At 37.4% G+C, this 288358-nt stretch overlaps 2 protein-coding genes, 7 long non-coding RNA genes, 3 other non-coding genes and 1 pseudogene across 29 annotated transcripts; 11 read left to right on the forward strand and 2 right to left on the reverse strand.

Annotated features, from left to right (window-relative positions):
* Positions 1–5700: 5700 nt before the first annotated feature.
* On the forward strand, positions 5701–22668 carry LOC149018344 (uncharacterized). Of its 11 annotated transcripts, none has more exons than XR_016172920.1 (8): positions 5702–6031; positions 6346–8830; positions 9608–9769; positions 10989–12866; positions 19407–19620; positions 20093–20244; positions 21133–21252; positions 21744–22668. It is a non-coding gene; the product is annotated as an uncharacterized LOC149018344 (long non-coding RNA). The 11 variants fall into 11 exon arrangements; XR_016172924.1 differs by having other exon boundaries at positions 6346–6431; positions 6513–9769; XR_016172918.1 differs by having other exon boundaries at positions 5703–6031; positions 6346–9769; positions 10989–11074; positions 11156–12866.
* A 465-nt stretch (positions 22669–23133) lies between these two features.
* On the forward strand, positions 23134–48828 carry LOC149018345 (uncharacterized). Of its 2 annotated transcripts, XR_016172927.1 has the most exons (9): positions 23134–25655; positions 27312–31381; positions 31731–31850; positions 34300–34372; positions 36356–37359; positions 37636–37768; positions 38135–41116; positions 41275–42006; positions 45683–48828. It is a non-coding gene; the product is annotated as an uncharacterized LOC149018345 (long non-coding RNA). The 2 variants fall into 2 exon arrangements; XR_016172926.1 differs by lacking the exon at positions 34300–34372 and having other exon boundaries at positions 27312–31850.
* A 4431-nt stretch (positions 48829–53259) lies between these two features.
* Positions 53260–70084, forward strand: LOC149018346 (uncharacterized). Its single transcript, XR_016172928.1, has 6 exons — positions 53260–54429; positions 55743–55817; positions 55928–56013; positions 57698–57817; positions 62454–63438; positions 66988–70084. It is a non-coding gene; the product is annotated as an uncharacterized LOC149018346 (long non-coding RNA).
* Positions 70085–100174: 30090 nt separating this feature from the next.
* On the forward strand, positions 100175–115949 carry LOC149018347 (uncharacterized). Of its 5 annotated transcripts, none has more exons than XR_016172930.1 (4): positions 100175–100519; positions 100829–101089; positions 111577–115719; positions 115851–115949. It is a non-coding gene; the product is annotated as an uncharacterized LOC149018347 (long non-coding RNA). The 5 variants fall into 5 exon arrangements; XR_016172933.1 differs by having other exon boundaries at positions 111577–111683; positions 112462–115949; XR_016172932.1 differs by having other exon boundaries at positions 100181–100519; positions 111577–113732; positions 113841–115949.
* Positions 106761–106867, forward strand: LOC149018348 (small nucleolar RNA R71). The gene has a single exon (XR_016173257.1). It is a non-coding gene; the product is annotated as a small nucleolar RNA R71 (small nucleolar RNA).
* Positions 115950–120079: 4130 nt separating the features above from the next.
* Positions 120080–158457, forward strand: LOC149018349 (uncharacterized). Its single transcript, XR_016172934.1, has 15 exons — positions 120080–122289; positions 122590–122740; positions 123253–123286; positions 123413–123754; positions 125873–126804; positions 128074–128156; positions 129817–129902; positions 140116–141724; positions 141883–142002; positions 146730–146852; positions 146949–147013; positions 147363–147482; positions 147614–147734; positions 155461–157343; positions 157835–158457. It is a non-coding gene; the product is annotated as an uncharacterized LOC149018349 (long non-coding RNA).
* A 1506-nt stretch (positions 158458–159963) lies between these two features.
* LOC149018350 (uncharacterized) lies at positions 159964–175472 on the forward strand. 2 transcript variants are annotated; one of them, XR_016172935.1, is made up of 3 exons: positions 159964–166206; positions 170654–174234; positions 174362–175472. It is a non-coding gene; the product is annotated as an uncharacterized LOC149018350 (long non-coding RNA). The 2 variants fall into 2 exon arrangements; XR_016172936.1 differs by having other exon boundaries at positions 159964–164166; positions 164258–166206; positions 170654–175472.
* A 5792-nt stretch (positions 175473–181264) lies between these two features.
* On the forward strand, positions 181265–220472 carry LOC149018351 (uncharacterized). The gene is made up of 3 exons (XR_016172937.1): positions 181265–185699; positions 208352–208474; positions 220402–220472. It is a non-coding gene; the product is annotated as an uncharacterized LOC149018351 (long non-coding RNA).
* Positions 220473–234281: 13809 nt separating this feature from the next.
* Positions 234282–234388, reverse strand: LOC149018352 (small nucleolar RNA R71). Its single transcript, XR_016173232.1, has one exon. It is a non-coding gene; the product is annotated as a small nucleolar RNA R71 (small nucleolar RNA).
* Positions 234389–237238: 2850 nt separating this feature from the next.
* Positions 237239–238988, forward strand: LOC149018353 (uncharacterized). Its single transcript, XM_089153880.1, has 3 exons — positions 237239–237672; positions 237817–237913; positions 238257–238988. The coding sequence occupies exons 1-3, from the start codon at positions 237239–237241 to the stop codon at positions 238944–238946; spliced, it is 1221 nt and encodes a 406-aa protein (XP_089010006.1). The 3' UTR covers positions 238947–238988.
* Positions 238989–241211: 2223 nt separating this feature from the next.
* Positions 241212–248999, forward strand: LOC149018354 (protein FAR1-RELATED SEQUENCE 5-like). Of its 2 annotated transcripts, XM_089154335.1 has the most exons (6): positions 241212–241621; positions 245496–247662; positions 247751–247813; positions 247901–247963; positions 248051–248204; positions 248478–248999. In XM_089154335.1, exons 2-5 carry the CDS (start codon positions 245518–245520, stop codon positions 248159–248161), a joined length of 2382 nt encoding a protein of 793 aa, XP_089010461.1. In that variant the 5' UTR covers positions 241212–241621; positions 245496–245517; the 3' UTR covers positions 248162–248204; positions 248478–248999. The 2 variants fall into 2 exon arrangements, with proteins under 2 accessions (XP_089010461.1, XP_089010462.1); XM_089154336.1 differs by lacking the exon at positions 248051–248204.
* Positions 249000–262386: 13387 nt separating this feature from the next.
* Positions 262387–262493, reverse strand: LOC149018355 (small nucleolar RNA R71). Its single transcript, XR_016173216.1, has one exon. It is a non-coding gene; the product is annotated as a small nucleolar RNA R71 (small nucleolar RNA).
* Positions 262494–263869: 1376 nt separating this feature from the next.
* Positions 263870–266407, forward strand: LOC149018356 (uncharacterized; annotated as a pseudogene).
* Positions 266408–288358: the final 21951 nt, after the last annotated feature.

The following is a 288358-nucleotide window of genomic DNA, read 5'->3' on the forward strand; positions in this document are numbered from 1 at the left end:
ATTTTCTTCCCCATTTTGAATAGCATGATTACTTCAACATTTATAAACTATATGATTATGTGTGTTTGAATAACTATCACGGACTGAAATTCGTGTTGAATCACTTGAGTAGCTATAATTACGTTTGATTCATAATTTAACGTTTGGAGTAGCGGTTGTTTATACAAATTCAGATTTTGAATATCATAGGACAAAATTACCCCTTAATCATGTAATGATCAAAATAATCCTCAAGACCAAAATATTTCAAATGTATTTAATAAATACAATTTGACTAAAATATTTTACTTATTAAATGACCAAAATATCCTCATGTAAAATTAAAAGAGATAAAATTACTAACACCCAAACCTTAAGTCCCTTCACCCTGTCGAAAATCACCCCCAACCAATTGTTGGAAACCACACGTTAAAAAAAAGAAAAAGAAAAAAGGAAGATCGATGAAGATGGGTGATAGGATTATATTTTTTTGATGTGCAAAAAAGAAAAAGATTTAATGCTTTAGGCGTTGAGAGGTGAAGGAGAGCTCAACTTCAGTGCTGCGCATTTAATCCACAGCACTGCATTGCGATTGGTCAATATCGAGATCTTGACCAAGATTTCGATTTCGACTGTCCACTTTTAAAAAATGTAAATGTAATTTTTTTATAAATGGGCGGTCAAGATCTTGATCTCAATGTTCGTTTTAAGTGTGCACATTAATTGTGCAATACCCAAGCAATTTCAAGTGAAGGAATGGCTCCTCTTTGAAATAGTTTTTCAAAGTGATTTTGGAGGAGATATTCAAGTACTTAGATGGGAAACTATAGGCTTTTTTGTTAATTCTGATTCATGATTCATAAGGGAACAAAATTCATGAGACCTGCACCTTTCCCTCTCATGAGAACATGATCATCAAATCTCGTTTGGTCGATTTCCATCTGAAGAAAGTGAATTTTCTCTTCTGGAACGTAAATCCGATGATCAAACCCATGGAACTTATGTCTACTCCACTTTTTTAGCTACAACTTAAGCAACTTCAATCTACTCAACAAGACATGCATTCGTATACCTAACACTTGGTGTACTCCAAATATACTAAACCAGAGGAAAAAATCAGGGTGATCAGCCTATTCTGGGAAGGACACCTAAGGTATTTCAGTGCAGGAGGACTGAAGAAGGGAAAGATCGTGGAGGCTCTTCTAAGTAGAATGATGAATGGAATAGAAAAGGCACTAGCTTACAACATACAAGTAGAAGAAATATGGAGCAATGAAAAGGAAGTGCTTGATCTACTCTCACCACAAAACCACATGAAATGACCAATAGATTATGTCCCAATTTTGATAAATATATTTTGTAATATTAAGAAACCTAGTCTGAAACAATTCACCCAGACCACAATCCAGGAATGGCTTATATATATATAGCATATATATCCTCCATAGAACATCAAGGAAAAATAGAAGTCATATATGGTACTAGTCTGTGTACTTGTTCTCTTATTTAATACTAAGTTTTCTTTCAGTATCAAAAAAAAAAAAAAAAAAAAAGCCTAGTGGTCAAGGAAGAAAAATTGACCCTCCTTATTGGCCACATGTTCTTCAATAGAAACAACCATTGAACTATGATTTTCTGGCACGGAATGGTTGGGGAGAAATTTTCCAGTAAGGGATGGTTTTAGGTGAAGGTGGGCTATTTTCGGTGAGGTGTAGATAGAAGATGGGTGAAGGGATCTCCCTTCACTCACCTTGGGTATGGAAGGGTTTAAATGGGGGTAGATTGATCCTTGTATCATAAGAGGGTAATGTGGACATTTCACTCCTAACTTAACAGAATCTTAGATGGAAGTGATGAGCGTGCAACTTGTAATTTTGAGAGTGTGCAATATATAATTTAGGGCACTAAAACGTGTAACCCAGATTTTAAGGCTCACTAAAGTATGCAATATGTAATTTACTCTAGTTTTTATTTTTATTTATTATTATTATTTTCTTTTGGAATTGAGGTTTGTTTGGGTCAACTATGCGATTGTCTTTATCCATTTGCACCTTCTAGCCAAATAATTGTCCTATCATCCCAACATCCTTTCCATTGTTGCATGCGATGAATTATACATAGGAAAGGATCCATGAATCATTTAGAATGATGCTTGAGTGAATAAAGTTACTGTTAAATCTGCATATTATCACTGCTTGGCTTTGGCAGATATTAAAGGTAATATTGCTTCATTAGCATCCTTGTCTATGTTTTGGAAACAAATTTGGGATATCTCTACTATTCCTAAAATTAAACATTTTCTTTGGAGATCATCTCATAAGACAATTGTTACTTCCAATTCTCTCTTTAGTAGACACATTGCTTTAGCACCTCTATGTTTAATTTGTGGTTGTGGTAAGGAAGCTGTTAGCCATGCTTTATTCTTTTTCCTTCATGCAAAAAATTGTTGGGAACTTTCTCCCTTACGTATTAATATGTTTGAATTTGGAGGGATTGACATTCATGATTGGATGGAGTTTATTTAGACAAAATTCAAGGGCTGTGGAGATATGAATAGGGTGTATCAAATTTGGAGTTCTATGGCTTGGTGCATTAGGAATACTAGGAACTCCTCCATGTTTTGTGGTTTTGATGTCTCAGTTAGATCTACTATGTCATGCTTCTCTTACATTTGTGTTGACATTCAAAATTTATTGATTGTGTCATTTTTTACAAGGGATTCGTACATATTCTATGGCCAGACCACGTAAGGAGGCTGATTGCTTTCAAGTGTTTGTGGACGGCACTTGGGAGAACCTCTCCAACAAGGGAGGTGGGAGTTGTATTTTGTGGGATTCTCAAGGCTTCTTTTTGGTTGCTCAATGCAAGGACCATTTAGGTTAGTCGGTTTCAGCAACGGAATTGCTTGTGATTTGGGATGACTTACTTCTTGCAAAGTCATTGGGGGTGGAGATGATGCAAGTCAATTCGCATTGTACGCCTACAATTCTTTCCTTACCGGGACTTCCTTCATCATTAGATTGGATTTGCCTTAGTTTAGTATTAGATATTTGGAGGATTTCTTCAAACTTAGTTTAGTATTAGATATTTGGAGTATTTCTTCAAACTTTAGTTGGGTGTTTTTTAATTATATACCTAGGTCTTCAAACGTTTTTGCAGATTTTCTTGTCATTGCTCTTTGTCTAGGTCTTGGTGGAATGTTCCACCATTGTTCATGATTGATATTTCCTTGTTGTTCAAATATCCTAGCTTTAACTCTTTTATATAATCAAGCTTTTAGATTCTGGCAAAAAAAAAAAAAAAAAAAAAAAAAAAAAAACATAGAATTTAAATCAATCTATTTATTTAAAGAATCGGACTAACCAAGGGAGCGAGAGAGCATAACTCGCGCAACCAAGGTGAGGAAATAAGCCAAGCAGTCACGTCTAAAAGAGACTGGACTTTCCGAGCTAAGAAATCTGAAACTACTTTAGATTTCCTAGAGATATAGGCCACATTACAAGACATAAAGTACCACATAGTACTCTAATATCATCTGCAATGGCCATTACGGTTGGGGGTGGTCTTGTTGAACTTGGATGATTAATGCACTTGACCAATTCCAGACAGTCTGACTCCACCATGATTTGATCCCTACCATCTCCCAAGGTATGGAGGAGGCCCATTCTCATAGCTAAAGCCTCACCCAAAAAAGGGTCTTTAAAATGGGCTGGTTCATATAAAGCAAATAATGGATCCCCATGTGAATCTCTCAAGACTATGCCCAGCCCGCCCATGTCAAAGTTGGACTTGAGTGCTGTATCAGTATTAAGCTTCACTATTCCACTTGATAGTGGAGTCCAAGGACCTGTAGGTGTAGTTGTGGAATGGTTGCCTCTATCTGATATTGGCAACGTTGTACCTGCAATTTTAAATTCTTCCAAGGCCCGACAAGTAGCATGAGATACTTCTTCAGGGGTCCACATCTTTTTCTTAAAGATAAAATCATTCCTTGCTAGCCATATAAACCAACACATATATAAACATAGACCTTGGAGCTCCTTGGTAGTGCTTTTAGACCCTGTTTTGATCTGTGAAACAGTAGTGATCCATTGCTCTAGTTGAAATGGGCCTTCTTGAGGGAGTATATAAAACCAACGTGCTTGTGCAAATGGATATTCAAATAATAGATGGGCCACAGATTCATACGTTGTGGCACATCTATTACATGCAAGGTCAATTGGGATATTCCATCTAAATAATGCTTCACCTGAAGCAAGACCTCTAGCCCAAGCCTGCCAAACAAAATGTTTCACTTTAGGAAGTGCAAAAGCTTTCCATATGAATGTCCATTGGTCAGTGTTCATGAGCTACCATGTGGGAATATAAGAAGTGGAAGGATGTGTTACCTGAAGGCTTTGGCTCTTATCATTGAGAGTGCGATATATGGACTTCACAGACATCTTACCATCTTTAGAGCTAGCCCAATAAAGTTCATCAGCATTGGGAAATAAACTTAGTTGGGTACTTTGTATGGCACGCACATCATCCAGGTGAAAGAATTGGTGAAGTAAATCTAGACGCCAAGTGCGGGATTCCTGATCAATGATATCACTAACCCATTCTAAGGGACAAGTATGAGGTTTTGGGTTTTGAATGCAATATCTAGGAAGGGTGGGTAACCATTTGTCTTCCCAAATCTTAACCTTGTCACCCTGACCAATCTTCCAAATGAGATGTTCCTTAAGAGCATTTCTCCCTTCCAAAGTACTTTACCATGCCCATGAAGGTTGATTATCTTTGGTAGCCTAAAAAACAGAGCATTTTGGGTAGTATATAGCCTTCATAATCGATGCCCAAATAGAGTGAGGCTGGGTCCATAACCGATATGTTACCTTGGTCAAGAATGCTGTATTTTGGAGACCCGAATCTTTGAAACCTAGCCCACCCTGAGGTTTGGCTTTACACAAACGGTCCTAAGAGATCCAATGCATTTTATTCCTCCCCTCAGATGATCCCCAATAAAAGTTAGTTGACGATTTCTTGATCACTTTATGAGTAGACTTAGACAGCTTGAAATGGAAACATACAAATTGAGGAAGAGAGAAGGCAACTGACTTGAGTAGGATGTCTTTTCCAGCATGTGCGAGCAGTTTCATCTTCACCCTTCTATTTTCTATGAGACATAGAATTTTTTTGTTTGTGGTCACACGGGAGATGATCTTGGCAAGTGGCATTATTGAGATCTAATGGTTGCAATTTTTTTGCCCTTAGATTTGCACTCAATTGAATTTAAATGATGCCAAATGTCAAGATCTCAGAGCCAGATATTTGCACGGCAATAAACAAAAGGTTTAGATAAACCAATAATTTCAATTAGAAGATCAGAGTTTGAATCTCTTGGGATAATCTCACTTGTTATGTAATACCTTTATCCTCAATGTATAAAATTGACTGTTAAAAAAAAAAATTCACCATGGAAACTGACAATTTTTTTCCAGAGAAACTGACATTATATATATACTGAAATTAGTTTTTTTTTTTTCTAAGGTTCAATATACTGAAATTTGTCATAGCAAAGGAGTCATTTTAATTCGATGTCCGCATCATATAGAATAAATTTGGTAAAGTATCGGTTTATAAAACACAAAAATAACAACACCATTTTATTACAAGCAAAAATTCTTAATTTTAATTTTATCGTTTATTCTTACAAATTTTTTTCTTTTAATGTTTTAGTCATTTTTCAAAATTTGAAAAGCTAACGGTAAAAAAGAATATGAATCGTCATTCAGAAAATTTGAATTAACGGTAAAGAAAGGGAATTAGTGGTGTTTTTGAAATTCATTGGGTTCTCCTAAACAGTAGCCGATTGAATTTCTCTTGAACTTCATTGTGTTCTCCTAAGCAAGAGCGGATTGTATGAGTCTACCTCTATAGATCAGGTTCTTCATCGTTCGTGTCCCTAATCGAGTTCTGCTGTTGGTTTCTTGTCACGGAAAATGGTGATCAACATTGTTGTAGCTACCAATCTGATTAATTTGTAAGCAACCGCAAGAATTTGGATAATCAGGTACTTCTTATTCTTCTCAATTAAGAAGTTCGTTCAATTGTTTTTCCCACGGCTTGTTGAATTTGTTTGTTGGGATAAGAACCGGGGTTTTTCTTGTTCTCTTTTACCGGAAATTCAGAGACATTATCTCAGACCTTTGTCTTGATTGTTGTCTGAATTATTTTTTATCGGTACGTTTCGATGCAGTCTCTACCGTGAGAAGTGAAGAAGTACCTGATTATCTTAAGCATGATTCAGATTTCTGACAGTTTTCCACTGGTAGTCCTTTGCTTCCTTAATTATCTTAAGTATGAACTTTTTTTCTTACATTTCAGAAGCAACATATGGCCATTAGAAAAGAGAAAGGACTAGAGATCCAATCACATGGAGAGATCATAAGTCGATGGATTTAATTTATGTGGTAATCGATATTACTCTACTGCACCTGTTCTTAGTAAGTAGAATGAAGATATTAAAACTTATTAACCTGTTCTTGATGCAGTTGATTTTTGAAACTACATGATTAGCTACTATACTTAATGTTATGCTCAGGAAAACTTCTCAAGAAATGGAACTGAATGGTGTGAAAATTGAATGTAAGATTACTTCGTTTTTATTTTTGAATAATATCATATCATGTTATTGGCATTTGGCGGTTTATCTCTTTAGTGAAATATTTTTCTGTTCTTAGACTGTCACCATGAAGCTAGTTATTTAGTCATTCAGTTATAGTTACTTTTTGTTATTGACGCATCAACATATGCTGGAGGCTTTTGGTTGGGGACTTTATAGGCTGGTGAGGTTATTTGCCAATTGCTCCTTGTAGTGAGTCAAATGCCTTCTCTGAAGACTTTATGATATGTGGGAATTATAGTGAGCTTATATCATCTATCTTGAAGAAAGATAGTTTGGCATTATGATTCTGGGTTTGGTCAGTCTTATAGTGACTTCCTGTAGTGGTGTATTCTTTGATGAAAAGGAAAAGGATGCAATGATGAATACACCGGAGGGTCAGATGAAGGAATTGAAAATGAAAAACAGAATCTGATTTTATATTTTCTGGCTTCTGACTGAAGAATGAGTTACGTTTACTCTTTCACTTCTACTTTTTGTGTTTCACGACTTTTTGTTTTGTAAATGGTTCTGATGTGGAATGTACCTTCAGTTTGATGTTTGTATACATTTATTCAATATCATTTAATTTTTTAGTTTTGGTTTCAAAGTTTATTGGTTTTTATAGCCGTTTTAAGTTATTGCATGTGCCTCATGTGATACTTTTCCTGTTTCCTCTTCTTTGTTCTTTTCCTTCACACTACAATTCTTTTCTTCTCTCCCTTTTGGTTGGAATTTTCTCATCATTTGGATCACATGTAGCTTTTCACTTCTTGAAGAACTGTTTGAATATCATGTCATTTCTATTTGAACAGTTAGGTGAATCAGGTTTCAATTTCTATCTGCTGCTATGATTTCTCTGTGGACTTCACTTCTGACTGATCAATCCTATTGATGTTATAGTTGGCAATTATAGGCTGGGTGATGCCCTTATTAGTCATTGAAGGTCTGATGTGTGTGAGACAACATACTTTGTGAGATTTTAAGACCTAATTGTTGAGTATATGATGCTCACATTGATAATTTTGATGAGTGTAGTGATCCTATGTTTGGAAATTGATTGATGACTACAAACAATATTAATTTTAGGTGGAAAGATTTTTGTTTTATATCGTGATATTAATGGTGGTGTAGAACTATCTTTTTGCTTAAACTTAGGGTTATATCTTGGATCCTAGAATACCATTATTGGTTTTGTTGCAAGGATAGGTTTTACTTCACTGGACACGACATTCCCATGCATCAATCTTCTTTTTATGTTTTAAAAAAAAGGGTCTCCTTGATGTTTTGATGGGACTATTGCTACATTATCCGTTGGAAGCATTGATGCTGGTGTTCTGTCAGTTGGGTTGAAATGGTTTTGCAGAATGAGATGTGGCACAAGACACTGGTTTGATTTCTCTTCCTCCATATTTATCTAGTACTTAATTTTTAGTAATTCTTTTGATCTCTTAGTATTGTTTCTTCAAATTTTATTTCCATTGTTGTTTCTACAGGAATTCATTGGTCTCCCTTACAAGAGAAGCCAGTATATAACAGTAAAAATGAGAAGACCCTATCTTATCTCTTTAGTTGTATTCCCATCCTTCCCCACTTTGTGAGAGTCCTGTATTTGCTAACAAAATATTTATAATCAATTCTTATTTTGGGCTTTAAAGTGTTAGGAATTAAAACATACTTTTTGCTCATGGTTGGTTGTGAGTTCTTACATGAGTTCAGTTCTTTTTCACATTGCATTATATCATCTCTTTGTTGGATAGGAGGACTAATTGTGTGATCTATGATACATAATGTTTATACAATTATGTGCAATGAAACAAACGCATGTTAGACGATTGAGTGCATGGTGCAAAGACTAATTGTGGTCTTGAAGACATTAAACTTGTATTTTTTTCCCCAAATTTTTAATGGATATTGTAGTTGAACACTTGGGACTACAATTTGTTAGTGACATAGAGTGCGTATATTGAGCTTGCTTCTTATTCCTCTTCATGATGGCTGCTTGTCCTAGGATATGATTTTGAGTGGATATATGTTGCACTGAATGAGTTAATGATTTATATGATGGTTCTTCTTACTAACTTATGGTTATGCTTTGCAGGAGCCCTTATTCATTACATTCCTTTTTCTGATGTTAGATCTAATGGTTTGATATGTGGTTTTCAGTCTGTATTCCAATAAGCATCAGAATACGATGATATTGGCAAGGTAAGACAAGTTATTGTTGTGAAATATCTGAGTAGGTTTACCTCAGTTTGTAAAGTCTTTTTCAGCTTTGAGACAGATTTGGGATCATGAAACACATATACAATGATGTCATGCTTTAAAGTTGTCATAGAAATTGAAGAATTGTGGTTTGCTTGAAATTTTGTTGGTGTACTTGTTTGGATCATTGTTACACTCATCTGTTGTATCATTTGCCTTTTTGTTCCATTAGGAATTTCGATGGGTTTTGATGTAATTGTTTTTTGAATGCTACACTGGATGCCTTCTCTTCTGCTACTGCTTCACCCCTATTAACCAAGAAAATCCCTTTAGCAATTGGCCCACCCTAGACTTTTTTCTCAGATTTGACATGTTCTTGCTGCCTAACGATTGGATTGTTGTATGAGCTACTGGTCTGTTTTTCTCTTCCTCATTTATTCATTTAAATCAAAATAATTATACCATAATTTTCACATGTAGTGGTTTCGAATATTTCTTATGTTATTGTATTATGGCGTCTGCCTTAGTGATATCTTGCAACCCCCTACCCCCTTCCTATTCCTGTTCAAAAATAGAAATAAAAAGCTGGGCTTATATATGAGAAAGAATGAGTTTGATTTTCTTTGTTTCCTTAACTTTTTTTTCCTTCCTATCGTCATTTATAGACACCTTTCTCAGGCTAAAACAATGAAGCATGTTTCTGATTTCATACTTTGTTAACTCTAATTCGTCTCTAATAAATGTACTAATCAATCAGGAATTTATTCACATGAATCACAGGAATTTAAAGTTTTATAAATTTTTTACAAGCTCGAGTAAGAGAATTGAACAGGTTTGGTCAGCCTAGGCATAAGATAACCATGATGCTGGTTAGAATTCCCAATGTTGCTAAGTCAGCTCTTGCCAACTCTCTGCATCCTGTTGGGCCGAATAGTGCTGCAGGTAAACTACTACATTTAATATTCTTTATATAACCATGCAAAGTTCTGAATTTGGGAATGTCTCCTTTCGTGGATTATTGTTCTTTAGCTGCATTATTTCCTTGGTTTTCCCCCCAGATTATACATATTTTATTGCTTAGATTCAAAATATAGATGAATTTTGAGATGGATTTAAAATTTAACTTTGCTCTAGACTCAATAATGTTAGTGCCTACATACACGTAATGTTCCCATAGAATACAGATTTTGAGTTTGGTCTATGTTTCTGTGTGCCTCCTAGAGCCAAGGGTTTGTTCCTATATACCCACAATCAATGTTGGCTATCTTAGGAAAATGCAACATTTCAATTGTGAGTTGTGACTGGCTCTACTTACTAGAAAATCAAAGGAGCATCATTAAGCCTCATCAGACCCATCATGATCAAAGACATCTTCTGCTAAAAAGTGATGAGCTTATGAGATGCCACCTAAGCAACTGGGATGGAAAAATTATTGATATCCAAGACAAAACTAAGGAGGTACTTTCTATTTGAAGATATAATACACTTCCTTCCTTTATTCTAGTTCTACTAATTTTGTACTAACTTCTTGATTCACTTACTAACTGTTTACTTTTGGATTTAATAAATGATTTAAGTTGTTGGACTTAATTTGGAAAAGCATCTACTTTATGTTTTACCAATCTTTTTACTGCCTCCTTGCTAGAATGGTATGGAGGATATAGACCCATCTATTCTTCACCTACCCCTTCTCCCTTTGGAGAGAATCCCTTGCCTATGTTTGGCCCCACTCCTGATGTTCTTATGGATTTGCTTAGGGCTGGTTTTTGATCTTGAGATCCTTTCCTAGACTCTATTATGGTGATCTTGTTAGTAAGTTGGCTCTTGGATGCATTATTGTGGGAAGAAAGGATCTTAAGAGATGGACCTCAAAATCTAGGTTCTTGGACTCAATTTGGAAAGCCATCTACTTGTCTCATGGAGGTCTAGTTGCCCCTATCCACCTGTTTAGACATCCCATGGAAAGGCTTATTGTTGTTACCTGGAACATAGCCTCCTGTTTTCAGCCTAGAAGCTAAGGGCTGACCATCCAAGAGCACTTCAAGAACTCAGGGTAACTTCATTACTCCACTCATGATCCAGATTTCTGACAGTTTGCCCACTGTTATTCCTTTGCTTCCTTAATTATCTTAAATATGAACTTTTTTTTCTTACATTTCAGGAGCAACATTTGGCCATTATAAAAGAGAAAGGACTAGAGATCCAATCACATGGAGAGATCATAAGTCGATGGATTTAATTTATGTGGTAATCGATATTACTCTACTGCACCTGTTCTTAGTAAGTAGAATGAAGATATTAAAACTTATTAACATGTTCTTGATGCAGTTGATTTTTGAAACTACAAGATTAGCTACTATACTTAATGTTATGCTTAGGAGAACTTCTCAAGAAATGGAACTCAAAGGTGTGAAAATTGAATGTAAGATTACTTCGTTTGGATTTTTGAATAATATTAGGTTTCTGTTATTGGCATTTGGCGGTTTATCTCTTTAGTATATATTTTTCTGTTCTTAGACTTTAACCATGAAGCTAGTTATTTAGTCATTCACATATAGTTACTTTTTGTTATTGACGCATCAACATATGCTGGAGGCTTTTGGTTAGGGACTTTATAGGCTGGTGAGGTTATTTGCCAATAGCTCTTTGTAGTGAATCAAATGCCTTCTCTGAAAAGAGTTTATGATATGTAGGAATTATAGTGAGCTTATATCATCTATCTTGAAGAAAGATAGTTTGGCATTATGATTTTGGGTTTGGTCAGTCTTATAGTGACTTCCTGTAGTGGTGTATTCTTTGCTGAGATGGTTAATCCTGAAATAACTTCAGGGCTTCATAGCGATAGAAAATGATAAACAAGGAAGCTATCATTACAGAGTTTGGAAAAAAAAAATTCTTAGGTTTGTATCAATTGATGCCGGAGGAAAGAAATCATTGTGGACAAACCTGGCAAAATATGGCAGCCTTTCAGCCTTGAGAGTCTGAGACTGAGGTGGGATGAGGGAGAATTTATGTGCCCTGTTGCTGATACAACCAGGAAATCTGTGTAAGTTGGCAAATGCAACTCAATTGAATCGGGCTGCAGATTATTGTGTTAGGCTTCAGCATAAATAACGTAGATGGTTATAATTACATTTTTGAGATTTTGGTTCATCTTCTCTCAGTTTTTCTCCATCCTTCTTTACTTTCTTTCTATTGTATTTCAATATGAATATGGGTTAGACATTAAAAATGTGCAGAAAAGAAGGCCTAGCACTCTCATAATGTTTTGTTTATAGCATTGAATTCCTTAAAGGAAAGGCAAAAAGGTATTCAGTGCTTTCAAACTGCATGAACCAGAGTTCTGAAGTTCTACAAATTTTTCTCCCCATAAGTTAGGCATATAGTGTGCTTGAGTTTCCTAAAGGTACACCTTTCTTTGTTTAGTATGGACAATAATCCAAATTACTTTAAAATTTGTTTAACCAAGGATTATTTTACAAGTTATTTCTTCCTCTCTTTCTTGACAGTTAACTTTATATCTTGATATTGTCTTTCCAGTTTATTGAACTCCTATAAGTCGGTGACTGATGAGGTAGATGTTTCTCATTACTAGGATTATTTTCTATTATTTGCAATGCTTTGTTACTTCAGCTGCTCTCTTTATGTTTATTCCCAAACGAAAAATTTGGACTTATCTGCTGGTTATTGGGTACCTTAGCACAAACATGCAGGAACTGCAGAAAGATACGGAGAAAAAGCCCAGTAGATTTTTCAAGATTAGTATTACTGAAAAGGGGAATATATTTTTTGACTTTTCTTTTATGCATTTTTCCACGTGTTGGTGGAGATGTATTCGCATTTTAATTTTGTCTTTTTGTCCAGTGTGGGCATTGAGGTAAAAATGATGAATTGAATCCAACCTGTATGTTATCTCCCTCAGGTGGATACAAGGAGTTTCTGGACTTTGACATATAGTTTGGATTTCTACTGAAGAAGTTGTATATGCATTTGATGGAATCAATTTGGGCAGCTATGTAACGGTTCTGATCAAGCTGAGGTAAATTCTTAGACATGCAGAAGTGGTACTTGTTTTCCTTTAAATGAGGGGTTAAATATTAACATCCACTCATTTTCTACTTTGTTCTTTATTGATATTTGAACTCTCTTCAAATTGGTATATACATGTAGGTGACATTCTACTAGGTTGCCCTTGCAGTGGACCATCTAATGGATCATATTTGCCATATTCCCATGTGGTTTCCATGTCAAGGCGACAAGACACACCTAATAAAGAACACCTTGTCTGCTAGGTATCACCTAATCAATGCCAAATAACTAGCTACTGATGGATGGTTGGTCTCATTTCTTATTCATCACCTAGGGTACTCCTTGTAGCCAGAGTACTGATTTTCTTGCTTTGTGCATCCTATGGATATTATATAGGAACTTTTTAGCTGCAATGACAAGTAATTTAATCATCGGACTTTCTATTAATTGCATCCATCTAAGAAATCTACAAATCCTAAGACTATTAGTTTAGTAGTTTCTACCTGTGCTCTTAAAGACTAGGTACATTTTTTTGTTAGGAATTTGTGTGATTGGGCAAGCGATGTGAACCCGATTTTAGGGTTAAGGTTCCTAGTAGGGTTTCCCTAAAATTGAGGGTTCACCTAAATTCTTCCAGCAAATAAGCCTAAAATATTATGGGATGTTTGTGGACCTCTAAAGAAGTTGTGGGTGGTCTGATATAGATGTGAATTGTAGGGAAGGGAAATTGGTATCTCCTGGGTTGATAGGGAAAAGTTAGGGTTTTACCAAATTCCTCTAGGATCATCCAAAGGGATAAAATTGATCCTAGGATTCGTAGGAGAAGAGAATGGGATAATTTGATTTGTTTTTTTGGTAAGGTTTAGGGAAGAGTCTAGGAATATTGGAAATGGTTTGGATTAAAAATTGGTGGTTTCTTGGATGAATCTTGGGCAATCTTTTTAAAACTTCTCTTCTTCCTTTCTTTTCTTTCTTTTTTATTTTTATTTTCTGTTTTCAGATCTGCCACAAGCCAGTAAAGGGGGTGGGAGAGTGTGATAGAGAGAAAGGGATAGGTGAGCTGCTGGGTAGGGGAGAAGTGGGGGAGGGGCTGGGAAGTGCTGCAGGGGGTAGGGGAGGTGTTCTAGGGTGCTGTTTGGGGTTGAGGAGAGGGGAATAAGGGGCTGAGATGGAGGGGGTGGGGTTTCCAAGGTTCACCAGAGAGGAAACTGCGATGGGGCTGGGGGGGGGGGGTGTTGGTACTTACTTGTTTTACTACAAGAGAAGGAGAAGGCTTGCATATTTGTTCTAGGGTGATGTTGGGGGTTCAGGAGAGGGGAATAGGGGCTGTAATGAAGGGTGGTGGAGTTTCCTAGGTGAGTATGAGAGAGAGGGGGAGGGGTTCTAGGGTGCTGTTTGGGGTTCAGGAGACGCGAATAAGGGGCTGAGATGGAGGGGGTGGGGATTCCACGGTGCACAAGAGAGGAAACTGCGATGGGGCTGGGGGTGTTGGTACTTACTTGTTTTACTACAAGAGAAGGAGAAGGCTTGCAGATTTGTTCTAGGGTGATGTTGGGGGTTCAGGAGAGGGGAATAGGGGCTGTAATGAAGGGTGGTGGAGTTTCCTAGGTGAGTACGAGAGAGAAGGGGAGGGGTTCTAGGGTGCTGTTTGGGGTTCAGGAGAGGCGAATAAGGGGCTGAGACGGAGGGGGTGGGGTTTCCACGGTGCACAAGAGAGGAAACTGTGATGGGGCTGGAGGTGGGGGAAGGGGCTGGGGGTGTTGGTACTTACTTGTTTTGCTACAAGAGAAGGATAAGGCTTGCAGATTTGTTCTAGCGTGATGGTGGGGGTTAAGGAGAGGGGAATAGGGGCTGTAATGAAGGGTGGTGGTGTTTCCTAGGTGAGCACGAGTGAAAAGGGGAGGGGAGGGACTGCAATGGGGCTGGAGGTGGGGGAAGGTGCTGTGGGTATTGGTACTTGTTTTATTACTGGAGAAGCAGAAGACGTGCAGATTTGTTGAAGAAGGCCACTGTAACTTGAATCAAAACTCTCAAATCAGCCGTGGCGCTCCCAAAGAGAACCAAGACCTATTTTCCACAAACAATATTCATTCTTATTCAATGCAACTAAGTTTTACAAAGATAGAATGGCTTACTTATATAGCCTTACATCAAAAGAAAGAACTTAAAAAACCAATTGGGATACTCCATTTGGATTCAACCAATACTTTAAAACCAACTGAACTAGGGTTTCCTTTTTAAGTTAGGACACCCTTCTACAACTAAATATCAATCTCTAAATTACTGTTCTAGATGTAAAGGACTTAATTAACTATAAGAGTCGTATTGAAACACTCCTTAGGACTCGAAAACCAACCACTAGTTCAAACGAAGACTTTAAAATGAAACAGGACTCTGAAAATTAAAACTAAATTTCGGAAGTTAATATTCAGTAGCTAATTAGCTCTAAAAATTCACCAAAATTCCACTTTTTGGGATTTGGCCAGCCTTAGCTGTGCCACCTTGGAGGGCATTGGAGTCCACAACAGGTTTCAGCCTGGGGCTGACTGTTCTACTACTCCTACTGAGGTTACAAGAGATCTTTTTTCTTGGGTTCCTTTTCTTCTAGCATAGGCTCTTTAAATTACCTCTAGGACCATTCTTTCTTCTTCTTTTTTTCCTTCTCATTTTTTTTTAATTTTTAAAAATTTTTTTTTTTAAAATTTTTAATTTTCAAGACTTTTGAATGCCCCAAGTTCAGAAATTTCTTATGGAGCTCACTATAGTGCTGTAATTGCTATTGCAGGTGTGTCATCTAACTATTTGGCATGGGCATTATTCCTAGTACAGATTTTGATATTTGCTGTACACAACCGTAAAGCATTGGAAGTACTTTGGATTTACTGTTAAACCTATGTGAATCTAGTTTCTCCCACTCAATATGGAGACTTCCACTAACATAATAGCACTTCTTACATAAATTGTTTACTTCTACTCAGTTTTTGCCTCTGTCCCTAACAAAATCAGTGGGATGGAACCAAAATTTATTATGGACTAATCTGATTTCTTATTAGTTTTACTCTTTTCCTTTTGGTTTCCTTAGTTCCCAAGTGTGTTTATTTTGCTAAAACAGTTCGTTGGATGAGTTTACTTCTCAAAGTGGTTTCATCAAGTGGGTGGATATACTCTCATCTCGGACATGGTTATGAACATTTTTGCGGTATTTTAGCTAAGGTTAAATGAGGGTTCTTTCTAGTATTGTTAAACTTGAATCATATGTGATTCTTCAATCTTGTTTATTTCAATCCTGATTGACTATGCGATATTTTGCATTGCGACATGTTATTTGTTTGTCTATATGGGGCCCAATTTTTTAATTTATGAAGTTTAGTGATTTCATATTTATGTGCAAAGCTTTGGTTGAGCGGATTGACTGGTGCATGATTAGTGAGTCTAACTAAGGCAGTCTTCTTGAGGAGATAAAAAGTCATCCTTGTTTCTACATTTTTAATTAGACTTAGGTGGGGAATACGATTTGGAATTGGAAAAATGATCTTAAAGCTTGTGTTGATCCAGTGACTCTATTTCCTCTTGGCGTTTGTGTTTGGAATCCTGACTATCCTGCAAGGAAAGGGTAGGAAAGGTAGAAGTGTAATGCCTTAGAGTTCAACAAAGGGTTTTCTTCTAAATTTTGACAGGATGTTCCTTTTTCTTTCTTTTTTTTTTTTTTTTTTTTTTTTTTACCTACAAATTAATTATGGTTGTCTTTCTAAAGCTATGTTATTTGGACTTTTATTGTATGTAGTATTAATTCCACTACTTCTTTAAGAACATATGGAATTGCGAACATTCATTCTTCTACCATGGTCAGTGAAGGTATTCCCACTAAAGTGGATATGCCTATCGAAATTGATGAGCGCACATCCCAAAGTCAAAAGGGATGGGCAGATTGAAAAGGAAAAGGATGCAATGATGAATACAACGGAGGGGCAGATGAAGGAATTGAAAATGAAAAACAGAATCTGATTTTATATATTCTGGCTTATGACTGAAGAATGAGTTACTTTTACTCTTTCACTTCTACTTTTTGTGTTTCACGACTTTTTGTTTTGAAAATGGTTCTGATGTGGAATGTACCTTCAGTTTGATGTTTGTTTACATTTATTCAATATCATTTAAGTTTTTAGTTTTGGTTTCAAAGTTTATTGGTTTTTTTAGCCGTTTTAAGTTATTGAAATTTTGTTGGTGTACTTTGTTTGGATCATTGCTACACTCGTCTGTTGTATCATATGCCTTTTTGTTCCATTTGGAATTTGGATGGGTTTTGATTTAATTATTGTTTGAATGCTACAAAGGATGCCTTCTCTTCTGCTACTGCTTCACCCCAATTAACCAAGAAAATCCCTTTAGCAATTGGCCCACCTTAGACTTTTTTCTCAGATTTGACATGTTCTTGCTGCCTAACGATTGGATTGTTGCATGAGCTACTGGTCTGTTTTTCTCTTCCTCATTTATTCATTTAAATCAAAATAAGTATACCTTAATTTTCACATGTAGTGGTTTTGAATATTTCTTATGTTGTTGTATTATGGCGTCCGCCTTAGTGATATCTTGCAAACTTCCACCCCCTTCCTATTCCTGTTCAAAATTAGAAAGAAAAAGCTGGGCTTATATATGAGAAAGAATGAGTTTGATTTTCTTTGTTTCCTTACTTTTCCTTCCTTCCTATCGTCATTTATAGACACCTTTCTCAGGCTAAAACAATGAAGCATGTTTCTGATTTCATACTTTGTTAACTCAAATTCGTCTCTAATAAACATACTAATCACTCAGGAATTTTTTCACATGAATCACAGAAATTTAAAGTTTTCTAAATTTTTTACAAGCTTGAGTAAGAGAATTGAACAGGTTTTGTCAACCTAGGCATAAGATAACCATGATGCTGGTTAGAATTCCCAATGTTTCTAAGTCGGCTCTTGCCAACTCTCTCCATCCTGTTGGGCCAAATAGTGCTGCAGGTAAACTACTACTTTTAATATTCTTTATTTAACCATGCAAAGTTCTAAATTTGGGAATGTCTCCTTTCGTGGATTATTGTTCTTTGGCTGCATTATCTCCTTGGTTTTTCCCCCAGATTATACATATTTTATTGCTTAGATTCAAAATATAGATGAATTTTGAGATGGATTTAAAATTTGACTTTGCTCCAGACTCAATGTTAGCGCCTACATACACGTAATGTAAGCAATGTTCCCATAGTATACAGATTTTGAGTTTGGTGTTTCTATGTGCCTTCTAGAGCCAAGAGTTTGTTCCTAGATACCCACTATCAATGTTAGCTATCTTAGGAAAATGCAACATTTCAATTGTGAGTTTTGACTGGCTCTACTTACAAGAAAATTAAAGGAGCATCCTTTAGCATCATCAGACCCATCATGATCAAAGACATCTTCTGCTAAAAAGTGATGAGCTTATGAGATGCCACCTAAGCAACTGGGACGAAAAAATTATTGATATCCAAGAAAAAACTAAAGAGGTACTTTCTATTTGAAGATATAATACTCTTCCTTCCTTTATTCTAGTTCTACTTATTTTGTACCAACTTCTTGATTCACTTTCTAACTGTTTACTTTTGGATTTAATATATGATTTAAGTCGTTGGACTTAATTTGGAAAACTATCTACTTTATGTTTTACCATTCTTTTTACTGCCTCCTTGCTAGAATGGTATGGAGGATATAGACCCATCTATTCTTCACCTATCCCTTCTTCTCCCTTTGGAGAAATCCCTTGCCTATGTTTGGCCCCACTCCTGATGCTCTTATTGATTTGCTCAGGACTGGTTTTGGATCTTGAGATCCTTTCTTAGACTCTGTAATGGTGATCTTGTTAGTAAGTTGGCTCTTGGATGCATTATTGTGTGAAGAAAATCTTAAGAGATGGACCTCAAATTCTAGGTCCTTGGACTAAATTTGGAAAGCCATCTACTTGTCTCATGGAGCTCTAGTTGACCCTATCCACCTGTTTGACATCCCATTGAAAGGCTTATTGTTGTTACCTGGAACATAGCCTCCTGTTTTCAGCCTAGAAGATAAGGGCTGCCCCCTCTTTCTTCCTCCACTTTTTCCCCCTCCTCTCTTACCCTTTGGGGTTATTGGTAATGATATTTCATTCATCCAAAAAATAGAGCTTTATATCATTTGGTCCCCATTACAAAGAGAATAATAATTTAAATAGAATGTATCTGGTTTGGGTTTCATTTGAATTAAGTATGCTATGAAAACATGCTTGGTTTCCAAATGAAAACTGGAGACCATAACCCCAAGTACAAACCATATGATGAGGAGATAGTTGATCAAATAATTGCAATCCTTAATTCTTATTAGGAGACTTTCTCCACTCCATCAATGATGGCTATCAAGTATCTCCATGACCATCCAAGAGCACTTGAAGAACTCAGGGTAACTTCATTACTCCACTAATGATCCAGATTTCTGACAGTTTTCCCACTGCTATTCCTTTGCTTCCTTAAATATCTTAAATATGAACTTTTTTTTTTCTTACATTTCAGGAGCAACATATGGCCATTAGAAAAGGGAAAGGACTGGAGATCCAATCACATGGAGAGATCATATGTCGATGGATCTAATTTATGTGGTGATCGATATTACTCTACGGCACCTGTCAGTTGATTTTTGATACTACAAGATTAGCTACTATACTTAATGTTATGCTTAAGAGAACTTCTTCTCAAGAAATGGAACTGAAAGGTGTGAAAATTGAATGTAAGATTACTTCGTTTTGATTTTTGAATTTTCATATCATGTTATTGGCATTTGGCGGTTTATCTCTTGAGTGAAATATTTTTCTGTTCTTAGACTTTAACCGTGAAGCTAGTTATTTAGTCATTCAGTTATAGTTACTTATTGTTATTGACGCATACATATGCTCGAGGCTTTTGGTTGGGGACTTTATAGGCTGGTGAGGTTAATTGCCAATTGCTCCTTGTAGTGAGTCAAATGCCTTCTCTGAGGAGTTTATGATATGTAGGAATTATAGTGAGCTTATATAATCTATCTTCAAGAAAGATAGTTTGGCATTATGATTCTGGGTTTGGTCAGTCTTATAGTGACTTCCTGTAGTGGTGTATTCATTGCTGAGATGGTTAAGCCTGAATTAACTTCAGGGCTTCATAGTGAGGGCAAATGATAAACAAGGAAGTTGTCATTACAGAGTTTGGAAATTTTTTTTTCTTAGGATTGTATCAATTGATGCCGGAGGAAAGAAATCATTGTGGACAAACCTGGAAAAATATGGCAGCCTTTCAGTAGAGCCTTGAGAATCTGAGACTGAGGTGGGCTGAGGGAGGATTCATGTGCCCCTGTTGCTGATACAACCAGGAAATCTGTGTAAGTTGGCAAATGCAACTCAATTGAATCGGGCTGCATATTATTGTGTTAGGCTTCAGCATAAATAATGTAAATGGTTAAAATTACATTTTTGAGATTTTGGTTCATCTTCTTTCAGTTTTTCTTCATCCTTCTTTACTTTCTTTCTATTGTTTTTCAATATGAATATGTGTTAGACATTAAAAATGTGCAGAAAAGAAGGCCTCAGAAGAAAGCACTCTCATAATGTTTTGTTTTATAGCATTGAATTCCATAAAGGAAAAGCAAAAAGGTACTCAGTGCTTTCAAACTGCATGAACCATAGTTCTGAAGTTCTATAAAATTTTCTCCCCATAAGTTAGGCATATGGTGTGCTTGAGTTTCCTAAAGGTACACCTTTCTTTGTTTAGTATGGACAATAATCCAAATTACTTTAAAATTTTTTTAACCTAGGATTATTTTACAAGTTCTTTCTTTCTTTCTTTCTTTCTTGACAGTTAGCTTTATATCTTGATATTGTCGATCCAGTTTATTGAACTCCTATAAGTCGGTGACTGATGAGGTAGAAGTTTCTCATTACTAGGATTATTTTTCTATTATTTGCAATGCTTTTCTACTTCAGCTTCTCTTTATGTTTATTCCCAACCAAAAAAATTGGACTTATCTGCTGGTTATTGGCTACCTTAGCACAAACATCCAGAAACTTTAGAAAGATATGGAGAAAAAGCCCAGTAGGTTTTTCAAGATTAGTTTTACTGAAAAAGGGAATTTATTCTTTGACTTTGCTGTTATGCATTTTTCCACATGTTGGTGAAGATGTATTCGCTTTTTAATTTTGTGTTTTTGTCCAGTGTGGGCATTGAGGTAAAAATGATGAATTGAATCCAACCTGTATGTTATCTCCCTCAGGTGGATACAAGGAGTTTCTGCAGGACTTTGACATATAGTTTGGATTTCTACTGAAGAAGTTGTATATGCATTTGGCGGATTCAATTTGGGCAGCTGTGTAACGGTGCTGATCAAGCTGAGGTAAATTCTTAGACATGCAGAAGTGTCAAATTTTTTCCATTCATATCAACTAAACAGAAAATAAAAGAACTCTTTGTTGCTAGCTAAAAGAATATGCTATCTCAGGCATGGCAGAACTGTGTTGCACAAGTAAGGCCTTGGTGATTGGTTGTGTTTTGCACATGGGAGTAAAGCATCTATGGGCATAACCAAATAATTTTTCCTGTTGTATGTAAAAGTTGATATGAGAATCATATTTTCGCAATTTACTGATACCAAACTTCAAAAGAATATATGGACTTACGGTTACAAAGGCATATCTATTACCTGATTTATTAACTAAGTAAGAAATCGTGAATTTATTTTTTAAGAAAAAGGAACTTTATATTTCGTTCTCCAAGAGTTACAATTTATTCGGGTTTAATGAGGGGTCAAATATTAACATCCACTCATTTTACTACTTCGTGCTTTATTGATATTTGAACTCTCTTCAAATTGGTATATACATGTAGGTGACATTCTACCAGGTTGCCCATGGAGTGGACCATCTAATGGATCATATTTGCCATATTCCCATGTGGTTTCCAAGTCAAGAAGACAAGACACACCTAATCAAGAACACCTTGTCTGCTAGGTATCACCTAATCATTGCAAAATACCTAGCTACTGATGGATGGTTTGTCTCATTTCTTATTCATCACCTATGGTACTCCTTGTAGCCATAGTACTGATTTACTTGCTTAGTGCATCCTATGGATACTATATAGGAACTTTTAGCTGCCATGACAACTAATTTAATTCAAATCCTAGTATATTGGTTCGGACTTTCTATTTATTGCATCCATCTAAGAAATCTACAAATCTACAAATCCTAAGACTATTAGTTTAGTAGTTTCTACCTGTGCTCTTACAGACTGGGTACATTTTTTTCTTAGGAATTAGTGTGATTGCACAAGCGATGGGAACACGATTTTAAGGTTAGGGTTCCTAGGAGGGTTTCCCTAAAATTCTTCCAGCAAATTAGCCTAAATATTATGGGATGTTTGTGGATCTCTAAAGAAGTTGTGGGAGGATCCTAGAGACAAGTTAGGAATGATATGGGTTGGTCTGATATAGATGTGAATTGTAGGGAAGGCCAAGGAGATAAAATTGGTATCTCTTGGGTTGATAGGGAAAAGTTAGGGTTTTACTAATTCCTATGGGACAATCTAGAGGGATAAAATTGATCCTAGGATTCGTAGGAGAAGAGAAGGGATAATTTGATTTATTTTTTGTAAGGTTTAGGGAAGAGTCTAGGAATATTGGAAAACGTTTGGATAAAAAATTGGTGTGTTCTTGGATGGATCTTGGGCAATCTTTTTAAAACTTCTCTTCTTCCTTTCTTTTCTTTGCTCTTTTCTTTCTTTTTTATTTTTCTTTTTTGTTTTCAGATCTTCCACAAGCCAGTACAGGGGGTGGGAGAGTGTGATAGAGAGAAAGGGATAGGTGAGCTGCTGGGTAGGGGAGAAGTGGGGGAGGGGCTGGGAAGTGCTGCAGGGGGTAGGGGGAGGGGTTCTAGGGGTGCTGTTTGGGGTTGAGGAGAGGGGAATAAGGGGCTGAGATGGAGGGGGGTGGGGTTTCCAAGGTGCACAAGTGAGGAAACTGCGATGGGGCTGGAGGTGGGGGAAGGGGTTGGGGGTGTTGGTACTTACTTGTTATACTACAATTGAAGGAGAGGCTTGCAGATTTGTTCTAGGGTGATGTTGGGGGTTCAGGAGAGGGGAATAGGGGCTGTAATGAAGTGTGGTGGAGTTCCCCAGGCGAGCATGAGAGAAAAGGGGAGGGGAGGGATTGCAATGGGGCTGGAGGTGGGGGAAGGGTTGTGGGTTTTGGTACTTGTTTTACTACTGGAGAAGGAGAAGGCGTGCAGATTAAGTTTGGAAGTTGATTGATGACTACAAACAGTTAATTTTAGGTGGCAAGATTTTTGTTTTATATCATGATATTAATGCTGGTGTAGAACTATCTTTTTGCTTAAACTTAGGGTTATATCTTGGATCCTAGAATACCAATATTGGTTTTGTTGCAAGGATAGGTTTTACTTCATTGGACACAACATTCCCTTGTGTCAATCTTCTTCTTATGTTTTAAAAGAAGGGTCTCCTTGATGTTTTGATGGGACTATTGCTACATCGTCCGCTGGAAGCATTCATGCTGGTGTTGTGTCAGTTGGGTGGAAATGGTTTTGCAGACTGAGATCGTGGCACAAGACACTGGTTTGATTTCTCTTCCTCCATATTTATCTAGTACTTAATTTTTAGTAATTCGTTTGATCTCTTAGTGTTTTTTCTTCCTATTTTATTTCCATTGCTGTTTCTACAAGAATTCATTGGTCTCCCTTATGAGAGAAGCCAGTATATAACAGTAAAATGAGAAGACTCTATCTTATCTCTTTAGTTCTACTCCCTTTCTTCCCTACTTTGTAGGAGTCTTGTATTTGCTAACAAAATATTACAATTGATTCTTATTGTGGGCTTTAAAGTGTTAGAATTTAAAACATACTTTTTGCTCATGGTTGGTTGTGAGTTCATGCATAATTTCAGTTCTTTTTCACATTGCATTATATCATCTCTTTGTTGGATAGGAGGACTAATTTTGTGATCTATGATACATAGTGTTTATACAATTATGTGCAAAGAAACAAATGCATGTTAGACGATTGAGTGCTGGTACAGGGACTAGTTGAGGTCTTGAAGACATTAAACTTATATTTTTTTTCGCCCAATTTTTATTGGATTTTGTAGTTGAACACCTGAACTACAATTTGTTAGTGATATTGAGTGTGTATATTAAACTTGGTTCTTATTCCTCTTCATGATGGCTGCATGTCCTAGGACATGATTTTGAGTGGATATATGTTGCACTGAATGAGTTGATGATTTTTACGATGGTTCTTCTTACTAACTTATGGTTGTGTTTCTCTGGAGCCCTTATTCATTACATTCCTTCTTCTGATGTTAGATCTAATGGTTTGATATGTGGTTTTCAGTCTATACTCTGATGAGCATCAGAATACGATGATATTGGCCAGGTAAGAAAGGTTATTGTTGTGAAATATCTGAGTAGGTTTACCTCAGTTTGTAAAGTCTTTTTCAGCTTTGAGTCAGGTTTGGGATCATGAAACACGTATACAATGATGTCATGCTTTAAAGTTGTCATATAAATTGAAGAATTGTGGTTTGCTTGAAATTTTGTTGGTGTACTTTGTTTGGATCATTGTTACACTCATCTGTTGTATCATTTGCCTTTTTGTTCCATTAGGAACTTGGATGGATTTTGATGTAATAGTTGTTTGAATGCTTCAAAGGATGACTTCTCTTCTGCTACTGCTTCAACCCAATTAACCAAGAAAATCCCTGTAGTAATTGGCCCACCCTAGACTTTGTTCTCAGATTTGACATGTTCTTGCTGCCTAACGATTGGAGTGTTGCATGAGCTACTGGTCTGTTTTTCTCTTCCTCATTTATATTTAAATCAAAATAATTATACCTTAATTTTCACATGTAGTGGTTTTGAATATTTCTTAGGTTATTGTATTATGGCGTCTGCCTTAGTGATATCTTGCAACACCCCACCCCCTTCCTATTCCTGTTCAAAAATAGAAAGAAAAAGCTGGGCTTATATATGAGAAAGAATGAGTTTGATTTTCTTTGTTTTCTTACTTTTCCTTCCTTCCTATCGTCATTTATAGACACCTTTCTCAGGCTAAAACAATGAAGCATGTTTCTGATTTCATACTTTGTTAACTCTAATTTGTCTCTAGTAAACATACTAATCATTCAGGAATTTATTCACATGAATCACATGAGAGCAATAGTTGCAGTTTTTGGCATGCTGCTAAGGCTGAGTGATTTTCTGCTACTAATAATAGTACTAACCATGTGGCTGTTTTGAATAACACAAACATATGCACGCATGATAGGTGACCTTACTCCATGTTTACAACTCCAAATGATTTCTTCAAATAAAGTTTATAAGATAATTGTGGTATGCATGCCATAACCATCCTGCTGGTTGGAATTTCCAATGTTGGTAGGTCGGCTCTTGCCAACTCTCTTTCAAATTGGGCAGAACAAGGCTGTAGGTAAAAAGCCCTTTTATTTTAAGCTAGTTTAAGGTAGGGCAACGTTGAAAGCCAAACCCTGTATTCTATATGGGGCAAGGTGAAAAGCTACCCAGCTTACTATTAATTTAACTTTTCTTTTAGCCATGCCAAATCTTGAATTCGGGAATGTCTTCTTTTGTGGTTTGTTTTTCTTTGGCTATGTTATTTCAGTGGTTTATCACCATTATGGGGAAAAGAGAATTTCAAGAGAACATAAGGCTAACGCATGCATAGTGATGAGTCTGGAGTTGGGGAGACTAAAGACGTCAGTAGTTCAAAGGTGAAAAATTTTCTTCTTTAGCTTCCACTGTAAATTATTTTCTTGAACACATAGCAAAAGATGTTTAATGTCTACAACATACAAAAGAAGTTCCTAATACTTATTTCTAAGTAAACCTATTCACACAAGGATGAAGGGGAAACAGAAAGATGCCATGTAAACAAATTGTGATCTAAGGACAACTGGTAAATCTGTAACCAATTTCCATGGATGACCTAGTCTGGAATTCCAAACAAAGTAGTGCTAACTCGTAACCTGGCTTTGGTTCAGCAAGGATTGCCAGGAAATTTACCATTCTATACAGTATTTCCCCTTCTACATATATATTTTTTGTTTTATTGGTTCTTTAATTATTTAAGGCTTGCATTCTGAGCTAGATTCAAAATTTAACTTTGCTTCAGAGTAAATGTTAGTGGTTACATACTTGTAACCAATGTTCCCACCGAATACAGATTTTATTGAATGAAATTTGAGTTTGGTATGCTGCTGTATGTGCATCTTAGAGCCAAGGGTTTGTTCCAAGATATACCCACAACATCTTGGATATCTTAGGAAAATGCAGCAGTAGAACTGTGGATGACACTCCTCACTAGAAAATTATAGGAGCATCACTAAACTTCATCAGACAAGTCCATATGCTAAAAATTGATGAGCTTATGAGATCCCACCTAAGCAAGTAGGATGGAAAAATTGTTGATATACAAGACATAATTAAATAATTATTTTCTAGTCGAATTCTTGTTATTTTCCACCAACTCCCCAATTCACTATTTAACTATTTACTCTATCTTTTATCATTCTTTTTACCGCCTCCTTGCTGGAATAATATGGAGGATATAGACCATCTCTTCTTCACCTACGCCTTCTCCATATCCCTTTGGAGAAAAGCTCTTGTCTTTGTCTGGCCCCCCTCCAAACACTCATATAGGTTTGCTCGAGGCTGGTTTTGGATCCTGTGATCCTTCCCTGGACCCCCTATTTGTGATTTTGTTGGTAAGTTGGTTTTTGGAGCTTCTGTTCATCATTATACTAGAAGTGAAATCATATGAGATGGCAGTTCACTTCTAGGTCTTTGGATTTGATTTAGAAAGCTTTAGTTGTCCCTATCCCCTCGTTGTTGACATCCCAAGTAAAGGCTTATTTTTGTTACCTGGGGCCTCACTTCCTTTTTCAGTCAGCCTAGTGGCTAAAAGCTGCCCCCCACCTTTTTTCTCCTATCTTGCCCTTAATGGATTTGGTATTGATAGTTCATTCATCCAAGGAATAAATGATTTGAATGAGAGTGCGTTTCTACCTCTTCTAGAACTTAATATTGCTGGATCTCTATTGCAAATAGAATAATTATCTAAATGTAATATGCTTTGGTTGTCGAAAACATGCTTGGTTTCCTAATGTAAACCTGAGACCATATCCCCATGTACAAACTCAATGATGAGGAGATAGTTGAACAAATAATTGCAATCCTATTCTTGTTTTGAGACTGTCTCCACTACATCAATGATGGCTACCAAGTGTCTCCATGACCATCCAAGAGCAGTTAAATAACTCAGGGTAACTTTATTTCTCCTTCACTCATGATCCAGATTTGCGACAGTTTTCCCACTACTAATGCTTGCTCCCTCAATCATCTTAAATATGATTTTTTTAACATTGAAGGACTAAAATGTGGCTATGAGAAAAGAGAAAGGACCAGAGATCAAATCACATGGAGTGATCATAAATTGATGGTTTCCATTTGTGAGGTAATCAATTCGACTCTACTACTCCAGTTCTTAGTAAATAGAATCAATTGTTTAAAACTCATCAACCTGTTTTTGAAACTGCAAGATTAGCTACTGTACTTAATGTTGTGCTGAGAAAAACAAGTCAAAAAAAGGAAACTGGAGTTTAAATTGAACTTAAGATTACTTTATTTTGATTTTTGAAATAATATCATATCACGTTATTGGCATATGGTGCTTTATCTCTTTAGTGAAATATTTCTCTGTTCTGGACTGTAATCATGAAGCTTGTAATTTAGGTAATCACTTGTACTTACTTTTTGTTATTCATGCATCAACAGATGCTGCAGACTTTTGGTTGGGTAGGCTGGAGAGGTTATTTGCAATTTGTTCCTCACAGCGAGTCAAATGCCTTCTCTGAATAGTTTATGATATGTGGGTAATATCACCCATCTTAAAGAAAGCTAGTTTGTCATATGATTCTGGGTTTGGTTAGTCTTGTAGTGACTTCCTGTATTGATGTATTCTCTGCTGAGATGGTTTGTCCTAGTATAACTTCAGGGCTTCATAGCGATAGCAAATGATAAACAAGGAAGCTATCATTATGGAGTTTAAAATTTACTCTATTCAGAACTAAGCCTGCATGCCATTATCTCTCTTGAAATCTACTCTCTTCAGAAGTTTGTTGCTATACCAGATATCAGATTGCTCTGGTTCATTCTTCATTAGGTCTTACAATGTAATAGTTGCCATAATTGAGAGAACTGGTAGGATAGTTTGACTCTATCAAGAGAGCTCTCTCAAATTGGAATAAGTTCTGCATCCTTTTTTCAAAGGAGAAAAAAAAGAAAAAAAAAGATTGAAGAAGGAAAAAGCTCATGAATTGCAATTAAATCATTCATGTACTTGACTTGTTACCTTATACATAAGGTGTTAAACTGTTCCTGAAATTATGGAACAGTGTCTGATCATGTTCTTTGAGCTTGTTGAGCCATAAGTTATCCAAACCTGAGTTTGAACACAATATTGCATTAATTGTAAGGCTAATAGGGTTTGAATAATGTGTAGCCCAAAATTTCTCATTAAGTTAACACAATCTGGGTTGTATTGAAGAGTGGGTTATACATTTGTAAGAGCACCCAACTAGAGCCTTGATTTCTGGATAATCAATAAAGCAGCTGTAGTCTATGGAATTGACTTCTACAACATGTCATCAGAGTCTATGAACTGCATACACCAAGAATTCTGTCATTAAGATAACTAAGCCTTCAAGTAATGATTTATCCAAGTGTAGGATAAAGCCCATCTGGCTGGTTTTCAGCTCCAATTACTTGAGTCACATAACTGTTAAAATGAGTTAATAGATAAATACATTTTCAGTGATTTCGTAGTTGTATAGGGGATCGATTTTTACTATTTAAGCTTTACATCTGAATGGTAAATAACACTGCAATGATTTTTGGATATGCCAATCTCCTCAAAGTTGCATCATTAAGTACCATAGAAGTTTATCTTGTATGTGAAATGGTGGATAAGGGTTTTTGGATTGAACCCCCTGTGTTATGAAATTGCCATTAATTCCTAATAGAAGGCCAGGCACAAGGATAAAAGAACAGACTAGGAAGGAAAAATCTTAAAAAGTCTGCATTTGTCTACAACAACAAGAAGCCTTGTCGCAACTAAATGGGGACGGCTAAATGGATCCTTGCCTTCCAATCAGGTCTATTTGATGCCATACTAGATACAGCGCCTAAGCTACACATATTATTTCTCACTACTCCTCTTAAGGTTATCTAAGCTCTTAGGTTGCCCCTAATTCTTCTACTTCTTTCAATCTAGATTGAATCACTTCTCTGTATAGGGGCACTTAGGGGCCTCTGTTGAATATGGCTGCATTTGTTTGTGGTCCTAAAATTCTTGGAAAAGTTGTTCTTCGATTGGTCTACAGATGTGAATCAAATGCTCATCTTCAAGAAAGGGAGCATGTTGGAGAGAAGAAGCAAAGATAACATCCACCCCGACTTCCTGCCTTAACTATAAAGAAAGGGCATGAATTGTCTTTGAGAAAATTATGCCATTTCTTTTTCATTAAGGCTTTTTAAATTTTCCAACGGTGATCAACATTTCTGTAACTATAATTCTGCTTCTTCATCGTCTTTTAAATGGTGTTCGGAATCCAGTTCTGATGTCGTCTCAGAAAATTGTGATCAACATTGCCGTAGCTGCCAATCTGATTAAAATTTGTAAGCAACAGCAAGAATTTGGATAATCAGGTACTTTGTATTCTTCTCAATTAAGAAGTTTTTTCAATTGTTTTTTTTTTCTCCCCGGTTTGTTGAATTTGTTTGTTGCTATAGAACTGGGGTTTTTCTTCTTCTCTTTTGGCGGAAATTCAGATCCATTATCGCAGACCTTTGTCTTGATCGTTGTGTGAATTATTTTTTGCGGTATGTTTCGATGCAGTCTGCCTTGAGAAGTGAAGAAGTACCTGATTATCTTAAGCATGATTCAGATTTCTGACAGTTTTCCACTGCTAGTCCTTTGCTTCCTTAATTGTCTTAAGTATGAACTTTTTTTCTTACATTTCAGGAGCAACATTTGGCCATTAGAAAAGAGAAAGGACTAGAGATCCAATCACATGGATCATAAGTCGATGGATTTAATTTATGTGGTAATCGATATTACTCTACTGCACCTGTTCTTAGTAAGTAGAATGAAGATATTAAAACTTATTAACCTGTTCTTGATGCAGTTGATTTTTGAAACTACATGATTAGCTACTATACTTAATGTTATGCTTAGGAAAACTTCTCAAGAAATGGAACTGAATGGTGTGAAAATTGAATGTAAGATTACTTCGTTTTTATTTTTAAATAATATGATATCATGTTATTGGCTTTTGGCGGTTTATCTCTTTAGTGAAATATTTTTCTGTTCTTAGACTGTCACCATGAAGCTAGTTATTTAGTCATTCAGTTATAGTTACTTATTGTTATTGACGCATCAACATATGCTGGAGGCTTTTGGTTGGGGACTTTATAGGCTGGTGAGGTTATTTGCCAATTGCTCCTTGTAGTTAGTCAAATTCCTTCTCTGAAGTCTTTATGATATGTGGGAATTATAGTGAGCTTATATCATCTGTCTTGAAGAAAGATAGTTTGGCATTATGATTCTAGGTTTGGTCAGTCTTATAGTGACTTCCTGTAGTGGTGTATTCTTAGATGAGATGGTTAGCCTGAAATAACTTCAGGGCTTCATAGTGATAGCAAATGATAAACAAGGAAGTATCATTACAGATTTTGGAAAAAAGGAAAATTCTTAGGTTTGTATCTAATGATGCCGGAGGAAAGAATTCATTGTAGACAAACCTGGCAAAATATGGCAGCCTTTTTCAGTAGAGCCTTGAGAATCTGAGACTGAGGTGGGCTGAGGGAGGATTTATGTGCCCTGTTGCTGATACAACCAGGAAATCTGTGTAAGTTGGCAAATGCAACTCAATTGAATCGGGCTGCATATTATTGTGTTAGGCTTCAGCATAAATAACGTAAATGGTTAAAATTACATTTTTGAAATTTTGGTTCATCTTCTTTCAGTTTTTCTCCATCCTTCTTTACTTTCTTTCTATTGTATTTCAATATGAATATGTGTTAGACATTAAAAATGTGCAGAAAAGAAGGCCTCAGAAGAAAGCACTCTCATAATGTTTTGTTTTATAGAATTGAATTCCATAAAGGAACGGCAAAAAGGAACTCAATGCTTTCAAACTGCATGAACCAGAGTTCTGAAGTTCCACAAGATTTTCTCCCCATAAGTTAGGCATATGGTGTGCTTGAGTTTCCTTAAGGTACATCTTTCTTTGTTTAGTATGGACACTAAATCCAAATTACTTTAAAATTTGTTTAACCTAAGATTATTTTACAAGTTCTTTCTTTCTTGACAGTTAACTTTATATCTTGATATTGTCTTTCCAGTTTATTGAACTCCTATAAGTCGGTGACTGATGAGGTAGAAGTTTCTCTTTACTAGGATTATTTTCTATTATTTGCAATGCTTTGCTACTTCAGCTGCTCTCTTTATGTTTATTCCCAACCAAAAAATTTTGACTTATCTGCTAGTTATTGGCTACCTTAGCACAAACATGCAGGAACTGTAGAAAGATTTGGAGAAATAGCCCTGTAGATTTTTTCAAGATTAGGTTTACTGAAAATGGGAATTTATTTTTTGACTTTCTGTTATGGCATTTTTCCACCTGTTGGTGAATATGTATTTGCTTTTTAATTTTGTCTTTTTGTCCAGTGTGGGCATTGAAGTACAAATGATGAATTGAATCCAACCTGTATGTTATCTCCCTCAGGTGGATACAAGGAGTTACTGCAGGACTTTGACATATAGTTTCAATTTCTACTGAAGAAGTTGTGTATGCATTTGGCGGAATCAATTTGGGCAACTGTGTAACGGTGCTGATCAAGCTGAGGTAAATTCTTAGACATGCAGAAGTGGTACTTGTTTTCCTTTAATGAGGGGTCAAATATTAACATCCACTCATTTTGCTACTTTGTGCTTTATTGATATTTGAACTCTCTTCAAATGGATATATACATGTAGGTGATATTCTACTAGGTTGCCCTTGCAGTGGTCCATCTAATGGATCATATTTGCCATATTCCCATGTGGCTTCCATGTCAAGGCGACAAGACACACCTAATCAAGAACACCTTGTCTGCTAGGTATCACCTAATCAATGCAAAATAACTAGCTACTGATGGATGGTTGGTCTCATTTCTTATTCATCACCTTGGGTACTCCTTGTAGCCATAGTACCGATTTTCTTGCTTGGTGCATCCTATGGATATTATATAGGAACTTTTAGCTGCAATGACAAGTAATTTAATTCAAATCCTAGTATATTGGTTTGGACTTTTTATTTATTGCATCCATCTAAGAAATCTACAAATCCTAAGACTATTAGTTTAGTAGTTTCTACCTGTGCTATTAAAGACTATGTACATTTTTTTGTTAGGAATTTGTGTGATTAGGCAAGCGATGCGAACCTGATTTTAGGGTTAGGGTTCCTAGGATGGTTTCCCTAAAATTGAGGGTTCACCCAAATTCTTCCAGCAAATAAGCCTAAAATGTTATGGGATGTTTGTGGACCTCTAAAGAAGTTATGGGTGGTCTGATATAGATGTGAATTGTAGGGAAGGGAAATTGGTATCTCCAGGGTTGATAGGGAAAAGTTAGGGTTTTACCAAATTCCTCTAGGATGATCTAGAGGGATAAAATTGATCTAGTATTCGTAGGAGAATAGAAGGGATAATTTGATTTGTTTTTTGTAAGGTTTAGGGAAGAGTCTAGGAATATTGGTAATGGTTTGGATTAAAAATTGGTGGTTTCTTGGATGGATCTTGGGCAATCTTTTTAAAACTTCTCTTCTTCCTTTCTTTTCTTTGTTCTTTTCTGTTTTCAGATCTGCCACAAGCCAGTAAAGGGGGTTGGAAACTGTGATAGAGAGAAAGGGATAGGTTGGCTGCTGGGTAGGGGAGAAGTGGGGGAGGGGCTGGGAATTGCTGCAGGGGGTATGGGAGGGGTTCTAGGGTGCTGTTTGGGGTTGAGGAAAGGGGAATAAGGGGCTGAAATGGAGGGGGCGGGGTTTCCAAGGTTCACAAGAGAGGAAACTGCGATGGGGCTGGAGGTGGGCGAAGGGGCTGGGGGTGTTGGTACTTACTTGTTTTACTACAAGAGATGGAGAAGGCTTACAGATTTGTTCTAGGGTGATGTTGGGGGTTAAGGAGAGGGGAGTAGGGGCTGTAATGAAGGGTGGTGGAGTTTACTAGATGAACACGAGAGAAAAGGGGAGGGGTTCTAGGGTGCTGTTTGGTGTTGAGGAGAGGGGAATAACGGGCTGAGATGGAGGGGGTGGGGTTTCCATGGTGCACACGTGAGGAAACTGCGATGGGGCTGGAGGTGGGGGAAGGGGCTGGGGGTGTTGGTACTTACTTGTTTTGCTACAAGAGAAGGATAAGGCTTGCAGATTTGTTCTAGGGTGATGGTGGGGGTTAAGGAGAGGGGAATAGGGGCTGTAATGAAGGGTGGTGGTGTTTCCTAGGTGAGCACGAGAGAAAAGGGGAGGCGAGGGACTGCAATGGGGCTGGAGGAAGGTGCTGTGGGTATTGGTACTTGTTTTATTACTGGAGAAGCAGAAGGCATGCAGATTTGTTGAAGAAGGCTACTGTAACTTGAATCAAAACTCTCAAATCAGCCGTGGCACTCCCAAAGAGAACCAAGACCTATTTTTCTGCAAACAATATTCAATCTTATTCCATGCAGCTAAGTTTTACAAAGATAGAATGGCTTACTTATATAGCCTTACATCAAAAGAAAGAACTTAAGAAACCAATTGGGGTACTCATGTGGATTCAACCAAAACTTTAAAACCAACTGAACTAGGGTTTCCTTTGTAAGTTAGGACACCCTTCTACAACTAAATATCAATCTCTAAATTACTCTTCTTGATATAAAGGACTTAATTAACTATAAGAGTCGTATTGAAAGACTCCTTAGGACTTGAAAACCAACCACTAGTTCAAACTAAGACTTTAAAACAAAACAGGACTCTGAAAATTAAAACTAAATTTCTGAAGTTAAAATTCATAGCTAATTAGGGCTAAAAATTGACCAAAATGCCCCTTTTTGGGATTTGGCCAGCCTTAGCTGTGCCACCTTGGTGGGCATTGGGGTCCACAAAGGGTTTCAGCCAGGGGCGGACTGTTCTACTCTTCCTACTAAGGTTACAAGAGATCTTTTTCTTGGGTTGCTTTTCTTCTAGCATAGGCTCTTGAATAGGTCTAGGACCGTTCTTTCTTCTTCCTTTTCTTTTCTTTTTTGTTTATTTATTTATTTTTTATTTTTTTGGGTGTGCATAGACTTTATCAAGACTTTTGGATGCCCCAAGTTCAGAAATTTCTTCTGGAGCTCGCCATAGTGCTGTAATTGCAGGTGTGTCATCTAACTATTTGGAATGGGCATTATTCCTAGTACAGATTTTGATATTTTCTGTACACAACCGTTAAGCATTGGAATTACTTTGGATTTACTGTTCCATCCCACCTATGTGAATCTTGTTTCTCCCACTCAATATGGAGACAAATCTTCCACTAACATAATAGCACTTCTTACATAAATTGTTTACTTCTACTTAATTTTTGCCTCTGTCCCTACCAAAATCAGTGGGATGGAACCAAAATTTATCATGGACTAATCTGATTTCTTATTAGTTTTACGCTTTTCCTTTTGGTTTCCTTAGTTCCCAAGTGTGTATATTTGGCTAAAACAGTTCCTTGGATGAGTTTACTTCTCAAAGTGGTTTCATCAAGTGGGTGGATATACTCTCATCTCGGACATGGTTATGAACATTTTGCGGTATTTTAGCTAAGGTTAAATGAGGGTTCTTTCTATAGTATTGTTAAACTTGAATCATATGTGATTCTTCAATCTTGTTTATTTCAATCCTGATTGGCTATGCGATATTTTGCATTGCGACATGTTATTTGTTTGTCTATATGGGGCCCAATTTTTTAATTTATGAAGTTTACTGATTTCATATTTATGTCCAAAGCATTGGTTGACCAGATTGACTGGTGCATGGTTAGTGAGTCTTACGAAGGTAGTCTTCTTGAGGACATAAAAAGTCATCCTTGTTTCTACATTTTAAATTAGACTTAGGTGGGGAATATGATTTGTAATTGGAAAAATGATCTTAAAGCTTGTGTTGATCCAGTGACTCTATTTCCTGTTTGTGTTTGTGTTTGGAATCCTGACTATCTTGCAAGTAAAGGGTAGGAAAGGTAGACGTGTAACACCTTAGAGTTCAACAAAGGGTTTTCTTCTAAATTTTGACAGGATGTTCTTTTTTTTTTTTGTTTACCTACAAATTAATTTTGGTTGTCATTCTAAAGCCATATTATTTGGACTTTTACTGTTTGTACTATTAATTCCACTACTTCTTTAAGAAGATATGGAATTGGGAACATTCATTCTTCTACCATGGTCAGTGAAGGTATTCCCACCAAAGTGGATATGCCTATCGAAATTGATGAGCACACTGCACATCCCGAAGTCAAAAGGGGTGGACAGATTGAAAAGGAAAAGAATGCAATGATGAATACACCGGAGGGTCTGGTGAAGGAATTGAAAATGAAAAACAGAATCTGATTTTATATTTTCTGGCTTATGACTGAAGAATGAGTTACGTTTACTCTTTCACTTCTACTTTTTGTGTTTCACGACTTTTTGTTTTGTAAATGGTTCTGATGTGGAATGTACCTTCAGTTTGATGTTTGTTTACATTTATTCAATATCATTTAAGTTTTTAGTTTTGGTTTCAAAGTTTATTGGTTTTTATAGCCGTTTTAAGTTATTGCATGTGCCTCATGTGATACTTTTCCTGTTTCCTCTTCATTGTTCTCGTCCTTCACACTACAATTCTTTTCTTCTCTCCCTTTTGGTTGGAATTTTCTCATCATTTGGATCACATGTAGCTTCTCACTTCTTGAAGAACTGTTTGAATATCATGTCATTTCTATTTGAACAGTTAGGTGAATCAGGTATCAATTTCTATCTGCTTCTATGATTTCTCTGTGGACTTAACTTCTGACTGTTCAATCCTATTGATGTTATAGTTGGCAATTATAGGCTGGGTGATGCCCTTATTAGTCATTGAAGGTCTGATGTGTGTGAGACAACATACTTCATGAGATTTTAGGACCTAATTGTTCGGTATACGATGCTCACATTGATAATTTTGATGTGTGTAGGGATCCTATGATTGGAAATTGATTAATGACTACAAACAGTATTAATTTTAGCTGGAAAGATTTTTGTTTTATATTGTAATATTAATGCTGGTGTACAGGTATCTTTTTGCTTAAACTTAGGGTTATATCTTGGATCCTAAAATACCATTATTGGTTTTGTTGCAAGGATTGGTTTTGCTTCATTGGACGTGACATTCCCATGCGTCAATCTTCTTCTTAAGTTTAAAAAAAAGGGTCTCCTTGATGTTTTGATGGGACTATTGCTACATCGTCCGTTGGAAGCATTGATGCTGGTGTTCTGTCGGTTGGGTTGAAATGGTTTTGCAGAATGAGATTGTGGCACAAGACACTGGTTTGATTTCTCTTCCTCCATATTTATCTAGTACTTAATTTTTAGTAATTCTTTTGATCTCTTAATATTGTTTTCTTCCTATTTTATTTCCATTGCTGTTTCTACAGGAATTCATTGGTCTTCCTTACAAGAGAAGCCACTTTATAACATAAAAAATTAGAAGACCCTATCTTATCTCTTTAGTTCTACTCCCTTTCTTCCCTACTTTGTAAGAGTCTTGTATTTGCTAACAAAATATTTATAATCGATTCTTATTTTGGGCTTTAAAGTGTTAGGAATTAAAACATACTTTTTGCTCATGGTTGGTGGTGAGTTCTTACATAAGTTCAGTTCTTTTTCACATTGCATTATATCATCTCTTTGTTGGATAGGAGGACTAATTGTGTGTTCTATGATACATAGTGTTTATACAATTATGTGCAAAGAAACAAACGCATGTTAGACGATTGAGTGCATGGTGACACGACTAATTGAGGTCTTGAAGACATCAAACTTATATTTTTTTCCCCAATTTTTTAATGGATTTTGTAGTTGAACACTTGGACTACAATTTGTTAGTGATATAAAGTGCGTATATTGAGCTTGCTTCTTATTCCTCTTCATGATGGCTACTTGTCCTAGGACATGATTTTGAGTGGATATATGTTGCACTGAATGAGTTAATGATTTATACGATGGTTCTTCTTACTAACTTATGGTTATGTTTTGTAGGAGCCCTTATTCATTACATTCCTTCTTCTGATGTTAGATCTAATGGTTTGATATGTGGTTTTCAGTCTATACTCTGATGAGCATCAGAATACGATGATATTGGCCAGGTAAGAAAGGTTATTGTTGTGAAATATCTGAGTAGGTTTACCTCAGTTTGTAAAGTCTTTTTCAGCTTTGAGTCAGGTTTGGGATCATGAAACACGTATACAATGATGTCATGCTTTAAAGTTGTCATATAAATTGAAGAATTGTGGTTTGCTTGAAATTTTGTTGGTGTACTTTGTTTGGATCATTGTTACACTCATCTGTTGTATCATTTGCCTTTTTGTTCCATTAGGAATTTCGATGGGTTTTGATGTAATTGTTTTTTGAATGCTACACAGGATGGCTTCTCTTCTGCTACTGCTTCCCCAATTAACCAAGAAAATCCCTTTAGCAATTGGCCCACCCTAGACTTTTTTCTCAGATTTGACATGTTCTTGCTGCCTAACGATTGGAGTGTTGCATGAGCTACTGGTCTGTTTTTCTCTTCCTCATTTATTCATTTAAATCAAAATAATTATACCTTAATTTTCACATGTACTGGTTTTGAATATTTCTTATGTTATTGTATTATGGCGTCTGCCTTAGTGATATCTTGCAACCCCCCACCCCCTTCCTATTCCTGTTCAAAAATAGAAAGAAAAAGCTGGGCTTATATATGAGAAAGAATGAGTTTGATTTTCTTTGTTTCCTTACTTTTCCTTCCTTCCTATCGTCATTTATAGACACCTTTCTCAGGCTAAAACAATGAAGCATGTTTCTGATTTCATACTTTGTTAACTCTAATTCGTCTCTAATAAACGTACTAATCAATCAGGAATTTATTCACATGAATCACAGGAATTTAAAGTTTTATAAATTTTTTACAAGCTCGAGTAAGAGAATTGAACCGGTTTGGTCAGCCTAGGCATAAGATAACCATGATGCTGGTTAGAATTCCCAATGTTGCAAAGTCGGCTCTTGCCAACTCTCTCCATCCTTTTGGGCCGAATAGTGCTGCAGGTAAACTACTACATTTAATATTCTTCATTTAACCATGCAAAGTTCTGAATTTGGGAATGTCTCCTTTTGTGGATTATTGTTCTTTAGCTGCATTATTTCCTTTGTTTCCCCCCCCAGATTATACATATTTTATTTCTTAGATTCAAAATATAGATGAATTTTGAGAATGATTTAAACTTTGACTTTTGCTCTAGACTCAATGTTAGCACCTACATACATGTAATCTAACCAATGTTCCCATAGAATACAGATTTTGAGTTTGGTCTGTGTTTCTATGTGCCTCCTAGAGCCAAGGGTTTGTTCCTAGATACCCACAATCAATGTTGGCTATCTTAGGAAAATGCAACATTTCAATTGTGAGTTGTAACTGGCTCTACTTACAAGAAAATCAAAGGAGCATCATTTTGCATCATTAGACCCATCATGATCAAAGACATCTTCTGCTAAAAAGTGATGAGCTTATGAGATGCCACCTAGGCAACTGGGATGGAAAAATTATTGATATCCAAGACAAAACTAAGGAGGTACTTTCTATTTGAAGATACAATATTCTTCCTTCCTTTATTCTAGTTCTACTTATTTTGTACCGACTTCTTGATTCACTTTCTAACTGTTAACTTTTGGATTTAATAAATGATTTAAGTCGTTGGACTTAATTTGGAAAACTATCTATTTTATGTTTTACAAATCTTTTTACTGCCTCCTTGCTAGATTGGTATGGAGGATATAGACCCATCTATTCTTCACCTACCCCTTCTTCTCCCTTTGGAGAGAATCCCTTGCCTATGTTTGGCCCCACTCCTGATGCTCTTATGGATTTGCTTAGGACTGGTTTTGGATCTTGAGATCCTTTCTTAGACTCTATAATGGTGATCTTGTTAGTAAGTTGGCTCTTGGATGCATTGTTGTGGGTACAAAGTCTTAAGAGATGGACCTCCAATTTTAGGTCCTTGGACTCAATTTGGAAAGCCATCTACTTGTCTCATGGAGCTCTAGTTGCCCCTATCCACCTGTTTAGACATCCCATGGAAAGGCTTATTGTTGTTACCTGGAACATAGCCTCCTGTTTTCAGCCTAGAAGCTAAGGGCTGCCCCCTCTTTCTTCCTCCACTTTTTTCCCTCCTCTTTTACCCTTTGGGGTTATTGTTAATGATATTTCATTCATCCAAAAAATAGAGCTTTATATCATTTGGTCCCTATTACAAAGAGAATAATAGTTTAAATAGAATGTATTCTGGTTGTGGTTTCATTTGAATTAACTATGCTATGAAAACATGCTTGGTTTCCAAATGAAAACTGGAGACCATAACCCCAAGTACAAACTCTAGAGGAGATAGTTGATCAAATAATTGCAATCCTTAATTCTTGTTAGGAGACTTTCTCCCCTCCATCAATTATGGCAATCCTTAATTCTTACTGTTATGCTTAGGAGAACTTCTCAAGAAATGGAACTGAAAGGTGTGAAAATTGAATGTAAGATTACTTCGTTTTGATTTTTTAATAATATCATATTGTTATTGGCATTTGGCGGTTTATCTCTGTAGTGAAATATGTTTCTGTTCTTAGACTTTAACCACGAAGCTAGTTATTTAGTCATTCATTATAGTTACTTTTTGTTATTGACGCATCAACATTTGCTGGAGGCTTTTGGTTAGGGACTTTATAGGCTGGTGAGGTTATTTGCCAATTGCTCCTTGTAGTGAGTCAAATGCCTTCTCTGAAAAGAGTTTATGATATGTAGGAATTATAGTGAGTTTATATCATCTATCTTGAAGAAAGATAGTTTGGCATTATGATTTTTGGTTTGGTCAGTCTTATAGTGACTTCCTGTAGTGGTGTATTCTTTGCTGAGATGGTTAATCGTGAAATAACTTCAGGGCTTCATAGGGATAGCAAATGATAAACAAGGAAGCTATCATTACAGAGTTTGGAAAAAAAAAATTCTTAGGTTTGTATCAATTGATGCCGGAGGAAAGAAATCATTGTGGACAAACCTGGCAAAATATGGCAGCCTTTTTCAGTAGAGCCTTGAGAGTCTGAGACTGAGGTGGGCTGAGGGAGGATTAATGTGCCCTGTTGCTGATACAACCAGGAAATCTGTGTAAGTTGGCAAATGCAACTCAATTGAATTGGGCTACATATTATTGTGTTAGGCTTCAGCATAAATAACGTAGATGGTTAAAATTACATTTTTGAGATTTTTGTTCATCTTTTCTCACTTTTTCTCCATCCTTCTTTACTTTCTTTCTATTGTATTTCAATATGAATATGGGTTAGACATTAAAAATGTGCAGAAAAGAAGGCCTAGCACTCTCATAATGTTTTGTTTTATAGCATTGAATTCCATAAAGGAAAGGCAAAAAGGTACTCAGTGCTTTCAAACTGCATGAACCAGAGTTCTGAAGTTCTACAAAATTTTCTCCCCATAAGTTAGGCATATGGTGTGCTTGACTTTCCTAAAGGTACACCTTTCTTTGTTTAGTATGGACACTAAATCCAAATTACTTTAAAATTTGTTTAACCTAGGATTATTTTACAAGTTTTTTCTTTCTCTCTTTCTTGACAGTTAACTTTATATCTTGATATTGTCTTTCCAGTTTATTGAACTCCTATAAGTCGGTGACTGATGAGGTAGACGTTTCTCATTACTAGGATTTTTTTCTATTATTTGCAATGCTTTGTTACTCAACTGCTCTCTTTATGTTTATTCCCAACCGAAAAATTTGGACTTATCTGCTGGTTATTGGCTACCTTAGCACAAACATGCAGGAACTGTAGAAAGATATGGAGAAAAAGCCCAGTAGATTTTTCAAGATTAAGGTTACTGAAAAAGGGAACTTATTTTTTGACTTTTTTTTTATGCATTTTTCCACATGTTGGTGAAGATGTATTTACATTTTAATTTTGTATTTTTGTCCAGTGGGGGCAATGAGGTAAAAATGATGAATTGAATCCAACCTGTATGTTATCTCCTTCAGGTGGATACAAGGAGTTTCTGCAGGACTTTGACATATAGTTTGGATTACTCCTGAAGAAGTTGTATATGCATTTGGTGGAATCAATTTGGGCAGCTGTGTAACGGTGCTGATCAAGCTGAGCTAAATTCTTAGACATGAAGAAGTGTGAATTTTTTTCCATTCGTATCAACTCAACAGAAAATAAAAGAACTCTTTGTTGCTAGCTAAAAGAATATGCTTTCTCAGGCATGGCAGAACTGTGTTGCACAAGTAAGGCCTTGGTGATTGGTTGTGTTTTGCTCATTGGAGTAAAGCATCTATGGGCATAACCAAATAATTTTCCTGTTGTGTGTAAAAGTTGATATAAGAATCATGTTTTCGCAATGTACTGATACCAAACTTCAAAATAATATATGGACTGACGGTTACAAAGGCATATCTATTACTTGATTTATTAACTAAGTGACAAATCGTGAATTTAATTTTTGGGAAAAAGGAACTTTATATTTCGTTCTCCAAGAGTTACAATTTGTTCGGGTTTAATGAGGGGTCAAATATTTACATCCACTCATTTTACTACTTCGTGCTTTATTGATATTTGAACTCTCTTCAAATTGGTATATACATGTAGGTGACATTCTACCAGGTTGCCCATGGAGTGGACCATCTAATGGATCATATTTGCCATATTCCCATGTGGTTTCCATGTCAAGGCGACAAGACACACCTAATCAAGAACACCTTGTCTGCCAGGTATCACCTAATCATTGCAAAATGCCTAGCTACTGATGGATGGTTGATCTCATTTCTTATTCATCACCTTTGTTACTCCTTGTAGCCATAGTACTGGTTTTCTTGCTTAGTGCATCCTATGGATACTATATATTAACTTTTAGCTGCCATGACAAGTAATTTAATTCAAATCATAGTATATTGGTTCGGACTTTCTATTTATTGCATCCATCTATGAAATCTTCAAATCCTAAGACTGTTTGTTTAGTAGTTTCTACCTGTGCTCTTAAAGATTAGGTATAGTGTGATTGCGAAAGCGATGCGAACCCGATTTTAGGGCTAGGGTTCCTAGGATGGTTTCCCTAAAATTGAGGGTTCGCCCAAATTCTTCCAGCAAATAAGCCTAAAATATTATGGGATGTTGGTGGACCTCTAAAGAAGTTGTGGGAGGATCCTGGAGACAAGTTAGGAATGATATGGGTTGGTCCGATATAGATGTGAATTGTAGGGAGGGCCAAGGAGATAAAATTGGTATCTCCTGGGTTGATAGGGAAAAGTTAGGGTTTTACCAAATTCCTCTAGGATGATCTAGTGGGACAAAATTGATCCTAGGAGTCGTAGGAGAAGAGAAGGGATAATTTGATTTTTTTTTTTTTTTTTGGGTAAGGTTTAGGAAAGAGTCTAGGAATATTGGAAAAGGTTTGGATAAAAAATTAATTTTCTTTTCTGTTTTCAGTTCTGCCACAAGCCAGTAAAGTGGGTGGTTGACTGTGATAGAGAGAAAGGAATAGGTGGGCTGCTGGGTAGGAGGGAAGTGGGGGAGGGGCTGGGAAGTGCTGCAGGGGGTAGGGGAGGGGTTCTAGGCTGCTGTTTGGTGTTGAGGAGAGGGGAATAAGGGGCTGAGATGGAGGGGGGGGGTGGGGTTTCCAAGTTGCACAAGAGAGGAAACTGCGATGGGGCTGGAGGTGGGGGAAGGGGCGGGGGGTGTTGGTACTTACTTTTTTTACTACAAGAGAAGAAGAAGGCTTGCAGATTTGTTCTAGGGTGTTGTTGGGGGTTCAGGTGAGGGGAATAGGGGCTGTAATGAAGGGTAGTGGAGTTTCTTAGGCGAGCACGAGAGAAAAGGGGAGGAGAGGGACTGCAATGGGGCTGGAGGTGGGGGGAGGGGCTGTGGGTGTTGGTACTTGTTTTACTACTGGAGAAGGAGAAGACATGCAGATTTGTAGAAGAAGGCTACTGTAACTTGAATCAAAACTGTCAAATCAGCCATGGCCCTCCCAAAGAGAACCAATATCTATTTTTCCGCAAACAATATTCAATCTTATTCAATGCAACTAAGTTTTACAAAGACAGACTGGCTTTTACTTTTATAGCCTTACATCAAAAGGTAGAACTTAAAGAATCCAATTTGGATACTTCATTTGGATTCAACCAAGACTTAAAAACCAACTTACCTAGGGTTTCCTTTATAAGTTAGGACGCCCTTCTAAAACTAAATATCAATCTCTAAATTACTCTTCTGGATATAAATGATTAATTAACTATAAGAGTCGTATAGAAAGACTCCTTAGGACTCAAAAACCAACCACTAGTTCAAACTATGACTTTAAAACAAAACAGGACTCTGAAAAATAAAACTGAATTTCTGAAGTTAAAATTCAGTAGCTAATTAGGGTTAAAAATTGACCAAAATGCCCCTTTTTGGGATTTGGCCAGCCTTAGCTGTGCCACCTTGGTGGGCATTGGGGTCCACAAAGGGTTTCAGCCAGGGACGGACTGTTTTACTCTTCCTACTGAGGTTACAAGAGGTCTTTTCTTGGGTTCCTTTTCTTCTAGCATAGGCTCTTGAAATTACCTCTAGGACCATTCTTTCTTCTTTTTTATTTATTTTTTTTTTTTTTTGGGGGGGGGGGGTGCATAAACTTTATTAAGACTTTTGGATGCCCCAAGTTCAGAAATTCCGTATGGAGCTTTCCATAGTGCTGTAATTGCAGGTGTGTCATCTAACTATTTGGCATGGGCAAATTATTCCTAGTATTTTGATATTCTCTGTACACTACTGTAAAGCACTGGAAGTACTTTGGATTTACAGTTAAACCTATGTGAATCTAGTTTCTCCCACTCACAAATCTTCTACTAACATAAAAAATAGCACAGGTGTTTCTTGCTCCAGCTGATTGGGTTGTTTATAGCCTTTACAACTTCTTACACAAATTGTTTACTTCTACTTAGTTTTTGCCTCTGTCCCTAACAAAATCAGTGGGATGGAACCAAAATTTATTAGGGACTAATCTGATTTCTTATTAGTTTTACTCTTTTCCTTTTGGTTTCCATAGTTCCCAAGTGTGTTTATTTGGCTAAAACAGTTCCTTGGATGAGTTTACTTCTTAAAGTGGTTTCGTCAAGTGGTTGGATATACTCTCATCTAGGACATGGTTATGAACATTTTGCGGCATTTTAGCTAAGGTTAAATGAGGGTTCTTTCTATAGTATTGTTAAACTTGAATCATATGTGATTCGTCAATCTTGTTTATTTCAATCCTGATTGGCTATGTGATATTTTGCATTGTGACATGTTATTTTTTCGTCTGTAAGGGGCCCAATTTTTTATTTTATGAAGTTTAGTGATTTCATATTTATGTGCAAAGTTTTGGTTGACCGGATTGACTGGTGCATGGTTAGTGAGTCTAACTAAGGCAGTCATCTTGAGGACATAAAAAGTCATCCTTGTTTCTTCATTTTTAATTAGACATAGGTGGGGAACAAGATTTGTAATTGGAAAAATGATCTTAAAGCTTGTGTTGATCCAGTGACTTTATTTCCTCTTGGTGTTTGTGTTTGGAATCCTGACTATCCTGCAAGGAAAGGGTAGGATAGGGAGAGGTGTAATGCCTTAGAGTTCAACAAAGGGTTTTCTTCTAAATTTTAACAGGATGTTCCTTTTTTTTTTTTTACCTACAAATTAATTATGGTTGTCTTTCTAAAGCTATGTTATTTGGACTTTTACTGTTTGTAGTATTAATTCCACTACTTCTTAAAGAACATATGGAATTGGGAACATTCATTCTTCTACCATGGTCAGCAAAGGTATTCCCACCCAAGTGGATATGCCTATCCAGATTGATGAGTCACATCCCGAAGTCAAATGGGATGGGCAGATTGAAAAGGAAAAGGATGCAATGATGAATACACCGGAGGGTCAGAAAAGGAATTGAAAATGAAAAACAGAATCTGATTTTATGTATTCTGGCTTATAACTGAAGAATGAGTTACTTTTACTCTTCCACTTCCACTTTTTGTGTTTCACGACTTTTTGTTTTGTAAATGGTTGTGGAATGTACCTTCAGTTTGATGTTTGTTTACATTTATTCAATATCATTTTAGTTTTTAGTTTTGGTTTCAAAGTTTATAGGTTTTTATAGCCGTTTTAAGTTATTGCATGTGCCTCATGTGATACTTTTCCTGTTTCCTCTACTTTGTTCTCGTCCTTCACACTACAATTCTTTTCTTCTCTCCCTTTTGGTTGGAATTGTCTGATCATTTGGATCATATGTAGCTTCTCACTTCTTGAAGAACTGTTTGAATTACATGTCATTTCTATTTGAACAGTTTGGTGAATCAGGTTTCAATTTCTATCTGCTGCTATGATTTCTCTGTGGACTTCACTTCTGATGGTTCAATCCTATTGATGTTATAGTTGACAATTATAGGCTGGGTGATGAGACTATTGCTACATTTTCCGTTGGAAGCATTGATGCTGGAGTTCTGTCGGTTGGGTTGAAATAGTTTTGCAGAATGAGATTGTGGCACAAGACACTGGTTTGATTTCTCTTCCTCCATATTTATCTAGTACTTAATTTTTAGTAATTCTTTTGATCTCTTAGTATTGTTTTCTTCCTATTTTATTTCCATTGCTGTTTCTACAGGAATTCATTGGTCTTCCTTACAAGAGAAGCCAGTTTATAACATAAAAATTAGAAGACCCTATCTTATCTCTTTAGTTCTACTCCCTTTCTTCCCTACTTTGTAAGAGTCTTGTATTTGCTAACAAAATATTTATAATTGATTCTTATTATGGGCTTTAAAGTGTTAGTATTTAAAACATACTTTTTGCTCATGGTTGGTGGTGAGTTCTTACATAAGTTCAGTTCTTTTTCACATTGCATTATATCATCTCTTTGTTGGATAGGAGGACTAATTGTGTGATCTATGATACATAGTGTTTATACAATTATGTGCAAAGAAACAAATGCATGTTAGACGATTGAGTGCATGGTACAGAGACTAGTTGAGGTATTGAAGACATTAAGCTTATATTTTTTTCACCCAATTTTTAATGGATTTTGTAGTAGAACACTTGGACTACAATTTGTTAGTGATATAGAGTGTGTATATTGAGCTTGCTTCTTATTCCTCTTCTTGATGGCTGCTTGTGGTAGGACATGATTTTGAGTGGATATATGTTGCACTGAATGAGTTAATGATTTATATGATGGTTCTTCTTACTAACTTATGGTTATGTTTTGCTGAAGCCCTTATTCATTACATTTTTTTTTTCTGATGTTAGATCTAATGGTTTGATATGTGGTTTTGAGTCTATATTCCAATGAGAATCAGAATATGATGATATTGGCAATGTAAGACAAGTTATTGTTGTGAAATATCTGTTTAGGTTTACCTCAGTTTGTACAGATATTTATCAGCTTTGAGTCAGGTTTGGGATCATGAAACACATATACAATGATGTGATGCATTAAAGTTGTCATAGAAATTGAAGAATTGTGGTTTGCTTGAAATGTTGTTGGTGTACTTTGTTTGGGTCATTGTTACACTCATCTGTTGTGTCATTTGCCTTTTTGTTCCATTAGAAATTTGAATGGGTTTTGATGTAATTGTTTTTCGAATGCTACAAAGGATGACTTCTCTTTTGCTACTGCTTCACCCCCCAATTTTCCAAGAAAATGCCTTTAGTAATTGGCCCACCCTAGACTTTTTTCTCAGATTTGACATGTTCTTGCTGCCTAACGATTGGATTGTTGCATAAGCTACTGGTCTGTTTTTCTCTTCCACATTTATTCATTTAAATCAAAATAATTATACCTTAATTTTCACATGTAGTGGTTTTGAATATTTCTTATGTTATTCTATTCTGGTGTCTGCCTTAGTGATATCTTGCAACCCCCCACCCCTTCCTATTCCTGTTCAAAAATAGAAAGAAAAAGCTCGGTTTATATATGAGAAAGAATGAGTCTGATTTTCTTTGTTTCCTTATTTTTCCTTCCTTCCTATCGTCATTTATAGACACCTTTCTTTGTTTAGTATGGACATTACATCCAAATTACTTTAAAATTTGTTTAATCTAGGATTATTTTACAAGTTCTTTCTATCTTTCTTGACAGAACTTTATATCTTGATCTTTCAGATGATTGAACTTCCATAAATCAGTGGCTGATGTGGCAAAAGTTTCTTGTTACTAGCATTAGTCTCTATTATTTGCAACAAACGATGCTACTACAACCGCTCTGTATATGTTTGTTCCTTGACTAACTTTAGCAAAAAACATGTAGGACCTGTAGAAACATATAGAGAAAAAGCCCAGTAAAATGTATTTCCCCCCTGTTGGTGAAGATGTATTTTACTTTTTAATTGTGTCTTTTTCTCCAGTTTGAGTTGAGTCCAGCCTGTGAGTCAGCTCTCTCGGGCATCGATACAAGGAGTTGCTGCAGGACTTTGGCATACAGTTTAGATTTCTGCTTAAGGAGATGTGTATGCATTTGGCAGGATCAATTTGGGCAGTTGGGTACTGGTGTTGATCAAGCTGAGGTAAATTCTTAGACATGCAGAAATTTCAATTTTTTTTCCAATCGTATCGACCCAAGAGAAAGTAAAAGGACTCTTTTTTGCAAGCTGAAAGAATATGTTACTTAGGCATGGAAAAAGTAAAAAGTAAGGCCATGGTGATTGGTTGTGTTTTGTTCATGAGAGCTATGCATCAATAGGCAGAACTAAATATTTCTTCCTATAATGTGTGGAATTTGATATAGAAATCATATTTTTGCAAAGTATTGACACCATGCTTCAAAAGAGTATATGGACTTCCCTATCAGATTGAAACAAGACAGGAAAGAGATGATCAGGCTATCATCCCCCCTCAACTTTGTTGCTAAGCACAGCAATCAATATGATCAAGTCATCCATCAGGTAAGTACATAACCTGCATGTCAATTCTAGAATCTAATGAGATTTAGTGGAGACGTATTTAGTGTTATTTTTCCTTTTCAATGATTTCTAGTAAATCCTCCAACCTCTTTCGTTTCCATCTTAACCATGAAGCTATTATTTTGTCATTCAGTTATAGTTACTTTTTGTTATTGATGCATCAACATATGCTGGAGGCTTTGGTTGGGGACTTTATAGGCTGGTGAGGTTATTTGCCAATTGCTCCTTGTAGTGAGTCGAATGCCTTCTCTGAAGAGTTTATGATATGTAGGAATTATAGTGAGCTTATATCATCTATCTTGAAGAAAGATAGTTTGGCATTTATGATTCTGGGTTTGGTCAGTCTTATAGTGACTTCCTGTAGTGGTGTATTCTTTGGTGAGATGGTTAAGCCTGAAATAACTTCAGGGCTTCATAGTGATAGCAAAGGATAAACAACGAAGCTATCATTACAGATTTTGGAAAAAAAAAATTTCTTAGGTTTGTATTGATTGATGCCGGACAGCCGGAGAAAAGAAACCATTGTGGACAAACCTGGCAAAATATGGCAGCCTTTCAGTAGAGCCTTGAGAGTCTGAGACTGAGGTGGGCTGAGGGAGGATTCGTGTGCCCTGTTGCTGACACAACCAGGAAATCTGTGTAAGTTGGAAATGCAACTCAAATGAATCGGGCTGCATATATTGTGTTAGGCTTCAGCAAAAATAACTTAAATGGTTAAAATTACATTTTTGAGATTTTGGTTCATCTTCTTTCAGTTCTTCTCCTTCCTTCTCCTTCCTTCTTTACTTTCAGAAAAGGCAATATTAAAAATGTGCAGAAAAGAAGGCCTCAGAAGAAAGCACTCTCATAATGTTTTGTTTTATAGCATTGAATTCAATAAAGGAAAGGCAAAAAGGTATTCAGTGCTTTCAAACTGCATGAACCAGAGTTCTGAAGTTCTACAAAATTTTCTCCCCATAAGTTAGGCATATGGTGTGCTTGAGTTTCCTAAAGGTACACCTTTCCTTGTTTAGTATGGACACTAAATCCAAATTACTTTAAAAATTGTTTAACCTAGGATTATTTTACAAGTTCTTTCTTTCTTTCTTTCTTTCTTTCTTTCTTGACAGTTAACTTTATATCTTGATATTGTCTTTCCAGTTTATTGAACTCCTATAATTGGTGACTGATGAGGTAGAAGTTTCTCATTACTAGGATTATTTTCTATTATTTGCAATGCTTTGCTACTTCAGCTGCTCTCTATATGTTTATTCCCAACTGAAAATTTTGGACTTATCTGCTGGTTATTGGCTACCTTAGCACAAACATGCAGGAACTGTAGAAAGATACGAATAAAAAGCCCAGTAGATTTTTGAAGATTAGATTTACTGAAAAGGGGAATTTATTTTTTGACTTTTCTGTTATGGCATTTTTCCACCTGTTGGTGAAGATGTATTCGCTTTTTAATTCTATCTTTTTGTCCAGTGTGGGCATTGAAGTACAAATGATGAATTGAATCCAACCTGTATGTTATCTCCCTCAGGTGGATACAAGGAGTTTCTGCAGGACTTTGACATATAGTTTGGATTTGTAATGAAGAAGTTGTGTATGCATTTTGCGGAATCAATTTGGGCGGCTGTGTAACGGTGCTGATCAAGCTGAGGTAAATTCTTAGATGTGCAGAAGTGTCATTTTTTTCCATTCATATCAACTCAATATAGAAAATAAAAGAACTCTTTGTTGCTAGCTAAAAGAATATGCTATCTCAGGCATGGCAGAACTGTGTTGCACAAGTAAGGCCTTGGTGATTGGTTGTGTTTTTCTCATGGGAGTAAAGCATCTATGGGCATAACCAAATAATTTTTCCTGTTGTATGTAAAAGTTGATATAAGAATCATATTTTCGCAATGTACTAATACCAAACTTTAAAAGAATATATGGACTTACGGTTACAAAGGCATATCTATTACCTGATTTATTAACTAAGTAAGAAATCGTGAATTCATTTTTTGGGAAAAAGGAACTTTATATTTCGTTCTCCAAGAGTTACAATTTGTTCGGGTTTAATGAGGGGTCAAATATTTACATCCACTCATTTTGCTACTTCGTGCTTTATTGATATTTGAACTCTCTTCAAATTGGTATATACATGTAGGTGAGATTCTACCAGGTTGCCCATGGAGTGGACCATCTAATGGATCATATTTGCCATATTCCCATGTGGTTTCCATGTCAAGGCGACAAGACACACCTAATCATTGCAAAATACCTAGCTACTGATGGATGGTTGGTCTCATTTCTTATTCATAACCTATGGTACTCCTTGTAACCATAGTACTGATTTTCTTGGATGGATCTTGGGCATTCTTTTTAACTTCACTTCTTCCTTTCTTTTCTTTGTTCTTTTCTTTCTTTTTTATTTTTCTTTTCTGTTTTTGGATCTGCCACAAGCCAGTAAAGAGGGTGGGAAGTGTAATAGAGTGAAAGGGATAGGTGAGCTGCTGGGTAGGGTAGAAGTGGGGGAGGGGCTGGGAACTGCTGCAGGGGGTAGGGGAGGGGTTCTAGGGTGCTGTTGGGGGTTGGGGAGAGGGGAATAAGGGGCTGAGATGGAGGGGGGTGGGGTTTCCAAGGTGCACAAGAGAGGAAACTGCGATGGGGCTTGAGGTGGGGGAAGGGGCTGGGGGTGTTGGTACTTACTCGTTTTACTACAAGAGAAGGAGAAGGCTTGCAGATTTATTCTTGGGTGATGTTGGGGGTTCAGGAGAGAGGGGAATAGGGGCTTTAATGAAGGGTGGTGGAGTTTCCTAGGCGAGCATGAGAGAAAAGGGGAGAGGAGGGACTGCAATGGGGCTGGAGGTGGGGGAAGGGGCTGTGGGTGTTGGGACTTGTTTTACTACTGGAGAAGGAGAAGGCGTGCAGATTTGTAGAAGAGAAGGCTGCTGTAACTTGAACGTAAACTCTCATATCAGCCATGGCCCTCCCAAAGAGAACCACAACCTATTTTTCCGCAAACAATATTCAATCTTATTCAACACAAACAAAGTTTTACAAAGATAGACTGGCTTACTTAAATAGCCTTACATCAAAAGAAAAAACTTAAAAAACCAATTGGGATACCCCATTTGGATTCAACTAAAACTTAAAAACCCACTTAGCTAGGGTTTCCTTTATAAGTTAGGACACCTTCTACAACTAAATATCAATCTCTAAATTACTCTTCTTGATATGAAGGACTTAATTTACTATAGAGTCGTACCAAAAGACTCCTTAGGACTCAAAAACCAACCACTAGTTCAAACTAAGACTTTAAAACAAAACAAGACTCTGAAAATTAAAACTAAATTTCTGAAGTTAGAATTCAGTAGCTAATTAGGGCTAAAAATTGACCAAATTGCCCTTTTTTGGGATTTGGCCCGCCTTAGCTGTGCCACCTTGGTGGGCCTTGGGGTCCACAACAGGTTTCAGCCAGGGGCGGACTTTTCTACTATTCCTACTGAAATTACAAGAGATCTTTTTCTTGGGTTCCTTTTCTTCTAGCGTAGGCTCTTGAAATTACCTCTAGGACCGTTCTTTCTTCTTCTTTTTTTCCTTCTCTCTTTTTTTTTTAATTTTTTTTTTATCGGGGGGGGGGGGTGCAAAGACTTTATCAAGACTTTTGGATGCCCCAAGTTCAGAAATTTCTTATGGAGCTCGCCATAGTGTTGTAATTGCAGGTGTGTCATCTAACTATTTGGCATGGGCAAATTATTCCTAGTACAGATTTTGATATTCGCTGTAGACAACCATAAAGCATTGGAAGTACTTTGGATTTACTGTTCAAACTATGTGAATCTAGTTTCTCCCACTCAATACGGAGACAAATCTTCCACTAACATAATAGCACAGGTGTTTCTTCCTCCAGCTGATTGGGTTGATTAAATCCTTTTCAACTTCTTACATAAATTGTTAACTTCTACTTAGTTTTTGCCTCTGTCCCTAACAAAATCAGTGGGATGGAACCAAGATTTATTGTGGAGAAATCTGATTTCTTATTAGTTCTACTCTTTTCCTTATGGTTTCCTTAGTTCCCAAGTGTGTTTATTTGGCTAAACAGTTCCTTGGATGACTTTACTTCTCAAAGTGGTTTCGTCAAGTGGATGGATATACTCTCATCTCGGACATGGTTATCAACCATTTGCGGTATTTTACCTAAGGTTAAATGAGGGTTCTTTCTATAGTATTGTTAAACTTGAATCATATGTGATTCTTAAATCTTGTTTATTTCAATCCTGATTGGGTATGCTATATTTTGCATTGCGACATGTTATTTGTTTGTCTATATAGGGCCCAATTTTTTAATTTATGAAGTTTAGTAATTTCATATTTATGTCCAAAGCTTTGGTTGACCGGATTGACTGGTGCATGGTTAGTGAGTCTAACTAAGGCAGTCATCTTGAGGACATAAAAAGTCATCCTTGTTTCTTCATTTTTAATTAGACTTAGGTGGGGAATAAGATTTGTAATTGGAAAAATGATCTTAAAGCTTGTGTTGATCCAGTGACTTTATTTCCTCTCGGTGTTTGTGTTTGGAATCCTGACTATCCTGCAAGGAAAGGGTAGGATAGGTAGAGGTGTAATGCCTTAGAGTTCAACAAAGGGTTTTCTTCTAAATTTTGACAAGATGTTCCTTTTTTTTTTTTTGTTTACCTACAAATTAATTATGGTTGTCTTTCTAAGGCTATGTTATTTGGACTTCTACCATTTGTAGTATTAATTCCACTACTTCTTTAAGAACATATGGAATTGGGAACATTCATTCTTCTACCATGGTCAGTGAAGGTATTCCCACCCAAGTGGATATGCCTATCCAGATTGATGAATCACATCCCGAAGTCAAATGGGATGGGCAGATTGAAAAGGAAAAGGATGCAATGATGAATACACCGGAGGGTCAGATGAAGGAATTGAAAATGAAAACCAGAATCTGATTTTATATATTCTGGCTTATTACTTAAGAATGAGTTACTTTTACTTCTAAATTTTTTGTTTCATGGCTTTTTGTTTTGTAAATGGTTCTGATGTGGAATGTACCTTCAGTTTGATGTTTCTTTGCATTTATTCAATATCATTTAAGTTTTTAGTTTTGGTTTCAAAGTTTATAGGTTTTTATAGCCTTTTTAAGTTGTTGCATGTGCCTCATGTGATACTTTTCCTGTTTCCTCTTCTTTGTTCTCATCCTTCAAACTACAATTCTTTTCTTCTCTCCCTTTTGGTTGGAATTGTCTCATCATTTGGATCACATGTAGCATCAGAATACGATGATATTGGCAAGGCAAGACAAGTTATTGTTCTGAAATATCTGAGTAGGTTTACCTCAGTTTGTAAAGTCTTTTTCAGCTTTGAGTCAGGTTTGGGAGCATGAAACACATATACAATGATGTCATGCTTTAAAGTTGTCATATAAATTGAAGAATTGTGGTTTGCTTGAAATTTTGTTGGTGTACTTGTTTGGATCATTGTTACACTCATCTGTTGTATCATTTGCCTTTTTGTTCCATTTGGAATTTGGATGGGTTTTCATGTAACTGTTTTTCAAATGCTACAAAGGATGACTTCTCTTCTGCTACTGCTTCACCCCAATTTTCCAAGAAATGCCTTTAGTAATTGGCCCACCCTAGACTTTTTTCTCAGATTTGACATGTGCTTGCTGCCTAACGATTGGATTGTTGCATAAGCTACTGGTCTGTTTTTCTCTTCCTCATTTATTCATTTAAATCAAAATAATTATACCTTAATTTTCACATGTACTGGTTTTGAATATTTCTTATGTTATTGTATTATGGCGTCTGCCTTAGTGATATCTTGCAAACTCCCACCCCTTCCTATTCCTGTTCATAAATCGAAAGAAAAAGCTTGGCTTATATATGAGAAAGAATGAGTTTGATTTTCTTTGTTTCCTTACTTTTCTTCCTTCCTATCATCATTTATAGACACCTTTCTCAGGCTAAAACAATGAAGCATGTTTCTGATTTCATACTTTGTTAACTCTAATTCGTCTCTAGTAAACGTACTAATCAATCAGGAATTTATTCACATGAATCACAGGATATTAAAGTTTTCTAAATTTTATACAAGCTCGAGTAAGAGAATTGAACAGGTTTGGTCAGCCTAGGCATATGATAACCATGATGCTGGTTAGAATTCCCAATGTTGCTAAGTCGGCTCTTGCCAACTCTCTCCATCCTGTTGGGCCGAATAGTGCTGCAGGTAAACTACTACTTTGGTGGATTATTGTTCTTTGGCTGCATTATTTCCTTGTTGTTTCCCCCAGATTATACATATTTTATTGCTTAGATTCAAAATATAGATGAATTTTGAGATGGATTTAAAATTTAACTTTGCTCTAGACTCAATGTTAGCGCCAACATACACGTAATGTTCCCATAGAATACAGATTTTGAGTTTGGTCCACGGTTCTTTATGCCTCCTAGAGCCAAGGGTTTGTTCCCTGATACCCACAGTCAATGTTGGTTATCTTAGGAAAATGCAACATTTCAATTGTGAGTTGTGACTCGCTCTACTTACAAGAAAATCAAAGGGCCAACATTTAGCTTCATCAGACCCATCATGATCAAAGACATCTTCTGCTAAAATGTGATGAGCTTATGAGATGCCACCTAAGCAACTGGGGTGAAAAAATTATTGATATCCAAGACAAAACTAAAGAGGTACTTTCTATTTGAAGATACAATACTCTTCCTTCCTTTATTATAGTTCTACTTATTTTGTACCGACTTCTTGATTCACTTTCTAACTGTTTACTTCTGGATTTAATAAATGATTTAAGTCGTTGGTCTTAATTTGGAAAAGCATCTACTTTATGTTTTACCATTCTTTTTACTGCCTCCTTGCTAGAATGGTATGGAGGATATAGACCCATCTATTCTTCGCCTACCCCTTCTTCTCCCTTTGGAGAGAATCCCTTGCCTATGTTTGGCCCCACTCCTGATGCTCTTATGGATTTGCTTAGGACTGGTTTTGGATCTTGAGATCCTTTCTTAGACTCTCGTAATGGTGATCTTGTTAGTAAGTTGGCTCTTGGATGCATTATTGTGAGAACAAAATCTTAAGAGATGGACCTCAAATTCTAGGTCCTTGGACTCAATTTGGAAAGCCATCTACTTGTCTCATGGAGCTCTAGTTGTCCCTATCCACCTTTTTAGACATCCCATGGAAAGGCTTATTGTTGTTACCTGGAACATAGCCTCCTGTTTTCAGCCTAGAAGCTAAGGGCTGCCCCCTCTTTCTTCCTCCACTTTTTTTCCTCCTCTTTTACCCTATGGGGTTATTGGTAATGATAGTTCATTCATCCAAAAAATAGAGCTTTATATCATTTGGTCCCTATTACAAAGAGAATAATAATTTAAATAGAATCTGTTCTGGTTGTGGTTTCATTTGAATTAACTATGCTATGAAAACATGCTTGTTTCCAAATTAAAACTGGAGACCATAACCCCGAGTACAAACTCTATGATGAGGAGATAGTTGATTAAATAATTGCAATCCTTAATTCTTGTTAGGAGACTTTCTCCAATCCATCAATTGAGGCTATCAAGTATCTCCATGACCATCCAAGAGCACTTAAAGAACTCAGGGTAACTTCATTTCTCTCCACTCATGATCCAGATTTCTGACAGTTTTCCCACTATTATTCCTTTGCTTCCTTAATTATCTTAAATATGAACATTTTTTTCTTACATTTCAGGAGCAACATATGGCCACTAGAAAAGAGAAAGGACTAGATATCCAATCACATGGAGAGATCATAAGTCGATGGATCTAATTTATGTGGTAATCGATATTACTCTACTGCACCTGTTCTTAGTAAGTAGAATGAAGATATTAAAACTTATTAACCTGTTCTTATGCAGTTGATTTTTGAAACTACAAGATTAGCTACTATACTTAATGTTATGCTTAGGAAAACTTCTCAAGAAATGTAACTGAATGGTGTGAAAATTGAATGTAAGATTACTTCGTTTTGATTTTTGAATAATATCATATCATGTTATTGGCATTTGGCGGTTTATCTTTAGTGAAATATTTTTCTGTTCTTAGACTGTCACCGTGAAGCTAGTTATTTAGTCATTCAGTTATAGTTACTTTTTGTTATTGACGCATCAACATATGCTGGAGGCTTTGGTTGGGGACTTTATAGGCTGGTGAGGTTATTTGCCAATTGCTCTTTGTAGTGAGTCAAATGCCTTCTCTGAAGAGTTTGTGATATGTGGGAATTATAGTGAACTTATATCATCTATCTTGAAGAAAGATAGTTTGGCATTATGATTCTGGGTTTGGTCAGCCTTATAGTGACTTCCTGTAGTGGTGTATTCTTTGCTGAGATGGGTAAGCCTGAAATAACTTCAGGGCTTCATAGTAATAGCAAATGATAAACAAGGAAGCTATCATTACAGATTTTGGAAAAAAAATTTTCTTAGGTTTGTATTGATTGATGCTGGAGGAAAGAAATAATTGTAGACAAACCTGACAAAATATGGCAGCCTTTCAGTAGAGCCTTGAGAGTCTGAGATTGAGTTGGGCTTAGGGAGGATTCATGCGCCCTATTGCTGATACAACCAAGAAATTTGTGTAAGTTGGCAAATGCAACTGAATTGAATCAGGCTGGCATATTATTGTGGGCTTCAGCATAAATAACTTAAATGGTTAAAATTACATTTTTGAGATTTTGGTTCATCTTCTTTCAGTTTTTCTCAATCCTTATTTACTTTCTTTCTATTGTATTTCAATATGAATATGTGTTAGACATTCAAAATGTGCAGAAAAGAAGGCCTCAGAAAAAGGCACTCTCATAATGTTTTGTTTTATAGCATTTGAATTCCATAAAGGAACGGCAAAAAGGTACTCTGTGCTTTCAAACTGTGTGAACCAGAGTTCTGAAATTCTACAAAATTTTCTCCCCATAAGTTAGACATATCTTGTGCTTGAGTTTCCTAAAGGTACACCTTTCTTTGTTTAGTATGGACATTAAATCCAAATTACTTTAAAATTTATTTAACCTAAGATTATTTTACAAGTTCTTTCTCTCTTTCATTCTTGACAGTTAACTTTTTATCTTGATATTGTCAATCCAGTTTATTGAACTCCTATAAGTCGGTGACTGATGTGGTAGAAGTTTCTCATTACTAGGATTATTTTCTATTATTTGCAATGCTTTGCTACTTCAGCTGCTCTCTTTATGTTTATTTCCAACCGTAAAATTTGGACTTATCTGCTGGTTATTGGCTACCTTAGCACAAGCATGCAGGAACTGTAGAAAGATATGGAGAAAATGCCCAGTAGATTTTTCAATATTAGGTTTACTGAAAAAGGGAATTTATTTTTGGACTTCTCTGTTATGGCATTTTTCCACCTGTTGGAGTAGATGTATTTGCTTTTTAATTTTGTCTTTTTGTCTGGTGTGGGCATGGAAGTACAAATGATGAATTTAGTCCAACCTGTATGTTATCTCCCTCAGGTGGATACAAGGAGTTACTGCAGGACTTTGACATATAGTTTGGATTTCTACTGAAGAAGTTGTGTATGCATTTGGCGGAATCAATTTGGACAGTTGTGTAATGGTGCTGATCAAGATGAGGTAAATTCTTAGACATGCTGAAGTGTCAATTTTTTTCCATTCATATCTACTCAACAGAAAATAAAAGAACTCTTTGTTGCTAGCAAAGAATATGCTATCTCAGGCATGGTAGAACTGTGTTGCACAAGTATGGCCTTGGTGATTGGTTGTGTTTCACTCATGGGAGTAAAGCATCTATGGGCATAACCAAATAATTTTTCCTGTTGTATGTAAAGTTGATATAACAATCATATTTTCACAATGTACCAGTACCAAAGTTCAAAAGAATATATGGACTTATGGTTACGTAGGCATATCTATTACCTGATTTATTAACTAAGTAAGAAATCATGAATTCAATTTTTGGGAAAAAGGAACTTTATATTTCGTTCTCCAAGAGTTACAATTTGTTCGGGTTTAATGAGGGGTCAACTATTAACATCCACTCATTTTGCTACTTCGTGCTTTATTGATATTTGAACTCTCTTCAAATTGGTATATACATGTAGGTGACATTCTACCAGGTTGCCCTTGGAGTGGACCATCTAATGGATCATATTTTCCATATTCCCATGTGGTTTCCATGTCAAGGCGACAAGACACACCTAATCAAGAACACCTTGTCTGCTAGGTATCACGTAATCAATGCAAAATAACTAGCTACTGATGGATGGTTGATCTCATTTCTTATTCATCACCTATGGTACTCCTTGTAGCCATAGTACTGATTTTCTTGCTTAGTGTATCCTGTGGATATTAGATAGGAACTTTTAGCTGCCATGACAAGTAATTTAATTGAAATCCTAGTATATTGCTTCGGACTTTCTATTTATTGCATCTATCTAAGAAATCTACAAATCCTAAGACTATTAGTTTTGTAGTTTCTACCTGTGCTCTTGAAGATTGGGTACATTTTTTTGTTAGGAATTAGTGTGATTGTGCAAGTGATGCAAGCCCGCTTTTAGGGTTAGGGTTCCTAGGATGGTTTCCCTAAAATTGAGGGTTCGCCCAAATTTATCCAGCAAATAAGCCTAAAATATTATGGGATGTTTTTGGACCTCTAAAGAAGTTGTGGGAGGATCCTGGAGACAAGTTAGGAATTATATGGGTTGGTCTAATATAGATGTGAATTGTAGGGAAGACCAAGGAGATAAAATTGGTATCTCTTGGGTTGATAGGGAAAAGTTAGGGTTTTACCAAAGTCCTATGGGATGATCTATTGGGAAAAAATTGATCCTCGGATTCGTAGGAGAAGAGAAGGGATAATTTGATTTGTTTTTGGTAAAGTTTAGGTAAGTCTCTAGGAATATTAGAAAAGGTTTGGATAAAAATTGGTGGGTTCTTGGATGGATCTTGGGCAATCTTTTTAAATCTTCTCTTCTTCCTTTCTTTTGTTTGTTCTTTTCTTTCTTTCTTTCTTTCTTCTAGAGGTGGGCCGCTGGGTAGGGGAGAACTAAGGGAGGGGCTGGGAAATGCTGCAGGGGGTAGTGGAGGGGTTCTAGGGTGCTGTTTGGGGTTGAGGAGAGGGGAATAAGGGGCTGGGATGGAGGAGGGTGGGGTGGGGTTTCCAAGGTGCACAAGAGAGGAAACGGTTTTGTGGCTGGAGGTGGGGGAAGGGGCTGGGGGTGTTGGTACTTGTTTTACTACAAGAGATGGAGAAGCCTTGCAGATTTGTTCTAGGGTGATGTTGGGGGCTCAGGAGAGGGGAATAGGGGCTGTAATGAAGCGTGGTGGAGTTTCCTAGGTGAGCATGAGAGAAAAGGGGAGGGGAGGGACTGCAATGGGGCTGGAGGTGGCGGAAGGGGCTGTGGGTGTTGGTACTTGTTTTACTACTGGAGAAGGAGAAGGCGTGCAGCTTTGTTGAAAAGGCTACTGTAAATTGAATCAAAACTCTCATATCAGCCGTGGCTTTTCCAAAGAAAACCACGACCTATTTTTCCGCAAACAATATTCAATCTTATTCAATGCAGACTAAGTTTTACAAAGATGGACTGGCTTACTTATATAGCCTCATCAAAAGAAAGAACTTAAAAAACCAATTGGGATACTCCATTTGGATTCGACTAAAACTTAAAAACCAACTTAACTAGTGTTTCCTTTATAAGTTAGGACACCATCTACAACTAAATATCAATCTCTAAATTACACTTCTTGATATAAAGACTTAATTAATTGTAAGAGCCGTACCAAAAGACTACTTAGGACTCGAAAACCAACCACTAGTTCAAACTAAGACTTTAAAACAAAACAGGACCCTGAAAATTAAAACTAAATTTCTGAAATTAAAATTCAGTAGCTAATTAGGGTTAAAAATTGACCAAAATGCCCCTTTTTGGGATTTGGCCCGCCTTAGCTGTGCCACCTTGGTGGGCCTTGGGGTCCACAACAGGTTTCAGCCAGGGGCGGACTGTTCTACTATTCCTACTGAAGTTACAAGAGATCTTTTTCTTGGGTTCCTTTCTTTCTAGCATAGGCTCTTGAAATTACCTCTAGGACCGTTCTTCCTTCTTTTTTCCTCCTCTCTCTCTCTTTTTTTTTTTTTTTTTTGGGTGCATAGACTTTATCAAGACTTTTGGATGCCCCAAGTTCAGAAATTTCTTATGGAGCTCGCCATAGTGCTGTAATTGCAGGTGTTTCATCTAACTATTTGGCATGGGCAAATTATTCCTAGTACAGATTTTGATATTTTCTGTACACAACCGTAAAGCATTGGAAGTATTTTGGATTTACTGTTAAACCTATGTGAATCTAGTTGCTCCCACTCAATACGGAGACAAATCTTCCACTGACATAATAGCACTGGTGTTTCTTCCTCCAGCTGATTGGGTTGATTAAAGCCTTTTCAACTTCTTACATAAATTGTTAACTTCTACTTAGTTTTTGCCTCTGTCCCTTACAAAATCAGTGCGATGAAACCAAGATTTATTACGGACTAATCTGATTTCCTATTAGTTTTTCTCTTTTCCTTTTGGTTTCCTTAGTTCCCAAGTGTGTTTATATGGCTACAGTTCCTTGGATGAGTTTACTTCTTAAAATGGTTTCATCAAGTGGTTGGATATACTCTCATCTTGGACATGGTTATGAACATTTTGCGGTATTTTAGCTAAAGGTTAAATGAGGGTTCTTTCTTTAGTATATTTAAACTTGAACACCATATGTGATTCTTCAATCTTGTTTATTTCAATCCTGATTGGCTATGCTATATTTTGCATTGTGATATGTTATTTGTTTGTGTGTATGGGGCCCAATTTTTGAATTTTATGAAGTTTAGTGATTTCATATTTATGTGCAAAGTTTTGGTTGACCGGATTGACTGGTGCATGGTTAGTGAGTCTAACTAAGGCAGTCTTCTTGAGGACATAAAAAGTCATCCTTGTTTCTACATTTTTAATTAGACTTAGGTGGGGAATATGATTTGTAATTGGAAAAATGATCTTAAAGCTTGTGTTGATCCAGTGACTCTATTTCCTGTTGGTGTTTGTGTTTGGAATCCTGACTATCCTGCAAGTAAAGGGTAGTAAAGGTAGAGGTGTAATGCCTTAGAGTTCAACAAAGGGTTTTCTTCTAAATTTTGAATCGTTTTTTTTTTTTTTACCTACAAATTAATTATGGTTGTCTTTCTAAAGCTGTTATTTGGACTTTTACTGTTTGTAGTATTAATTCCACTACTTCTTTAAGAACATATGGAATTGGGAACATTCATTCTTCTACCATGGTCAGTGAAGGTATTCCCACCAAAGTGGATATGCCTATCCAGATTGATGAGCAAACTGCACATTCCGAAGTCAAAAGGGATGGGCAGATTGGAAAGAAAAAGGATGCAATGCTGAATACACCGGAGGGTCAGATGAAGGAGTTCAAAATGAAAAACCGAATCTGATTTTATGTAGTCTGGCTTATGACTGAAGAATGAGTTACTGAAGAATGAGTTACTTTCACTTCTACTTCTTGTGTTTCACGAATTTTTGTTTTGTAAATGGTTATGATGTGGAATGTACCTTCAGTTTGATGTGTCTTTTACATTCAATATCATTTAAGTTTTTAGTTTTGGTTTCAAAGTTTATAGGTTTTTATAGCCGTTTTAAGTTATTGCATGTGCCTCATGTGATACTTTTCCTGTTTCCTCTTCTTTGTTCTCGTCCTTCACACTACAATTCTTTTCTTCTCTCCCTTTTGGTTGGAATTGTCTCATCATTTGGATCATATGTAGCTTTTCACTTCTTGAAGAACTGTTTGAATTACATGTCATTTCTATTTGAACAGTTTGGTGAATCAGGTTTCAATTTCTATCTGCTGCTATGATTTCTCTGTGGACTTCACTTCTGATGGTTCAATCCTATTGATGTTATAGTTGACAATTATAGGCTGGGTGATGCCCTTATTAGTCATTGAAGGTCCAATGTGTGTGAGACAACATACTTCGTGAGATTTTAAGGCCTAATTGTTGAGTATACGATGCTCACATTGATAATTTTGATGTGTGTAGGGATCCTATGTTTGGAAATTGATTAATGACTACAAACAGTATTAATTTTAGCTGGAAAGATTTTTGTTTTATATTGTGATATTAATGCTGGTGTAGAACTATCTTTTTTCTTAAACTTAGGGTTATATCTTGGATCCTTGAATACCATTTTTGGTTTTGTTGCAAGGATAGGTTTTACTTCACTGGACGCGACATTCCCATGCGTCAATCTTCTTCTTAAGTTTAAAAAAAAAAGGGTCTCCTTGATGTTTTGATGGGAGTATGGGACTATTGCTACATTGTCCGATGAAAGCATTGATGCTAGTGTTGTGTAAGTTGGGTTGAAATGGTTTTGCAGAATGAGATTGTGGCATAAGACACTGGTTTGATTTCTCTTCCTCCATATTTATCTAGTACTTAATTTTTAGTAATTCTTTTGATCTCTTATTATTGTTTTCTTCCTATTTTATTTCCATTGCTGTTTCTACAGGAATTTATTGGTCTCCCTTACAAGAGAAGCCAGTATAACAGTAAAAATGAGAAGACCCTATCTTATCTCTTTAGTTCTACTCCCTTCCTTCCCTACTTTGTAAGAGTCTTGTATTTGCTAACATAATATTCATAATTGATTCTTATTATGGGCTTTAAAGTTTTAGGATTTAAAACATACTTTTTGCTCATGGTTGGTTTGTGAGTTCTGACATAATTTCAGTTCTTTTTTCACATGGCATTATATCATCTCTTTGTTGGATAGGAGGACTAATTGTTTGATCTATGATACAGAGTGTTTATACAATTATGAGCAAAGAAACAAATGCATGTTAGACGATTGGGTGCATGGTACAGAGACTTGTTGAGGTCTTGAAGACATTAAACTTATGTTTTTTTCCCCCAATATTTAATGGATTTTGTAGTTGAACACTTGAACTACAATTTGAACTTGTTTCTTATTCCTCTTCATGATGGCTGCTTATCCTTGGACATGATTTTGAGTGGATATATGTTGTACTAAATGAGTTAATGATTTATACGATGGTTCTTCTTACCTAACTTATGGTTATGTTTTGCAGGAGCCCTTATTCATTACATTCCTTTTTCTGATGTTAGATCTAACGGTTTGATATGTGGTTTTCAGTCTATATTCCGATGAGCATCAGAATACGATGATATTGACCAGGTAAGACAGGTTATTGTTGTGAAATATCTGAGTAGGTTTACCTCAGTTTGTAAAGTCTTTTTCAGCTTTGAGTCAGGTTTGGGATCATGAAACACATATACAATGATGTCATGCTTTAAAGTTGTCATAGAAATTGAAGAATTGTGGTTTGCTTGAAATTTTGTTGGTGTACTTTGTTGGATCATTGTTGCACTCATCTGTTGTATCATTTGCCTTTTTGTTCCATTAGGAATTTGGATGGGTTTTGATGTAATAGTTGTTTGAATGTTACAAAGGATGACTTCTCTTCTGCTACTGCTTCACCCCAATTAACCAAGAAAATCCCTTTAGTAATTGGCCCACCCTAGACTTTTTTTCTCATATTTGACATGTTCTTGCTGCCTAACGATTGGATTGTTGCATGAGCTACTCGTTTGTTTTTTTCCCTTCCTCATCTATTCATTTAAATCAAAATAATTATACCCTCATTTTCGCATATATTGGTTTTGAATATTTCTTATGTTATTGTATTATGATGTCTGCCTTAGTGATATCTTGCAACCCCCCACCCCTTCCTATTCCTGTTCAAAAATAGAAAGAAAAAGCTGGGCTTATATATCAGAAAGAATGAGTTTGATTTCCTTTGTTTCCTTATTTTTCCTTCCTTCCTATCGTCATTTATAGACACCTTTCTCAGGCTAAAACAATGAAGCATGTTAGTGATTTCATACTTTGTTAACTCTAATTCGTCTCTAGTAAATGTACTAGTCATTTAGGAATTTATTCACATGAATCACATGACTACATGAGAGGTTGCAGTTTTTGGCATGCTGCTAAGACTGAGTGATTTTCTGCTACTAATAATAGTACTAACCATGTGGCTGTTTTGAATAATGCAAGCATATGCACGCATGATAGGAGACCTTACTCCATGTTTTCAACCTCAAATGATTTCTTCAGATTAAGTTTATCAGATAAATGGGGTTAGCATGCCATAACCATCCTGCTGGTTGGAATTCCCAATGTTGGTAAGTCGGCTCTTGGCAACTCTCCTTCAAATTGGGCAGAACAAGGCTGTAGGTAAAAGCCCCCTTCTATTTTAAGCCTGTTTAAGGTAGGGCAACATTGAAAGCCAAACCCTCTATTCTATATGCGGCAAGGTAGAAAGCTACCCAGCTTACTATTAGTTTAACTTTTCTTTTAGCCATGCAAAATTTTGAATTTGGGAATGTCTTCTTTTGTGGATTGTTTTTCTTTGGCTGTGTTATTTCATTGGTTTATCACCATTATGGGGAAAAAATGAATTTCAAGAGAACGAAGGCTAAGGCATGCATAGTGATGAGTCCAGAGTTGGGGAGACTAAAGACGTCAAGAGTTCAGGATGTAGTCAAGGAGGTAGGCTTAGGGCCAGCAATAAAGCTAGCCAAGACAGCTCTACTGCAAGAAAGTAGCCTTTGCCAAAGAAGGGCGTTGAGCTTACATGTTTGTTGCCTTGCAAAAGTCAGGGTTTTGCAAACTAATGCTTATGGGTATGGATTATGGAATACTCTCTGTCACTTATCATCCATTTCTTTATTTTCGTGTAATCTGACAACCCTGCTCCCTGACTTTTGGAATAACCATATTGCTCATTTTATTCATTAAAAAAAAAACAGATAAAAAAAAAAAAAAAAAAAAACCTTGTCGCCGACTGCTGTAAGCCCAGCCCCATCTCAATGCCATCATTCATCGGCCACAGCAACTAACTCCCGTGAAACCTGAACCTTGCATACACAACCTAATCTATAGCTGTAACACATCACAGCTTCAAAACATAACCCCATCTCATTACTCACTGCATCTCCCTTCCTATGATTCCCTAGTTATCTTACTTCCTCAAGCAGAGATTATTTCAAATTCTAACACATAGAAGGAAAAGATTTAGCACACTTTATACTCGTACACTAGATGCTTGATGTATCCGGGGTCTGGGCCAGTCTTCTGAATCCTCTTCTGATGAACCAGCAGTAAATTAGGGTTGAACTTTGCTGCTTTAGGTCTGATTTCAGTTGAATTCTCAATGAACAGCAGCTATTTAGGGCTTATAACTCTGCTGTTCGGGTCTGGATCTCGAGGGCTGCAGCCGGATTGTATTTAAAACACTCAAGGATCCCTGTGGCTATGTCTGATTAGGTTCCCAACTCTTAGATCCAGATGTAGGTAGGTCTAGAGTTGATTTGGTTAGGGGTTTAGGGTTTGGCTAGGCTATAATTATGTCTGAAACTGAAGGAAATATTCTGTTTTACACAAACTTGTAATTTCAGGAAATTTACATGTCACAGTCTGTAGATTTAGGTCTTCTAAGTTCGTAACGTGTATAAGACTCTACATAGGGTAGCTGGGATTTAGAGGGGGTATTAGGGTTCTGCAGAATTTTGGGTGAGAGGAAATCTACTCTGGTGCTGCAAGGTGGAAAGGGAGCCTGGGAGAGCAGGAGAAGGAATTGGGAATGGGGGGTGGTGGGGGGTTTTGCTTACTTAATGCTTGAGAAGAGGCTTGAAGAAATGTTGGAGAAGATCACTAATTAGAGTTTCTTCAATGGCTGCCAGAGGTGAATGAAGAAGAAAGAAAATCTGGAAATAGCCAAAAAAATTGTAGAATATACACTATGGCCGTGGGCTCCTAGGAGGAGCCCACGACTTCCAAAGTCTTCCTTCAATTCTGTTTTCATTCAATTAATTGTTACACAAGGGTGTGGCTTTATTTATAGCCTTATGTTGAAGGAAAATTAAATTAGGCCTCTGAAAAAGAAAACCAACTTGCACTCAACTTAGGGGATCCAATTTGAATTAGAATTCCTTATTACACAACTAGAATAACTTTCTAAACTGGAAAGGACATTAAGGAGTTCTCAAACCAATACAACTTGCAAAATAAACAGCCATCTTCTGAAAGGAATCCCACTTGAAAATACTCAGACAAAGACTCTTCAATAACTTGTTAGCCAAGGGAGATCTATGCTCTAACTGGGACTCCTAACCAGAGTGGGATTCTAACCACTAGTCCAGTCAAAAAAGAAAAAGTAGATGTCAGACAAAGACTCTTTAATAACTTGTTAGCCAAGGGAGATTAGCAACAGGAAAAGCATTGATTGATGTGCAACAAGGAAAGTTGATGCTAAGAGTGGGGGAGGAAAATGCGACATTCAACGTCTTTAAAGCCATGAAGTGTCCTAATGATCTATCTGAATGCTTTAAGATTGATGTTTTTTTCTGGTGAAAGGGAATCAGTGTAGAAACACATGTCTGATCCAGATCCATTAAAGCTTACATTAATTCATGCTTTTGATGAAGAACTAAGTTTGGAGGAGTTAAAAGAAGTCAAAAGAAATCGTGAACCACTTAGAGGCAGCTAAACCATGGCCTAGGCATTTAACTCCTCGCTTTGCAGATCTTATGATGGAAGGGCCTAAGCCTAAACCTTCAATTGAAGAGCCTCCAACTCTTAAACTTAAACCTTTACCTTCTCACTTGAAATATGTTTTTCTTAATGATAATTCACTTCCAGTAATTATCTCTTCTACTTTGACAGGTGAGAACGAAGATAAATTGCTTAGAGTACTGAGGGAGCACAAAAAGGCTATTGGCTGGACAATTGCAAACATTAAGGGGGTAATTCCATCAATGTGTATGCATAAGATCTTGATCGAGGAGCAATACAAACCAAAAATTCAAGAACAACAGCAGTTGAATACAAAAATGCAAGAGGTCGTAAAAGCAGAGGTGATTAAACTTCACGATGCTGGTATTATCTATCCTATCTCAAATAGTTCGTGGGTAAGCCCTGTACAAGTAGTACCAAAAAAGGGAGGCATGACTGTACAATTGAATGATAATAATGAACTAATCCCTACTAGGACTGTTACGGGTTGGAGAGTATGCATAGAGTATAGAAAATTGAATGAAGCAGCCCATAAAGATCACTTCGCACTACCTTTTATTGACCAGATGCTTGAGAGGCTTGCCTGCCATGAGTATTACTGTTTTCTTGATGGCTATTCTGGCTATAATTGGATTCCAATTGCACTCGAAGACCAAGAGAAAACAACTTTCACTTGCCCATATGGCACTTTTGCATATCACAGAATGCCTTTTGGTCTTTGCAATGCACCAGCAACATTTCAAAGGTACATGACTGCTATATTCTCTAAGATGAAGGAAAATATTATTGAAATTTTTATGGATGATTTTTCTGTCTTTGGGTATAATTTTGATGCATGCCTGAATAACTTACATAAGGTGTTGCAAAGATGTGAGGACACTAATTTAGTACTAAATTGGGAGTAGTGTCACTTTATGGTGCAAGAGGAAATCGTGTTAGGTCATAAAATTTATGTTGCTGGTACAGAGGTGGATAAGGCAAAAATTGATGTGAACTCTAAATTGCCACCTCCTACCAATGTCAAGCTAGTTAGAGGATTCCTTGGACATGAAGGGTTTTACAGGAGATTTATCAAGGATTTCTTCAAGATGGCTAGATCACTTTCAAAGTTATTGGAAAAGGATGCTAAATTGGACTTTAATGATGATTGTTTACAGGCATTTTCAACTTTGAAAGATCAACTAATTTCAGCACCAATAGTTATGCCTCTTGATTGGGAGTTACCATTTAAATTAATGTGTGATGCTTGGTCAGAAAAGAGACAGCTTCTTTAGAACAATCTATTATGCAAGCAGGACATTAAGTGGAGCCCAAATTAATTATGCAACAACTGAAAAAAAGCTTTTAGCTGTTGTCTTTGTTTTTGACAAATTTCGTCCTTATTTGTTAGGTTCTAAAGTAATTGTGTTCACTAATCATGCAGCATTAAAGCATTTGTTATTAAAAAAAGAAGCAAAGCCCTGCTTTATCCGGTGGATTTTATTCCTCCAGGAATTTGACTTAGAAATCAAAGACTATATAAGGGGAGTGAAAATTTGGTGGCAGATCACTTAAGCAGGTTACCAAATGCACCTTGTCCCACCACACCAATTGGGGAAACATTCCCAGATGAGTTTCTACTTGTTGTGTATGCTAAAACACCTTGGTATGCTAACTTTGTTAATTATTTGGTGAGCAAAGTACTTCTACATTTAATTCTCACCAAAAGAATAAGTTTCTGTCAAAGATATGATTATTCTTTGGAGGAACCTTATTTGTTTAAGGTTTGCTCTGACAAAATCATTAGGCGTTGTGTACCATATGAAGAGACTAAGGACATCCTTTACCATTGCCACGATGGCCCTGCTGGTGGTCACTTTGGTGCCACCAAGACGGCAGCCAAAGTATTGCAATGTGGTTTCTATTGGCCTACTCTTTTTAAAGGATGCGCACTCTTATGTGACCAACTGTCATAGATGTCAGAGAACGGGAAATATCTCAAGGAGACATGAAATGCCTTTAAACAATATTTAGTATGTGATATTTTTTATGTATGGGGCATTGATTTCATGGGACCTTTCCCGTTCTCCTATTCTAATATTTATATCTTAGTTGCTATGGAATATGTTTCTAAATGGATAGAGGCAATTGCCACTCCCACTTGTGATGCAAAAGTGGTCATTAAATTTTTAAAGCAACATATTTTCACAAGATTTGGGACACCTAGGGCCATATAACTCTAGGGTACGCAATTTAGAAAGCAATTTGACTCTTTGCTACAAAAGTATGGTGTCACCCACAAATTAGCCGCTGCTTATCATCCCCAATTTAATGGCCAAGCTGAAGTCTCTAAAAGGGAGATAAAGCGTATACTTGAAAAGACAGAGTAGCAATAAAAAAGATTGGTCCTGTAAGCTATATGATGCTCTTTGGGCATATAGGACTGCATACAAGACACCCATAGGGATGTCACCTTTTCGGCTAGTTTATGGAAAAGCATGCCAATTTCTTGTTGAACTCGAACATAAAACTTATTGGGCATTGCAATTTCTTAACTTTGATATGAATGCAATTGGAGCTAACCGTCTTTTGCAGCTTAATGAGCTTGATGTGCTTAGAAGGGATGCATATGAGAACTCACAGATCTATAAGGAGAAGACTAGAGTGTGGCATGACAAACACATTCTAAGGAGACACTTTGAAGTTGGCCAACAAGTTTCTAAACTTCGTTTGTTTCCAGGAAAGTTGAAGTCAAGGTGGTCTGGGCCTTCCACAATTACCAAATTGTTTCCTTATGGAACCTATGAAATTCAACACAACCAGCAGGAGCCCTTTTAAGGTGAATGGACAGTGGCTCAAGCCATACCATGGAGAAGACTTCTTCCCACCAAAGTCCTCTATTCAACACAACCAGCAGGAATTATTTCAAATTTTAACACATCATAAGGAAAAGATTTAGCACACTTACTAGTTGTACTAGATGGTGCCTCAATTTTTTTTTATGGCCAAGTAATCTCTAATTTGAGCAGGCAATGTCTTGTTAGGTAATCCGGTAAGGCCAAGCCTCACTCCAAGGATAAAAAGGTAAGGCAGAGTAAGGGTCGGTAGGAGTTCATGGAGTTACAACACACTACAAGAGGGATGGGGCATTGACCAATAGAGGATTGAAGTTGGGGTGAGTAAAAGGATTGCAAGAGATTGGGAATAGTTAATGACATGGGTGGGTTCCAGATCTCACGGGAAGGGGTCACATTAGCATGTGCAGTAGTATTAGTGGCGGCATCAGCATGGGCAAGGATAGTTATGGTTCTTGTAGCTGTAGGTATATTTAGAACTATAAAACTAGGTTCCCAAAATAAAAATTTCACAAATAGTAGGTAGTCAAAAGACAAATTAATCTTCTATTAAAAAAAAGAAAGACAAATTAATCAAAGCATTGGGTATCTCTCGCATTGTTTACTCTTTTATTCTCTCGTTTGAAGTTGTTGATTTACGTTAGACTTAAGGCTGTCGTAACTCGTAAAATATATCAGTTTTCATCGTATGTACTATGTACTTTTTTATGGATGACTCTACCATTCATTGTTCTCTACTCTGGTATTCTTTAATTCTTAGTAGTTTAGTGGGGGTATCAAATAAATTCTACATATTTCACACAGTTATCTCTTGCTGTGGACAACGTAAGATTCTATCATGCATGAAGATTTGTATTTTTGTTTGTTTGTTTGTTTTGGAAGGCTTATTTTTCTATTAACTTGGGTTATCTGTTACTTTAACAGACCAATTATTTATTCCTAATTGTTTAGTGGGTATCAAATTGATGTTACAAAGTTCACACTATTATCTCTTGCTATTGATGAGATAAAATTAATAGTTTATTTATTTATTATCAGTTGTTTAGTGGATAACTCTCTCTCTCTCTCTGATTTTTAACTTTATGAGTAGACTATTTTTAGATTTTGTTGAATTGTGTGAATGTTGTATTTCTAACTAATATTATTGTGCCTTTTTTTGTTTGTTGTTGCTTATATTTGGATGTCTTCAAGATGGCTTTTTTTTTTAGTTAAAGGTCTTGGTTAAAAGGTTATCACTCATTCTCTGGCTAAATGCTATCTTAGCATATTATAATTTAAAATTCTTTCTAACCTTATTTGGAGTATTTCACTTTCAAGTTTCAATTTTTGTATTCTCATATTAGGCTAGATCTTAGATTCCTTCAAATTTTATAAGTGTTTTATTTTCTGAATATAATTTGATGGTACCCTTATTTGTTTGCTACAAGCAGGTTTTCAGTTTGTTCACGATGGCTTTCTAGTTAAAGTTATTGGCCAGAGGATCACTCTTTCTCTGATTTTATGCTTTACTAGGACACTAATGACCACAGACCCAATAAGGAAACCAATAGCACCAAAGACTCAAACCAATAAGGAAACCACAACAAGGGGACTCTCCCTATTTTGTTACATCATATTATCTCTAACATCTTCAATATTTTATGTTTCAGTTCAATTATATTATTTAATTTTTTTTTTTTTTTTACTGAATTTTGATATGACCTTATCAGTCGTCATCTAGGTTATGTTTTGTGCAAGAAAATATGGATTCTTTGTGAGATATGAGACTTATTTTCATAAAAGATTCATGGTGTGCACATCACAATGAGTGTAGATATCTTCTTTAACACCTGATTGACGGTTATATATGGTTGATGAGGGGCATGGATGCGAAATTCTTTTGAAATATTTAACTTTGTTGAAGGATTCAATGAGATCTTATGACATTAAAGCAGCAGTAAAACTATTGAATGTGTTTCCTCTCTAGCTGATTATTGGATCCCTAAATGGTTATTGTTGGGTTTGTTGCAACGGTGAGTTCCTAAGTAATTGATTTATATTTTTGTTAGACTTGAGGTTGTAATAAAATATTTCAATTTGAATCGTATGTACTTTTTATGGATGACTCTGCTATTGATTGTTCTCTATGCTGCTTTTCTTTCATTCTTGGTAGTTCAATGGGTATCAAATTAATAGCACAAAGTTCACAGAATTATCTCTTTTTGTGGTCGACAATCCCTCAACAAAGTATTGGGGTAAGCTTCTCTCATGCATGAAGTCTTGTATGCATTCACCATTTTTTCCTTTTGTTAGAAGGCTTGTTTTCCTATTTACTTTGTTCACCTTTCTATCTTGATAGCTCATTTATTTATTGTCAGTTGTTTATTGGGTATGAAATTGATGTTAAAAAGTTCAGAAAATTATCTCTTTCTGTAGACAAGATAAATGGGCAGTTCATTTATTTATTCTTAGTTGCTTAGTTGATAACTCTCACTCTCTCTGGGTATCCTTCTTTTTAGCTAGACTATTTTCATACTCTATTGATATCGATGAGCGCTATATTTCTGAATACAATTTGATGGTGCCTTTTTGTCAATTGTTGCTTAGGCTTGGATGTGTTCAAGATTGTTTTTTATTTTTAAATGACTTGGTCAAAGGATTGTCAACTGTCACTTGCTTATTTGTTTTTATGCTCTCTTAGTTTATTTCAACATTAGATTCTTGTGAATCTTATTAGGTATTTAGGTTTATACTTTTGAATCGATGGTGCCTTGATTTTTCTCTTGTCAACTAGGTCTCAATTTGTTCAGAAGGGTTTTCCAGTTAATGGTGTTTGACTTAGGATTTTTGCTCTCTATGTTCAGATGATGTATTTTCGAAAACAATCTAGTAATGCCCTTATATTTTTGTTGTCACTAGGGTTTTGATTCACTCAAGATGGGTTTCTGGTTAAATGACTTGGCTGAAGTATATTGGTCTCTTTTTGGTTTTCTACTCTCAATGGGCTATATTGTAGATTCCTTTGAATTTTTTAAGTGTTATATATTCTGAATATAATTTAAGGTTACCCTTATTTTTTTTGTTGTCACCTAGGTTTCAATTTGGTCAAGTTGGGTTTTCCAGTTAAAGGTGCTCGTCAAAGCATCACTCACTCCTCTCTCTCTCTCTCTCTCTCTCTCTCTCTCTCTCTCTCTCTCTGATTTTATGCTCTCTAAGAAGACCATATTTTATGATTCAGTAAGAAACCCCTCCCCCACACCCCCAACGACCGGAATATATGTACAAAGCACCTTTAACGGAAAAAAAAAGCTGTTGGGCCAAATATATTGGATAAGTTTCCTCTTCTATTTACTATTGGATCTTTAAAGGCAAGTCTCATTGGCAACTCCACTACTAATTCCCCTTTCCACCTGCCCCCATCATTCATAATTAGTAGTTATTTGAGGTACTTCACTATTGCTTATATTTTGTTGAAGCCTCTGAGGTATCTTATTTTTGTATAATCGCGTATTATGCCCTTCCTTATCCACTTTCCCCTACTCTCAACCAGCACAAGACAAACAATGGCTTCAAGCCCCATCTTTACACCATCATGCACCTGCTACTGTGACAGGCCACATCTACAAAACATAACCCCATTTTATTGCTCACCGCATCTCTCTTCCTATGATTCCCAAGTTGACTTACTTCCTCGAGCAGAGATTATTTCAAATTCTAATACATCAAATGATTTGGCACATTAATACTTATAGTAGAAGGTCTCTTTATTGCCAAGTTATCTTTTATATGAGAAAGCAATTTATTGTCACATAAGCTGGTAAGGCCAAGGATAAAGAGGTCGGGGCATGTCAAGGGTGGTGGGGTGGTTATGGGTTTGCAAACTACAAGAGATATATGGGGGCATGATCAAAAGAGGGTTGGACTTGAGGATAGTAAAAAGAACACAAGAGATGGGAGCAGTTGATGACATGGGTGGTTTCTAGATCACGCGAGAAGGGGACAACTTTGGCTGGGTAGTGGTGGTAGTAGCTGCATTGGCAATGGCAGAGGTAGCTATGGTATTGGTTGGTATAGTTGGAACTATGAAACTAGGTTTCCCAAATACAATTCACTAATGATAGGCACTCAATATACAAGTTGGTTGTTAAAACATTGGATATCTCAAGTGGTATTTATGCACTTATTTTCTCTTTTTATATAGCTGATTTCAGATTATGTTAGAAGTGAGGCTATAATAAAATATTTCAGTTGGCATTGTAGGTACGTTTTATGGATGATTTCCACTATAGATTATTCATTGCGCTGCCCTTCTTTCATCCTTAGTAGTTTAGTGGGTATCAAATTGATGGTACAAAGTTCACACAATTATGTCTTGCTGTTGACAAGGATCCCTCTAGCGGGGTAAGATTCTCCCATTCATGAAGTTTTGTGGGCATTCACTTGCTTTTGCCTTAATTTATTATAATTTTTTTGGAAGGTGGGGAGGGTCAATTTTTTTTTTTTTTTTTTTTCTCTTTGTTTTTTGGTTTGATTAGTCTGAACTGTTTAATCTCAATGCAACCATAGTTTTCTTCTTCTTTTCAGTGTGGATGTGAGTCTTATGACTCAATGATGGCAAAGTTTAGGACTTATAGGCCCAAACCATGCTTAGATGTGCATGTTATATGCAATCCATCACTATAACGGTAGTTGGAAGGGGGAAGTAGCTCATTGATTAAAACCCATGGAAGTGGGTACTTATATATGATTTTGCACAGAAGGGTGGTAGCAGCATGGAGCGGTTGGATGTTATTTACTACTGTAATGGAAGTGAGACGGGTTGGGTGTTCTTTGCTACAGCAAGGGAGAGGAAAAGAAAAGTTCTTGGGTACAGCAAGGTTAGTTAGGTCATTTTACGTGATATTAAGATGGACTGACGGGTAAGTAATAGTATTCTGGTCTTTTCAATTTGAAACTTAATGGTGTTAACTTCGAGGGCGCATTTGTAGTTTTTTTTTTTGGAACTGGTGAGTTGAAATTATTGGGGGGGGGGGGGAATATTATTAATATATGGTGCCGCCGGATGGGTGCGAACCCAAGACCTCCCCATGGGAAGTTGGGTTGTTAACCGCTTGACTATCCTACCATTCGCCGCATTTGTAGTTGATGTAAGTGATTCAAACCTTGAAGGTCTATATGTAAGTTTCTCGTTAATTATAATTCTTTTAAATCTTATAAGAGTTATATTTCTGAATGTAAAATGATGGTGCCTTAATTTGTCTGGTGAAAAGGTCTCAATTTGTTCAAAAGGGTTTTCTGATTAAAGGGGTTGGTATAAGGATTTCTCTCTCTCTCCCACCTCTCCCTTTAGATAGTCAAGAGGAAGACTATATTTTCATACCTCGTGGAAATATAATGATTATATTTCTGAATACAACCTAATAGTGCCCTTATATGTCTGTTGTCACTATGGTTCGATTTGTTCAAGATGGGTTTCTGGTTAAATGAATTGGTCGAAAGATATCAGTCTCTTTCTGGTTTTTTGCTCTCTTTATGGGCTGCATCTTAGATCCTTTGAATATTATAAGTATTACATTTTCCAAATATAATTTTATGTTAGCCTTACTCATCTGTTGTCAGCATGGTTTCAATTTGTTCAAGATGGGTTTTTGGTGAAAGGTGTTGGTCAAAGGATCACTTTTTCTCTAATTGTATGCTCTCTATTCTAAAAAAAAAAATTAAAAAGAGAATGTTCCCTTTAAATTTTTTGGTGGGTGTATTCCCCAAAAATTTAGGCATTTATGTGATCTTTCATTAGCTCTATTCCTTGCTTTCCAGGTTCTTAGGTGTCTCGTTCCAAAAAAAGCAGTTTTGGTGAGTGCCAATTTATTATGCATTAATCTGATCTCACATTAGTTCACTCCTTGCTTTCCCAGTTCTTTGATGTCTTGTTCCTTAGCTGATCTTTTAATTCCCAAATGCCATCTTTACCTTCACTCCAAACTCAACAAAGTGCCATGCAACCTTCAACAAATTAAATGTGAAAAACCGATTTGCAAACACTAAGGTAGCACAACTTATTCTTTTAAAATAAACGGGGCAGTCTCAAAATTGGCATGTTTCACTGTTAACCACCACATCAACCACTAAAATCCTCAGGAATGCTTCCTTGTATGACTCGTAGTTCATATTCCCACAACCATGCAGCCCTGACTGTTCAAATAACCCATTGCTGACTGCTGCGTGTCCAGCCCATCTCAAGCATTCTTTTGAATTTTATAAGGGTTGTAGTTTTGAATATACTCCACAGGGTCTCAATTTGCTTAAAAAGATTTTCCGTTTAAAGGTGGGAAAGGACCTCTCTGTCTCTCTCTCCCTCCCTAACTTTATACTTAGTAGTTCAATTTTATCACTGTTATGATTCTGACTGAATTTTGATATGACTTATTAGTTGTCATGAAGGTATTTTTTGGTGCGATAACATCTGAATTCTTTGTGGGGTATGAGACCTAACTTTTCATATATGAATCATGGTTTGCACATTGTGATGAGTTTACATCTTCTAATGACACCTCGTTGACGCTATATGTTGATGAGGTCAGCTTTGGGGGCCGGGGGAGAGGAAATTTTTTTGAAATGTTTAAATATGTTGAATTGTGTTGGCTCAACTTGCAAAGATCAACACCTCTTAGTAAGAGGTCAAGAGTTTGACTCCCCTTGGAGTATTATATAAGTAGCCCCCGCACACACCCTTTACTGGGGAAAAACCAGGGTAAAACTCTTGAATTAGTTTCCTCTTCACTTGGTTATTGGATCCTTATATGCTTATACTTGAGTTTTGCTGTAATGGTGAGATCTTGATTGATATATGTATATCATGCTATATAATCTGTTCTAGATGTTGGAAAAAGAGAAAGTTCCCTTATTGTCCAATGTATTTTGTTCTGATTATCGTTATAAGTCTGAATCTTGAATATTCAATTTGCACTTAGAACGAGATATTTTATTGCATTTTTTTTTTTTTTTGCTGGAGTCACAGAGAAAGGGAGGTGACCTTTCTCCGGCTATCTTTTTTGGTTTTCCCTTCCTTTGGCTCATTTACTTTAATGTTGAAACTTTTTTGTAGAATAATGTTTTTTTTGTCTGCGGAATATTCTTATTTTCTGTTACTTATCATCCATGTTTCATTTTAGCAATTAAGTTTATTTGTTTATTGCTTTTTCAACCTCATGACTTACTTTGTCCTCACGAACTAGTTGGTTTTTGCATGTGACCCTAAAGCAGCTTTGAGAGTGAGTGCCTCTTTATTATGCATTAATCTGATCTCTCATTAGTTCTACTCCTTGCTTTCATAGTTCTTAGGGGTCTTGATCCTTAGCTGATCTGTTTAACTCTCAAATGCCCATCTTTCATCACTTCCCTCCAAACTCAAAACAAATAATAATTCACCAAGAGGTCAGATGTGGTCAAAGGAGGCAAGTGGCATGCAGTCTTCAACAAATAAAATGAGAAAAGATGCATTTGCAGATAACAGGTAATGCAGATTGTTTTGTTCAAATAAAGGGGGTAATCTCAAATTGGCTTGTTTCAGAATATATAACACTTAAAAAATTCAAAGGAATCTACAATATTCCTGAACCTAACCTATTCCCTCCCAAAAAAAAAAAAAAAAAGAAAGAAAACCCTATTCCTGACTGTTCTAAGCCCAACCCCATCTCAATGACCCACCGGCCACGACAACTAACTCCCATGAACCTAACCATTGTAGAGAATACCTAACCTATGGCTGCAACATGTCACAGCCACGAAATATAACTCCATCTCATTACTCACCACATGTCCTTCCTACAATTCCCTAGTTGTCTTACTTCCTCAAGCAGTGAATATTTAAATTCTAACACATAAAAGGAAAAGATTTAGCACATTTAATACCGGTACGAGAGGGTTGATGTAACCGGGGAGTCTGGGCCAGTCTTCAAAATCCTTTTCTAATTAACCAGCAGTAAATTAGGGTTTATGTTTGTTTTTCTAGATCTGATTTCAGTTGAATTCTCAATGAACTACATCTATTTAGGGCTTGTAACTCTTCTGTTCAGGTTTGGATTTCAAAGATTGCGGCTGGATTGTATGTAAAACCAAGGAACAAATTTGGATTAAAACTTAAGTTTCGACCGAGGGAAAGTGCGAGACCAATGACTTTTTTTTTCTTCTAAAGTTTAGACCTTTAGGCTGCGTTTGTTTGCTGCAATAAAGGTGGGGGTGGGAAGATTCTTGAAAAAATCAAATTTTGTCCTCCATAAGGACCATAACCATAGTAAGGTTCCAATGGCTGACTCGATAGGTGACAGTGAGAGGGACACTATAAGCTTCATAAGCTCCATGACCATAAGGTTCCACTGGTGGTTGACTCTGAGTCTGATAGTCAAGGAGGACACCATAAGGTCCATAAGTCGACCTAGTAGAACCAACACTCTTCGCATGAATATCATATGAGGACTTTGTGAGCCTATGCCATTCAGATCCTCTAGAGGTGGAATCTCTAAAATCATCTATGTTCATTGATCTCATAGAGTACACCAAGCTCTCCGCATCAGTCGGATGGTATGACCCATATGATGGCATGTCTACCATATCCATGGTCTCCCCTTCCCCTTCCTCGAATATGTCGCTGAAACATTTTTGCCTCGAGATACAACCCCACTATGGTCTGCATCTTGTGCTGCATGGGTAAAGTGATTCTCTCCTGTGAATCTTGGTGGTCGTCCTCCTCCTCCCTGACTCTTACATGCTATTGGTTCTAGTGGTGATCGGTCCCTAGGATGAGCTGAATTTTAATCATGAGGTCCGACACCCTCCTCATTCCCTCCTCATCCCCTCCATCATCATCATCGTCGTCGTCGTCATTGTCGAGGGATGCCTAAGTCGCATCATCTTCGATATCGGACTAGGCAATCAAATCCTCATAGTGGGTAGATGCACTAGAGTCTGGCACGAAGAGATGAGCGGCCACTGCATGTGCAGTCCCCTCTTAGGCCATGAAGTTTGCCACATCAGCCCCCATCTCCTCTACAATCTATCTACTAGGATGATCTCCCTCCTCATCCAACAAGAGCTTTCCACTGTCCCTGATCTAGTCAACTACTGGGATGTCATCATCATCCATCTCAAAGGGCCAACTCAATCCCATTACTCTCTCTGTCCATCCCCTATCTAATATGATCTTCCCTTAGTCTCATACTATAGTGAAAGTAGACAAGACCCTTTAGATGCTTCAAACTCAATCGGTTGCGCCTCTTTAAGTGGATGATGTTGAGGTGCTCCACTTTCGCTTACAACCAGTGGTAGAACATGTCTAGGAGAGCACTTTGCTTGCAATCGTACCTAGGTGGGGTGAGTCACTGCCAAATTGCAATCATCATTCAGCTGCAACAAACATAGACTCCATGGTCTTTAACACATAGGTGTGGTTATAGATGAAGGTGCTAACTTGTCGAGCTTACTCCATGGTCTTCTTCCTAAGCTTGACCTTCCTCATATCCTTTAGCATTAGGTCACTGCAGTGGGCAACACATGGAGTCCAAAAGAGCCTATATCTGTCTATCAAAGTATCAATATAAGGTGTATCTGTAGTGTAATATGTATTTAAAAATTAAAATTAGTATTAGAAGTAAAAGCATGTTTTGATACATGGAGTTCTCCATCATCTACGACCCAGGTTTCTTGCAGTTAGAGCCATTATCAATCATGATTTCGATCACATTCTCCACTCCAACCTCTTTCACCACTTGCTTCAATAATTTGTAAATTTATTTTGCATCATTCTTCTCACGGGATGCATTCTTGACTTGAGAACACTATTCTCCCATCACAATTCAACATGAAATTGATGCTTGTCTATCTAGTGGAACTAGCGCAACCATCAACCCGCATAGTTACTCCATTATGAGCCCACATGGGCTTTAATCCATTAATGTACTAATTCAAATCCTCTTTATGCTTAAGCAAATAAACGTTATATATCTTGTGTGGGGTGGGTCCCGTACACCACTCCCAACCCTGCCTATCTCCTTAATCATATCCTATAGTAGGGCATTTGGGTTGTAGTCTTTGGAATACTATAGTACATAGCCCATTTGGAGAAAGCCATCCCCACTTTCTCCTTCACACTCCCTCGCAAGTGCTTCAACTTCTCTGCTTTTGCTCAAGCCTCCTAAATAGGCCCAAATCTTTACGAAGAATCTCAAGATATAGTGTGTGATTGTTCAAACGGAAAGTAATGATAGCTTGTCCATATTTCTATTTTAAATTTCATGAATTGTTGTATGAGAATGGTGTGAATGTGTGAGCTTGATTTTAGGACTATGTCCTCTTATACTTATATATCGACTACGGTTGTGGGATTCTCACATTACCTTAGTGACCTTATTTATATGTGCACTTAGACTTAATACTCATGAATGCTAGGTGTCTAGAAATGTTTGGCTAGATAACTCCATGAATACTGCTATTCTTGGGGTATTGAAGGTGTTAACCCATGATGTCAATGGCTGGGTCCTATGAATACCAAACAGGCCCATTGCCATCATGAGATGGTAGAATTGCATATAATAGATAAGGGCTCATAGGCGCTTAAGACCAATAACCAACCCGTGAGAAGACATGGAGAACATCTTGCCCATTATGTGTGGATGACCATAGGGTTGAGAAATGGAATCTGAATATAGGTTGATAAGGATATCGGACCAAAAGATGCCTCCCGTTGAGGAATGATATCCGACCATATGTAGTACGAGACCGTATGACTATGCATTGGGCCTAGAGTTGTCATCGACAGGCATCAGATCTCATGCCAAACGGTGATGTGAGAGAGTGGTGGCTTATATCCCTAGCCACATGTTGGAGTGACTTTACCCAACAGCCACGGAGAACCCAATAGACATCTCTTGTTGAAGGAGAGTGAGTGAGACCGCCAGAGGAGTTTGGTGTTCAACTTAATGTGTGTCTACCATAGAGACTTCATGATAGAGTTAGGAGCATAACATCATATTCATTCATTAATTATATTATCATCATTATACATATTCTCATATTAATCATAGATGTATGATGTGGGAATTTGTGGATGAATGCATGATATGTTGTTGACTTGACCTCACTGAATTCTTTTGAACTCATTCCTTTTATATGCATGTTTCTTTTATATTACACTGCAGATTATGAGGACTCCATTCAAATGGAGGATCCGTCGCCAACATACTATTATGAAGGAGCGACTGGAGAGGAAGTGGACTTGTATGGAGCTTCGTGCCCATGCCAGGATTGTTCCTATGGAGATGGATTCTAGTAGAGAGCTAGCGATACTTTGGGATTTGATAGTGTCCTTTATGACACTATTTTATATTTATACCCTCATATCTTTCGAGAAGGAAGGGGGCATCTTCTACTAAGACATTTAATTTATTGAAAAAAAAAAAACAAAAAAAAAAAAACACCACACAGCAAAACACAAAACCCCAATTAAATAATTATTAAAACCAAAATACCATAGTTAAACCCTAAAACAAAACCCCAAAACTACAAAACACCTTTAACGGAAAAAAAACTTGCCAAATATATTTTTAAACCCCCCCTCCACCTCCCCCATCTTCTAATTAGTAGTTATTTAGTATTCACTATTCTTTATTTTTTAACCTTAGATCTTATTTTGTTAAGCTTATCCCCACCACCCCCTACCCAACCACCCAAGCAAACAATGGCAACCCCACTACACCACACACTCTACGTACAGGCCACATCTACAAAACAAACCCATACTCACCGCACCTCCCTATGATCCCAAGTTGATTACTTCCTCGAGCAGAGATATTTCAAACTAATACATCAAATGATTTGGCAATTAATACTTATAGTAGAAGGTCTCTTTATTCCAAGTTATCTTTTATATGAAAGCAATTTATTGTCACATAAGCTGGTAAGGCCAAGGATAAAGAGGTCGGGGCATGTCAAGGGTGGTGGGGTGGTTATGGGTTTGCAAACTACAAGAGATATATGGGGGCATGATCAAAAGAGGGTTGGACTTGAGGATAGTAAAGAACACAAGAGATGGGAGCAGTTGATGACATGGGTGGTTTCTAGATCAGCGAGAAGGGGACAACTTTGGCTGGGTAGTGGTGGTAGTAGCTGCATTGGCAATGGCAGAGGTAGCTATGGTATTGGTTGGTATAGTTGGAACTATGAAACTAGGTTTCCCAAATACAATCCACTAAAAGGGTAGGTACTCAATATACAAGTTGGTTGTCAAAACATTGGATATCTCAAGTGGTATTTCTGCACTTATTTTCTCTTTTTATGTAGCTGATTTCAGATTATGTTAGAAGTGAGGCTATAATAAAATATTTCAGTTGGCATTGTAGGTACGTTTTATGGATGATTTCCACTATAGATTATTCATTGCGCTGCCCTTCTTTCATTCTTAGTAGTTTAGTGGGTATCAAATTGATGGTACAAAGTTCACACAATTATGTCTTGCTGTTGACAAGGATCCCTCTAGCGGGGTAAGATTCTCCCATTCATGAAGTTTTGTGGGCATTCACTTGCTTTTGCCTTAATTTATTATAATTTTTTTGGAAGGTGGGGAGGGTCAATTCTTTTTTTTTCTTTTCTTTCTCTTTGTTTTTTGGTTTGATTAGTCTGAACTGTTTAATCTCAATGCAACCATAGTTTTCTTCTTCTTTTCAGTGTGGATGTGAGTCTTATGACTCAATGATGGCAAAGTTTAGGACTTATAGGCCCAAACCATGCTTAGATGTGCATGTTATATGCAATCCATCACTATAACGGTAGTTGGAAGGGGGAAGTAGCTCATTGATTAAAACCCATGGAAGTGGGTACTTATATATGATTTTGCACAGAAGGGTGGTAGCAGCATGGAGCGGTTGGATGTTATTTACTACTGTAATGGAAGTGAGACGGGTTGGGTGTTCTTTGCTACAGCAAGGGAGAGGAAAAGAAAAGTTCTTGGGTACAGCAAGGTTAGTTAGGTCATTTTACGTGATATTAAGATGGACTGACGGGTAAGTAATGGTATTCTGGTCTTTTCAATTTGAAACTTAATGGTGTTAACTTCGAGGGCGCATTTGTAGTTTTTCTTTTTTGGAACTGGTGAGTTGAAATTATGGGGGGGGGGGGAATATTATTAATATATGGTGCCGCCGGATGGGTGCGAACCCAAGACCTCCCCATGGGAAGTTGGGTTGTTAACCGCTTGACTATCCTACCATTCACCGCATTTGTAGTTGATGTAAGTGATTCAAACCTTGAAGGTCTATATGTAAGTTTCTCGTTAATTATAATTCTTTTAAATCTTATAAGAGTTATATTTCTGAATGTAAAATGATGGTGCTCTCAATTTGTTCAAAAGGGTTTTCTGATTAAAGGGATTGGTATAAGGATTTCTCTCTCTCTCTCCCACCTCTCCCTTTAGATAGTCAAGAGGAAGACTATATTTTCATACCTCGTGGAAATATAATGATTATATTTCTGAATACAACCTAATAGTGCCCTTATATGTCTGTTGTCACTATGGTTCGATTTATTCAAGATGGGTTTCTGGTTAAATGAATTGGTCGAAGGATATCAGTCTCTTTCTGGTTTTTTGCTCTCTTTATGGGCTGCATCTTAGATCCTTTGAATATTATAAGTGTTACATTTTCCAAATATAATTTTATGTTAGCCTTACTCATCTGTTGTCAGCATGGTTTCAATTTGTTCAAGATGGGTTTTTGGTGAAAGGTGTTGGTCAAAGGATCACTTTTTCTCTAATTGTATGCTCTCTATTCTAAAAAAAAATATTAAAAAGAGAATGTTCCCTTTAAATCTTTTGGTGGGTGTATTCCCCAAAAATTTAGGCATTTATGTGATCTTTCATTAGCTCTATTCCTTGCTTTCCAGGTTCTTAGGTGTCTCGTTCCAAAAAAAGCAGTTTTGGTGAGTGCCAATTTATTATGCATTAATCTGATCTCACATTAGTTCACTCCTTGCTTTCCCAGTTCTTTGGTGTCTTGTTCCTTAGCTGATCTTTTCAATTCCCAAATGCCATCTTTACCTTCACTCCAAACTCAAAACCAGATCACTACTCACCAAGAGGTGAGATGTGGTTTAGGAGAGGCATCCTCACCTCAACAAAGTGCCATGCAACCTTCAACAAATTAAATGTGAAAAACCGATTTGCAAACACTAAGGTAGCACAACTTATTCTTTTAAAATAAACGGGGCAGTCTCAAAATTGGCATGTTTCACTGTTAACCACCACATCAACCACTAAAATCCTCAGGAATGCTTCCTTGTATGACTCGTAGATCATATTCCCACAACCCTGACTGTTCAAATAACCCATTGCTGACTGCTGCGTGTCCAGCCCATCTCAAGCATTCTTTTGAATTTTATAAGGGTTGTAGTTTCGAATATACTCCACAGGGTCTCAATTTGCTTAAAAAGATTTTCCGTTTAAAGGTGGGAAAGGACCTCTCTGTCTCTCTCTCCCTCCCTAACTTTATACTTAGTAGTTCAATTTTATCACTGTTATGATTCTGACTGAATTTTGATATGACTTATTAGTTGTCATGAAGGTATTTTTTGGTGCGATAACATCTGAATTCTTTGTGGGGTATGAGACCTAACTTTTCATATATGAATCGTGGTTTGCACATTGTGATGAGTTTACATCTTCTAATGACACCTCGTTGACGCTATATGTTGATGAGGTCAGCTTTGGTGGCCGGGGGAGAGGAAATTTTTTTGAAATGTTTAAATATGTTGAATTGTGTTGGCTCAACTTGCAAAGACCAACACCTCTTAGTAAGAGGTCAAGAGTTTGACTCCCCTTGAAGTATTATATAAGTAGCCCCCGCACACACCCTTTACTGGGGAAAAACCAGGGTAAAACTCTTGAATTAGTTTCCTCTTCACTTGGTTATTGGATCCTTATATGCTTATACTTGAGTTTTGCTGTAATGGTGAGATCTTGATTGATATATGTATATCATGCTATATAATCTGTTCTAGATGTTGGAAAAAGAGAAAGTTCCCTTATTGTTCAATGTATTTTGTTCTGATTATCGTTATAAGTCTGAATCTTGAATATTCAATTTGCACTTAGAACGAGATATTTTATTGCATTTTTTTTTTTTTTGCTGGAGTCACAGAGAAAGGGAGGTGACCTTTCTCCGGCTATCTTTTTTGGTTTTCCCTTCCTTTGGCTCATTTACTTTAATGTTGAAACTTTTTTGTAGAATAATGTTTTTTTTGTCTGCGGAATATTCTTATTTTCTGTTACTTATCATCCATGTTTCATTTTAGCAATTAAGTTTATTTGTTTATTGCTTTTTCAACCTCATGACTTACTTTGTCCTCACGAACTAGTTGGTTTTTGCATGTGACCCTAAAGCAGCTTTGAGAGTGAGTGCCTCTTTATTATGCATTAATCTGATCTCTCATTAGTTCTACTCCTTGCTTTCATAGTTTCTTAGGGGTCTTGATCCTTAGCTGATCTGTTTAACTCTCAAATGCCCATCTTTCATCACTTCCCTCCAAACTCAAAACAAATAATAATTCACCAAGAGGTCAGATGTGGTCAAAGGAGGCAAGTGGCATGCAGTCTTCAACAAATAAAATGAGAAAAGATGCATTTGCAGATAACAGGTAATGCAGATTGTTTTGTTCAAATAAAGGGGGTAATCTCAAATTGGCTTGTTTCAGAATATATAACACTTAAAAAATTCAAAGGAATCTACAATATTCCTGAACCTAACCTATTCCCTCCCAAAAAAGAAAAGAAAAGAAAGAAAACCCTATTCCTGACTGTTCTAAGCCCAACCCCATCTCAATGACCCACCGGCCACAACAACTAACTCCCATGAACCTAACCATTGAAGAGAATACCTAACCTATGGCTGCAACATGTCACAGCCACGAAATATAACTCCATCTCATTACTCACCACATGTCCTTCCTACAATTCCCTAGTTGTCTTACTTCCTCAAGCAGTGAATATTTAAATTCTAACACATAAAAGGAAAAGATTTAGCACATTTAATACCGGTACGAGAGGGTTGATGTAACCGGGGAGTCTGGGCCAGTCTTCAAAATCCTTTTCTAATTAACCAGCAGTAAATTAGGGTTTATGTTTGTTTTTCTAGATCTGATTTCAGTTGAATTCTCAATGAACTACATCTATTTAGGGCTTGTAACTCTGCTGTTCAGGTTTGGATTTCAAAGATTGCGGCTGGATTGTATGTAAAACCAAGGAACAAATTTGGATTAAAACTTAAGTTTCGACCGAGGGAAAGTGCGAGACCAATGACTTTTTTTTTTCTTCTAAAGTTTAGACCTTTAGGCTGCGTTTGTTTGCTGCAATAAAGGTGGGGTGGGAAAATTCTTGAAAAAAGCAAATTTTGTCCTCCATAAGGACCATAACCATAGTAAGGTTCCAGTGGCTGACTCGATAGGTGACAGTGAGAGGGACACTATAAGCTTCATAAGCTCCATGACCATAAGGTTCCACCTGGTGGTTGACTCGAGTCCGATAGTCAAGGAGGACACCATAAGGTCCATAAGTCGACCTAGTAGAACCAACACTCTTCGCATGAATATCATATGAGGACTTTGTGAGCCTATGCCATTCAGATCCTCTAGAGGTGGAATCTCTAAAATCATCTATGTTCATTGATCTCATAGAGTACACCAAGCTCTCCGCATCAGTCGGATGGTATGACCCATATGATGGCATGTCTACCATATCCATGGTCTCCCCTTCCCCTTCCTCGAATATGTCGCTGAAACATTTTTGCCTCGAGATACAACCCCACTATGGTCTCGCATCTTGTGCTGCATGGGTAAAGTGATTCTCTCCCGTGAATCTTGGTGGTCGTCCTCCTCCTCCCTGACTCTTACATGCTATTGGTTCTAGTGGTGATCGGTCCCTAGGATGAGCTGAATTTTAATCATGAGGTCCGACACCCTCCTCATTCCCTCCTCATCCCCTCCATCATCATCATCGTCGTTGCCGTCATTGTCGAGGGATGCCTAAGTCGCATCATCTTCGATATCGGACTAGGCAATCAAATCCTCATAGTGGGTAGATGCACTAGAGTCTGGCACGAAGAGATGAGCGGCCACTGCATGTGCAGTCCCCTCTTAGGCCATGAAGTTTGCCACATCAGCCCCCATCTCCTCTACAATCTATCTACTGGGATGATCTCCCTCCTCATCCAACAAGAGCTTTCCACTGTCCCTGATCTAGTCAACTACTGGGATGTCATCATCATCCATCTCAAAGGGCCAACTCAATCCCATTACTCTCTCTCGTCCATCCCCTATCTAATATGATCTTCCCTTAGTCTCATACTATAGTGAAAGTAGACAAGACCCTTTAGATGCTTCAAACTCAATCGGTTGCGCCTCTTTAAGTGGATGATGTTGAGGTGCTCCACTTTCGCTTACAACCAGTGGTAGAACATGTCTAGGAGAGCACTTTGCTTGCAATCGTACCTAGGTGGGGTGAGTCACTGCCAAATTGCAATCATCATTCAGCTGCAACAAACATAGACTCCATGGTCTTTAACACATAGTTGTGGTTATAGATGAAGGTGCTAACTTGTCGAGCTTACTCCATGGTCTTCTTCCTAAGCTTGACCTTCCTCATATCCTTTAGCATTAGGTCACTGCAGTGGGCAACACATGGAGTCCAAAAGAGCCTATATCTGTCTATCAAAATATCAATATAAGGTGTATCTGTAGTGTAATATGTATTTAAAAATTAAAATTAGTATTAGAAGTAAAAGCATGTTTTGATACATGGAGTTCTCCATCATCTACGACCCAGGTTTCTTGCAGTTAGAGCCATTATCAATCATGATTTCGATCACATTCTCCACTCCAACCTCTTTCACCACTTGCTTCAATAATTTGTAAATTTATTTTGCATCATTCTTCTCACAGGATGCATTTACTGACTTGAGAACACTATTCTCCCATCACAATTCAACATGAAATTGATGCTTGTCTATCTAGTGGAACTAGCGCAACCATCAACCCGCATAGTTACTCCATTATGAGCCCACATGGGCTTTAATCCATTAATGTACTAATTCAAATCCTCTTTATGCTTAAGCAAATAAACGTTATATATCTTGTGTGGGGTGGGTCCCGTACACCACTCCCAACCCTGCCTATCTCCTTAATCATATCCTATAGTAGGGCATTTGGGTTGTAGTGCTGGAATACTATAGTACATAGCCCATTTGGAGAAAGCCATCCCCACTTTCTCCTTCACACTCCCTCGCAAGTGCTTCAACTTCTCTGCTTTTGCTCAAGCCTCCTAAATAGGCCCAAATCTTTACGAAGAATCTCAAGATATAGTGTGTGATTGTTCAAACGGAAAGTAATGATAGCTTGTCCATATTTCTATTTTAAATTTCATGAATTGTTGTATGAGAATGGTGTGAATGTGTGAGCTTGATTTTAGGACTATGTCCTCTTATACTTATATATCGACTACGGTTGTGGGATTCTCACATTACCTTAGTGACCTTATTTATATGTGCACTTAGACTTAATACTCATGAATGCTAGGTGTCTAGAAATGTTTGGCTAGATAACTCCATGAATACTGCTATTCTTGGGGTATTGAAGGTGTTAACCCATGATGTCAATGGCTGGGTCCTATGAATACCAAACAGGCCCATTGCCATCATGAGATGGTAGAGTTGCATATAATAGATAAGGGCTCATAGGCGCTTAAGACCAATAACCAACCCATGAGAAGACATGGAGAACATCTTGCCCATTATGTGTGGATGACCATAGGGTTGAGAAATGGAATCTGAATATAGGTTGATAAGGATATCGGACCAAAAGATGCCTCCCGTTGAGGAATGATATCCGACCATATGTAGTACGAGACCGTATGACTATGCATTGGGCCTAGAGTTGTCATCGACAGGCATCAGATCTCATGCCAAACGGTGATGTGAGAGAGTGGTGGCTTATATCCCTAGCCACATGTTGGAGTGACTTTACCCAACAGCCACGGAGAACCCAATAGACATCTCTTGTTGAAGGAGAGTGAGTGAGACCGCCAGAGGAGTTTGGTGTTCAACTTAATGTGTGTCTACCATAGAGACTTCATGATAGAGTTAGGAGCATAACATCATATTCATTCATTAATTATATTATCATCATTATACATATTCTCATATTAATCATAGATGTATGATGTGGGAATTTGTGGATGAATGCATGATATGTTGTTGACTTGACCTCACTGAATTCTTTTGAACTCATTCCTTTTATATGCATGTTTCTTTTATATTACATGCCAGATTATGAGGACTCCATTCAAATGGAGGATCCGTCGCCAACATACTATTATGAAGGAGCGACTGGAGAGGAAGTGGACTTGTATGGAGCTTCGTGCCCATGCCAGGATTGTTCCTATGGAGATGGATTCTAGTAGAGAGCTAGCGATACTTTGGGATTTGATAGTGTCCTTTATGACACTATTTTATATTTATACCCTCATATCTTTCGAGAAGGAAGGGGGCATCTTCTACTAAGACATTTAATTTATTCCGCTGCAAAACATTCTTCCCTTTTACTTTGATATTCTTTTTTATCAACATTATTAGTTAATGGATGTTTGTAACCTCTTGATAATTCACATTTTATAATTTTCATAATTGAATTTATTTTATTGTAATATCCTTCTCCCCCGGAACCCCCCCGGTGAACCCCCCCCCCCCCCCCCAAAAAACCCCCCCCCCCCCCCCCCAATCAAAAACCCCCCCCCCCCCCCCCATAAAAAAAATTTTTTTTACCCACCCCACCACCCAACACCCACCAAAAAAAAAAAACCCCAATGATTAAAACCACTATAGCATATTACCATTGTATGGGTTTGTAAAACCCCAAACTCCCTTGATAAAATATTTTATTTTAAACCCTAAAACCGTGATCTTGTAGTATATCACCCCCACAAGTATTCGGGGGTGGGGTGCAATGTGCTTTGATGTTGCAAACGAACGTCCATCAGAGGGGAGAGGGAGGGCATATGTGCCCAAGAGGGGAATGAACGAAAAAGCATATAATTGTATGGGTTTTCGTCTAGACTAGACGGTGTATGACGGCTGGCCTAGACAAAAATTTTGTATGACTATAGGGACATCTGTTTGGTTAAAATATGCCTAACGACTATATTTTAATGGCTACTTTCTCAGGCGGATTAGACGGCGATCCGTTTGGAAATTTCACAGAAATTGCTATCCGTTGAGAGGTTGGGCCAAACAATTAAATACCATCTTTATAAACCCATCCAACCCCATTTGAGAGCCTCTACCTTGCCTATTGAGCTATTACTCCCCTACAATTCTCAAGCGAGATTGTGTTATCATTGCTTTCCATCATCACTCAACTTTGAACAACATATGAAGGTGTCTAAGCAAGTTCATTGGAGCGAAGCTTGAGGTGATTGAAGGCTTCTAATGTTTCATTGGTGGTGCATTCATTCTCATCTAAGCATATACTTTCATTACATCACACTCATAGAAGGGGTAAAGTGTCACACCCCTTGTTAGGTAATATATTTCATCTCTTGTTTTGTGTTTGTTCAATTCTAAGTCTAGGTTTATTAAAATTGGTTAGGGGTGATCTAGCCTTAGGTTAAACAAAGACTGTAAATGGTGCTCTTACCTATTTAAAACAGAGATTGTAAAGGGTGTTTTTGCCCTATTGAACATAGATTGTAAAGATTTGATCTGTACCCACCATAATGAAAAAGAATCACTAGTGCTTTTGCTTTGTTGAACAAAGATTATAAGGGTTTGATTTGTACCCACCGTAATGAAAGAGAATCACTATTGGAATACTCTCTTGAGGCCAAGAGAGGAGTGGACGTCGACTTTTAAAGTCGAACCATTATAAAATCCTTGTATTGTAGTTAATTGCAATATCTTAATGTCATTTGAATTTATATTTAATCTTGTATTTGCAATTAAACTGAAAAATTAGGTAAATCCACTAGTTGCAACCTATCACCCCCTAGGTTGCTTTAACATAATCCATCACTTCACAACCATATGAATCCCATATCCCTTGAATTCCTGGAACTTAGAAAACCTAACTCTCGAACCCAAAAATTTCAAAATTGTAAGTGACAAGATTGACCATAACCGACCCATTCCCTAAAACTATTGGGTATTCTAAACCCAAACCCTAATTGATTGTTGATTCTATTAAAGAGGATCCTAGAGTGAGCCTAAATCTTGGGCAACATCCCTACAAATTAAACTCTAGAATTTGGTTCACATCAAGGTTGAAACCATTTTGCACCTTACCATGTTCAATCGTCATCCTTGTTACCTTTTCTTGAATAATGCAAAGAGGTAACTTTGCAATTTTTATCCCTAGTAAGGCTAGTTGTATAAAAAACGGAGCTATATGTAAGACAAAAGATAGGGATAGGGTGGAAGAGTATCACAAATTTAAACACACATAGAGCCAAGGGAAATTGCTGCAACAACACTCTTTGGTCTTTTTGCAACTCAGGACTACGAGAAGAGATCTGGTTCGAACCCTAGTTTTATGCAGTTCTTGCGTGCCGTTCAAGCTTCTATTTTCTAAAGATAAACTAATGTTGACAATTTCGAAAACCCTGGCAATCCAGTATTCAAAGAGCTCGGCCTCCTTCACGTGTCACTGTTATTCTTTTCGATTTTCTATTGCATCATTAGGATGTTGGGATTGGAAGCCTAGTTCGTCCCGGTTTGAAGTTTAGTTTTTTTCGTTGGCGTCAGTTATGGGGAGTGGGGCGGTGTTTTTTTTTTTTGGTGGGGTGGCTTTAGATAGTGGTTCCGGCAAGTGAAGAAATAAGATAGGTGAAGGGATTCCCTCTTCACCCACCTATAGATTGATAACAATAGGGTACATGGAGTTATTTTAGTCTTATCATAATTAAACAAGTTGGGAGTACTTCAATCCTCCTAAAATTTGAAATTTGAATGAAGTTTTTATTTCGATCTATTTTTTTTTGCTAAAAGGGTCATTTGTATTAAAAAAGAAAAAGCATAATATTAATCATACAAGGAACCAAACTTCATACCCGCATGCCCCCAATATACCCAACATCACAGGTTCCTACTCACAGATAAACAAGAGAAAAGAAATCAGAATCTAAACTAAGAGCGTCCAACTACCTCGAGATCCAGTTCACACTTTATAGATGATATCCAGGGCGAATTAACCTCTGGAATGTCCTAATCGGCAGCCTTATTTGCTAAGAAATCAGTAGCCTTATTATCCCTATCGCAATGGGAAATCTTTTTTCTTTTTTTTTTTGGATGAGGTTCATCCTGGCCAGCTTATGCGCACCACGATTACATCCTTAAGGGAGATTTTATATATATATATATATATAATGCCGCCGAACGGGTGCGAACCCAAGACCTCCCCTAAGGAAGTTGGGCCTTTAACCGCTTTAGTAACCCATCCTTGGCAACAATGGGAAATCTTTCAAACAATGTTGGCTAAGAATGATTCTAGGCCTCTCCATCATTGTAGGATGATCCAGGGGATTTTCCTTTGCTGTATCAATATCACCATAGCCATTGAATCACATTCAACCCATAGCCTTTGCACCTCCATTCTTTTTGCCCATTCCAAACCTTGCATGAAGGCCTTCATTTCAGCTTCAAAATTGGTTTTAACCCCCAAAAAAGTACTGAAGCTAAAGACAACAACCCATGCCTCATCGCTAAACACCCCTCCTGCACCAGCTTTTCCAGGATTACCCAAAGAGCATCCATCTATGTTAAGCTTTACCCACCCTGCAAATGGTGGCATCCAAAAAATTTCTTGAGGACAATTAGAGCTCTTATTAGTGAGAGTCAATCCTATCGCCCTTGATTGGGCAAAAACGTCTGGTGAGATGATCCTTCCTTCAATCACATAATCATGATGGGCAAGATCGAAGAGAATCTGATGCATCACCCAATATTTAGAGAGCATTACTTCCTCGAATCTACATTTATTTCGGACATACCACAAGTAGTATAGGAGGAGAAGATGCCCATTCAAAACAAGACATGCACCAGCTGAGAATCCTTTGCTAACACTTATATTTATTCTTGTTGTATCCTTTCTAGCCACTAGTCAATTGAATTGGTTGAATTTTGATTAATGGTTTGAGAATGGATGCAGTCAACCTATGAAAACGATTGCGCCACAAAATAAGTACTGGTGTTTAAACCAAAACTCAAATTCAACAGATAAGAATTCATGGGCATGAGAATCTTTTGTCACATTTGCCCTGAACAGTTTTGTGCATGAAGGAGAGAATCGTGGCTTCAGAATCTCTATGCATTTTGAACTACTAAATCTTGTAGTTTATTTTGTTCCAAATATATTTGTCTTCAAATAACTCTTGGGTGAGGCCTACTTCATTTCCCATTTCCACAATCACACGTTTAACTTTTGATTTCCTCCCATGTCTCAATGTGTTCTTCAATCCACATCCACTGACATATATGATGTATGTAATTAGAATAATATGGTGTTACTTTATGGTTGACAACTTCATAATAAGTCTTCTTTTGCTTTTAACTTGAACTAGGCAAAATTGCTTTTGCTTTCTTCACTCATTGATGCATGACAAATTATAAGGTGATCAAAATTACTTATATCCAATTAAGTAATGCTGGACCTCATTCTAGTCATGCTTAAACCCAGAATGTGTGCATAACGCATCCATGAGTACATCTCAGAAATGATACATGATCAAGTTGCCTCATCCATTATCTTGTTTTGCTGTTCTTTTTCTTTTTTTACTGGGTAAAATTTATATTGTATGGATTGGGATAAGTTCCTATAATACAAGTCAGTAAAAAATAGGGACCAGAAATATAAGAGCCTTAGACATAATTTTTGCACTATGGAGATAAAAAATAATTTAAGTCTCAGTAAAGGACCCACGCGTAAATTTTCTATTAATTATCTTTGAACATATAAGAGGTTTATAAAACTAATGAATTATTATTATTTTTTTTTTTTTGTGAAAAAACTAATGAATTAAAGGGTACAAAAAATAATTTCCCGTAATTTTAGGGGGTTTGAAAAAAGAATTCTTTTATAATATAAAATAAAATAAGAACAAATGTCATGACATGAGCTGGTGTGAATGTGTGACAATGTAATACTGAGGTTTCGTGACATCCAAGATAAATAGTTTGTAGAAACAAATTATTAAAAGTCTGTCTATTTTTTTTTTGTCGAAACAAAAAGTCTGTGACAGAGAAAGAAAAATTAAAAATAAACAAAAAAATGCAAAAACATAATATGACTTGTAAGTTGTGACTATCTTTAATCTATAGAGTTACATATAAATCACGAGCTTTCCGTGAGCAGTTTAATTACAGAGAGAAATTGCTTATAGGTCAGCTATTTGACTAAACTCCCACTATTACTTTCTTCTAATTGTCAATGGTCGATTAGCATAGTAATTAAAAGCCCAACCTCCCAGGGGGGAGGTTCGGGTTCGCACCCATCCGGCCGCACCTATATTAGTAACTTTACCCCCACCCTATATATAAACTCTTCGGATTCCAAAAAATAAAAAAATAAAAAATAAAAAAAATTCTTCTAATTAATTTTTGCGTTTTCATAAAAATAAAAAAAGTTAGGTAACAATTTCACTTTCTTCTATTTTTTTCTTTTTTTTTATAAGAGACAAGATAAACTCCTGTTATTACTTTCTTCTAATTAAGTTTTGCGTTTTCATAAAAATCTAAAAAGTTCAAGTAACAATTTTCATTTCTTCTACTTTTTTCTATTTTTTTATAAGAGACAAGATAAACTCCTGCTATTACTTTCTTCTATTTTTTTGGTAACGAATTTCCCACTTTCTTCCCCATTTTGAATAGCATGATTACTTCAACATTTATAAACTATATGATTATGTGTGTTTGAATATAACTATCACGGACTGAAATTCTTGTTGAATCACTTGAGTAGCTATAATTACGTTTGATTCATAATTTAACGTTTGGAGTAGCGGTTGTTTATACAAATTCAGATTTTGAATATCATAGGACAAAATTACCCCTTAATCATGTAATGATCAAAATAATCCTCAAGACCAAAATATTTCAAATATATTTAATAAATACAATTTGACTAAAATATTTTACTTATTAAATGACCAAAATATCCTCATGTAAAATTAAAAGAGATAAAATTACTAACACCCAAACCTTAAGTCCCTTCACCTTGTCGAAAATCACCCCCAACCAATTGTTGGAAACCACACGTTTTATAAAAAGAAAAAGAAAAAGAAAAAAGGAAGATCGGTGAAGATGGGTGACAGGATTATATTTTTTTGATGTGCAAAAAAGAAAAAGATTTCATGCTTTAGGCGTTCAGGAGAGGTGAAGGAGAGCTCGACTTCAATGCTGTGCATCTAATCCGCAGCACTGCATTGCGATTGGTCAATATCGAGATCTTGACCAAGATTTCGATTTCGATTGTCCACTTTTCAAAAATGTAAATGTAATTTTTTTAGAAATGGGTGGTCAAGATCTTGATCTCAATGTTCGTTTTAAGTGCTGCACATTAATTGTGCAATACCCAAGCAATTTCAAGTGAAGGAATGGCTCCTCTTTGAAATAGTTTTTCAAAGTGATTTTGGAGGAGGTATTCAAGTACTTAGATGGGGAAACTATAGGTTTTTTTGTGTAATTCTGATTCATGATTCATAAGGGAACATAATTCATGAGACCCGCACCTTTCCCTAATGAGAACATGATCATCAAATCTCGTTTGGTCGATTTCCATATGAAGAAAGTGAATTTTCTCTTCTAGAACGTAAATCCGATGATCAAACCCATGGAACTTATGTCTACTCCACTTTTTTAGCTACAACTTAAGCAACTTCAATCTACTCAACAAGACATGCATTCATATACCTAACACTTGGCGTACTCCAAATATAATAAACCAGAGGAAAAAATCAGGGTGATCAGCCTAGTGGCGGGAAGGACACCAAGGAGGGCGAGAAGGGAAAGACGGGAGGCCCAGAGAAGATGAAAGAAAGAAAAGGCACAGCACAACAACAAGAGAAGAAAAGGAGCAATGAAAAGGAAGGCTGACACCCACCACAAAACCACAGAAAGACCAAAGATTATGTCCCAATTTTGATAAATATATTTTGTAATATTAAGAAACCAGCAACATCACCCGACCACAACCGGAAGGCATATATATAGCAATATCCCCATAGAACACAAGGAAAATAGAAGTCAATATGGTACTAGTCGGACTGTTCTCTTATTTAATACTAAGTTTTCTCGTCAAAAAAAAAAAAAAAAAAAGCCTAGTGGTCAAGGAAGAAAAATTGACCCTCCTTATTGGCCACATGTTCTTCAATAGAAACAACCATTGAACTATGATTTTCTGGCACGGAATGGTCGGGGAGAAATTTTCCAATAAGGGATGGTTTTAGGTGAAGGTGGGCTATTTTCGGTGAGGTGTAGCTCACCTTGGGTATGGAAGGGTTTAAATGGGGGTAGATTGATCCTTGTATCATAAGAGGGTAATGTGGACATTTCACTCATAACTTAACAGAATCTTAGATGGAAGTGATGAGCGTCCAACTTGTAATTTTTAGAGTGTGCAATTGGGGCAAAGACCCGCGGTAGGCCCCCCAAAACCACACTCATTCCCCTTTTTTTTTTTTTTTTTTTTTATTCTTTTTTTTTTTTCCTATATAATTATTAGGTTATTAAAACGTGTATTACCTTATTATTAAGGCTCACTAATTAGTATGCAATTATTAATATTACTACTAGTTATTATTATTATTATTATTATTATTATTTTCTTTTGGAATTGAGGTTTGTTTGGGCCAACTATGCGATTGTCTTTATCCAAATTTGCACCTTCTAGCCAAATAACTATCCTATCATCCCAACATCCTTTCCATTGTTGCATGCGATGAATTATACATAGGAAAGGATCCATGAATCATTTAGAATGATGCTTGAGTGAACAAATTTACTGTTAAATCTGCATATTATCACTGCTTGGCTTTGGCAGATATTAAAGGTAATATTGCTTCATTAGCATCCTTGTCTATGTTTTGGAAACAAATTTGGGATATCTCTACTATTCCTAAAATTAAACATTTTCTTTGGAGATCATCTCATAAGACAATTGTTACTTCCAATTCTCTCTTTAGTAGACACATTGCTTTAGCACCTCTATGTTTAATTTGTGGTTGTGGTAAGGAAGCTGTTAGCCATGCTTTATTCTTTTTCCTTCATGCAAAAAATTGTTGGGAACTTTCTCCCTTACGTATTAATATGTTTGAATTTGGAGGGATTGACATTCATGATTGGATGGAGTTTATTTAGACAAAATTCAAGGGCTGTGGAGATATGAATAGGGTGTATCAAATTTGGAGTTCTATGGCTTGGTGCATTAGGAATACTAGGAACTCCTCCATATTTTGTGGTTTTGATGTCTCAGTTAGATCTACTATGTCATGCTTCTCTTACATTTGTGTTGACATTCAAAATTTATTGATTGTGTCATTTTTTACAAGGGATTCGTACATATTCTATGGCCAGACCACGTAAGGAGGCTGATTGCTTTCAAGTGTTTGTGGACGGCACTTGGGAGAACCTCTCCAACAAGGGAGGTGGGAGTTGTATTTTGTGGGATTCTCAAGGCTTCTTTTTGGTTGCTCAATGCAAGGACCATTTAGGTTAGTCGGCTTCAGCAACGGAATTGCTTGTGATTTGGGATGACTTACTTCTTGCAAAGTCATTGGGGGTGGAGATGATGCAAGTCAATTCGCATTGTACGCCTACAATTCTTTCCTTACCGGGACTTCCTTCATCATTAGATTGGATTTGCCTTAGTTTAGTATTAGATATTTGGAGGATTTCTTCAAACTTTAGTTGGGTGTTTTTTAATTATATACCTAGGTCTTCAAACGTTTTTGCAGATTTTCTTGTCATTGCTCTTTGTCTAGGTCTTGTGGAATGTTCCACCATTGTTCATGATTGATATTTCCTTGTTGTTCAAGTATCCTAGCTTTAACTCTTTTATATAATCAAGCTTTTAGATTCTGATAAAAAAATAAAAATAAATAAACAATAAACAACAACTACTAAATAAACATAGAATTTTTGTTTTTTTGGTAATCAATCTATTTATTTAAAGAACCGGACTAGCCAAGGGAGCGAGAGAGCATAACTCGCGCAACCAAGGTGAGGAAATAAGCCAAGCAGTCACGTCTAAAAGAGACTGGACTTTCCGAGCTAAGAAATCTGAAACTACTTTAGATTTCCTAGAGATATAGGCCACATTACAAGACATAAAGTACCACATAGTACTCTAATATCATCTGCAATGGCCATTGCGGTTGGGGGTGGTCTTGTTGAACTTGGATGATTAATGCACTTGACCAATTCCAGACAGTCCGACTCCACCATGATTTGATCCCTACCATCTCCCAAGGTATGGAGGAGGCCCATTCTCATAGCTAAAGCCTCACCCAAAAAAGGGTCTTTAAAATGGGCTGGTTCATATAAAGCAAATAATGGATCCCCATGTGAATCTCTCAAGACTATGCCCAGCCCGCCCATGTCAAAGTTGGACTTGAGTGCTGTATCAGTATTAAGCTTCACTATTCCACTTGATAGTGGAGTCCAAGGACCTGTAGGTGTAGTTGTGGAATGGTTGCCTCTATCTGATATTGGCAACGTTGTACCTGCAATTTTAAATTCTTCCAAGGCCCGACAAGTAGCATGAGATACTTCTTCAGGGGTCCACATCTTTTTCTTAAAGATAAAATCATTCCTTGCTAGCCATATAAACCAACACATATATAAACATAGACCTTGGAGCTCCTTGGTAGTGCTTTTAGACCCTGTTTTGATCTGTGAAACAGTAGTGATCCATTGCTCTAGTTGAAATGGGCCTTCTTGAGGGAGTATATAACCCAGTGGGCTGAGAAACCAACGTGCTTGTGCAAATGGACATTCCTTCTAAATAATGCTTCACTTGAAGCAAGACCTCCAGCCCAAGCCCGCCAAACAAAATGTTTCACTTTAGGAAGTGCAAAAGCTTTCCATATGAATATCCATTGGTCAGTGTTCATGAGCTGCCATGTGGGAATATAAGAAGTGGAAGGATGTGTTACCTGAAGGCTTTGGCTCTTATCACTGAGAGTGCGCGATATATGGACTTCATAGACATCTTACCATCTTTAGAGCCCGCCCAATAAAGTTCATCAGCATTGGGAAATAAACTTAGTTGGGTACTTTGTATGGCATGCACATCATCCGGGTGAAATAATTGGTGAAGTAAATCTAGACGCCAAGTGCGGGATACCTAATCAATGATATCACTAACCCATTCTAAGGGACAAGTATGAGGGTTTGGGTTTTGACTGCAATATCCAGGAAGGGTGGGTAACCATTTGTCTTCCCAAATCTTAACCTTGTCACCCTGACCAATCTTCCAAATGAGATGTTCCTTAAGAACATTTCTCCCTTCCAAAGTACTTTACCATGCCCATGAAGGTTGATTATCTTTGGTAGCCTTAAAAAAATAGCATTTTGGGTAGTATATAGCCTTCATAATCGATGCCCAAATAGAGTGAGGCTGGGTCCATAACCGATACGCTACCTTGGTCAAGAATGCTGTATTTTGGAGACCTGAATCTTTGAAACCTAGCCCACCCTGAGGTTTGGCTTTACACAAACGGTCCTAAGAGATCCAATGCATTTTATTCCTCCCCTCAGATGATCCCCAATAAAAGTTAGTTGACGATTTCTTGATCACTTTATGAGTAGACTTAGACAGCTTGAAATGGAAACATACAAATTGAGGAAGAGAGAAGGCAACTGGCTTGAATAGGATGTCTTTTCCAGCATGTGTGAGCAGTTTCGTCTTCCACCCTTCTATTTTCTATGAGACACAGAATTTTTGTTTGTGGTCACACGGGAGATGATCTTGGCAAGTGGCATTATTGAGATCTAATGGTTGCAATTTTTTTGACCTTAGATTTGCACTCAATTGAATTTAAATGATGCCAAATGTCAAGATCTCAGAGCCAGATATTTGCACGGCAATAAACAAAAGGTTTAGATAAACCAATAATTTCAATTAGAAGATCAGAGTTTGAATCTCTTGGGATAATCTCACTTGTTATGTAATACCTTTATCCTCAATGTATAAAATTGACTGTTAAAAAAAAAAAAATTCACCATGGAAACTGACCATATTTTTTCCAGAGAAACTGACATTATATATACTGAAATTAGTTTTTTTTTTTTTAAGGTTCAATATACTGAAATTTGTCATAGCAAAGGAGTCATTTTCATTCGATGTCCGCATCATATAGAATAAATTTGGTGAAGTAACACGATTTTATTACAAGCAAAAATTCTTAATTTTAATTTTATCTTTTATTCTTACAAATTTTTTTCTTTTAATGTTTTAGTCATTTTTCAAAATTTGAAAAGCTAACGGTAAAAAAGAATATGAATCGTCATTCAGAAAATTTGAATTAACGGTAAAGAAAGGGAATTAGTGGTGTTTTTGAAATTCATTGGGTTCTCCTAAACAGTAGCCGATTGAATTTCTCTTGAACTTCATTGTGTTCTCCTAAGCAAGAGCGGATTGTATGAGTCTACCTCTATAGATCAGGTTCTTCATCGTTCGTGTCCCTAATCGAGTTCTGCTGTTGGTTTCTTGTCACGGAAAATGATGATCAACATTGTTGTAGCTACCAATCTGATTAATTTGTAAGCAACCGCAAGAATTTGGATAATCAGGTACTTCTTATTCTTCTCAATTAAGAAGTTCGTTCAATTGTTTTTCCCACGGCTTGTTGAATTTGTTTGTTGGGATAAGAACCGGGGTTTTTCTTGTTCTCTTTTACCGGAAATTCAGAGACATTATCTCAGACCTTTGTCTTGATTGTTGTCTGAATTATTTTTTATCGGTACGATGCAGTCTCTACCGTGAGAAGTGAAGAAGTACCTGATTATCTTAAGCATGATTCAGATTTCTGACAGTTTTCCACTGGTAGTCCTTTGCTTCCTTAATTATCTTAAGTATGAACTTTTTTTCTTACATTTCAGAAGCAACATATGGCCATTAGAAAAGAGAAAGGACTAGAGATCCAATCACATGGAGAGATCATAAGTCGATGGATTTAATTTATGTGGTAATCGATATTACTCTACTGCACCTGTTCTTAGTAAGTAGAATGAAGATATTAAAACTTATTAACCTGTTCTTGATGCAGTTGATTTTTGAAACTACATGATTAGCTACTATACTTAATGTTATGCTCAGGAAAACTTCTCAAGAAATGGAACTGAATGGTGTGAAAATTGAATGTAAGATTACTTCGTTTTTATTTTTGAATAATATCATATCATGTTATTGGCATTTGGCGGTTTATCTCTTTAGTGAAATATTTTTCTGTTCTTAGACTGTCACCATGAAGCTAGTTATTTAGTCATTCAGTTATAGTTACTTTTTGTTATTGACGCATTGTTTGTGAATTTTAAAAGTAACCGCAAGCGCACAGTATCGTGTAGCTAACGGGTCGATCTCAGGGAGATATGCCACTTAGAATTTGAACTTCTTAATAGTAATGCGAGAGTGGAATGATTCAATTTTTTTGTTAACTAATTAACTAAACTAAACGATCCTAATCTATATATCTAATGCAATCGAATTGAAACGAACAATAAATTAAACACAATCAATGCATAAATAAAAGACAGGAAAATGCGATGCAACACCACCCGTCACGAAGCGGAGGCACCGAGGCTTGCTGCGGTTATGTGGTCCGAGACGAAAGTAAATAACGAAAGTAAATAACAAAGCAATAAACAAAGCAATAAAAGGAAAAGGAAATAACTAAAATGCGATGCAACACCACCCGTCACGAGACATGAAGGCTTGCTCCGGTTATGTGGTCCGAGATTATGAATGAATAGGCAAAAAAAAAAAAAAAAAAAAAAAAAAAAAAAAAAAAAAAAAAAAAAAAAAAAAAAAGGAAATAACTAAAATGCGATGCAACACCACCCGTCACCAGAAGCAGAGGCACGACTGTAGGCTTGCTCCGGTTATGTGGTCCGAGATTATGAATGAATAGGCAGAAAGTAAATAACAGAAAGTAAATAACAAAGCAATAAACAAAGCAATAAAAGGAAAAGGAAATAACTAAAATGCAGATGCAACACCACCCGTCACGGGCGAAGCGGGGACTGTAGGCTTGCTCCGGTTATGTGGTCCGAGATTATGAATGAATAGGCGAGAACAATAAATAATGCTGAAAGTAAATCCTAAATTAAGAATATAGAGGGGTAGATAGAAGCGGGAATGGAGGGAGGAGAGAAGATTAATAAAGAAGGTTACTTACTTGCGAATTGAACAAATGATTCGAATCTCAACCAACCCTAACAACCAGATCTAGATCTAGAATGATCTAAATCTGCAATTGCTAGACCCAGAGAAAAACGAATCTAAAAAAATTGAATCTTGAACTTGAAGCTTGAACTTGAATTGCATTACATAAAAAGATTAAACCTAAACATTGAATCTAGAAATTTAAATCTCACTAATGCAAGCAAAGAAAACTAGAGAAAACATAAATAAACTGAAGAGAGAAGAAAGAATGCTTCTACTAAGCTCTAAGACACGTTCTCCTTTGATGGAGTAGGCTCTCCTTTTATAGAGTTTACATGAGATATGAAGCACGGCTGAATTTGAATAAAACTCAGGGTTTCTATTTGACTCATCCAATTAGGGTTTTGACGTACTAATCGCGCCGACTTAGAGAGATCAGATGCATAATCCCACCGTTGGATTTGAGGTTTAAGTAGTCGTGAAGCTCTCCTCCAAAAATCAGCACGATCGGACATCGGATGACCGTTCGATGAAGGGTTTGATCGAAACTGGACAGAGGCATTCAAAAACGGGATTTTTGCTTCATCCTTATCTGAATATAATTCTTTTTCCTCTTTTTCTTTCTTTAATCAAATCCCAAATAGAAAATAAGATATTGAGGTATGCAAGGACTCTTTTCCATCTGGACTCTCTCAATAATATCTCTGTAGATTTGATTTAAAATCTCAGCCGTAGATCAAATTTGCCTTCTTTATCTCTTCAATATTTCGGAGTTGGCCCGTAATCACACATCTCTAGCCCATCATGCTCCAGATCAGGCCCATTTTCGCATTTGAGAATTTGAATGGACTTCTTGACGTGTGAAATAGCATGATTCAAGCCCAAAACTCCAAATATTTGCTTAAGTCTTGAAAAGTCCTAAAATCTGCAAAAACAACATAAAACCCAAGGTAACTCCATTCTAAGTGTATAAAATGCATGCTTTATGCCCTAAGATTTCACACATAAATGTGTTCATCAGATTCCCCCACACTTAGATTAAGCTTGTCCTCAAGCAAAAATTAAAGAAAAATACAAATGCAGGTAAGAAACTAGTGCAACAAAATAAATTCTAACTCACTTTCGTAGGAATCACGGTTACACTTAGCATGTGCAACAGGCCTTTAAACCAATAGGTTACCCCTAGAGGACGAGTTTTGTCTCGTGGATGTTTGCAGTGAATGTACATCCAAAATTCCAATTTTAGCTCAAAATAAAACATTGCAAATTCCAACTCTAACAATTGGTAAGTACTCATACAGGATCAATAGCTATGACAATTTTTCTCACAATTGATTTAAGATCCCCCACACTTGAACTTTATTACCCCATATTGATTCTTGAGACTTAGCATATATCTCAATCAAGGACTCACCTTATATCTTTCAAGTACACCTCTCCTTTAAGCAAAACCACTCATAAAGTAAGGGGACCAAGGACTAAGGTTTTGAAGTATTTTTGACCAAACAATTTTACCAAGGCATTGATGACACTTGTATTTATTTCTTTTTTTTTTTTTTCTTTTGAGTAGTGAACTCTACATTACTCCACTACGGTTGGCTTGAATGACATGGTGGAGCAGACACCAGAAACCCAAGTTACTTTGTAGCTTTGCTTTGCATATGCCCACATAGACAGTGATGCGAGAGTTCTTTTCAATAATCTCCTTCCTAAGAGTTTCGATCAAGTCACCTCGATTCCTGAGTCGGAGTGCCCTGTCTAGTTCCAAGGAATTCAACTTTTACTTTCTACTTTTTTTTTTCTTTTTTTTTCTCCCTCTCTTTTTCTTCTTTTGTCATGCCCTACACAAAATTGATCTCAACTTCTAGCCAAAGAAACAAGGACCCACAAAACTCATAGATGGTTCGACGCCTTAAGTTAAGGGCCTTTTATTTTTCTAAGGAAAGTCTCATCTCAACATATATACAAGTTACCTTCCTCTCAACAGGGTTTTTATGTGTTCATGATGGGTACCAAAATCACTCTCATTTCACACATCATAGCAATTGAAAGAATATGTATAATAACCAAAAGTCAAAGTTAAAATCTACAACGCAGCTATACCCCCCCACACTTAAGTAATGCAATGTCCTCAATGCATGTATGCTAAACAAAGAAGACAAATGAGGGGTATACCTTTCAGTCAAGATGTGCTTATCATGGGAAGCTTTAGTCTTATCTTCAATATCAATGTATGATGGGGAAGGCACTCCAAATAAGAAAAACCGTGAATCGAAAAATCATCTCTAAAGATCTCAAGAAAAACATTCACAATGTTAAAAAAAATTCTCATCATACGTTGAGGTTCTCTAGAAGGTTTTGCATCTTTCATAAGATGAATATGATATTGTTCAATGGAAGAGCTTAGACCTTTGATATGAGTGACAAACCAACCCAATGCTTCTCTATTATCATTCAACAGTGTGATCAACTCTTCTGCTTTGTCAGAAGTTAAATCAGAGACAACAATAACAGGAAGATGATTATCTTGTCTCAGGAAAGCATACTTTAAATTAGAAGGCAACTCTTTCAATTCTAGCTTGGGGGGTTCAATTATTGAGGGCTTGGGAATGGAGATGGAGATGGATAGAGGATTAATAGGCTCCAAAGGTGTGTGAAAATTTAAAACTTCGGAAAAGAAAGTTTCACTATCATCATCCAACATATCCATACATTCTTGAAATTTAGAATCAAAATCAATCTCAAAGTTGGTAATCACATCATTAGGAAAATCAAAAGATTCCTCAAGCATATTGATCTCTTCTTCTATTTGTGGTTGTTTCCCTATCCTGAACATATTAAACTCTACAGTTTGATTTCCAAAAGATAATCGTAAGAGGCCATTTCGACAATTGATTAATGCATTACTAGTAGCCAAAAATGGTCTTCCTAAAATTATTGGGATTTCATCCTTGATTGAAAAAGGTTTAGTATCTAGCACAATGAAATCAACTGGAAAAATAAATTCTCCCACTTTCAGTAAAACATCTTCAACCATCCCTTTAGGAATCTTAATTGACCTATCGCCAACCTGAAGAGTAGTTCTAGTTGCTTTCAATTCTCCCAATCCTAGTTGCTTATAAACATGGTAAGGCAAAAGATTCACACTTGCACCAAGATCAAGTAAAGCATGTTCAATGTGTGTATTGCCTATGACACAAGCTATGGTGGGGCTCCCTGGATCCTTATATTTGGCTACTAAAGGTTGAGTAATGATGGAACTAATGTTACCTGCCAAGAACGCCTTTTTGGGAATGCTAGTGATTCTTTTATGAGTGCATAAATCTTTCAACACTTTTGCATAGGCGGGGATCTGAGATATGACATCCAAAAGAGGGATATTCACTTCTACCTTTTTGAAGACATCAAAAATTTTCTCCATAGTTGCAGTCTTCTTCTTATTAACTAGACGACTAGGATAAGGGGCCTTAGGAACATAAAGACTCTCATTTGAAATTTGCTCTTTTCTCATAGTTTCTGATAGTGGTTCTCCAAACTTAGGTACTGCTAAAGCAACTGGCTCATCCTCAACTTCTATGGGTTTCTTAGACAAACCCTCATTAGGAGATACTTGAACATTCTCCTCATCACAGTGGTCACTAATCTCGCTCTTTTCATTAATATGTGACTCACCTGTTAAATACCCTTTCCCACTTCTCAATGCAGACACAGAATTAATTGAAGCTAAAGAAGAATGGGAGGATTCAACTTGGTTGACTTGATTTTGTGGTCTTTGTTGAATCTGAATCCTAGGATTTAACTCAGGTTGGCTAGGCATTTTACCTTTTTCTCGCTCAGATAAAGCACTTGCAAGAGTGGAAATTTGTTTTTCCATATTATGCATAGAAGTCATGAAGGTGCTTTGGAAAGTACTTCCATATTCTTCTCTAAGGAAGAGAGACGAGAAAACTCTGGATTGTTACCTCTGTTGAAACCAGGTGATGATTGATTTTGTGCAATGTGAGGCATATGAGGCACAATAGGTGGATTGATAGGTCTAGCTAAATTGGCATTCTGGAAATTTGGGGCTTGAGGGAGCTGGACATTTGGATAATGAGAAAATTGGGCATTTTGCTTTTGAGGGGCACCAAATTGATTTTGTGTGGAATAATTGTTTAATCCATTTTGGTTTTGCCCTTGAGACCATGAAAAGTTAGGATGATTCTTCCACCCAGGATTGTACGTGTTACTGTACGGGTTTGGAAACATTGCACGTTGACATTCTCATGTTGGTCTCCGGAATAGCTAGGACATTCCTCAATTACATGTGTAGGAGACCGACACCATGCACACATAGCAATAGATTTGTCAATAAAATGTGCTTGACTTGGTGGTGCAGCTTTAACTACCAAAGTCTCTAACTTTTTCAAAATGTTATCTATTTGTACTTCCTTATGAACTTGGCTATCAACAAAATATCCCCTACTAGTCCTTTCAGACTCTTGGGTTGACTCCCATTCTCTAGTTCTATCAGCTAGGTCTAAAAGAAAATTCCAAGCTTCGGAATCATCAGTGAATGATGTAAATCCTGTGGGGCACATTGATTCCAAAAGTTGCTTTGTTTGGTAATCGATACCCTCATAAATTATTTGGCATAAATGCCATAATTCTATACCATGGTGAGGGCATTCTTGGAGAAGGCTTTGAAACCTCTCCATTACCTTAGCAAAGGACTCACTGGGTTTCTGACGAAATTGAAGAATATCATTTCTTATTTTATTCGTCTTAGAGAAAGGAAAGAATTTTTTCAAGAAGAGGACAGTAAATTGTTCCCATGTGATAATGCTATCCCTAGGTAAGCTATAAAGCCACTTTTTAGCTTGGTCCTTTAATGCAAAGGTAATAAACCGTAGTCTTACGGCATCATCAGTAAGTTGTTGTACCTTCATAAGGACACAAACCTCCTCAAACTCTCTAAGGAACAAATATGCATCTTGATCAGGTAGCCCATGAAATTGGGGTAACATAGATAGATAATGAGATTTGAGCTCAAAATTATTACCCCTCACTTCAGGTAAACGTATACAAGAAGGTTGTGCAGATCGGGTAGGATAAAATCTATCCCTAAGACTCTTAGGTGGAGGTGGTGGAGGTAGACCTTCCATGGTCAAGGTAGACACTCGGACAATTCTATTTGTAGAATCACGAGTCCAGACACACATGCACTAACCACTTAATGCAATTAATGGCTTTTATGAAAGATTGAGATTTTTTTTTTTAAATAAAAAAATAAATAAAGTACTAAAGAATAAAAGAAAAGAAAATAACAAAAACAAAGGGAAAGTAATGAATTTCCCACCACAAAGATTGAAACAATGATTCCAAAGCTGTAAGGTTGCCGTATAGCTGAGCGCTTATAGGTTTGACAGCAAGGGAATCCGTATAGTCTTCGGAGCCACCTACAATCGAATCCTGGGGATTCTGCAGTAGAGTGGGGACTACTATACGTTTTTGTTTCTACTCAAGTTAAGAGTAATATCTTTGAATTTTTTTTTTTAAAATTTTTTTTTTTTTTTAAATCACTTCGATTTACCTAAGAATGAGAAAAACAAAGTGGACTAATACCTCCCCGGCAACGGCGCCAAAAACTTGTTTGTGAATTTTAAAAGTAACCGCAAGCGCACGGTATCGTGTAGCTAACGGGTCGATCTCAGGGAGATATGCCACTTAGAATTTGAACTTCTTAATAGTAATGCGAGAGTGGAATGATTCAATTTTTTTGTTAACTAATTAACTAAACTAAACGATCCTAATCTATATATCTAATGCAATCGAATTGAAACGAACAATAAATTAAACACAATCAATGCATAAATAAAAGACGGAAAATGCGGATGCAACACCACCCGTCACCGAGCGAGCACAAGATTAGAAGAATAGAGAAAAAAGAAAGAAATAACAAAGCAATAAACAAAGCAATAAAAGGAAAAGGAAAAACAAAAGCGAGCAACACCACCCGCACCGAAGCGGAGGCACGATCGTAGGCTTGCTCCGGTTATGTGGTCCGAGATTATGAATGAATGAACAGAAAGTAAATAACAAGCAATAAACAAAGCAATAAAAGGAAAAGGAAAAACAAATGCGAGCACACCCCGCAGAGGCGCTCCGGAGGGTCCGAGATTATGAATGAAAAGAAAGTAAAACAGAAAGTAAATAACAAAGCAATAAACAAAGCAATAAAAGGAAAAGGAAATAACTAAAATGCAGATGCAACACCACCCGTCACCAGAAGCAGAGGCACGACTGTAGGCTTGCTCCGGTTATGTGGTCCGAGATTATGAATGAAAGAAAGAAAGTAATAACAAGCAAACAAGCAAAAAGGAAAAGGAAAAACAAGCGATGCACCACCTGAAGGGCAACAATAAATAGATTATGAATGAAGGCAGAACAATAAATAATGCTGAAAGTAAATCCTAAATTAAGAATATAGAGGGGTAGATAGAAGCGGGAATGGAGGGAGGAGAGAAGATTAATAAAGAAGGTTACTTACTTGCGAATTGAACAAATGATTCGAATCTCAACCAACCCTAACAACCAGATCTAGATCTAGAATGATCTAAATCTGCAATTGCTAGACCCGAGAGAAAAACGAATCTAAAAAAATTGAATCTTGAACTTGAAGCTTGAACTTGAATTGCATTACATAAAAAGATTAAACCTAAACATTGAATCTAGAAATTTAAATCTCACTAATGCAAGCAAAGAAAACTAGAGAAAACATAAATAAACTGAAGAGAGAAGAAAGAATGCTTCTACTAAGCTCTAAGACACGTTCTCCTTTGATGGAGTAGGCTCTCCTTTTATAGAGTTTACATGAGATATGAAGCACGGCTGAATTTGAATAAAACTCAGGGTTTCTATTTGACTCATCCAATTAGGGTTTTGACGTACTAATCGCGCCGACTTAGAGAGATCAGATGCATAATCCCACCGTTGGATTTGAGGTTTAAGTAGTCGTGAAGCTCTCCTCCAAAAATCAGCACGATCGGACATCGGATGACCGTTCGATGAAGGGTTTGATCGAAACTGGACAGAGGCATTCAAAAACGGGTTTTTTGCTTCATCCTTATCTGAATATAATTATTTTTCCTCTTTTTCTTTCTTTAATCAAATCCCAAATAGAAAATAAGATATTGAGGTATGCAAGGACTCTTTTCCATCTGGACTCTCTCAATAATATCTCTGTAGATTTGATTTAAAATCTCAGCCGTAGATCAAATTTGCCTTCTTTATCTCTTCAATATTTCGGAGTTGGCCCGTAATCACACATCTCTAGCCCATCATGCTCCAGATCAGGCCCATTTTCGCATTTGAGAATTTGAATGGACTTCTTGACGTGTGAAATAGCATGATTCAAGCCCAAAACTCCAAATATTTGCTTAAGTCTTGAAAAGTCCTAAAATCTGCAAAAACAACATAAAACCCAAGGTAACTCCATTCTAAGTGTATAAAATGCATGTTTTATGCCCTAAGATTTCACACATAAATGTGTTCATACGCCAACAGGGGGGGGTTTGGGGGGGGGGTTTAAGGGGGGGGGGGGGGGCCGGGTGCGTGGGGGGGGGGAAAACGCCTGCAGGGAGGAAGGAAAGGGGGGGGGGGGGAGAGGGGGGAGAAAATATCAAAAAAAGAGAAAGAGGGGGGGGGGGAGGGGGGGGGGGGGGGGGGGGGGGGGTGGGGGGGGGGGGGGGGGGGGGGGGGGGGAGGGGGAAAGGGGGAGGGGAGGGAGGGAGGGAGGGGGGGGGGGGGGGGGGGGGGGGGAAAGAAAAAAAAAAAAAGATGTTGTTGGGGGGGGGGGGGGGAGGGGAGAGAGGTGGGTCTCTCCCCTCCGGGGGGGGGGGTGGGTGGGGGTGTGGGGGGGGGGGGGGTGGGGGGGGGGGGGGGGGGGGGGGTCTTTTACATTCAATATCATTTAAGTTTTTAGTTTTGGTTTCAAAGTTTATAGGTTTTTATAGCCGTTTTAAGTTATTGCATGTGCCTCATGTGATACTTTTCCTGTTTCCTCTTCTTTGTTCTTTTCCTTCACACTACAATTCTTTTCTTCTCTCCCTTTTGGTTGGAATTTTCTCATCATTTGGATCACATGTAGCTTTTCACTTCTTGAAGAACTGTTTGAATATCATGTCATTTCTATTTGAACAGTTAGGCGAATCAGGTTTCAATTTCTATCTGCTGCTATGATTTCTCTGTGGACTTCACTTCTGACTGATCAATCCTATTGATGTTATAGTTGGCAATTATAGGCTGGGTGATGCCCTTATTAGTCATTGAAGGTCTGATGTGTGTGAGACAACATACTTTGTGAGATTTTAAGACCTAATTGTTGAGTATATGATGCTCACATTGATAATTTTGATGAGTGTAGTGATCCTATGTTTGGAAATTGATTGATGACTACAAACAATATTAATTTTAGGTGGAAAGATTTTTGTTTTATATCGTGATATTAATGGTGGTGTAGAACTATCTTTTTGCTTAAACTTAGGGTTATATCTTGGATCCTAGAATACCATTATTGGTTTTGTTGCAAGGATAGGTTTTACTTCACTGGACACGACATTCCAATGCGTCAATCTTCTTTTTATGTTTTAAAAAAAGGGTCTCCTTGATGTTTTGATGGGACTATTGCTACATTATCCGTTGGAAGCATTGATGCTGGTGTTCTGTCAGTTGGGTTGAAATGGTTTTGCAGAATGAGATGTGGCACAAGACACTGGTTTGATTTCTCTTCCTCCATATTTATCTAGTACTTAATTTTTAGTAATTCTTTTGATCTCTTAGTATTGTTTCTTCAAATTTTATTTCCATTGTTGTTTCTACAGGAATTCATTGGTCTCCCTTACAAGAGAAGCCAGTATATAACAGTAAAAATGAGAAGACCCTATCTTATCTCTTTAGTTGTATTCCCATCCTTCCCCACTTTGTGAGAGTCCTGTATTTGCTAACAAAATATTTATAATCAATTCTTATTTTGGGCTTTAAAGTGTTAGGAATTAAAACATACTTTTTGCTCATGGTTGGTTGTGAGTTCTTACATGAGTTCAGTTCTTTTTCACATTGCATTATATCATCTCTTTGTTGGATAGGAGGACTAATTGTGTGATCTATGATACATAATGTTTATACAATTATGTGCAATGAAACAAACGCATGTTAGACGATTGAGTGCATGGTGCAAAGACTAATTGTGGTCTTGAAGACATTAAACTTGTATTTTTTTCCCCAAATTTTTAATGGATATTGTAGTTGAACACTTGGGACTACAATTTGTTAGTGACATAGAGTGCGTATATTGAGCTTGCTTCTTATTCCTCTTCATGATGGCTGCTTGTCCTAGGATATGATTTTGAGTGGATATATGTTGCACTGAATGAGTTAATGATTTATATGATGATTCTTCTTACTAACTTGTGGTTATGCTTTGCAGGAGCCCTTATTCATTACATTCCTTTTTCTGATGTTAGATCTAATGGTTTGATATGTGGTTTTCAGTCTGTATTCCAATAAGCATCAGAATACGATGATATTGGCAAGGTCAGACAAGTTATTGTTGTGAAATATCTGAGTAGGTTTACCTCAGTTTGTAAAGTCTTTTTCAGCTTTGAGACAGATTTGGGATCATGAAACACATATACAATGATGTCATGCTTTAAAGTTGTCATAGAAATTGAAGAATTGTGGTTTGCTTGAAATTTTGTTGGTGTACTTGTTTGGATCATTGTTACACTCATCTGTTGTATCATTTGCCTTTTTGTTCCATTAGGAATTTCGATGGGTTTTGATGTAATTGTTTTTTGAATGCTACACTGGATGCCTTCTCTTCTGCTACTGCTTCACCCCTATTAACCAAGAAAATCCCTTTAGCAATTGGCCCACCCTAGACTTTTTTCTCAGATTTGACATGTTCTTGCTGCCTAACGATTGGATTGTTGTATGAGCTACTGGTCTGTTTTTCTCTTCCTCATTTATTCATTTAAATCAAAATAATTATACCATAATTTTCACATGTAGTGGTTTCGAATATTTCTTATGTTATTGTATTATGGAGTCTGCCTTAGTGATATCTTGCAACCCCCCTACCCCCTTCCTATTCCTGTTCAAAAATAGAAATAAAAAGCTGGGCTTATATATGAGAAAGAATGAGTTTGATTTTCTTTGTTTCCTTAACTTTTTTTTCCTTCCTATCGTCATTTATAGACACCTTTCTCAGGCTAAAACAATGAAGCATGTTTCTGATTTCATACTTTGTTAACTCTAATTCGTCTCTAATAAATGTACTAATCAATCAGGAATTTATTCACATGAATCACAGGAATTTAAAGTTTTATAAATTTTTTACAAGCTCGAGTAAGAGAATTGAACAGGTTTGGTCAGCCTAGGCATAAGATAACCATGATGCTGGTTAGAATTCCCAATGTTGCTAAGTCAGCTCTTGCCAACTCTCTGCATCCTGTTGGGCCGAATAGTGCTGCAGGTAAACTACTACATTTAATATTCTTTATATAACCATGCAAAGTTCTGAATTTGGGAATGTCTCCTTTCGTGGATTATTGTTCTTTAGCTGCATTATTTCCTTAGTTTTCCCCCCAGATTATACATATTTTATTGCTTAGATTCAAAATATAGATGAATTTTGAGATGGATTTAAAATTTAACTTTGCTCTAGACTCAATAATGTTAGTGCCTACATACACGTAATGTTCCCATAGAATACAGATTTTGAGTTTGGTCTATGTTTCTGTGTGCCTCCTAGAGCCAAGGGTTTGTTCCTATATACCCACAATCAATGTTGGCTATCTTAGGAAAATGCAACATTTCAATTGTGAGTTGTGACTGGCTCTACTTACTAGAAAATCAAAGGAGCATCATTAAGCCTCATCAGACCCATCATGATCAAAGACATCTTCTGCTAAAAAGTGATGAGCTTATGAGATGCCACCTAAGCAACTGGGATGGAAAAATTATTGATATCCAAGACAAAACTAAGGAGGTACTTTCTATTTGAAGATATAATACACTTCCTTCCTTTATTCTAGTTCTACTAATTTTGTACTAACTTCTTGATTCACTTACTAACTGTTTACTTTTGGATTTAATAAATGATTTAAGTTGTTGGACTTAATTTGGAAAAGCATCTACTTTATGTTTTACCAATCTTTTTACTGCCTCCTTGCTAGAATGGTATGGAGGATATAGACCCATCTATTCTTCACCTACCCCTTCTCCCTTTGGAGAGAATCCCTTGCCTATGTTTGGCCCCACTCCTGATGTTCTTATGGATTTGCTTAGGGCTGGTTTTTGATCTTGAGATCCTTTCCTAGACTCTATTATGGTGATCTTGTTAGTAAGTTGGCTCTTGGATGCATTATTGTGGGAAGAAAATCTTAAGAGATGGACCTCAAAATCTAGGTTCTTGGACTCAATTTGGAAAGCCATCTACTTCTCTCATGGAGGTCTAGTTGCCCCTATCCACCTGTTTAGACATCCCATGGAAAGGCTTATTGTTGTTACCTGGAACATAGCCTCCTGTTTTCAGCCTAGAAGCTAAGGGCTGACCATCCAAGAGCACTTCAAGAACTCAGGGTAACTTCATTACTCCACTCATGATCCAGATTTCTGACAGTTTGCCCACTGTTATTCCTTTGCTTCCTTAATTATCTTAAATATGAACTTTTTTTTCTTACATTTCAGGAGCAACATTTGGCCATTATAAAAGAGAAAGGACTAGAGATCCAATCACATGGAGAGATCATAAGTCGATGGATTTAATTTATGTGGTAATCGATATTACTCTACTGCACCTGTTCTTAGTAAGTAGAATGAAGATATTAAAACTTATTAACATGTTCTTGATGCAGTTGATTTTTGAAACTACATGATTAGCTACTATACTTAATGTTATGCTTAGGAGAACTTCTCAAGAAATGGAACTCAAAGGTGTGAAAATTGAATGTAAGATTACTTCGTTTGGATTTTTGAATAATATTAGGTTTCTGTTATTGGCATTTGGCGGTTTATCTCTTTAGTATATATTTTTCTGTTCTTAGACTTTAACCATGAAGCTAGTTATTTAGTCATTCACATATAGTTACTTTTTGTTATTGACGCATCAACATATGCTGGAGGCTTTTGGTTAGGGACTTTATAGGCTGGTGAGGTTATTTGCCAATAGCTCTTTGTAGTGAATCAAATGCCTTCTCTGAAAAGAGTTTATGATATGTAGGAATTATAGTGAGCTTACATCATCTATCTTGAAGAAAGATAGTTTGGCATTATGATTTTGGGTTTGGTCAGTCTTATAGTGACTTCCTTTAGTGGTGTATTCTTTGCTGAGATGGTTAATCCTGAAATAACTTCAGGGCTTCATAGCGATAGAAAATGATAAACAAGGAAGCTATCATTACAGAGTTTGGAAAAAAAAAAATTCTTAGGTTTGTATCAATTGATGCCGGAGGAAAGAAATCATTGTGGACAAACCTGGCAAAATATGGCAGCCTTTCAGCCTTGAGAGTCTGAGACTGAGGTGGGATGAGGGAGAATTTATGTGCCCTGTTGCTGATACAACCAGGAAATCTGTGTAAGTTGGCAAATGCAACTCAATTGAATCGGGCTGCAGATTATTGTGTTAGGCTTCAGCATAAATAACGTAGATGGTTATAATTACATTTTTGAGATTTTGGTTCATCTTCTCTCAGTTTTTCTCCATCCTTCTTTACTTTCTTTCTATTGTATTTCAATATGAATATGGGTTAGACATTAAAAATGTGCAGAAAAGAAGGCCTAGCACTCTCATAATGTTTTGTTTATAGCATTGAATTCCTTAAAGGAAAGGCAAAAAGGTATTCAGTGCTTTCAAACTGCATGAACCAGAGTTCTGAAGTTCTACAAATTTTTCTCCCCATAAGTTAGGCATATAGTGTGCTTGAGTTTCCTAAAGGTACACCTTTCTTTGTTTAGTATGGACAATAATCCAAATTACTTTAAAATTTGTTTAACCAAGGATTATTTTACAAGTTATTTCTTCCTCTCTTTCTTGACAGTTAACTTTATATCTTGATATTGTCTTTCCAGTTTATTGAACTCCTATAAGTCGGTGACTGATGAGGTAGATGTTTCTCATTACTAGGATTATTTTCTATTATTTGCAATGCTTTGTTACTTCAGCTGCTCTCTTTATGTTTATTCCCAAACGAAAAATTTGGACTTATCTGCTGGTTATTGGGTACCTTAGCACAAACATGCAGGAACTGCAGAAAGATACGGAGAAAAAGCCCAGTAGATTTTTCAAGATTAGTATTACTGAAAAGGGGAATATATTTTTTGACTTTTCTTTTATGCATTTTTCCACGTGTTGGTGGAGATGTATTCGCATTTTAATTTTGTCTTTTTGTCCAGTGTGGGCATTGAGGTAAAAATGATGAATTGAATCCAACCTGTATGTTATCTCCCTCAGGTGGATACAAGGAGTTTCTGGACTTTGACATATAGTTTGGATTTCTACTGGAGAAGTTGTATATGCATTTGATGGAATCAATTTGGGCAGCTATGTAACGGTTCTGATCAAGCTGAGGTAAATTCTTAGACATGCAGAAGTGGTACTTGTTTTCCTTTAAATGAGGGGTTAAATATTAACATCCACTCATTTTCTACTTTGTTCTTTATTGATATTTGAACTCTCTTCAAATTGGTATATACATGTAGGTGACATTCTACTAGGTTGCCCTTGCAGTGGACCATCTAATGGATCATATTTGCCATATTCCCATGTGGTTTCCATGTCAAGGCGACAAGACACACCTAATAAAGAACACCTTGTCTGCCAGGTATCACCTAATCAATGCCAAATAACTAGCTACTGATGGATGGTTGGTCTCATTTCTTATTCATCACCTAGGGTACTCCTTGTAGCCAGAGTACTGATTCTCTTGCTTTGTGCATCCTATGGATATTATATAGGAACTTTTTAGCTGCAATGACAAGTAATTTAATCATCGGACTTTCTATTAATTGCATCCATCTAAGAAATCTACAAATCCTAAGACTATTAGTTTAGTAGTTTCTACCTGTGCTCTTAAAGACTAGGTACATTTTTTTGTTAGTAATTTGTGTGATTGGGCAAGCAATGTGAACCCGATTTTAGGGTTAAGGTTCCTAGTAGGGTTTCCCTAAAATTGAGGGTTCACCTAAATTCTTCCAGCAAATAAGCCTAAAATATTATGGGATGTTTGTGGACCTCTAAAGAAGTTGTGGGGTGGTCTGATATAGATGTGAATTGTAGGGAAGGGAAATTGGTATCTCCTGGGTTGATAGGGAAAAGTTAGGGTTTTACCAAATTCCTCTAGGATCATCCAAAGGGATAAAATTGATCCTAGGATTCGTAGGGAGAAGAGAATGGGATAATTTGATTTGTTTTTTTGGTAAGGTTTAGGGAAGAGTCTAGGAATATTGGAAATGGTTTGGATTAAAAATTGGTGGTTTCTTGGATGAATCTTGGGCAATCTTTTTAAAACTTCTCTTCTTCCTTTCTTTTCTTTTCTTTTTTTATTTTTATTTTCTGTTTTCAGATCTGCCACAAGCCAGTAAAGGGGGTGGGAGAGTGTGATAGAGAGAAAGGGATAGGTGAGCTGCTGGGTAGGGGAGAAGTGGGGGAGGGGCTGGGAAGTGCTGCAGGGGGTAGGGGGAGGGGTTCTAGGGTGCTGTTTGGGGTTGAGGAGAGGGGAATAAGGGGCTGAGATGGAGGGGGGTGGGGTTTCCAAGGTTCACCAGTGAGGAAACTGCGATGGGGCTGGGGGTGTTGGTACTTACTTGTTTTACTACAAGAGAAGGAGAAGGCTTGCATATTTGTTCTAGGGTGATGTTGGGGGTTCAGGAGAGGGGAATAGGGGCTGTAATGAAGGGTGGTGGAGTTTCCTAGGTGAGTATGAGAGAGAAGGGGAGGGGTTCTAGGGTGCTGTTTGGGGTTCAGGAGACGCGAATAAGGGGCTGAGATGGAGGGGGTGGGGATTCCACGGTGCACAAGAGAGGAAACTGCGATGGGGCTGGGGGGTGTTGGTACTTACTTGTTTTACTACAAGAGAAGGAGAAGGCTTGCAGATTTGTTCTAGGGTGATGTTGGGGGTTCAGGAGAGGGGAATAGGGGCTGTAATGAAGGGTGGTGGAGTTTCCTAGGTGAGTACGAGAGAGAAGGGGAGGGGTTCTAGGGTGCTGTTTGGGGTTCAGGAGAGGCGAATAAGGGGCTGAGACGGAGGGGGTGGGGTTTCCACGGTGCACAAGAGAGGAAACTGTGATGGGGCTGGAGGTGGGGGAAGGGGCTGGGGGTGTTGGTACTTACTTGTTTTGCTACAAGAGAAGGATAAGGCTTGCAGATTTGTTCTAGCGTGATGGTGGGGGTTAAGGAGAGGGAATAGGGGCTGTAATGAAGGGTGGTGGTGTTTCCTAGGTGAGCACGAGTGAAAAGGGGAGGGGAGGGACTGCAATGGGGCTGGAGGTGGGGGAAGGTGCTGTGGGTATTGGTACTTGTTTTATTACTGGAGAAGCAGAAGACGTGCAGATTTGTTGAAGAAGGCCACTGTAACTTGAATCAAAACTCTCAAATCAGCCGTGGCGCTCCCAAAGAGAACCAAGACCTATTTTCCACAAACAATATTCATTCTTATTCAATGCAACTAAGTTTTACAAAGATAGAATGGCTTACTTATATAGCCTTACATCAAAAGAAAGAACTTAAAAAACCAATTGGGATACTCCATTTGGATTCAACCAATACTTTAAAACCAACTGAACTAGGGTTTCCTTTTTAAGTTAGGACACCCTTCTACAACTAAATATCAATCTCTAAATTACTGTTCTAGATGTAAAGGACTTAATTAACTATAAGAGTCGTATTGAAACACTCCTTAGGACTCGAAAACCAACCACTAGTTCAAACGAAGACTTTAAAATGAAACAGGACTCTGAAAATTAAAACTAAATTTCGGAAGTTAATATTCAGTAGCTAATTAGCTCTAAAAATTCACCAAAATTCCACTTTTTGGGATTTGGCCAGCCTTAGCTGTGCCACCTTGGAGGGCATTGGAGTCCACAACAGGTTTCAGCCTGGGGCTGACTGTTCTACTACTCCTACTGAGGTTACAAGAGATCTTTTTTCTTGGGTTCCTTTTCTTCTAGCATAGGCTCTTTAAATTACCTCTAGGACCATTCTTTCTTCTTCTTTTTTTCCTTCTCATTTTTTTTTTTTTTTAAAAATTTTTTTTTTTAAAATTTTTAATTTTCAAGACTTTTGAATGCCCCAAGTTCAGAAATTTCTTATGGAGCTCACTATAGTGCTGTAATTGCAGGTGTGTCATCTAACTATTTGGCATGGGCATTATTCCTAGTACAGATTTTGATATTTGCTGTACACAACCGTAAAGCATTGGAAGTACTTTGGATTTACTGTTAAACCTATGTGAATCTAGTTTCTCCCACTCAATACGGAGACAAATCTTCCACTAACATAATAGCACAGGGTTGCCCGGCGGGTTGGGTGGTTAAAGTTTTTACTTCTTACATAAATTGTTTACTTCTACTCAGTTTTTGCCTCTGTCCCTAACAAAATCAGTGGGATGGAACCAAAATTTATTATGGACTAATCTGATTTCTTATTAGTTTTACTCTTTTCCTTTTGGTTTCCTTAGTTCCCAAGTGTGTTTATTTTGCTAAAACAGTTCGTTGGATGAGTTTACTTCTTAAAGTGGTTTCGTCAAGTGGGTGGATATACTCTCATCTCGGACATGGTTATGAACATTTTGCGGTATTTTACCTAAGGTTAAATGAGGGTTCTTTCTAGAGTATTGTTAAACTTGAATCATATGTGATTCTTCAATCTTGTTTATTTCAATCCTGATTGGCTGTCATATTTTGCATTGTGACATGTTATTTTTTTGTCTGTATGGGGCCCAATTTTTTAATTTATGAAGTTTAGTGATTTCATATTTATGCGCAAAGTTTTGGTTGAGCGGATTGACTGGTGCATGGTTAGTGAGTCTAACTAAGGCAGTCTTTTCTGGAGGACATAAAAAGTCATCCTTGTTTCTACATTTTTAATTAGACTTAGGTGGGGAATACGATTTGGAATTGGAAAAATGATCTTAAAGCTTGTGTTGATCCAGTGACTCTATTTCCTGTTGGTGTTTGTGTTTGGAATCCTGACTATCCTGCAAGGAAATGGTAGGAAAGGTAGAGGTGTAATGCCTTAGAGTTCAACAAAGGGTTTTCTTCTAAATTTTGAAAGGATGTTCCCTTTTTTTTGTTAACCTACAAATTAGTTATGGTTGTCTTTCTAAAGCTATGTTATTTGGACTTTTACTGTTTGTAGTATTAAATCCACTACTTCTTGAAGAACATATGGAATTGGGAACATTCATTCTTCTACCATGGTCAGTGAAGGTATTCCCACCCAAGTGGATATGCCTATCCCGATTGATGAGCACACGGCACATCCCGAAGTCAAATGGGATAGGCTGATTGAAAAGGAAAAGGATGCAATGATGAATACACCGGAGGGTCAGATGAAGGAATTGAAAATGAAAAACAGAATCTGATTTTATGTATTCTGGCTTATTACTGAAGAATGAGTTACTTTTACTCTCACTTCTACTTTTTGTGTTTCACGACTTTTTGTTTTGTAAATGGTTCTGATGTGGAATATACCTTCAGTTTGATGTTTGTTTACATTTATTCAGTATCATTTAAGTTTTTAGTTTTGGTTTCAAAGTTTATAGGTTTTTTTAGCCGTTTTAAGTTATGCGCTCTTGTCTTTTCCTGTTTCCTCTTCTTTTTTCCCTCCTCCCTCCTTCTTTTCTCTCCTCCCCCCTTTTATTTGTTGTCTTTTCCCCTCTCCTCCTTTTTTTTTTTTTTTTTTTTTCTCTCCCCTTGAAATTTTGTTGGTGTACTTGTTTGGATCATTGTTACACTCATCTGTTGTATCATTTGCCTTTTTGTTCCATTAGGAATTTGGATGGGCTTTGATGTAATTGTTTTTTGAATGCTACAAAGGATGTCTTCTCTTCTGCTACTGCTTCACCCCAATTAACCAAGAAAATCCCTTAGTAATTGGCCCACCCTAGACTTTTTTCTCAGATTTGGCATGTTCTTGCTGCCTAACGATTAGATTATTGCATGAGCTACTGGTCTGTTTTGTTTTCCTCATTTATTCATTTAAATCAAAATAATTATACCTTAATTTTCACATGTAGTGGTTTTGAATATTTCTTATTTATTGTATTATGGCGTCTGCCTTAGTGATATCTTGCAAACTCCCACCCCCTTCCTATTCCCTTTCAAAAATAGAAAGAAAAAGCTGGGCTTATATATGAGAAAGAATGAGTTTGATTTTCTTTGTTTCCTTACTTTTCCTTCCTTTCTATCGTCATTTATAGACACCTTTCTCAGGCTAAAACAATGAAGCATGTTTCTGATTTCATACTTTGTTAACTCTAATTCGTCTCTAGTAAATGTACTAATCAATCAGGAATTTATTCACTTGAATCACAGGATTTTAAAGTTCTCTAAATTTTTTACAAGCTCGAGTAAGAGAATTGAACAGGTTTGGTCAGCCTAGGCATAAGATAACCATGATGCTGGTTAGAATTCCCAATGTTGCTAAGTCGGCTCTTGCCAACTCTCTCCATCCTGTTGGGCCGAATAGTGCTGCAGGTAAACTACTACTTTTAATATTCTTTATTTAACCATGCAAAGTTCTGAATTTGGGAATGTCTCCTTTCATGGATTATTGTTCTTTGGCTGCATTATTTCCTTGGTTTCCCCCCCAGATTATACATATTTTATTACTTAGATTCAAAATATAGATGAATTTTGAGATGGATTTAAAATATAACTTTGCTCTAGACTCAATAATGTTAGTGCCTACATACACGTAATGTTCCCATAGAATACAGATTTTTGAGTTTGGTCAATGGTTCCTAATGCCTCCTAGAGCCAAGGGTTTGTTCCTAGATACCCACAATCAATGTTGGCTATCTTAGGAAAATGCAACATTTCAATTGTGAGTTGTGACTGGCTCTACTTACAAGAAAATCAAAGGAGCATCATTTAGCATCATCAGATCCATCATGATCAAAGACATCTTCTGCTAAAAAGTGAGGAGCTTATGAGATACCACCTAAGCAACTGGGATGGAAAAATTATTGATATCCAAGACAAAACTGAAGAGGTACTTTCTATTTGAAGATATAATTACTCTTCCTTCCTTTATTCTAGTTCTACTTATTTTGTACCGACTTCTTGATTCACCTTCTAACTGTTTACTTTTGGATCTAATAAATGATTTAAGTTGTTGGACTTAATTTGGAAAAGCATCTACTTTATGTTTTACCATTCTTTTTACTGCCTCCTTGCTAGAATGGTATGGAGGATATAGACCCATCTATTCTTCACCTATCCCCTTCTTCTCCCTTTGGAGAGAATCCCTTACCTATGTTTGGCCCCACTCCTGATGCTCTTATGGATTTGCTCAGGACTGGTTTTGGATCTTGAGATCCTTTCTTAGACTCTGTAATGGTGATCTTGTTAGTAAGTTGGCTCTTGGATGCAATTGTGGGAACAAAATCTTAAGAGATGGACCTCAAATTCTAGGTCCTTGTTCTCAATTTGGAGAGCCATCTACTTGTCTCATGGAGCTCTAGTTGACCCTATCCACCTATTTAGACATCCCATGGAAAGGCTTATTGTTGTTACCTGTAACATAGCCTCCTGTTTTCAGCCTAGAAGCTAAGGGCTGCCCCCTCTTTCTTCCTCCATCTTTTTTTCTCCTCTTTTACCCTTTGGGGTTATTGGTAATGATAGTTCATTCATCCAAAAAATAGAGCTTTATATCATTTGGTCCCTATTACAAACAGAATTATAATTTAAATAGAATGTATTCTTGTAGTGGTTTCATTTGAATTAAATATGCTATGAAAACACGCTTGGTTTCCTAATGAAAACTGGAGACCATAACCCCTAGTACAAATTCTATGATGAGGAGATAGTTGATTAAATAATTGCAATCGTTAATTCTTGTTAGGAGACTTTCTCCAATCCATCAATTATGGCTATCAAGTATTTCCATGACCATCCAAGAGCACTTCAAGAAATCCAGGTAACTTCATTACTCCACTCATGATCCAGATTTCTTACAGTTTTCCCACTGTTATTCCTTTGCTTCATTAGTTATCTTAAATATGATATCTGGGAATTATGGTGAGCTTATATCATCTATCTTGAAGAAAGATAGTTTGGCATTATGATTCTGGGTTTGGTCAGTTTTATAGTGACTTCCTATAGTGGTGTATTATTTGCTGAGATGGTTAAGCCTGAAATAACTTCAGGGCTTCATAGTGATAGCAAATGATAAACAAGGAAGCTATCATTAAAGATTTTGGAAATTTTTTTTTCTTAGGTTTGTATCGATTGATGCCTGAGGAAAGAAATCATTGTGGGCAAACCTGGCAAAATATGGCAGCCTTTCAGTAGAGCCTTGAGAGTCTGAGACTGAGGTGGGCTGAGGGAGGATTCATGTGCCTTGTTGCTGATAAAACCAGGAAATCTGTGTAAGTTGGCAAATGCAACTCAATTGAATCGGGCTGCATATTATTTTGTTAGGCTTCAGCATAAACAACGTAAATGGTTAAAATTACATTTTTGAGATTTTGGTTTATCTTCTTTCAGTTTTTCTCCATCCTTCTTTACTTTCTTTCTATTGTATTTCAATATGAATATGGGTTAGACATTAAAAATGTGCAGAAAAGAATGCCTCAGAAGAAAGCACTCTCATAATGTTTTGTTTTATAGCATTGAATTCCATAAAGGAAAGGCAAAAAGGTGCTCAGTGCTTTCAAACTCCATGAACCATAGTTCTGAAGTTCTACAAAATTTTCTTCCCATAAGTTAGGCATATGGTTTGCTTGGGTTTCCTAAAGGTATACCTTTCTTTGTTTAGTATGGACACTAAATCCAAATTACTTTAAAATTTGTTTAACCTAGGATTATTTTACAAGTTCTTTCTTTCTTTCTTTCTTTCTTTCTTGACAGTTAACTTTATATCTTGATATTGTGTATCCAGTTTATTGAACTCCTATAAGCCGGTGACTGATGAGGTACAAGTTTCTCATTACTAGGATTATTTTGTATTATTTGCAATGCTTTGCTACTTCAGCTGCTCTCTTTATGTTTATTCCCAACCAAAAATTTTTGACTTATCTGCTGGTTATTGGCTACCTTAGCACAAACATGCAGGAACTGTAGAAAGATATGGAGAAAAAGCCCAGTAGATTTTTCAAGATTAGGTTTACTGAAAAAGGGAATTTGGTTTTTGACTTTTCTGTTATGGCATTTTTCCACCTGTTGGTGAACATGTATTCACTTTTTAATTTTGTCTTTTTGTCCTGTGTGGGCATTGAGGTACAGATGATGAATTGAATCCAAGCTGTATGTTATCTGCTTCAGGTGGATACAAGGAGTTTCTGCAGGACTTTGACAAATAGTTTGGATTTCTACTGAAGAAGTGTGTATGCATTTGGCAGAATCAATTTGGGCAGCTGTGTAATGGTGCTGATCAAGCTGAGGTAAATTCTTAGACATGCAGAAGTGCCAATTTTTTTCCATTTATATCAACTCAACAGAAAATAAAAGAACTCTTTGTTGCTAGCTAAAAGAATATGCTATCTCAGGCATGGCAGAACTGTGTTGTACAAGTAAGGCCTTGGTGATTGGTTGTGTTTTGCTCATGGGAGTAAAGCATCTATGGGCATAACCAAATAATATTTCCTGTTTTATGTAAAAGTTGATATAACAATCATATTTTCGCAATGTACTGATACCAAAGTTCAAAAGAATATATGGACTTACGGTTACAAAGGCATATCTATTACCTGATTTATTAACTAAGTAAGAAATCTAGAATTCATTTTTTGGGAAAAAGGAACTTTATATTTCGTTCTCCAAGAGTTACAATTTGTTTGGTTTAATGAGGGGTCAAATATTAACATCTACTCATTTTTCTACTTTGTGCTTTATTGATATTTGAACTCTCTTCAAATTGGTATATACATGTAGGTGACATTCTACCAGGTTGCCCTTGGGGTGGACCATCTAATGGATCATATTTGCCATATTCCCATGTGGTTTCCTTGTCAAGGCGACAAGACACACCTAATCAAGAACACCTTGTCTGCTAGGTATCACCTAATCATTGCAAAATACCTAGCTACTGATGGACGGTTTGTCTCATTTATTATTCATCACCTATGGTACTCCTTGTAGCCATAGTACTGATTTTCTTGCTTAGTGCGTCCTATGGATATTATATTGGAACTTTTAGCTTCCATGACAAGTAATTTAATTCAAATCCTAGTATATTGGTTCGGACTTTCTATTTATTGCATCCATCTAAGAAATCTACATATCCTAAGACTATTAGTTTAGTAGTTTCTACTCGTGCTCTTAAAGACTGGGTACATTTTTTTCTTAGGAATTAGTGTGATTGCGCAAGCGATGTGAACGCGATTTTAGGGTTAGGGTTCCTAGGATGGTTTCCCTAAAATTGAGGGTTAGCCCAAATTGTTCCAGCAAATGAGCCTAAAATATTATGGGATGTTTGTGGACCTCTAAAGAAGTTGTGCGAGGTTCTAGAGACAAGTTAGGAATGATATGGGTTGGTCTGATATAGATGTGAATTGTAGGGAAGGCCAAGGAGATAAAATTGGTATCTCCTGGTTGATAGGGAAAAGTTATGGTTTTACCAAATTCCTATGGGATGATCTAAAGGGATAAAATTGATCCTAGGATTCATAGGAGAATAGAAGGGATAATTTGATTTTTTTTTTTTTTTTTGTAAGGTTTAGGGAAGAGTCTAGGAATATTGGAAAAGGTTTGGATAAAAAATTGGTGGGTTCTTGGATGGATCTTTGGCGATCTTTTTAAAACTTCTCTTCTTCCTTTCTTTTCTTTCTTTTGTAATTTTCTTTTCTGTTTTCAGATCTGCCACAAACCAGTAAAGGGGGTAGGAGACTGATAGAGAGAAAGGGATAGGTGAGATGCTGGGAGAAGTGGGGGAGGGGCTGGGAAGTGCTGCAGGGGGTAGGGGAGGGGTTCTAGGGGTGCTGTTTGGGGTTGAGGAGAGGGGAATAAGGGGCTGAGATGGAGGGGGGGGGGGGGGGGGTTTCCAAGGTGCACAAGTGAGGAAACTGCGATGGGGCTGGAGGTGGGGGAAGGGGTTGGGGGTGTTGGTACTTACTTGTTATACTACAATTGAAGGAGAGGCCTGCAGATTTGTTCTAGGGTGATGTTGGGGGTTCAGGAGAGGGGAATAGGGGCTGTAATAAAGTGTGGTGGAGTTCCCCAGGCGAGCACGCGAGAAAAGGGGAGGGGAGGGATTGCAATGGGGCTGGAGGTGGGGGAAGGGGTTGTGGGTTTTGGTACTTGTTTTACTACTGGAGAAGGAGAAGGCGTGCAGATTAAGTTTGGAAGTTGATTGATGACTACAAACAGTATTAATTTTAGGTGGCAAGATTTTTGTTTTATATCATGATATTAATGCTGGTGTAGAACTATCTTTTTGCTTAAACTTACGGTGATATCTTGGATCCTAGAATACCATTATTGGTTTTGTTGCAAGGATAGGCTTTACTTCATTGGACACAACATTCCCTTGTTTCAATCTTCTTCTTATGTTTTATAAAAAGGGTCTCCTTGATGTTTTGATGGGACTATTGCTACATCGTCCGCTGGAAGCATTCATGCTGGTGTTGTGTCAGTTGGGTTGAAATGGTTTTGCAGACTGAGATTGTGGCACAAGACACTGGTTTGATTTCTCTTCCTCCATATTTATCTTGTACTTAATTTTTAGTAATTCGTTGATCTCTTAGTGTTGTTTTCTTCCTATTTTATTTCCATTGCTGTTTCTACAAGAATTCTTTGGTCTCCCTTATGAGAGAAGCCAGTATATAACAGTAAAATGAGAAGACACTATCTTATCTCTTTAGTTCTACTCCCTTTCTTCCCTACTTTGTAGGAGTCTTGTATTTGCTAACAAAATATTATAATTGATTCTTATTATGGGCTTTAAAGTGTTAGAATTTAAAACATACTTTTTGCTCATGGTTGGTTGTGAGTTCTTACATAATTTCAGTTCTTTTTCACATTGCATTATATCATCTCTTTGTTGGATAGGAGGACTAATTGTGTGATCTATGATACATAGTGTTTATACAATTATGTGCAAAGAAACAAATGCATGTTAGACGATTGAGTGCTGGTACAGGGACTAGTTGAGGTCTTGAAGACATTAAACTTATATTTTTTCACCCAATTTTTATTGGATTTTGTAGTTGAACACCTGAATTACAATTTGTTAGTGATATTGAGTGTGTATATTGAACTTGGTTCTTATGCCTCTTCATGATGGCTGAATGTCCTAGGACATGATTTTGAGTGGATATATGTTGCACTGAATGAGTTGATGATTTTTACGATGGTTCTTCTTACTAACTTATGGTGGTGTTTCTCTGGAGCCCTTATTCATTACATTCCTTTTTCTGATGTTAGATCTAATGGTTTGATATGTGGTTTTCAGTCTATATTCCAATGAGCATCAGAATACGATGATATTGGCCAGGTAAGACAGGTTATTGTTGTGAAATATCTGAGTAGGTTTATCACAGTTTGTAAAGTCTTTTTCAACTTTGAGTCAGGTTTGGGATCATGAAACACGTATACAATGATGTCATGCTTTAAAGTTGTCATAGAAATTGAAGAATTGTGGTTTGCTTGAAATTTTGTTGGTGTACTTTGTTTGGATCATTGTTACACTCATCTGTTGTATCATTTTCCTTTTTGTTCCATTAGGAATTTGGATGGGTTTTGATTTAATAGTTGTTTGAATGCCTCAAAGGATGACTTCTCTTCTGCTACTGCTTCAACCCAATTAACCAAGAAAATCCCTGTAGTAATTGGCCCACCCTAGACTTTGTTCTCAGATTTGACATGTTCTTGCTGCCTAACGATTGGAGTGTTGCATGAGCTATTGGTCTGTTTTTCTCTTCCTCATTTATATTTAAATCAAAATAATTATACCTTAATTTTCACATGTAGTGGTTTTGAATATTTCTTAGGTTATTGTATTATGGCGTCTGCCTTAGTGATATCTTGCAACACCCCACCCCCTTCCTATTCCTGTTCAAAAATAGAAAGAAAAAGCTGGGCTTATATATGAGAAAGAATGAGTTTGATTTTCTTTGTTTTCTTACTTTTCCTTCCTTCCTATCGTCATTTATAGACACCTTTCTCAGGCTAAAACAATGAAGCATGTTTCTGATTTCATACTTTGTTAACTCTAATTCTTCTCTAGTAAACGTACTAATCATTCAGGAATTTATTCACATGAATCACATGAGAGCAATAGTTGCAGTTTTTGGCATGCTGCTAAGACTGAGTGATTTTCTGCTACTAATAATAGTACTAACCATGTGGCTGTTTTGAATAACACAAACATATGCACGCATGATAGGTGACCTTACTCCATGTTTACAACTCCAAATGATTTCTTCAAATAAAGTTTATAAGATAATTGGGGTATGCATGCCATAACCATCCTGCTGGTTGGAATTTCCAATGTTGGTAGGTCGGCTCTTGCCAACTCTTTCAAATTGGGCAGAACAAGGCTGTAGGTAAAAAGCCCTTTTATTTTAATCTAGTTTAAGGTAGGGCAACGTTGAAAGCCAAACCCTGTATTCTATATGGGGCAAGGTGAAAAGCTACCCAGCTTACTATTAATTTTACTTTTCTTTTAGCCATGCTAAATTTTGAATTCGGGAATGTCTTATTTTGTGGTTTGTTTTTCTTTGGCTATGTTATTTCATTGGTTTATCACCATTATGGGGAAAAGAGAATTTCAAGAGAACGGAAGGCTAAAGCATGCATAGTGATGAGTCTGGAGTTGGGGAGACTAAAGACGTCAGTAGTTCAAAGGTGAAAAATTTTCTTCTTTAGCTTCCACTGTAAATTATTTTCTTGAACACATAGCAAAAGATGTTTAATGTCTACAACAAACAAACGAAGTTCCTAATACTTATTTCTAAGTAACCCTATTCACACAAGGATGAAGGGGAAACAGAAAGATGCCATGTAAACAAATTGTGATCTAAGGACAACTGGTAAATCTGTAACCAATTTCCATGGATGACCTAGTCTGGAATTCCAAACAAAGTAGTGCTAACTCGTAAGCTGGCTTTGGTTCAGCAAGGATTGCCAGGAAATTTACCATTCTATACAGTATTTCCCCTTCTACATATATATTTTTTGTTTTATTGGTTCTTTAATTATTTAAGGCTTGAATTCTGTGCTAGATTCAAAATTTAACTTTGCTTCAGAATAAATGTTAGTGGTTACATACTTGTAACCAATGTTCCCACCGAATACAGATTTTATTGAATGAAATTTGAGTTTGGTATGCTGCTCTATGTGCATCTTAGAGCCAAGGGTTTGTTCCTAGATATACCCACAACATCTTGGATATCTTAGGAAAATGCAGCAGTAGAACTGTGGATGACACTCCTCACTAGAAAATTATAGGAGCATCACTAAACTTCATCAGACAAGTCCATATGCTAACAATTGATGAGCTTATGAGATCCCACCTAAGCAAGTAGGATGGAAAAATTGTTGATATACAAGACATAATTAAATAGTTATTTTCTTGTCGAATTCTCGTTATTTTCCACCAACTCCCCAATTCACTATTTAACTATTTACTCTATGTTTTATCATTCTTTTTACTGCCTCCTTGCTGGAATAATATGGAGGATATAGACCATCTCTTCTTCACCTACGCCTTCTCCATATCCCTTTGGAGAAAAGCTCTTGTCTTTGTCTGGCCCCCCTCCAAACACTCTTATAGGTTTGCTCGAGGCTGGTTTTGGATCCTGTGATCCTTCCCTGGACCCCCTATTTGTGATTTTTTTGGTAAGTTGGTTTTTGGAGCTTCTGTTCATCATTATACTGGAAGTGAAATCATAGGAGATGGCTGTTCACTTCTAGGTCTTTGGATTTGATTTAGAAAGCTTTAGTTGTCCCTATCCCCCCGTTGTTGACATCCCAAGTAAACGCTTATTTTTTGTTACCTGGGGCCTCACTTCCTTTTTCAGTCAGCCTAGTGGCTAAAAGCTGCCCCCCACCTTTTTTTCTCCTCTCTTGCCCTTAAGGGATTTGGTATTGATAGCTCATTCATCCAAGGAATAAATGATTTGAATGAGAGTGCGTTTCTACCTCTTCTAGAACTTAATATTGCTGGATCTCTATTGCAAATAGAATAATTATCTAAATGTAATATGCTTTGGTTGTCGAAAACATGCTTGGTTTCCTAATGTAAACCTGAGACCATATCCCCATGTACAAACTCAATGATGAGGAGATAGTTGAACAAATAATTGCAATCCTATTCTTGTTTTGAGACTGTCTCCACTACATCAATGATGGCTACCAAGTGTCTCCATGACCATCCAAGAGCAGTTAAATAACTCAGGGTAACTTTATTTCTCCTTCACTCATGATCCAGATTTGCGACAGTTTTCCCACTACTAATGCTTGCTCCCTCAATCATCTTAAATATGATTTTTTTTTAACAATGAAGGACTAAAATGTGGCTATGAGAAAATAGAAAGGACCAGAGATCCAATCACATGGAGTGATCATAAATTGATGGTTTCCATTTGTGAGGTAATCAATTCGACTCTACTACTCCAGTTCTTAGTAAATAGAATCAATTGTTTAAAATTCATCAACCTGTTTTTGAAACTGCAAGATTAGCTACTGTACTTAATGTTGTGCTGAGAAAAACAAGTCAAAAAAAGGAAACTGGAGTTTAAATTGAACTTAAGATTACTTTATTTTGATTTTTGAAATAATATCATATCATGTTATTGGCATATGGTGCTTTATCTCTTTAGTGAAATATTTCTCTGTTCTGGACTGTAATCATGAAACTTGTTATTTAGGTAATCACTTGTACTTACTTTTTGTTATTCATGCATCAACAGATGCTGCAGACTTTTGGTTGGGTAGGCTGGAGAGGTTATTTGCAATTTGTTCCTCACAGCGAGTCAAATGCCTTCTCTGAATAGTTTATGATATGTGGGTAATATCACCCATCTTAAAGAAAGCTAGTTTGTCATATGATTCTGGGTTTGGTTAGTCTTGTAGTGACTTCCTGTATTGATGTATTCTCTGCTGAGATGGTTTGTCCTAGTATAACTTCAGGGCGTCATAGCGATAGCAAATGATAAACAAGGAAGCTATCATTATGGAGTTTAAAATTTACTCTATTCAGAACTAAGCCTGCATGCCATTATCTCTCTTGAAATCTACTCTCTTCAGAAGTTTGTTGCTATACCAGATATCAGATTGCTCTGGTTCATTCTTCATTAGGTCTTACAATGTAATAGTTGCCATAATTGAGAGAACTGGTAGGATAGTTTGACTCTATCAAGAGAGCTCTCTCAAATTGGAATAAGTTCAGCATCCTTTTTTCAAAGGAGAAAAAAAAAAAAAAAAAAGATTGAAGAAGGAACAAGCTCATGAATTGCAATTAAATCATTCATGTACTTGACTTGTTACGTTATACATAAGGTGTTAAACTGTTCCTGAAATTATGGAACAGTGTCTGATCATGTTCTTTGAGCTTGTTGAGCCATAAGTTATCCAAACCTGGGTTTGAACACAATATTGCATTAATTGTAAGGCTAATAGGGTTTGAATAATGTGTAGCCCAAAATTTCTCATTAAGTTAACACAATCTGGGTTGTATTGAAGAGTGGGTTATACATTTGTAAGAGCACCCAACTAGAGCCTTGATTTCTGGATAATCAATAAAGCAGCTGTAGTCTATGGAATTGATTCTACAACATGTCATCAGAGTCTATGAACTGCATACACCAAGAATTCTGTCATTAAGATAACTAAGCCTTCAAGTAATGATTTAACAAGTGTAGGATAAAGCCCATCTTGCTGGTTTTCAGCTCCAATTACTTGAGTCACATAACTGTTAAAATGAGTTAATATATAAATACATTTTCAGTGATTTCGTAATTGTATAGGGGATCAATTTTTACTATTTAAGCTTTACATCTGAATGGTAAATAACACTGCAATGATTTCTGGATATGCCAATCTCCTCAAAGTTGCATCATTAAGTACCATGGTAGTTTATCTTGTATGTGAAATGGTGGATAAGGGTTTTTGGATTGAACCCCCTGTGTTATGAAATTGCCATTAATTCCTAATAGAAGGCCAGGCACAGGGATAAAAGAACAGACTAGGAAGGAAAAATCTTAAAAAGTCTGCATTTGTCTACAACAACAAGAAGCCTTGTCGCAACTAAATGGGGACGGCTAAATGGATCCTTGCCTTCCAATCAGGTCTATTTGATGCCATACTAGATAAAGCGCCTAAGCTACACATATCATTTCTCACTACTCCTCTTAAGGTTATCTAAGCTCTTAGGTTGCCCCTAATTCTTCTACTTCTTTCAATCTAGATTGAATCACTTCTCTGTATAGGGGCACTTAGGGGCCTCTGTTGAATGTGGCTGCATTTGTTTGTGGTCCTATAATTCATGGAAAAGTTGTTCTTCGATTGGTCTACAGATGTGAATCAAATGCTCATTTTCCCCCAAAGGAAAGGGTGCGTTCCTTAAGGTACATCTTTCTTGTAGTGGCAGGACACCAATCCAAATTACTTTAAAATTTGTTTAACCTAAGATTATTTTACAAGTTCTTTATTTCTTGACAGTTAACTTTATATCTTGATATTGTCTATCCAGTTTATTGAACTCCTATAAGTCGGTGACTGATGAGGTAGAAGTTTCTCTTTACTAGGATTATTTTCTATTATTTGCAATGCTTTGCTACTTCAGCTGCTCTCTTTATGTTTATTCCCAACCAAAAAATTTGGACTTATCTGCTAGTTATTGGCTACCTTAGCACAAACATGCAGGAACTGTAGAAAGATTTGGAGAAATAGCCCGGTAGATTTTTTCAAGATTAGGTTTACTGAAAAAGGGAATTTATTTTTTGACTTTCTGTTATGGCATTTTCCCACCTGTTGGTGAATATGTATTTGCTTTTTAATTTTGTCTTTTTGTCCAGTGTGGGCATTGAAGTACAAATGATGAATTGAATCCAACCTGTATGTTATCTCCCTCAGGTGGATACAAGGAGTTACTGCAGGACTTTGACATATAGTTTTAATTTCTACTGAAGAAGTTGTGTATGCATTTGGCGGAATCAATTTGGGCAACTGTGTAACGGTGCTGATCAAGCTGAGGTAAATTCTTAGACATGCAGAAGTGGTACTTGTTTTCCTTTAATGAGGGGTCAAATATTAACATCCACTCATTTTGGTACTTTGTGCTTTATTGATATTTGAACTCTCTTCAAATTGGTATATACATGTAGGTGATATTCTACTAGGTTGCCCTTGCAGTGGACCATCTAATGGATCATATTTGCCATATTCCCATGTGGCTTCCATGTCAAGGCGACAAGACACACCTAATTAAGAACACCTTGTCTGCTAGGTATCACCTAATCAATGCAAAATAACTAGCTACTGATGGATGGTTGGTCTCATTTCTTATTCATCACCTTGGGTACTCCTTGTAGCCATAGTACCGATTTTCTTGCTTGGTGCATCCTATGGATATTATATAGGAGCTTTTAGCTGCAATGACAAGTAATTTAATTCAAATCCTATTATATTGGTTCGGACTTTTTATTTATTGCATCCATCTAAGAAATCTACAAATCCTAAGACTATTAGTTTAGTAGTTTCTACCTGTGCTATTAAAGACTATGTACTTTTTTTTGTTAGGAATTTGTGTGATTAGGCAAGCGATGCGAACCCGATTTTAGGGTTAGGGTTCCTAGGATGGTTTCCCTAAAATTGAGGGTTCACCCAAATTGTTCCAGCAAATAAGCCTAAAATTTTATGGGATGTTTGTGGACCTCTAAAGAAGTTATGGGTGGTCTGATATAGATGTGAATTGTAGGGAAGGGAAATTGGTATCTCCAGGGTTGATAGGGAAAAGTTAGGGTTTTACCAAATTCCTCTAGGATGATCTAGAGGGATAAAATTGATCTAGTATTCGTAGGAGAATAGAAGGGATAATTTGATTTGTTTTTGGTAAGGTTTAGGGAAGAGTCTAGGAATATTGGAAATGGTTTGGATGAAAAATTGGTGGTTTCTTGGATGGATCTTGGGCAATCTTTTTAAAACTTCTCTTCTTCCTTTCTTTTTTTTGTTCTTTTCTGTTTTCAGATCTGCCACAAGCCAGTAAAGGGGGTTGGAAACTGTGATAGAGAGAAAGGGATAGGTTGGCTGCTGGGTAGGGGAGAAGTGGGGGAGGGGCTGGGAAGTGCTGCAGGGGGTAGGGGAAGGGTTCTAGGGTGCTGTTTGGGGTTGAGGAAAGGGGAATAAGGGGCTGAAATGGAGGGGTTGGGGTTTCCAAGGTTCACAAGAGAGGAAACTGTGATGGGGCTGGAGGTGGGGGAAGGGGCTGGGGGTGTTGGTAATTACTTGTTTTACTACAAGAGATGGAGAAGGCTTGCAGATTTGTTCTAGGGTGATGTTGGGGGTTAAGGAGAGGGGAATAGGGGCTGTAATGAAGGGTGGTGGAGTTTACTAGGTGAACACGAGAGAAAAGGGGAGGGGTTCTAGGGTGCTGTTTGGTGTTGAGGAGAGGGGAATAAGGGGCTGAGATGGAGGGGGTGGGGTTTCCACGGTGCACACGTGAGGAAACTGCGATGGGGCTGGAGGTGGGGGAAGGGGCTGGGGGTGTTGGTACTTACTTGTTTTGCTACAAGAGAAGGATATGGCTTGCAGATTTGTTCTAGGGTGATGGTGGGGGTTAAGGAGAGGGGAATAGGGGCTGTAATGAAGGGTGGTGGTGTTTCCTAGGTGAGCACGAGAGAAAAGGGGAGGCGAGGGACTGCAATGGGGCTGGAGGTGGGGGAAGGTGCTGTGGGTCTTGGTACTTGTTTTATTACTGGAGAAGCAGAAGGCATGCAGATTTGTTGAAGAAGGCTACTGTAAGTTGAATCAAAACTCTCAAATCAGCCCTGGCGCTCCCAAAGAGAACCAAGACCTATTTTTCCGCAAACAATATTCAATCTTATTCAATGCAGCTAAGTTTTACAAAGATAGAATGGCTTACTTATATAGCCTTACATCAAAAGAAAGAACTTAAGAAACCAATTGGGATACTCATGTGGATTCAACCAAAACTTTAAAACCAACTGAACTAGGGTTTCCTTTATAAGTTAGGACACCCTTCTACAACTAAATATCAATCTCTAAATTACTCTTCTTGATATAAAGGACTTAATTTACTATAAGAGTCGTATTGAAAGACTCCTTAGGACTCGAAAACCAACCACTAGTTCAAACTAAGACTTTAAAACAAAACAGGACTCTGAAAATTAAAACTAAATTTCTGAAGTTAAAATTCATAGCTAATTAGGGCTAAAAATTGACCAAAATGCCCTTTATTGGGATTTGGCCCGCCTTAGCTGTGCCTCCTTGGTGGGCATTGGGGTCCACAAAGGGTTTCAGCCAGGGGCTGACTGTTCTACTCTTCCTACTAAGGTTACAAGAGATCTTTTTCTTGGGTTGCTTTTCTTCTAGCATAGGCTCTTGAAATAGCTCAAGGATCGTTCTTTCTTCTTCCTTTTCTTTTCTTTTTTTATTTTTTTATTTTTTATTTTTATTTTTTTGGGTGTATAGACTTTATCAAGACTTTTGGATGCCCCAAGTTCAGAAATTTCTTCTGGAGCTCGCCATAGTGCTGTAATTGCAGGTGTCATCTAACTATTTGGCATGGGCATTATTCCTAGTACAGATTTTGATATTTTCTGTACACAACCTATGTGAATCTTGTTTCTCCCACTCAATATGGGAGACAAATCTTCCACTAACATAATAGCACTTCTTACATAAATTGTTTACTTCTACTTAATTTTTGCCTCTGTCCCTACCAAAATCAGTGGAATGGAACCAAAATTTATCATGGACTAATCTGATTTCTTATTAGTTTTACGCTTTTCCTTTTGGTTTCCTTAGTTCCCAAGTGTGTATATTTTGCTAAAACAGTTCCTTGGATGAGTTTACCTCTCAAAGTGGTTTCATCAAGTGGGTGGATATACTCTCATCTCGGACATGGTTATGAACATTTTGCGGTATTTTACCTAAGGTTAAATGAGGGTTCTTTCTATAGTATTGTTAAACTTGAATCATATGTGATTCTTCAATCTTGTTTATTTCAATCCTGATTGGCTATGCTATATTTTGCATTGCAACATGTTATTTGTTTGTCTATATGGGGCCCAATTTTTTAATTTATGAAGTTTAGTGATTTCATATTTATGTCCAAAGCTTTGGTTGACCAGATTGACTGGTGCATGGTTAGTGAGTCTTACTAAGGTAGTCTTCTTGAGGACATAAAAAGTCATCCTTGTTTCTACATTTTAAATTAGACTTAGATGGGGAATATGATTTGTAATTGGAAAAATGATCTTAAAGCTTGTGTTGATCCAGTGACTCTATTTCCTGTTAGTGTTTGTGTTTGGAATCCTGACTATCTTGCAAGTAAAGGGTAGGAAAGGTAGAAGTGTAACACCTTAGAGTTCAACAAAGGGTTTTCTTCTAAATTTTGACAGGATGTTCCTTTTTTTTTTGTTTACCTACAAATTAATTTTGGTTGTCATTCTAAAGCTATATTATTTGGACTTTTACTGTTTGTAGTATTAATTCCACTACTTCTTTAAGAAGATATGGAATTGGGAACATTCATTCTTCTACCATGGTCAGTGAAGGTTTTCCCACCAAAGTGGATATGCCTATTGAAATTGATGAGCACACTGCACATCCCGAAGTCAAAAGGGATGGACAGATTGAAAAGGAAAAGAATGCAATGATGAATACACCGGAGGGTCTGGTGAAGGAATTGAAAATGAAAAACAGAATCTGATTTTATATTTTCTGGCTTATGACTGAAGAATGAGTTACGTTTACTCTTTCACTTCTACTTTTTGTTTTGTAAATGGTTCTGATGTGGAATGCACCTTCAGTTTGATGTTTGTTTACATTTATTCAATATCATTTAAGTTTTTAGTTTTGGTTTCAAAGTCTATTGGTTTTTATAGCCGTTTTAAGTTATTGCATGTGCCTCATGTGATACTTTTCCTGTTTCCTCTTCATTGTTCTCGTCCTTCACACTACAATTCTTTTCTTCTCTCCCTTTTGGTTGGAATTTTCTCATCATTTGGATCACATGTAGTTTCTCACTTCTTGAAGAACTGTTTGAATATCATGTCATTTCTATTTGAACAGTTAGGTGAATCAGGTTTCAATTTCTATCTGCTACTATGATTTCTCTGTGGACTGTTCAATCCTATTGATGTTATAGTTGGCAATTATAGGCTGGGTGATGCCCTTATTAGTCATTGAAGGTCAGATGTGTGTGAGACAACATACTTTGTGAGATTTTAGGACCTAATTGTTCAGTACATGATGCTCACATTGATAATTTTGATGTGTGTAGGGATCCTATGTTTGGAAATTGATTAATGACCACAAACAGTATTAATTTTAGCTTGAAAGATTTTTGTTTTATATTGTGATATTAATGCTGGTGTACAACTATCTTTTTGCTTAAACTTAGGGTTATATCTTGGATCCTAAAATACCATTATTGGTTTTGTTGCAAGGATAGGTTTTGCTTCATTGGACGTGACATTCCCATGCGTCAATCTTCTTCTTAAGTTTAAAAAAAAGGGTCTCCTTGATGTTTTGATGGGACTATTGCTACATCGTCCATTGGAAGCATTGATGCTGGTGTTTTGTCGGTTGGGTTGAAATGGTTTTGCAGAATGAGATTGTGGCACAAGACACTGGTTTGATTTCTCTTCCTCCATATTTATCTAGTACTTAATTTTTAGTAATTCTTTTGATCTCTTAGTATTGTTTCTTCCAATTTTATTTCCATTGTTGTTTCTACAGGAATTCATTGGTCTCCCTTACAAGAGAAGCCAGTATATAACAGTAAAAATGAGAAGACCCTATCTTATCTCTTTAGTTTTACTCCCATCCTTCCCTACTTTGTGAGAGTCTTGTATTTGTTAACAAAATATTTATAATTGATTCTTATTTTGGGCTTTAAAGTGTTAGGAATTAAAACATACTTTTTGCTCATGGTTGGTTGTGAGTTCTTACATAAGTTCAGTTCTTTTTCACATTGCATTATATCATCTCTTTGTTGGATAGGAGGACTAATTATGTGATCTATGATACATAGTGTTTATACAATTATGTGCAAAGAAACAAACGCATGTTAGACGATTGAGTGCATGGTGCAAAGACTAATTGAGGTCTTGAAGACATTAAACTTATATTTTTTTTCCCTAATTTTTTAATGGATTTTGTAGTTGAACACTTGGACTACAATTTGTTAGTGATATAGAGTGCGTATATTGAGCTTGCTTCTTATTCCTCTTCATGATGGCTGCTTGTCCTAGGACATGATTTTGAGTGGATATATGTTGCACTGAATGAGTTAATAATTTATACGATGGTTCTTCTTACTAACTTATGGTTATGTTCTGCTGGAGCCCTTATTCATTACGTTCCTTTTTCTGATGTTAGATCTAATGGTTTGATATGTGGTTTTGAGTCTATATTCTGATGAGAATCAGAATATGATATATTGGCAAGGTTTGACAAGTTATTGTTTGTGAAATATCTGTTTAGGTTTACCTCTGTTTGTAAAGATATTTTTCAGCTTTGAGTCAGGTTTGGGATCATGAAACACGTATACAATGATGTCATGCTTTTAAGTTGTCATAGAAATTGAAGAATTGTGGTTTGCTTGAAATTTTGTTGGTGTACTTGTTTGGATCATTGTTACACTCACCTGTTGTGTCATTTGCCTTTTTGTTCCATTAGGAATTCGGATGGGTTTTGATGTAATTATTTTTTGAATGCTACAAAGGATTCCTTCTCTTCTGCTACTGCTTCACCCCAATTAACCAAGAAAATCCCTTTAGCAATTGGCCCACCCTAGACTTTTTTCTCGGATTTGACATGTTCTTGCTGCCTGACGATTGGATTGTTGCATGAGCTACTGGTCTGTTTTTCTCTTCCTCATTTATTCGTTTAAATCAAAATAATTATACCTTAATTTTCACATGTAGTGGTTTTGAATATTTCTTATGTTATTATATTATGGCATCTGCCTTAGTGATATCTTGCAACCCCCCACCCCCTTCCTATTCCTGTTCAAAAATAGAAAGAAAAAAGCTGGGCTTATATATGAGAAAGAATGAGTTTGATTTTCTTTGTTTCCTTACTTTTCCTTCCTTCCTATCGTAAATATGGACACCTTTCTCAGGCTAAAACAATGAAGCATGTTTCTGATTTCATACTTTGTTAACTCTAATTTGTCTCTAATAAACGTACTAATCAATCAGGAATTTATTCACATGAATCACAGAAATTTAAAGTTTTATAATTTTTTTACAAGCTCGAGTAAGAGAATTGAACAGGTTTGGTCAGCCTAGGCATAAGATAACCATGATGCTGGTTAGAATTCCCAATGTTGCTAAGTCGGCTCTTGCCAACTCTCTCCATCCTGTTGGGCCGAATAGTGCTGCAGAAAAACTACTACATTTAATATTCTTTATTTAACCATGCAAAGTTCTGAATTTGGGAATGTCTCCTTTTGTGGATTATTGTTCTTTAGCTGCATTATTTCCTTTGTTTCCCCCCCCCCCCAGATTATACATATTTTATTGCCACCTAGGCAACTGGGATGGAAAAATTATTGATATCCAAGACAAAACTAAGGAAGTACTTTCTATTTGAAGATATAATACTCTTCCTTCCTTTATTCTAGTTCTACTTATTTTGTACTAACTTCTTGATTCACTTTCTAACTGTTTACTTTTGGATTTAGTAAATGATTTAAGTCGTTGGACTTAATTTGGAAAACTATCTACTTTATGTTTTACCAATCTTTTTACTGCCTCCTTGCTAGAATGGTATGGAGGATATAAACCCATCTATTTTCACCTACCCCTTCTTCTCCCTTTGGAGAGAATCCCTTGCCTATGTTTGGCCCCACTCCTGATGCTCTTTTGGATTTGCTTTGGACTGGTTTTGGATCTTGAGATCCTTTCTTAGACTCTGTAATGGTGATCTTGTTAGTAAGTTGGCTCTTGGATTCATTATTGTGGGAACAAAATCTTAAGAGATAGGACCTCAAATTCTAGGTCCTTGGACTCAATTTGGAAAGCCATCTACTTGTCTCATGGAGCTCTAGTTGTCCCTATCCACCTGTTTAGACATCCCTTGGAAAGGCTTATTGTTGTTACCCGGAACATAGCCTCCTGTTTTCAGCCTAGAAGCTAAGGGCTGCCCCCTCTTTCTTCCTCCACATTTTTTTCCTCCTCTTTTACCCTTTGGGGTTATTGGTAATGATATTTCATTCATCCAAAAAATAGAGCTTTATATCATTTGGTCCCTATTACAAAGAGAATAATAATTTAAATAGAATGTATTTTGGTTGTGGTTTCATTTGAATTAACTATGCTATGAAAACATGCTTGGTTTCCAAATGAAAACTGGAGACCATAACCCCAAGTACAAACTCTAGAGGAGATAGTTGATCAAATAATTGCAATCCTTAATTCTTGTTACGAGACTTTCTCCCCTCCATCAATTATGGCTATCAAGTATCTCCATGACCATCCAAGAGCACTTCAAGAACTCAGGGTAACTTCATTACTCCACTCATGATCCAGATTTCTGACAGTTTTCCCACTATTATTCCTTTGCTTCCTTAATTATCTTAAATATGAAACGTTTTTTTGTTACATTTCAGGAGCAACATTTGGCCATTAGAAAAGAGAAAGGACTAGAGATCCAATCACATGGAGAGATCATAAGTCGATGGATCTAATTTATGTGGTAATCGATATTACTCTACTGCACCTGTTCTTAGTAAGTAGAATGAAGATATTAAAACTTTGTAACATGTTCTTGATGCAGTTGATTTTTGAAACTACAAGATTTGCTACTATACTTAATGTTATGCTTAGGAGAACTTCTCAAGAAATTGAACTGAAAGGTGTGAAAATTGAATGAAAGATTACTTCGTTTTGATTTTTGAATAATATCATATCATGTTATTGGCATTTGGCGGTTTATCTCTGTAGTGAAATATTTTTCTGTTCTTAGACTTTAACCACGAAGCTAGTTATTTAGTCATTCATTATAGTTACTTTTTGTTATTGACGCATCAACATTTGCTGGAGGCTATTGGTTAGGGACTTTATAGGCTGGTGAGGTTATTTGCCAATTGCTCCTTGTAGTGAGTCAAATGCCTTCTCTGAAAAGAGTTTATGATATGTAGGAATTATAGTGAGCTTATATCATCTATCTTGAAGAAAGATAGTTTGGCATTATGATTTTTGGTTTGGTCAGTCTTATAGTGACTTCCTGTAGTGGTGTATTCTTTGCTGAGATGGTTAATCGAGAAATAACTTCAGGGCTTCATAGGGATAGCAAATGATAAACAAGGAAGCTATCATTACAGAGTTTGGAAAAAAATTCTTAGGTTTGTATCAATTGATGCCGGAGAAAAGAAATCATTGTGGACAAACCTGGCAAAATATGGCAGCCTTTTTCAGTAGAGCCTTGAGAGTCTGAGACTGAGGTGGGCTGAGGGAGGATTTATGTGCCCTGTTGCTGATACAACCAGGAAAATCTGTGTAAGTTGGCAAATGCAACTCAATTGAATTGGGCTACATATTATTGTGCTAGGCTTCAGCATAAATAATGTAGATGGTCAAAATTACATTTTTGAGATTTTGGTTCATCTTCTCTCACTTTTTCTCCATCCTTCTTTACTTTCTTTCTATTGTATTTCAATATGAATATGGGTTAGACATTAAAAATGTGCAGAAAAGAAGGCCTAGCATTCTCATAATGTTTTGTTTTATAGCATTGAATTCCTTAAAGGAATAGCAAAAAGGTACTCAGTGCTTTCAAACTGCATGAACCAGAGTTCTGAAGTTCTACAAAATTTTCTCCCCATAAGTTAGGCATATGGTGTGCTTGAGTTTCCTAAAGGTACACCTTTCTTTGTTTAGTATGGACACTAAATCCAAATTACTTTAAAATTTGTTTAACCTAGGATTATTTTACAAGTTTTTTCTTTCTCTCTTTCTTGACAGTTAACTTTATATCTTGATATTGTCTTTCCAGTTTATTGAACTCCTATAAGTTGGTGACTGATAAGGTAGATGTTTCTCATTACTAGGATTATTTTCTATTATTTGCAATGCTTTGTTACTTCAGCTGCTCTCTTTATGTTTATTCCCAACTGAAAAATTTGGACTTATCTGCTGGTTATTGGCTACCTTAGCACAAACATGCAGGAACTGTAGAAAGATATGGAGAAAAAGCCCAGTAGATTTTTCAAGATTAAGGTTACTGAAAAAGGGAATTTATTTTTTGACTTTTCTTTTATGCATTTTTCCACATGTTGGTGAAGTTGTATTCACATTTTAATTTTGTATTTTTGTCCAGTGGGGGCATTGAGGTAAAAATGATGAATTGAATCCTACCTGTATGTTATCTCCTTCAGGTGGATACAAGGAGTTTCTGCAGGACTTTGACATATAGTTGGGATTACTACTGAAGAAGTTGTATATGCATTTGGTGGAATCAATTTGGGCAGCTGTGTAACGGTGCTGATCAAGCTGAGGTAAATTCTTAGACATGAAGAAGTGTGAATTTTTTTCCATTCATATCAACTCAACAGAAAATAAAAGAACTCTTTGTTGCTAGCTAAAAGAATATGCTTTCTCAGGCATGGCAGAACTGTGTTGCACAAGTAAGGCCTTGGTGATTGGTTGTGTTTTGCTCATTGGAGTAAAGCATCTATGGGCATAACCAAATAATTTTTCCTGTTGTATGTAAAAGTTGATATAAGAATCATATTTTCGCAATGTACTGATACCAAACTTCAAAATAATATATGGACTGACGGTTACAAAGGCATATCTATCACCTGATTTATTAACTAAGTGACAAATCGTGAATTTAATTTTTGGGAAAAAGGAACTTTATATTTCGTTCTCCAAGAGTTACAATTTGTTTGGGTTTAATGAGGGGTCAAATATTAACATCCACTCGTTTTGCTACTTCGTGCTTTATTGATATTTGAACTCTCTTCAAATTGGTATATACATGTAGTAGACATTCTACCAGGTTGCCCATGGAGTGGACCATCTAATGGATTATATTTGCCATATTCCCATGTGGTTTCCATATCAAGGCGACAAGACACACCTAATCAAGAACACCTTGTCTGCCAGGTATCACCTAATCATTGCAAAATACCTAGCTACTGATGGATGGTTGGTCTCATTTCTTATTCATCTCCTTTGTACTCCTTGTAGCCATAGTACTGATTTCCTTGTTTAGTGCATCCTATGGATACTATATAGGAACTTTTAGCTGCCATGACAAGTAATTTAATTCAAATCATAGTATATTGGTTCGGACTTTCTATTTATTGCATCCATCTATGAAATCTTCAAATCCTAAGACTGTTAGTTTAGTAGTTTCAACCTGTGCTCTTAAAGATTAGGAATTAGTGTGATTGCGAAAGTGATGCGAACCTGATTTTAGGGTTAGGGTTCCTAGGATGGTTTCCCTAAAATTGAGGGTTCGCCCAAATTCTGCCAGCAAATAAGCCTAAAATATTATGGGATGTTGGTGGACTTCTAAAGAAGTTGTTGGAGGATCCTGGAGACAAGTTAGGAATGATATGGGTTGGTCTGATATAGATGTGAATTGTAGGGAGGGCCAAGGAGATAAAATTGGTATCTCCTGGGTTGATAGGGAAAAGTTAGGGTTTTACCAAATTCCTCTAGGATGATCTAGGGGGACAAAATTGATCCTAGGAGTCGTAGGAGAAGAGAAGGGATAATTTGATTTTTTTTTTTTTTTGGTAACGTTTAGGGAAGAGTCTAGGAATATTGGAAAAGGTTTGGATAAAAAATTGGTGTGTTCTTGGTTGGATCTTGGGCAATCTTTTTAAAACTTCTCTTCTTCCTTTTTTATTTTTCTTTTCTGTTTTCAGATCTGCCACAAGCCAGTAAAGTGGGTGGTTGACTGTGATAGAGAGAAAGGGATAGGTGGGCTGCTGGGTAGGGGGGAAGTGGGGGAGGGGCTGGAAAGTGCTGCAGGGGGTAGGGGAGGGGTTCTAGGCTGCTGTTTGGGGTTGAGGAGAGGGGAATAAGGGGCTGAGATGGAGGGGGGGGTTTCCAAGTTGCACAAGATAGAAAACTGCGATGGGGCTGGAGGTGGAGGATGGGGCGGGGGGTGTTGGTACTTACTTTTTTTACTACAAGAGAAGAAGAAGGCTTGCAGATTTGTTCTAGGGTGTTGTTGGGGGTTCAGGAGAGGGGAATAGGGGCTGTAATGAAGGGTAGTGGAGTTTCTTTGGCGAGCCCGAGAGAAAAGAGGAGGAGAGGGACTGCAATGGGGCTGGAGGGGTGGGGGAAGGGGCTGTGGGTGTTGGTACTTGTTTTACTACTGGAGAAGGAGAAGACGTGCAGATTTGTAGAAGAAGGCTACTGTAACTTGAATCAAAACTGTCAAATCAGCCGTGACCCTCCCAAAGAGAACCAATACCTATTTTTCCTCAAACAATATTCAATCTTATTCAATGCAACTAAGTTTTACAAAGACAGACTGGCTTTTATTTTTATAGCCTTACATCAAAAGGTAGAACTTAAAAATCCAATTTGGATACTTCATTTGGATTCAACCAAGACTTAAAAACCAACTTACCTAGGGTTTCCTTTATAAGTTAGGACACCCTTCTACAACTAAATATCAATCTCTAAATTACACTTCTTGATATAAATGATTAATTAACTATAAGAGTCATATAGAAAGACTCCTTAGGACTCAAAAACCAACCACTAGTTCAAACTAAGACTTTAAAACAAAACAGGACTCTGAAAATTAAAACTGAATTTCTGAAGTTAAAATTCAGTAGCTAATTAGGGCTAAAAATTGACCCAAATGCCCCTTTTTGGGATTTGGCCAGCCTTAGCTGTGCCACCTTGATGGGCATTGGGTTCCACAAAGGGTTTCAGCCAGGGGCTGACTGTTCTACTCTTCCTACTAAGGTTACAAGAGGTCCTTTCTTGGGTTCCTTTTCTTCTAGCATAGGCTCTTGAAATTACCTCTAGGACCGTTCTTTCTTTTTTTTTTTTTCCTTTTTTTTTTGGGGGGGGGGTGCATAGACTTTATTAAGACTTTTGGATGCCCCAAGTTCAGAAATTCCTTATGGAGCTTGCCATAGTGCTGTAATTGCAGGTGTGTCATCTAACTATTTGGCATGGGCAAATTATTCCTAGTATTTTGATATTCGCTGTACACTAACGTAAAGCACTGGAAGTACTTTGGATTTACAGTTAAACCTATGTGAATCTAGTTTCTCCCACTCACAAATCTTCTACTAACATAAAAATTAGCACAGGTGTTTCTTGCTCCAGCTGATTGGGTTGATTATGGCCTTTACAACTTCTTACACAAATTGTTTACTTCTCCTTAGTTTTTGCCTCTGTCCCTAACAAAATCAGTGGGATGGAACCAAAATTTATTATGGACTAATCTGATTTCTTATTAGTTTTACTCTTTTCCTTTTGGTTTCCATAGTTCCCAAGTGTGTTTATTTGGCTAAAACAGTGCCTTGGATGAGTTTACTTCTTAAAGTGGTTTCGTCAAGTGGTTGGATATACTCTCATCTCGGACATGGTTATGAAAATTTTGCGGCATTAAAGCTAAGGTTAAATGAGGGTTCTTTCTACAGTATTGTTAAACTTGAATCATATGTGATTCGTCAATCTTGTTTATTTCAATCCTGATTGGCTATGTGATATTTTGCATTGTGACATACTGACATGTTATTTTTTCGTCTGTAAGGGGCCCAATTATTAATTTTATGAAGTTTAGTGATTTCATATTTATGTGCAAAGTTTTTGTTGACCGGATTGACTGGTGCATGGTTAGTGAGTATAACTAAGGCAGTCATCTTGAGGACATAAAAAGTCATCCTTGTTTCTTCATTTTTAATTAGACTTAGGTGGGGAATAAGATTTGTAATTGGAAAAATGATCTTAAAGCTTGTGTTGATCCAGTGACTTTATTTCTTCTTGGTGTTTGTGTTTGGAATCCTGACTATCCTGCAAGGAAAGGGTAGGATAGGTAGAGGTGTAATGCCTTAGAGTTCAACAAAGGGTTTTCTTCTAAATTTTGACAGGATGTTCCCTTTTTTTTTTGTTTACCTACAAATTAATTATGGTTGTCTTTCTAAAGCTATGTTATTTGGACTTTTACTGTTTGTAGTATTAATTCCACTACTTATTTAAGAACATATGGAATTGGGAACATTCGTTCTTCTACCATGGTCAGCGAAGGTATTCCCACCCAAGTGGATATGCCTATCCAGATTGATGAGTCACATCCCAAAGTCAAATGGGATGGGCAGATTGAAAAGGAAAAGGATGCAATGATGAATACACCGGAGGGTCAGATAAGGAATTGAAAATGAAAAACAGAATCTGATTTTATGTATTCTGGCTTATAACTGAAGAATGAGTTACTTTTACTCTTTCACTTCCACTTTTTGTGTTTCACGACTTTTTCTGTTCTTAGACTGTCACCATGAAGTTAGTTATTTAGTCATTCAGTTATAGTTACTTATTGTTATTGACGCATCAACAGATGCTGGAGGCTTTTGGTTGGGGACTTTATAGGCTGGTGAGGTTATTGGCCAATTGCTCCTTGTAGTGAGTCAAATGCCTTCTCTGAAGACTTTATGATATGTGGGAATTATAGTGAGCTTATATCATCAATCTTGAAGAAAGATAGTTTGGCATTATGATTCTGGGTTTGGTCAGTCTTATAGTGACTTCCTGTAGTGGTGTATTCTTTGATGAGATGGTTAAGCCTGAAATAACTTCAGGGCTTCATAGTGATAGCAAATGATAAACAAGGAAGCTATCATTAAGATTTTAGAAAAAAAGTAAATTCTTAGGTTTGTATCTATTGATGCCGGAGGAAAGAAATAATTGTAGACAAACCTGGAAAAATATGGCAGCCTTTTTCAGTAGAGCCTTGAGAGTCTGAGACTGAGGTGGGCTGAGGGAGGATTCATGTGCCCTGTTGCTGATACAACCAGGAAATCTGTGTATGTTGGCAAATGCAACTCAATTGAATCAGGCTGCATATTATTGTGTTAGGCTTCAGCATAAATAACGTAAATGGTTAAAATTACATTTTTGAGATTTTGGTTCATCTTCTTTCAGTTTCTCTATTGTATTTCAATATGAATATGTGTTAGACATTAATAATGTGCAGAAAAGAAGGCCTCAGAAGAAAGCACTCTCATAATGTTTTGTTTTATAGCAGAATTCCTTAAAGGAACGGCAAAAAGGAACTCAATCCTTTCAAACTGCATGAACCAGAGTTTTGAAGTTCCACAAAATTTTCTCCCCATAAGTTAGGCATATGGTGTGCTTGAGTTTCCTTAAGGTACACCTTTCTTTGTTTAGTATGGACACTAAATCCAAATTACTTTAAAATTTGTTTAACCTAAGATTATTTTACAAGTTCTTTCTTTCTTGACAGTTAACTTTATATCTTGATATTGTCTATCCAGTTTATTGAACTCCTATAAGTCGGTGACTGATGAGGTAGAAGTTTCTCTTTACTAGGATTATTTTCTATTATTAGCAATTCCTTGCTACTTCAGCTGCTCTCTTTATGTTTATTCCCAACCAAAAAATTTGGACTTATCTGCTAGTTATTGGCTACCTTAGCACAAACATGCAGGAACTGTAGAAAGATACGGAGAAATAGCCCAGTAGATTTTTCAAGATTAGGTTTACTGAAAAAGGGAATTTATTTTTTGACTTTTCTGTTATGGCATTTTTCCACCTGTTGGTGAATATGTATTTGCTTTTTAATTTTGTCTTTTTGTCCAGTGTGGGCATTGAAGTACAAATGATGAATTGAATCCAACCTGTATGTTATCTCCCTCAGGTGGATACAAGGAGTTACTGCAGGACTTTGACATATAGTTTTAATTTCTACTGAAGAAGTTGTGTATGCATTTGGCGGAATCAATTTGGGCAACTGTGTAACGGTGCTGATCAAGCTGAGGTAAATTCTTAGACATGCAGAAGTGGTACTTGTTTTCCTTTAATGAGGGGTCAAATATTAACATCCACTCATTTTGGTACTTTGTGCTTTATTGATATTTGAACTCTCTTCAAATTGGTATATACATGTAGGTGACATTCTACTAGGTTGCCCTTGCAGTGGACCATCTAATGGATCATATTTGCCATTTACCATGTGGTTTCCGTGTCAAGGCGACAAGACACACCTAATCAAGAACACCTTGTCTGCTAGGTATCATCTAATCATTGCAAAATAACTAGCTACTGATGGATGGTTGGTCTCATTTCTTATTCGTCACCTTGGGTACTCCTTGTAGCCATAGCACCTATTTTCTTGCTTTGTGCATCCTATGGATATTATATAGGAACTTTTAGCTGCCATGACAAGTAATTTATTTCAAATCCTAGTATATTGGTTCGGACTTTCTTTTTATTGCATCCATCTAAGAAATCTACAAATCCCAAGACTATTAGTTTAGTAGTTTCTAAGTGTGCTATTAAAGACTATGTACATTTTTTTGTTTGGAATTTATGTGATTAGGCAAGCGATGCGAACCTGATTTTAGGGTTAGGGTTCCTAGGATGGTTTCCCTAAAATTGAGGGTTCACCCAAATTCTTCCAGCAAATAAGCCTAAAATTTTATGGGATGTTTGTGGACCTCTAAAGAAGTTATGGGTGGTCTGATATAGATGTGAATTGTAGGGAAGGGAAATTGGTATCTCCAGGGTTGATAGGGAAAAGTTAGGGTTTTACCAAATTCCTCTTGGATGATCTAGAGGGATAAAATTGATCCTAGTATTCGTAGGAGAATAGAAGGGATAATTTGATTTGTTTTTGGTAAGGTTTAGGGAAGAGTCTAGGAATATTGGAAATGGTTTGGATGAAAAATTGGTGGTTTCTTGGATGGATCTTGGGCAATCTTTTTAAAACTTCTCTTCTTCCTTTCTTTTTTTTGTTCTTTTCTGTTTTCAGATCTGCCACAAGCCAGTAAAGGGGGTTGGAAACTGTGATAGAGAGAAAGGGATAGGTTGGCTGCTGGGTAGGGGAGAAGTGGGGGAGGGGCTGGGAAGTGCTGTAGGGGGTAGGGGAGGGGTTCTAGGGTGCTGTTTGGGGTTGAGGAGAGGGGAATAAGGGGCTGAAATGTAGGGGGTGGGATTTCCAAGGTTCACAAGAGAGGAAACTGCGATGGGGCTTGAGGTGGGGGAAGGGGCTGGGCTGTTGGTACTTAATTGTTTTACTACAAGAGATGGAGAAGGCTTGCAGATTTGTTCTAGGGTGATGTTGGGGGTTAAGGAGAGGGGAGTAGGGGCTGTAATGAAGGGTGGTGGAGTTTCCTAGGTAACACGAGAGAAAAGTTGAGGGGTTCTAGGGTGCTGTTTGGTGTTGAGGAGAGGGGAATAAGGGGCTGAGATGGAGGGGGTGGGGTTTCCACGGTGCACACGTGAGGAAACTGCGATGGGGCTGGAGGTGGGGGAAGGGGCTGGGGGTGTTGGTACTTACTTGTTTTGCTACAAGAGAAGGATAAGGCTTGCAGATTTGTTCTAGGGTGATGGTGGGGGTTAAGGAGAGGTGAATAGGGGCTGTAGTGAAGGGTGGTGGTGTTTCCTAGGTGAGCACGAGAGAAAAGGGGAGGGGAGGGACTGCAATGGGGCTGGAGATGGGGAAGGGGCTGTGGGTATTGGTACTTGTTTTATTACTGGAGAAGCAGAAGGCATGCAGATTTGTTGAAGAAGGCCACTGTAACTTGAATCAAAACTCTCAAATCAGCCGTGGCGCTCCAAAGAGAACCAAGACCTATTTTTCCGCAAACAATATTCAATCTTATTCAATGCAGCTAAGTTTTACAAAGATACAATGGCTTACTTATATAGCCTTACATCAAAAGAAAGACCTTAAAAAACCAATTGGGATACTCTCATTTGGATTCAACCAAAACTTTAAAACCAACTGAACTAGGGTTTCCTTTATAAGTTAGGACACCCTTCTACAACTAAATATCAATCTCTAAATTACTCTTCTCGATATAAAGGACTTAATTAACTATAAGAGTCGTATTGAAAGACTCCTTAGGACTCGAAAACCAACTACTAGTTCAAACTAAGACTTTAAAACAAAACAGGACTATGAAAATTAAAGCTAAATTTCTGAAGTTAAAATTCATAGCTAATTAGGGCTAAAAATTAACCAAAATGCCCCTTTTTGGAATTTGGCCAGCCTTAGCTGTGCCACCTTGGTGGGCAATGGGGTCCACAAAGGGTTTCAGCCAGGGGCTGACTGTTCTACTCTTCCTACTAAGGTTACAAGAGATCTTTTTCTTGGGTTCCTTTTCTTCTAGCATAGGCTCTTGAAATAGCTCTAGGACCATTCTTTCTTCTTCCTTTTCTTTTATTTTTTTATTTTTTGGGTGTGCATAGACTTTATCAAGACTTTTGGATGCCCCAAGTTCAGAAATTTCTTATGGAGCTCGCCATAGTGCTGTAATTGCAGGTGTGTCATCTAACTATTTGGCATGGGCATTATTCCTAGTACAGATTTTGATATTAGCTGTACACAACCGTTAAGCATTGGAATTACTTTGGATTTACTGTTAAATCTATGTGAATCTAGTTTCTCCCACTCAATATGGAGACAAATCTTCCACTAACATAATAGCACTTCTTACATAAATTGTTTACTTCTACTTAATTTTTGCCTCTGTCCCAACCAAAATCAGTGGGATGGAACCAAAATTTATCATGGACTAATCTGATTTCTTATTAGTTTTACGCTTTTCCTTTTGGTTTCCTTAGTTCCCAAGTGTGTTTATTTTGCTAAAACAGTTCCTTGGATGAGTTTACATCTCAAAGTGGTTTCATCAAGTGGGTGGATATACTCTCATCTCGGACATGGTTATGAACATTTTGCGGTATTTTACCTAAGGTTAAATGAGGGTTCTTTCTATAGTATTGTTAAACTTGAATCATATGTGATTCTTCAATCTTGTTTATTTCAATCCTGATTGGCTATGCGATATTTTGCATTGCGACATGTTATTTGTTTGTCTATATGGGGCCCAATTTTTTAATTTATGAAGTTTAGTGATTTCATATTTATGTCCAAAGCTTTGGTTGACCGGATTGACTGGTGCATGGTTAGTGAGTCTAACTAAGGTAGTCTTCTTGAGGACATAAAAAGTCATCCTTGTTTCTACATTTTAAATTAGACTTAGGTGGGGAATATGATTTGTAATTGGAAAAATGATCTTAAAGCTTGTGTTGATCCAGTGACTCTATTTCCTGTTAGTGTTTGTGTTTGGAATCCTGACTATCCTGCAAGGAAAGGGTAGGAAAGGTAGAGGTGTAACACCTTAGAGTTCAACAAAGGGTTTTCTTCTAAATTTTAACAGGATGTTCCATTTTTTTTTTTTTTGTTGACCTACAAATTAATTTTGGTTGTCATTCTAAAGCTATGTTATTTGGACTTTTACTGTTTGTAGTATTAATTCCCACTACTTCTTTAAGAAGATATGGAATTGGGAACATTCATTCTTCTACCATGGTCAGTGAAGGTATTCCCACCAAAGTGGATATGCCTATCAAAATTGATGAGCACACTGCACATCCCGAAGTCAAAAGGGATGGGCAGATTGAAAAGGAAAAGAATGCAATGATGAATACACCGGAGGGTCTGGTGAATGAATTGAAAATGAAAAACAGAATCTGATTTTATATTTTCTGGCTTATGACTGAAGAATGACTTACGTTTACTCTTTCACTTCTACTTTTTGTGTTTCACGACTTTTTGTTTTGTAAATGGTTCTGATATGGAATGTACCTTCAGATTGATGTTTATTTACATTTATTCAATATCATTTTAGTTTTTAGTTTTGTTTTCAAAGTTTATTGGTTTTTATAGCCGTTTTAAGTTATTGCATGTGCCTCATGTGATACTTTTCTTGTTTCCTCTTCTTTGTTCTCGTCCTTCACACTACAATTCTTTTCTTCTCTCCCTTTTGGTTGGAATTTTCTCATCATTTGGATCACTTGTAGCTTCTCACTTCTTGAAGAACCGTTTGAATATCATGTCATTTCTATTTGAACAGTTAGGTGAATCAGGTTTCAATTTTATCTGCTGCTATGATTTCTCTGTGGACTTCACTTCTGACTGTTCAATCCTATTGATGTTATAGTTGGCAATTATAGGCTGGGTGATGCCCTTATTAGTCATTGAAGGTCTGATGTGTGTGAGACAACATACTTCGTGAGATTTTAAGACCTAATTGATGAGTATACAATGCTCACATTGATAATTTTGATGTGTGTAGGGATCCTATGTTTGGAAATTGATTAACGACTACAAACAGTATTAATTTTATCTGGAAAGATTTTTGTTTTATATTGTTATATTAATGCAGGTGTAGAACTATCTTTTTGCTTAAACTTAGGGTTATATCTTGGATCCTAGAATACCATTATTGATTTTGTTGCAAGGATAGGTTTTACTTCACTGGACGCGACATTCCCATGCATCAATCTTCTTCTTAAGTTTAAAAAAAAGGGTCTCCTTGATGTTTTGATGGGACTATTGCTACATCGTCCTTTGGAAGCATTGATGCTGGTGTTCTGTCGGTTGGGTTGAAATGGTTTTGCAGAATGAGATTGTGGCACAAGACACTGGTTTGATTTCTCTTCCTCCATATTTATCTAGTACTTAATTTTTAGTAATTCTTTTGATCTCTTAGTATTGTTTTCTTCCTATTTTATTTCCATTGCTGTTTCTACAGGAATTCATTGGTCTCCCTTACAAGAGAAGCCAGTATATAACAGTAAAAATGAGAAGACCCTATCTTATCTCTTTAGTTCTACTCCCATCCTTCCCTACTTTGTGAGAGTCTTGTATTTGCTAACAAAATATTTATAATCGATTCTTATTATGGGCTTTAAAGTGTTAGGAATTAAAACATACTTTTTGCTCATGGTTGGTTGTGAGTTCTTACATAAGTTCAGTTCTTTTTCACATTGCATTATATCATCTCTTTGTTGGATAGGAGGACTAATTGTGTGATCTATGATACATAGATTATGTGCAAAGAAACAAAAGCATGTTAGACGATTGAGTGCATGGTGCAAAGACTAATTGAGGTCTTGAAGACATTAAACTTATATTTTTTTTCCCCAAATTTTTAATGGATTTTGTAGTTGAACACTTGGACTACAATTTGTTAGTGATATAGAGTGCGTATATTGAGCTTGCTTCTTATTCCTCTTCATGATGGCTGCTTGTCCTAGGACATGATTTTGAGTGGATATATGTTGCACTGAATGAGTTAATGATTTATACGATGGTTCTTCTTACTAATTTATGGTTATGTTTTGCTGGAGCCCTTATTCATTACATTCCTTTTTCTGATGTTAGATCTAATGGTTTGATATGTGGTTTTGAGTCTATATTCTGATGAGAATCAGAATATGATGATATTGGCAAGGTATGACAAGTTATTGTTGTGAAATATCTGTTTGGGTTTACCTCAGTTTGTAAAGATATTTTTCAGCTTTGAGTCAGGTTTGGGATCATGAAACACGTATACAATGATGTCATGCTTTAAAGTTGTCATAGAAATTGAAGAATTGTGGTTTGCTTGAAATTTTGTTGGTGTACTTGTTTGGATCATTGTTACACTCATCTGTTGTATCATTTGCCTTTTTGTTCCATTAGGAATTTGGATGGGTTTTGATGTAATTATTTTTTGAATGCTACAAAGGATTCCTTCTCTTCTGCTACTGCTTCACCCCAATTAACCAAGAAAATCCCTTTAGCAATTGGCCCACCCTAGACTTTTTTCTCAGATTTGACATGTTCTTGCTGCGTAACGATTGGATTGTTGCATGAGCTACTGGTCTGTTTTTCTCTTCCTCATTTATTCATTTAAATCAAAATAATTATACCTTAATTTTCACATGTAGTGGTTTTGAATGTTTCTTATGTTATTGTATTATGGCGTCTGCCTTAGTGATATCTTGCAACCCCCCACCCCATTCCTATTCCTGTTCAAAAATAGAAAGAAAAAGCTGGGCTTATATATGAGAAAGAATGAGTTTGATTTTCTTTGTTTCCTTACTTTTCCTTTCTTCCTATCGTCAATTATAGACACCTTTCTCAGGCTAAAACAATGAAGCGTGTTTCTGATTTCATACTTTGTTAACTCTAATTCGTCTCTAATAAACGTACTAATCAATCAGGAATTTATTCACATGAATCACAGGAATTTAAAGTTTTATAAATTTTTTACTAGATCGAGTAAGAGAATTGAAAAGGTTTGGTCAGCCTAGGCATAAGATAACCATGATGCTTGTTAAAATTCCCAATGTTGCTAAGTCGGCTCTTCCCAACTCTCTCCCCATCCAGTTGGGCTGAATAGTGCTGCAGGTAAACTACTACATTTAATATTAACCATGCAAAGTTCTGAATTTGGGAATGTCTCCTTTTGTGGATTATTGTTCTTTAGCTGCATTATTTCCTTGGTTTTCCCCCCAGATTATACATATTTTATTGCCTAGATTCAAAATATAGATGAATTTTGAGAATGATTTAAAATTTGACTTTGCTCTAGACTCAATGTTAGCACCTACATACACGAAATGTAACCAATGATCCCATAGAATACAGATTTTGAGTTTGGTTTGTGTTTCTATGTGCCTCCTAGAGCCAAGGGTTTGTTCCTAGATACCCACAATCAATGTTGGCTATCTTAGGAACATGCAACATTTCAATTGTGAGTTGTGACTGGCTCTACTTACAAGAAAATCAAAGGAGCATCATTTAGCATCATCAGACCCATCATGTTCAAAGACATCTTCTGCTAAAACGTGATGAGCTTATGAGATGCCTCCTAAGCAACTGGGATGGAAAAATTATTGATATCCAAGACAAAACTAAGGAGGTACTTTCTATTTGAAGATATAATACTCTTCCTTTCTTTATTCTAGTTCTACTTATTTTGTTCTAACTTCTTGATTCACTTTCTAACTGTTTACTTTTGGATTTAATAAATGATTTAAGTTGTTGGACTTAATTTGGAAAACTATCTACTTTATGTTTTACCAATCTTTTTACTGCCTCCTTTCTAGAATGGTATGGAGGAGGATATAGACCCATCTATTCTTCACCTACCCCTTCTTCTCCCTTTGGAGAGAATCCCTTGCCTATGTTTGGGCCCACTCCTGATGCTCTTATGGATTTCCTTTGGACTGGTTTTGGATTTTGAGATCCTTTCTTAGACTCTATAATGGTGATCTTGTTAGTAAGTTGGCTCTTAGATGCATTATTGTGGGAACAAAATCTTAAGAGATGGACCTCAAATTCTAGGTCCTTGGACTCAATTTGGAAAGCCATCTACTTGTCTCATGGAGCTCTAGTTGCGGGGATCCACCCGTTTAGACATCCCATGGAAAGGCTTATTGTTGTTACCTGGAACAAAGCCTCCTGTTTTCAGCCTAGAAGCTAAGGGCTGCCCCCTCTTTCTTCCTCCACCTTTTTTTCCTCCTCTTTTACCCTTTGGGGTTATTGGTAATGATATTTCATTCATCCAAAAAATAGAGCTTTATATCATTTGGTCCCTATTACAAAGAGAATAATAATTTAAATAGAATGTATTCTGGTTGTGGTTTCCATTTGAATTAACTATGCTATGAAAACATGCTTGGTTTCCAAATGAAAACAGGAGACCATAACCCCAAGTACAAACTCTAGAGGAGATAGTTGATCAAATAATTGCAATCCTTAATTCTTGTTAGGAGACTTTCTCCCCTCCATCAATTATGGCTATCAAGTATCTCCATGACCATCCAAGAGCACTTCAAGAACTCAGGGTAACTTCATTACTCCACTCATGATCCAGATTTCTGATAGTTTTCCCACTGTTATTCCTTTGGCTTCCTTAATTATCTTAAATATGAAACGTTCTTTTCTTACATTTCAGGAGCAACATTTGGCCATTAGAAAAGAGAAAGGACTAGAGATCCAATCACATGGAGAGATCATAGGTCGATGGATCTAATTTATGTGGTAATCGATATTACTCTACTGCACCTGTTCTTAGTAAGTAGAATGAAGATAATAAAACTTATTAACATGTTCTTGATGCAGTTGATTTTTGAAACTACAAGATTAGCTACTATACTTAATGTTATGCTTAAGAGAACTTCTTCTCAAGAAATGGAACTGAAAGGCATGAAAATTGAATGTAAGATTACTTCGTTTTGATTTTTGAATAATATCATATCATGTTATTGGCATTTGGCGGTTTATCTCTTTAGTGAAATATTTTTCTGTTCTTAGACTGTCACCATGAAGCTAGTTATTTAGTCATTCAGTTATAGTTACTTATTGTTATTGACGCATCAACATATGCTGGAGGCTTTTGGTTGGGGACTTTATAGGCTGGTGAGGTTATTTGCCAATTGCTCCTTGTAGTGAGTAATGCCTTCTCTGAAGAGTTTATGATATGTTGGAATTATAGTGAGCTTATATAATCTATCTTGAAGAAAGATAGTTTGGCATTATGATTTTGGGTTTGGTCAGTCTTATAGTGACTTCCTGTAGTGGTGTATTCTTTGCTGAGATGGTTAATCCTTAAATAACTTCTGGGCTTCATAGGGATAGCAAATGATAAACAAGGAAGCTATCATTACAGAGTTTGGAAAAAAAAATTTCTTAGGTTTGTATCAATTGATGCCGGAGGAAAGAAATCATTGTGGGCAAACCTGGCAAAATATGGCAGCCTTTCAGCCTTAAGAGTCTGAGACTGAGGTGGGCTGAGGGAGGATTTATGTGCCCTGTTGCTGATACAACCAGGAAATCTGTGTAAGTTGGCAAATGCAACTCAATTGAATCGGGCTGCATATTATTGTGTTAGGCTTCAGCATAAATAACGTAGATGGTTAAAATTACATTTTTGAGATTTTGGTTCATCTTCTCTCAGTTTTTCTCCATCCTTCTTTACTTTCTTTCTATTGTATTTCAATATGAACATGGGTTAGACATTAAAAATGTGCAGAAAAGAAGGCCTAGCACTCTCAAAAGGTTTTGTTTTATAGCATTGAATTCCTTAAAGGAAAGGCAAAAAGGTACTCAGTGCTTTCAAACTGCATGAACCAGAGTTCTGAAGTTCTACAAAATTTTCTCCCCATAAGTTAGGCCATATGGTGTGCTTGAGTTTCCTAAAGGTACACCTTTCTTTGTTTAGTATGGACACTAAATCCAAATTACTTTAAAATTTGTTTAACCTAAGATTATTTTACAAGTTCTTTCTTTCTCTCTTTCTTGACAGTTAACTTTATATCTTGATATTGTCTTTCCAGTTTATTGAACTCCTATAAGTCGGTGACTGATGAGGTAGATTTTTCTCATTACTAGGATTATTTTCTATTATTTGCAATGCTTTGTTACTTCAGCTGCTCTCTTTATGTTTATTCCCAACCGAAAAATTTGGACTTATCTGCTGGTTATTGGCTACCTTAGCACAAACATGCAGGAACTGTAGAAAGATACGGAGAAAAAGCCCAGTAGATTTTTCAAGATTAGGTTTACTAAAAAAGGGAATTTATTTTTTGACTTTTCTTTTATGCATTTTTCCACATGTTGGTGAAGATGTATTCGCATTTTAATTTCGTCTTTTTGTCCAGTGTGGGCATTGAGGCAAAAATGATGAATTGAATCCAACCTGTATGTTATCTCCCTCAGGTGGATACAAGGAGTTTCTGCAGGAGTTTGACATATAGTTTGGATTTCTACTGAAGAAGTTGTATATGCATTTGGTGGAATCAATTTGGGCAGCTGTGTAACGGTGCTGATCAAGCTGAGGTAAATTCTTTGGCATGAAGAAGTGTCAATTTTTTTCCATTCATATCAACTCAACAGAAAATAAAAGAACTCTTTGTTGCTAGCTAAAAGAATATGCTATCTCAGGCATGACAGAACTGTGTTGCACAAGTAATGCCTTGGTAATTGGTTGTGTTTTGCTCTTGGGAGTAAAGCATCCATGGGCATAACCAAATAATTTTTCCTGTTGTATGTAAAAGTTGATATAAGAATCATATTTTCGCAATGTACTGATACCAAACTTCAAAAGAATATATGGACTTACGGTTACAAAGGCATATCTATTACCTGATTTATTAACTAAGTGACAAATCGTGAATTTAATTTTTGGGAAAAAGGAACTTTATATTTCGTTCTCCAAGTGTTACAATTTGTTCGGGTTTAATGAGGGATCAAATATTAACATCCACTCATTTTGCTACTTGGTTCTTTATTGATATTTGAACTCTCTTCAAATTGGTATATACATGTAGGTGACATTCTACCAGGTTGCCCATGGAGTGGACCATCTAATGGATCATATTTGCCATATTCCCATGTGGTTTCCATGTCAAGGCGACAAGACACACCTAATCAAGAACACCTTGTCTGCTAGGTATCACCTATTCATTGCAAAATACCTAGCTACTGATGGGATGGTTGGCCTCATTTCTTATTCATCACCTATGTTACTCCTTGTAGCCGTAGTACTGATTTTCTTGCTTAGTGCATCCTATGGATACTATATAGGAACTTTTAGCTGCCATGACAAGTAATTTAATTCAAATCCTAGTATATTTGTTTGGACTTTCTATTATTGCATCCATCTAAGAAATCTTCAAATCCTAAGACTGTTAGTTTAGTAGTTTCTACCTGTGCTCTTAAAGACTGGGTACATTTTTTTGTTAGGAATTAGTGTGATTGCGAAAGCGATGTGAACCCGATTTTAGGGTTAGGGATCTTAGGATGGTTTCCCTAAAATTGAGGGTTCACCCAAATTCTTCTTGCAAATAAGCCTAAAATATTATGGTATGTTTGTGGACCTGTAAAGAAGTTGTGGGAGGATCCTGGAGACAAGTTAGGAATGATATGGGTTGGTCTGATATAGATGTGAATTGTAGGGAGGGCCAAGGAGATAAAATTGGTATCTCCTGGGTTGATAGGGAAAAGTTAGGGTTTTACCCAATTCCTCTAGGATGATCTAGGGGGACAAAATTGATCCTAGTAGTCGTAGGAGAAGAGAAGGGTTAATTTGATTTTTTATTTTTATTTTTTTTCGTAAGGTTTAGGGAAGAGTCTAAGAATATTGGAAAAGGTTTGGATAAAAAATTGGTGTGTTCTTGGTTGGATCTTGGGCAATCTTTTTAAAACTTCTCTTCTTCCTATCTTTTCTTTCTTTTTTATTTTTCTTTTCTGTTTTCAGATCTGCCACAAGCCAGTAAAGTGGGTGGTTGACTGTGATAGAGAGAAAGGGATAGGTGGGCTGCTGGGTAGGGGGGAAGTGGGGGAGGGGCTGGGAAGTGCTGCAGGGGGTAGGGGAGGGGTTCTACGCTGCTGTTTGGGTTTGAGGAGAGGGGAATAGGGGGCTGAGATGGAGGGGGGTGGGGTTTCCAAGGTGCACAAGAGAGGAAAGGGGAAGGGGCAGGGGTGTTGGTACTTACTTTTTTTACTACAAGAGAAGAAGAAGGCTTGCAGATTTGTTCTAGGGTGATGTTGGGGGTTCAGGAGAGGGGAATAGGGGCTGTAATGAAGGGTAGTGGTGTTTCTTAGGCGAGCACGAGAGAAAAGGGGAGGAGAGGGACTGCAATGGGGCTGGAGGTTGGGGAAGGGGCTGTGGGTGTTGGTACTTGTTTTACTACTGGAGAAGGAGAAGGCGTGCAGATTTGTAAAAGAAGACTACTGTAACTTGAATCAAAACTATCAAATCAGCCGTGGCCCTCCCAAAGAGAACCAAGACCTATTTTTCTGCAAACAAGATTCAATCTTATTCAACGCAACTTACTTTTACAAAGACAGACTGGCTTACTTTTATAGCCTTACATCAAAAGGTAGAACTTAAAAATCCAATTTGGATACTTCATTTGGATTCAACCAAGACTTAAAAACCAACTTACCTAGGGTTTCCTTTATAAGTTAGGACACCCTTCTACAACTAAATTTCAATCTCTAAATTACACTTCTTGATATAAATGATTAATTAACTATAAGAGTCGTATAGAAAGACTCCTTAGGACTCAAAAACCAACCACTAGTTCAAACTAACACTTTAAAACAAAACAGGACTCTGAAAATTAAAACTGAATTTCTGAAGTTAAAATTCAGTAGCTAATTAGGGCTAAAAATTGACCCAAATGCCCCTTTTTGGGATTTGGCCAGCCTTAGCTGTGCCACCTTGATGGGCATTGGGTTCCACAAAGGGTTTCAGCCAGGGGCTGACTGTTCTACTCTTCCTACTAAGGTTACAAGAGGTCTTTTCTTGGGTTCCTTTTCTTCTAGCATAGGCTCTTGAAATTACCTCTAGGACCGTTCTTTCTTCTTCTTCTTTTTTTTTTTTTTTTTTTGGGGGGGGGGGTGCATAGACTTTATTAAGACTTTTGGATGCCCCAAGTTCAGAAACTCCTTATGGAGCTTGCCATAGTGCTGTAATTGCAGGTGTGTCATCTAACTATTTGGCATGGGCAAATTATTCCTAGTATTTTGATATTCGCTGTACACTACTGTAAAGCACTGGAAGTACTTTGGATTTACAGTTAAACCTATGTGAATCTAGTTTCTCCCACTCACAAATCTTCTACTAACATAAAAATTAGCACAGGTGTTTCTTGCTCCAGCTGATTGGGTTGATTATAGCCTTTACAACTTCTTACACAAATTGTTTACTTCTACTTAGTTTTTGCCTCTGTCCCTAACAAAATCAGTGGGATGGAACCAAAATTTATTATGGACTAATCTGATTTCTTAACAGTTTTACTCTTTTCCTTTTGGTTTCCATAGTTCCCAAGTGTGTTTATTTGGCTAAAACAGTTCCTTGGATGAGTTTACCTTCTTAAAGTGGTTTCGTCAAGTGGTTGGATATACTCCCATCTCGGACATGGTTATGAACATTTTGCGGCAAGTTAGCTAAGGTTAAATGAGGGTTCTTTCTCTAGTATTGTTAAACTTGAATCATATGTGATTCTTCAATCTTGTTTATTTCAATCCTGATTGGCTATGCGATATTTTGCATTGTGATATGTTATTTGTTTGTCTGTATGGGGCCCAATTTGTTAATTTTATGAAGTTTAGTGATTTCATATTTATGTGCAAAGTTTTGGTTGACCGGATTGACTGGTGCATGGTTAGTGAGTCTAACTAAGGCAGTCTTCTTGAGCACATAAAAAGCCATCCTTGTTTCTACATTTTTAATTAGACTTAGGTGGGGAATATGATTTGTAATTGGAAAAATGATCTTAAAGCTTGTGTTGATCCAGTGACTCTATTTCCTGTTGGTGTTTGTGTTTGGAATCCTGACTATCCTGCAAGGTGTAATGCCTTAGAGTTCAACAAAGGGTTTTCTTTTAAATTTTGAAAGGATGTTCCCTTTTTTGTTTACCTACAAATTAATTATTGTTGTCTTTTTAAAGCTATGTTATTTGGAGTTTTACTGTTTGTAGTATTAAATACACTACTTCTTCAAGAACATATGGAATTGGGAACATTCATTCTTCTACCATGGTCAGTGAAGGTATTCCCACCCAAGTGGATATGCCTATCCAGATTGATGAGCACACTGGACATCCCAAAGTCAAATGGGATGGGCAGATTGAAAAGGAAGAGGATGCAATGATGAATACACCGGAGGGTCAGATAAGGAATTGAAAATGAAAAACAGAATCTGATTTTATGTATTCTGGCATATGACTGAAGAATGAGTTACTTTTACTCTTTCACTTCCACTTTTTGAGTTTCACGACTTTTTGTTTTGTAAATGGTTCTGGAATGTACCTTCAGTTTGATGTTTGTTTACATTTATTCAATATCATTTTAGTTTTTAGTTTTGGTTTCAAAATTTATAGGTTTTTATAGCCGTTTTAAGTTATTGCATGTGCCTCATGTGATACTTTTCCTGTTTCCTCTTCTTTGTTCTCGTCCTTCACACTACAATTCTTTTCTTCTCTCCCTTTTGGTTGGAATTGTCTCATCATTTGGATCATATGTAGCTTCTCACTTCTTGAAGAACTGTTTGAATTACATGTCATTTCTATTTGAACAGTTTGGTGAATCAGGTTTCGATTTCTATCTGCTGCTATGATTTCTCTGTGGACTTCACTTCTGATGGTTCAATCCTATTGATGTTATAGTTGACAATTATAGGCTGGGTGATGGCCTTATTAGTCATTGAAGGTCTGATGTGTGTGAGACAACATACTTCGTGAGATTTTAAGACCTAATTGTTCAGTATACGATGCTCACATTGGTAATTTTGATGTGTGTAGGGATCCTATGTTTGGAAATTGATTAATGACTACGAACGGTATTAATTTTAGCTGGAAAGATTTTTGCCTTATATTGTGATATTAATGCTGGTGTAGAACTATCTTTTTGCTTAAACTTAGGGTTATATCTTGGATCCTTGAATACCATTATTGGTTTTGTTGCAAGGATATGTTTTACTTCATTGGACACGACATTCCCATGCGTCAATCTTCTTCTTAAGTTTAAAAAAAGGGTCTCCTTGATGTTTTGATGGGACTATTGCTACATCGTCCGTTGGAAGCATTGATGCTGGTGTTCTGTCGGTTGGGTTGAAATGGTTTTGTAGAATGAGATTGTGGCACAAGACACTGGTTTGATTTCTCTTCCTCCATATTTATCTAGTACTTAATTTTAAGTAATTCTTTTGATCTCTTAGTATTGTTTTCTTCCTATTTTATTTCCATTGCTGTTTCTACAGGAATTCATTGGTCTCCCTTACAAGAGAAGCTAGTTTATAACATTAAAAATTAGAAGACCCTATCTTATCTCTTTAGTTCTACTCCCTTTCTTCCCTACTTTGTAAGAGTCTTGTTTTTGCTAACAAAATATTTATAATTGATTCTTATTATGGGCTTTAAAGTGTTAGTATTTAAAACATACTTTTTGCTTATGGCTGGTTGTGAGTTCTTACATAAGTTCAGTTCTTTTTCGCATCGCATTATATCATCTCTTTGTTGGATAGGAGGACTAATTGTGCGATCTATGATACATAGTGGTTATACAATTATGTGCAAAGAAACAAATGCATGTTAGACGATTGAGTGCATGGTACAGAGACTAGTTGAGGTCTTGAAGACATTAAACTTATATTTTTTCGACCAATTTTTAATGGATTTTGTAGTTGAACACTTGGACTACAATTTGTTAGTGATATAGAGTGCGTATATTGAGCTTGCTTCTTATTCCTCTTCATGATGGCTGCTTGTCCTAGGACATGATTTTGAGTGGATATATGTTGCACTGAATGAGTTAATGATTTATACGATGGTTCTTCTTACTAACTTATGGTTATGTTTTGCTGGAGCCCTTATTCATTACATTCCTTTTTCTGATGTTAGATCTAATGGTTTGATATGTGGTTTTGAGTCTATATTCCGATGAGAATCAGAATATGATGATATTGGCAAGGTAAGACAAGTTATTGTTGTGAAATATCTGTTTAGGTTTACCTCAGTTTGTAAAGATATTTTTCAGCTTTGAGTCAGGTTTGGGATCATGAAACACGTATACAATGATGTTATGTTTTAAAGTTGTCGTAGAAATTGAAGAATTGTGGTTTGCTTGAAATTTTGTTGGTGTACTTGTTTGGATCATTGTTACACTCATCTGTTGTGTCATTTGCCTTTTTGTTCCATTAGGAATTTGGATGGGTTTTGATGTAATTTTTTTTCGAATGCTACAAAGGATGACTTCTCTTTTGCTACTGCTTCACCCCAATTTACCAAGAAATTGCCTTTAGTAATTGGCCCACCCTAGACTTTTTTCTCAGATTTGTCATGTTCTTGCTACCTAACGATTGGATTGTTGCATAAGCTACTGGTCTGTTTTTCTCTTCCTCATTTATTCATTTAAATCAAAATAATTATACCTTAATTTTCACATGTAGTGGTTTTGAATATTTCTTATGTTATTCTATTCTGGTGTCTGCGTTAGTGATATCTTGCAACCCCCCACCCCCTTCCTATTCCTGTTCAAAAATAGAATGAAAAAGCTGGTTTATATTTGAGAAAGAATGAATCTGATTTTCTTTCTTTCCTTATTTTTCCTTCCTTCCTATCGTCATTTATAGACACCTTTCTTTGTTTAGTATGGACATTACATCCAAATTACTTTAAAATTTGTTTAATCTAGGATTATTTTACAAGTTCTTTCTTTCTTTCTTGACAGAACTTTATATCTTGATCTTTCAGATGATTGAACTTCCATAAATCAGTGGCTGATGTGGCAAAAGTTTCTTGTTACTAGCATTAGTCTCTATTATTTGCAACAAACGATGCTACTACAACCGGTCTGTATATGTTTGTTCCTTGACTAACTTTAGCAAAAAACATGTAGGACCTGTTGAAACATATGGAGAAAAAGCCCAGTAAAATGTATTTCCCCCCTGTTGGTGAAGATGTATTTTACTTTTTAATTGTGTCTTTTTCTCCAGTTTGAGTTGAGTCCAGCCTGTGAGTCAGCTCTCTCGGGCATCGATACAAGGAGTTGCTGCAGGACTTTGGCATACAGTTTAGATTTCTGCTTAAGGAGATGTGTATGCATTTGGCAGGATCAATTTGGGCAGTTGGGTACTGGTGTTGATCAAGCTGAGGTAAATTCTTAGACATGCAGAAATATCAATTTTTTTTCCAATCGTATCGACCCAAGAGAAAGTAAAAGGACTGTTTTTTGCAAGCTGAAAGAATATGTTACTTCGGCATGGAAAAAGTAAAAAGTAAGGCCGTGGTGATTGGTTGTGTTTTGCTCATGAGAGGTATGCATCAATAGGCAGAACTAAATATTTCTTCCTATAATGTGTGGAATTTGATATAGCAATCATATTTTTGCAAAGTATTGACACCAGGCTTCAAAAGAGTATATAAACTTCCCTATCAGATTGAAACAAGACAGGAAAGAGATGATCAGGCTATCATCCCCCCCCCCTCAACTTTGTTGCTAAGCACAGCAATCAATATGATCAAGTCATCCATCAGGTAAGTACAAAACCTGCATGTCAGAATCTAATGAGATTTAGTGGAGACGTATTTAGTGTTATTTTTCCTTTTCAATGATTTCTAGTAAATCCTCCAACCTCTTTCATTTCCATCTTAACCATGAAGCTAGTTATTTTGTCATTCAGTTATAGTTACTTTTTGTTATTGACGCATCAACATATGCTGGAGGCTTTTGGTTGGGGACTTTATAGGCTGGTGAGGTTATTTGTCAATTGCTCCTTGTAGTGAGTTGAATGCCTTTTCTGAAGAGTTTATGATATGTAGGAATTATAGTGAGCTTATATCATCTATCTTGAAGAAAGATAGTTAGGTATTTATGATTCTGGGTTTGGTCAGTCTTATAGTGACTTCCTGTAGTGGTGTATCCTTTGCTGAAATGGTTAAGCCTGAAATAACTTCAGGGCTTCATAGTGATAGAAAATAAAAAACAAGGAAGCTATCATTACAGATTTTGGAAAAAAAAATTCTTAGGTTTGTATCGATTGATGCCGGAGGAAAGAAATCATTGTGGACAAACCTGGCAAAATATGGCAGCCTTTCAGTAGAGCCTTGAGAGTCTGAGACTGAGGTGGGCTGAGGGAGGATTCATGTGCCCTGTTGCTGATACAACCAGGAAATCTGTGTAAGTTGGCAAATGCAACTCAAATGAATCGGGCTGCATATTATTGTGTTAGGCTTCAGCATAAATAACTTAAATGGTTAAAATTACATTTTTGAGATTCTGGTTCATCTTCTTTCAGTTCTTCTCCATCCTTCTTTACTTTCTTTCTATTGTATTTCAATATGAATATGTGTTAGACATTAAAAATGTGCAGAAAAGAAGGCCTCAGAAGAAAGCACTCTCATAATGTTTTGTTTTATAGCATTGAATTCAATAAAGGAAAGGCAAAAAGGTATTCAGTACTTTCAAACTGCATGAACCAGAGTTCTGAAGTTCTACAAAATTTTCTCCCCATAAGTTAGGCATATGGTGTGCTTGAGTTTCCTAAAGGTACACCTTTCCTTGTTTAGTATGGACACTAAATCCAAATTACTTTAAAATTTGTTTAACCTAGGATTATTTTACAAGTTCTTTCTTTCTTTCTTTCTTTCTTTCTTGACCTTTAACTTTATATCTTGATATTGTCTTTCCAGTTTATTGAACTCCTATAAGTCGGTGACTGATGAGGTAGAAGTTTCTCAGTACTAGGATTATTTTCTATTATTTGCAATGCTTTTCTACTTCAGCTGCTCTCTATATGTTTATTCCCAACCGAAAAATTTGGACTTATCTGCTGGTTATTGGCTACCTTAGCACAAACATGCAGGAACTGTAGAAAGATACAGAGAAAAAGCCCAGTAGATTTTTCAAGATTAGGTTTACTGAAAAGGGGAATTTATTTTTTGACTTTTCTGTTATGGCCTTTTTCCACCTGTTGGTGAAGATGTATTCGCTTTTTAATTCTGTCTTTTTGTCCAGTGTGGGCATTGAAGTACAAATGATGAATTGAATCCAACCTGTATGTTATCTCCCTCAGGTGGATACATGGAGTTTCTGCAGGACTTTGACATATAGTTTGGATTTATACTGAAGAAGTTGTGTATGCATTTTGCGGAATCAATTTGGGCAGCTGTGTAACTGTGCTGATCATGCTGAGGTAAATTCTTAGACATGCAGAAATGTCAATTTTTTTTCCATTCATATCAACTCAACAGAAAATAAAAGAACTCTTTGTTGCTAGCTAAAAGAATATGCTATCTCAGGCATGGCAGAACTGTGTTGCACAAGTAAGGCCTTGGTGATTGGTTGTGTTTTTGCTCATGGGAGTAAAGCATCTTGCATAACCAAATAATTTTTCCTGTTGTATGTAAAAGTTGATATAACAATCATATTTTCGCAATGTACTGATACCAAACTTCAAAAGAATATATGGACTTATGGTTACAAAGGCATATCTATTACCTGATTTATTAACTAAATAAGAAATCGTGAATTCATTTTTTGGGAAAAAGGAACTTTATATTTCGTTCTCCAAGAGTTACAATTTGTTCGGGTTTAATGAGGGGTCAAATATTAACATCCACTCATTTTGCTACTTCGTGCTTTATTGATATTTGAACTCTCTTCAAATTGGTATATACATGTAGGTGACATTCTAGTATTCTACCAGGTTGCCCATTGAGTGGACCATCTAATGGATCATATTTGCCATATTACCATGTGGTTTCCATGTAAAGGCGACAAGACATACCTAATCATGAACACCTTGTCTGCTAGGTATTACCTAATCATTGCAAAATACCTAGCTACTGATGGATGGTTGGTCTCATTTCTTATTCATAACCTATGGTACTCCTTGTAGCCATAGTACTGATTTTCTTGGATGGATCTTGGGCATTCTTTTTAAAACTTCACTTCTTCCTTTCTTTTCTTTGTTCTTTTCTTTGTTTTTTATTTTTCTTTTCTGTTTTTGGATCTGCCACAACCCAGTAAAGAGGGTGGGAAGTGTGATAGAGTGAAAGGGATAGGTGAGCTGCTGGGTAGGGTAGAAGTGGGGAAGGGGCTGGGAACTGCTGCAGGGGGTAGGGGAGGGGTTCTAGGGTGCTGTAGGGGGTTGGGGAGAGGGGAATAAGGGGCTGAGATGGAGGGGGTGGGGTTTCCAAGGTTCACAAGAGAGGAAACTGCGATGGGGCTTGAGGTGGGGGAAGGGGCTGGGGGTGTTGGTACTTACTTGTTTTACTACAAGAGAAGGAGATGGCTTGCAGATTTATTCTAGGGTGATGTTGGGGGTTCAGGAGAGAGGGGAATAGGGGCTTTAATGAAGGGTGGTGGAGTTTCCTAGGCGAGCATGAGAGAAAAGGGGAGAGGAGGGACTGCAATGGGGCTGGAGGGGTGGGGGAAGCGGCTGTGGGTGTTGGGACTTGTTTTACTACTGGAGAAGAAGAAGGCGTGCAGATTTATAGAAGAAGGCTACTGTAACTTGAACCAAAACTCTCATATCAGCTGTGGCCCTCCCAAAGAGAACCAAGACCTATTTTTCGGCAAACAATATACAATCTTATTCAATGCAAACAAAGTTTTACAAAGATAGATTGGCTTACTTAAATAGCCTTACATCAAAAGAAACAACTTAAAAAACCAATTGGGATACCCCATTTGGATTCAACTAAAACTTAAAAACCCACTTAGCTAGGGTTTCCTTTATAAGTTAGGACACCTTCTACAACTAAATATCAATCTCTAAATTACTTTTCTTGATATGAGGACTTAATTTACTATAGAGTCGTACATAAAGACTCCTTAGGACTCAAAAACCAACCACTAATTCAAACTAAGACTTTAAAACAAAACAGGACTCTGACAATTAAAACTAAATTTCTGAAGTTAAAATTCAGTAGCTAATTAGGGCTAAAAATTGACCAAAATGCCCCTTTTTTGGATTATGCCCGCCTTAGCTGTGCCACCTTGGTGGGCCTTGGGGTCCCCAACAGGTTTCAGCCAGGGGCTGACTGTTCTACTATTCCTACTGAAGTTACAAGAGATTTTTTCTTGGGTTCCTTTCTTCTAGCATAGGCTCTTGAAATTACCTCTAGGACCGTTCTTCATTCTTTTTTTCCTTCTCTCTCTCTCTTTTTTTTTTTTTTTTGGGTGCATAGACTTTATCAAGACTTTTGGATGCCCCAAGTTCAGAAATTTCTTTTGGAGTTTGCCATAGTGCTGTAATTGCAGGTGTGTCATCTAACTATTTGGCATGGGCAAATTATTCCTAGTACAGATTTTGATATTCGCTGTACACAACCGTAAAGCATTGGAAGTACTTTGGATTTACTGTTAAACCTATGTGAATCTAGTTTCTCCCACTCAATACGGAGACAAATCTTCCACTACCATAATAGCACAGGTGTTTCTTCCTCCAGCTGATTGGGTTGATTAAAAGCCTTTTCAACTTCTTACATAAATTGTTAACTTCTACTTAGTTTTTTCCTCTGTCCCTAACAAAATCAGTGGGATGGAACCAAGATTTATTAAGGACAAATCTGATTTCTTATTAGTTTTACTCTTTTCCTTTTGGTTTCCTTAGTTCCCAAGTGTGTTTATTTGGCTAAAACAGTTCCTTGGATGAGTTTACTTCTCAAAGTGGTTTCGTCAAGTGGGTGCATATACTCTCATCTCGGACATGGTTATGAACCATTTGCGGTATGTTACCTAAGGTTAAATGAGGGTTCTTTCTATAGTATTGTTAAACTTGAATCATATGTGATTCTTCAATCTTGTTTATTTCAATCCTTATTGGGTATGCTATATTTTGCATTGCGACATGTTATTTGTTTGTCTATATAGGGCCCAATTTTTTAATTTATGAAGTTTAGTGATTTCATATTTATGTCCAAAGCTTTGGTTGACCGGATTGACTGGTGCATGGTTAGTGAGTCTAACTAAGGCAGTCATCTTAAGGACATAAAAAGTCATCCTTGTTTCTGCATTTTTAATTAGACTTAGGTGGGGAATAAGATTTGTAATTGGAAAAATGATCTTACAGCTTGTGTTGATCCAGTGACTTTATTTCCTGTTGGTGTTTGTGTTTGGAATCCTGACTATCCTGCAAGGAAAGGGAGGATAGGTAGAGGTGTAATGCCTTAGAGTTCAACAAAGGGTTTTCTTCTAAATTTTGAGGGATGTTCCTTTTTTTTTTTTTTTTTGTTTACTTACAAATTAATTATGGTTGTCTTTCTAAAGCTGTGTTATTTGGACTTTTACTGTTTGTAGTATTAATTCCACTACTTCTTTAAGAACATATGGAATTGGGAACATTCATTCTTCTACCATGGTCAGTGAATGTATTCCCACCAAAGTGGATATGCCTATCCAGATTGATGAGTCACATCCCGAAGTCAAATGGGATGGGCAGATTGAAAAGGAAAAGGATGCAATGATGAATACACCGGAGGGTCAGATGAAGGAATTGAAAATGAAAAACAGAATCTGATTTTATGTATTCTGGCTTATGACTTAAGAATGAGTTACTTTTACTTCTAATTTTTGTGTTTCATGGCTTTTTGTTTTGTAAATGGTTCCGATGTGGAATGTACCTTCAGTTTGATGTTTCTTTGCATTTATTCAATATCATATAAGTTTTTAGTTTTGGTTTCAAAGTTTATAGGTTTTTATAGCCGTTTTAAGTTATTGCATGTGCCTCATGTGATAATTTTCCTGTTTCCTCTTCTTTGTTCTCGTCCTTCAAACTACAATTCTTTTCTTCTCTCCCTTTTGGTTGGAATTGTCTCATCATTTGGATCACATGTAGCATCAAAATACGATGATATTGGCAAGGCAAGACAAGTTATTGTTCTGCAATATCTGAGTAGGTTTACCTCAGTTTGTAAAGTTTTTTTCAGCTTTGAGTCAGGTTTGGGATCATGAAACACATATACAATGATGTCATGCTTTAAAGTTGTCATAGAAATTGAAGAATTGTGGTTTGCTTGAAATTTTGTCGGTGTACTTGTTTGGATCATTGTTACACTCATCTGTTGTATCATTTGCCTTTTTGTTCCATTAGGAATTTGGATGGGTTTTGATGTAATTGGTTTTTGAATGCTACAAAGGATGCCTTCTCTTCTGCTACTGCTTCACCCCAATTAACCAAGAAAAACCCTTTAGTAATTGGCCCACCCTAGGCTTTTTTCTCAGATTTGACATGTTCTTGCTGCCTAACAATTGGATTGTTGCATGAGCTACTGGTCTGTTTTGTCTTCCTCATTATTCAATTAAATTAAAATAATTATACCTTAATTTTCACATGTAGTGGTTTTGAATATTTCTTATGTTATTGTATTATGGCGTCTGCCTTAGTGATATCTTGCAAACTCCCACCCCCTTCCTATTCCTGTTCAAAAATTGAAAGAAAAAGCTTGGCTCATATATGAGAAAGAATGAGTTTGATTTTCTTTGTTTCCTTACTTTTCTTCCTTCCTATCATCATTTATAGACACCTTTCTCAGGCTAAAACAATGAAGCATGTTTCTGATTTCATACTTTGTTAACTCTAATTCGTCTCTAGTAAACGTACTAATCAATCAGGATTTTATTCACATGAATCACAGGATTTTAAGGTTTTCTAAATTTTATACAAGCTCAAGTAAGAGAATTGAACAGGTTTGGTCAGCCTAGGCATATGATAACCATGATGCTGGTTAGAATTCCCAATGTTGCTAAGTCGGCTCTTGCCAACTCTCTCCATCCTGTTGGGCCGAATAGTGCTGCAGGTAAACTACTACTTTTAATACTCTTTATTTAACCAGGCAAAGTTCTGAATTTGGGAATCTCCTTTTGTGGATTAGTGTTCTTTGCCTGCATTATTTCCTTGTTTTTTCCCCCAGATTATACAAATTTTATTGCTTAGATTCAAAATATAGATGAATTTTGAGATGGATTTAAAATTTAACTTTGCTCTAGACTCAATGTTAGCGTCTACATACACGTAATGTTCCCATAGAATACAGATTTTGAGTTTGGTCCACGGTTCTTTATGCCTCCTAGAGCCAAGGGTTTGTTCCTTGATACCCACAATCAATGTTGGTTATCTTAGGAAAATGCAACATTTCAATTGTGAGTTGTGGCTGGGTCTACTTACAAGAAAATCAAAGGAGCAACATTTAGCTTCATCAGACCCATCATGATCAAAGACATCTTTGCTAAAAAGTGATGAGCTTATGAGATGCCACCTAAGCAACTGGGGTGAAAAAATTATTGATATCCAAGACAAAATTAAAGAGGTACTTTCTATTTGAAGATATAATAATACTCTTCCTTCCTTTATTCTAGTTCTACTTATTTTGTACCGACTTCTTGATTCACTTTCTAACTGTTTACTTCTGGAATTAATAAATGATTTAAGTCCTTGGTCTTAATTTGGAAAAGCATCTACTTTATGTTTTACCATTCTTTTTACTGCCTCCTTGCTAGGATGGTATGGAGGATATAGACCCATCTATTCTTCACCTACCCCTTCTTCTCCCTTTGGAGAGAATCCCTTGCCTATGTTTGGCCCCACTCCTGATGCTCTTATGGATTTCCTTAGGACTGGTTTTGGATCTTGATATCTTTTCTTAGACTCTGTAATGGTGATCTTGTTAGTAAGTTGGCTCTTGGATGCATTATTGTGGGAAAAAATCTTAAGAGATGAACCTCAAATTCTAGGTCCATGGACTCAATTTGGAAAGCCATATACTTGTCTCATGGAGCTCTAGTTGTCCCTATCCACCTGTTTAGACATCCCATGGAAAGGCTTATTGTTGTTACCTGGAACATAGCCTCCTGTTTTCAGCCTAGAAGCTAAGGGCTGCCCCCTCTTTCTTCCTCCACTTTTTTTCCTCCTCTTTTACCCTATGGGGTTATTGGTAATGATAGTTCATTCATCCAAAAAATAGAGCTTTATATCATTTGGTCCCTATTACAAAGAGAATAATAATTTAAATAGAATCTGTTTTGGTTGTGGTTTAATTTGAATTAACTACGCTATGAAAACATGCTTGTTTCCAAATTAAAACTGGAGACCATAACCCCAAGAACAAACTCTATGATGAGGAGATAGTTGAACAAATAATTGCAATCGACTTTCTCCACTCCATCAATGATGGCTATCAAGTATCTCCATGACCATCCAAGAGCACTTCAAGAACTCAGGGTAACTTCATTACTCCACTCATGATCCAGATTTCTTACAGTTTTCCCACGACTATTCCTTTGCTTCCTTAATTATCCTAAATATGAACTTTTTTTTCTTACATTTCAGGAGCAACATATGGCCATTAGAAAAGAGAAAGGACTAGAGATCCAATCACATGGAGGGATCATAAGTCGATGGATTTATTTATGTGCTAATCGATATTACTCTACTGCACCTGTTCTTAGTAAATAGAATGAAGATAATAAAACTTATTAACCTGTTCTTGATGCAGTTGATTTTTGAAACTACAAGATTAGCTACTATATTTAATGTTACGCTTAGGAAAACTTCTCAAGAAATGGAACTGAATGGTGTGAAAATTGAATGTAAGACTACTTCGTTTTGATTTTTGAATAATATCATATCATGTTATTGGCATTTGGCAGTTTATCTCTTTAGTGAAATATTTTTCTGTTCTTAGACTGTCACGATGAAGCTAGTTATTTATCCATTCAGTTATAGTTACTTTTTGTTATTGACGCATCAACATATGCTGGAGGGTTTGGTTGGGGACTTTATAGGCTGGTGAGGTTATTTTCCAATTGCTCCTTGTAGTGAGTGAAATGCCTTCTCTGAAGTGTTTATGATATGCGGGAATTTTAATGAACTTATATCATCTATCTTGAAGAAAGATAATTTGGCATTATGATTCTGGGTTTGGTCAGTCTTATAGTGACTTCCTGTAGTGGTGAATTCTTTGCTGAGATGGTTAAGCCTGAAATAACTTCAGGGCTTCATAGTAATAGCAAATGATAAACAAGGAGGCTATCATTACAGATTTTGGAAAAAAAAAATTCTTAGGTTTGTATTGATTGATGCCGGAGGAAAGAAATAATTGTAGGCAAACCTGGAAAAATATGGCAGCCTTTCAGTAGAGCCTTGAGAGTTTGAGACTGAGGTGGGCTGAGGGAGGATTCATGTGCCCTATTGCTGATACAACCAAGAAATCCGTGTAAGTTGGCAAATGCAACTCAATTGAATCGGGCTGCATATTATTGTGGGCTTCAGCATAAATAACTTAAAAGGTTAAAATTACATTTTTGAGATTTTGGTTCATCTTCTTTCAGTTTTTCTCAATCCTGCTTTACTTTCTTTCTATTGTATTTCAATATGAATATGCGTTAGACATTCAAAATGTGCAGAAAAGAAGGCCTCAGAAGAAAGAACTCTCATAAAGTTTTGTTTTATAGCATTGAATTCCATAAAGGAAAGGCAAAAAGGTACTCAGTGCTTTCAAACTGCGTGAACCAGAGTTCTGAAATTCTACAAAATTTTCTCCCCATAAGTTAGGCATATGGCGTGCTTGAGTTTCCTAAAGGTACACCTTTCTTTGTTTAGTATGGACATTAAATCCAAATTACTTTAAAATTTATTTTAACCGAGGATTATTTTACAAGTTCTTTCTCTCTTTCTTTCTTGACAGTTAACTTTTTATCTTGATATTGTCTATCCAGTTTATTGAACTCCTATAAGTCGGTGACTGATGTGGTAGAAGTTTCTCATTAGTCAAATTATTTTCTATTATTTGCAATGCTTTGCTACTTCAGCTGCTCTCTTTATGTTTATTCCCAACCGTAAAATTTGGACTTATCTGCTGGTTATTGGCTACCTTAGCACAAGCATGCAGGAACTGTAGAAAGATATGGAGAAAATGCCCAGTATATTTTTCAAGATTGGGTTTACTGAAAAGGGGAATTTATTTTTTGACTTTTCTGTTATGGCATTTTTCCACCTGTTGGAGAAGTTGTATTCGCTTTTTAATTTTGTCTATTTGTCCGGTGTGGGCATGGAAGTACAAATGATGAATTTAGTCCAACCTGAATGTTATCTCCCTCAGGTGGATACAAGGAGTTACTGCAGGACTTTGGCATATAGTTTGGATTTCTACTGAAGAAGTTGTGTATGCATTAGGCAGAATCAATTTGGCAGCTGTGTAACAGTGATGATCAAGATGAGGTAAATTTTTAGACATGCAGAAGTGTCAATTTTTTTCCATTCATATCTACTCAACAGAAAATAAAAGAACTCTTTGTTGCTAGCAAAAAATATGCTATCTCAGGCATGGTAGAACTGTGTTGCACAGGTATGGCCTTGGTGATTGGTTGTGTTTCGCTCTTGGGAGTAAAGCATCTATGGACTGATACCAAACTTCAAAAGAATATATGGACTTACGGTTACAAAGGCGTATCTATTACCTGATTTATTAACTAAGTAAGAAATCGTGAATTCATTTTTTGGGAAAAAGGAACTTTATATTTCATTCTACAAGAGTTACAATTTGTTTGGGTTTAATGAGGGGTCAAATATTAACATCCACTCATTTTGCTACTTCGTGCTTTATTGATATTTGAACTCTCTTCAAATTGGTGAATACATGTAGGTGACATTCTACCAGGTTGCCCTTGGGGTGGACCATCTAATGGATCATATTTGCCATATTCCCATGTGGTTTCCATGTCAAGGTGACAAGACACACCTAATCAAGAACACCTTGTCTGCTAGGTATCACGTAATCAATGCAAAATAACTAGCTACTGATGGATGGTTGATCTCATTTCTTATTCATCACCTATGGTACTCCTTGTAGCCATAGTACTGATTTTCTTGCTTAGTGTATCCTGCGGATATTATATAGGAACTTTTAGCTGCCATGACAAGTAATTTAATTGAAATCCTAGTATATTGCTTCGGACTTTCTATTTATTGCATCTATCTAAGAAATCTACAAATCCTAAGACTATTAGTTTTGTAGTTTCTACCTGTGCTCTTGAAGATTTGGTACATTTTTTTGTTAGGAATTAGTGTGATTGTGCAAGTGATGCAAACCCGTTTTTAGGGTTGGGTTCCTAGGATGGTTTCCCTAAAATTGAGGGTTCACCCAAATTCTTCCAGCAAATAAGCCTAAAATATTATGGGATGTTTGTGGACCTCTAAAGAAGTTGTGGGAGGATCCTTGAGACAAGTTAGGAATTATATGGGTTGGTCTGATATAGATGTGAATTGTAGGGAAGGCCAAGGAGATAAAATTTGTATCTCTTGGGTTGAATGGGAAAAGTTAGGGTTTTACCAAAGTCCTATGGGATGATCTAGGGGGATAAAATTGATCCTCGGGTTCGTAGGAGAAGAGAAGGGATAATTTGATTTGTTTTTGGTAAGGTTTAGGTAAGAGTCTAGGAATATTGGAAAAGGTTTGGATAAAAATTGGTGGGTTCTTGGATTGATCTTGGGCAATCTTTTTAAATCTTCTCTTCTTCCTTTCTTTTGTTTGTTCTTTTCTTTCTTTCTTTTTTTTTTTTTCTTTTCTTTTTTTTTTTTTTTTTTTTTTTTTTTTTTTCTGTTTTCAGATCTGACACAAGCCAGTAAAGGGGGTGGGAGAGTGTGATAGAGAGAAAGGGATAGGTGAGCCGCTGGGTAGGGGAGAACTGGGGGAGGGGTTGGGAAATGCTGCAGGGGGTAGTGGAGTGGTTCTAGGGTGCTGTTTGGGGTTGAGGAGAGGGGAATAAGGGGCTGGGATGGAGGGGGGTGGGGTGGGGTTTCCAAGGTGCAGAAGAGAGAAACGGCGATGTGGCTGGAGGTGGGGGAAGGGGCTGGGGGTGTTGGTACTTACTTGTTTTACTACAAGAGATGGAGAAGCCTTGCAGATTTGTTCTAGGGTGATGTTGGGGGCTCAGGAGAGGGGAATAGAGGCTGTAATGAAGCGTGGTGGAGTTTCCTAGGTGAGCATGAGAGAAAAGGGGAGGGGAGGTGGGGGAAGGGGCTGGGGCTGTTGGGGGCTCAGGAGAGGGGAATAGGGGCTGTAATGAAGCGTGGTGGAGTTTCCTAGGTGAGCATGAGAGAAAAGGGGAGGGAGGGACTGCAATGGGGCTGGAGGTGGCGGAAGGGGCTGTGGGTGTTGGTACTTGTTTTACTACTGGAGAAGGAGAAGGCGTGCAGATTTGTTGAAGAAGGCTACTGTAAATTGAATCAAAACTCTCATATCAGCCGTGGCCCTCCCAAAGAAAACCACGACCTATTTTTCCGCAAACAATATTCAATCTTATTCAATGCAGACTAAGTTTTACAAATATGGACTGGCTTACATCAAAAGAAAGAACTTAAAAAACCAATTAAGCCACGCCACTTTCCATAAGCCTTTGTCCCCTTCTTCCAACTCCTCCATTGACCCTGATATCTTTGAAACCCCTTCGCCGCTCAACTCCCCCCTGTGTGAGCAACCTCTCCCCCTCCCCAGTAGCGAATATGATGCCCCCTCCCCCATTGTTTATCATGTCTGATTTCTTTATTTGGAATGTCAGGGGCTTAAATTCCCTTGAAAAACAAGCAGATGTCAGGAACACTATACAAAATGCTAAGGTTTCTCTTTGTGCCCTTCTTGAAACTCATGTCCAATTGGAAAATGCCCATCGGATTGCTAGGTCTATAGCTCCCTCTTGGTCTTTCATTTCTAACTACTCCCCTTCTTCCAATGGTCGTATTTGGATTCTTTGGGACCCCTCGAGATTCCAAATCTCCACCCTCTTGTCCTCTCCTCAATTCATGCATCTTAGCATCCTAGATAATCTTTCCTCTCCCTTTCTTCTCACTATCGTCTATAGCCATAATCTCTCTGTTGATCGTCTTCCCCTCTGGGATGATATTCGTGCCATCTCTTCCTCCGTCTCGGACCTCCCCTGGGGTATTGGGGGTGACTTCAACATCATTAGATCTTCCCTCGAGAGGGTTGGTGGCTCGTCCCCAAATCCTGTAGCAATGGATGCCTTCAATTCCTGCCTTGATGACTCGAGCTTAGAGGACCTCCGCTGGTCGGGTCACCCTCTCACTTGGCATAATCGGCGATCCGGTTCTACCAGGATTGCCTCCAAGATAGACCTCTTCCTAGGGAATTCTTCTTGGCTCTCTTCCTTTCCCTTCTCCCATGCCTCCTTCTCTAATTCTAGTCTTCCTGATCACTCTCCCTGCTTGGTCCAACTCTCGCCACCTTCCTCCTTTGGTCCTAAGCCGTTCAAATTTTTTGATATATGTGGTCTTCTGACCCTTCTTTTCGGCCTCTAGTTCTTGATGCTTGGGCCAAGCCGGTCCAATGTCACTCCCTCCCTCTTATAGCTTTTACTCGTAAGCTCCGCAATACTAAGGAAGCCCTCCGGTCTTGGAACTCCTCCTCTTTTGGCAATATAAATTCTAGAATCTCCACTTGCCGATCCAATCTCCAGATCACTCAATCCCTTCTCCAAGATGACCCTTTCAACCCCTCCCTTTCTGAGAATGAACATTCTCTCTCCTCGGAGCTTTCTTCCCTTCTCTCATCTGAAGAGAGTTTTCTCCTGTCGAAAGCTAGAATCAAATGGCTTGATCTGGGAGACTCCAACTCAGCCTTCTTCCACCGTTCCCTCAAAGCCCGTAACAACTTCAATTCCATCCCTTCCCTCATTACTTCGAATGGCACCCACATTTCTGACCCCGCCAGCATCAAAGTTGAGATTGTCTCCTTTTTCTCCTCCCTTCTCTCTCCTCCCTCTCCCCCCCTGCTCCCCCCTTCCCCCCAACCTCATCAACAAAGTCATTGATCCTTCCTCTACCTCCCCTCTCTGTGCTATCCCCTCCAAGGAAGAAATCCTTCTTGCTATTCGTTCCCACAAGACGAATAAAGCCCCGGGCCCTGATGGCTTTAGTATGGGTTTCTTCCTTGCTGCTTGGGATTTCATTGAGAATGATCTGGTCCATGCCATCCGTAGCTTCTTCTTTAACCCCTCCCAAATCTTTTCCATCAACCAAACCTTCCTCTGTCTCATTCCTAAAAAGCCAAGAGCTTCTTCACTCTCCGATTTTCGTCCCATCTCCCTCTGTAACCTCATCTATAAATTTATCTCTAAAATCCTTGCTAATAGGCTCAAAAGGTTCCTCCCTTCCCTTGTGAGTCCTAATCAATCTGCCTTCATCTCCGGCCGCAGTATTGCGGATAACATTCTCCTTTGTGCGGAGATTGTTAGGGGCTTTGAGAGATCTTCCCACTCCCCGGTTGCCCTTCTTAAAGTTGATCTCCACAAAGCTTTTGACTCCATTCGATGGGACTTCATTATTGATGTTCTTTATTCCATGGGCTTCCCTCCCAATTTCGTCCGATGGATTGAAGCTTGCATTTCCACCCCTCGCTTCTCCGTCTTGGCCAATGGCTCCCCGGCCGGATTCTTTCCCTCCCGTGTTGGCATCCGCCAAGGTTGCCCCCTCTCTCCCTTCCTCTTCTCTCTCGCTTTAGAGGTCCTCTCCCGCATCCTCCAAACCAATACCGACCATCTCCTCATTTCCCCCATCCCTAAGTGTAGGTCCCTAAACCTCACTCATCTTGCCTTTGCAGATGATCTCATGATTTTCTCTAAAGCGGACCATCTCTCTATATCCTCCATCCTCTCAGCCCTTTCGCTCTTAGATTCCCTTTCTGACCTCAGGGTCAATCTCGGTAAATCCACCATTTTCCTTTCCGGTATCTCTGATCAGCTTCGAGCCTCTCTCCTCCAGCTCTCAGGCTTCTCGCCTGGCTCCTTCCCTGTGGTCTATCTTGGTCTCCCTCTCATCCCGGGAAGGCTCACTCGCCACCACTGTCTTCCTATGCTTGACAACATCCGCAAGAAATTGCAACTTTGGAAAGGAAAACTCTTATCCTTTGCTGGCCGAGTGACCCTCATTCGTTCAGTGCTCCAGTCCACCTATCTCTACTGGTGCGGTATATTCTCCTTCCCCAAAGCCACCATCCATGCAATGGAATCCTTATTCTGTGCCTTCCTTTGGAAAGGGCAGGAAGTCTCTAGATTCATTCGTCCTGTTAGTTGGGCTTCCATCTGTTGCCCTACCTCTGAAGGGGGCCTGGGCATCTGTCGGATTTCTGATGTAAATTTGGCTTGTCTCTTCAAACTTATTTGGAAAATTGCCTCAAAGCATGATTCTATTTGGGAAGCGACCTACCTTCTTCTTCTTCCGATTTTTTTTCAAACCCATCGCCAATCTTTAGTTCTAGGCGTTTTTCGGTACCATCTTGGTCGCCAACCGAAACAGAAAAAAAAGAAAAAAGAAAGAAGAAGACGATCTCCGTCTCGATTCAATGAATAAGAACAGAAAACGAGAGGAAAGAAGAAGAGAAGAAGAAACGAAGAATCAACTTCCGCCGCTTCGCAACAACCTACGGCTCTGCAATTTTTTCTTCGATTCTTCATCCGAAGCCTGCGATTCTGAAGCTTGGTTAGTCATCTGAAACCTTCGATTAGGGTTCTGCTATTAAGGTTCTTCGACTGGGGCTGTTCTCCTTAAGCGTGTGAAAGACCATAACGGATCTGTTATGGTTTGAATTTGATTTTTGAATTCAAGTTTTTGAATTCAATTTTTGAATTTAAGTTTTGAATTCAAGTTTTTGAATTCAATTTTTGAATTTAAGTTTTGAATTCAAGTTTTGAGTTATTTTGGTAAATTTGCTTTACAGGGACTTATATGTAAATTTGTATAAGTTCTGAGATTTATTTGCAAATTCCGTTTTTTCAAGGACATATTTGTCATTACTGAAAAAAAAAAAAAAAAAAAAAAAAAGAAAGAAAAAAAAAGAGGTAGATCTGTTTGGGTTGTTTGGCTATTGCATTCTGCGACATTTCTGTTACTTCGAAAGGGTGAAGACTGAAGAACTGCAGATAATTTTGTTTACATGACAACTATTGATGATACTACTGCTCCCACTGGATCCGAATATTTTTCCACTTTTCATTCTCTTTCGGAAGATTTGACGGCACAAATTACTTGATCTGGTCTCGATCCCTGCCATTGTCTGGAAGAGGACTAGTTGGATACATTACGGGCACTACTATCAAACCCACTCACAGAGTGTTTCTACGAGATAAATGGATATCAAATGACTCTCTTATTATGTCATTCCTTTTGAATTCCATGCATCCAAATATTGCCCGGGGTTACCTATTACTTGATACTGCAGCCCAAATCTGGAAGGCCTTTCATGTAGACTTCCTTATGCAGAATTTGATCTTTGTTACCTTTGAAAGTTTGTCCCTTACCTTCGCAATCTTCTACTCCTTTGAAAGTTTGTCCCTTACCTTCGCAATCTTCCACTTTGGAGATCTAACATTGCTATAGAGCTATCTTTTTGACTGTGCAGAACTTGATCTCTGTTAACCCCGGAGATTTGCCCCTTAACTTGACATCTTCCCTTCGGAGATCTAACCTTGCAAAAGACTTGTCGTTTGACCTTTGCGAACCGGATCTTGGATCTACATTTGGAGATTGTCACTTATCTTGACAAATTTTCCCCTACCTTTGGAGATTGCCCCTTGGCAAACTTTCCCTTTAAAGGATCTAACATTGCTACAAATCAAAACTTTCACTTTGGCTATTTTTCCCTAGCTATTGTTACCCCAAAAATATATTTTCCCTCAAATTTGTGCAGAAATTTAGTCTTCTCAACATTTGAAGATTCTACTTCTTTACTTGGGCGTTCTTCCTTGGAGACATAAAGTTGTAGTAAAGATGAGGACAAATCAAATGGAAGTCTGCTCAGAAGGGGACGTAATCTATAAGTTTGAAGATCAAATTGCTGATGTTTACCTGGACAGATGTTTTATACTTTTTTGGTCAAGTTGGACATGTGTGATATCCATGCCTCAACTTGAGGGGGAGTGTTGGATTCTGTTAGGAGTCTAATAAGAGTTTGTATAGGAATTAAATTAGAGTTTGCATTCATGTAAACTTCTATTCCTTGTAATAGTCTACTTTCCACTTTATTATAAATAAAGGGCTTGAGATCATGGATCAATAAGCCATTCTGCCAAACATTGTATTTCAACAGTTCTACTATTCCTACTGAAGTTACAAGAGATCTTTTTCTTGGGTTCCTTTCTTCTAGCATAGGCTCTTGAAATTACCTCTAGGACCGTTCTTCCTTCTTTTTTTCCTTCTCTCTCCTTTTTTTTTTTTTTTTTGGGTGCATAGACTTTATCAAGACTTTTGGATGTCCCAAGTTCAGAAATTTCTTATGGAGCTCGCCATAGTGCTGTAATTGCAGGTGTTTCATCTAACTATTTGGTGTGGGCAAATTATTCCTAGTACAGATTTTGATATTTTTTGTACACAACCATAAAGCATTGGAAGCATTTTGGATTTACTGTTAAACCTATGTGAATCTAGTTGCTCCCACTCAATACGGAGACAAATCTTCCACTGACATAATAGCACAGGTGTTTCTTCCTCCAGCTGATTGGGTTGATTAAAGCCTTTTCAACTTTTTACATAAATTGTTAACTTCTACTTAGTTTTTGCCTCTGTCCCTAACAAAATCAGTGGGATGGAACAAAGATTTATTATGGACTAATCAGATTTCTTATTAGTTTTTCTCTTTTCCTTTTGGTTTCCTTAGTTCCCAAGTGTGTTTATTTGGCTACAGTTCCGTGGATGAGTTTACTTCTTAAAATGGTTTCGTCAAGTGGTTGGATATACTCTCATCTTGGACATGGTTGTGAACATTTTGCGGTATTTTAGCTAAAGGTTAAATGAGGGTTCCTTCTATAGTATATTTATTTCAATCCTGATTGGCTATGCGATATTTTGCATTGTGATATGTTATTTGTTTGTCTGTATGGGGCCCAATTTTTTAATTTTATGAAGTTTAGTGATTTCATATTTATGTGCAAAGTTTTGGTTGACCGGATTGACTGGTGCATGGTTAGTGAGTCTAACTAAGGCAGTCTTCTTGAGTACATATTAAGTCATCCTTGTTTCTACATTTTTAATTAGACTTAGGTGGGGAATATGATTTGTAATTGGAAAAATGATCTTAAAGCTTGTGTTGATCCAGTGACTCTATTTCCTGTTGGTGTTTGTGTTTGGAATCCTGACTATCCTGCAAGGAAAGGGTAGGAAAGGTAAAGGTGTAATGCCTTAGAGTTCAACAAAGGGTTTTCTTCTAAATTTTGAAAGGATGTTCCCTTTTTTTTGTTTACCTACAAATTAATTATGGTTGTCTTTCTAAAGCTATGTTATTTGGACTTTTACTGTTTGTAGTATTAATTCCACTACTTCTTTAAGAACATATGGAATTGGGAACATTCATTCTTCTAACATGGTCAGTGAAGGTATTCCCACCAAAGTGGATAGGCCTATCCAGATTGATGAACAAACTGCACATCCCGAAGTCAAAAGGGATGGGCAGATTGGAGAGGAAAAGGATACAGTGCTGAATACACTGGAGGGTCAGATGAAGGAGTTGAAAATGAAAAACAGAATCTGATTTTATGTATTCTGGCTTATGACTGAAGAATGAGTCACTTTTACTCTTTCACTTCTACTTTTTGTGTTTCACGACTTTTTGTTTTGTAAATGGTTATGATGTGGAATGTACCTTCAGTTTGATGTTTCTTTACATTTATTCAATATCATTTAAGTTTTTAGTTTTGGTTTCAAAGTTTATAGGTTTTTATAGCCGTTTTAAGTTATTGCATGTGCCTCATGTGATACTTTTCCTGTTTCCTTTTCTATTTTCTCGTCCTTCACAGTTCACACTAATATTTTTTTTCTTCTCTCCCTTTTGGTTGGAATTGTCTCATCATTTGGATCGCACTTAGCTTCTCACTTCTTGAAGAACTGTTTGAATTACATGTCATTTCTATTTGAACAATTAAGTGAATCAGGTTTCAATTTCTATCTGCTGCTATGATTTCTCTGTGGACTTCACTTCTGACGGCTCAATCCTATTGATGTTATAGTTGACAATTATAGGCTGGGTGATGCCCTTGTTAGTCATTGAAGATCTGATGTGTGTGAGACAACATACTTCGTGAGATTTTAAGACCTAATTGTTGAGTTTATGATGCTCACATTGATAGTTTTGATGAGTGTAGTGATCTTATGTTTGGAAATTGATTGATGACCACAAACAGTATTAATTTTAGGTGGAAAGATTTTTGTTTTATATTGTGATATTAATGCTGGTGTAGAACTATCTTTTTGCTTAAACTTAGGGTTATATCTTGGATCCTAGAATACCATTATTGGTTTTGTTGCAAGGATAGGTTTTACTTCACTGGACATGACATTCCCATGCGTCAATCTTCTTCTTGTGTTTAAAAAAAAGGGTCTGCTTGATGTTTTGATGGGAGTATGGGACTATTGCTACATTGTCCGTTGGAAGCATTGATGCTGGTGTTGTGTCAGTTGGGTTGAAATGGTTTTGCAGAATGAGATTGTGGCATAAGACACTGGTTTGATTTCTCTTCCTCCATATTTATCTAGTACTTAATTTTTAGTAATTCTTTTGATCTCTTATTATTGTTTTCTTCCTATTTTATTTCCATTGCTGTTTCTACAGGAATTTATTAGTCTCCCTTACAAGAGAAGCCAGTATATAACAGTAAAAATGAGAAGACCCTATCTTATCTCTTTAGTTCTACTCCCTTCCTTCCCTACTTTGTAAGAGTCTTGTATTTGCTAACATAATATTCATAATTGATTCTTATTATGGGCTTTAAAGTGTTAGGATTTAAAACATACTTTTTGCTCATGGTTGGTATGTGAGTTCTTACATAATTTCAGTTCTTTTTCTCATGGCATTATATCATCTCTTTGTTGGATAGGAGGACTAATTGTTTGATCTATGATACAGAGTGTTTATACAATTATGAGCAAAGAAACAATGCATGTTAGACGATTGAGTGCATGGTACAGAGACTTGTTGAGGTCTTGAAGACATTAAACTTATATTTTTTCCCCCAATATTTAATGGATTTTGTAGTTGAACACTTGAACTACAATTTGTTAGTGATATAGAGTGTGTATATTGAACTTGTTTCTTATTCCTCTTCATGATGGCTGCTTATCCTTGGACATGATTTTGAGTGGATATATGTTGCACTGAATGAGTTAATGATTTATACGATGGTTCTTCTTACCTACTTACGGTTATGTTTTGCTGGAGCCCTTATTCATTACATTCCTTTTTCTGATGTTAGATCTAACGGTTTGATATGTGGTTTTCAGTCAATATTCCGATGAGCATCAGAATACGATGATATTGGCCAGGTAAGACAGGTTATTGTTGTGAAATATCTGAGTAGGTTTACCTCAGTTTGTAAAGTCTTTATCAGCTTTGAGTCAGGTTTGGGATCATGGAACACATATACAATGATGTCATGCTTTAAAGTTGTCACAGAAATTGAAGAATTGTGGTTTGCTTGAAATTTTGTTGGTGTACTTGTTTGGATCATTGTTACATTCATCTGTTGTATCATTTTCCTTTTTGTTCCATTAGGAATTTGGATGGGTTTTGATGTAATTGATGTTTGAATGCTACAAAGGATGACTTTTCTTCTGCTACTGCTTCACCCCAATTAACCAAGAAAATCCCTTTAGTAATTGGCCCACCACCCTAGACTTTTTTTTCTCATATTTGACATGTTCTTGCTGCCTAATGATTGGATTGTTGCATGAGCTACTGGTCTGTTTTTTTTTCTCTTCCTCATTTATTCATTTAAATCAAAATAATTACACCTCCATTTTCGCATGTATTGGTTTCGAATATTTCTTATGTTATTGTATTATGATGTCTGCCTTAGTGATATCTTGCAACCCCCACCCCCTTCCTATTCCTGTTCAAAAATAGAAAGAAAAAGCTGGGCTTATATATGAGAAAGAATGAGTTTGATTTCCTTTGTTTCCTTGTTTTTCCTTCCTTCCTATCGTCATTTATAGACACCTTTCTCAGCCTAAAACAATGAAGCATGTTAGTGATTTCATACTTTGTTAACTCTAATTCATCTCTAGTAAATGTCCTAGTCATTTAGGAATTTATTCACATGAATCACATGAGAGCAATAGTCGCAGTTTTTGGCATGCTGCTAAGACTGAGTGATTTTCTGCTACTAATAATAGTACTAACCATGTGGCTGTTTTGAATAATGCAAACTTATGCACGCATGATAGGTGACCTTACTCCATGTTTTCAACCTCAAATGATTTCTTCAGATTAAGTTTATCAGATAAATGGGGTAAGCATGCCATAACCATCCTGCTGGTTGGAATTCCCAATGTTGGTAAGTCTGGCTCTTGGCAACTCTCCTTCAAATTGTGCAGAAACAAGGCTGTAGGTAAAAGCCCTTTTATTTTAAGCCTGTTTAAGATAGGCAACGTTGAAAGCCAAACCCTCTATTCTATATGGGGCAAGGTAAAAAGCTACCCAGCTTACTATTAGTTTAACTTTTCTTTTAGCCATGCAAATTTTTGAATTTGGGAATGTCTTCTTTTGTGGATTGTTTTTCTTTGGCTGTGTTATTTCATTGGTTTATCACCATTATGGGGAAAAATTAATTTCAAGAGAACGAAGGCTAAGCATGCATAGTGATGAGTCCAGAGTTGGGGAGACTAAAGACGTCAGGAGTTCAAAGGTGAAAAACTTTCTTCTTCAGCTTCCACTGTAAATTATTTTCTTGAACACATAGCAAAAGATGTTTAATGTCTACAACATACAAAAGAAATTCCTGATACTTATTTCTGAGAAAACTTACTCACACAAGGATGAAGGGGAAACAGAAAGATGTCATGTAAACAAATTTTGGTTTAGGGACAACTGGAAAATCTGTAACCAATTTCCATGGATGACCTAGTCTGGAGATCCAGACAAAGTAGCGCTAACTCGTAACCTGGCTTTGGTTCAGCAAGGATTGCCAGGAAATTTACTATTCTATATGGTATTCCCCCCCCCCTACATATATAATTTTTGTTTTATTGGTTCTTAAATTATTTAAAGCATTAATTCTGAGTAAGATTAAAAAATTTTGCTTCAGAGTGTATAGACCATCTCTTCTTCACCTACGCCTTCTCCATATCCCTTTGGAGAAAAGCTCTTGCCTTTGTTTGGCCCCACTCCAAACACTCTTATAGGTTTGCTCGAGGCTGGTTTTGGATCCTGTGATCCTTCCCTAGACCCTTTATTTGTGATTTTGTTGGTAAGTTGGTTTTTGGAGCTTCTGTTCATCATTCTACTGGAAGTGAAATCATAGGAGTTGGTCGTTCACTTCTAGGTCTTTGGATTTGATTTAGAAAGCTCTAGTTGTCCCTATCCCCCTGTTGTGGACATCCCAAGTAAAGGCTTATTTTTTGTTACCTAGGGCCTCACTTCCTCTTTTAGTGGCTATAAGCCCCCCCCCCCCACCTTTTTTCTCCTCTCTTTCCCTTATGGGGATTTGGTATTGATAGTTCATTCATCCAAAGAATAAATTATTTGAATGAGAGTGCATTTCTACCTCTTCTAGGACTTAATATTGTTGGATCTCTATTGCAAATATAATAATTATCTAAATGTAACGTGTTTTGGTTGGTGTTTCATTTTTTTTTGGATGAATAAAAATTAAATTACTTAGAGCCAAGAATACATACAAGGGGAAACGGGGGAAGGGGGGACCCCAGTCAAGTAGGGGACAAAAAAGAAGCTGAGAGGTTCCAAGAACTAACAATCAACCTATTTCTTGGAGAGTCAACAACAAGGGGGTGGGGGAGAGACCTAAGTCTCAAAGAAACATCAAAATAGATGGCATTCCAAATCGTATCTCTGGATCTAGATTTGGAAGTCCATTTTCTCAGATTACGCTCCCACCAAAGATGGTGAATAGTGGCGGCAAAGACAAGCTTACCTACAAGGTCACAGATATTGGTACCGGAAAAGCTTCGCAGGATCCAATTCCAATCTCGAGCAAAGCCCAGAGAACGTCGCGATCTGGTTCAGATGGATGCAAGGGCTAGGGACCAAACTGAGCGGGAAAGTGGGCAATAGAAAAAAAGGTGGTCAATATCCTCTGAACTATTCCAACAAATGGTGCAGATGGGGTTAGCAGGTATGTGGTGGCTAATGAAAAATGCTTGGGTTGGGAAGGCAAGGTTAAGGGTTCTCCAAAGAGTGAGGGCATGGCGAGGGATATGGTATTCAAACCAAACAATGGGGGTCCAAGGTAAGGGGGGATAGAGGGTTCTCAGGAGGTTCTAGGCAGAGGCAGTAGAAAAGGTGGTGTAGCGGGGGTGGAGCCAAGTAACGCTGTCATTTGGTGTTTCATTTGAATTGACTACACTATGAAAACATGCTTGGTTAAATAATTGTATTCCTGTTCTTGTTGAAAATGAGACTGTCTCCACTACATCAATGATGGCTACCAAGTGTCTCCATGACCATCCAAATGCAGTTAAATAACTCAGGGTAACTTTATTTCTCCTTCACTCATGATCCAGATATGCGACAGTTTTCCCACTACTAATGTTTGCTCCCTCAATCATCTTAAATATGATATTTTTTTTTAACACTGAAGGACTAAAATGTGGCTGCGATAAAAGAGAAAGGACTAGAGATCCAATCACATTGAGTGATCATAAATCGATGGTTTTCATTTGTGTGGTAATCAATTCGACTCTACTATAGTTCTTTGTAAATAGAATCAATTGATTAAAATTCATCAGCCTGTTTTGAAACTGCAAGATTAGCTACTGTACTTAATGTTGTGCTGAGAAAAACAAGTCAAGAAAAGGAAACTGGAGTTTAAATTGAACTAAAGATTACTTTATTTTGATTTTTGAAATAATATCATATCATGTTATTGGCATATATGGTGCTTTATCTCTTTGGTGAAATATTTCTCTATTGGATTGTAATCATGGAGCTTGCCATTTAGGTATTCACTTGTACTTACTTTTTGTTATTGATGCACCAATAGATGCTGCAGACTTTTGGTTGGGTAGGCTGGAGAGGTTATTTGCAAATTGTTCACAGTGAGTCAAATGCCTTCTCTAAATAGTTTATGATATGTGGGTAATATCACCCATCTTAAAGAAAGCTAGTTTATCATCTGATTCTGGGTTTGGTTAGTCTTATAGTGACTTCCTGTAGTGCTGTATTCTCTGCTGAGATGGTTAATCCTAGTATAACTTCAGGGCTTCATAGTGATAGAAAATGATAAACAAGGAAGCTATCATTATGGAGTTTAAATTTTGTTAATTAGGTTTGTGTGTTGGGATATATGCCGGAGGAAATAAATCATTGTAAACGAACCTGACAAGATGGCAGCCTTCCGGTGGAGCCTTGAGACTGAGGTGGGCTGAGGTGGGCTGAGGGAGGATCCATTTGTCCTATTACTGATCTAACCAGAGATCTGTGTAAGTTGCCAAATGCAACTCACTTGACACATGCTGCATGTTATTATTGTGTTTGGCTTTAGGATAAATAACTTAGAGGGTCAAAATTACATTTTTGGGATTTTAGTTCGTCTTCTTTAACTTATGCTCCATCCTTATTTAGTTTCTTTTCTATTCTATTTCAATATGAATATGCTTTAGATATACAAGAGGTGGCATAACTCACAAACCTTAATATGAATATGCATTAGATTTACAAAAGGCAACATACTTCATTGTACTTTGTACTAGGGGCAGAGCCAGGATTAAACATTGGGGGGGCTGAATAATAAGTCCGAATCACCTCCCCATCAGGTGAGCATTAATCCACTGTACATATTGTGTGGGCTCATGTGGGACCCACTGTTGGATTATTTTATCATATTTTAGTTCAATAACTTCAATAATTCTTTTTTTTTAATAGAACAATTACTTCAATAATTAGTTCAATACAACTATACAAATATACAATGTTAGAAAATTAATTAATTCAATTAGGTCATTGTTTTCTAAAACGAATAACAGAAAAATAGAGAGAGAGAGAGAGAGAGAGAGAGAGAGAGAGAGAGAGAGAGAAATATAAATTGAGAAAGAAAGAGAGAATACCTATTACTTAATAATTACTTCAATAATTACTTCAATATAATGTTAGAAAAAACAATTAGTTCAGTTATCAAATTGAAAAAGAAAAAATCAATTGGTGAGCCTTTGAGATTTTCTAAGGTTTTCTTTAAAAAAAACACTAGAAAAATTGAGAGAGAGAGAGAGTAAATACTTGATAATCTTAGAGATTATTTAGGAACCAATGTGTGCTAGCTTGTCCAAATTTTCCCTGACTACCTAAGCCGTTTGTGAGAGATGCGAGGAAAGAAGAGAGAAAAAATAGGGAATAAAAAAGGAGACTCAGGAGAGAATATATAAGAATAGAAATATGAGAGAATAAATTGGGAGAAATTTATGGATAGTGAGTTAGTTTCTAATTAAGTTTTAACTTTTTTGTTCCTTAAAAGTAGGGGTTAATGGTAACCGTTAGATAATGATTAAGAATGACATCTATACCTGTCATCTTTATCTTAAAGTTGGGAGGGGGGCAAATAGTGGTATTTCACATGAGGAGTGAGAAAAATGAGGAAAAAAATAAGGAAGTAATCAAATTTTTTAAAAAATGGGATCCATCCCCCGGCACCTATGTGGGCTCCACCACTGCTTTGTACATAGCATCCCACTTTAGTGAAACTTGAGATGAAATGCACTATAAATTACTTGTGCAATTGTCAGTCTCCAAGTACTGCAAAAATCTTTTGAGATGCCAAACAACAAATCTGTAAGTTTTTTTTTTCTTTGGAAATGTTAGGAAAGTATAATTTCTTTTATTCAACCCTTTTTAATTGACCTTCTCAACTATTTCATTAAATGTTTCTATTTTTTCTTATTCTATAGGTTTTTCTTTCTTACAATGTTTTGCTCTACCATGTTGTGTTAAATAGGCGGCCTCATGGATTCATCTGTTTAACATCCTAACATCTTAACCAAACTTTTTCATTATTAGATTGATTACTTATCATATGAACTGACTCTCATCCTGTTCTGTTCAATTTGTGAACTCTTCTTTATTAGTTGGAGACAAATTTAGTCCTTGGAAAATAATAAGCCTTTTATTTTGGAGGCATCTATTTGATTATGTAAGAGACTAGGTCGAGTTGAATTTGCTTTCTAATTCTAATGATATAAATTGATTGAATGGAATACTCAAAGTTTTTGTGAGTTGCATGGTGCATGGTCTTCCTCTGCTTTGTCTTCTTTTCCTTTGTTCTTTGTTTCTAGCTTATTCTTCTTTGTTCACTTCCTATCATTTCTTTTCTTTGTCTCTCATCCTCCTTCTTTAATTACTGTTTGTTGCTATAAGAGTCCCTACTTCGAGTTTGATCTTTCTCATCCTTTCCTGTGTTCCTTTTCCATTGTGTATCATTCCCATCTTACATTTAAACCTAATTAACAATTTTTAGTTACTGTTCCAGCGGTCTCCTTCTTCAACTCGATCTTTCTCATCTCTCTCTCTCTCAATATTTTGTGTGTGAACCGTGGAGCATTAGAGTCTGCATGATAACAATTATGTTTCTCTGTTTTTAAGAACAAGTTCTTAAAAAGGGGTTTATATCTGTTTTGTTTAATACCACTTCTTTGTTCCTGGTGATGAATTAGGACAAAAAAGTAATCTGAAAATATGATATAAGAAACTCCAATTTGGAATGTCACTGCTGGAGAAATAATGGGGGTGGGAGGAGTTGAGTCTATCTCCATCACTCTTATCTCCCCAAGACACTAATACCCCCACCTCCATCCTTGGTATCAACATGATCCCCGGCAGCAGCCACCCCCGTTGCGAACTTCTTCAACAATTTCCACCACATCCACCTGTCCCCACTGCCCATTCCACACCAGCACCACTGCTATCACTACTACCTTCATCAAATTTTTGGATATGCAATGACATTTTGAAAAACTTCTTGAAGGAAATTAAAATTTCCACACTAAAGAAATGGTTATGTTTCTTTTCTGGTCCAAACATCTCTTTATTTTTTATTTTTTTTCAAGAAACTTGGCCAAATAGTAGAAATAGAAAATGCTAATTCTGGATGGAAACATACACAAATAACAGTGTTATAGTGCATGCCCTTATCTCTCATGAAATTTACTCTCTTCAGAAGTATGTTGCTATACCAGTTATTAGATCGGTCTGGTTCATTCTTCATTAGGTCTTACAATGTAATAGTTGCCATATTTGAGACAACTGGTAGGATAGTTTGACTCTATCAAGAAAGCTCTCTCAAATTGGAATAAGTTCTGCATCCTTTTTTGAAAGGAGAAAAAAAAGATTGAAGAAGGAACATGCTCATGAATTGCAATTAAATCATTCATGTACTTGACTTGTTTTCCTGAAATTATAAAACAGCGACTGATCATGTTCTTTGAGCTTGTTGAACCATAAGTTATCCAAACCTGGGTTTGAACCCAATATTGCAATAATTGTAAGGCTAACAGGGTTTGAATAATGTGTAGCCCAAAATTTCTCATTCAGTTAACACAATCTGGGTTGTATTGAAGAGAGGGTTGTACAATTGTAACAGCACCCAACTAGGGCCTTGATTTCTGGATAATCAATAAAGCAGCTGTAGTCTATGGAATTGACTTCTACAGCATGTCATCAGAGTCTATGAACTGCATACACCAAGAATTCTGTCGTTAAGATAATTGAGCCATCAAGTAATGATTTATCCAAGTGTAGGATAAAGCCCATCTGGCTGGTTTTCAGCTCCAATTCCTTGAGTCACATAACTGTTAAAATCAGTTAACAGATAAATACATTTTCAGTGATTTCGTAATTGCATAGGGGATCGATTTTTACTATTTAAGCTTTACATCTGAATGGTAAATAACACTGCAATGATTTCTGGATATGCCAATCTCCACAAAGTAGCATCATTAAGTACCATAGAAGTTTATCTTGTATGTGAAATTGTGGATAAGGGTTTTTGAATTGAACCCCCTGTGTTATGAAATTGCCATTAAGTCCTAATAGAAGGCTAGACACATGGATAAAAGAACAAACTAGGAAGAAAAAATCTTGAAAAGTCTTCATTTGTCTACAACAAGAACAAGCCTTGTCGCAACTAAATGGGGATGGCTACATGGATCCTTGCCTTCCAATCAGGTCTATTTGAGGCCGTACTAGATACAACGCCTAAGCTACACATTGTTTCTCACTACTCCTCTTATGGTTATCTAAACTCTTAGGTTGCCCCTAATTCTTCTACTTCTTTCAATCTAGATTGAATCACTTCTTTGTATAGGGGCACTTAGGGGCCTTTGTTGAATGTGGTTGCATTTGTTTGTGGTCCTGAAATTCTTGGAAAAGTTGTTCTTCGATTGGTCTACAGATGTGAATCAAATGCTCATCTTCAAGAAAGGAAGCATGTTGGAGAGAAGAAACAAATGATAACTTGACATGGAAATAAATGGTATGGAGTAACATTTCCTCAATTTGTATAAATTGTTGCCTATTTTTAGAGTTGTAAAGAGTGTGCATGGAGTGGATAACGTGCAGAAAAAATGGCCTCAGAAGAAAGCACTCTCATAATGTATAGCATTGAATTCCATAAAGGAAAGACAAAAAAGTGCTCGGTGCTCTTAGAACTGCATGAACCAGAGTTGTGATGTACCGCAAAATTGTCTCCCCATAAGGTCGGTGTATGGTGTGTTTCAGGTTTCCTAAAAGTAAACCTTTCTTTGTTTAGTATGGACATTATATCCAAATTACTTTAAAATTTGTTTAATCCAGGATTATTTTACAAGTTCTTTCTTTCTTTCTTGACAGAACTTTATATCTTGATCTTTCAGATGATTGAACTTCCATAAATCAGTGGCTGATGTGGCAAAAGTTTCTTGTTACTAGCATTAGTCTCTATTATTTGCAACATGCGATGCTACTACAACCGCTCTGTTTATGTTTGTTCCTTGACTACCTTTAGCAAAAACTTGTAGGACCTGTAGAAACTTATGGAGAAAAAGCCCAGAAAAATGTATTTCCCCCTGTTGGTGAAGATGTATTTTGCTTTTTAATTGTGTCTTTTTGTCCAATTTGGGCATGGAAGTACAGATGATGAGTTGAGTCCAGCCTGTGTCAGCTCTCTCAGGTATCGATACAAGGAGTTGCTGCAGGACTTTGGCATACAGTTTAGATTGCTGCTTAAGGAGATGTGTGTGCATTTGGCAGAATCAATTTGGGCAGCTGGGTACTGGTGTTGATCAAGCTGAGGTAAATTCTTAGACATGCAGAAATATCAATTTTTTTTGCATTCATATCAACCCAAGAGAAAGTAAAAGGACTCTTTTTTGCTAGCTAAAAGAATATGCTACCTTAGGCATGGAAAAAGTAAAAAGTAAGGCTGTGGTGATTGGTTGTGTTTTGCTCATGAGAGATAAGCATCTATAGGCAGAACTAAATAGTTTTTCCTATAGTGTGTGAAATTTGATATATCAATCATATTTTTGCAAAGTATTGACACCAAGCTAAAAGAGTACATGGACTTGCAGTTACATAGGCATATCTATTACCTGACTTACTAGGAGACATGCATTCATTTTCTGGGAAAAAGGAATTTTAAATTTCCTCCTCCCAATGTTACAATTTGTTAGAGTTTAATGAGTGGCTAAATATTTACATCCATTCATTTTTCTGTGTCACTCTTCATTGATATTTGAACTCTCAATTTGGTTTATAAATGTTGACATTCTGCCCATTTGCCCTTGGTGTGCATCATCTAATGGATTGTATTTTCCATATTCCCATATGGCTTCCTTTCAAGGATATATTTCCTTCATTATTTAGTTATGGCTTAGGGGCACCTTAAAATATAAGGTTGGTCTCACTTCTACTTCATCACCTACGGTACTCCTTATATCTATAGTACTGATTTTCTTGCTTGATGCGTCCTGTGGGTATTTGAACTCTCAAGTTGGCTTACAAATGTAGTACTGATTTTCTTGCTAGCTGCCAAAACAATAAATTTAATTGAAATCCTGGTATATTGGACTTTCTATTTAATGCCTCTCTCTGAGAAATCTTCAAATACAAAGACTGTTAGTTTAGCATGTGACTGTTCAAGTTAGAAATCTGACTGTCTCACTTTCTTGTTACCAAGCCATAGGCTGGCTTTTCTAGTATTCCTATTGAGGTTGCAAGAGATCTTTTTCATGGGTTCCCTTTCTTCTAGTAGAGGCTCTTGAAATTAGCTCTAAACTTTTTTCCTTCTTTGCATAGACTCTGCCAAGACGATTGGATACCCCAAAAGTTTAGAAAATAAGTAAGCAAAACCTGCTTCTTATGGAGCTTGCCGTGGTGTGCTGTAAGTGCAGGTATGCCATCTAACTATTTCCCTCATGACTTTTATTTGGCATGTCAAAATATTGGAAATTATTTTTGGGTACAACATTGTTAGGTAGAGTTCAATATTCACTTTACACAAGTGTAAAGCATTAGAAGTACTTTGGATTTATTGTTAATCTATGTGAATCCAGTTTCGCCATTGCACCCAATATGGAGCTAAATCTTCCACTGAGTCATAGTTGCACAGGTGTTTCTAGCTCCAGCTGATTGGATTGATTAAAATCTTTTCAACTTCTTTCTATGAATTGTTTATTTCTACTTAGTTTTTGCCTCTTTCCCTAACAAAATCAGTTGGATGGACTAATCTGATTTCTTATCAGTTGATGGACTCGGCCTTGGTTTCTTGTCCCAAGTCATAGTTGCACAGGGTTTCTAGCTCCAGCTGATTGGATTGATTAAATCTTTTCAACTTCTTTCTATGAATTGTTTATTTCTACTTAGTTTTTGCCTCTTTCCCTAACAAAATCAGTTGGATGGACTAATCTGATTTCTTATCAGTATTACTCTCTGCCTTTTGGTTTCTTAGTTCCCAAGTGTGCTTATTTGGCTAAGATAGTTAATTGGACGAGCTTAATTCTTTAAAGTGGTTTTATCAAGTGGTTGGATATGGTCTCTTTTCAATGTTGGTTGCATTTTGAACATGGTTATGAACATTTTGCGGTATTTTTGCTAAGTTTAAATGAGGGTTCTTTCTATTGTGCTGTAAACTTGAAGCATATGTGATTCTTCAATCTTGTTTATTTCAATCTTGATTGGCTATGCAATTTTTTTCATTGCAACATGTTATTTGTTTGTTTGTGTGGGGCTTAATTTTTTGATTTTATGAAGCACAATGATTTCATACTGATGTTCAAAGTTTTGGTTGACGAGATTAATTGGTGGATGGTTAATGAATCTAGTTGAGGTAGTCTTCTTGAGGACATAGAAAGTCATCCTTGTTTCGACATTTTAATTAGAATTAGGCGGGCAATGATGATTTGTAATTGAAATAATGATCTTAAAATTTATGTTGAATTGGTGACTCTGTTTCCTCTTGATGTTTGTTTTGAATCCCGACTATCATACAAGGATATGTAGAGGTGTAATCCTTTAGAGTTCTACAAAGTGTTTTCTTCTCAATTTTGAATGGAACCTTTTTTCCTTGTTTGGCTACAAACTAATTGTGGTCGTCTTTCTAGATCTATATTGTTTGGACTTTTTCTGTTTCCTCTGTTAATCCACTGCTTCTTCAAAAACATATGGAATTGGAAATATTATTATTGTCTTCTGGCTCATGATTGAAAAACTAATTACATTTTCTTTGTCACTTCTACTATTCCTATTTTACAAGTTTTTGTTTTGTAGACTTAAATGGTTGTGATGTGGAATGTAGCTTCAGTTTGATGTTTGTTTACATTTATTCAATTTCATTTGAGTTTTTCTAGTTTTAGTTTCTGTTTCAAAGTTTATTGGTTTTTATAGCCGTCTTAAGTTATTGAATGCGCCTCATGGGTATATGTGATATTTTTCATGTTTCCTCTTATTTGTTCTCATCCTACACACATAAGTTTTTTTTTCTTCTCCCTACCTTTTGGGTGGAGTTGTCTCCTAATTTGGATCACATGTAGCTTCTCACTTCTTTGAAGAATTGCTTGTACTAGGCCAAATTGTAACAAGAGAAAAATCACCATGGCATTTCATTTTATATAGAATTATGAAGCATACCAGTTTTTATTCATGTGATGTGATGCTTGAGTTATATGTCATTTCTATTTCAATAGTTAGGTGAATTGGGTTTCAATTTCTCTGTGCCTTTATGATCTCTCTGTGGACTTCACTTTTGACAGGTCAATGCTATTGGTGTTATATTTGAAATCATATGCTGGGTGGTCCTCTTATTAGTCATTGAAGGTCTGATGTGTGTGAGACATCATTACTTCATGAGATTTTGAGACTTAATTGTTGAGTATATGATGCTCAGATTGATCATTTGGATGAGTGTAGAGATCCTGTGTTGGCTATTGGTTGATGAATTCAAACAATATTAATGTTTAAGTCAAACAATTTTTTTTTTATCTTGTGATAGTGATGCTGGTGTCAAAATATATTTTTGTTTAAACTTTAGGTTATGTCTAAGATCTTGGAATACCATTATTTGTTCGCTACAAAAATAGGTTTCACTTCACCAGACAACAATTACTATGTGTCAATCTTCTTCTGAAGTTTTGAAAAAGGGGTGTCCTTGATGTTTTGATGCGATTATTGCTATATTGGTCATTTGAAGCATTGATGTTTCATGTTGGTATCCAGTCGGTTGTTCAAGTTGCTCGAGATAGCAGCTATAGTCTGGTTGACTTACATGGTGATCCTACTAACCTAGTTCTTGGCACTATCTAAAGCTAGAAACTGTAGTTTGGCAGACAGAACAAGGTAAGATCAGTTGCTTGATAATAATTATTTTCAATGGCAGTGGCAAAAGCATAGGATGGAATACATGGTGAATGCTGATTTGGTATGGTTTCTACATCAATGTCAATTCAATTTCTATTTCTGAAAATTGTTTGGTTTGATTTTTGCAGCTTATTGCAGTGAAATAGAGTTTCTAAAATAGCTGAGGATTGGTGTAATGGAGCCCTTTATTTTTTTCTTTGCCTGTTTCTTGCTACTAGAATTTCATTGCTGGTGGTTGATATTCCCAGAATGAAATCAATCCCCCAACCCCCCATCCCCCGGCAAAAAGAAATTGAGAAATAGATAGGAGAAAAGAAGTAGTTTATGTTTTTTTAAAGGTACTAGTATATGTTAAAAAGGAAACACAGATGGTCAGAAATGATCCGGTCCAATCATCAAGACCAGTTCAACGATCCAAAGTGGGTATTAGATGATTGTGCACCCTTATATATTCTGAAAGGATGAGTCAAAGGTGTGGGCAGTTGCCTAGGCTGCATGGTTGATGTATTATAGTGGTTTGACATCCCATTTCAATGCCCTTGAATTCTCTTCATTTATTAGAGTGCAAGATATTAAATGTGAAGAAACATGATTAAGTGCAAGATATTAGAGTCTTGTTTGTGAATTCGTTTTATATTTGTGATCAGAAGTGATATTTTTATGGAATATATCAACTGTACTGATGGTATTGGTACATATTGAGCAGTCTTGGTATTAACGCATCCACGCTCCTATCTATAAATGGTATCCTTCTTATCATTAACTATTGTATTATATTGGCTGATACAAATTTGATGGTTTGTTTTGTAGAAGAAGAAGAAAAATAAGACGATGAAGATTAAGAGGCATTTCCTATCATATTGGTTTGTGTGATGTAGGCTTATAAATAGGTTACCTATTTAAGATGCGTAATTCCAAATTTAACAATGAGTATTTTCGATGTAAGCTAGGTACCAACACAAACTTCATCTTAAGATGAATAAATAAAACTGTTTCTTTGATGGTTTGTCACTCAGAAGCAATAAGCCTAACAAGATCTGTTGTATGACCAAAACTCGTAATTTAGATGCATTAAACTATTTTCTTGTTGATTGAGTACTGTCAAACACTTCTTTGGATGTACACCATTGAGGCCACTGAGATATTAGATAGAAAGGACAAGCAACTTCAGAATTGAACCATACCATTGGTGAAGATTCGATGGAAGAACCACACGGTTATGGAACCCTTTTACCCATGGTTTCAGGACCGCGAACCCAGAACTCGAGTAGGCAACAACTGTGGGCCTTTTAAGTCGAGCCCGAAGGTTCGAAAATGGACTCCATGGTAGTGGATGACCCTCTTGATGACTCGGCCACTCTCTTAGAGTTTAAGAGGAGAGAGAAAGTCAATCATAAATGCATTAAGAGGAGGTTTTGGCACATCCAAAAACTGATGAAGGGAGACCCAAATGCCAAGGTAAATATACCCAAGCATTGGCCCTATAAAGACCTTTCAAACAAGCTGAAGATCAATATTTGGACCCTGGATGAGGGGCAACCAAGGGCCATCTAGGGTCCACCACCCCTTGCTCAGTCTGGGGTGAATTCAGAAAAACATGTTTTGAACCCCTATTTTATGCTTCCACTCATCATAAACGTATTTCTTATTGCTAGAGTGGGATGAGGGCTTGGGAAAAGAGAAATCCAAGGAGATTTGTGGATTCTTTCCACGCGGCATCGCATCGAAGCTCGATTCATCGCGGTAATGCTTAGAAAGGTGAGTGTTCTCAAAAACTTTCTTTTGTAACCTAGTTTTAATGGTTTTTATCATCATTAAATGCTAGGTTTGGTGGTTGGGGTTATTGTATTGCAATGAATGCTTCCCATTACTTCTCTTTGTGTCTCCCAAAGTTTTTGGGAGTTGGTTATATGAATCATTGCATTCAAAACCGATTCGAACCTCTTAAAGACGCCTACGGGCAAGACACCGAGTCGATTTTTGGGCTTTTCGTTTGTGGCCTATTTGGGATGATTAGTTAGCACTTTGGGGGACCCTAGTACTGTTAATTTGAAGACCCCAAAGTCCCGCTTCGATCTGATTTCGAATCAGTGCCGAAATCTGAATTTTTGCTCAAAACTAGTTTGGTAGGAGGTTGACCGGCAGTTCAACCGGCTTGTAAGCCTATGCAACCAGCCCTATAAGCTTATGCAACCGGCTATATTCAGAATGTGTGTTTTGGCCAAGGAAAGATATTTCGCCCGGTTCGTCAGGTTCGCTACCCAACGAATCGGGCGATATGGCGAAATATCGCCGAGATTTCGCCCCCTAGTTCGGTAAGTTTCGTCCCCAATTTCAGGGGTATTTTTGGACATTTTGAGCCCAAATTTGATGCCTACCCTAATTTGATGTCAATATGTGATAAATTTGAATTATTTCCTATAAATTCTTCCATTTAAATTCTATTGCCTAGCCACATTTAACATGTTACCTTCTGAGGCCTAAATCATTTAGACATAATTGGAATGATTACCCGTTCACTCTGAAGATTCTATTACAAAATCCCTTCATAATTTAAATTGTTTCTATAAATTATTTCATGTATATACTCTTCTCTAACTACATTTGGCATGTTGACTTTTGTGGCCCAAATCACTAGAATATAATTGGTAAGATTGCTCATTAATCTTGAAGATTTTGCTATAAAATGTCTTCCTAATTTGAATTATTTCCATAAATTATTCTGATAAGAACCCATGAATCGAATGCAAAATTGATATTGATTAATTGATAGAATAATGAAGAACAATGATAAACTGGTTACAATGGTGCCAATCACCCCCACAGCACATTGCTGCCCCCTCAGCCTACGGCTGCCCAAACACTCATATAAATAATCCTCCCAATATAGCATAATACTATGATCCTTGGGCTCTATCACTACCGGCCCCTCGAGAATCATCTTGCCCTCAAGGTGATGGAAAATTGGAAGCTTGGTCTTTACATGTTTGCCACACAACCATGCTAGTTTGGCATTCTGCACAACACACCTCCTTGAGAACCAATAACCACATAACTCCAAGCAACCCACATGGAGAAAAACTTTGGAAACTTCAGTTGAGTTAAAGAGTACACTAGGAATAGCCATTGGAAATAACTTCAGCTGAATAACAATAACATATGGACCTATATAAAGCACAACTCCTGCTCCCCTGAGTTTCGTGTCCATATATAAGTTAAGGACTTGCAGTGTATTAGCAACACTGGTTGCCATACCGTCATTTGCAGCAATTTCCCCTTTGGCCTCTTTTTCACCCTCTTTTAAAACTTTACCAATGCTTCATTGCCATGGTTACTATTTGCGATACCGACACCCCTTGTCTGAATGACTCCAAAAATTTTCAGAGCATTCTCTGTGATTTCAGCCTTTGCTACTTTTATTTGTTCCTTTATTGATGATTCATACACTGTGATGCCATTAACTTGCTCAAACCTGGTATTTTTTGCTTCTCCCGCTCTTTCAGTTGCTTGCTTAACACTGAAATCCAATTTCAGGGCTTCCTTAAAGGTTGACCAATTGAAGTTCGACCAGTTCTTCTAGTAAAGCCATGCTGACGCCTCTCCTTCTAAATGTTGCAGTGCCACTCCCAATTTATGTTCATCATCGATCTGGTGTTCCCAACAGAATAACAAAACTTCAAGAAGCCATTCCTGCACAACCCCTTCCCCAAAAAACATGGATAATCCGGTTTCCATTGTTTCCCGTGGATCAAAACGTGCTCTGATGATACCAAGTTGATAAGAACCCACGAATTGAATGCAAAACTAATATTATTTAATTGATAGTGTTGAAAGAAACGATCGTAGTAGAATGGCTTATTGATCCATGATCTCAAGCCCTTTATTTATAATAAACTGGAAAGTAGACTATTACAAGGAATAGAAGTTTACATGAATGCAAACTCTAATTTAACTCCTATACAAACCTATTAGACTCCTAACAGAATCCAACACTCCCCCTCAAGTTGAGGCATGGATATCACACATGTCCAACTGACCAAAAAGTATAAAACATCTCTCCGAGGTAAACATCCGCAATTTGATCTTCAAACTTATAGATTATGTCTGCCTTATAGACTTCCATTTGATTTGTCCTCATCTTTACCGCAACTTTATGTCTCCAAGGAAGAATGCCCAAGTAAAAAAGTAGAATCTTCAAATGTTGAGAAGACAAATTTCTGCACAAACCGAGGGAAAATATATTTTGGGGTAACAATAGCTAGGGTAAAACAGCCAAAGTGAAAGTTTTGATTTCTAGCAATGTTAGATCTTTAAAGGGAAAGTTTGCCAAGGGACAATCTCCAAAGGTAGGGGAAAATTTGTCAAGATAAGTGACAATCTCCAAAGGTAATAGAGATCAAGTTCCGCAAAGGTCAAACGACAAGTCTTTTGCAAGGTTAGATCTCCGAAGGGAAGATGTCAAGTTAAGGGGCAAATCTCCAGGGTTAACAGAGATCAAGTTCTGCATAGTCAAAAAGATAGCTCTATAGCAATGTTAGATCTCCAAAGTGGAAGATTGCGAAGGTAAGGGACAAACTTTCAAAGGTAACAAAGATCAAATTCTACATAAGGAAGTATACATGAAAGGCTTTGAATTGTAGACATCTTCAATCTCCCCTCACGGTAGCGTACACGGGGAAGATAATAACAAAGGAAATTCCAATGGGGAAACTTGGAAAGGAAGAAATTGTAATGGTAAGATAAAAGTATCAGGAAAACAAATCTAGAGAAATGACAAAATTTGAAAGGGGTTGACCGAGCCTACGGTGCCACTAATGAAGGTCCGATATTACCGAATGGACCGGATTAGAAGATGTAGTCAAAGCGAAGTAGATCCTCCAATCGGCTAGAGCAAATAAAGTCCATTTACCACGACCAATCTCCTTCCCCGATCCCGAAGTAGCAGGTAGGAGTGGTAGGGGTAGTAGAGGAAGCAGGGCGAGGCTGTACCGGCAAAGAAGACCGCATAACACGTCGCGAGTAGTGAACTCCTCCACGAAAACCAACGTCCGCAGAGGGTGTGGTGGAAACCGTCTCGAAAGATTAGTCTTTGGTTTCCCCTGCTTGTGCGCGCTTGCTCAAAATCAGCAAGCTTCCCATGCAGTTCCAACAATTTTCCTTGGTATGATATGGTTTGTGACAGTGCTCACACTGACAACTCCTAGCCGGATCAGATTTAGTGCAACAGACTGTAAAGCTAATTTCTCCATAATAGGAGTATGAAGCACGACTAATCGACGACTTCCTCACATGAACAAGAGCATAAGACGTCAGTGTAGGAAAGGGAGAACGACTAAGACTTGCACTCGATCCGATCGTACTCCATGTTCAAACCTCGCTAAGAAGTCATATACTTGAATCTTATCAATGTACTCTCATATGTCGCCACATCATCCGGATTAGTGGGGTGATAATCCCCATAATGATCCAACTCTTGCCAAAGAGATCGCAACTCAAGATAATAGTGGGCCACAGTAGTCCGGGTAGTCTCAGAAGCTTCTTTCGTAGCTCACAAACTGTGCATCATCCCCAACCGTCCAATGTTTCGTAGTAGCCTCCGATTTGGGCTGCGAGATCAAGTAATAGGTAACCGGGCAAATTTGGATGCATGGAATTCAAAAGGAATGACATAATAAGAGAGTCGTTGATATCCATTTATCCCGAAAACACCGCGGTAGTGGGTTTGATATTAGTGCCGTAATGTATCCAACTAGTCCTCTTCAAAATACAGGCAAGCGATCGAGACCAGATCAAGTAATTTGGCCGCAAATCTACCCGAAAGAGAATGAAAAGTGGAAAAATATTCGGATCCAGGGGAGCAAGAGTATCATCAATAGTTGTCATGTGACAAAATTATCTCAGCTCTTCAATCTTCACCCTTCGAAGTAACAAAGCGCAGAATGCAATAGCCAAACAACTCGGACAATTTTCTCCTTTTTTTTTTTTTGGAAAATTATAGATATACCCCTATAAAACTGGAAATTACAAATAAGTCCCTGGAATTTTGGAAAATGATAATAAGGCCCCTAAAATTGCAAAGTCCCTGTAGTTATGCTAATTTACTAATAGGTCATTAAGAGAATTCAAATTTTCAAAATAACCCCTCCTTTTAATTCGATAGATTGACGGTAAGTTAAAGCACCACAAAACATAAACTCAACAGCGATTCAATCTCGATCTATCACAGGGACGGCAACGAACCGAGACTTAAACACCAGAAATGCGAGAAAAATCAGAGGAAAACTCACCGGTAGGCGCAGGAAGCAGATGCAGTAGTAGCAGAGTGTTTTGTCTACTGTTCGACTCCTCTTTTTTTGTCAATTGCACAGGAAGCAGCGGCAGTAACTGGAATCAGCAGGCATTAGCAGCAGCGGTGGCAACAGGAAGCAGCAGCGGCGGTAATAGGGAGTGAGATTCTTCTTCTCTTCTTTTTTTTTCTTTGGTCGATGGCGGAAGCAAGGATTAAGCAGATCTCTGTTAGGTGCGATGGGATGTTGCAGATGAAGAAGAGATGTTGCAGATGAAGAAGAAGAAGCTTAGTTGCAGCGGGATTGTTCTCTCTTCTTTATATTTTTTTCTGGTCTTGAAGTTTGCAACAGAAAAGATCGTGCAATCGAAGAACAAGAAGAAAAAAACTAATCGTAGTAACCGAAGAACGATGGTTTCGATGGGTTTGAAAGAGAGAAAAAAATTCTAATCGAATTTAGGCTCTGATGCCATGTTGAAAGAAACGATTGTAGTAGAATGGCTTATTGATCCATGATCTCAAGCCCTTTATTTATAATAAACTGGAAAGTAGACTATTACAAGGAATAGAAGTTTACATGAATGCAAACTCTAATTTAACTCCTATACAAACTCTTATTAGACTCCTAATAGAATCCAACAGATAGAATAACGAAGAACAATGATAAACTGGTTACAATGGTGCCAGTCACCCCCACAGCACATTGCTACCCCTCAGCCTACGGTTGCCCAAACACTCACATAAATAATCCTCCCAATATAGCATAATACTGTGATCTCAGGGCTCTATCATATTCTATGTAGATTCTCCTCCTAATTACATTTAGCACATTACCTTTTGAATCTTGAATCATTAGGATAGAATTGATATGATTGTCCATTGATCCTAAAAATTTTGCTATAGAATCACGAGAGGAATCGCCTAAAAATTGCAATAAATAGCATAAAAAATCGCAAAAAAATAAGTGAAAATATCAATTTTTCCGATATATCACGATATATCATGAAAAATGGTCTCGCAAATCTCGTTTCGCTCCCCAGTTTCGGTTCGCCAAGGGGCGAAATCACCGAAATTTGGCGATATCTCGCTGAATTCCGGCGATAAGTGGTTCCTTGGTTTTGCCCCTCTTTTGAAACTTGATTGATCCTAATTGTTACTTACTCATTTGCTTATGTAACTAGGGTTATTTTGGGTCTAATTACACACTCTTAAGTGAACTTTGTGGGACTTTGGTGAGCTTTACTAACTTGAAAAGATGAGGAATATACTTACCCATATCTTGTATGGATGATAAGTTAATTAAATCTTCAATAGTTTGATATCTTGCATTATTTGATCTTTTATATTCTATTATAAATTGTTTGTGACTTTGCGCAAACGGAAGGTAATATTAATTGTATTTGTTTCTACTTTTAAAATTTCATGAATTGTTATACGAGAACGGTGTGACTGTCTGAGTTTGATTTTAGGACTTTGTCCTCTTCCATTTATATACCAACTAGGGTTGTGGGTTCTCCCATTACCCTAATGACCTTATTCATATATGCACTTAGACCTAAGTGCATGAATGCTAGGTGTCTAGAAGTGTTTGGCTAGGTAACCCCATGAGTACTTAGGTGGATAAGGATATCAGACCAACAGATGCCTCCCGTTGAGGAATGATATCCAGAACATATGTAGTACAAGACCGTAGGACATGCATTGGGCCTACAGTTGTCCTCGACACGCGCCAATTCTCATGCCTAATGGTGATGTGAGAGAGTGGATTGATGTGACTTGACCCAACAACCACGGAGAACCCAATAGATGTCTCTTGTTGAGGGAGAGTGATTAAGACCACCCAGAGGAGACTGGTGTATGACTTTATGCGTGTCCACCATAGAGACCTCATGATAGAGTTAGAAGCATGATTTCATATTCATTCATTAATCATATTATCATTATTAATCTTATATGTGTGATGTGGGAATTTTTTGGATGATTGCTTTGTATGTAGTTGAGTTGACCTCACTGAGTTTTGTTAAACTCATTCCTTTCATATGTATGTTCTTTTAGATCTTACTACAAGTTGAGGACTCCGTTCAAAGGAGATTCCGTCGTCGGTAGAGTATTTTGAGGGAGCGACTTGCATGGAGCTTTGTGCCCGTGCTGGGACTACTTCTATGGAGCTGGGTACTAGTAGAGAACCGACGATACCTTGGGAGTCAATAGTTTCCCTCATAGCATTGTGTTGCATTTTCACCCCTATTTCTTTCGAGAGGGGTGATGTCACCTCCTATCAAAACAGTTAGAATATTTCCGTTGCAAACAATTCTTTCCTCTTAACTCTTATGTTAAGTTTTGATTAACTTTAGTTTTTGTTTTAACTATAGTTAATGGAAAATTGTGTCATTAATAATTCAAATTTCATAACTTTAGTATTGAGCTTGATTTATTCTTGTCCTTGATTATGCTATGTCATATGATTGTATGGATTTGTCAGTGAACCTTGGTCCTGTAGTGTATTACCCCCATGGCTATTCGGGTATGACTAGATCCGGCTGGGTGGGGGGGTGATAGAAGTTGGTATCATAGCCTTGGTTCATTTATAAATCGTAACTCCTATATGATGTAGTAGGGGGCTAGGGGCATCTCGAGTCATCGATCCATAAATGACTCAATCAAACTATAAGTGAATAATAGGCTAAACATGAACCTAGATAATTAATCATGTCAAGTGCGTAATGGAGCTTACTGAAATAATTCACAATAAGCATATGAAACCCAAAGTCACACAAGTATTAATAAACATAATAATATAGTTGAAAGATCAAGAATGCATAATTATTAAAAGTGCACAAGTTTTTAAAATATTACAACCCCAATATTAAGTGAAAGAACGTGAACAAACACGCATAATAAGTACATTATACATGTCCAAAATATAAAGAAATTGAGTTAAGTGACCTGGGGATCAAGCTGCTGCCAAAAGTAAAAACAAAACACTAACGATCTGGAGGAGGTGGAGGTTGAGGCATATACTGGTTTAAGAAGTGCTCCCAGTGTATGACCCAGTGCTTGATATCTCTCATATGACGAACCATCTCCTGCTGCTAGGTATGAATGTCTGTGTTGGTAGAATGGCTTATTGTGATCAGTGTGATCTCAAGCCCTCTATTTATAATAAAGTGGAAACAACACTATTACATAAATACCTTTACTTGGGTAATAAGAAATAGAAATTTACATGAACAGAAACTCTAATTTAACTCCTAGTAGAATCCCAAGATCTGGGGCCCATTAAATTTTAATTTTGTTCAACCCTCCCTAAGGTGGCCAAGAGAGTGGCCCACCGAGTAGGGTCAATAGAAAAAGTAGTCGATGTCAGTGGAGCCCTTCTAGTCTAGGAAGACTCACCCTCCTCCATATGCCATCTAGGTGGCATGTCCTCACGATACCTATCTCCCTCGCCATCTATTTGTCAAGACCGGAGAGTTGGGCCCATCCCGGATGCCCATCTGAGAGAGGAGCCCCCTCCCAATGTTCTCACCATATTCTCTCTCAATTCCTCCGTGTCGCTGAGATCCACCCTGAAGTCCCTAAATATATAGGTCAAGAGATGCCCATACCCAAGGTTCGATACAACAGGATTCTCAACCTTGTAAATCATGGCCCGCTAAATGATGTATGCAAGGTTGATGGGGTACCCTACATATAAGGCGAAGGTGAGAAATGTCTGCATCATCGAGATCTCATTCTGATGCCCACCTTTGGGCAAGATGTTAGGACTCACTATGCGAAAAATGAGTCTAAGAGAGGGAAGCATGCTCCTCCCCTAGCGCACATGGTCGCACTCATAATTGCATAGCATGGAAAAGATGAGAAACCTCTCGATATACTAAATGGAATCATCCCCACCTCCGGGTGGAATCCCTTTCATCTCACCAGATACCCCGAGCTCACCGGTGAGCTCGGGGTACCCGGTGAGATGAGAGGGACTCCACCAAAAGTCCTGGTAAATGAATAGCCGAAATCCACCTCCTAATTCGCATTTGTATTCGTTTAAGGGTATCCGTATATGGATTTTTTCTTACCGGAGAATATCTGTATCCGTTTGCTAAGCAACCGGATTCACATTCGGATAATTGCTTATCGAATCGGATAATATCCAGATAAATTGTTATTAGGATAGAGTAAAGTATTCAACATGTTTTTCTTTGAAAAGGAATGATAATCAGATTCGGAAACCCGTAATCGGTAACCGGATAATTGAAAATTGAAAATTATCCGGTTAGAGTAAAGTATTAAACACTTTTATCTAAAAAAAGGGCTAATAATCGGATTCAAAAACCGGTAATCGAAAATTGAAAATCGATAATAGAAAATAAAAAATGAGAATCACCAATCAATAATTGGATATTTTATCGGATATCCGATAAAGTTCCGGATTCGAATTCGGATGCCTTCTCTAAATTTTTGCTGGATTTGGATTCAGATAGCGGTTTTGCTAATCAAATTTTGATTAATCATCCACTACCATGGGGTCCATTTCCGAACCTTCGGGTTCAACTCGAAAGGCCCCCAATTGTCGCCTACTCGAGTTTTGGGTTCATGGTCCTAAAACCATGGGTAGAAGGGTCAAAAACCGGGGGATTTCACATGTACTATCGCTAGTTCATCTTGTTTTTCTATGTACAGAATTTTATATTATTTCTCTCTCTCCCTCCTTCCCTCTTCTCTTCATGTCAATCATTTCATGTAGTCCTGCTCATGTTCCCTAGAATTCTCAACCCTACTTTTGTTAAAGCTACTGCTATAGTTCAGTTCTATCAGTTTGTCATCTTGTCCTGTGCACTGATTTTCCTTGTGCCAAAATGCTACAGTTTGTTCCAGTCATGCATGCTATTTTAGATTTTGGAAGACAATTTCAGCAACTCAATTTTGAAGAAGAGGACTGCAGTGGGAAAGTGGAGGAGTAGATTGTGCTGTAGAAGATTTATTTTGATAGTCTCACTTTCATCATCAGATGTTGTTGGTCATGCTAAACTTCTTGCTGTTCTTAACAAATATGCAACTGAACAAGGGGATTTGACGAACTTATTAACCTTTCTAATGAACAATTCCCAAAGGTGTTTGCAGAATTGTTAGATAGTTTCTGTCCTTGATCTGCTTTCTGCTTTGATTTTGTGGCTTCTTAATTTGTTTTTTCTGCTTACCTGAGATACCCAAAAATTGCACAGGTCACTAGGGCTCAGGCAGTTCAAATCGCAAAGGAGAAGTTGGGTTTATTAATAGACTGGAAACAGCTTGGTATGCACAATTTGAAATTCATGAGTGTATCAGGATCCACACATCTAATGAAGGTAATTTCTCCTTTTTTTTTGGATGAATTAATAGAGATAACATTGTTAACATGTGAACTGGTGAAAAGAAATTTATGGAGTCAGTTGTCATGGATTAGTACCCAGCCTTTATTTAATTTTACTGTCCTCCATAACTTTATTTTGACAACTCAATTCTAGTCAGCATGCCTTTGCTTTAATTCGTTACATACTTTTCTATTCTCCATACTCCAATCTCACAGTTTTTATTGGATTTAAATGTGTTTTCTTATTTATGAAAAAATCTCAAGTAAATGGAATAACATTTAAATGATAATTTGCATAAGATGTGTTAATTCTGGTTTTGGTACCATTTCTGAGAATTTTATATGATATCAAAGGTAAAATATGCAAGTTCTTGTGTTAGTTTTGTTAAACCAATGCATGGTTTGGGTTCAAAAATGTCAAAAATGGACAGCATGGAAAAAAATAAGGGGGTGGGGGGATTTGCACGAGGAAACTACTTTTGAGACTTGCAACTAAGTTTCCAGTGACCTTAAAAAAGTTCCTGGTTTTGACTGAGATATGTTTGAAACCTGTCCTATCTTGGTCAACTAGCCTATCAGGGGTGGGGATTTGGACTCCTATTGTGGTAGAATTCTTGGACTATTTTAATTGTTGATTTTTCTTCCAGTTTTCATCAAAGTTAGTAGGTGATTCTGTTCAACAAAAGTTCTCCAGTTTCGTTCGTTAATTATATACACTCTCATCTTTTTTATTTCTGGTGTTTTTTTGGATAATGTCATCTTTATGTAGTTAAAATTACCTTAGTTAATGGCATTGTTACAATCCCAGTTATTTCAGGCCATCATGTAATTTTGAAAGGCTTATGGTTTTAGACTTCCAGTGAGTACTAGTTATGTTGTAATCTTAAAATTTCTGGGTAATTTATTCATCATTTGTTGTTTGGTTGGAAGTCAAATTGATTCAGCTTTGGTTGCATGCCTTCAAATGTAAAGGTTCCCTTATAATCTTGCAAGGGTAAAATAATACAACTATTCTACATTGAAGGTCATCTCTTTTTAGTGGTCCTTAAGTAAGCATAAAATCTTTGAATATCGGTTTCTCTACTTAAGGGTTGGAGATGGTTGTGACTTTACTTAAGAGCTGACATTGATGAGAAATTTTTATTGCATTGCATCTTGGTCTATATGTAGATCTATTTCTTTTGTGTCTTGATTGGTAACTTTGCTGTTGCGGTGCAAGATGTCAGCCTTTTTACCGTAAGAAGCATGATCCTTTGATAGATGATGCACAAAGTTTACATGGTATTGCACAAATGAACATAGCTTTTGACACCAAACTGAAAACTGCACAGCTACAATACAATATTAATAACTGGGAAGTAGCACAACTGAGTTAGGGAGTATAAAATTATGAGATTGCATGGTTTACAGGGTATTGCACAAAAAATTAACTGGGAAGACTGCACCTTACTATAGATGGTTGATGGTGGTAGCTCAACTGAGCTAGAGAGTATAAAATTATATAAAATAGCTTGAAAAATTAAGTATCAGATCTATGTTGCAAAAGAGTTGAAGAGAATTATAACTCATCATGTTTCAACTGTTTCTTCTTCTACCTCTAACTATCATTTTATCCTTGTTGACAAATGAGTGCTCTGCTTTCCTTCCCTTCCCCCTCCTTCTCAATGGCTGGTTTTACATACATAAAGGCTGTTCAGATTTATTTACGATGCATTTAATGGTATTTTCATATATATAAAGTCAAATATCTTAAAAATCGATGTGAAGGTTAAGGAGACAAAGGAAAATTTTAATTGAAAAATGAAAAGTTAAAACAGTCCACCCACTATGATTTGCTTTTACAAATCTTAATGGTTTTTTTCTTTCTTTAATATCATTAGTTTGGCTCACCTGGTTTCAAGTCAGAAAACCTGGTTTTCCAACTATGGACATCTTACGATAGCATTGCACCATTCGGATTTTGTAATGGTTTTGATCATTATTAGTAAATTTTTGATGTTTGAGTTTTTTATTTATATTTATGTTAGAATTATGGATGTAGTAGAAAATTTCAAGTTGAACTGAAGGCAAGTCTCATAGACAACTCCACCATTGATTCTCCTTTGCACCTGGCCCCTTCCATTCATTAATAGCAGTTTTTTTGACATAAAACTCATGCAGAAGAATTCCTCTAGATACATTTATCCCTTGCTGTGGATGATCATCCCTTGGATGAAGGTTTCCGTAAGCCTTTGTGCCACATCAAGAGCCATAGGAATTCATTGTTCTTGTGCCAACTGTAGTTGTTATTTTGTTTGGGAATCCTTGATCCCCTATTTACTTGTGTTCACTCTTCTTTTGACAGAACCTTTTTATATTTCTTGTGATCTTGGTTAATGTTGTTCATTGTTTAGGAATCCTTGAAATCCTATTTACTTTGGTTATCTCTTCTTTTGACAGCTTGTTTATTCTCTACATGATATTTAGTCATATGGATAGTAGGGTTGATATTTAAAGCACCAACAGTGTTTATAACTATTGATTTGTTTGTATAATGACTTCAGTATGGGGAGGGGGGCTTCAATGTGTTTTGAATTGGACCAATCTCTAATTCTTTGATGGGAATTACCAGATTTTCTTTTGAATGTCATTTGGTTTAGTGGTATTTTGTGTTGAAGCCAAAACTTTTATTTACTTCTTAGGGATGGTTTTTGAATCTAGCACACTGCCATCATCTTTGAAGAACTGCTTGTACTAGGCAAAATGGCAACAAGTGCGAATCACCATGGCTTTCATTCATTGTAAAATTATGAAGCAAGTCATTTTGTGTTCGTGTGATGTGATGCTTGACTTACATATCCTTTCTATTGGAGCAGTTTAGGTAAATTGGGTTTCAATTTCACCCTGATGCTATCATCTCTCTGTGGACTTCACTTTTGATGGTTCAATTCTATTGATGTTGTTTTCAAAAATTGTATGCTGGGCGGTTCCCTTATTAGTCATTGAAGGTCTGATATGTGTGAGAGACCATTACTTCATAAGATATTGAGCCCTAACTGTTGATTACATGATGTTTGAATTGATCATTTTGATGAGTGTAGAGATCCTATGTTTGACAACTGATTGATGCCTACAAACAATATCATTGTTTAAAATGAATTTGTGATATTAATGTTGGTGATGAACTAACTTTTTGTTTAAATTTTGGACATTATTGGTTTTGCTACAAGGATAGGTTTCACTTCACCCAACACAACATTCCCATGTGTCAATCTTGTTCTGAAGTTTTGAAAAGGGACCTCCTTGATATTTTGATGGGATTAGCTGCATCAGCAGTTTGAAGCATTGATGTTGGTATTCTGTTGGTTGTGTTGGTTTTTTGGTATTAAGACATATATTTATCCAGTACTTAATTTTGAATAGTTCTTTGGATCTCCCAGTATTGTTTTTTTCCTACTTTATTTACTTTGCTGCTTCTACAGGAATTTTTTGGTCTTCTTTACAAGAGAAGCCAATATATAGCAGTAAAAATGAGAGGACCTTTTCTTGTCTCTTTAGTTCTATTCCCTTCTGTAGTTTGTAAGAGTGTTGTATTTTCTAACAAAAAGAATTAATTTTTATTATCGGTTTTAAGGTGCTAGGAAATTAAACATGCTTTTTGTTCATGGCTGGTTGTGAGATCTCACATAATTTCAGTACTTCTTTTCACATTGCATTAGGTCATTTCTTTGTTGGATAGGAGGCCTAATTGTTTGATTTATGATACATGGCATTCATACAATGATATGCATCGAAACAAATGCATGTCAAAGGATCGAGTAATGCATGGTAAGGAGACTAGTTGAGGTCTTGAAGACATCAAACTTATATTTGTTCCACATTTTTTAAGAGATTTTGGAGTTGAATTACAATATCATAGTGATATAAAGATGGTTTCAACCATCTATCTTCTTTCTCTTTCATTTGACTAGGTAAGATGGGGATGCCTCGATTAAGATTTCTTGGGTGGTTATTGTAGATCTTTCTATTCAAGGTCTCTTTGGAAATGAAGCACAATTTTCTGTGCTTGGGTTGCATGCTCTGATGCTGTGATAAGGAATAATAATCTTTAAAAACTAGTTTTGAGTTTGCTTTCTTCTTTATCCTTCCTTTTTTTATTTTATTTAATATAATTTCGGTCTGGATTGGTGGTCTTTGAATCAGTGAGTATACTGAAAATGCTTCTTGTTACTCTTCATGATGGCTTTTTATCCCAGGACATGGTTTTTTGAGGGAATACACAATCTGGATAGGGAAGTCCTAATGGAAGCGGTATTGGTCGTGGTATTTGGGGAAATGTAAAAGAAACAAAAAAATAAAAAATTTGGGGAAACCACGAAAGTTGTAGCAAAAGTCCCAGGTTTCCCTCGAATTTTTTTCTTATGAACCGGCTGGTCCAGCCGGGTCGAACCAGGTTTCGACCTAGTTGGGGGAATTTCCCTGTTTAACATGGTTTCGTCAAAATCTCCCAGGTCTTGATAAAAAACTAGGACTTTTTTTTTTGCTCCATCAAGGTTTTTTTCAAAGGTTCTCAAAATGTGGAGTTTCGATTGAAATTTGTACCATGAGTAAATTTATTAATTATTTAGGAATTTAATCAAAATAGAGCAACAGTAGTAGTGGAATTTACTAAAGGAATGATTTCAACCTGGAAATGTCCATAGATATAGCACTGCACTAGTGGGTTTTTTGAAAACGTTCATAGGTTCTTTTTTTATTTTTATCTTAGGTAATGCTTGAGTGCTTTCTTATAGAGAAGGGGTGTGATGTGTGTACTTCATGGACGGGAATTGTGGTTGCCCATTAAACTGTTGTTACTAACTAACTACAATATGGATCCTTTCTCTTTTTCATGTTCCAGTTTTCCTTGGATATAGTTCCTTTCTTAGCTCCTAATGCTCTGTTTGGTTAATAGATTAGTGATATTAAGTAGAATATAAATCAGGTATTAAAATAATAATTTGAACCTGGGATACCCTACATTTTGGAGAAATGGAGGGTACAAAATGTTTGAAATCTTGTCACTTGAGAGTCCTTAGGTTTCATATGTTGTTTGAGGTACTTCACTTTTGCTTATATTTTGTTTAAGCCACTGAGGTATTTTATTTTTGTATAATCGGGTATTATACCCTTCCTTGTGCAGTCCCCCTACTCTCAAGTCTCAACCAGCACACGGAAAATGTCTGCTGCAAGCCTAGCCCCATCTCAACACCATTACCCACCAGCCACTATGACTAACACCCATGTAACCTAGCCTTTGTAGAAAGAACCTTAACCCATAGCTGCAACACATCACAGCTGCAAAACATAACCCCATTTTATTGCTCCACAGCATCTCTCTTCCTGTGATTCCCAAGTTGACATACTTTTTCAAGCAGAGACCATTTCAAATTCTAACACATCAGAAGGAAACGATTTAGCACATTAATACTTATAGTAGAAGGTCTCTTCATTGCCATATTATCTCTAATATGAGAAAGCATTTCATGTTACATAAGATGGTAAGGCCAAGCCTCACACCAAGAATAAAGAGGTCAGGACATACCATAGGTGGGTGGGGTGGTTATGGGGTTGCAGACTGCAAGAGGGATGGGGTCTTGATCAAAAGAGAATTGGACTTGAGGAGAGTAAAAGAGAATGCAAGAGATGGGAGCAGTTGCTGACATGGGTGGGTTCTAGATCACATGAGAAGGGGATGCATTGGGCTGGGCAGTAGTGGTAGTAGTGGCATTGGCAATGATAGAGGTAGCTATGATATTGGTTGGAATAGTTGGAACTTTGAAACTAGGTTTCCAAAATATAATTTCACAAATGGTAGGTACTCAATGTACAAGTTGTTTGTCAAAACATTGGGTATCTCAAGTAGTACTTATGCACTTATTTTCTCTTAGGGAAAAGAAAAAAAAAGAAAGGGAAATGGAAACCCATAGGGGGACAAATAGGGAAAGGAACCACGAAGGAGAAGAGAGGACAGACGAGCGAACGAGAAAGGGCCCACCCTCCCCTCCTGAATGAGGCGAAATCTTCTTCAGAGACTTCACCATTAACCACGGCAGGGGTGGAATTATTCCCGGATGTGGAACTGGGAAATCTTTGGGGTGGACGAGACGGGAAGACGGGAATACTTCGTAAGGGAAGGAACCGGAAGGAATCTTCCCACAATAATGAATTGAATTACGATGAACCAACATGGCAGAGCATGGCCGATGTTCCTCCCCATGTTTAATAGTGGACAATGGGAGGACAGGGTACGAAACCAGGGAGAATGATAGGGTTGGAAACCTTAATGATTCGGATCGAGTGGGAGGACGGAATTTCCAATGAAGATGCAGAAGATAATCCAGATGATAATTTTTGTTAATAAATGTGGATTTTTCAGTGTTGGAGAATTTTTGTAAGAAAAAAAACGGATTTTCCATTAAAATTCGACAAAGAAAAAAACGTTAAAGGGGAAGAGGTGGACGGAGCGAGAAGGTGAGCCACCGGAACCGTTGGCGAGAGACGAGGGGCACGGAACCGGGCACGGGGACGGACCGGATGGGGCCACGGAAGGGCACGGGGGAAGGACGGAGGGGGCGGAACCGGGCAGAAGGAAGACGCGCGGGGAGACGGCAGCCAGGGCGATGGACGGACGGAGAGCGCGGAAGCCGACGGATGGGAGGGATCGCTCAACCATCGAGTTTTTGTCAAGAAGGTTCTATTATGGACATCAGGCCACAACATGGATGTTGACCATTAAGGGCCAATGGGGCCGTGGGAGCAATGAGGAGAAGTGGGGAACCACCAAGGAACAGATGAATGTTTTATTTTAATAAAACTATTTTTATTTATGGGCATCAACAGCGCACAAAAGAAGCAGTGATAAGTCAGGGGTTTGAGAGAATGATGAATGTTTGTAGCATCCTTGGTTAAAGCTTATCCCATAGGTTGACTAGCTAGTGGATTGCGGCTGAGTGGTTTATGCTAGAATAGTTGAACCATCCTAGATGTAATGCTCTGAATAAATGGGCTACCAAGAGCATGGCTAACCCAAAGGAGATAAACGAAGAGAGGTATATGACCTTGGCACCGAAAGGGCAGATCTCCTGAAGAATGAACAGCGGAAACGAAACAGACCATGTCCCCACGAGGAAGGACAGCAAGAAGCGGGAACGAGCTACAAGCCGGAAGAGGAAAGACGGAGGGGATTACAACGAGCTCCATTAAGGATGACCTGATGCTTCGATTGAGAAGCAGGACGCAAAGCTGGGGAGGGGAAGTTCCAGATGGAGGGACTTCCACCACAAGAGGCTGCCAGCCGGACTCACCGACGGTTATAAGATGCGCGGGTCACACCACGAGGCAGCATATAACCACAGCCAACAGATTAGTGAGGAGCGAATGGGGGAAAGACGATGAGGAGCAAGTCTCGCATTCATTAGGTCATTGCCTAAGTCTTGGGAGCAATGAAGATCTTCGACTCATGTGATGAGGTCAAGACATTGATCAAGCTGCCAAGCACCCGAGCTAGAGGAGGATCGGATGTTGGCCGATGTCCCTCACATGAAATAGTGCGTGAAGCAAGCACTGAAGGGTGCGGCTAAGCGCAAGAAGGAGAGAGCTCGACCTCGGTGGTCTAGGCAAAGTAATAGAGGGGGGAACGAAACAAGAGTGGTTTATGAGACATGGTTTTAGAGTTGTATTTGAAAACAATCTTTGGTTTTGTATCCGGGTGATACAGTTATGGTTATGGTTTTCTGAATGGTTTCATGTATTGGATACAATTGATTATTCATTTAATTCTAGTAGTGCTTTTGTTTGCCAAGATATTGTGTGTATTGTTTCTAATTTGTGGCATGCTAGACTAAGACATATTGGTTTAGATAGGATGAACAGGTTGGCAAGAGAAGGTCTCTTAGGCCAAGGTTCACTATCCGATTTGCCAATCGTGAGTCATGTCTAGCAGGAAAAGCAACTAGAAAACCATTTAAAAGGGCTTTGAGAGCCTCTCTTCCTTAGAACTTATCCATTCAGATGTGTGTGGACCCATGAATGTGCATACTAGAAAAGGATAGTCATATTTCATCACATTCATAGATGACTATACAAGGTATGGTCACATTTATCTAATTTCTCATAAGTCGGAAGCTCGGAAAGTTTTAAGAAATTCACGAGCTTGGTTGAGAATCGTTAGATAAAAGGATTAAAACTCTTAGAACGGATAGAGGTAGAGAGTATCTCTCCGATATGTTCAAAGGGTTATGTGATGAAAAGGGGATATCTAGACAACTTACTATTCCAGGGACTCCACAGCAAAATGGGGTTGCTGAGAGGAGGAATAGAACCTTGCTAGACATGGTGAGATCCATGATGGTGCAGGCACATCTACCCATCTCTTATTGGGGAGATGCTTTGCGACGCGACCTATATCCTCAACGAGTTCCAACCAAATTGGTTCCTTCCACACCATATGAGTTGTGGACCGGAAGGAAGCCAGATTTGAGTTACTTGCGCGCATGGGGATGTGCAGCATATGTTCACTCTACTTCTCACCAATATGGAAAGCTTGGACCCGGAGGAAGAAAGTGTATCTTTGTGAGATATTCTTAACCCTCAAAGGGCCATGTCTTCATTGGACTAGATGAGAGTGAGAGGAGAACGGAACTGAGTCTAGGGATGCAACATTCTTGGAGAATGATTTTCCATCTCTTTCAGGAGTTAACAAAGAATCATCGGAATTCTTTGAGATACAAGATAGTGGTCTTGTCACCCAGGGATTCAGATTCTGGATAATGAACCCGGGGTTCATCCGGAAGATCCTAGTGGGAGTGGGAGTGCAGATATGATAGCTACCTAGACGGTGAGCAATCGGACATGCACTTGCGCCGTAGTGGGCGCGGGCTAGTTCCTCGTCGACGTGACATGAGGATGAAGCCTACTGGTAACTCCCGAAGAGATCGACCGTGAGATGATTTCAGTCGATGAGCATGAACCAAAGAGCGTGCGGGAACCTCTTGCGGGGTTAAGCTCAAAGGAATGGTTAAAAGCAATAAAGGAAGAGTTGGAGTCGATGAAAGTTAATCATGTCGGGACTTGGTTGACTTGCCGCAGCCGAAAGGCAATTGGGAACAAGTGGGTTCTCAAGATCAAAAGAAAGGCGGATGGATCTAGAGAGATCAAGGCTCGTAGTGGCAAGGCACACCCAACGAGAGGGCGTGATATGAGGAAACTTCCCCGTGGTTAGGTTTGCCTCAACGCCTCATACTAGCCATTGTTGCCGTGGACTTGGAGCTTTATCGATGGATGTAAAACGCCTCAATGGAGAACCGAGGAAGAGATCTATATGGATCAACCTCAAGGCTGAAGCACATGGACTGAGCCAAAGAGCAAGCAAGAAGTCCATATAGGCAAAGCAAGCATCAGACAGGGAATGCCCCACCAAGCACGATGGAAAATGGTTATATGCTGAGGAAGACCCGTGTTACACCAAGAGATTCGATAATAATTATGTCATCGACACCGACGTAGATGACATACTTATGGCAGCAATAGCAAGGAGCAGAAACCATTAAGAAATGGTTGCCTCCGATGATATGAAGGACACGGGTGAAGCAAGCTATGTGCTTGGTGTCAAGATTGTCGAAATAGGCAAAAGAGATTACCGGGTTTATCTCAAGAGACCTATAGACAATGCGACGAGATACAGATGCACAACCCAAACCAACGATACTCCGGGAGAAGGGTTTGCATGAGCCCGACAGGGTCCAAGACCAGAGGAGAAAACCAAGATGGAAAGAGTCCATATTCCGGTGCGGGGGAGCCTAGACGCATGAGTGTACTAGGCTGGATATTTGTTATGCAGGGGTTGGTTAGCGGTACCAACAAACCAGGCAAGAGCAACCGAAAGCACCAAGAGGATACGAGATATCTCGGAGGAACGAGTAACTACAGGGTACCAAGGATCGGATTTGCGGTTAGTTGGCATAGTGATGCCGACCGAGACACGATGAGCGCAAATCAACCTCCGGAATGCCGCGAATGGCGGGCCATTTCGTGGGAGCAAAGCAGGCGATATCCTCTCGACCATGAAGCAGACGTGGCATGCTCACTGCGTCAAGAGGTTGTTGGCCGAGGAGATCCGACATACGGGATGTGATGACATCCAAAGAGGCTGCCCTGTCACCGGATAGTACGGCAGCTCTTAGCATGTCAAGGACCCCAAGATCATGGGAAGACCAAACATATACAGTGAGATATCACTTTGTTAGAGACATTACATCAAGGAAGAAAGTTGTACTAAGCACATATCTACTAACGATGGTAGCGACCCTCTTACCAAACCTATAGCCAAGGATGTTATCTCATGTAAAACCTTGGGCTTCGAGATTGTGACTTATTTTGTCCGAGACTTCTTATTAATGAATAATATGAGTTCATTCCAGCATTTTATCACTTACGTGTGATCGTGTTGCTAGCATAAAACAAGATATGTCAATAGGCAAGAGAATGGCTCACTCACACGAGCATCGCCTCGGCCCGGAGGCGAGCAGAGATGAGACGGATTGTGAATGACTTGTGTAGGTCAACATAACACGATGTCGCCTGATTTGGAATCAAGATGAGTTCTCATCGTGAAGAGAATCGACATGAATGTCCCACTATCATGTTGCCTATAGAGCAGTCAGTACAGTGCGCAGGGTGCACAATAAAGAAAGGGTAGCGCAAGGGGTGCACCGGACTAAGACCGATGGGCGAGATGGACATACGCATTGATATAGAATGCTCCACCAAGCACATATATCATACTACGTGTGCTAGCGATCATTGGAAATGAGAGGATGGATCCCCGCCCTCTCATGTGTGAGTCCTGGACCATGGTCCATTAGTGTTCTAGTGACTTCACGACATCAAAACGAAGGGTCGATGTGGCTACGGGGTTACCATGGTCACGATTGATTCGACCAAAGGGGCACTACCGGGAAAAGTCAACAAGTGTAGTGATGGCAGCAAAGGAAAGGTTTGATCAACCGCACCCAAAAGTGGGCGCCAAACGATATGTTACGAAGTGAACATTTAAGGACAAGAAGGTGATCTCTCGGAGGATCGAGATACCGTGAGTTGAATAAACCTAGGACACATGTTACGCTAATGCATTGATTGTTCATGAGTGATGTGCCATTCCGCCCGGAAGGTTCAGTCGGGGCCACGGTGCGGTATATCACCGGTCGCACAACCCATTGCTAGTATGATTGTGGATATTAGGTCCGGGACAGGTGCCATGATCGGGATACATAGTGAAGAGATCAAATATATGTATACCGGGATATGCATGTGTGTACGAGACACAAGAGGTCCAGATCGGGATACATAGCGTGAGATGAATGTGTATATCCGGGATATACAAGTGTGTCCAGGACATATTAAAGATTAACACCCCGTCAAGTGGAGCTGTGGAATTTATTAATTTGATTAATAAATTAAATGCCCAAGGCAAATTGAAACTCACATAGCGTACAAAATAGGGTTATATATTTTGGTAACCACCGCATAGTGAGTAAGTAACCGAGTGATTCATCGCACGAGCGAACTCAGAAAGCGGCCCACCCCCCCCTCTCTAGAAGCAGCTAGAAATTTCTTCCTAGTATTGATCTTCATTCCATAATCCACGGCATTGGGTTGTGGATATTATCCCTTCCCCGTGATTGTGGAATCTCGCCGGTAAATCTTTGGTGGTGGAACGAGAACGTGGATCTAGACTTCCGCTGCGAATACTTCAAGTAAGGGAAAGCGAATCCAGGTAAGGAATCTTTCCCCTATCAATTAATTGAATTGAATTACTTTTGATGTATTACCAACATTTATGTAGTTGATTTCCTTTTACGTTAGAAGTGAGATTGTAATAAAATATGTTAGTTCGCACTGTAGGTACATTTTATGATGATTCCACAACAGATTGTTGTTTGCACTGCCCTTCTTTCATTTTTAGTAGTTTACCGGGTATCAAATTGGTGGTGCAAAGTTTTCCCAATTATCTCTTGCTATGGACAAAGATCCCTCTGGGAAGGTAAGAATCACTCACTCATGAAGTCTTGTAGGCATTCACATCCTCTTCTTTTTTTTCTTTTTTTTTGGGGGTGCAATTGTTATCCTATTTTTTGGTTGGGGTTTAGGAAGGTTGTTTTCCTATTTACTTTTTTTTTGGTTCGAATAGTCTAAACTGTTTTGGCTAATCTCAATGAGGCCCTAGTTTTCTTCTTCTTTTCAATGTGGATGTGAGTCTTGTGACTCTATAATGGCACATTTTAGGACTTTTAGGCTTGAACCATGGTTAGAGGTGGCTGCTGTATACATTCCATCACTATAATTATAGTTGGAAAGCAGAAGTGGCACAGCGTTTAAAAGCTATGGAAGTTAACAGTGGTATATGATTTTTCATGGATGGGTGGTAGCAACTTGGAGCGGTTGGATGTTACTACTACCATGATAAAAGTGAGATGGGTTGGGTGTTCTTTGCAACATCTAGGAGAGGAAAAGAGGGATTCTCGGGTACAGCAAGTTTAGGCTATTTTACGTGATATTAAGATGGGTAAATACGCATATTCTGGTATTTTCAATTTTACTTAATGGTGTTAGCTTTGAGGGTTGCATTTGTGGTTGATTTTTACAAGGGTAGAAGATATAAGTGACTGCAAACCTTGGGTGTCTGTATGTAATTTTCTTGTTAATTATAGATTTTTTAAAAAAAAACCATATAAGAGTTATATTTCTGAATATAATATGATGATGCCTTGATTTGTCTGTTTTCACCAGGTCTCAATTTGTTGAAAAGGGTTTTCTAATTAAAGGTGTTGGTCTAAGGATCTATCTCTCTCTCTCTCTCTCTCAATTCATGCTTTCTAGGAAGATTATATTTTCAAACATTGTTGAATTTTAATTGTTATGGTTCTGAATACAAGCTAATGGTGCCCTCACATTTCTGTTGTCACTAAGGTTTAGATTTGTTCAAGATGGGTTTCTAGTTATATGATTTGGCCAAAAGATATCAATCTCTTTTTGGTTTTCTGCCCTCTTTGTAGGCTATATCTTAAATTCCTTTGAATTTTATAAGTGTCATATTTTCCAAATATAATTTGATGGTACCCTTGTCTATCGTCAGTAGAGTTTTGTTTTGTTCAAAATGGGTTTCCGGTTAAAGGTGTTGGTCAAAGGATCACTCTCTCTGATTGTATGCTCTCTAAGCAGACTTTATTTTATGATTTAACTAAATTTTATCACTATTACTTTTCCAACTAAATTTTGACATGAACTTATTAGTTGTCATTGAGGTTATGGTTTGTGCAAGAAAATATGAATTCTTTGCGTGACACTAAACATAATTTTTCATAAATGAATTGTGTAATGCAAATTGTTACGAGTATATATCCTCTTATGACAATTGATTGATGGTTATGTATGGTGGATGGGGTGTGTGTGTGTGTGTGTGTAAACTTATGGGGGGTGAGGGGTGGAGTATGGAGGGGAGAATTCATTAGAATTATCTAAATATTTTGAAAGGTTCAGCTCTTCGCGAACTTATGATATAAAAGTCGCGGTAAAACTATTAGATGTGTTTCCTCTTCAGTTGGTTATTTGGTCGTTATATGCTTATTGTTGGGGGAGGGGGGGAGGTGTCATGGAGGGGGAGAATTCATTAGAAATATCTAAATATTTTGAAAGGTTCAGATCTTTGCGAACTTATGATATTAAAGTCGCAGTAAAACTATTAGATGTGTTTCCTCTACGGTTGGTTATTGGGTCGTTGTATGCTTACTGTGGGGTTTTGTTGCAAAGCTGAGTTCCTGATTAGATACATGACTTTTGTGCTTTACAAACTGTTCTAAAATTTAGGGAGAAAAGAAAATGTTCACTTTTGACTTTTTGGTGGGTGTATTATGTTTTGATTATTTTTACTCAGATTTGAGTCTGGAATATCCTGTTCACACTTAGAATGAGAAGTTTCTACTGCAGGCATTAATAACAGCCATCTTCCGGAAGGAATCCCACTTGAAAATACTCAGAAAAAGACTCTTCAATAACTTGTTAGCCAAGGGAGATCTGTCCTCTAACTGGGACTCCTAACCAGAGTGGGATTCTAACCACTAGTCCAGTTGAAAAAGAAAAAGTGGATGTTGGATCGTAAAATTATTCTTGACTCAACTGGACCCATTAGGACTCCAAAGGGGGTGTTAAAATACTACTTTTGCCCCTCATATGGTTTGGCCAGCCTTGAGGTGCACCTTTTGGGGTATATTTTGGGGCTCAAAATCTAAGGTGCCCTATTGTTGCCAACCCTGGTTACATCAACAGTGTATGGATTTTTTTTTTCCATTGCCAAATTATCTCTAATATGAGTAGGCAATTTCTTGTTAGGTAAGTTGAAAAGCACAAGCTTCACACTAGGGATAGATTGGTCAGGGCATAGCTTGATTGGGTTTAGTTGATTGATGCAGGCCTTAGATCTGGGTCCACCCTCAGGATCCTCTAGTGAATCGGCAGTAGACTAGGGGTTGTAATACCCTATTGTTGAATGAATAGGACTATTTTGAAAGTTCTAGGGCTGGGAGCCTGGGAATAGGTAGGGTTAGGATTGGCTAGGGCTTAGAAGCTAGGGTTATGAAATCCAAGTCTAGTCCTTTGCTGTAATTTTAATTTCAGAACTGAATTCCAACTCTATGGCTTAGAAAATTAGGGTTTCTAGGGGAGGGTTGTAGCTGGAGGTCAAGTAGGGGTTGGAGAAGGTAATCCTAAATGAAATTAGGTTTTGGATGAAGGGTTTGAAAGTTATTGTTGAAAGTATGGCTAGGGTTACAGGGTTTTTGGGAATCTACGGCAGCAAAGGAGTTTAGGGTTTAGAGTTTACACTCAGGTTTGGTTGGTCCAATTGGGATGAAACTGAGAGGGATGGTCGTTAGGTTTGTTTGGGACAGATCTAATGGTTAGATTGTCATAGATCTGACCTTGAATTTTAGGTCTTAAAAAAATTCAAAAAATTCCAGAAAATAAAAAAGGGATATGGTGGTTTGGGTTTAGGAGAAGAAGAAAGGATTCAGTCTTCCCAAATTTTGGGGGCTGGTAGAACTATGGTCAAGGTTGAAATGTAGGGCAGGGAAGGGGAAAGTTGTATGCAAAAGGGATTGGGATTGAGAGAACTAGGGTTTGGGTATGGGAAGGCTGCAGGGTAGGGGAATGGGGAGGATGGTTTGCAATGGCGGAGGGGCCTGTTTATACTGGTTTTTGGCCTGAGGGAGGGGATGGGAGCTGGATGGAAGGGATGAGAGAGGAGGGGCTGGATTAGGGGTGGGGTATCTTACCTAAAGGATGCAGGGGACTCAATGGAGTCTTAGAATTCTGCAAAATTCTTCACAAATAGCAGCCGCAAGGTCCCTCCATGGGATCCCATGCCCGCAAGCTCTTGGCTTCTTTAATTCCAATTTCATTCATAAACATAATCTGAATTCTGCAACTTAAGAGAGTAGAAGGATCTCACATTAGAACTCAACTTTAGAAAACAAATTAAACTAAAGCTACTAGTTAGACTATGACTCATACTCACTTTAGGACTCTTTTGTATCTCACTTCAGAAGAATCCAATTGAAAACCAAGAGTAGATATGGAATCCTTGCAGGAAGTAGACTACAACTAGGGGACTTTAAATTTGAAATCCCAACTTGACTAGGACTCTTCAATAACTCAACAAATGCTGACTCAAACTCAAAAATAGAAGCAGATATCAGGTTCCACAAAATAACTGGACTGAACGGAACCCTAAGTTGACTCAACTGGAAAAGAGCAAAATAACCAAATGTACCCTTGTGGTGGCCAAAATTCCCTAGGATACTGATAGTTTCATAAGGCACTGGTGAGTAGTAACCTCCTTAAGCCTTCTTTGGGTGGTTTTGGGTTCCGTTGACATCAAAGCTATGTTGGGTGGGGTGGTCATGGAGTTGCAAACTACAAGAGGAATGCGGCATGATGAAAGAGAATTGGACTTGGGGAGAGGGAAAAGATTGCAAGAGATGGGGTGGGGTTGACATATGGATGGCTTCTAGATCTCAAGGGAAGGGGACGCACTGGGCTGGGCAGTAGTATTAGTGGCAAAAACTGGCATGGGTAGGGGTAGCCATGTTACTTGTAGGTATACTTGGAACTATGATACTAGGTTTCTAAAGTACAACTTCACAAATGGTTGTTATTCAATAGACAAATTGTCAGGTATCTCAAGTGTTATTTACACTTCTATTTTCTCCTTTTAAGTAGTTGATTTACGTTTTTGTTAGGTTGAAGCTGTCATAAAATATTCTCGTTTGCATCATATGTACGTTTTATGGTTGACTTTCCTATTGATTGTTCATTGCATTGCTCTTCTTTCAGTCTTGGTAGTTCACACAATTATCTCTTGCTGTGGTCGAGGATCCCTCAATAAAATTTTGGGTAAGCTTCTCTCATGCATGAAGTAAGCCTTCAATTTTATTTTTATTTTATTTTTATTTTTTTTGGGGGGGGGGAGGGCTTATTTAACTATTTACTTTATTTGTCTCTTATTTTGACAGCTCATTTACTTATTCTCAGTTGTTTAGTCAGTATTAAATTGATGTTTCAAAGTTCAAAAATTATCTCTACTGTAGATGAAATAAAATTGACAGTTCCTTTATTTATTCTCAATTGCTTAGGGGTAATTCTCCATCTCACTGATTTTCTTTTACTTTTCAAGTAGACTGTTTTCATGTTCCATTGAATTCTATAAGTGATGGTGCCTTTTTTGTCAGTTACTGTTTAGGTTTGGATGTGTTCAAGTCTTCAAGATTGGTTTTTCTTAAAGGTCTTGGTCAAAGGAAATCACTAGCTCTTTGATTTATTGATATTTTAGTATATTGTATTTTTAGATTCTTTGGAATCTTATAAGGGTTATATTTCTGAATATAATCTGATGATGCCTTGATTTGTCCCTTTTCACTAAGGTCTCAATGTGTTCAAATGGGTTTTCTGGTTAATGGAGTTGGTCTAAGTATTTCACACACTCTCTCTCTCTCTGCGCTTTCTAAGAAGACTATATTTTCAGACCCCTTTTAAATTATGATTGTCATATTTCTAAACAGGATTTAATAATTACACCAAAGAAAAAGTATGATTCAATAATGCCCTTGCCCTTATGCTTCTTTTGTCACTTAGGATTTGATTTGTTCAAGATGGGTCTCTCAATGGGCTATATGTTAGATTCCTTTGAGTTTTATAAGTGTTATTTATATATATATATTTGGATGTTGCCCTTATTTTTCTATTGTCACCAGGTTTTCAATTTGTTCAGGTTGGGTTTCCGGTTAAGGGTGTACGTACAAACATCTCTCTTTTTGATATTATGCTTTCTAAGTAGACTATTTTTTATGATTAAGTAAAAGTCAAGAGTTTGACTCCACCCCCCCCCCCATGCGGCATATTTAGAAAGCACCCTTTACCGGAGAAAAAAGAAGTTGGGGTAATACTATTGGGTTAATTTCCTTTTCTTTTGATTGTTGGATCCCTAAATGCTTAATTTTGGGTTTTTCTGCAAAGATGAGTTCCACATTGATACATGACGATCATGGTATAATAACTTTTTTAGATTATGGAAAAAAGGGAAACTTCCCTTTTAACTTTTTGCTAGGGGTATCCGGTATAGACATCAGTAGCATTTTTTTTACAGCTGGTGTCACACAGAAGGGGAATTGATGTTTCTTCACTTTCTTGTGCAAGCCTTTTGTCGGTACTCCTTTCCTTTAATGTTAAAGAAATTGTTTTGCAGACTAAAATATGGCTGTGGAATATTCTAATCTTTTGTTACTTGTCGTCCATCTTCTTGTTTGCCAATTAAGTGTCTCTGTTTATTGCTTTTTCAACTTCATGACTTACTGTGTGCTTACAACTGGTTGGTTTTCGCATGTGTCCCTAGAAAATCTAGTGTGTGTGCGCAGAGGTTTATTATGCATTTATCTGATCTCTCATTAGTTCTACTCCTTGCTTTCCTGGTTGTTAGGCATCTTGTTTGGTTAAACCAGTTTTGAGAGTGAGTGCCTTTTCATTATTCATTTATCTAATCTCTCATTAGTTCTACTCCTTGCTTTCCTAGTTCTTAGGTGTCATGTTCATTAACTGATCTGTTCAATTCCCAAATGCCCTTCTTTCACTTCACTCCAAGCTCAAAACGAGATCGTAATTCACCAAGAAGTGAGATGTGGTGGAAGGAGACATCTTCACATCTAAAAAGTGCCATGTAGTATTCAACAAATTAAATGAAGAGAGACATTTGCAGATATTCTGGTAATTATGTTCAAATAATAGAGGCAGTCTCAAAATTGGTTTCTTTCACTTCAACCACAACATCAAGCATAGTATCAACACCCTGACTCGATGATTTGTAATCCCACAAACTCGTAGCCCTCACTGTTGGAATAACCCCATTGCTGACTACTGTAAGCCCAGCCCCTTATGTGAAACCCAGCCCTAACCTTAACTCGGAAACCCTGTTGTTTGTAGGTCCGACAACCCGAAGTAAAGCAAGAAGTCAGCTATGGGCCATCCCAGTGGAAGACTTGGTGACTGTCTTTGAATCCATGAATGTTGATGACAGTGTTCCATTTATGGAAACTGAATCCTGATGAAGATTGGATTAGTTGATGGACTTGGAGTGCTCTCTGTATTGGTTCGAAGGCATTTCTACCTACTAGGTAAGTCAATTGGTGTGTGTGCAAAACCCCTTGATGTTTGGATTTGATCTGAGCCTTCATTTCCCTGTTTTGGTCTTGCTGTTCTGATTGGTCGACTCATTGGTCGACTGGACCAGTCGACCAATCCAATCGACCAATGGGTTCTGTTTTTGCTAATTAGGTCTTGCTTGCTCTATTTAAGTTCAATCTCGAGTCTACTTCGTATTTGCTGCCTCCAAACTCTTTGGAACGTACCAGAGACCTCTGCAAGACATCTTCCTTGCATCCTTGGTTGATCCCTCGCAAGAACTCAAGTAATCTTCTTCCTCTTGCATCAAAAGGTATGTCCACACTCTCTTTTCTTCTTCATCTTTGATTTTCTTTCCTTTTTGGGATGAGACAGTATAAAAGATGCTGCATTCGCTGTTGCAAACATCTATGTACTTATCTCTCATGATTTCCTAAGGATTAATGGCTAAAGCAATGATCTTAATCATGATCATTGCAATCTTTTGAAGGAATCATGATCTAAATCATGATATTGTCTTCGTTCATCTTTGATTTAAATTCTGATCTTCTTAGATCTATTTTATTGATCATATTAGTAGTCAATCGCTGTGTTTTCTTTACAAGATCTATAACCTATCAATCTCTAGTTATTTCTCCTTTATCATACCATGCTTTCTTCAAGAATCATGACTGATACATCTATGGTAAGTTTTGTTTCCTTATTTTGATTCCTGTTCTTCAGTCTTAGATCTATTTTCTTGAAGATCTATGCATGCCTTTCATGATTTCTTTGTTACAATCAGTTATCCATCATCCTATTGTTCTTGTCCATGATTTGTACTTTGAATTCTTCAAGAACCATGATTGATCTAATTATGGTAACTTTTGTTTCCTAATTTGTAACTTGAAAACTTGATTCGATTAGTGTTTTGAAGTCCTCTATATACTAGGATGCTGCCATTGTAGTTTACCCCTTATTTAGTACCCTTTTGAACCACCAAATTCGGTTCTTTATTCTCAAAATTCTGATTTTTGAAGGCCACTGTCTCGGTTGGTCGACTCATTGGTCGACTGAGACAGTAGACCAATCCAATCGACCAATGAGTACAGCAACTCCATATTTGGTCTGTTTTGGATGTTTTGATATCTTTCCTTCTAGGTATCTTTCCTAATATGTTGTATACACTTGTTTAGGACCTTCTTCTCAAGTTTTGTCAAGATCTTACTTGATTTCTTAAGATTCCTTTGCGAGTTATAAAAGGTAAGGATGGTTACTTCCTTAACTACATAGATTGCATATCTTAGTTTCTATATTTGAATCTTGTTAGTTTATTTCTTTAATTAGATTCTTATAATGCTATACTACTGTTGTACTATTTTGATTACAGTAGCATTACTTATTTATGATTCACGTATGACTTACTTATCAATTATACGCAAGATATATGTTGTTATTGATTTCTTTCCATATATGAAGTTTCCATATATGTGATGTTATGGATTGATGCTTGTGTATGCTTAAGTATGGTTTGGAAAGGAGAGGTGCCCTTTTGACACTTCTGTCCTTGGACTACTACGGGAATATTATGGGATGTTTCCGGAGATGCCCTTTGGACACCTTCCTAAACTGTTGGATGACATATTTAGGACTGTCTAGTAGTGTTTGGCTAGGATGTCCCGTTATGTCAGACCCTAATCGGAGGGGTATTGAGACCGAACGACCCGTGGTAGCAATGGGGATTCATGGGCACTCAAGACCGGTAACCAATCCGTGAGAGGACAGGAATCACATTGTGGATACTCGAAAGAGGCCATTTATCGGTAGAGTTGCATATGGATAGACTTGGGCTCACGGGCGCTCAAGACCGGTAACCAACCCGTGAGGGGACATGAGAGCTTCTCGTTTACCATATGTGGATGACCTATAGGGTTGATGAGTACGTGGTCAGGGACTATGAGGACTCTAATGTGAATGATACCAGAAAGGATCGCCAGGGGCGAGGAATGGACGTATCTGGATTTGACTTGATGTAACTGAGTAGGAGACTTGCATTTGGCTAGGCTTTGACCCTGACATGCGCCAGTACTTAGACCAATAGTTATGTGAGAGAGTGGTGACCTATACCCCCAGCCATGGAATGTCCCGAGGGATGCCGGACCCACTACCAAAAGGAGTTGTGTGATGAGACCTTCCTAAAGAAGTACGGTGTTATGACTTAAAGCATGTCTGCCAATAGAGACCAGCATACATAGAGTTAGAATCATTTTGCATCATGTGTTTCATGTCATATAGCATTTTACTTTGCTTTGAAATCCTGCCATTTATGTTGTTATGGATTAACTGCCTTACTGAGTTTCTTTGAAACTCATTCCTTTTGTACAATGTTTTGTTAGACTACTCTACAGATTCTGAGTATCATGACTGCTCGTATGAAGAAGCGCAAGGAGAAGAGGCATATCTCCAGGAAGGTGATTACGGTTACGACAATTACACTGAAGATTCCGCGGGTGGTTATGCTGCGTACGATGCTTAGTCCGACCATAGAGTGGAAGTGCCCTTGCGCCATTTTTGAGATTTATACTTACAGAGATGTTGTCTATAAGATTGAGAACAATTTAGTTACTTATTGTACCTGCTATTGGGATTAGTTTTCATTCTTTTCCTTTTCTTTTAGTACTACTTTCCGTTGGTTGTAGAGTGGGATTCCGCCTCACTTTACTTTTGATTTAGACATTCTGGTTGTCTTTCGTACTCTGATTATATATGATTTATTCTTTCCTTATTTGGATCTTTGGTTTGTCATTTGCACATTGATTATTATTGTTCATGATTATGTTATTGTCTATGTGGGAGGTTGATTACTCGATACTTGATCTTCGGGGCTGTGGATCACACACTCGGGTATGCCAGGTAGGGTACCTGCTGGGTGGATGTGACAGAGTGGTATCAGAGCCCAAAGTTCGAGGAAATCCTAACCACAGAAAACAATAACGGAACATTCCTGAGTCATAGATCTGAAATGACTCCTCTACTCTTATAAGTGAATAATAGAACAATTGGATTAGAAACTTAACAAATGAAGCATAATTGAACATTTCTGAATAACGTACCATAATTATACTTAAACAAATGTCACTTAATGCAATAAAAGAAAAGTGCATAATACACAATAATTATGTGAAACAAAGTGAACTTCATTAATTTCAAAAGTTCTTACAACGATTACATCAGATAATGCATAAATGGAAATCCTAATGTATGGTCTATCTAGGTGATCTCCTCTGATCTCTGTATGCTCTGAAGTCCTCTGCTAGCTGAGTCACCTGATGCTCTATCCTATCCTGTCGTGACTCCATCCTCTCATACATCTGCTCCTGTCTGACCTCCATCCTCTCCAGCATGAAAGTCATCGATCTCATCTGTGCACCGAGATCTGAAGTCTTAGGAACTGCATGAGATGGACCACCTGTCTCGAAGTGCGATGAAGGAAACTCGTGATGCCCCGGCTCAGCCTCGTGCATCTTTGTATCATCTCCGGCCTGATCATCACTATCAGGACCGACATCCTCTCCTCCATCATCAGACTCATCCTCCTCCTCCTCTGTCTCCTCATCATCCTCATCCTCTGGACTAGGAGATCTCACTATCTGTCTCAGCCTCATCTGGCGAATGGTCCTAGTCTCGATCGTGTATCCCCGAGAACCAGTGTCCATTGGTGTATCCTCGAAACTCACTCCGAAATGCTGGAAGATCAAAGTCAGTAGCCTCCTATAGCAAAGGTTCCGCATGCTAGGCCGCAGAACCAGGTCCAGCATGACCTACTGAATGATGTAAGAAAGGTCGATCTCGAAGCCCATATAGATGCGGTAGATGACTAAGGCCTCCATCACTGTGACCCGATGGTGATGTCCAGCCCTCGGCATAATGTTTCGGCCGACAATGCGACCGATAATCCGTGCTGAATCAATCATCCACCCGCTGGTCCACGAAGTGTGGCATTGGCGACTATCCCATAAAGTGGTGCATATCTCGTGCAGCTCATACGGCATCAAGTAACTGTCGATCCCTGCCCCCACAGGTATCCACACGCACTGCCGTGGGTAGTAAGGAACCCGCAAGATCTCAGCCAATGATCTCGTGGAGAAGCGGATCCGTGTTTGAAGGACCCTGCTCCTGAGGACTAGCCGAAGAGGATGTCCTGAACCTCGAGACTCCTCTGTGTAGGTAAGGTTGCTGAAGAACAACCTCACAAGCTCTGGATATATAGGCAAATCCTTGGTGAAGAGATGTGTCCACTGCATAGTGTCGAATCTCTGCCGAATCCTAAAGACTCTGAGTTGACGTAGGTGAAGTAGACGTCCCAGCTCGATGTTGCAATAACTGAAGTAGGCCCTCGTACAAGAACTCGGCCTATGGTGTATCGAACATGTCTGGTCTCCGCACCTCTTGTCTAGGCTCTGAAGGAACCTGACCTCTACCCCTGAGTGCCCCTACAATACGACCACGACCTCGTCCTCATCCTCGCCCTCCTCTCTGCATAGTGTATGTCTGTGGAAGAGACAAAAGACATTGCTAGTTAGTGCTATTTCATGATTTCAACCAAAAGGGTATTTTCATAATTTTTTGAAAAAATTCAAATTTGGAGAAAATTTGATTTAAAGATACTAACATGTGCACAATACTTGGAATTGCATGATCATGAACTTTATTTGAAGTAAATCGATCGAAAACTTGGTTAAAAGTGGAAAATTCAGCAAGAAGGAAATTTGGGGATTTTGCAATTTAGGTCAAAATGGAATTTTTGAAAAGTTGGAATTGGTTGAATCAAATTATATGGACTTATCTACAATATCATCTTGAGCATGTAGCATTTGAATTCGTGCGAAAACTCCAAGCGGTTAGTGAGAAATCGAAATTTTTCTAAGTTAACGATTTCGATACGAAAACGTTATGAGAAGTGCTAGAATGTGTTAGAACTTGTTGTCTATGCATAGCATTGTGTTTAAAACCTAGGGAATATGTTTTTAAGTATTCCTAAGCATGATTTCTGACATTGGATACAAGTAAAACATGGTTTTTGTTGAAATGCAAGCATGACAAGATAAAAATGGAAGAAGGAATGAAAGATTTACCTTGTTTGTGATGAATGTGTGTTGATGTGTTGTTGTTGAAGCACCAAAACACCTCAAGAACACTTGGAAGAACCTTTGGAGACTTTCCCTAGAGCTCTCTCACATTTGGAAGAAGATAGAATGAAGTTGGAATGAGGAAATGAGGCTTAAAATGCGAATTTTCGTATTCTGTGAGCATTGGTCGACTCATTGGTCGACTGGGCCAGTCAACCAATGGACCCAGTGACCTCATTTCCTGTTGAATTTTTGGAAAATGTGATTTTTGTCCTATGGATTATTGTTTGATGACTAAATGGATGTATTTAAGCATGATTTAAATTTTCAAATCATTTGGATTGTGGATTATGATGAAACTTCAAAATTCGGTGTTTTTTATGTTTTCAGTTTTTGCAGAATGGTTACTCTGAGAAGTGGACGTGGTGGATCCAGTAGCAATGGTGGTCATGATGAGATACCCAATGGTGGTCATGATGAGATACCCAATGGTGGTCATGATCAGCAGACCAACAATGATGATCAGGGTACCCATGACATACCCGGTGCCCCGAATGTTGGAAGCTTTCGTGATATTACAAATATCATGGGCAATATAATGCAGCAGCAAGCATCCCAGTTTAATCAGATGCTGGCGGGTTTCATGACTCTGCATAATGAGACTCGTGCTGGTGCTAATGTGAATCCTCATGCCGCAGTCCTGAATGCGGGAGGTTTAGCTGGAACTCCCCATACTCGTCTGATGGAGAGTTTCCTGAAGATGCAAGTGCCCACTTTGACTGGAGTTACCAAGGACCCCTTGTTTCCTAACAAGTGGCTTCGTGAGTTGGAGAAGGCTTTTCGACATCTGCAATGTTCTGAAGCCCAAAAGATTCTGTTTGTTGAGCAGAAGTTGCAACATAAAGCTGACGCATGGTGGACCTCCACTCGGCCTGTTTTGGAAGGTTTGCATGCAGGTGTTGTAACTTGGGAGTTGTTCAAGGAAGCATGCAAATTACGTACCCCTTCTCAACGCCATCATCCACCAGCCACTGGCACTCATGGAACCCAACCCTTTTAGGCATAACTTAACCAATAGTTGTGACACATCACACCTGCAAAACCTAACCCTGTATCATTACTCACAGCATCTATCTTCCTATGGCTCTTAGGTTGTTGTTGCATCTATACTCGCAAGTGCACGAGGTCGCTTAAGTAATAAAGAGATAAGAGGGATATCGTTCCCACGAGGATCGAAAAGAGTCAAATTACGTACTAACTTCAAAAACACTTACAATTATCTAGTGATAAAAACTAAGGATCAACTACTAACTATACTAACAAATCACAAAGGAAAATACTAAGCAAATCGATTAACTAAAAAATACTGAAGTTCCGATCTTATCAAACATGTCATAAATTATCAATCCCTCCCCTTCATACAATCAATTTACTCTCTACCCTTGCCGACAGGATTACTAAATTAGATCACCCCACCTATTACGTTTAAGGGTCCTTAACACATTAGATCCCCCCTACCAGTTACGCTTAGAGGATCAATTCAATGCATTGCATGAAATGTATAATCTCTAATAATGTCGGATAAACCATCTAACCTGTTACACGTTAGATGTAATTTATCATTCTTTAACCTAGGTCTAGCATGACTCATTGTTACATTATCAAAAACATACCACAAAATTCATGAACGTATCAAGCATTCAAACATTAAGAACAAAATTAAAGAAAACAAAGAGTAGAGATTTCTATTGTGTGAAAGAAAGACATCAATAAATTAATTCACGTAAGGATCCATCTACACTCTAGCAATAAAAGTTTAGAACATCATAAAAGAAGAAGAAGAAGTTAAGGGAAACATCACTCTAGAGGAAGAGAAGTAGAAACTCTTCTAAATTCGTTCTCCACTCTTCTCCGTAGCTCGAAAAAATGTTTTTCCTAGAGTCCCCTTCCCTATTTAGGAATGATATCATTACTTTTGTGCAAGGCAATGGATAATCACTCCATAAAGCATGGGAGCGGTTCAAGGATCTCTTGAGAAAGTGTCCCCACCACGGTCTTCCTTAGTGGATGATTCCACCAAATTCCAGATTCCACTAGGGTTCAGACTTTCTATAATGGGATTACTCCTCAGTTCAAATCAATTTTGGATGTAGCATCTGGTGGGTAAATCCATAATAAAAATTTAGATGAGGTGTATGAGATTATGGATGAGATGGCCACTGATCGACTCACTGCTAGAAGGACTAATGGAATCCATGAAGTGGATATCATAGCTGTAATAAATGCAAAATTGAAGCATTGGAAAAGAAATTTGAAACCATGCATTGTCCAAACGTACAGGGAGTATATGTGACCGTTGCGGTGGTGGTCAGACCAGTAATTTTTGTCAGTTCAATAATTTTCCTTCAACTTCTGAAGGTGTGCTAATTATGTGTCTAATTTTGGCAGGGTCAACCAATGGGAAATCCATACTCAAATACCTATAATCCAGGTTGGAGGAACCACCTCAACTTTTCTTGGGGAAATCATAATTAACAAGGACAGAGACCAGATCAAAGGGTAGAGAAATCTCACACAAATTTAGAGGATATAGTGGCTTCTTTGGCAAAGTCGTCACAAGAGTTTATGAAAGTATCTGAGCTGAGATTTCAGAATCAGGAAGCATCGAACAAAAGCCTAGAAAAGCAAATTGGGCAATTATCTCAACAGATTTCAGCTCTGCCTTATGGGGGTCTACCTAGCAATACTGAAAGAAATCCCGTGGAGAAAGCACAAACAATTATCTTAAGGAGTGGGAGAGAAATTCCAAGCAAGGATGAAACGACTAAAGAGGAAAGCACACCACATGAGAGCAACAAAGTACCATCTAATACTGCAGATAATGTGGTAGATTTAGAAGATGAGAAAGATGTTGCACCAATATCTATGCCGCCGCCACCTTTCCCAGATAGATTGGCAAAGAAAAAAGATGACAAGCAATTTCTAAAATTTTAGAAGTTTTTAAGAAACTCTGAATAAACATTCCTTTTGCAGATGCTATCTCCCAAATGCCAAGCTATGCCAAATTTTTAAAGGAGATCCTAGCAAACAAGAGGAAGTTGGAAGAGTATGAAACAGTCATGCTCAATGAAGAATGCTTTGGCATCCTACAAAACAAGCTACCACCTAGGCTTAAGGATCCTGGAGTTTTACAATTCCTTGCATAATTGGTGGTTTAACTTTTGGTAAATGTCTGTGTGATCTTGGTGCCTCGATAAGTTTAATGCCATATTTTGTTTTCTTGAAATTAGGTGTTTGAGAGTTAAAGGGGACAACAGTCTCCCTACAGCTAGCAGATTACTCCATCAAGCACCCCTACAGGTATTATTGAAGATGTGCTCGTAAAAGTGGAAAAATTCATCTTTCCAGCCGATTTTGTGGTACTAGATATGAAGACTATGAAGTTCCTATCATCCTAGGTTGTCCCTTTTTAGCAACAGGAAAAGCATTGATTGATGTGCAACAAGGAAATTTGATGCGAAGAGTGGGGGAGGAAAATGCAACATTCAACGTCTTTAAAGCCTTGAAGTGTCCTAATGATCTATCTGAATGCTTTAAGATTGATGTTTTTTTCTGGTGAAAGGGAATCAGTGTAGAGACACATGTCTGATCCAGATCCATTAAAGCTTACATTAATTCATGCTTTTGATGAAGAACTAAGTTTGGAGGAGTTAAAAGAAGTCAAAAGAAATTGTAAACCACTTAGAGGCAGCTAAACCATGGCCTAGGCATTTAATTCCTCACTTTGCAGATCTTATGATGGAAGGGCCTAAGCGTAAACCTTCAATTGAAGAGCCTCCAACTCTTAAACTTAAACCTTTACCTTCTCACTTGAAATATTTTTTTCTTAATGATAATTCACTTCCAGTAATTATCTCTTCTACTTTGACAGGTGAGAACGAAGATAAATTTCTTAGAGTACTGAGGGAGCACAAAAAGGCTATTGGCTGGACAATTGCAAACATTAAGGGGGTAAGGTCCTTCAATGTGTATGCATAAGATCTTGATCAAGGAGCGACACAAACCAAAAATTCAAGCACAACGACAGTTGAATACAAAAATGCAAGAGGTCGTAAAAGCAGAGGTGATTAAACTTCTCGATGCAGGTATTATCTATCCTATCTCAAATAGTTCATGGGTAAGCCCTGTACAAGAAGTACCAAAAAAGGGAGGCATGCCTGTACAATTGAATGATAATAATGAACTAATCCCTACTAGGACTGTTACGGGTTGGAGAGTATGCATAGAGTGTAGAAAATTGAATGAAGCAACCCATAAAGATCACTTCGCACTACCTTCTATTGATTAGATGCTTGAGAAGCATGCCAGCCATGAGTATTACTGTTTTCTTGATGGCTTTTCTGGCTATAATCAGATTCCAATTGCACCGGAAGACCAAGAGAAAACAACTTTCACTTGCCCATATGGCACTTTTGCATATCACAGAATGCCTTTTGGTCTTTGCAATGCACCAACAACATTTCAAAGGTACATGACTGCTATATTCTTTGAGATGATGGAAAATATTATTGAAATTTTTATGGATGATTTTTCTGTCTTTGGGTATAATTTTGATGCATGCCTGAATAACTTACATAAGGTGTTGCAAAGATGTGAGGACACTAATTTAGTACTAAATTGGGAGTAGTGTCACTTTATGGTGCAAGAGGGAATCGTGTTAGGTCATAAAATTTATGTTGCTGGTATAGTGGTGGATAAGGCAAAAATTGATGTGAACTCTAAATTGCCACCTCCTACCAATGTCAAGCTAGTTAGAGGATTGTTTACAGGCATTTTCAACTTTGAAAGAACAACAAATTTCAGCACCTATAGTTATGCCTCTTGATTGGGACTTACCATTTGAATTGATGTGTGATGCTAGTAATCAGGCTATTGGAACAGTGCTTGGTCAGAAAAGAGACGACTTCTTTAGAACAATCTATTATGCAAGCAGGACATTAAGTGGAGCCCACATTAATTATGCAACAACTGAAAAAAAGCTTTTAGCTGTTGTCATTGTTTTTGACAAATTTCGTCCTTATTTGTTAGGTTCTAAAGTAATTGTGTTCACTAATCATGCAGCATTAAAGCATTTGTTATCGAAGAAAGAAGCGAAACCCTGCTTTATCTGGTGGATTTTATTCCTCCAGGAATTTGACTTAGAAATCAAAGACTATAAGGGGAGTGAAAATTTGGTGGCAGATCACTTAAGCAGGTTACCAAATGCACCTTGTCCCACCACTACAATTGGGGAAACATTCCCAGATGAGTTTCTACTTGTTGTGTATACTAAAACACCTTGGTATGCTAACTTTGTTAATTATTTGGTGAGCAAAGTACTCCTCCTACATTTAATTCTCACCAAAAGAATAAGTTTCTGTCAGAGATATGATTATTTTTTGGAGGAACCTTACTTGTTTAAGGTTTGCTCTGACAAAATCATTAGGTGTTGGGTACCATATGAAGAGACTAAGGACATCCTTTACCATTGCCATGATGGCCCTGCTGGTAGTCACTTTGGTGCCACCAAGATGGCAGCCAAAGTATTGCAATGTGGTTTCTGTTGGCCTACTCTTTTTAAGGATGCGCAGTCTTATGTGACCAACTGTGATAGATGTCAGAGAACGGGAAATATCTCAAGGAGACATGAAATGCCTTTGAACAATATTTAGTATGTGATATTTTTTATATATGGGGCATTGATTTCATGGGACCTTTCCCGTTCTCCTATTCTAATGTTTATATCTTAGTTGCTATGGAATATGTTTCTAAGTGGGTAGAGGCAATTGCCACTCCCACCTCTGATGCAAAAGTGGTCATTAAATTTTTAAAGCAACATATTTTCACAAGATTTGGGACACCTAGGGCCGTATATACTGACTCTAGGGTACAGAATTTAGAAAGCAATTTGACTCCTTGCTACAAAAGTATGGTGTCACCCACAAATTAGCCGCTGCTTGTCATCCCCAATTTAATGGCCAAGCTGAAGTCTCTAATAGGGAGATAAAGTGTATACTTGAAAAGACTATGAGTAGCAATAGAAAATATTGGTCCCTTAAGCTGGATGATGCTCTTTGGGCATATAGGACTGCATACAAGACACCCATAGGGATGTCACCTTTTCGGCTAGTTTATGGAGAAGCATGCCACTTTTTTGTTGAACTCGAACATAAAGCTTATTGGGCATTGCAATTTCTTAACTTTGATATGAATGCAATTGGAGCTAACCGTCTTTTGCAGCTTAATGAGCTCGATGAGCTTAGAAGGGATGCATATGAGAACTCACGGATCTATAAGGAGAATACTAAAGTGTGGCATGACAAACACATTCTAAGGAGACACTTCGAAGTTGGCCAACAAGTTTCTAAACTTCGTTTGTTTCCAGGAAAGTTGAAGTCAAGGTGGTCTGGGCCTTCCATAATTACCAAAGTGTTTCCTTATGGAACCTATGAAATTCAACACGACCAGCAGGAGCCCTTTAAGGTGAATGGACAATGGCTCAAGCCATACCATGGAGAAGACTTCTTCCCACCAAAGTCCTCTATTGCACTAAGCAGGAATTATTTCAAATTTTAACACATCATAAGGAAAAGATTTAGCACACTTACTAGTTGTACTAGATGGTGCCTCAAATTTCTTTATGGCCAAGTAATCTCTAATTTGAGCAGGCAATGTCTTGTTAGGTAATCTGGTAAGGCCAAGTCTCACTCCAAGGATAAAAAGGTAAGGCAGAGGAAGGCTCGGTAGGTGTTCATGGAGTTACACACTACAAGAGGGATGGGGCATTGACCAATAAAGGATTGAAGTTGGGGTGAGTGAAAGGATTGCAAGAGATTGGGAATAGTTAATGACATGGGTGGGTTCCAGATCTCACAGGAAGGGGTCGCATTAGCATGTGCAGTAGTATTAGTGGCGGCATCAGCATGAGCAAGGGTAGTTATGGTTCTTGTAGCTGTAGGTATATTTAGAACTATAAAACTAGGTTCCCAAAATAAAATTTCACAAATAGTAGGTAGTCAAAAGACAAATTAATCTGTTTACCACCAAAAAAAAAAAAAAAAAAAAAAAAAGAAGAAGACAAATTAATCTTCTATTAAAAAAAAAGAAAGACAAATTAATCAAAGCATTGGGTATCTCAAGCATTGTTTACTCTTTTATTCTCTCGTTCGAAATTGTTGATTTACGTTAGACTTAAGGCTGTCGTAACTCGTAAAATATATCAGTTTTCATAGTATGTACTGTGTACTTTTTTATGGATGACTCTACCATTCATTGTTCTCTACTTTCGTATTCTTTAATTCTTAGTAGTTTGGTGGGTATCAAATAAATGCTACAAATTTCACACAGTTATCTCTTGCTGTGGACAACGTAAGATTCTATCATGCATGAAGATTTGTATTTGTATTGGTTTCCTTATCCTTTGGTTATATATGGTTGATGAGGGGCATGGAGGCGAAATTCTTTTGAAATATTTAACTTTGTTGAAGTGTTCAATGAGATCTTATGACATTAAAGCTGCAGTAAAACTATTGAATGTGTTTCCTCTTTAGCTGATTATTGGATCCCTAAATGGTTATTGTTGGGTTTGTTGCAACAGTGAGTTCCTAAGTAGTTGATTTATATTTTTGTTAGACTTGAGGTTGTAATAAAATATTTCAATTTGAATTCGTATGTACTTTTTATGGCTGATTCTGCTATTGATTGTTCTCTATGCTGCTTTTTCTTTCATTATTGGTAGTTCATAGGGTATCAAATTAATAGCACAAAGTTCACAGAATTATCTCTTTTTGTGGTCGACAATCCCTCAACAAGTATTGGGGTAAGCTTCTCTCATGCATGAAGTCTTGTAAGCATTCACCATTTTTTCCTTTTGTTAGAAGGCTTGTTTTCCTATTTACTTTGATAGCTCATTTATTTATTGTCAGTTGTTTATTGGGTATAAAATTGATGTTACGAAGAAAATTATCTTTCTGTAGACAAGATAAAAGGGCAGTTCATTTATTTATTCTTAGTTGCTTAGTTGATAACTCTCACTCTTTTTGAGTATCCTTCTTTTTAGCTAGACTATTTTCATACTCCATTGATATCAATGAACACTATATTTCTAAATACAATTTGATGGTGCCTTTTTGTCAATTGTGGCTTAGGCTTGGATGTGTTCAAGTTTGTTTTTTATTTTGAAAGGACTTGGTCAAAGGAAGTCACTTGCTTTTTGGTTTTATGCTCTCTTAGTTTATTTCAACATTAGATTCTTGTGAATCTTATTAGGTATATTTAGGTTTATACTTTTGAATATAATTGATGGTGCCTTTAACAGTTAATGCACAGGACCTCAAAAAAACAACCGAATAAAAAAACTCAAATAAGAACCCTGAGGGTGGTTCAATTGGCAAAGGACCAATGCTTCCACATAGGAGGTTAGAGTTCGAATACCCTCGGGGCCAAGGGCGAAGCCTTGCCTATATTAATTATATAAAAGCGCCTTGAGGATGTAGTCGTGGTGCGTGCAAGCTGGTCCGGATGAACCTCAGATCAAAAAAAAAATAAAAAAAATCATTCAAATAAGTGAATAAACTCAAAACAACTGAATAAAATAAGTGCTTTACCTGTTTAGAGGTGCGGTTCGGTTCGATGTAGCACAGACCAGTTGGAAAACCAGCGGTTCGTTTCAAAAGCCACTTATACTTTTATACATAAAATCATAGGTAAAAAAAATACGGTTTAAACATATACGATACACATCAAATACATACGTTTTCAAAATATATGTTCGATACACCTCAAACACACAAGTTGAAAATGTATTTTCGATCAGAAAGGCGCGAAACTGCTGCATCTCTCTCTCGTCTCTCTTCTCTCTATATTCAAGCAAAACAAAGATCCTTGCTGCAACTAATTTTCATCGTTACTGTGCCATTTATTTCGATTCTTCCCTATTGATTTCGATCGAAGCTCGTGAAGGAGAAGAAGCTTCGTTCGTCTGGTTTTAGAAGGCGCGAAACTGCTGCAACTCTCTCTCGTATTTATCTCATCTTCGTTCGTCTGGTTTTGGAAGATCTTTACTGACGCATCTGGAGAAGAAGAAGAAGCAGGAGGTTTGCTGCAACTGATTTCTATCGTTACTGCGCCATTTATTTCGATTCTTCCCTACTGATTTCGATCGAAGCTCGTGAAGGAAAAGAAGCTTCGTTCGTCTGGTTTTGGACGACATTTTTCTGCCCAAGGTGTTGGTTTCTTCGAGCAAATCAGAGGTACAAGCCGTGCTTCATCTCTGTCTTCCTATCCTTGCTGTTATTACTTACATTTTCTTGGCATTGGCATTTTCTTCGAGCAAATCAGAGCTACTGTTATTCCTTACATTTATTATGTTTTTTCTTTTTCATTTTTTCCCTTATTTTAACCATAGGAAGAAAACTAAGAATGCAATATCAATGAATATTAAAAAGGCTGGATTTTGCGGGGCCTTCCTTGGTTCATAGTTGGTTTGTCCTGGTCTCACTGTGTTTGATAATTTCTTCCTGATTATCCAGTACCCCAATTTGGTTATCTTGTAAGGTGCTTGCAACTTCTTTTATTTTAATTCCATTAATTTTGGAGTACCTAAGAACTTGGTATGGGGTTAGTTGAGTTAATATTATGATTTGTTAGTCCCTTTATGAAGAACAGAGAAGGGTAGTAAAGAATTATCTAAGCCATAAAGAGATTTGAGGGAATTAATTTTTGCTCACCGCTATTTGTCAAGGATTCTTTTCCCCCACTCTGAGAACAATTAGGATATCACCTATTGGATGGAGGTTTGTATATAAGTTGATGTCACCCAGAATGTTTTGATCTTTCATGGAACAATTTAGACTTAATGATATTTAATGGGGGACTGGGGGAGTGTGCAGATGTTTGTGGTTTTAAGTCTATTTGTGACATCTTGATCCATCTGATAGAAAGAGGGAAGAAAGTTCTCTGATCTTTGATTCAGTTCAAGAATTTGAAAACTCCTGAAATTCAGAAATTAGATGAAGAAAGTTTGATTCGTCTCACAATGCGTTTGTCATGGTTACTCTGTTTTAACTACCCACATTACTGGGATTAACAGCAGTTGACGAATTAGGTAGTCTGATTTTTGTAGCCATATTAATTTATGCATTGTTTATTTATTTTTTGTGGTGATTATTTCATGCTGTGATGCATGACTGACGCCACAATGACATGAGTTAGTGGTAATCCTTTTCTTCGTTTGTGATATTAGGAGCAAGCATTCCATTAAAAGAATTGTTCTCACTTGTGACTGCAAATGGATTGCTGCACTCTAGTCTCTCAAATAGACCATTCCTTCTAGGGATTTCAAGGTTATTCAATTTTGTATGCAAGCAAAGAGGCCTATTTGAGCCTGCTTCACTTTTTGTGTCTTGTTCCATTGAATCAGTCTTTCTCAGTTCCCCCAAGTCTTCATCCAACTTAAAGCCCTTATTTGTTCCAATGGATGAGAAAAATGTAGAGATTGGCACCAAGTTGGAGTTATAGGGGATTTGGAACAAATATGCTTTTTAAGAGGAAAAGATAGTCAAATGAAACAGAGTGAGAAAAGGAAATGCAAAAATCAACAATAACATTGTGAATTTAATTTGCTTGAGTAGTAAAATAACAGGGAATCAGGAGGATGACATTAGTTATATAATTCAATTTTCACATTTTAATCCACAAGTTCATAGGAATGTAGTCATGTTTCTACCTTTGATTTTGTAGGGAATTATTACCTTCTTTGAATTGGAAGGATAATGCAAGCTATGTGAGTCAGTTTTCACCTTTTCATCCAAAAGTTCACAGGAAAGTAGTCATGTTTTCATTCTCTGATTCTGGAGGAATTATCTTGTTTGGAGGAGGGTGCACCCCCTTTGACATCCAACTCCCCTCTAGTAGTACCACAATTGGAAATGAAAGCAAAGTAATCTTTAGTTTGTTTTCATAATTTAAAGGTTCAACTGTAGTCAGAAATGGTTAATTAGGTTGCTTAAAGTTTTGTGCCAAAATATGGCCATTTGACGACTGGAAAAAAAAGAAAAGAAAAAGGACAACCAAAACAACCAGGTTTAGGGCAGAGGGTGGATGAGAACAAATCCCCAAAATGCCGAGATCATTCCAAACTGCCTAGAATTAAAAACAGAATAATTGGCGAGGGGCTTCTATCTGATGAACAGTAAAGATAGGGTTACTTAGTAGAGAACAACCATAAGCTATCAAGATTATCTTCAAGTGTACTAGATGTCAATGAAGGAGACACAAATTCAATTGAACTTTAATAAACACTTGACTGGTAAGGATTCACAATGGGAATTACCACCAACCCCGCCCCCCTCCACACACACAAAAAAAAAAAGAAGAAGTTATCATTACAATCTTTTGTGCTTTCAACTCCCAAATGATAGGGATATACCAGGAAGGAAGCATTCCAATTATACTCCTTAAAAACCTATTGACAAAAAGAAAACACTGCACAAGTTTATCGATTAGGGAGGAGAGTTAACCACATGAGCTTTCTTCACAACTGGAACACCATTCAGGTTGGTCACTAGTCCTATGAACTCATCTCACAAAGAAACACCTACAAAAATAAATTATGAACTTTTTTCTTCAACTAGAGTATTTCTCCAAGTCTTATTGATATTATTATTTTTTATCCTGAATATTATCTGGACCCAGGAAGCCCCAAAAAAACTTTATTAATTGAAAAAAAGGTAAGGAGAGAAAGACTTGAAGGATATGAACAGATGTTGGGAACCAGGTATAGTATCAGAGAATTCTGAAACAGGGAAATAGAAGTACTTATTGTTATAAGTGGTGCAAGGCTTGCAGGATTACAATGAATATCACAAGATCCCGCAACCCTTATTGTGCATGCCCTTAATCCGTTATACTCATGAAACATTTCTTGTATGACAACTAGTGTTACACTCAGCGAACATGCACTAGAGTCTGATCATGGTAGGGACAGGTGAAAGGCTGAATAGTATAATCAGATTTGGCAAGAACCGCACCTGAAAAATATTTAGGTCTCTTACCTCATCTGCAGGAGTCATCAGCAGATTTCAGTCAACTTTCTGAAAGCCTTATACAAGCGCAGAAAATAGTTCATGTAGTAATTTACTTTAATTTCCCAATTTGTCCAGTATAAATCATTTTTCTTTTGGTTGACCAGTTATCTTACTTTTAATGGCACAAAGATCAGTTGACCTAGCTTTCTTTGGTCAACTGTCTTTGCCTTTACAGATAATCATGTTAGTTTACTATCCACTTTCAATTACTAAAGAACTATATTCATGAATTTATTTGAGTCACTATCAAACCAAGAAGAGTTTCAGTTGGTATAAATTTCAATCACCTATGGCTACCTGGAAATGAAAAAAAAAAAATTAGTTTAAGTCCAAAAGAGGTAATTATTAATGCACTTATTGAGATTAGTGGCTATGCTTATAGAATTCAATTCACAGAGGCCTCACAGACCACAAGGTAGATCTGATGGCACTATAGATCACACTATGTCAAAATCAAAGATAATGTGTTTTGTGAAGTTACCACCATTCTTGTCTACTAATGGAGGACGAACAACAACATGCATAGTGATTACTCCACCCAGTAGTTCTCCAATTGGTACTTTGCACTTTGCAAGGGTCTTGATGTTTTCTAGTATCTTACTTGTATTGATGAGGTTCAGATCACTTATCGTCCTGGGTGAATTTTCTTTGTCTGCCAAACCAAAGACATGTATAGATGTTAGAAAACTAGACAGCCACGGAGAGATTAGTGAAAGAGAAGTTGAAGATCATATATTACAACAACTATTCAATATCATCTCAGTTAACCCAATAAAACAGGGGGGAAAGAAAGAGAAAAGAAAAAGGGAGGGGGGGGTGCCCATTACTTGGAAAGCAAGCACAAAATGACGATCACAAGGTGAAGTGAAATCAATTCTACTTTTGCTACTTCAATTACAACATTCTAAGCACCATTCTTGAAACTAGTTAAAGTTTGTGTTAAAGTGTTGTCATCTCATAATGTTTGTTGGCTTCATCTTTGTTGTTGAATAATCTTTACTGTTTTTCATACCTAACTTTTATAAATGTGTTTTTGTAGTGAACTCTCAAAGTTGGTGAACATGGATGACAATGTGACACCTCGAAAAGGCATGGAATTTAAATCATTTGAAGAAGCTTATGACTGTTATAACAAGTATGGGCGTATGACTGGGTTCAGCATTAGGAAAAATTATTTGCACAGGAGCACGATAGATAAGACTATCATTGTGCAACGGTGTTACGTGTGTAGTAAAGAAGGACATCGAAGAGAAAAAGAAGAAGATGTCAAAAGACAACGTCCTGAGACTAGAACTGGTTGTTTAGCAAGGCTGATTGTAAAAAGAGATAATGATGGACGATTAGTAGTTGATAAATTTTGTGATGAACACAACCATGCTCTTCAAATTGAAGAAGTTGCACATTTGTTGCGCTCCCAGCGTGCAATATCAACTACCCAAGCCACAAAAATAGAAATGGCGACAAGAATTGGAATGGGGACAAGATTGACATATAATTTGATTGGTTTGCAAGCAGGGGGCAATGAAAATCTAGGTTTCACAAAGAAAGATTTGCATAATTATTTGAATAGCAAACGGCAACGTGATTTGGCATATGGGGATGCCGGGAGCTTGATGTTTTATTTAGACAATCAACGAAATTTAAACCCTGCATTTGTGTATTCTATACAGATGGACAGTGAGGATAAATTGACAAATATATTTTGGGCTGATCCACAGATGCAATGTGATTATCAATTATTTGGTGATGTAGTTGTGTTTGATACTACTTTCTACACAAACAAGGAAAATAGACCGTTGGTTGTGTTTGTGGGATTTAATCATCATAGGACTCTAGTTATCTTTGGAGCTGCTTTGCTTTATGATGAGACAGCTGAGTCATTTGAATGGTTATTTCGAACTTTCTTTGGAGTTAATGGTGAAAAGAAGCCAAAGACAATTTTCACTGACCAGGATGCTGCAATGGCAAGGGCACTAATTGAGGTTGCACCTAGTACACTCCATGCATTGTGCACTTGGCATCTCTGGCAAAATGCAAAGAAACACCATGGATATTTGATGAGTGAGAAGTCACAATTCTCCAGAATTTTGTACAAATGCATCTATCATTATACAGAAGTTGAGGAATTTGAATATGCATGGAGGAATTTAAGAGAAAATCATGGGGTTGTAAACATTGGTTGGCTAGATAGAACATATGAAATAAAGAAAAAATGGGCTTGTTGTTACATGAAGGACTGTTTTACACTAGGTGTGAGGAGCACACAACTGATTGAAAGTCTGAATGCTGATTTGAAACAATGTCTTGGACACAAACTTGATCTTCTAGGGTTTATGAGACATTTCAAGGATGTTGTGGAGGCAAAACGTGCAAATGAATTGAAAAAAGAATTTGATGCACGAAATGAGGTTCTTGGGCGTCCACATTCATTGAAACCTATGTTGATTCAAGCTTACCAGTTATATACTCCAACTATATTCAAAGAATTTATGAAGGAGTTTGAGTTGGTGGATAGTCATGGTATCAACAACCAGAATGTCTCAAATGTTTATGTTGAATATGTGATCTTTAAGGCAGATGCGACTGGTTCCTATACAGGGAAGGCATACAGAGTATTGCGTAATACAGTAGAAGAAAGCCTAACATGTAGTTGTAATAAATTTGAGAGTGTTGGGATCCTTTGTGTCCATATCTTAAGAGTGTTAAATTATCTCCAAATCATGTGCATTCCGATAAAATATGTTTTGATGAGATGGAGAAGATCAGTTCGAGAATTGTCAGTAGTTGATACGACAGGAAGACAAGGGGAGGCAAGGATTGAAGTTGATGGACAATTAAATTGCTTACAGCGAAGTAGGCTGATTACTCCGACATTTTTGAAAGTCATTAACCAAGCCTGTGAAACGGGAGTTGGTTATAACATACTATGTAAGCATGTAAATGGGATTCTCAAAGAGCTCAAAGATGTACACGCTGTGCAACCTACTGAGCATCCCTCGGAAGAAAATGGTGAAGCCTACCGAAATTTACAATTAAAACCAAAAGAGTCTCAGAAAAGGGGATCAGGAAAAAGAATAAAGCCCTGGCATGAAAAAACTAAAAAGAAGTCTGTCAAGCTAGTGGAAGGACAGGGCTCCATTGAAGTAACCTTACCAGAGTCTGATTATTTGTCAATGTTTGAGGGTTTTAATACATGGTCAAGTCAGGTAAATGCATTTATTATCCTTTTGTATTGTACATCTATTTTACCTCATTTCATAATTAATCTTACTTATGTGTTGTTGGATTATACAGCATATACCTTCCTCCCAAAATTCAATACAATTTGGTCAGGGTTCTGATCATTCTTCAACTAAGGTAAATGCATGTAGGGATCTCTTTTTGTATTGCTCATTTATTTTAATTTCAAAGTTATTCTTACATATTTGTTGTTGGATTATACAGCATGTACTTTCCTCCCAAAATTCAGTACATCTTGGTCAGGGTTCTGATCATTGTTCAACTAAGGTAAATGCATGTATGGATCTCTTTTTGTATTGCTCATTTATTTTAATTTCAAAGTGATTCTGACATATTTGTTGTTGGATTATATAGGAAGTAGGTGGCTTACAAGGCCCACCACTCAGGTCTGGAATAGAATGTTGTCAACGTTTTGAGCATGTGTACTTGTCACAGTCTTCAAGGGTGCACATTGAGGATGAGTAGATAATATGCACTGTTGCAGCTGGGTGTCTCCATTTCCAACCATGTATTTTGCTCTTTAGTGAATATCTTTTTCGCTTGATATCTTTGTTCAACATTGTTTAAAAACTTTTTAAATTTTGTAAATAGTTTTGTTAAGTGTCTTTTATTGACAGGTGGGTTTGTAGTATAGTAGAGGTTATAAGATATGGGATATTTGGGATGTGTCATTCTGTCTTCGTACTAGTAGATTTGGTTGTTCTATTAAATTTAAGTATTTTATATGAAAGTCTTGCTTTGAATACTAATGTAGGTTCATTATGTTTCATCAATTCTTCAGTTGGGGACTCATCAAATGTGTTAGGTGTAAGTATATGAAGCAAAAGGCCTCCATGAAGAAGGTATGAGAGCATTCACTGATGCGCTAACTTTCAAATCCATCCATTTCCCAAATCTGGTCTGTTTTCGTGCCGTTTCATAGAAAGCTTGCTGTCATCATAGTGGTGTTGCTGATAGAGAATTTAAAGTCTGAGGAGGCAGCACGAGTTTCTAAGTTTCAGTTTGCGGTCATACATGAGCTTCATATTGAAACATTTTTTATTCCCCTTGAATTTGTATATGGACAGTGGTACTAGTTTGTATAAAACAATGAGGGATATATGTACCATTTCACAATTAATGTAACTTTTCATTTTAAAATTTCAGTGAGCATTACAGTGGTTGGTTGCTCAAATTGACTAAGCATATCAGTGGATAGTTTTTTGTAAAGGATATGTCTCATATATTGATAGTAGGGTTGATATTTAAAGCACCAACAGTGTTTATAACTATTGATTTGTTTGTATAAGGACTTCAGTATGGGGAGGGGGGCTTCAATGTGTTTTGAATTGGACCAATCTCTAATTCTTTGATGGGAATTACCAGATTTTCTTTTGAATGTCATTTGGTTTAGTGGTATTTTGTGTTGAAGCCAAAATTTTTATTTACTTATAGGGATGGTTTTTGAATCCAGCACACTGCCATCATCTTTGAAGAACTGCTTGTTCTAGGCAAAATGGCAACAAGTGCGAATCACCATGGCTTTCATTGATTCATTCATTGTAAAATTATGAAGCAAGTCATTTTGTGTTCGTGTGATGTGATGCTTGACTTACATATCCTTTCTATTGGAGCAGTTTAGGTAAATTGGGTTTCAATTTCACCCTGATGCTATCATCTCTCTGTGGACTTCACTTTTGATGGTTCAATTCTATTGATGTTGTTTTTGAAAATTGTATGCTGGGCGGTTCCCTTATTAGTCATTGAAGGTCTGGTATGTGTGAGAGACCATTACTTCATAAGATATTGAGCCCTAACTGTTGATTACATGATGTTTGAATTGATCATTTTGATGAGTGTAGAGATCCTATGTTTGACAACTGATTGATGCCTACAAACAATATCATTGTTTAAAATGAATTTGTGATATTAATGTTGGTGATGAACTAACTTTTTGTTTAAATTTTGGACATTATTGGTTTTGCTACAAGGATAGGTTTCACTTCACCCAACACAACATTCCCATGTGTCAATCTTGTTCTGAAGTTTTGAAAAGGGACCTCCTTGATATTTTGATGGGTAGCTACATCAGTAGTTTGAAGCATTGATGTTGGTATTCTGTTGGTTGTGTTGGTTTTTTAGATTGAGATTGTGGCATAAGACATATTTTTATCCAGTACTTAATTTTGAATATTTCTTTGGATCTCACAGTATTGTTTTTTTCCTACTTTATTTGCTTTGCTGCTTCTACAGGATTTTTTTGGTCTTCTTTACAAGAGAAGCCAATATATAGCAGTAAAAATGAGAGGACCTTTTCTTGTCTCTTCAGTTCTATTCCCTTCTGTAGTTTGTAAGAGTGTTGTATTTTCTAACAAAAAGAATTAATTTTCATTATTGGTTTTAAGGTGCTAGGATTTTAAACATGCTTTTTGTTCATGGCTGGTTGTGAGATCTCACATAATTTCAGTACTTCTTTTCACATTGCATTAGGTCATTTCTTTGTTGGATAGGAGGCCTAATTGTTTGATTTATGATACATGGCATTCATACAATGATATGCATAGAAACAAATGCATGTCAAAGGATCGAGTAATGCATGGTAAGGAGACTAGTTGAGGTCTTGAAGACATCAAACTTATATTTGTTCCACATTTTTTAATAGATTTTGGAGTTGAATTACAATATCCTAGTGCTATAAAGATGTTAAAGATGGTTTCAACCATCTATTTTTTTTCTCTTTCATTTGACTAGGTAAGATAGTGATGCCTCGATTAAGATTTCTTGGGTGGTTATTGTAGATCTTTCTATTCAAGGTCTCTTTGGAAATGAAGCACAATTTTCTGTGCTTGGGTTGCATGCTCTGATGCTGTGATAAGGAATAATAATCTTTAAAAACTAGTTTTGAGTTTGCTTTCTTCTTTATCCTTCCTTTTTTTATTTTTTTTAATATAATTTCGGTCTGGATTGGTGGTCTTTGAATCAGTGTGTATACTGAAAATGCTTCTTGTTCCTCTTCATGATGGCTTTTTATCCCATGACATGGTTTTTTGAGGGAATACACAATCTGGATAGGGAAGTCCTAATGGAAGGGGTATTGGTCGTGGTATTTGGGGAAATGTAAAAGAAACAAAAAAATAAAACATTTGGGGAAACCACGAAAGTTGTAGCAAAAGTCCCAGGTTTCCCTCGAATTTTTTCTTATGAACCGGCTGGTCCAGCCGGGTCGAACCAGGTTTCGACCTAGTTGGGGGAATTTCCCTGTTTAGCATGGTTTCGTCAAAATCTCCCAGGTCTCGATAAAAAACTAGGACTTTTTTTTTGCTCCATCAAGGTTTTTTTCAAAGGTTCTCAAAATGTGGAGTTTCGATTGAAATTTGTAGCATGAGTAAATTTACTAATTATTTAGGAATTTACTCAAAATAGAGCAATAGTAGTAGTGGAATTTACTAAAGGAATGATTTCAACCTGGAAATGTCTATAGATATAGCACTGCACTAGTGGGATTTTTGAAAACGTTCGTAGGTTCTTTTTTTATTTTTATCTTAGGTAATGCTTGAGTGCTTTCTTATAGAGAAGGGGTGTGATGTGTGTGTACTTCATGGACGGGAATTGTGGTTGCCCATTAAACTGTTGTTACTAACTAACTACAATATGGATCCTTTCTCTTTTTCATGTTCCAGTTTTCCTTGGATATAGTTCCTTTCTTAGCTCCTAATGCTCTGTTTGGTTAATAGATTAGTGATATTAAGTAGAATATAAATCAGGTCTTAAAATAATAATTTGAACCTGGGATACCCTACATTTTGGAGAAATGGAGGGTACAAAATGTTTGAAATCTTGTCACTTGAGAGTCCTTAGGTTTCATATGTTGTTTGAGGTACTTCACTTTTGCTTATATTTTGTTTAAGCCACTGAGGTATTTTATTTTTGTATAATCGGGTATTATACCCTTCCTTGTGCAGTCCCCCTACTCTCAAGTCTCAACCAGCACACGGAAAATGTCTGCTGCAAGCCTAGCCCCATCTCAACACCATTACCCACTAGCCACTACGAGTCTACGACTAACACCCATGTAACCTAGCCTTTGTAGACAGAACCTAACCCATAGCTGCAACACATCACAGCCGCAAAACATAACCCCATTTTATTGCTCCACAGCATCTCTCTTCCTATGATTCCCAAGTTGACTTACTTTTTCAAGCAGAGATTATTTCAAATTCTAACACATCAGAAGGAAACGATTTAGCACATTAATACTTATAGTAGAAGGTCTCTTCATTGCCATATTATGTCTAATATGAGAAAGCATTTTCATGTTACATAAGATGGTAAGGCCAAGCCTCTCACCAAGAATAAAGAGGTCAGGACATACCATAGGTGGGTGGGGTGGGGGTTATGGGGTTGCAGATTGCAAGAGGGATGGGGTCTTGATCAAAAGAGGATTGGACTTGAGGATGAGTAAAAGAGAATGCAAGAGACGGGAGCAGTTGCTGACATGGGTGGGTTCTAGATCACATGAGAAGGGGATGCATTGGCGCTGGGCAGTAGTGGTAGTAGTGGCATTGGCAATGATAGAGGTAGCTATGATATTGGTTGGAATAGTGGAACTATGAAACTAGGTTTCCAAAATATAATTTCACAAATGGTAGGTACTCAGTGTACAAGTTGTTTGTCAAAACATTGGGTATCTCAAGTAGTACTTATGCACTTATTTTCTCTTTTTATGTAGTGGATTTCCTTTTACGTTAGAAGTGAGATTGTAATAAAATATGTTAGTTGGTATTGTAGGTACATTTTATGAATGATTCACTACAGATTGTTGTTTGCACTGCCCTTCTTTCATTTTTAGTAGTTTAGCGGGTATCAAATTGGTGGTGCAAAGTTTTCCCAATTATCTCTTGCTATGGACAAAGATCCCTTTGGGAAGGTAAGAATCTCTCACTCATGAAGTCTTGTAGGCATTCACTTCCTCTTCTTCTTCTTCTTTTTTTTTTTTTTTTTGGGGGGGGGGGGTCCAATTGTTATCTTATTTTTTTGTTGGGGTTTAGGAAGGTTGTTTTCCTATTTACTTTTTTTTTTTTTGGTTCGAATAGTCTAAACTGTTTTGGCTAATCTCAATGAGGCCCTAGTTTTCTTCTTCTTTTCAATGTGGATGTGAGTCTTGTGACTCTATATTGGCACATTTTAGGACTTTTTGGCTTGAACCATGGTTAGAGGTGGCTGCTGTATACATTCCATCACTATAATTATAGTTGGAAAGCAGAAGTGGCATAGCGTTTAAAAGCTAAAGAAGTTAATAGTGGTACATGATTTTTCATGGATGGTTGGTAGCAACTTGGAGCGGTTGGATGTTACTACTACCATGATAAAAGTGAGATGGGTTGGGTGTTCTTTGCAACATCTAGGAGAGGAAAAGAGGGATTCTCAGGTACAGCAAGTTTAGGGTAAATACGCATATTCTGGTATTTTCAATTTTACTTAATGGTGTTAGCTTTGAGGTTGCATTTGTGGTTGATTTTTACAAGGGTAGAAGATATAAGTGACTGCAAACCTTGGGTGTCTGTATGTAATTTTCTTGTTAATTATAGATTTAAAAAAAAAACCATATAAGAGTTATATTTCTGAATATCATATGATGATGCCTTGATTTGTCTGTTTTCACCAGGTCTCAATTTGTTGAAAAGGGTTTTCTAATTAAAGGTGTTGGTCTAAGGATCTCTCTCTCTCTCATTTCATGCTTTCTAGGAAGACTATATTTTCAAAGATTGTTGAATTTTAATTGTTATGGTTCTGAATACAAGCTAATGGTGCCCTCACATTTCTGTTGTCACTAAGGTTTAGATTTGTTCAAGATGGGTTTCTAGTTATATGATTTGGCCAAAAGATATCAATCTCTTTTTGGTTTTCTGCCCTCTTTGTAGGCTATATCTTAAATTCCTTTGAATTTTTTAAGTGTCATATTTTCCAAATATAATTTGATGGTACCCTTGTCTGTCGTCAGTAGAGTTTTGTTTTGTTCAAAATGGGTTTCCGGTTAAAGGTGTTGGTCAAAGGATCACTCTCTCTGATTGTATGCTCTCCAAGCAGACTATATTTTATGATCAATTAAATTTTATCACTATTACTTTTCCAACTAAATTTTGATATGACCTTATTAGTTGTCATTGAGGTTATGTTTTGTGCAAGAAAATATGGATTCTTTGTGTGACACTAAACATAATTTTTCATAAATGAATTGTGTAATGCAAATTGTTATGAGTATATATCCTCCTATGACAATTGATTGATGGTTATGTATGGTGGATGGTGTGTGTGTTTTTATGGGGGGGGGGGGGGGGGGAGGTGTATGGAGGGGGAGAATTCATTAGAATTATCTAAATATTTTGAAAGGTTCAGATCTTTGCGAACTTATGATATAAAAGTCGTGGTAAAACTGTTAGATGTGTTTCCTCTTCAGTTGGTTATTCGGTCGTTATATGCTTATTGTTGGGGGGAGGGGGGGGAGGTGTCATGGAGGGGGAGAATTCATTAGAAATATCTAAATATTTTGAAAGGTTCAGATCTTTGCGAACTTATGATATTAAAGTCACGGTAAAACTATTAGATGTGTTTCCTCTTCAGTTGGTTATTGGGTTGTTTGTATGCTTATTGTGGGGTTTTGTTGCAAAGCTGAGTTCCTGATTAGATACATGACTTTTGTGCTTTACAAACTGTTCTAAAATTTAGGGAGAAAAGAAAATGTTTCCTTTTGACTTTTTGGTGGGTGTATTATGTTTTGATTATTTTTACTCAGATTTGAGTCTGGAATATCCTGTTCACACTTAGAATGAGAGGTTTCTACTGCAGGCATTAATAACAATTATTTTAGCTGGAGTAGCACAGAACAAAAGGTGACCTTCTCTTGCTATCCTTTTTTTTTTTTTGTCTTTATTATTTCCTTTGGTTCCTTTCCTTTAATTGTGAAGAAAGGCTCAGTCAGGATGTAGTCAAGGAGGTAGGCTTAGGGGGCCAGCAATAAAGCTAGCCAAGACAGCTCTACCGCGAGCAAGTAGCCTTTGCCAAAGAAGGGCGTTGAGCTTACATGTTTGTTGCCTTGCAAAAGTCAGGGTTTTGCAAACTAATGCTTATGGGTATGGATTATGGAATACTCCCTGTCACTTATCATCCATTTCTTTATTTTTGTGTAATCCGACAACCCTGCTCCCTGACTTTTGGAATAACCCTATTGCTCATTTTATTCATTAAAAAAAAAAAACCTTGTTGCCAACTGCTGTAAGCCCAGCCCCATCTCAATGCCATCATCCATCGGCCACAGCAACTAACTCCCGTGAAACCTGAACCTTGCATACACAACCTAATCTATAGCTGTAACACATCACAGCTTCAAAACATAACCCCATCTCATTACTCACTGCATCTCCCTTCCTATTATTCCTTAGTTGTCTTACTTCCTCAAGCAGAGATTATTTCAAATTCTAACACAGAGAAGGAAAATATTTAGCACACTTTATACTCGTACACTAGATGCTTGATGTAATCCGAGGTCTGGGCCTGTCTTCTGAATCCTCTTCTGATGAACCAGCAGTAAATTAGGGTTGAACTTTGCTGTTTTAGGTTTGATTTCAGTTGAATTCTCAATGAGCAGCAGCTATTTAGGGCTTATAACTCTGCTGTTCTGGTCTGGAACTCGAGGACTGCAGCCGTATTGTATTTAAAACACTCAAGGATCCCTGTGGCTATGTCTGATTAGGTTCCCAACTCTTAGATCCAGAAAGGTCTAGAGTTGATTTGGATAGGGGTTTAGGGTTTGACTAGGCTATAATTATGTCTGAAACTAAAGGAAATATTCTGTTTTACACAAACTTGTAATTTCAGGAAATTTACATGTCACAGTCTGTAGACTTAGGTCTTCTAAGTTCCTAACGTGTATAAGACTCTACAGAGGGTAGCTGGGATTTAGGGGAAAGGGACTAAGGTTTTGCCAGGGATTTAGAGGGGGTATTAGGGTTCTGCAGAATTTTGGGTGAGAGGAAATCTACTCTGGTGCTGCAAGGTGGAAAGGGAGCCTGGGAGAGCAGGAGAAGGAATTGGGAATGGGGGTGGTGGTGGGGGGTTTTGCTTACTTGATGCTTGAAAAGAGGCTTGAAGAAATGTTGGAGAAGATCACTAATTAAAGTTTCTTCAATGGCTGCCAGAGGTGAATGAAGAAGAAAGAAAATCTGGAAATAGCCAAAAAAAATTGTAGAATATACACTAAGGCCGTGGGCTTCCTCCTAGGAGCCCACGACTTCCAAAGTCTTCCTTCAATTCTGTTTTCATCCAATTAATTGTTACACAAGGGTGTGGCTCTATTTTTTTTTTTTTTTTTTGAAATATATTAAAGAAGCGAGAACAATACAACAAGGCCTCTAAGGAGAGGACCGAAAAGCAGAACTAAGACCCCAGGAAACAACAATGAGCCTATTCTTTGGGGTGTCATCAACAGGGGGATGGGGAATAGCTGTCAGCCTAGAAGAGACATCAAAATGGATGGCACTCCAAATTCTATTTATGGATCGGGATTTGGAAGTCCATCTCCTAAGATTACGCTCCCACCAAAGGTGATGGATCAAGGCACATTACACTAGCTTACCAATCCGATCGCAAATGGAAGTGCTTGGAAAGGTTCTCAAAATCCAAGACCAATCTTGAAAAAATCCATAGGATCGCCTCGAACAAGGCCAGATGGAAGAAATGGCTTTTCCCCAGATAGATCTAGAGAAAGGGCAGGGAAAGGTGCTCAAGGTTCTCTAAACTGTTCCAACATAGGATGCAATTGGGATTGGTATGGATATGGCGGTCAATAAGGAAAGATTGGGTGGGGAGGGCAAAGTTGAGGGCCCTTCAAAGGGTAAGGGAGTGGTGGGGTATGTGGCCATTGAACCAAACCAGAGGGGGCCAGGGAGGCTTCGGGTTGTGGGGTTTGATGAGGTTCCAGGCGGAGGAAATGGAGAAGGTTTTTGAAGGGGAAGGGATCCAGACAATGAGGTCTCTTTGGGAGATAGAGGGGGGGGGGGGAGGGAGTCCCAAACCTGTGTGAGAATGGGGAGGGGGTCCAAGCGCCATTAGAAATGAAGCTAGACAAGGGAGTGGTTTTGGGGATACGGGTGTTGTAAACAGTACGGGTGTGGCTCTATTTATAGCCTTCCATTGAAGGAAAATTAAATTAGGCCTCAGAAAAAGAAAACCAACTTGCACTCAACTTAGGGGATCCAATTTGAATTAGAATTCCTTATTACACAACTAGAATTAACTTTCTAAACTGGAAAGGACATTAAGGAGTTCTCAAACCAATACAACTTGCAAAATAAACAGCCATCTTCCGGAAGGAATCCCACTTGAAAATACTCAGACAAAGACTCTTCAATAAGTTGTTAGCCAAGGGAGATCTGTCCTCTAACTGGGACTCCTAACCAGAGTGGGATTCTAACCACTAGTCCAGTCGAAAAAGAAAAAGTAGATGTTGGATCGTAAAATTATTCTTGACTCAACTGGACCCATTAGGACTCCAAAGGGGGTATATTTTGGGGCTCAAAATCTAAGGTGCCCTATTGTTGCCAACCCTGGTTACATCAACAGTGTATGGGCTTTTTTTTTTCCCCATTGCCAAATTATCTCTAATATGAGTAGGCAATTTCTTGTTAGGTAAGTTGAAAAGCGCAAGCTTCACACTAGGGATAGATTGGTCAGGTCATAGCTTGATTGGGTTTAGTTGATTGATGCAGGCCTTTGATCTGGGTCCACCCTCAGGATCCTCTAGTGAATCAGCAGTAAACTAGGGGTTGTAATACCCTATTGTTGAATGAATAGGTCTATTTCGAAAGTTCTAGGGCTGGGAATAGGTAGGGTTAGGTTTGGCTAGGGCATAGAAGCTAGGGTTATGAAATCCAAGTCTAGTCCTTTGCTGTAATTTTAATTTCAGAACTGAATGTAATCTTATGAATGAAATTGGAATTAAAGAAGCCAAGAGCTTGCAGGCATGGGATCCCATGGAGGGACCTTGCAGCTGCTATTTGTGAAGAATTTTGCAGAATTCTAGGACTCCATTGAGTCCCCTGCATCCTTTAGGTAAGATACCCCACCCCTAATCCAGCCCCTCCTCTCTCATCCCTTCCATCCAGCCCCCATCCCCTCCCTCAGGCCAAAAACCAGTATAAACAGGCCCCTCCGCCATTGCAAACCATCCTCCCCATTCCCCTACCCTGCAGCCTTCCCATACCCAAACCCTAGTTCTCCCAATCCCAATCCTAATCCCAATCCCTTTTGCATACAACTTTCCCCTTCCTTGCCCTACATTTCAACCTTGACCATAGTTCTACCAGCCCCCTAAATTTGGGAAGACCGAATCCTTTCTTCTTCTCCTAAACCCAAACCACCATATCCCTTTATTTATTTTCTGGAATTTTTTGAATTTTTTTAAGACCTAAAATTCAAGGTCAGATCTATGACAATCTAACCATTAGATCTGTCCCAAACAAACCTAATGACCATCCCTCTTAGTTTCATCCCAATTGGACCAACCAAACCCGAGTGTAAACTCTAAACCCTAAACTCCTTTGCTGCCGTAGATTCCCAAAAACCCTGAAACCCTAGCCATACTTTCAACAATAACTTTCAAACCCTTCATCCAAAACCTAATTTCATTTAGGATTACCTTCTCCAACCCCTACTTGACCTCCAACTACAACCCTCCCCTAGAAACCCTAATTTTCTAAGCTACTAGTTAGACTATGACTCATACTCACTTTAGGACTCTTTTGTATCTCACTTCAGAAGAATCCGAATTGAAAACCAAGAGTAGATATGGAATCCTTGCAGGAAGTAGACTACAACTAGGGGACTTTAAATTTGGAATCCCAACTTGACTAGGACTCTTCAATAACTCAACAAATGCCGACTCAAACTCAAAATAGAAGTAGATATCAGGTTCCACAAAATAACTGGACTGAACAGAACCCTAAGTTGAATCAACTGGAAAAGAGCAAAATAACCAAATGTACCCTTGTGGTGGCCAAAATTCCCTAGGATGCTGATAGTTTCATAAGTCACTGGTAAGTAGTAACCACCTTAAGCCTTCTTTGGGTGGTTTTGAGTTCGGTTCACATCAAAGCTAGGTTGGGTGGGGTGGTCATGGAGTTGCAAACTACAAGAGGAATGTGGCACGATGAAAGAGGATTGGACTTGGGGAGAGTGAAAAAATTGCAAGAGATGGGGTGCAGTTGACGTATGAGTGGCTTCTAGATCTCAAGGGAAGGGGATGCACTGGGCTGGGCAGTAGTATTAGTGGCAAAAATTGGCATGGGTAGGGGTAGCCATGTTACTTGTAGGTATACTTGGAACTATGAGATTAGGTTTCTAAAGTATAACTTCACAAATGGTTGTTATTCAATAGACAAATTGTCAGGTATCTCAAGTGTTATTTACACTTCTATTTTCTCCTTTTATGTAGTTGATTTACGTTTTTGTTAGGTTGAAGCTGTCATAAAATATTCTCGTTTGCATCATATGTACGTTTTATGGTTGACTTCCCTTCCCTATTGATTGTTCATTGCATTGCTCTTCTTTCAGTCTTGGTAGTTCACACAATTATCTCTTGATGTGGTTGAGGATCCCTCAATAAAGTTTTGGGTAAGCTTCTCTCATGCATGAAGTCTTGTAAGCCTTCAATTTTTTTTTTTTTTTTTTGGGGGGGGGGGGGGGAGGGCTTATTTAACTATTTACTTTGTTTGTCTCTTATTTTGACAGCTCATTTATTTATTCTCAGTTGTTTAGTCAGTATAAAATTAATGTTTCAAAGTTCAAAAATATTCTCTACTGTAGACGAGATAAAATTGAGAGTTCCTTTATTTATTCTCAATTGCTTAGGGGTAATTCTCTATCTCTCTGATTTTCTTTTACTTTTCAAGTAGACTGTTTTCATGTTCCATTGAATTCTATAAGTGATGGTGCCTTTTTTGTCAGTTACTGTTTAGGTTTGGATGTGTTCAAGTCTTCAAGATTGGTTTTTCTTAAAGGTTGGTCAAAGGAAATCACTTGCTCTTTGATTTATTGATATTTTAGTATATTGTATTTTTAGATTCTTTTGAATCTTATAAGGGTTATATTTCTGAATATAATCTGATGGTGCCTTGATTTGTCCCTTTTCACTAAGGTCTCAATGTGTTCAAATGGGTTTTCTGGTTAATGGAGTTGGTCTAAGTATTTCACACAGTCTCTCTCTCTGCGCTCTTTAAGAAGACTATGTTTTCAGACCCCACTAAATTATGATTGTCATATTTCTAAACATGATTTAATAATTACACCAAAGAAAAAGTATGATTCAATAATGCCCTTGCCCTTATGCTTCTTTTGTCACTTAGGATTTGATTTGTTCAAGATGGGTCTCCCAATGGGCTATATGTTAGATTCCTTTGAGTTTTATAAGTGTTATATATATATATATATATATTTGGATGTTGCCCTTATTTTTCTATTGTCACCAGGTTTTCATGTTCAGGTTGGGTTTCCGGTTAAGGGTGTACGTAAAAACATCACTCTCTTTTTGATTTTATGCTTTCTATGTAGACTATTTTTTATGATTAAGTAAAAGGCCAAGAGTTTTGACTCCACCCCCCCCCCCTGCGGCATATATAGAAAGCACCTTTTACCGGAGAAAAAAGAAGTTGGGGTAATACTATTGGGTTAATTTCCTTTTCTTTTGATTGTTGGATCCCTAAATGCTTACTTTTGGGTTTTTCTGCAAAGATGAGTTCCTTATTGATACATGACTATCATGGTATAATAACTTTTTTAGATTATGGAAAAAAAAGAAACTTCCCTTTTAACTTTTTGCTAGGTGTATTCTATTTTGATTATTGTTACGCAAGTCTGAATCATGACTTCACTCTATGAATGAGAGGTATCCGTTATAGACATCAGTAGCATTTTTTTTCCTAGCTGGTGTCACACAGAAGGGGAATTGATGTTTCTTGTGCAAGCCTTTTGTCGGTACTCCTTTCCTTTAATGTTAAAGAAATTGTTTTGCAGACTAAAATATGGCTGTGGAATATTCTAATCTTTTGTTACTTGTCGTCCATCTTTTAGTTTGCCAATTAAGTTTCTCTGTTTATTGCTTTTTTCAACTTCATGACTTACTGTGGGCTTACAACTGGTTGGTTTTCGCACGTGTCCCTAGAAAATCTAGTGTGTGCGTGTGCGAAGAGGTTTATTATGCATTTATCTGATCTCTCATTAGTTCTACTCCTTGCTTTCCTGGTTGTTAGGCATCTTGTTTGGTTAAACCAGTTTTGAGAGTGAGTGCCTTTTCATTATTCATTTATCTAATCTCTCATTAGTTCTTCTCCTTGCTTTCCTAGTTCTTAGGTGTCATGTTCATTAACTGATCTGTTCAATTCCCAAATGCCCTTCTTTCACTTCACTCCAAACTCAAAACGAGATCGTAATTCACCAAGAAGTGAGATGTGGTGGAAGGAGACATCTTCACATCCAAAAAGTGCCATGTAGTATTCAACAAATTAAATGAAGAGAGACATTTGCAGATATTGTGGTAATTATGTTCAAATAACAGAGGCAGTCTCAAAATTGGCTTCTTTCACTTCAACCACAACATCAAGCATAGTATCAACACCCTGACTCGATGATTTGTAATCCCACAAACTCGTAGCCCTCACTGTTGGAATAACCCCATTGCTGACTACTGTAAGCCCAGCCCCTTCTCAACGCCATCATCCACCAGCCACTGGCACTCATGGAACCCAACCCTTTTAGGCATAAATTAACCAATAGTTGTGACACATCACACCTGCAAAACATAACCCTGTTATCATTACTCACAGCATCTGTCTTCCTATGGCTCCTAGGTTGTTGTTGCATCTATACTCCCAAGTGCACGAGGTTGCTTAAGTAATAAAGAGGTAAGAGGGATATTGTTCCCACGAGGATCGAAAAGAGTCAAATTACGTACTAACTTAAAAAACACCTACAATTATCTAGTGATAAAAACTAAGGATCAACTACTAACTATACTAACGAATCACAAAGGAAAATACTAAGCAAATCGATTAACGAAAAAAATACTAGAGTTCCGATCTCATCAAACATGTCATAAATTATCAATCCCTCCCCTTCATACAATCAATTTACTCTCTACCCTTGCCGACAGGATTACTAAATTAGATCACCCCACCTATTACGTTTAAGGGTCCCTAACACATTAGATCCCCCCTACCAGTTACGCTTAGAGGATCAATTCAATGCATTGCATGAAATGTATAATCTCTAATAATGTCGGATAAACCGTCTAACCTGTTACACGTTAGATGTAATTTATCATTCTTTAACCTAGGTCAGCATGACTCATTTTTACATTATTGAAAACATACCACAAAATTCATGAACGTTTATCAAGCATTCAGACATTAAGAACAAAATTAAAGAAAACAAAGAGTAGAGAATTCTATTGCGTGAAAGAAAGACATCAATAAATTAATTCACGTAAGGATCCATCTACACTCTAGCAATAAAAGTTTAGAACATCATAAAAGAAGAAGAAGAAGTTAAGGGAAACATCACTCTAGAGGAAGAGAAGTAGAAACTCCAAAAGAAACTCTTCAAAATTTGTTCTCCACTCTTCTCCAAAGCTCGAAAAAACGTTTTTCCTAGAGTCGCCTTCCCTATTTAGGAATGATATCATTACTTTTGTGCAAGGCGATGGAGAATCACTCCATGAAGCATGGGAGCGGTTCAAGGATCTCTTGAGAAAGTGTCCCCACCACGGTCTTCCTTAGTGGATGACTCCACCTGATTCCAGATTCCACTAGGGTTCAGACTTTCTATAATGGGATTACTCCTCAGTTCAAATCAATTTTGGATGTAGCATCTGGTGGGTCAATCCATAATAAAAATTTAGATGAGGTGTATGAGATTATGGATGAGATGGCCACTGATCGACTCACTGCTAGAAGGACTAATGGAATCCATGAAGTGGATATCCAAGCTGTAATAAATGCAAAATTGAAGCATTGGAAAAGAAATTTGAAACCATGCATTGTCCAAACGTACAGGGAGTATATGTGATCATTGCGGTGGTGGTCAGACCAGTAATTTTTGTCAGTTCAATAATTTTCCTTCAACTTCTGAAGGTGCTAATTATGTGTCTAATTTTGGCAGGGTCAACCAATGGGAAATCCATACTCAAATACCTATAATCCAGTTTGGAGGAACCACCCCAATTTTTCTTGGGGAAATCATAATTAACAAGGACAGAGACCAGATGAAAGGGTAGAGAAATCTCACACAAATTTAGAAGATACAGTGGATTCTTTGGCAAAGTCGTCACAAGAGTTTATCAAAGTGTCTGAGGTGAGATTTCAAAATCAGGAAGCATCGATCAAAAGCCTAGAAAAGCAAATTGGGCAATTATCTCAACAGATTTCAGCTAGGCCTTATGGGGGTCTACCTAGCCATACTGAAAGAAATCCCGTGGAGAAAGCACAAACAATTATCTTAAGGAGTGGGAGAGAAATTCCAAGCAAGGATGAAACGACTAAAGAGGAAAGCACACTACATGAGAGCAACAAAGTACCATCTAATACTGCAGATAATGTGGTAGATTTAGAAGATGAAAAAGATGTTGCACCAATATCTATGCTGCCACCACCTTTCGCAGATAGATTGGCAAAGAAAAAAGATGACAAGCAATTTCTAAAATTTTAGAAGTTTTTAAGAAACTTTGAATAGACATTCCTTTTGCAGATGCTATCTCCCAAATGCCAAGCTATGCCAAATTTTTAAAGGAGATCCTAGCAAACAAGAGGAAGTTGGAAGAGTATGAAACAGTCATGCTCAATGAAGAATGCTTTGGCATCCTACAAAACAAGCTACCACCTAGGCTTAAGGATCCAGGAGTTTTACAATTCCTTGCATAATTGGTGGTTTAACTTTTGGTAAATGTCTGTGTGATCTTGGTGCCTCGATAAGTTTAATGCCATATTTTGTTTTCTTGAAATTAGGTGTTGGAGAGTTAAAGGGGACAACAGTCTCCCTAAAGCTAGCAGATTACTCCATCAAGCACGCCTACAGGTATTATTGAAGATGTGCTCGTAAAAGTGGATAAATTCATCTTTCCAGCCGATTTTGTGGTACTAGATATGAAGACTATGAAGTTCCTATCATCCTAGGTTGTCCCTTTTTAGCAACAGGAAAAGCATTGATTGATGTGCAACAAGGAAAGTTGATGCTAAGAGTGGGGGAGGAAAATGCAACATTCAACGTCTTTAAAGCCATGAAGTGTCCTAATGATCTATCTGAATGCTTTAAGATTGATGTTTTTTTCTGGTGAAAGGGAATCAGTGTAGAGACACATGTCTGATCCAGATCCATTAAAGCTTACATTAATTCATGCTTTTGATGAAGAACTAAGTTTGGAGGAGTTAAAAGAAGTCAAAAGAAATTGTGAACCACTTAGAGGCAGCTAAACCATGGCCTAGGCATTTAATTCCTCGCTTTGCAGATCTTATGATGGAAGGGCCTAAGCCTAAACCTTCAATTGAAGAGCCTCCAACTCTTAAACTTAAACCTTTACCTTCTCACTTGAAATATGTTTTTCTTAATGATAATTCACTTCCAGTAATTATCTCTTCTACGTTGACATTTGAGAACGAAGATAAATTTCTTAGAGTACTGAGGGAGCACAGAAAGGCTATTGGCTGGACAATTGCAAACATTAAGGGGGTAAGTCCTTCAATTTGTATGCATAAGATCTTGATCGAGGAGCAACACAAACCAAAAATTCAAGCACAACGGCGGTTGAATACAAAAATGCAAGAGGTCGTAAAAGCAGAGGTGATTAAACTTCTCGATGCAGGTATTATCTATCCTATCTCAAATAGTTCGTGGGTAAGCCCTGTACAAGAAGTACCAAAAAAGGGAGGCATGCCTGTACAATTGAATGATAATAATGAACTAATCCCTACTAGGACTGCTACGGGTTGGAGAGTATGCATAGAGTATAGAAAATTGAATGAAGCAACCCATAAAGATCACTTCACACTACCTTTTATTGACTAGATGCTTGAGAGGCTTGCCTGCCATGAGTATTACTGTTTTCTTGATGGCTTTTCTGTCTATAATCAGATTCCAATTGCACCGGAAGACCAAGAGAAAACAACTTTCACTTGCCCATATGGCACTTTTGCATATCACAGAATGCCTTTTGGTCTTTGCAATGCACCAACAACATTTCAAAGGTACATGACTGCTATATTCTCTGAGATGATGGAAAATATTATTGAAATTTTTATGGATGATTTTTCTGTCTTTGGGTATAATTTTGATGCATGCCTGAATAACTTACATAAGGTGTTGCAAAGATGTGAGGACACTAATTTAGTACTAAATTGGGAGTAGTGTCACTTTATGGTGCAAGAGGGAATCATATTAGGTCATAAAATTTATGTTGCTGGTATAGTAGTGGATAAGGAAAAAATTGATGTGAATTCTAAATTGCCACCTCCTACCAATGTCAAGCTAGTTAGAGGATTGTTTACAGGGATTTTCAACTTTGAAAGAACAACTAATTTAGTATGTGATCTTTTTTATATATGGGGCATTGATTTCATGGGACCTTTCCCGTTCTCCTATTCTAATGTTTATATCTTAGTTGCCATGGAATATGTTTCTAAGTGGGTAGAGGCAATTGCCACTCCCACCTCTGATGCAAAAGTGTCATTAAATTTTTAAAGCAACATATTTTCACAAGATTTGGGACACCTAGGGCCATATATACTGACTCAAGGGTACACAATTTAGAAAGCAATTTGACTCTTTGCTACAAAAGTATGGTGTCACCCACAAATTAGTCGCTGCTTAGCATCCCCAATTTAATGGCCAAGCTAAAGTCTCTAATAGGGAGATAAAGTGTATACTTGAAAAGACTGTGAGTAGCAATAGAAAAGATTGGTCCCTTAAGCTGGATGATGCTCTTTGGGCATATAGGACTGCATACAAGACACCCATAGGGATGTCACCTTTTCGGCTAGTTTATGGAAAAGCATGCCACTTTCTTGTTGAACTCATCAACTCAAACATAAAGCTTATTGGGCATTGCAATTTCTTAACTTTGATATGAATGCAATTGGAGCTAACCGTCATTTGCAGCTGAATGAGCTTGATGAGCTTAGAAGGGATGCATATGAGAACTCACGGATCTATAAGGAAAAGACTAAAGTGTGGCATGACAAACACATTCTAAGGAGACACTTCGAAGTTGGCCAACAAGTTTCTAAACTTCGTTTGTTTCCAGGAAAGTTGAAGTCAAGGTGGTCTGGGCCTTCCACAATTACCAAAGTGTTTCCTTATGGAACCTATGAAATTCAACACAACCAGCAGGAACCCTTTTAAGGTGAATGGACAGTGGCTCAAGCCATACCATGGAGAAGACTTCTTCCCACCAAAGTCCTCTATTGCACTAAGCAGGAATTATTTCAAATTTTAACGCATCATAAGGAAAAGATTTAGCACACTTACTAGTTGTACTAGATGGTGCCTCAAATTTTTTTATGGCCAAGTAATCTCTAATTTGAGCAGGCAATGTCTTGTTAGGTAATCTGGTAAGGCCAAGCCTCACTCCAAGGATAAAAAGGTAAGGCAGAGTAAGGGTAGGTAGGCGTTCATGGAGTTACACACTACAAGAGGGATGGGGCATTGACCAATAAAGGATTGAAGTAGGGGTGAGTGAAAGGATTGCAAGAGATTGAGAATAGTTAATGACATGGGTGGGTTCCAGATCTCACGGGAAGGGGTCGCATTAGCATGTGCAGTAGTATTAATGGCGGCATCAGCATGGGCAAGGATAGTTATGGTTCTTGTAGCTGTAGGTATATTTAGAACTATAAAACTAGGTTCCCAAAATAAAAATTTCACAAATAGTAGGTAGTCAAAAGACAAATGCACTTAGGAAGTAAACATTCTCCTCGGGGTGGGGGGTGGGGGGGGTAAGGAAAAAAAAGAACAAAAAAGAACAACTTGGGAAATGGCAACTTTGTACCCCAGGGCTCCCAAACAAAATCCTGTATTCTGAAGTAATTGAATTACTATTTGAGTACATCACATGGACAGTTAGGTGAATTAATTAATCCTTTTCTTTCCACTAATTTCTGTTTATGTGCTGCATTGAATTCAGGTAACCGGGGGCATTATTTCTTTCAGAAATGTGGCCGAGTGTCTGCAAAATTACGGCCTAGAGCAACTGGCTGAATTATCATTTAGGCTTCTGAAACTTCTAGCAGCTGGCGCAAAGTGGATTAAGAAAAATGTTGCTTTGGTTAATTTAATTTTACAGATACTGGTATCAACCTTCAGGGCTTCTCAAAAAGGAAAAATCTACCAACCACATGTTACTTTAGCATTTGAGGGCTTCTTTCAACTAATTCTAGCAATCACTGGTGGCTTCAATAACATGGAGTCTGGCCTCACAGCTGAGATAGGACTCAGAGCCATACTTATGAGCACACCGCCAATCATTACTTTCCAGAAGGTATATCAATCTTACTCTGACTGTGTTTGTGGGTGGCTGTGGGAGTTTATTGCTGCCACATTCTAAAGTTGGATATTTTATAATTTTTCGAACAAAAAAACACGGTACACCAACTAGGGCAAAGTTGTTGGGATGTTGCAGACCTTGTAATAAATCAATAAGTGCATCAGTTATGACTCCATTAATTACTCGGGGCTTTCTTAAATTCAAAGTTTAGTTTAACTTTTTGGAATAGAACATTGTTCAGAGATAGTCTTGCTTTCACCTTGAATAATTTCAGACTTCTAGCAACATGACATTAGTTTCATCTCGAGTTATTAAAACTTTCAGCAACATAACATTAGCAAAACGTTGAGATCAACTGCCTAATGCAGTTGGTAGAATTGTGGGGCATAAAAGCCCACCCTACCAGGTGGTCTTGGGTTCAACCCACTCGGTTCTCATCTTTCCTTCCTCCCAACAGAATAGCTATCTATCTTTGGAAAATAGCAAAACCTTCATCCTGACCATTGAACGTAGTTCAAAAACTTGGCAAAATCTAGCTAAAAACTGCTGACTGATGCCTCACGAACCAGTGATTCAACACAGTTTTGGTCATTTCAGTTAATGCCCTGTGATATTTTACTTCTATATATAGATGTGTCATTTATGGATCATTCGTGGAAGACTTCAAGCCTTTCTACCAACACTGCTATGTGGCTTCATTCAGTTGATCCATGAGTGGGATTGGGTCTCCATGTCATGATTAATGGCATTAGCCACTAGGATAGCCTGATGGGGTTCAACTTATACTCATGTGTCACCACACAATATTGTATTGTTGGAATTATGCCTTTGGTCCCTTTGACTTTGTGTTGCATGTACATCAATATTTTGTATCTCATTCATGGTGCATAATTTACTTGTATGTTTGCCTTTTCTTATTCTATTAACAAAACAATGTGTAGATATATACAACAGTGTCCAGCACTCCAGCCTATACCGCCAACCGGGGGTGCAAATCGGGACTGCAATGTAATCTGGCTTTTCTTGCAGTATAGAGGTTTACATGAAAAATCTCAGTTGTTGTTGTTAACTTTGTAGCTCCTAGCATGATTGTGTTACACACTTTTGCAGTCCTTAGACCATTTCTAAAGGAATGTGCAAAAACTTAGTATGCATGTACATATGGCAAGTTGTATTGTAGCATGTGAATGTTGATATTGAAATTATAGTCCTAAGTGTGTGGTGCTACTCTAAACGTGGAAAGTTTTTGGATTCCAAGTTTCATTGCAATCTACTATTAAACAGTTGAGGTTCTTTTGTTATTGGAAGTGTCACCATTTTGAAATCTTATGTGTGTCAGACTTCAATATTATGCCATATGCCATACATATAGAGGAATCCGTGCACATGGAGGGAAAAGGTTAATGTATCAGCAAGGTACTACATTTTGGTGAAACTAGGTCACCAACCGAAGCGAAACATGGGTTTGAAAACGGAAAGTCTCATATTTTGGTTTGGAAATTTCACTGAAATCTCAAAAATTTTGGTGAAATTTTGAAAATTTCAAGGGGTGGTACCATATAGGGCCTATGGCTATGGATATGGTGGCACATCTGCTAATTATAGTAGTATGTTTGCATATGAGTATGGAGATGGATCGGGTACATTATTTGTGGACTCCATCTTTGGATATCCATTAGGACTAGCACAACCAGTTATGCCAGTGACGGACTATGGAGAACTTTATCCGTATCGTGTCATGGCATGGTTATGTGACTTATGTCAAGTATTTAGAGTACTCCTCCATAGCTCAGGGGATAGATCCAACCCGGCACATATTTGTATATTGAATTCTGCTTCTTGTATGTTTTCCTGCATTTTAATGAAAATTTTAGTGTTGTCTTGCATAATATCCAGATTTACATTAGTTGAAATTCATGTTCTATAACACCACTTTAGGTTAGGTTTAGGCAAATATAACATTCCCAGTATTTATTGGCCTCAACTTAGGCTAGACACAAACCCCAATTACCCCTAGAAATTTGGGAAGGGGGGCAAAATTCGGAAAAATTTCGCTGGGTGGCGAAACGACATGTTATGCCAAAATTTCAAGGGTTTAAGATATATATTGATCAGATGTCTTATGATACCTATGCAACCCTTTGAATTTGTTATGAGTTTTTGGACATCTTGGGTAAACTCTCTACAGGTGAGAAAAGGGTGAGTTGTGTTGATGACTTGACAATGTTTCTGCTCTTCAAACCATACCATTTTCATTTATCTTTGAGAACTTCAGAGTGTAGATGAGAGAAGAAGAGGAGGAGAGCCATGATTTAAGATCGAGAACTTCATTGCTGGAGTCTTAACTCTGAAGTCTCTAACCATGAAGAATTTGTCTCATAAGCAATGTTTACAAGTAGAAACAAAATAGGAAAAGGAAAACATAAATGGATTAGGATTTAGGAACAAATCCCAATCCAGTTAGGACTTTGAAAAGCTGATTAACTCCATCGTGAATTAGCATTTGATGCTAATTCTTGATGGTATCTCATGGATAAGTTTGCCCTTTAAAACTCCCTGCGAGCTGGAGCATATATTTTGTCTATACCCAGCTTGTTACAATCAGCCCTTGCACCTCCTAGAGCTTTAGCAAATAAATCTGCCAGTTTTTCCCAAATATTGACATGACTAGGAGGTATCACACCTTGTCGTAGTGTTGTTTCTCACAAACAAAATGATAGTCCACCTTAATATGCTTGTTATATTAATGAAAGACTAGGTTGGATGCTATCTGAATAGCACCATGGTTATCACACCACAACTTCATAGGCAAATCATTAACGATCCAAGTTCTTGGAGTACTATCATACCCACATCAATTCTCAAGTAACCTGGCATAGCTTAATATGTTAGTTCGACACTTGACCTTGTCACCACCGTTTGTTTCTTACTTTTCCATGACACAAGATTTCCTCCAACAAATCTACAATAGCTTGTGGTCGATCTTGTATCAATGGGAACCCAATCAATTAGCATTAGAAAAACCCTCAACTTGTCTATAACCATAAACCATGACTAGTTTAAAGAAGTCCATGTCTAGGAGCTTTCTTAAGATATCTTAAGATGCGGTTAACAACGTCTTAATGAGATGCCCGTGGAGCGGTCAGAAATTGACTCACAACATTGATTGGAAAGACAATGTCCGGTTAAGTCATTGTCAGATAATTCAACTTACCCACAAGTAATCTATATTTCTCAGGAATGTTAGGGGTGGTCTCATCATCTGGCATTAACTTCAAATTGGTCTCTATGGGATTATGATAAGCCCCTTGTATCACGAGTCTACACTCGACAGCGTAGAAAGCAAATCCCTAAAATCTAGGGAAGGAAACGATTGGAAGATTTGAAGAGTCATATAACATTCAGGTTACTTTTTAGGATTAGATTTGAAGAGTCATATTACATTCAGGTTACTTTTTAGGATTAGATTTGAAGAGTCCTATTCGAATTGGGATGATTCTGTTGATTAATACCGTAGGAACATAATTGCTATAAATAGGGGGAAGGAAGAGTAAAAGAAACATGTTTTGAGTTATTGGGGAAGTTTAGGTGAGAGCTATTGCCTTGGGTAGCGTAGGATTCACCTCGCAGTAGTGTGTTTATTCTCGCTCAACTTTATTCAAAGTCCATTATTATTATCATCTTCTTGAGTTATTCCACCCAGGGGCGGACCTACTAAGGGGCCGAGGGGGGCCATGGCCCCCCCCCTGGATTTTTCAAATTTTTGATTAATTCCCTTAAATTTTGGATTTTTATATTAATCTTTTCATTTTCCCATTTTTCTCTTGTCACATGTGAAATGTCACTATTTGTCCCCCCCCCCCCCCCCAAATATTGAGAACAACTTTAAATGTAAAATAATAGGTATAAAAGTCATCTCTAGTTAAAAACTAACTCCTCAATTCCTATTTATTCTCCCCACTTCCCTCTCACATCTTTTCTTCCTATTTATTCTCATCTCTTTCTATAAACATGTGGACTAAAGGAAATTTTTGAGAAAAAAAATATTATTAGATATTCAAAATGTCATTTATAATTAGTAACTAACTCTTCAATTCCTATATTCTCTCATATCTCCTCTCTCCTCTCTCCTCTTTTTTTCCTATTTATTCTCTTATGTTTCTTTCTTCCTATTTATTCTTCCCTTTATAAGCGGGGTTAAAGAAAATTTGGAGAAAAATCTTCCCACAATTAGGTACTCTATTTATCAATTTATTTATTGTTCTTTTTTTTATTTGATTTTATATTCTTTGTTTCTTTATTTTGTCTACAATTTTGTTATTTGATTTTATATTATAAATAAAATGTCTATAGTTAGTAAGGTAACTAAGTACCATTGGTTGCATTTCCTATCTTAAAAATTTTTTTTGGTTTGCATGACATTTTAGGGTTGAAGACATGTGTATTTTTTTTTTTTACTGATGCTTTAATTTATCTACATCTTGTTGAAAAAAACTATCATTATCAATAATTTACCTATTTTTATCAAATATGTGTGGGCCCCACAAAATATATGTGAGTTTCCTTAATATAATAAAATAATGCATACGTGGGACCCTCAATGGGTCTTAAGGACCCATACAATATGTGTAGCGAAAAATCATTGGTGCTTTCCCAAACTTGACTCCATTCTCCCCCCCCCAATATTGAATCCCGGTTCCGCCTCGATTCACCTGTTAAGTTGCCTCATTGGTACTTAACAAATTGGCATAGAGCACGACGGGTAATGGTAAAAAGGAAGGGAACAAAGGGTAGAGGAATTAGAAACCATGGTTAAAGAGATTCAAGGGCAGGTAGGGGCGTAGCATACGATTGAAAAAGGGGAAAAGCCAATGATGAATTTAGAGAGGAATTGCGCTGTGCAAAAGGAAATCAGCCGATATCCAACAACAACGATGCCCGAGGAAATGCCGATGAGAGAATGGGTGAAAGAGAAAAATCGAGGAATTCTTCCCATGCATCTTGACATGCCAATTGGAGACGACCCATGGGATGGATACACACCGCAAAGATATTTTGATTTGAATAAATTAAGCAATGGAAACCAACCGCAACTGTGTGAGGGAGTTGCATTAGGGTGGATAGCGGAGTGCACCAACCATTACTATCATGGAAGAATTTGAAAGAGGCGTGATCCCGTTTAGTTCCTCACAGATGAAGACCCACAAGAAGCATGATCACCCAAAGGGGTGGGCACCTACCGCGATGGATTTGAGGCTCTAGCCGAGAAGAAGAGGAAGGGCGGTTGACAGGTGAATGAGGACGTTAGGGGAGGAAGGATGGAACCACACAGGGCCAAATAATGGATCCCGGAGAAGCAAAAACGCTGGAAAATGCAAGAAACCATGGGCCAACCCACCACCGACCTAGAATCAGCCCAACATATGTTCAAGGGCCCAACTAGCATTAACTCAAAAGGTCCAACACCAACCAGGAACCGGAACCAACAGGCAAACCCGCACCAACCCAAAAGACCCACCCCCCCCACGCAACACGGCGACGAAGCACGAACGATCGAGGTGGCTTTCGGAGGAAATCAAGGAAAAATGGACAAGGGTGTCGGGCGATGCTCTCCATACCAAAGGTCACGGCCGAAGAACCGAGGGGCGCACCCATGATGCCGATGAACGGATGTTGCCACAAATGACCACGAAGCCTTGGACTTGATGAAAGACCCGGGTGAACGAAACTTTCATCTTGAGGACAAGGTGAAACTGTTGGAGGGGAATATTGATAAGTGATAACTCTATTAAGGTTGGTAACTTTATACTTGAGATGGCTTGATTTAGGAGTATTCTTATTTAGTCTTAACATGTTGCATCTTGTTTAGTTCATTATTGTCACCCTTACATGAATTTCTCCAGATTTGTGGATGAATTTGACTGTTTCTCTTTCTCTTGAAAATGTAGGTGAATATTCATAATTAAAGAAGAACCTGTCCTCTAACTTTGTTGTAGAGTTGCTGCAGCATTGCTACAGCAATGGAGCAGAATATTCTCAGATCCAATTCAAATGGAAATGACAAAAAAGGGCTAACTTAAGTGGACAATATTCTTGTAAATACATGATGGTTCTCAGCCGTTGATATCAAAGGAAAATGTTCTAATCCTACAAGCCAATTTTAACTAGCACTTTTGGGGGAAAAGAAGGGTACAAAGGAGGCAAAAATGTGGAAGGCAAGGGAGGGGAGGAAAAGATGAGACTCGGCTAAAGCTAGGGGAGGTAGAGAACGAATGCTGGAGCTCTTGTGGAAGCAAGGAGCTGTTGGAGTTGCTGATTTGCTGGAGAAGAAGGCTGGAGCTCGTGTGGAAGCATTGAAGTTTTAGTTTCTTCTTGTTTTTATAACTATATCTTCTTACTTTCTAGTCTCATGACAACTATACTTGGTTTTATGTATTTGAATTCTGTTATGGGCTAAATCTTTGATGTGTTGGGATGATAGTAGTACCTAAACCTGAATTTTGAGATGTAACTAATCATGTGTTCTTTAGTTTTATTGCAATCCACTTTACTGTCAATGAATTCAGTGTTATATTGACTAATTTCAGTTCTTGAATGATCTTTCTTGGATGAATGTTATGATTTCATTAATTGGAAAATTAATGGAGTCTATGTGTTTGTTGAATTGTGTGAGTTAGCATAATCTTTAATTAGGTTGTGTTAGTTAGTAGGTTGGGTAGGAATACTCAATTACCTCACATTACCATTGATTGGATTGGGTTTAAATTGCATTCATATATCAATTCTTCATAGGAATATGCAGATGTTGATTTAGGATGCTAGCTTATGTATATTGGAAAATACCATATTGCCATTCATTCCATGTTCTTGATATATTTTGGGGTTGTAGTATTACTTTAGTATTTGCATTATAAAATTCAGGGGAAGGGAAGCTTGACTCCCAACACTCTTTTCACTCACCAAGTTCCCTCTATTGCTTAATCTATATTTTAGTTCCTTAGTTTTATTACCTGTCACTTGGTTATTTAGTTAGTCAATCACAAATCAATATTGTTAATCTTGTTTAATTCAATTTTACTTTTACATTGAAAGTTAATGATATATTCTCCATGGGATCGATACTCTACTTATCATTTATTACTTGATTGCGACACGTGCACTTGTGTAACATCTTGGTACACAAGCAACAATAAGCCCCTTGTATCACGAGTCTACACTCAACAGCGTGGAAAGCAAATCCCTAAAATCTAGGGAAGGAAACGATTGGAAGATTTGAAGAGTCATATTACATTCAAGTTACTTTTTAGGATTAGATTTGAAGAGTCATATTACATTCAGGTTACTTTTTAGGATTAGATTTGAAGATTCCTATTCGAATTGGGATGATTCTGTTGATTAATATTGTATGAACGTAATTGCTATAAATAGGGGGAAGGAAGAGTAGAAGAAACATGTTTTGAGTTATTGGGGAAGTTCAGGTGAGAGCTATTGCTCTTGGATAGCTGTAGGATTCACCTATTGCTAGTAGTGTGTTTTGTTTCTCGTTCAACTTTTATTCAAAGTCCATTATTATTATCGTCTTCTTGGGTTATTCCACCTTTGTTAAGTTGCCTCATTAGGGTACTTAACAGATTATCTAAGGGTTTGGGCCCTAGCATGCTAGTTTCAGACAGTAGATCTATCACATATTTCTGTTGAGATAAAACGATGCCTTTCTTTGATTGAGCAACTTCGAAGCCTAGGAAATTTTTTAAGTTTACCTAGGTCCTTTGTCTGAAAATTTTCTTATAGGTATGTTTTCAACATGTCACTTTGATGTGAGCCAGGATCTAGTTTAATAAATTGATTCAAACCCTAGGTTTAAATCCATCATCAAGATCCTTTTTGAGTGAATCAGCAGTCTACGAAGGTTTAGAATACCCTAAGGTTATAAATCAGGGGTGGAGGGAGTGTTCTAGGGTTGAGGATGGGGTAGGATTAGGTTTTGCTATGGTTTTGAGTGCCAAGTTAGTAACCTTGCAGAATTTTTAGTTCAGAGCTGAATTCAAAACTCTAGGCTTTAGAAAATTAGGGTTTTAAAGTTATGGTTGAAAGTATGGTTAGGATTTCTAGGGTGTTGGGGAATTTAGGGTTTAGACTAGGATTTGGTTGGTCCGATTGGGCTGAAACTAAGATGGAAGGTCACTAGGGTTGGGGGGATGAGACTCGTAAAATTTGGGACAGGTCTAATGGCTTGATTACTGTAGTTCTGACCTTAAATTTTTGTTCTTGGAAAAAGTTGTAAAATTCCAGAAAATAGAAAAGACCGATATGGAAACTAGGGTTACTATTTTAAGGTTTTGGGGAAAGGAGAAAGCTGCGGATGAGGGAGGAAGAAGGAAGAGGGTAGGGGTAGGGATGGGATCTGGCTGTACCTGGAAAAGAAGGAGTCCGGATCAGCTCCCCCAACGGGGAGCACAAAGTGCTCCCCCTACGCTTCCTGACCACAAACATCAGTGGGGCCCATGGTGAAAAACACTTATTGGAGAAAATAAAAAAAAAGTTTTTTTTTTCACCAGTGGGACCCACTGATTTTTGTGGTCAGGAAGCCATGGGGGAGCACTCTGTGCTCCCCGATGGGGAGAAGATCCAAAATAGGGGCCTTAAACAACATTAAACTGCAGAATTTCATGCACAAACACAGCCACAAGTTCCCTCATAGGGAACCCACGGCTCTTCACTTGCTCCTTCAATTCTTAAATTTTATTCATCAAACTTAATCTCCTTGTTACATTGTAAAGAAACTTATTTATAGGCTTTGAAAGGAACTCACGCTAGGAACCTATTTGAGAAGACACCTAAAACTAAGACTCCTACTTGACTAAAGACTCTTACTCATACAAGGGCTCTACCATATTTCACTCTAGAAAGATTCAAATTGGAAACTAAGACTAGATATGAAATCCTAGCAAGTAAGTAGACTGAAACTAGGGGGGGGGGGGCTCATAACTCAACAAATAATGACTCAAAACTAAAATATGAGAAGGAGATTTAGGGTCCCATTAACATACTGGACACAACTAAACCCTAAGTGGACTAATTAAAAAAAAATCACAAAATTACCAAAATACCCCTATGCTTGGACAAAATTGCCTGGGTTGCTGGTAGAGCTGCAGGATACTATTAAATTCCTGGGGCCCTCTTTGGTTGGCTTGGATCTGGTTTACATCACAATTCCCAACTCATCATCCACTATAATAATTGATGTCGTAAACATAAACTACAAAAAATATTTTCCTTGTGTTTTGAGTGTCAAAATAATACAAAATGATCACTCACACTGTGTCAACCCAATCTTGAACATAACTATAGTGAACCATCTAAATCATGCCTTAGGCGATTGTTTCAGGCCATATAATGATTTCTTGAGTAAACAAACCATACATCTCTCATCCTGAGCCATAAACCTAGGAGGTTGCTCCATATATACTCCCTCATGAAAGTCCTCATGAAGTAAAGCATTCTTCACATTCAACTGATACAAAGATCAATGATTGGTAGCAGCAAGAGAAATCAATATTCAAATAGAAGTAAGCTTGGCCTCAAGCGAGCATGTATCCAAGTAATCAATTCCATATACTTGAGCATAACCTTTAGCAACAAGTGTGGCTATTAATCAAGCTAGAGGACCATTTAGATTTACTTTAATGGCAAAGACTCACTAACAACCATTAGCAGCATTCCTTGAGGGCAATGGCACAAGATCCTACATCTGGTTTTCTTTTAAGATCACTAACTCATTAATCAATGCAACAGTCCACCCAAGATCAAATAGAGCCTCCAAAATAGTTTTAGGAAGAGGACAGTTCTCAATGGTGGACAAAGAGGTTGTAAAACAAGAGGACAACCAGAATAGGAAACTTCAATTACCTTTATGTAGGGCGCTTGGTATGTCAAGATCGGAAGAGGGGGTTACAACTCATGCTCTTTAGATGAACATGGTAATGAGGTAAAGCCCATGGGAGCAGTGGGGGCAATAGTTGGTTGCGGATGGCTAACATAAACTTTAACGATGGCAGGCGGTGGGGTGGTGGCAGAGTTGAACCCTGAGGAAACACATTTTGAAGAACTAATATCGACAAGTCATCATTAGGCTTGGTTAAACTAATAGGTTCATCAGAGTAAGGAGTCGATACATGGAAAGAGATATCAACATTAATAAAATATTTTTGTAATCAGAGAAATAACAATGATAACCCTTTTGAGTATGAGAGTATGCAACAAACAAACATTTAATAGCGTAAGGTTCTAACTTAGATTTCCTAGGACGATGATCATGAATAAAACAAGCACTGGAAAATACATGGGGAGGCAAGGAAAAAATTTCGGTCGAAACCTGGATTTTGCCCAAGCAAAGGCTGAAATTTTCAAGTTTCAACCGATAGTTCGGTCAAAATTTGGGATTTCCCCCCTAACATTTCGGGCCTTATATGGCCTCAAAATGGTCTAGATTCTTGCCTCCTACGGTCCTACCCATTGTAAGTGTAATGAACACAATGGAATTACTATTTTACCCAGAAAACAACTAAAAAGTTAACATTCAAGTATATACCACCGTATGACTAGAAACATAATTCAAACTATGATACTTAGAACTTAAAACTATGATGCTTAGAACTTAAAACTTACAAGTTACAAGTTAAAACTAATACGTGTATGCCCGAGCTCGTTGATCTACTTCCCATACCAAGCACAATACATATCTCATAACATATGATGCATATGATTGTCAAGGTAGTTGACAATTGTAGCTCTATGTGTCACCTCATCCACATGGGCAACATAATCTGATTGGGGGGGGGGGGGCGCTCCAAAAAAGATAACATAGATGAAAAGGTTGGTGGTTGTGGCTGAATCTGAATGTTAAAGAGTTGCTCTAGAAAGCTATGTGACCTTGAAGAAGAACCTGGTACTTGGAAAGGACACCATAAGCATAAGGTCCCTATCTCACTAGTGTCTAGCTCTAGTAGAGTAATAGCTGAGAGGGGCACTAGAAGGTCCATAACTGGACTAGAAGAAGAACTAATATTCTTAAAAGCGTGTGTCATGTGACTGGGAATCATACCATCCTTATCCTCTAGAGGTGGTGGTTCTGGAAACATCTAGGCTTATAGATCCCATAAAGCCCACCAAGCTCCCCGCATCAACCGGACGGTAAGACCCATATGATGATGTGTCCTCCGTGCCGTATCCGCGGTTTCCCCTTCCCCTTCCTAGTATATATAGAAGTAGTACGACCTTGCGATGCAGATCCGCCATGGTCTGAATCCTGTGTTGTATGGGTGAACTGACTCTCAGTGGTGAATTTTGGTGGTTGTCCTCCCCATCCCTAACTCTCTAAGTATTGTTGGTGGTGGTAACTGGTAGTGGTAGTCTCTCCCTAGGATCAGCCGAATCCTGATCATGAGGTCTAACGTCGTCATCATCATCATCATCATCATCATCATCATTATCATTATTGGGGGATGTGTGAGTCGCATCATCCTCAATGTCATTCCAGACAATCAAATCCTCACTTTGGATGAATGCACTACGGTGTAGCACAAAGGGAAGGTTGGGTGTTGTATGTGCCTCCCCCTCATTGGCCAAGAAGTCAGCCACATCAGCCCCCATTTGATCCGCAATATGTCTACTGGGATGCCCTCCCTCCTCATTTAACAACAACTCTCCATTGTCTCTGATTCAATCAACCAATGGGTTGTCATCATCCATCTTAAAGATAGGCTACTTAATCATATTACTCATGCTGTCCATCCCCTGTCTAATATGATCCTCCCTTAGTCTCGTATTAGTGTATGTACTATGTAGACAAGGTCCTCTAGACACTTCACACCCAATAGGTTGCAGCTCTTTGAGTGGATGAGGCTGAAGGTGCTCCAATTTCGCACACAACCAGTGGTAGAACATATCTATAAAAGCACTTTGCATGCAATCATACTCAAGGGGGGTGAGTCATGGCCAAATTGCATCCACCATTCAGCTGCAACAAACATAGACTCCAAGTCATTTCAATACTTAAGTAACTAATTAAAATATAGAATACAACTAATTAAATATATAATAAATTAACTTACCCCGAGGGGCAGATTCCTGTCCCGATATGGCCACGGAACGACCGGAAGTCCTAGTAGCATCCCTAAATGCCTTCATCTAATATATAAAGTAAAAAACAATAACTAGGTTAGTACTTAATAACTTAATATAAAACTATAAATTGTGAATATCAAATCACAATCTCACCTCCTTAAGGATGATTGCATGTTTAGATGGACCCAGTTCCATCCTCTCCACTACAATTTGGATGGCATCTATTAGATCTTGCCTCATCCTAAGCATGTCTTTATAGTGGTACTTGGGATTTAGAAAGTATGTTGTGTAACAAAAAGCAAAAATAAGAGGGAATATTATAATGAAAATTAAATGGATTATTAGACTTAACAACTCACCAACTTTATGTAGTGGATGCTACAACTGCTTCTTCCATCTTGTTTGGATGATTTGGAGAATTTTCTCGTTGCCCCATGGGTAGACCGTTGCCCCATGGGTAGACCTGAGCAACCTGGGCCTTTATCTTTTCTATTGCAACCCATATGTGTGGTAGAGTAGGTCTTCTCTGCTGATCTACCATCCTCAATGCATGTACACGGGCTAAAGCATCTTCACAACAATCCTCACACTAGTTCAGAAGGTGTCACTGAGTATGGTGAAACCATTGCTTTAATGCGAACAACAATCCTCACATCTTCACAACAATCTTCCTGCTTAAACCACTGCTTTGATGCAAACATGCTCCTAAGGCCAGTCTTCTTACTCTCAAAGCTCTACAATGCATCCAATTTGTAGCAAATCTAGTTATCCCTGGCCTAAATAAGTCACCACAACACTTGTCCCTCATCATCTTAGTGCATAGATGTGGTCATAGATGAAGGTTCTAACTTGTCAGGCTTGCTCCACAGTCTTCTTCACAATCTTGACGTTATCTATGTCCTTTAGCATTAGGTCAATGTAATGAACAACACATAGAGTCCAAAAGAGCTTATATCTGTCTAGCTATGAATGTCCAAATTAGTAATGATTTTCTGAACCATCAAGTCATCAACATGAAGTCATAAAGTATATATGTAATCATGGAAGCAATTTCGCTTGAAACCAAAGTTTTGACCCAAGGAAAGGTCGAAATTTTATGGAATTTCAGTCGAAACATTTGATTTTTCTTGGAAGTTTCAAACTTCAGTTTCGAGCCTCATATAGACTTAAAATGATTTAAATTTTTGCATACTACCTATTTCAAGCATAATAAATACAATGGAACTACCAGTTTACTAAAAAAACCCATTGAAAATGTAATATTCAAGTATAGAGTATATATGAGAAGAACCGAGAATATTACCAAGTACAAGTTTGCTTTATTCCATGTCTCCCTCTTCCCTCTGCACCCCATACAAATGACAATACACGTCCTATGATGTTTGCTCCATATAGTTGTCAACATAGTTGACAATTTAGCTCTGTAACTGGCATCATCCATATGCTTAAGATGTCCTAAAGGTGGAAAGTTGGGAACTCTGGATGACAAACTGGCTTAAGTGCATATTTAAGGGTTGTTGGTGGCTGTGGTATAGAGTGGAAGATCTACTTAACAAATGGAAAAACACCTTGGTCGTCGGTTGGGGCAGAGACACCATAAGCTCCATAATGGTAATAAGGTTCTAGTGGCTGACTTTAATAAGTGACAATGGGAGGGACACCATAAGGTCTATAACCATAAGCTCTATAAATCAACCTAGTAGAACCAATACTCTCCACAACAGTATCATATGAGGACTTTGTAGGCCTATGCCATCTAGATCGTTTAGAGGTGGAGTCTCTAGAATCATCGATCTCATCGATCCCACCAAGCACTCCGCATCAGCCGAACGGTAAGACCCATATGATGGCGTGTCCTCCGTCCCATATCTATGCTGTCTCCCCTTCCCCTTCCTCGAATATTTTAACGAAACATTTTTGCCTCAAGATGCAGTTCCACCATGGTCTAAATACTATGTCGTATAGGTGAACTGACTCTCACCTGTGAAACTCGGTGGTTGTCCTCCCCCTCCTTGACTCACGTATTGCTGGTGCTAATGGTGGTGGTCTGTCCCTAGGATCAGTTGAATCCTGATCATGAGGTCCAACACTCTCATCATCCCCTCCATCATCATCATCATCATCATCATCATCATCATCATCATCATCATCATCATCATCATCATCATTGTTGTTGGGGGATGCCTAAGTTGCATCATCCTTGGTGTAGAATCAGGCAATCAATCCTCACTTTGTGTGGATGCACCAGGGTGTGGCTCGGACGGACGTGCAGACATTGCATATGCACTCCCCTTCTGGGCCATGAAGTCCACCGCATTGGCCCCCATCTCCTCTATAATCTATCTATTGGGATGACCACCCCTCCTCATCCAGCATGGGCTCTCCAGTGTCCCTGATCTAGTCAACTATTGGGTTATTATCATCATCCATCTCAAATATGTCGGCCACTCGATCATGTTACTCTCTCTATTCATCCCCCGTCTAATATAATCCTCCTTCAGTCTCATTATAATGTAGACAAACAAGGTCCTCTAGACGCTTCACACCCAATCGATTGTGCCTTTTTGGGTGGATGAGGTTGAATGTGCTCCAATTTCGCTCACAACTAGTGGTAGAACATGTCTGGAAGAGCACTTTGCATGCAATTGTACTCAAGTGGGATGAGTCACGGCCAAATTCCAACAACCATTCAACTACAACGAATGTAGACTCCAAGTCATTTCAAGAATCAATACTTAAGTAAATAACTTAAAGATAGAATATAACTAATTAAATGTATAATGAATTAACTTACCCCTAGGGGCAAATTCCCGTTCTGATATGGCCACGGAATGATTGAAGCTCCTAGTGGCATCATTGAATTGTGAATATCAAATCACCATCTCATCTCCATAAGGATGATTGCCTATTTAGATGTATCTGGTTCCAACCTCTCTGGCATCTATCAAATCTTGCCTCATCCGAAGACTATCTTTGTAATGGTACTTGGGATTTAGATAGTATGTTGTGTAAGAAAAAACAAAAATAAAAAGGAATAGTCAATACTTAATAGTGTGATAAACTGATAATATAATAAAAATTAAATTGATTCCTAGACTTAACAACTCATTAGCCTTGTGTAGTGGATACTGCAACATAGACTCCCATCTATTTTGGATAATGTCGTGGATTTTCTTATTGCCTTGTGGGTAGACTTGAGTAATTTTCCGCTTCATCCTGTTTACTACAATCCATATGTGTGGTAGAGTAGGTCTTATCTGCTGATCTACCATCCTAAACACATACACCACATGCTTAAGCATCTTCCCCACTATTCTCACATTCTTCCATAAAGTGTCATCAAGTATGGTTAGTTGTGCTCTCCTTCTTCCTACGGATGAAGAACCCTCCTAGTTAAACCATTGCTTGAATGCAAACATGCTTTTAAAGCTTTGCAGTGCTATCCAATTGCTAGCAAATCTGGTTATGCCTAGCCTCACTAAGTCACCTTGACACTTGTCCCTCCTCATCATTAGTGCATATGTGTGATTATAGATGAAGGTTCTAACTTGTCGGGCTTGCTCCACGGTCTTCTCCACATGCTTGACCTTGACCTTTCCCATGTCCTTTAGCATTAAGTCAATGCAATGAGCAGCACATGGAGTCCAAAATATCCTATATCTGTCCATCAAGGTATTAGTATAAAGTTATAAGGTGTATATGCAATGTAATATATGTATTTAAAAATGAAAATTAGTACTAGAAGTAGAAGCATGTTTTGATACTTATGGTTCTCCTGCATCTTAAATCCAGCTTTCTTGTAGTTGGAGCCATTATCTGTCACAATTTAGATCCCATTCTCCACTCCAACCTCCTTCACCACTTGCTTCAATAATTTGTAAATGTATTTTAAATCCTTCTTCTCACTGAATGCATATGCTAACCTAAGGGATACCATCCTCCCATCGCAATTCAACATGAAATTTATGATGGACTGTTTAGTGAGACTAGTCCAACCATCAACCATCATAGTCACTCCATAAGAAGCCCACATGGGCTTTAATCCATTAATGTATTCATTCAAATTCTCTTTATGCTTAGGCAAATAGACATTAAATATCTCATGTGTGGGGTTGACCCCTGTACACCACTCCTAGCCCAGCCCATCTCCTCAATCATATCCCTATAGTGGGGCCGTTGGCTGTATGTGTTGGAATACTATGTTATATAACCCATTTTGAGAAATTCATCCATACTTTCTCCTTCACACTCCCCCACAAGTGCTTCAACTTTCTCTGCTTGTGCTCAAGCCTCCTAAATAAGGCTGGATCATTACGAAGAATCTCAAGATCTAGATCTTTAGGATGTGCTGATGAAGCTCGACCCCTTGTTGGGGCCCGTGGGATAGGAATCTCCCTCCCTCACACTTTGACTCCTCCTGATAGGGATTTTGGAGCTGCATGTGCCTCCTATACTTGTTGGCTCTCTAGAAGACCCATAACCCTTTCTTGCCTCCTCATGTCATCAACCCTCACTTACTCCTTACTCATCATCATTGGCCTCCTGATCTGTGTGGACTCTGGGTCAAGGTCACATCCATACTCTCTTGGCTCCTCTGGATTAAAATCCTGCTCTTCTCGCTCTGGAAAGTTATGTAGGCATGCATCCTTGAACTTCTCCCTTTGTGTTCTCTACTCTTTCCTCTTTTACTTTCCCTCCGCCAAGTATGAGGCCATTGCCTTCTTGATCTCTGAGGGCACCCGTTGGCATCCTACTACATTCTTATTTCCCCAACTAGATGCACCTTCAGCCTTGTGGCCCCACCTCCTCCTATTTGTTTCTTACAGGAATTACACTCACTCTTCTTCCAAAATCAGCTATCAGTGGCCTCCCATGTTGCCAAGCTATGTATGACATCTTTGAAAGAGAGTGTTTGATACAAGAAATACACACTAAGTATCTTAAAAAACTCTACAATATGTTCCAAAAATTACATACATTCTTCTAATAATAATCTTCTTTTTTTAAATATAAGACAAAGATTAAATAGTATTTTTTAAAATATCTAAATAATTTAAAAAATATATATAATGGGCACTAAGTATCTTAAAAAGCTCCACAACATGCTGCAAAAATTGCATGCATGCTTCCACTAATACTCTCCTATTTTCAAAATTAAAACAAAAATTAATTAGTATTCTGTTAATATTTAAATATTTTAAAAATATTTAATTATATTTTAAATAATAAAAATAAATAATTAACAACTGAAAAATTGACTCAAAAATCACAGTAATATGGTGTCTCACATACATTAATTTGAAGTTCATACATCTACTAGACTTATACATTTTTTGCAATATATCTAATTTATTAAATAAATTTTAATAACAGAAAAATAAAAAAATACCAAGAAGAACCAACAATTATTTTTGACACCATAAATTCATAGATCAACAATCTAGACTAGACACATTTTAATTGAAAGCAATCTAAGTTGATTTGAGCCATAAACAAAACAAAATAAAAATTGAAGAACTTTGTTAACTTACCCTGTTTGATTACCAAGAACCCAGCAATGGAGGAGCAAGATTGGAGAAGGAATGCAAAGGAGTTCCTAAAATGAGGTGAAATGGTGATAGAATGCAAAAGAAATGAGAAAAATTGAGGTTTAGGATCGAAACTGGTGAACCTGCGTTATTTTCCCCTCGAAATGGGTTATTTTTATAACCTGATGAGATGTGCAGTTTTGTAATGGTACGGAATTTCGTGTCATTTCGACCGAAATTCCATACCGTTTCAGTCGAGACAAACCACTTCGACAAAATAAATTGAATTTCATTTCGGTTTCAAAAAATAAGGAATTTCGCTCGAAATTTTGATAGTTTCGAGCAAAATTTCTTCCATGTATGTAATATGAATTTATAAATTAAAATTAGTACTAGAAGTAGAAGCATGTTTTGATACCTGGGGTTTTTCATCTTTCTCAACATACCTTTCTCATAGAGCCATTATCAGTCACAATTTGGACCACATTCTCCTCTCCAGCCTCTTTCACCACTTGTTTCACTAATTTGTAAATGTATTTTGCATCCTTCTTCTCACTAGATGCATCTACTGACTTGAGGAACATTTTCTTCCATCACAATTCAACATGAAATTGATGATGGATTGTCTAGTGGGACCAGTCCAACCATCACTCATAAATGTCATTCCATAATGGGCCCACATAGGCTTCAATATGTCAATATACTCATTCAAGTCCTGTTTATGTTTAGGCATATACATTATATATCTCATGTGGGTGGGGTCCGGCGGGTTGGTGCTGTTTAGTTAGTATTCACCACGGTTGTCATAGTCTCACATTTCTTTTGTTTAGTTCATTTTTGCCCTAGCTATCTCCTCAATCATATCCTTATGGTAATGTTTAAACTTTAAAGTGTCAATAATTAGTATCGTATTGATCATGTGATTTTATGAGATGTATCGTCTCGTATCGAGTATTATATCGTTCTGGAAAATGTATTTTTAGTTCAATTCAATAGAGAGACGTATCGAGATGTATCGTATCGGTTGTACCAAATATATATACGTATTGACTAGTATCGTATTGTATCGTGAGATACTTTAAACCTTGCCTTGTGGTAGGGCCTTTGGGTTGTATGTGATTGAATGCTATGGTACATAACACATTTGGAGAAAGCCATCCCCATTTTCTCCTTCGCACTCCCTCGCAAGTACTTCAACTTCCTTTGCTTTTGCTTTGGCCTCCTAAATAAGGCTGGATGATTACTAAGAATCTCAAGATCTGGATCTGTAGCATGTGTTGATGAAATTTGGCCCCATGTTGGGCCCTGTGGGATATGAATCTCCTCTCTCATACTCTAACTCCTCTTAGGGACTTGGGAGCTGCTTGTGCCTCCCATACCTGCTGGCTCTCTAAAGGACCCACAACCCGTTGCCCTATGCTGCCTCCTCATATCATCAATCCTCGCCTGCGCCTTACTCATCATCATCGCCTTCTTCATCTTGTGTGGACTCGAGTCAGGTTCACATCCATACCTCTTGGCTCCTTTGGATCAAAGTCCTACTCTTGTAGATCTAGGAGGTCATCTAGACAAGCATCCTCAAACTCCTCCCTCTATGTTCTCTTCTCTTTCCTCTTTTGTTTTCCAGTAGCCAAGTATTGGGCCATTGCCTTTTTCGCCTCTTAGGGCACCTTGGTGCATCCTGTGACATTTTTATCTCCCCCAGCTATGTGAACCTTCAATCTAGTGGCCCTAACTCCTCTTTTTTTATTGATGTAATTACACTCATTGTTCTTCCTATCAGCTGTCAGTGGCCTCTTGTATTGCCAAGCTATGTCTGACATCTTTGAAAGAGAGTGTTTGATACAAGAAATACACACTAAGTATTTTAAAAAGCTCTACAATATGCTCCAATAATTACATATATGCTTCTAATAATAATATCCTATTTTTAAATATAAAACAAAAATTAGTTAACTTTTTTAATATTTAAATAATTTAAAAAAATATATAAAATACACACTAAGTATCTTAAAATCTCCACAACATGCTCCAAAAATTATATACGTAATTCCACTAATACTCTCTTATTTTTAAGTGTAAAATAAAAATTAATTAGTATTTTTAATATTTAAATATTTTTTAAAATTATTTTAATATCTTCAAATAATAAAAATAAGTAGTTAACGACCAAAAATTTGATTCAACACCATCACAACATGGATCAAGTGATGGTATCTCGCATATATTAATTTGAAGCTCATACATATACAACAACAACAACAATAAGCCTTGTCCCAACTAAATGGGGTCGGCTACATGGATTCTTGCCCTCCAATTAGTTCTGTTCGAGGCCATGCTAGATACAAGGCCTAAGCTATACATATCCTTTCTCACCACTTCTCCTAAGGTTATCTTAGGTCTACCCCTAGCTCTTCTAGTTCCTTCAATATAGATTATATCACTTCTCCGTATAGGGGCATTTATAGGTCTCCGTGAACGTGGCCGTGCCACCTCAAACGACTTTCTCGAAGCTTATCACTTATGGGAGCAACTCCCAGACCAGCTCTAATATGATCATTTCTTATCTTATCCATCCTAGTTTTGCCACTCATTCATCTTAGCATCCTCATTTCTGCTACATTGGGTTTATCTATATGATTCTTTTTAACAGCCCAACACTCTGCATCGTACATCATAGCTGGTTGAACAACGGTCCTATAAAATTTTCCTTTAAGCTTTAATGGAATACGCCAATCACATAAGACCCCGGACACACCTCTCCACTTCATCCACCTTATTTTAATTCTTTGTAAACCTCATCCTCTAAATCATCTCTTTTACTTATAATTGAACCTAGGTATCTAAAACAATCACTCTGAGGAATCTCTTTATCGTCAAGTATCACCACCTCATCATCTGCCCGATCATGACTAAAGTTACAAACTAGATATTTAGTCTTCGATCTACTAAGTTTAAAGCCTTTTGATTCCAAAGCTACTCTCCATGATTCTAATTTGGTATTAATCCCTACTTGGATCTCATCAATCAACACAATATCATCCGCAAAAAGCATACACCAGGGGACCTCATCTTGAATGTCTTTGGTTAATTCATCGATTACTAGTGCAAATAGACATGGGCTTAAAGTTGACCCTTGATGTAGCCCAACTGTTATCGGGAATTCATTACTTTGTCCCCCCATTGTTCTAACACTAGTCACCGAACCATCATACATATCCTTAACTATATCTACATATTTACTTGCAACACTTTTCTCTAGTACTTGCCAAATTAACGCTCTAGGGACTCTATCATAAGCTTTTACTAGGTCAATAAATACCATATGAAGGTCTTTCCTACATTCTCTATACCTTTCCATAAGTCTCCTAATTAGGTAAATAGCCTCCATTGTAGATCTTCCCGGCATAAACCCAAATTGGTTCTCCGTAACTGTAGTTAAGTGTCTCA

Source organism: Hakea prostrata, chromosome 4 (assembly GCF_041222555.1).
Source record: "Hakea prostrata isolate BN-2017 chromosome 4, UWA_Hpros_2, whole genome shotgun sequence".
NCBI classification, from domain to species: domain Eukaryota; kingdom Viridiplantae; phylum Streptophyta; class Magnoliopsida; order Proteales; family Proteaceae; genus Hakea; species Hakea prostrata.

Bases quoted from the DNA above. Each gene is read 5' to 3' on its own strand.
- LOC149018353 (XM_089153880.1), top strand. From the start codon at position 237,239: ATGTGTGATGCTAGTAATCAGGCTATTGGAACAGTGCTTGGTCAGAAA. The intron at 237,673-237,816 runs GTATGCTAACTT...CAAAATCATTAG, and splicing joins GTGTATACTAAAACACCTTG to GTGTTGGGTACCATATGAAG. The intron at 237,914-238,256 runs GTATTGCAATGT...TACTGACTCTAG, and splicing joins CCACCAAGATGGCAGCCAAA to GGTACAGAATTTAGAAAGCA.
- LOC149018354 (XM_089154335.1), top strand. From the start codon at position 245,518: ATGGATGACAATGTGACACCTCGAAAAGGCATGGAATTTAAATCATTT. The intron at 247,814-247,900 runs GTAAATGCATGT...TGGATTATACAG, and splicing joins CTGATCATTCTTCAACTAAG to CATGTACTTTCCTCCCAAAA. The intron at 247,964-248,050 runs GTAAATGCATGT...TGGATTATATAG, and splicing joins CTGATCATTGTTCAACTAAG to GAAGTAGGTGGCTTACAAGG.